The sequence below is a fragment of the Microcebus murinus genome, chromosome 21 (genome assembly GCF_040939455.1).
Source record: "Microcebus murinus isolate Inina chromosome 21, M.murinus_Inina_mat1.0, whole genome shotgun sequence".
NCBI lineage: Eukaryota > Metazoa > Chordata > Mammalia > Primates > Cheirogaleidae > Microcebus > Microcebus murinus.
In genome coordinates, this window is record NC_134124.1 from 12,117,023 (window position 1) to 12,405,380 (window position 288,358).

Sequence of the window (288,358 nt, forward strand, 5' to 3'; positions counted from 1 at the left end):
GCACAGTCACACGGGCCTGCTGTGTTCAGAAGGCAGGGCCTGAGAACTGTGAGAAACCCTACAGATCATCTGAAACCTGCACTGAGTTTGAGGCAGTGGCATTGAGCGAAGAGAGCTAAACAAAACCACATTGTGGTACAGATTTGTGCAGCCTGCCAAAAAATAAGCAAAGAGAAGGAGAGCTGAGAAAAAAAGCCACAAGCACTATGAACCTTACATTGAACGTCAATATGAACTATCTACCATTAGAAGGGCAGGAGCAATGAGAAAGATTTACACTGAATTTCAAGTTCACATATCTCGTTAAAGTATGATGCCCAGGTATGAAAAATAAGATATAATTCCTAGGTACTCAGAACCCAAACCCTAAATTTAAAAAATAGATTCCACCCTCAAATAATTTGATGGCTTTAATGAGCTGAATCTAACTAAAGCAGTAGAAAATCTCAGAGCCAGCTCAACTATAGACTACACTACTTTGCTTCAATCCTCCCTGCCATACCTCACACACTAAGAGTTTGATAAAAGAAGAAAAACATCATTCTCTAGAGATAAATATTATTTACTTTTATCTCTGCTGTTCTATTATACACAGTATTTGGCATTCAATAAAAAAATTATGAAACATTCAAAGATGCAGCAAATGTAGCCCATCATTGAGAGGAGATAGTCAGTGAAAACAGACAAGGGAAGAAAGGAATCCTACCTAACTCATTCTATAAAGCCAGTATCACCCTGATATCAAAGCCAGGGAAGGATACAACAACGGCAACAAAAAAGGAAACTACAGACCAACATCCCTTACGAGCATAGATGCAAAAATCCTCAATGAAATACTAGCAAACTGAATTCAACAGCATTTCAAAAATGTAGTTCACCATGATCAAATAGGTTTCATCCCAGAGACTCAAGGGTGATTTAACACATGCAAATCAATAAAAGTGATCCACCACATAAACAGAAACAAAAACAAAGACTACACAATCATCTTAAACAGTCACAGAAAAAGTATTTGATAAAATCCAGCCCCCTTTTATGATAAAAACCCTCAACAAACTAAGCATAGAAGGAACATACATCAAAATTATAAAAGCTATATATGATGAACCCATAGCCAGCATCACACTGAATGGTGAAAAGTTGAAAGCATTTCCCCTAAGAACTGGAACAAGACAAAGCTGCACGCTGTCACTATTTCTATTCAACATATTACTGAAAGTCCTAGCCAGAGCAATCAGGCAAGAGAAAGAAATAAAGGGTATTTAAATTGGTAAAGAGGAGGTCAAAGTATCCCTGCTTGCTGACGATATGATCTTACATCTAGAAAACCCTGAAGACTCCACCAAAAGACTCCCAGATTTGATAAATAAATTGAGCAAGGTCTCAGGTTATAAAACCAATGTACATAAATTAATAGCCTTTCTATATACTAATAACAGTCAAGCTTAGAGTCAACTCAAAGACTTAATACCATTCACAATAGCTATAAAGAAAAATACTTAGGAATATACTTAACAAAAGAGGTAAAAGATCTCTACAAGGAGAACTACAAAACACTGATGAAAGAAATTGCAGGTGCCACAAATAAATGGAAAAACATGTCCTACTCATGGATTGGTAGACTCACCATTGTTAAAATGTCTATATTGTCCAAAGTGATTTACAGATTCACGGCAATTCCCATCAACATACCACCATCATATTTCACAGACCTAGAAAAAAATATATCCTAAACTTCATTTGGAACCAAAAAAAGGGCCCAAATAGCCAAAGTAATATTTAGTAAAAAGAACAAATCTGGAGGCATCACATTACTTGACTTCAAAATTATACTACAAGGATGTAGTAGAAAAAACAGCATTGTACTAGTATAAAAGTCAAGATATAGACCAATGAAATGAAATTTTCCATCACATTGGCCATTAAATTTCTTTATATATATATATATATATATATATATATATATATATATATATATATATATGTAATTGGAAAGTCTTTTATTTTACATAAAAATAAGAATTCAGCATTATTTTTGTATACCCAGAGAGAGAACAATGATAAATAGATTCCTCTCATATGGTTCAGGTATTTTATTAGCTGCTAAGTTTAATAAAATCTCAACCCTGAAGAAAGTTTCAATCACATTTTTTGATGAAATATGGATCTCTGCACAGGTAGTAACAACAAAGCTATCATTAACAATGATGGACTGCACAAAAAGAAAGCGATAGCAGACCTTCATTTTGTTTCTCTAATGCTGCCTTGTCTACATGTGACTACATATTTAAATAAATTGAAATTAAATAAAATTTAAAATTCAATTCCTCATGCACACTGGCCGCATTTCAAGTGCTCAAAATTCACAGATGGCCAGTGACTACCATAATGAACACCACAAATATAGAACATTCCACCATCTAAGAAAGGACTGTTGGACAGCAGTGTCCTAAAATATTCTTGTTTCGTCAGTGGAATCCTGAGCATAGTTACAGGATGATGATGTCTCCAACTTCTAGTGTCTAACCCTATGTTTTCTTCTAGTAGATTTATAGTTTTGGGTCTTACATTTAGGTCTTTAATTCATTGTGAGTTGATTTTTGTACAGGGTTTGAGATGGATGTATAATTTAATTCTTCTGTGTATGGATATTTAGTTTCTTAGACTCACCTATTGAAAACACTGTCCTTTCCCCCAATTAATGTTCTTGGTGCATTTGTCAAAAATCACTTGGCTGTAGATATATGTATTAATTTTGGGGCTAATTTCCAAATTCTCTATTCTGTTCCCTTGGTCTGTATGTCTGTTTTTATGCCAGTACTGTGCCATTTTGGTTACTATAGCTTCTTTGTGGTGTATTTTGAAGTCAGATAGTGTGATAACTCCAACTTTGCTCTTTTTGGTCAAAATTGCCGCAGCTATTCAGGGTCTTTGTGCTTCTATACAAATTTTAAGATTTTTTTCTATTTCTGTGAAGAATATAATTTTAATTTTGATGGGGATCGCATTGAATCTGTAGTTCACTTTGAGTATTATGGTCATTTTAACAATATTAATTCTTCTAGTCCGTGAACATGGAATATCTTTCCATTTTTGTGTGTGTTCTTAAATTTCTTTCCTCGGTGTTTTATAATTTATTTGTAGAAATCTTTCACCTCCTTGTTTACATTTATTCCTAGGTATTTTTCTTTTAGCTATTGTAAATGAGGTTGCTTTCTTGATTTGTTTCCAGCTACTTCATCATTCATGTAAAAAGTGCTAACTTTTTATGCTGATTTTGTGTCCTACAACTTTAATGAATTTGTTTATTAGTTCTAAGAGTTTTGTGGTAGAATATTTAGGCTTTTAAAAATATATAATAATGTTACCTGCAAAGAAGGACAATTTGACTTCCTTTTTTCCAATTTGTATGCCCTTTCTTTCTTTCTCTTTCTTAATTTCTCTAAGGCTTCCAGTACCAGGTTGAGTATGAACAGTGACAGTGGGCATTCTTTGTATTCTTCCAGTTCCTAGTTCAGCACTATGTTAGCTGTCAATTTTTCATACATAGCCTTTATTGTATTAAGGTAATTTCCTTTTATCCCTAAATTATTGAGAGTCTTTATCATAAAGAAATATTGAACTTTTATCAAATGTTTTTCTGCATCCATTGAGATGAACATATGGGTTTTGCCCATTCTATTTATATGATGTATTATGTTTATGGATTCACATAAGTTGAACTATTCTGGCCTCCCTTGGAAAAATCCCACTTGATTGTGGTGTTTGATCTTATTAATGTGCTGTTGGATTTGTTTTGCTAGTATTTCTTTGAAGACATTTTCATCTATGTTCATCAGGGATACTGGCCAGCAGTTTTCTATTTATACAGTGCTCTTATCTGGTTTTGTTATCAGGGTTATGCTGGCCTTATATTTGAAATAATTCTCTTCTTCAAGTTTTCTGAATAGTTTAAGAAAAATTGATATTAGTTCTCCTTTAAAAGTTTGTTGAAATTCATGAGTGAAATCATCCAGTCCTGGATTTTTCTTCTTTGTTGGAGGACTTTTTATTATACATTCAACCATGTTACTCATTACTGATATGTTCAGGTGTTGTATTTCTACTTGGTTCACTCTTGGTAGGTTGTATGTGTCCAAAAGTTTACCCACTTCCTCTCAGTTTTCAAATTTTTTGACATATGTGATGATCCTTTGAATTTCTGTGGTATAAGTTGTTAAGTCTCCTTTTTTGTTGCTGACTTATTTGGGTTTTAACTCTTTTCTTAGTCTAGATAATGATTTGTTGACTGTGCTTTTCTTTTGAAGAAACCAACTTTTTACTTTATTGACCGTTTTTGTGTTTCAATTTTATTTATTTCTATTCTCATTTTTATTATGTCTTTCCTTCTACTAATTTGGAGGTTGTTTTTTTCTTATTTTTCTATTTCTTAAGGTGCATTGTTAGGTTGCTTATTTGAAATCTTTTAATGTTTTTTGACATAGGCATTTATTGCTATAAACTTCCTTCTTAGCACTGTTTTTGCTATATCCCATAGAGTTTGGTATATTGTCTTTCTATTTTTATTTCAAAGCATTTTAAAATTTTCTTCTTAGTTTCTTTCTCAACCCCTTGGTTTTTTAGAAACATGTTTAATTTCCATGTACTTGCATCATTATGAATATTCCTCTTGTTATTGATTTCTAGTTTTATTCCAGTTTGGTTAAAAAGGATACTTGATATAATTTTGATTTTTTAAGTTTCTTGATACTTGCTTTGTGTCTTAACATATGATCAATCCTGGAGAATTTTCCATGTGCTGGGTAAAAGATGTATATTCTATAGTTGTCGGGTAAAATGTTCTGTAAATTTCTGTTAAGTCCATTTGTTCTACTATGTAGTTATATTCAATGTTTCTTTGTTGATTTTCAATCCTGACAGTGGGATGTTGAAGTCCACAACTAATATTGTATTGGTGTCTATCTCTCCTTCTTGATCTAATAATATTTGTTTTATATATATGGGTAATCCAGTGTTGGGTGCATAGATAATTGTTATATCCTCTTATTAATTGATCCCCTTATTATTAATATATAATGCCCTTTTTGTCTCTTATAACAGTTTTTACTTAAAAATCCATTTTATCTAAGGTAAGTATAGCCTGCCTACTTCCAGTTTTTATTTGCATAAATTATCTTTTTCCAACCCTTTACTTTTAGTCTATGTGTGTCTTCACAAGTTAGATGAGTTCCTTATATGAAGTATATTGTCAGGTCTTGGGGTTTTGTGTGTTGCTTTGCTTTGTTTTATTTATTTATTTATTTATATTTTTTCAGCATATTATAGGGATAACAAATGTTTAGGTTATATATATATTGCCTTTGCCCCACCTGAGTCAGAGCTTCAAGCATATCCATCCCCCAGACAGTGTGCACGGCACACATTAGGTGTGAATATACCTATCCTCTCTTCCCCCCTTCTACCTGCCTAACACCCAAGGAATGTTACTACTGTATGTTCACATAAGTGTTGATCACTTAACATCAATTTGATGGTGAGTAATGTGGTGCTTGTTTTTCCATTCTTGGCATACTTCACTTAGTAGAATGGGCTCCAGCTCTATCCAGGATAATACAAGAGGTGCTAGATCATCATTGTTTTTTGTAGCTGAGTAGAACTCCATGACATACATTTTATTAATACACTCATGTATTGATGGGCACTTGAGTTGTTTCTACATCTTTGCAATTGTGAAGTGTACTACTATAAGTACATATGTCTTTTTTATAGAATGTCTTTTGTTTTGGGTAGATGCCCAATAATGGGACTGCTGGATCAAATGGTAGTTCTAATTGTAGCCCTTTGAGGTTATCTCCATATTACTTTCCACAGAGGCTGTACTAGTTTGCAGTCCCACCAGCAGTGTATGAGTATTCCTATCTCTCTGCATCCACACCAACATTTCTTGTTTTGGGACTTTTTGATAAAGGCCATTCTCACTGGAGATAAGTGATATCTCATTGTAGTTTTGATTTGCATTGCCCTGATGATTAGAGATGTTGAGCATTTTTTCATGTTTGTTGGCCATTAGTATATCTTCTTTTGAAAAGTTTCTGTTCACATCCTTTGCCCACTCTTTGATAGGGTTGTTTATTTTTTGCTGATTTTTCTGAGTTCTACATAGTTTCTTGATAACAACCCTTTATCAGATGTGTAGCATGCAAATATTCTCTCTCATTCTGTAGGTTGTCTGTTTGCTCTCATGATAGTTTCCTTGGCTGTGCAGAAGCTTTTTAATTTGATAAGGTCTCATTTATTTTTGTTGTTGCTGTGATTGCCTTTGGGATCTTCTTCATAAATTCTTTGCCTAGGCCTATATCTGTAAGATTTTTTCCAACATTTTCTTCTAGAATTCTTACAGTTTCAGGCCTCAGGTTTAAGTCTGTTATCCACCGTGAGTTGATTTTTGTAAGAGGTAAAAGGTGCAGATCCTGTTTGTTTTATTTTTGGTTTTATCAATCCAGCCAGTCTATATCTTCTAACTGGAAAGTTCAATCTGTTTACATTCAAGGTCATTATTGATAGGTAAGGACTTAATGATTGTTTTCTGGCTGTTTTGTATATCCTTTGTTTCTTTCCTCCTCTCTTGCTGTTTATTTTTGTGGTTTGGTGGTTTTCAGCAGTTTCTTTAAAAGGTAAACATGCAACTACATTTTGAATAGCGATTGCACTCCTAAGTATTTATCCAAGAGAATTGACAACATGTGACTTTTAAAAATATTTTACAAGAATATTCATGGCAATTTTAATCATAATAGCGAAAACCTGGAAACACTCAGATGTACATCAGTAAGAGAATGAATAAGTAACTTTTGTTACTTTATATTACTCAAGAATAAAAAAGAACATTTTTTATAAGCATAACAATATGGATGAATCTCACAAACAGACACAGTCAAAGAAGCCACACATAAAAGAGCGCATACTGTGTGATCTCATTTATAAAAGTTCTAGAATAAGCAAAAGAAACACATGGTTCTAGAAATCAGAATAGCAGTGTTTAGCTATTATGATTAAAGCTGTGTGAATATTTTCTCTATAAAATGCTTTCCAGGTCCACATACTGTTAAAAAGAAGGATACTAAAGGACTTTCTCGAATGATGGCAATGTCTCCTCGCTTGATATGAATGTTATATAGAACAGTAAAGTTAGTATCTTTGTATGTCACTACATGTAGATTATATGTGGCATCATGACTGTAAGTTCCCTCTTTCAACTGTGCTTAAATCCAATTCTTCACCTACCTTTATGAATATTTGGTAACTGAAGCCAACATAGTTTTCTTTTTCTGTAAATTAGTTCCAGTTGGATTTCTGTCACTCCCAAATGAAAAGATGTGTATTAAAAGCAGGAGAATCATTAGGTTTTTTTCTTCTATTATTTTGCCCTCCCTCTTAGTTTGGGGGAGTGGATATGATTCGTTCTTTCTCCTGTGTTTCTCTTCTTGATTATTGGCACCTTCATCCAAACAGTCAAGGCCAGAATTCCGTCTATCTCTCTTACCCACCCAACATTCAATTCATCCCCAAGGCTTACCCCTAAAACTTACTCAACCCCCTAAATCTCTCTCTACAGTGTCAAATTTCACCAATTCTCTGAGTTCCTGAAGTACCTTATCAATTTGTTTGAGAGACTCTACTATGTGAGAAGAGTTTATTCCACACCCAATAAACTCCTTGTGGTTTACCTCCCTGATCATGTTAAGCTTCTCTGCAGGCTTTTTTTCTCAGCAGATTCCCCACCCATTTGGTGTTAAAGTCTTGGAATCTGGTAGAATAGGATCTGGGCATTTCTGAAATTTCTGGAGCATGAAACAATCTACCTTATAACTGTATTATGTTCATTTAATAGTTTGACTTATTGAGAACACACACTCTTCACCTCTGGGCACAGAAACATAACTGCAATAATTAAACTTTATTACACTGAGAAGATTCACATTTCAATCCTTAGTTGAAAGATAAGATGGAAGTCATGGGACTTGGTCAGGCAATGAAGCCATCCTCCAAGATTTGTGTGAACTGCACTCAACATAAATTCAGCAAATATAACTATATGGTAAAGACTGTGCTACTACACACAGTTAAGATTGTACAATATTAAAGCAGATTCGTTTTGGTCTTGGAGCACCCAGTCTTGTAAGGAGCACAAAAGTGAATTATTATAATGTGCTGTGACACATGCACAAATGGTTAATTGGTGTTTGTACAATGTATACAGCACTGAGAGGTAAATTGGGTCATGGTAAATACCATGAGATCTGGAACCATACTGCTCAGATTCATGTCTCCTCCATTCTACTCTTATGAAACAGTAAGACCTTGGACTGAAGAAACATTAGCAAAAACACATCTGAATTATTTTTTCTGGCTTTATGCTGTAAGAAGTGGCAAACATTATCAAAAGACAGATTTCTTTGTCTTTCAAATATTCCTCCCTGGCTGGACTGGAAGCAAACAATTTTCTGCATTCCACTCTTCTGGTCTAAAGCCCTCCCACCCCCAACCACTGAAGGAAGGTCTGATGCAACCAAGTGATGGACTGTGTGAGCCAGAGATTGAGTAGAAGAAAGGGAGTCCTGTGGCTGGTGGTGACGAGGCTGTGGGGTCCAGGAACGTCATGGAGGAAAGGAAGAACAAAAGGCCCAGGGAGGAGGTCTGGGTGTGACTCATCAATCATGCAAAGGTGGAAAATAAGACAGAAATGCTTTGTGGCAACCTCTGGATCTAAGTGTGTGACTGAGAGTCTGAAAAAATGGCCTGTGTATTTACCCTTCTAAATAGTAGGGACAAAGCTAACAAGTTATAGATTATAGATATAAATATTTACTGTAATTGTGACTAGTGCTCTGAAGAAAACTGCCTCCTCACACTTTGGGAACTAATATGGAACCCATCATGGGAGCTGCGGTGTCCTGGGAAATTGAGGGACATCTTCCTCCAGAAAACACCAGTGAAAGGAGCCCTAAAATCTGAAGTTATCAGCCAGGCGTGGTGGCTCACGCCTGTAATCCTAGCACTCTGGGAGGCTGAGGCGGGCGGATTGCTCAAGGTCAGGAGTTCGAAACCAGCCTGAGCAAGAGCAAGACCTTGTCTCTACTATAAATAAAAAGAAATTAATTGGCCAACTAATATACATAGAAAAAAATTAGCCGGGCATGGTGGTGCATGCCTGTAGTCCCAGCTACTCGGGAGGCTGAGGCAGGAGGATCACTTGAGCCCAGGAGTTTGAGGTTGCTGTGAGCTAGGCTGATGCCACGGCACTCACTCTAGCCTGGCAACAAAGTGAGACTCTGTCTCAAAAAAAAAAAAAAAAATCTGAAGTTATCGGGCAAAGAACATGGGGAAAGTGGTCATAGGCAGAGGCAACAGCATGTACAAAGGCACTAAGGTGGGAAGGAGCTTAATCTTTTCAAGGAGATAGGAAAAGACTAGAGTGACCAGAGCATAGTGAGAAAGAGGAGCAGAGGTGCATGACGAGGACAGAGAGATAGGGCCTCGCACAAGGTAGAACCCCCAGCTTCTGATAAATGTGCAACATTCAAAATGGACCAAGAGATGTGAGTGTTTGGGTGTTTTATAAATTTACCAAATTCAAATGAAGCATTTCCTATATTTGACTACCTTCCAAGGAAAATCATACTTGGTACATCAGACGGAGTACAATTATCGTTTTGTTTCTGTGACTATTAAAGGCTATGGTTATGACAGTAAAAGAATAGGGCAAGATCCCTTATTTTTGCATAGCTCTGTTTCTAAGCTGAGATTGTATTTGCATTGCTAAAGCCTTTCTCTTTATATTAGGTAGGGAGATTAACAAGCAGTGCAGCAGAAATATGAGAGTCATTACTGCTGATTAAATGATAATTTTCTAGTGCGACATTACACATCAGAAAAGAAAATAATGAACTCACTTGAATTTATGGACCCCGCAGCAGCTGGGAGAAGTTCTCTCATTTGCTTATCAACAGTTTCCACACCAAATATCCAAAATGATTATATGCATGTTTGGGATAGGCACAGACTTAGAGGTTAAAAAGTGAGCAACCTTGGGAAGAAAGCTTGCATCATTGTAATCAGCCTGCTGGAAGTAATAAACAATACTAGTAAATACAATGAAAAGTATTTGCATATATATTCTAGTATATTAGTTACTTTAAATCAAGAGGAGACCAAAAAAAAAAAAAAAAAAGAGTGTGGTGGATAAAAACACAGTAAAGAGGAAGTTACAGTTTGACATGGAAAGAAATGGAAATCAAAGTTGAAAGGCCAGTTTGACATAGAAAATGTCAGGCTGTTATCCAATGCATTAGTTTGCTAGGGCTGACATAGTAAACTACTACAGACTTGGTGGCATAAACAAAAGAAATTTTCTTTCTCACAGTTCTGCACCGTAGAAGTATGAGATCAAGTTGTCAGCAGGTGTCACTGCTTCTGAGGTTTCCCTCCTTGGCCAACTTCTCTCCTTGTCCTCACATGGTTGTCTCTCTGCCTATATGTTTTATGTGCGTCTTAATCTTCTCTTCTTATAAGGACACCAATCATACTGGGATAGGGCCCACCCAGTATTTTCTCATTTTACCTAAATTACCTCTTTAAATGTCCTATCTCCAAATATAGTCATCTCCTGAAGTATTGGAACTGAGGACTTGAGTGAACTTTTAGGAGGGACACAATTCAGCCTGGAACGCCCAACAGATGTTAACCAAGTACTTCCTCTGTGCAGGGCACTGGGGTGACAGGAAGACATGTCCCCATCCTCATGAATTATGGGGGTCGCCAGGGGCAGTCAGGCACCCAATATGGGATCACACACAAATACATTATTGAGCCATGAATCACACTTGTGCACTACACTGCAAAGAAGAGTGTGACACAGGGGAGAGTCGGAGAAGCGTATCTGGAAAAGAGGACCTTGAACCACACCTGGAAGAGGATGTAGGCATGAGCCAGAGGAAGAAAAGGCTACAGGTGACCTAAGAATGAGGAAATAGCATGTTTCCTGGGACCACGCAGAAGATATTGCTGTAAGCCGGAGGAGCTGAGTGAAGTCAGCAGGACTAAGAGAAGGAAATTGGAGAGGTGACTGCTATGAGTCTGGAGCTGTAAATGGACATAAGGCCATTTGGGAAAAACAAAAATGGGACCGCTGTGGTGAAATGAAGAGTGTGCAGTGGCTTGCACTAGTCTGGGCACTCTTCATGGGTTTGTTGAAAGGTACGTGAGAAGATAGTTGTCTAATAATTTTGAGAGGCTATTTTGTGTAATAGTTAAGAACTAGAGCTCTGGGTCAGACTAGAGGGGTTAACCCTGCCTCTACTACTTACCACTATTGAGACTCCGGGTGAGTAATTCAACCTCTCTCTGCATCACTGTTGGCCCAACTATGCATTTAGATTAATCATAGCATGTACCTTGTAAGCAGAGTTAAATGACTGGATTCTCATAAAATGCATATGTCAATGTACACAAACTAGCAGTTTCTGGCACATAGTAGCATTTAGTAAGTGTCAGCTTTTATCATTATTAGGAATACCAGGAGATAAAATCTACATAGCACATGAAGACATCACTTGAAGGTAAGATAAACGTAAAAAGCAGAACTCTTCCTTAATGACCAACTCAGCAAGCATTTATTGATTACTTCCTCTTTCACTCTCAAATAACCTTTTGGGTTATGATACAATTTTCCCTTAAAAGAACTTTTAAGAAATTGCTAGAAGCACATTAAAGACAAATGTGCATTGGTTGTAAGTGCTGCTGTGGTCTTGTAAATTAAATGTCTTTCACCTATACTGTTCCACTGAATATTTCATCTAAGTTCTCTCTCTCTCTTTCTCTCTCTTTCTTTCTAATAGTTAAAAATTTCTCTTTTCAGCCTAGTCTACTGCTCCACATGGCGACAGTGCACATATTTGACATGGGAAATACTGTGATGGAAAGTCATTGTGTCTCAATGAAAGAATAGATCCAAAGGAAAATAACTGAAATATTGTCACCCTCTAAAATCACCAGAGCCAACAAGATTCACTATGTAAAACACTATCCCTAAAGTTAATAGTGTAATTTTCTTTCCCCTCTGCCAAAAAGTAAGTTATCCAAATTTCAACTCCTAAAAAAGATGTCAACTCAGTTTCTTATTCTTGCTTATAATAAAGGATTACTTGACCCATCTAGGTGATTCATTGAGGGTTGTGATGCTGTCATGAAATGCTTTCTGTTATAGTGAAAGTTCATACCTGGCAGTAAGGTAGATTTCATGTTTAGAAAGTGCAATGATAGAACTTCCAGGAAAAGTCCATATAGGGTTGACATGTTGTGGACATCAATAATTATTTGTTCAATTAATGAATCAGAAATAGTTTTTGGAGCAATTCTGTAGGATAATGGTTATTTCCTCAATTTTACAAATGCAGGAGCTGAGGTTTATGGAAGCTAACCCGTTACAGGCAGCACAGTGGCGAATGACAGGGACACCATGCTTGGTCTGATCTGCATGAACAATGCAGCAGAGTGGAAAGAGCCCCGCTGACTCCAGGTTGAGGGTACCTTCTGTGTGTCACCCCAAACCTGGTACTTGACACAGGGCACACATAGGTATCTTTCTTCCCTGTATCCCTCACCAGACTACATGGGTCACTTTTGCATCCCAGAACTTTAACACAGTGCCTGCCACTTACTGAGTGTTCAGTAAACATTTTTATTTTAAAATAAGAAGATGGCCTACATATGTAGAACCAAAAAAGAAAGAAAAAAATCTTGACCTCATCAATCTTTTAACATCTGAATATCTGTCTTATTAGACCTAATACAAACCTGTTTTGTGCCATAGATTGCACACCTCATATCTGATGGCTTATTGTTCCACCTCCACAACTTACAGTGCTGTTCGCTTTACACAAAACTTAAGGCTCCCAGTCATTCAACTCTTCAACAGTATCTTCCCAATTTTCACTTGAGGGTGACCCTGGTGATCCCCAGTGTTCCATCCTTGTCCATGTCCCTCTTTACCTGTCAGTCTTCCAACTCCCTGAGGGGACTCACGGCCAGACCCATAGCTGCAGCTGCCAATGTAGTGGCCCTGTCACAGATGCTCATATTCCCTTTACTACTGAAGGATTTCTTTCTTTCTTCAGCTCTTGCAAACACTGCCAGCTAATAAACTCAGTTCTCAGCCCTCTCCAGGAATTGCCCTCAAGTGAAGAGAGCTGCGTTACCCAAGGACACACCTTCCCGGGGGCAGTCTCTATCCAGTAATTGGCAATGGAGGGTATAGAGCAGGGGTCCTCAAACTATGGCCAGTGGGCCACATGCGGCCCACCAAGGACATTTATCCAGCCCACCGGGTGTTTTTGCTGTTGCTGCCTGTCCTGCTCAGCAGCCAACTCATCCCAGGCCCACAGTGCACATGTGTGGAATGTGCACCTCACTCTCCAATGGCCCTCCAGTGGTCTGAGGGACAGTGAACCTGCCCCCTTTTTAAAAAGTTTGAGGACCTCTGGTGTAGAGACTACTCCTCTTGCTGGGCCATCCCAGCATCAGAGCTCCCCCTGAAGTCAGCAGGTGTCTACGTTGAGTATGCTTTGCACACATGCTCCCCCCAACCCTGGGCCCATCCTATGGCCTTCTCTTCTCACACTGGTGTTGGCCTCAAAATACTCATAATAAACTTCCTGCATATGAATTTCCATCTGAGTGTCTGCTTCCAGAAAACCTAACCTTCAATAACTCTAAGGTCTCTATTTCCAGCTGAGTCTTCTTTGAGAAGCACCAATCTATATATTCCTCTGCCTATTGGACATCTTCGATTTATACATCCTTTGACACTGCAAACTCAACATGCCCAAACTGAACTCATCTTGTTTTCTGCATCCTCACACCCTGGGCCTCCCTTGAGTCTTCCATGTCAGGGAATGTCACCATCATCATCATCTTAACCTCCCAAGCCACAAACCTGGTGTATTAGGTATCTATTGCTGTGTAACAATATTACCACCAACTTAGCAGCCTAAAACAACATGCACTTATTATCTGACACTTTGTGTGGTTCAATAGTCCAAGCATAGCTGAATCTTCTGCAAAGCTACAATCAAGGTGTTAGCCAGGACTAGGAAGCAAGAGCAAAAATCAACAATCTAATGAATCCTCTCAAGGAACAGGGAAAGGAAGAGCGAAGCAATTCTAAGCCCAGCAGAAGAAAAGAAATAACCAAGATCAGAGCAGAACTAAATGAAATCAAGAACAAAAGAACTATACAAAAGATTAATAAAACAAAAAGTTGGTTCTTTGAAAAGATAAACGAAATTGATAGGCCTCTTGCTAGATTGACCATAAAAAGAAAGGAAAGGACTTTAATGAACTCAATCAGGAATGAAAAAGAAGACGCCACAACTGATATCACAGAAATACAAAACATCATCTTTGAATATTAAAAAAATTTGTATGCCCAAAGACTTGAAAATGTGGAGGAAATGAACAAATTCTTAAAAACACACAATCTCCCTACGGTCAATCAGCAAGAAATAGAATTCCTGAACAGACCAATATCAAGCACAGAAATTGAAGCAGCAATAAGACATTTTCCAATTAAAAAAAGCCCTGGACCAGATGGGTTCACACCTGAATTTTACCAAACCTACAAAGAAGAGCTGGTACCTATACTGCAGAAATTATTATGCAGCATTGAGAAGGATGGAATCCTCCCCAACTCATTCTATGAAACAAATATAACCTTGATACCAAAACCGGGAAAGGACACAACAAAAAAAGAAAACTACAGACCAATATCCCTTATAAATATAGATGCAAAAATTCTCAATAAAGTCTTAGCAAATGGAATTTAACTGCACATCAAAAAATTATTCATCATGACCAGATGAGCTTCATCCCAGAGATGCATGGATGGTTCAACACATGCAATTCTATGAATGTAATTCACCATATAAATAAAAACAAAGACCATATGATCTTCTCAATAGATGCAGAACAGATATTTGACAAAATTCATCCTTTTATGATAAGAACTCTTAATAAAATAGGCATAGATGGGACATACTTCAAAATTATTAAAGCCATATATGACAAACCCACAGCCAACATCATACTGATTGGGTCAAAATTGAAAGCATTCCTGTTTAGAACTGAAACCAGACAGGGTTGCCCACTATCTCCAACTTCTATTCCATGTAATGTTGGAAGAGCTTGCCGGTATAATCAGAATAAGAGAAGGAAATCAAGAGTATCCAAATAGGGGCAGAAGAGGTGAAATTATCACTCGTTGCTGATGATATAATATTATATCTAGAAAACACCAAAGATTCAACCAAGAGATTCCTGGAATTGATAAATGAATTCAGCAAAGTTTCAGGATACAAAATCAGTGCGCACAAATCAGTAGATTCCAGTAACAGTCAAGCCAAGAATCAAATCAAAGATGCAGTACCTTTCACAAGAGCATCAAAGAAAATAAAATATTTAGAAATATATTAAACTGAGGAGGTGAGAGACCTACATACAGAGAACCATGAAACACTGAGAAAAGAAATTGCAGAGGATGTTAACAGATGGAAAACGATACCATGCTCATGAACTGGCAGAATCAATATTGTTAATATATCTATACTACCCAAAGTGGTCTACAGATTCAATGCAATCCATATTAAAATGCCAACATCATTTTTCTCAGATCTAGGAAAAATAATTCTACACTTTGTACAGAAAAGATCCTGTATAGCCAAAGCAACCTTAAGCAAAAAGAACAAATTAGGAGGCATCAATCTACCAGATTTCAAACTATACTACAGGGCTATAGTAACCAAAACAGCATGTCATTGACACAAGAACACAGACAATGAACTGACCAATGAACAAGTCTAATCCAAATATAAAACCATCTTCACATTGTCATCTGATCGTTGCTAAAGCAGACAAAAACATACACTGGGGTAAAGAACCCCTACTCAATAAATGGTGCTGGGAAAATTGCATAACAACATGTAGAAGACTGAAACAGGATCTGCACCTCTCACCTCTCACAAAAATCAACTCATAATGGATAACACACTTAAACCTAAGGCACGAAACCATAAGAATCTTAGAAGAAAATGCTGGAAAAACACTTAAAGACATTGGCTGAGACGAAGAATTTATGAAGAAGACCCCATAAACAATCACAGCAACAACAAAAATAAATGGGACCTGATCTGATTAAAAAGGACAATCATTTTAAATGGAAAAAATTTGGCTTTGGAGGAAAAAAATCCCACCTCACTATGCAATATTGATTTTTCTTATTTTGCCACAACATGATGAAAACTCCTTCATGAATTTCCACTGATCCATAGCCCAAGATTTGACCATTGTTGGATTAGAGGCCCCAGGTCCCATCAGACCAGAGTAATAGCGTTCACATTACTGCCTTTTTGTACCTCAATCACTAAATGAATGATTGGCTCATCTTACATGAACACACGTTTTTCATTAAGATACCTAAAATCAAATAGGGCCTCAAACTTTCAAGCCATTTTGATTGATTCACTGTGAACCAAACCAGTGAAACTTCTTTGCAACTGGCCATGTTATTTTGGTGGTAGAGGTAGTTCAGAGGATCCATTATATCTTGATGGGTTTGTTTTAACCACACTGGCGCCATCGCTATGTAGTAGGGAAATTTGAGGGGGTTGGAATTGTTACAAAAACCTCACACATTTTGAACACAGACACATTCTGCAATTTTTCTGGTAAATTACACTTGATTGGAATGGAAGATAAATGTCACAATTGAGAGCAATTTGTAAAAATGTAACTGGAAATAATTTCTTTGCTCATGTTGTTAAAAAGAAATACTCTCTCCTCAATCGTAGATTTAAACAGAGTGGTGATGTATGGCATGCATTAACTGAAAGATTGTGCAGCTCTCTATGACAGTTTATTTACATATATATGCGTGTGTGTATGGGGATTTGTAGTTAGGAAATGTTTGTATTTTAATCTACTATTTCCATCTGGATGAGAAAAGAAAGAACAGAGATGTGTTTGCTAGACCTTGGCTTACTTGTAGAATCTCTTAATAATGAGGTACAGCTTGATTCATGAAAAAAATATAGATTAATTCATTTTTCCTATATATTTTTACTGATTTGCTAGATTACTCAGGATAATTTTAGCTGCAAATGACAGTAACTCAACTAAAATTGGCTTTGAAGTGGGGGCAAGAGGAAATGTACTTTTTCGCATAATGGAAAAATCCTTTAGGAACAGCAGTAGCTAGGTGCTCAAATGATGAAATCAGAATTCTCACTCCATCTTTCCATTCTGCATTCTTCTCTGTGAACTCCATTCTTTGACTCTCTCCAAAATGTGGCAAAATCAACAACCAGAAAATTAGGATTATAATATATCGGCCTTTGCAACTTCAGCTAGAAAATCATACTTTTTTCTCAGTAATTGAATGATAAGAGGCTTCCAGGTAGGTCTAAGTGTCCAACTCAGAACAAATCACCAAAGCATGGAAATATGGTAGTCTTATTCATTAGAACTGGTTCAACTATTTAACTCCTGGACTGGATAGGGAAGTCAGCCTCCCCTACAAAAACCCATGTGGTCTATAAATGGGGAAGAACATCTCTTAAAGAGAGAGGTTCTGCAGAGGTATAGTGGTTGCTCAGAAATAGATGTCTCCTACCTTTCAGCTATTAGTTATGTTTGTTTCTGTCAACAGCCAATTGAAACAGCACATGCTAGAACTTCAACCCTTTCGATAATTGACTTCTGCACTAAGATAAGACACGTTTTCTGCCTGGCTCAATATTGACAGGTTACCTCGCTGTATCTACCATAAAGAAAGATAATAATGGCAACACCTTCAAAGGAGATCAATTGTGGGGGCCAGTGAATGTTTCAGAGTGCTCTCACATAGAATGAGCAGAGATTACGTCTGCCCTCATGAATGGGGAGTCTTGTTTATTAACAAGACTTCCTTCCTTAAAAATCCGGTGAGTTAATAGTTACAGCTTCTTAATTCCAAGGGATAAACAGTAGGATCAATATAGTAGAATGAGCATCCAAATTAGAATTATGCAGACTTCGGTTAAAATACTATCCCAGGTCCTCAATAAATAGCAGCTGTTAATTTTTTCAAATCAGTTGATCTTAGCCAAAAGGCCAAGAAGTGATCATTTTTTTCAGATCAATCAGCTGTGTCATGTTAGACAAGTTGTTTAACCTCTCTAAACCTAAATTATCTCATCTCTGAAACAGTGACAGTGACATTTACCTTGCAGATTTGTAATGAGGATTAGATGTCACAGAAATTAAGAGTAAGAGTCATATAGGCATGAAATAAATAATAGCTATTATCCTCAATAATAAGAAGAGTCTTTTAATATTGATATAAAAAGCTACTTGTGATGATCAAGGGACATAAACGTGCAATGTGTTTAGTATATTGCCTGCTTTAAGGTAAAGCAGTCCACAAATGCTAGATATTGCTGTTATTAATAATAATACTCATTTTTATGGCTACCTTGAAGTTAAAATGATTGAATTTACTTTTATTATCTTAGCACCCAACCAGGCATATAGCAAATGTTCAAAATGACTCAAGATTTTGCTTACTGTAATTATCATTATTGTATCTGATCTTTTGAATGGCAGAATGAATATGTAGTACTACACTTAGAATTTCTTGATAAGATAATCTCCCGTGCTTATTTTCAGGTATGAAATATAACTACCTTTTAGTAAACTGAATAGGATCTTTTCTCTAAGTTTGAATATTTAACCAAAGATACAAAAGCCAGACTGCACTGGTATGCACTGACTTTTGAGATAGTTATTCTTAAGTGTTGAATTGCCTGTATGGGTCTGTATATTTAAAATATTTCTTCCACTACCTGCCTTCAATTTTTTTCACTTTCCCTTAGTTCTCTATTAGGTAAGACTTTATCTTTACATTGAAGGGTGGGATGGTTAAGAATGGGTTTAGAAAATATCTAGATTATTTACCAAACCACAGATAGAAGCAAGCTTCAAAAAGCCCTGGCTTTCATTTCTCTTGCCACCTCTTAAGGCCACAACTATCCATCTTTTTCATTACAAGTTCATTTCAGCCACTCGCAGAATCAGCCTTAAGGGGATGCTAAACTTTAATTGGAATGAGGAAGTCAAGACCCTCTCCAGTTTTTTAAAAGACAAAGCAATGCACCTTAGTGGTTTGAGAGCTTCTCCAAACTCATGCCACCATATTAACAGTCTCGTTCCAAAGCATAAATGTCTGGGAACAATTCTCCGGAAATGCAAGCAATTTGAGTGACAAATGCAAAATTACACAATTGGGGGGAAAAGATTGTCAAGCCAAAACATAGAAAGTAATGATTCATTTTAGAAAATAAAATGCTCAAAGAAACATCAGGGAACTTGTTTTCGGCTTCAGTTAGCTTAATGAAATGGTTCTCTAAGTGGATGTTTATTGGAAATCTGTGTTTAGAAGACTGGAAATAAATTCCATTTTTAAGTTATGCTTTTTTTCCCCCCTCCCTTCTCCCTCTGCATTTGCTGGCCCATTTTATTCAAAGCTGAACACCAGATATAAATAAGGATTCTTGAACTGCTTTTAAACTGCTGGCATCTGTTAGATTAGAAGGAAGTCTGATTTAGCAAAACTTAGAACAGTACAGAACAATTGCCAAAATGCGAGAAATCTTTTATTTATGTTGTACAACCATGTTATGTAACCAGGCAAGTTGTTCATCTTCATTCTTTATGATGAGTATATGGGACAATATATCTCTTAATGTTTGGCCAGCCGAGAGCCCATTAGCTGGTGCTGCATTATTTAGATGTTAAATTGATTTGAGAGGAAATTAATTATGTATGTTTAGCTAAAAACCATCACTGCATTCAGTAAGCTCTTATGTAAAGACCTCTTTTTGTTTTTTAAATTTTTATTTTTTAGGGGGAAGTGATGGTTATTTCACTGTCTTTCCTAATTTCTAGAGTCTCTAGAAATCCAGTCATTAAAAGTAAAAGTGCCATAGTCAAAGAGACCTTGATTTAAAGCCCAGCTTACCATTTCCTAGGTGTTTGAATTTGGCATGTTATTACCCTAAGTCTATTTGCTCATCTATAAAATGGGGATGATAATAGTCTCTTCTTTGCATATTCATTCTTAAGATTGATACATATAAAATGCTTAGCATGTTGTCTGTTACACGATATGTATTTAATAATGCTAATGCTATAAAAATGAACACTACATCCTCAAGAATAAAGTTAAGTTCTGCAACAAGAATGGAAAGTCATTATGCTTTGTTTGTCTTCAACAATCTATCTAGGTTAAGTAGGGAAAATGTTGGCTAAATCATTTTAGGTATTTAGGGATGTGCTCTGTACACAAAGAAATAATGAGCAAACCTAACAATAGAAGACTGGGAAAAAATTGTTGCCGTAATTGTGTTCTGTACATTAAAATCCATCAATCACAGCTGGACAACAAACACTAAATAATGTATATAAGTAGTCAAAAGATAATGGTAAATTCAACAATTTTTTTGTTTTGTTTTGTTTTCTTTTATTTCATTTAAAGGAAGAGCGTCTGGGGAAGTCTAATGAAATTATACCCTAGAGGTAGGAAAAGGAACCCCATTTTACAAGTTTAGGAAAAAAATCCAAGAGGGGAAATGACTTGGCCAAACTGACATAAAGAATCAAAGGTAGAGCTTGTCCTAAAACTTGGCTATTCCAATCTCAGCTTCCTGCTCCTTCTTCTACCCTCAACCCTAACCTGGCTCCCATCAAGCAAATATGAAAGTGATTGGTCTGGCTTCTGCTTATATTACCTTCTATATCAGAGAGTTTTCTGAACTAAGAATAGAGATTTTTATCTAAACTCTTGAAAATTCCAAAAGAGATTTGTGAATAAGTCCTTAGAAGAATTTATTTCAGGATGTAAAGAATGCATACAATACATTTATTTTTTAAATTTAAATATTCAAAACTAATTTTAATCAAAACCTACTATATGCCAGCTGCTGTGCAAAGCACTGCACTTGTACTAGTCCCATCTTATTCTCCGTGAAGTAGTTATTAAGAAAACTGGAGTTTGGAATGCTTTCCAAGGGTCATGCAGTTGGTAAGGGACAGAAACAGACTCACACCTGAGCCTGTACAATGAAACTCTGTGGCCTTTATGAGTGTGGTGATCTATAGCAACTTCTTGTCTTCATCCCTATCTCAAGGAACCAGAGGACAGAACATGAATAGTATCTCCCATCATTCATACTATCAGTCCAAGGCAGAAGTAGAAGAGGGTATAGCCATGGAAACTGACTGCAAAGGCGAGCTACATTGGGACGATCATGTTGGGAGTTTAGGGACAGGGCTGGAGCAGATGCTCATTCATGAGGCATCAGAAAGATAACATCGAAAACGGAAGGACCCCTCCAGAGTTCTCCATCCTTGAAGCTCTCCCAGTTGCTCTCGAATCTCTCCAAACAGTGGAATTAACCTTGGCTTTTGCATTGTCTGGTTCAAAACTGGGCAATCAATGGATTCTAGAATAGCTTATTTGAAATGAATGAGTCTGACTCATTGAACATTTTAAAGGATCACCTTTTGTAAGTGGAATGTACTCAGACATGATGTAATTATTTAGTAAAACCAAAATTATTTTAAGGGAAGACAGTATTGCCTTAAATCTCACCGTAAAAAACAAAGAAGCAAACAATCAAACAAACAAAACCCAAAACCTCCTGAATTCCTCCCTGCACAATTGAACCTCTAGCACTCAGGTTTCCCCTTCTGCCCTCTGAAGGCCTTGTCAGGTTCCAAGCTTCCAGCCAACAAGGAGGTAGGCGCCCCCCCCCCCTTCAAATGGCAGAAATCTTAAACTCCAGTAAAGGAATAAAAATAGTCTCAGACAATGTCAAGTATATGCCGGGAAACCACCTGAAAATGGATCCACTCCACAGATGACTGCCAAGGTCCGAGAGGATAAAGAATTCAGGTTTCTTATTGATTGCTGCATTTCTAGCTCTGAGCACACCGATTTCAAAATGGATTTTATGTGACTTCTCAGTCCTAACAAAGGCAGCTAGCCATTTAACTTGAGGTCTTTTGATACAAGTTACCTTGTATCAATTACCTCTTTCATAATCATAACTAGTACAAATGTACCTGCTACCATGTTGACAGTCACTTTTCTAAGTGATTTATGTCTGCTAACCCACCCACACCACAGCCCAGTGGGGAAGGTTCTGTTGTTAGCATTATCTTAAGGTAGGAAACTGAAGCACAGGAAGATGAGAAACAAGCCCAGTGTGGTACTACCAGGAAAGGGCAGAAGTGGGGTTCCAAGCCAGGATGCCTGCAGAGCCCACACTCTCTAGCACTGTGCTCGTTACACTGCCCTTTGCCACATTTATAGCAGCCACCATTTCTTCAGGGTTCCCTGTGCGCCAATGTGAGTTATTTTGAATGTTTTACATACGTTACTGCATTAGATCAACGTGACGATTCCATGAGGTAGGGGCTCTTCTTGGCCCCAGTTTAAGGAGAGTGAAGCTAAGAGATGTTGTGTAATTTTCCCAGCCAATATTGAGTTAGGATAAAACTCAGACTCAAATCATCTTACTCAGCCCACATGCCTGACCCTCTTTTGCCATCTATCTCAGGAATCACTTCGTTTAAATCTGCAAATCTTTAAGTGCTCTAGGCACTGATTTTTTACCTGAAAATAAACAAGCAAAGTGAGATCAGGTTGCCTACATAGAGCTTCCCATTCTTACACTTAAACTATATTTTCCTGTTAGTATGTTTAGACCACATTGTAAAAAAATGTCTGCAGTATATTTTAGAAAAGTATCCAAGGGGAATACTTTTCAAGACCTCCACTGGATGCCTGAAACTGCAGGTAGTACTGAACCGTATATATATTATAGTTTTGTTTTTTTTTCCTATACATACATACCTATGCTGAAGTTTAATATATAAGTTAGGTACAATAAGAGATTAACAACAATAACCAATATAAAATAGAACAATTATAACAATATGCTCTAATAAAAGTTGTGTAAATGTGGTCTCTCTCTCTCTCTCAAAATATCTTATACTATTCTCACCCTTCTTCTTGCAATCTGTTGATTTGGTAAGCGAGATGGCTACTAAATGACTAATGAGAAGGTAGTATATACAGCATGCACATGGAGAACAAAAGGATGATTCACACCCTGGGCAGGATGGAGTGAGAGATTTCATCACACCACTCAGAATGGTGTGCAATTTCAAACTTATCAATTGTTTATTTCTGGAAGTTTCCATTGTATTTTTGGACCTGGCTTGACCCTGGGTAACTGAAACCATGGAAAGTAAAACTGTAGATAAGGGGGAACCAGTGTAGATTTAGATTTATATAAAAGTTGCAAAGAATCTTTGCACATATCCTATACCAGATTTCCCTTATTACTAACATCCTGCATTACTTTTGATATACTATAATTTAATGAACCGATACTAATATATGACGATTAACTGAAGTTAATACTTTATCCAGATTTCCTCAGTTGTACCTAATGTCCCTTTTCTTTTCCAAGATCTCATGCAGTGTATCACATTCCATTTAGTCATCATTCTCAGACGTGCATTGTTTTTGATGACCTTGACTATTTTGAGGAGCAGTTCAGTATTTTTTGTAGAATGTTCCTCAGTTGGGATTTCTCTGCATTTATGTCATGATTAGACTGGGGTTGTAGGTTTGGAGAGGAAGATCATAAAGGCAAAATGTCGTTCTCATCACATAATATCAAAGATATATACTATTAACATGATGTATCACTATTGATGCTAATCTTATCACCTGGCCAAGGTAGTATTAGCTTCCTCCACTGTAAATTCACTCTTCCCCCTCCCTACCCCCACACTGTACTCTTAGGCAGGAAGTTAGTCTTGGAAACATACACTTTAAGGGGGAAGGAAGTTATGTATGGGGGATTTGTCTATTTATCTTAAATTATTTAATCAATAATTTGGCCGGGCACAGCAGCTCATGCCTGTAATCCTAGCACTCTGGGAGGCTGAAGTGGGCAGATTGCTCAAGGTCAGGAGTTCAAAACCAGCGTGAGCAAGAGCGAGACCCCGTCTCTACCATAAATAGAAATAAATTAATTGGCCAACTAAAATATATAGAAAAAATTAGCCGGGCATGGTGGTGCATGCCTGTAGTCCCAGCTACTCGGGAGGCTGAAGCAGCAGGATTGCTTGAGACCAGGAGTTTGAGGTTGCTGTGAGTTAGGCTGATGCCACAGAACTCACTCTAGCCTGGGCAACAAAGCGAGACTCTGTCTCAAATAATAATAATAATAATAATTTGCACACATCAAGATGCACTCTTTTGCTTGCTGTAAAGTTCTGTGGGTTTTGACAATGCTATAGCATCATGTATCCACTACTACAGGATCATATGGAATAGTTTCTCTGTCTTAAAAAAATCCCCTACCCTCCACCAACTCAATCTCCTCCCCTAAGTGCCCAACAATCACTGATCTTTCTACTGCCCCTATAGGTTTGCTTTATCCAGAATATCATATGAATAAAATCATACGGTAACCTTCCAGACTGGCTTCTGGCTCTTAGAAATATGCATTTAAGATTCACTCACATCTTTGCATAACTATGTTTTTTGTTTCATTCAAGGATTACGTTTTTGGTGATATATGTAAAAACTCATCACCAAATGCAAAGTCACTTAGATTTTCTCCTATTTTTTACCCAGAAATATTATAGATTTTCATTTTACATTTAGGCCTATAATTCATTTTGAGTTAATTTTCATGTAAGATGTAAAGTAAGTGTCTCAGTATAGTGTTTTGCATGTGGACATCCTACTGTTCAACAACATTTGTTGAAATTATATCCTTTCTTGGTTGGATTGGCTTTGTGCATTTGTCAAAAATCAACCGAATATATTTGTATAGATCAGAAATACGCTTGTTAATGCTTGGTTATTTTCCATAAATTGACTATATTTGAATGGATCTGAAATATACTTTTTAATACTTGGTTATTTTCCATATGTTATATAATCTATTAAATTCTTTCTCTTTTTTATGCTTGCAACACCAGATTTTATTGCTCTTCCTTTCTTCTAAATCATTCATCAAACAGGAAAAAAAACACTTCAATTTCTGTAGGCTCTACACAAAAATGGTGATATAAAATCCTTACATCAACTAAAAATGATTTATAATCATTTTCTTGTTTGTACCTCTAGGCATTGAAGAAAATAAACTCTTCTTTGGAGTCCCAGATTTAGAAAAGTATATATTATGAAATTTTAAATATTGGGAGTTATGCTTTCTGTATCAGCTGTGGAAGAATTTTGCATTAGGGCTAACCAAGACAAGAGAGGGATTTATCAAAAAATACGAGTTCCTAGCCCTACAGACTCATTTTATGACCTTATGAAAATGTGATGGTAACAGGACATTCCTCTTATCCCTCAATGCCCCCTACACACACACACAAACTACTATGAGACCCACACAAGCTATACAGCAAAGTCCAAGAGTATAAAGACTTCATCTTTCTTGGTGACTACTGTAGTCCCTATTCCAAGCATAGGGTCTCTCACGTGCAGTTATGACTCAGAAAATATTTGGTGAATGAAAGATGATGGTATAAGTTTAAACAATCTAAATCACATGTATAACATTCTAGAAGATCAGAGGCTGAATCTGGTTCACAGATGCATTTTACGTGCCTCACACTTAAGAATAGAAAAAATAGCATTTATTAAAAACCTGCATTAGTTTCCAACACTTTTAAGTGGAAAGAATTCTTATAAAAATCCAGATTTGAGTCTTAGCCTGACAAAATTCAGAGGATCCAGCAACACAGAGCTGGAGGCACTTGTAGTTACCCGTGTTGACTCAAACTACTCAGCCCCTATTAGGGTTTTTGTAGTAGACACTGTAATATGCTGCCCATAAATTCCCACTGACTATAATTGACTGTTGTGTCCCAGGTAGAGAAGAAAAGGAAGGGGAGGGAAGGGGAGGGGAGAAAAGGTGCTCTCTTCCTACCCAATTATACATTCTTCTCTTTAAAAGGTTTCTATACAAAAGAACATCTTTAAAAAAAATTTGCACATGAAACTTCATATTTGAATTTTTTTTCTGGGGAACTCCACTTATGGCAATTGCCTCCCATGAAAGAATGCCATCATGGAGGCCAGGTAAAGCAATGTGCCTCCTTAACAACCTTTATTGTTATTATTGTCATCATCATCAATAATGACTAATATCAACAGAAGCAGCAGAAGTTCTAGGATACTACTGAATTAGATTTATGAAAGTTTCTAAATCTGCTTATTTAAATAATCTTAGCCATTGAATCAGAACCCATCCAGCCAGAATGGATTGCCTCACTGACCGACTACAGGGAGTAAGACCAAATGGCTCACAGTTTGTAAAGTTTTCAAAACTAGCAGCTCCATATCCACACTGTACACAATTGAATAAACAATTCTACATTTCCATTGATAACCTGCATGAGCAATAGTTTATCACTTTGATAATTTCACAACATTAAGGGCCTTGTTTTCCATATTAAGATTATAAACTTAGTTTTTACTAGGTAGCTGTCAGAGCTTGTCATTGTGTATAAATACTATACAGTATATTAAAATCATTTTGAGATTAGCTATCCATTGTAACGTGCAGTAATAACTTGTTTGCTTGGAATAAACTTATCCTGATTCATGTGGTTTAGGTGACAGGAGTCTGAATCTCTACAGCAATGTTCTACTTCTGCACTTAATGCCATATGTCCCTGAAGCTCTCATAACTTGCGAGTGAATCTCTGCTTGGGGATACCACTAAACTGTACTGGCCTCACAATGAGAGTTCCTGGACGAATGAATTTCTTTCTGAAAGATTTGTCGAGAAGTCTGCTGTCCAAACAACAAACATGTTTTTTATTCTATGAGAGGAGAAAATACATCAGAGCTCACCAGTCATTTTGCTACGAATGAGTTCCTGGGGAACCTAGATATTGATTCTCTCAAGCCCAGGGCTGCTTACCAGCTCTGAGCCAGTTTCCTATCTGGGGCTGGTTGCTTTTGACTATGAGCAGCCTCGTCCATTTTTTCCAGTGTGCTATGCTAAACTGGAAACATTTACGATGCACTGGGGAGACAAGGCAGCAAACACAAACCACACAAACAAAATAATTAATATTTAGTTAAAATTTCTACATGTATAGCCCTCCAAAAAATTTAATTTCTAAATTGTCTGTGATGCAAAAATTTATTTTAGAAGTATTTTTGGGTAAAGACTCAATTCTAAAACTTAGTAATTAGGCAAAGAGAAAGAGAGAGGGAGAGAGAGAAAAGAAGCATGGTGATTTAATTTACTCTAACTAGGAGAGCAGTTTAAGTCAATGTTGCCCATTTCCTCTTGTTTCCAAAATACCACTGATTGTACAACTCTTTTCGCTGACTCGTTGGGAAATGGCAGTTGAAGTGAAGTCTTTTTTGCTGCAATAACAATTTTTTAAAAAAATCTAGAAGAAATTGATTGTTGATTTTATTATGGTCCAAGCATTGGTATATTATAGAACACAAAGTATCCTCAAGATGTAGAAATAAATGATTGAATTTTTGGTTCATAGAATTTTTAAGCTGGTAGAGTTCTTTCAAGGTCTTAAGACCTAACACATCATTTTTCAGATGTGAAAACTGAGGTTCAAAATGAAAACAAAGATTTGCCTGTGTTCACATAGCAAGCTGATAGACAAGCCAACCATGAGGGCAAAGATCTTGTTTATGTCATTCATATTCATTTGGTAAATAAATAAACTAATAAACATCCCTAGCACATGGTAAATAGTAGGATATGATGGAAATGGCATAGTGCCAACTCTAAAGTTTGTGCTACTTGCTAGCTGTATGACAATGAACAAAGTAACTCAGCTCCATAAGCCTTAGTTTCCTCCTTCAAAATGGAGATTAGTGATCTCTATCTTACAGAATATTATCAATCATGCGCATTAACTATAAGACATACACAAATCAGGTAGCCAGTATTATTTTGAATGAGTGAATAAAAAATGTTGCATGAGGATTAAGTATAATACAATCACAAACTGGATTTGAGTTTTAATGACTTAGCGCCTATACAGTACAAAGTATTTTTCCTGACTATATTCAAGAATTTTACAGATATATGAATAACTGTGTATCCCCAAATTCTTCCTATCAGAGTGGTTGCCCAAGAAGTCACAAATGTTGCTGAGGTCAGTTAATCAGCTAGTTATTTTTTCCACAGTGATCATTAGTTGGTTGCTGTTTGTCTGCATACTTGAGCCTAGTGTAAAACTACTGATGAAAACAGGTTTCAACGCTATTAGGACTATGGGGTTTTGTAAGCACAATCCCTATCTCCCCCCTATCTGTTTTTTTAAGCTTTATAATCACAAGTCAGTCTTGAGGTCAATCAGTTATAGGTTCAAATCTCAATTCTACTACTAACTAGATGTGTGAACTAGTAGAGTTACTTTACCTCTCTCAGCTTCAGAACCTGACAACAATAATATAAATGCCTATAATGTTGCAAGAATTAAATAAATCTTGTAAAGCATCCCAAAGAGTAGAAATGCAATAAAATATTTGCTATATTTTGGTTAAGAGGTAGTGCTGAAAGATTGTTTCTGCTGCTTACCTTCTTCCCACTGACAGGAATAGAAATGGAGAAGTCAATACTACTACCTTAAGTTAATCACATAACCCGGATATATTTTAAGTACAAAGAGAAATGTGGACAGTTACAGTGTGTGACAATGCTCTATTGTAGGCTGTCATCCAGAATATTCTGAAGCTTATATTACTTTTATATTATCATTTAAGTAAAAATTAAGCATTTTAAAACTCTTTTAAGAAATTCATTGTCCTCCGAAATCACATCTGTAAGCACAGGGCTGGGAATCATAGGTACTCTGTGTCTTTCTCTCTGTCTCTCTCCCACAACAGCTACATGGAAATATGATAGCTATGACTGGTAGCCATCTGCAAGCTTTGATGGAAAGCACTACATAATCTGGTATGTCTTTATGCAGAAACAGTAATTAATAGAATTCACTCTGGGTTCACCAATGTTTAATTAACTGGACTAATTGAATTTCCACTGATTACAAAAAGTATGACAGCACCAAGTTGAAGAGACTACTTTATTGTTACAATCATGAATGTTCCATTTCAGGATGGTACTTGTCCTTGAGCACCCCAAGGATGTATTCAGGGACAAAGCCTATGTTGAAAATGACCATGATTGTTGCATATCTTTTTATTCATTCTCTAACATTCATGGTGCCTCTGTTGGAGCTATATAATTATGCTCAGTGACTATCATCAGGGTGTAATGGAATTGGGGCAACTGATATGCTACTTCATTTTCACTTTCCTAATTTGGCTTCCCTTTGGAAATATGCAGGTGGAACACTTTCTTCTGAAAACAATGTCTTAGTCCATTTAGTGTTGCTATGAAGGAATGCCTGAGGCTAGGGGATTTATAAATAAAATAGGTTTATTTAGCTCACCATTCTGCTGGTTGGAAGGTTCAAGAATGAGCTTCTGATGAGGGTCTCAGGCTGCTTTCACTAATGGCAAAAGGTAAAGGGGTGCTGATGTGTGCAGAGATCACATGGCAAGAGAGGAAGTAAGAGACAAGGGTACTAGGTTCTTTTTAACAACCAGCTTGCCTGAAAACAAACAGAGCAAGAATTTATTCATTACCCCAAAGAAGGCACCAAGCCATTTGGGAAGGCTCTAGCCCCATGACCCAAACCATCTCTCACTAGGCCCCACCTCCAACTTTGGGGATCAAATTTCAACATGTGGTTTGGGAGGACAAACATCCAAACTATAGCAAATGATACAATTGATTGTTTATTGTTTTTCTGATTAAGAAAAAAAATAGGCTACTTATAAAAAATTGTCAAATTAGAGGAAAATAAATAAAAATAAAATATAATGACTAGCATATATTGAGCACTTAATACATAACTAGTGGTGTCCTAATGACTTATTTTCAAAGTCTTATGAATCAAATTCTCACATCAATCCTATGAAAGCATTATTATTATTACCATTAGTTGTCATTCATTTTGTATAGTAAAGGAATTTGGGTTGTGAGACGCAAAAATAACATGTTCAAAGTCACATAGCTAAAAATGGAATTTATCCATAACCTCACCTTCCAAAGACAAGAACTTTTAATATTTTAATAGTTTTCCCCCAGGCACATATATTATTTGTATCATGACTGTGCTAGGCAAGTTAAACACTTAATTTCTGTCTATCTTTATGGCAAAATTCTGAAATGAGTTTAATCATTCCTATTATAGAGATAACAAAACTGAAACTCAGGGTAGTTAATTTGCTCAAGCTCATAAACCAGTAAGTCTAAGAGCATAGATTTCAACCCACATGCTTCTGACCCCAAGCCTATAGCCTTTCCAATGTAGATCACTGCCCTATTTTTTCCAATATTAAAATTATACTAGTGCAGAGATTTAAGCCTTAGACTTCCTGACACCAATATTATGCTCTATTCATTAGGTCATTCTTCCACTTAACAATTCACATTCTGTGGGGACACATTCTCCCTACATAGTACAGAAAAGACACACAAGTTTTCAGTGCATTTGTAGTATAACACCTGACATAGTACAGATGTAGCAGAGACTCAGGAAATATTTGTTGACTGAATAGTGAGTATGGAAGCACCAGTAATTAATCCATCTCCTATTGCAGACATGTAAGATTTTCCTAATTTATAGCTTGATAAACTGTACTGTCATGAATGATGACAGAGTGAATATATACAACAATTTCTGCTATCTCTTCAAACTACAATGAAATGACAATCAAGAGATTTTATATTTCAAAATATTAGGGAGTACAGATGTTTTTGTTATACGGATAGCTTTTATAATACTTAAGTTAGGGCTATTAGTGTGCCCATCACCTAAATAGTGTTCATTGTACCTAATAGGTACGTTTTTACCCCTTCCCTCCTTTTGATTTTCAATGACCTTTAAATCTCTCTGTGCCCATGCCCATGTGTGTGACATTGGCCTAGGCAAAAAAAAAAAAAAAAAAAATTATGACTAAGACCCCAAAATCAATTAAAGCAACAAAAATAAATTAATGGAGCTTGATTAAATTAAAAAGCTTCTTCAAGATACAGAATGGGAGAAAATATTCACAAACTATACATCTGATAAAGAGCTAATATTCATAATCTACAAAGAACTCAAACCAAGTAGCAAAAAAAAAAAAATTAGAAAGTGGGCAAAAAACATGAACACAAGGTTTTCAAAAGAAGATAGATAAATGGACAAAAAACATATAAAAACAAACACTCAACATCACTAATCATTAGGGAAATATAAATTAAAAACAATGAAATATCACCTTACTCCTATCAGAATAGACATTTTTTAAAAGCCAAAAAACAATAGTTGTTGGAGTGGATTCAGAGAGAAAGGAATGCTTATACACTGTTGGTAGGAATGCAAATTAATACAACCTCTATGGAAAACAATATGGAGATTTCTCAAACAAATAAATACAGACTTACCATTCTACCCAGCAATCCCACTACAGGTTATTTACCCAAAGGAAAATAAGTCATCATATCAAAAAGACACCTGCACCCAAAGGTTTATTGCAGTAAAATTCATCATTGCAAAGATGTGGAATCAACCTGAGTGTCCATTAATTCATGAGTGGATACAGAAAATGTGGTATATATTAATAAATACCATGGAATACTACTCAGTCATAAAAAGGAATGAAATAATATCTTTTGTAGCAACTTGGATAAAATTGGAGACCATTATCCTAAGTGAAGTATCTCATCAATGGAAAAATAAACACCACACGTACTCTCTAATAATTGGGAACTAATAAAGAGATTTTAAAATCATAAATATAAACACAAAGGACAAAGAGAACAGGACAGGAGACAATAGGAACAAGCTGTTGTAAGTTAGAAAGCAAAAGGATGAGTCACAATTCAGTTAGTAGATAAGAAAATGTAAAATTGTAAGCTGGCAGTGGGAGAAATGGAAAAAGAAACCAATTTGCACTATAAAACCCACCAGGGAGTCAGAAATTGGTGCTACTGGGTACCTTGGCAGGTAGAAGTGAAGATACTGCTACACAGAAAATGATTGCTTGAAAGATTCAACTCTTTATTTCCCCATGACTGCCCTTCCCACCCTAAGGAGAAGATTGTCAGTGAACTCTCTGCAGAAGGAATAGCAGAGGGTCTTGAGATTGGGGGATGCCGGGCACATTACGATGTGACAGAAGAAACACACAACGGGTCACTTCCTAGCAGACCACGTGTAACTATTACTCATGGGTGTAATGCCTCAGTGGGAAGGAGGAAAGGAATTTTTCCGTGGCCTCATTCCCATCCCCAGCCTTTCACCTGTCAAGGCAAGAGAGACCCTGACCTGGGTTCTGCTTCATTAAAGAGCCTGCAAGGCCTAAACACTCACACAGAAAAAAAAAAAATTATTGTAAAGCCAGATGGAGTGGTGAGTGCCTATATTCCCAGCTCCTCCAGAGGCTGAGGCAGAAAAGTTGCTCGAGCCCAAGAGTTTTAGGCCAGCCTGGGCAACGCGGAGAGAACCCATCTCTTTAAAAAAAAATTGTCATAAAACACAGGACCATTGTGCTGGATTATGTCACTCAAGATCCAGCACTGAGCCCTGGCACAAAGCAACCCTTAAACCCAGTTACTCTCAGGACTAACACTCTGCAGGACTCAGGCAAGTGCTTCTCCCCATCTCTTATCCTGGGTACCAATTTAAGGCAAAAGCCCATGGCAGGCCACTGCTGATGCAAAGTTGGGTGTGCTGCAGGGTGTGACGTGATTCCACCAAGCACTTCGGTCAGAGAAAGGACAAATAGCAAACCTGTTAAAACTTGGAAAGCAGGATGTGACAGTCTTGCATGATCAAATATTCCTTCCTGAAGTGTTGGGCATTCATTTGCTTTGGGTACCTTATTCTATGTTCTGGAATTACACAAAAATGAATGCAGTATTGACAATGCTGACTTATGGTGGTTGAAGGGCATTTTACAATATTAAACAATGAATAATATTACTCTTAGATTTGTACAAATGTTAAGTGGGTCTAAATATAACCTATCTCAAGGTTGTTGGCAACTACATGAAGTTTAAATGCTTGCCTTAAGAATAGTTTTATTGATAAAAATGTTTAATGAAATAATATATTTTTTAAAATGAAATATTTTAAGATTTACTTAAGTCAGTTTGACTTAAAACTTGATGCTAATTCATGTTTGCCTTTCTATTTTAATATAAAAATATGAAATTTATTAGTTATTTCAAAGAAAAATGACTTTTTTGAAAATTTCACTGAAAAATTATTTTACATTTTTTTACATTTATTGTAAATTACTTCTTTGATGAAAATACACTTGAGTCTGGCACATTTGAGTAAATCGTATTTTATATTTCAGTCTTTTAGAGCACTATTACCAAGTCAACCTAAATTATATGAAAGTATTGATAGTAATATAGTGATTTTGCTGAAATAAGGCAAAATATGTGTTCTACTAGTTTAAGAATTACATATATATCTTTATCTTCAATACTTATCAAAACATCACCAATCCATCAACAGAAAATCTAGATATGCATCACGGTTAATTAAATCAGTTATCTTTGATATCTTATCAATGCTCACTTATATAAATAATATAGCTTGACTCATATTTTTCAATCTTGTCATTGTGAAGGTATGCTTGTCAAAATAGGAGATGCAACTTACTTTTAATGTAATAGTTGGTTAATTTGGCATATAACTTTTACATATTTAGACATGTCATCTTTGTAGTCTTGACAGGCTCTGCAATTTTTAACAGTGGACCTGTTAAAATATTTATTTTAGTTCTACCAATGAAAGTGGACCTAGTCAAAAATTGCCACACAGGCCATTAATCTTCCTCTACTTTTGGGTTCAGTTACTTAGTCCTTCCAAGCAGCTGCTGGGTAAGACAAGCCCCATAGCCTAAGGCAGGATGCTTCTTCTGAGGCAGAAAGAGCATGAGGACCAGTAGCCTCGTGGATGTGGTTGGGTCAGTCCTGGATGTTGGAGCCCCCAGGGTTCCCTCTGCAGCAGGCCCAGTGGAGGCTAGGCCAAAGGCCAGTCCTTATCCTGACAGATGATCACACAGCAGGTAGTCAGAGTTTTGCCATGGCATGAGCAGTTAAGGTCTGTGAGCAAACGGGGCCAAGTAAATCTAGAAGGACCCATGAACTAGGTGTGATATACTTGCTAAGGCCCTTCTGATACTCAGTACAAAACTGAGAACACCATCTCACCCCCAACATGTCCAACCTGACCCACCTCTGGCCCACCAGAAGCCCTGTGAAATATAATACATCCGTCTCCCAATCCTGAGTGAGACATGCCTGTTCAAATGAGTCCCACTCACGACTAACAGAAATGTGCATCAGCTCCTTCGGGCAATGGTCATTTGAAGTTCAGTGCCCAGATCCTTTCGTTTCAGCGTGGAGCCCTCTGGTTTGGCTGTGGGGAGAAGACAGATGACCTGAGCTCCGTACCCAACAGTAGCCCGTGTGTCCTCAGCAAGGAACCTGCGCCGTAGGACCAAGAGCACCGGAGCAGGAAAAAAGGGAAGACTTGCTCAGAGCTTATTCCCTCTTGGCATTTTTCCAAAACTGCAAGGAAGAACCTTGTCCTGGACCTCTAGGCATGGTCATTTATTAGGTCTGAGCCTCACATTCTTGAGCCTGTTTCACTACAATTTCCTGTAACCGTTCATGGCTCTAGCACTCTGTGTGTGTGGTCAGTCCTATTGAAGTGAGAGGGCAGCACAGTGAAAGAAGGGGTCTTTTAAAGGGAAGAGGCAGTAATAAACTTTCCTCAAAGCCACCACTAACTACTCTACCGGGAAGGCATGAGCCATTATCGGACTGAAAGAGGGCACAGGGAGCCTGAAGGTGACTGATGGCCCCCTACCCATCTCAGCCATTATTCTTCGAGACAAGCGTAGACACCGAATGCCCGGCAGTTCCAAGATATGTACATATATATATCCTGTCTGTATGGATGGGCCCGTGATTTAGTGCTAACAAACATATCTCTAGGAGAAAAATAGATGTGCTAATCGACAAAGATTTAAGCTAAAGAAAGAATCATCAATCTCCTCTGTTGTAATGATCACTTTGCCTTCCTTTCTTGTAATGTGACATTTTTAAAAACATTTTTTATTGCCTATGCTTACTTTTCAGTTTTTGCACATTAAAATTCCTAGCTGAATTTCTTCCGTCTATATTGCAGGGTGGTGTAGGTGCATCGATTCAAGAGTCCATTCTCAGAAATTAATGTTAATTTAATTACCCTGTCATCATATAGATTATCAATCTACCTATCTGTCTATGGATATGTAGGTACAGATATTTTAATTAAGGGTTTGGGAGGTATTCTTCTAAGACAGTGTGTTCTTCTTTCAGCAAACATTTATTATTTTATAGTTTGAATACCTGTAGCTGAGACTTAACACATAGTAGGTACTGAAATGTAGCTTCTAGAAAGAACAAAATAATGGGTGGCAACTAAGAATTCAAAAAGGATGTGGATGCTTTCTGAAAGGCACTTGTCATTTTGATAAAGCGCTTTCAAAAAGCCCATGTTGACTGCAGGAGCATTTTGATGTCATAGACATTTCTTTTTTTCTTTATTGTAAATTCAGGGGCAGAAGAGACTTTGACTATATCCCTGTGCCAGGCTCCATTGCTGACTCCACTCAAGATGGAGTAGGGCTCAGGAATGTATTCGACAGCGGGGATTAAGTAAGGGTCTGAGCTCTCTTTTGCATATAAAACTCGATTATTAAAAATTGTTCTTACATTTTGACACATTAAGGTGTATCCACCTCAAAGTAGTCATGTGAAATAATAGATCTTAATCAGCCGCATTAAGACATGGTGTTTGACAGCAAGGGGCTTTCTCTCTCCTATGCATTTGTAAACAGACATTGAGAAAATACTACAAGAAGGAACCAATACAGAGAATATTAGCAGAGATCAGTGTTCTTGAAGCTCAGAAGCGAAGTGCATTACTATAGAACAGGGTATTCCAAGCAGAGTTCATGAAAAAGTGAGTTCCAGGCTGGGTCTGAAAGATGGAAAAGGAAAATGACATGAGCAAAGACAATGGGGCTTGTTTGAGGGACTGCACTGAAGGGTTTGTGTTGAATAATATTAAAAGATATGGAGAGAGGAGATTGAGCAAGATGGCGGACGAATAACACCGCCAGACAGAGGGTCTCTGCAGAAAAGACAGATTCTAGCAGAAACTAGAGGAAAGAAGCAAGAAGACGAGCATACAGCGGACAAGGGCCGGAAGGAGGGGTACCTGAGACCCCGGGAGACTCCACGGGAGGAGGCTGAGGAGGAGAACTGGAGGCTGAGACCACCGGAGCAGCCCGGAGACCAGCGGCAAGGGTAGGTGGATTCGCTGTTTCCCCTCCCCTGCATTCGGGACTGCTGGTGGGCTCCCCAGCGGGTGGAGAGACCTGCGGACACCAGCCCAGAGACTGCCGCCGCCTGCCAACGGTGAGCCTGTAGCAGACGTGGCACCAGGTTCCCAACTTCCTCCGGGCACCTCCGTGTGCACGGAGAGCCGCGCGGCAGGCACCATATTGCCTCCTCCCCCCCTCCGCCGACCCTACCCGCGGCTGCCCAGAGAGACAATACAGCCACCAGCCGGAGGCACCTCCAGGGAACGGGACCTTCCCGTTTGGGACCCCGCCCGCCCTCGCAGGTGCTGCTGGCACCGTGTTCCCAGGAAAACGGTGCCGACTCAGAGGCTGAGAGACATAGACCCAGCTTGGGCTCCCTGTGGGTGAATTAGGACCGGAAATCCTCTCCCTGGTGGGAATACAGTTTGAACTCTGGGACCCAGAGGTCGGACCTGGAGACCAGATCCCCTGCACCGAGGGCTAGCATTGCCCCGGGCACAGAAGGATTATACGTGAACAGCCTACTGAGGTCTGTGTGCCTCCAGGGGCGGATTGGGCGGAACGGCGTCCCAGGAGGAGGCCGTGCGCCCAACCCAGGTGGCATTCCTGTGCAGGGAACCTCCCCGCCGGCATCACAGTCCGGGGAGGCCTGGTGGCTTGTGGTCTGGCCTGCTGGCAGAGGCTCAGGAGCAGCTGCGGAGTTGGGGAGGGTGGAAAGAAGCGAGGCCTGCTGCAGACTGTGGGTCTCAGACAGCCCCACCCCCACACCCAGACTTTCTGGCTGAGCAGGACCATTCCAGCCCCGCCCTGACAGCAGAGAACAGAACTTTGACCCCTGATAACGGCCTGAGGGAAGGCTTACCCAACCCAGCTCCACCCAGAACGAGAGCTGATAACAGGACTCAAAATCAACACCATAGCCTGTTCCTCCAAGCAAACGCCACCTACTGACAGGGACGGCATCTTGCACAGCCTTTCCACGGCACCCACTGACTCAATATACAGGGAGTGGTCCAATTTCACCCACAGGCACCACCTAACGCCTCAGAAACTAAACAATGTGTGTGAATACCCAAACAATAACCTAAGGAAAGAAACAACAACCGATCGACATGGGAAGAAATCAGCGAAAGAACTCAGGAAATATGAAGAACCAAACGGAAAACACACCCCCAAGGAGGAGCACCAGCCCCCTAGAAACGGACACCGACCAAAATCAGGCAACCAATATGACAGAAAAGGAATTTCGTATGTGGATCATAAGAACACTCACCCAGCTGCAACAACAACTCAATAACCAACACCAAGAAAACACAAAAAACCTCCAAGAAATGGAACAAAGGTTCAACAAAGAGATTGACACAGTGAAGAAAACTTTAACCGAAGTCCTGGAGATGAAGAATCAACTCAGAGAACTACAAAATACTGTGGAAAGTCTCAAGAACAGGGTAGATCAAGCAGAAGAAAGAATCTCAGAGCTTGAAGATAACACCTTCCAATTAAATAAATCAGTCACAGAAATACAGCAGAGAAACAAGAGAAAAGACCAAAGTCTACAAGAGCTGTGGGATTATGTGAAAAAACCTAACGTGAGGGTCATAGGTTTAGCCGAAGGGGAGGAAGACAACACTCAAGGGCTGGACAAGCTTTTTGAAGATATAATAGAGGAAAATTTCCCAGGCCTTGCTCAAAATCTCGATATACAAGTTCAAGAAGCCCAGAGGACCCCTGGGAGATTCAATGCAAACAGGAAGACGTCACGTCATGCAGTCATCAGACTGACCAAAGTATCAACTAAAGAGGCCCTTCTAAGAGCTGTAAGACAAAAGAAGCAAGTGACATACAAGGGAAAGCCAATTCGAATAACATCAGACTTCTCTAATGAGACTTTACAAGCAAGGAGAGACTGGGGCCCCATTCTCACTCTTTTGAAACAAAACAATGCCCAGCCTAGAATATTATTCCCTGCAAAACTAAGCTTCATATATGAAGGAGAAATAAAAACATTCGCAGACAAGCAAAGGCTCAGAGAATTCACCAAGACAAGACCAGCCCTACAAGAAGTACTTAAAACAGCGTTATGCACGGAACATCATAATAATAATCCACGGATATAAAAACAACCAAAACCCAAAGATATTAAAGGCCAGATATTACAATGGCTCAAGACAGAAATCATAGCAACAACATCCAACCCAACAGAATGATCAGTAATCTACCTTACCTATCAGTTCTCTCAATAAATGTGAATGGCTTAAACTCTCCACTCAAGAGACATAGGCTGGCTGAATGGATAAGAAAATACAGGCCAAGTATATGCTGTCTTCAGGAAACACATTTAACCTGCAAGGATGCACATAGACTAAAAATAAAAGGGTGGAGATCAATATTCCAAGCAAATAGAAGCCAAAAGAAGGCTGGTGTGGCAGTTCTAATTTCAGACGATTTAGTTTTTAAACCAACAAAAGTAGTAAAAGACAAAGAGGGTCATTATATAATGGTGAAGGGCACAGTCCAACAAGAAGAGATAACAATTTTAAATATATATGCACCCAACTTAGGTGCACCCAGATTCATAAAGCAAACCTTACTGGAGCTAAGCAAATGGATTAATAGCAACTCCATAATCGCCGGGGATTTCAACTCCCCACTGACGGCACGAGACAGATCCTCCAAACAGAAAATTAATAAAGAAATAATGGACTTAAACAAAACTCTAGAACAATTGGGTCTGACAGACATCTACAGAACATTCTACCCAAAATCCACTGAATATACGTTCTTCTCATCAGCTCACGGGACATTCTCTAAGATTGACCATATCCTAGGACACAAAGAAAATCTCAAGAAATTTAAAAAAATAGAAATCATACCATGTACCTTCTCAGATCACAGTGGAATAAAACTAGAAATCAACCCTAACAGAAACTCACATTTCTACACAAAAACGTGGAAATTAAACAACCTCCTACTAAATGATTACTTCGTAAATGAAGAAATCAAGACGGAAATAAAAAACTTCTATGAAGAAAATGACAATGGAGAGACAAGTTATCAACTCCTCTGGGACACAGCTAAAGCAGTTCTGAGAGGAAAGTTTATCTCCCTAAAAGCCTATAACCAAAAGGCAAGAAGATCACAAATAGACAATCTAATGAAACGACTCAAAGAGCTGGAAAAAGAAGAACAGACCAACCCCAAACCCAGCAGAAGAAGTGAAATCAACAAGATCAAATCAGAACTAAACGAAATTGAAAACAGGAAAGCTATTCAGGAGATTAATAAAACAAAAAGTTGGTTCTTTGAAAAAATAAACAAAATTGACACACCATTGGCTAAGCTAACGAAAAGCAGAAAAGAGAAATCTCTAATAAGCTCCATCAGGAATAAAAAAGGAGATATCACAACTGATCCCAAAGAGATACAAGATACAATTTATGAATACTACAAAAATCTTTATGCACACAAACTGGAAAATGTGGAGGAAATGGACAAATTTCTAGAAACACACAGCCTCCCTAGGCTCAACCAGGAAGAAATAGATTCCCTGAACAGACCAATCTCAACAGCTGAAATAGAAACAGCAATTAAAAATCTCCCTAAAAAGAAAAGTCCCGGTCCAGATGGCTTCACACCTGAATTTTACCATACTTACAAAGAAGAACTAGTACCTATCTTGCAGAAACTATTCCACAACATCGAGAAGAACGGAAACCTCCCCGACACCTTTTATGAAGCGAATATTACTCTGATACCAAAACCAGGAAAGGATGCAACAAAAAAAGAAAACTACAGACCAATATCCCTAATGAATATAGATGCAAAAATTTTCAACAAAATCTTAGCTAACCGAATCCAGACACTTATCAAAAAAATAATCCACCACGACCAAGTGGGCTTCATCCCAGGGATGCAGGGATGGTTCAACATACGTAAATCTATAAATGCAATTCACCACATAAACAGAAGCAAAAACAAAGACCACATGATCCTTTCAATAGATGCAGAAAAAGCTTTTGACAAAATTCAACACCCTTTCATGATACGAACACTTAAGAAAATAGGCATAGAAGGGACATACCTAAAAATGATACAAGCCATATATGACAGACCCATAGCCAACATCATACTGAATGGGGAAAGATTGAAATCATTCCCACTTAGAACTGGAACCAGAAAAGGCTGCCCACTATCTCCACTTCTGTTCAACATAGTGCTGGAAGTCTTGGCTACAGCAATCAGACAAGAAAATGGAATCAAAGGTATCCAAATAGGGGCAGAAGAGATCAAACTTTCACTGTTTGCTGATGATATGATATTGTATCTAGAAAACCCCAAGGATTCAACCAAGAAACTCCTGGAACTGATCAATGAATTTAGTAAAGTCTCAGGATACAAAATTAATACACAGAAATCAGAGGCATTCATATACGCCAACAACAATCTAATTGAGAACCAAATCAAAGACTCAATTCCCTTCACAATAGCAACAAAGAAATTAAAGTACCTAGGAATATATTTAACCAAAGAGGTAAAAGACCTCTACAGGGAGAACTATGAAACACTGAGGAAGGAAATAGCAGAGGATGTAAACAGATGGAAATCCATACCATGCTCGTGGATCGGCAGACTCAACATCATCAAAATGTCTATACTACCCAAACTGATCTACAGATTCAATGCAATACCTATTAAAATCCCATCAGCATTCTTCACAGATATAGAAAAAATAATTTTACGCTTCGTATGGAACCAAAGAAGACCCCGAATATCAAGAGCAATTCTAGGCAACAAAAACAAAATGGGAGGCATTAATATGCCAGATATCAAACTATACTACAAAGCTGTAGTAATTAAAACAATATGGTATTGGCACAAAAACAGGAATATTGACCAGTGGAACAGATGTGAGAATCCTGATATAAAACCATCCTCATATAGCCATCTCATCTTTGACAAAGCAGACAAAAACATACGCTGGGGAAAAGAATCCCTCTTCAATAAATGGTGCTGGGAAAACTGGATAGCCACCTGTAGAAGGCTAAAACAGGACCCACACCTTTCACCTCTCACAAAAACCAACTCACGCTGGATAACAGACTTAAACCTAAGATATGAAACTATTAGAACTCTAGAGGAAAAAGTTGGAAACACTCTCCTAGACATCGGCCTGGGCAAAGAGTTTATGAAGAAGTCCCCAAAGGCAATCACAGCAGCAACAAAAATAAATAAATGGGACATGATCAAACTACAAAGCTTCTGCACAGCCAAAGAAATAGTCATGAAAGTAAACAGACAGCCTACAGAATGGGAGAAAATTTTTGCATCCTATGCATCCGATAAGGGACTGATAACTAGAATATACTTAGAACTCACGAAAATTAGGAAGAAAAAATCAAATAACCCCATTAAAAAGTGGGCAAAGGACTTGAACAGAAATTTTTCTAAAGAAGACAGAAGAATGGCCAACAAACATATGAAGAAATGCTCAACATCTCTAATCATCAGGGAAATGCAAATCAAAACCACAATGAGATATCACTTAACCCCAGTGAGAATGGCCTTTATCAAAAAATCTCCAAACAATAAATGCTGGCGTGGTTGCGGAGAGAGAGGAACACTCCTACACTGCTGGTGGGACTGCAAACTAGTTCAACCTCTGTGGAAAGCAATATGGAGATACCTTAAAGCGATACAAGTGAATCTACCATTTGATCCAGCAATCCCATTGCTGGGCATATACCCAAATGATCCAGTGACACTCTACAAAAAAGACACCTGCACTCGAATGTTTATAGCAGCACAATTCATAATTGCAAGGCTGTAGAAACAGCCCAAGTGCCCATCAATCAAAGAATGGATTAATAAAATGTGGTATATGTACACCATGGAGTACTATTCAGCTCTAAGAAACAATGGTGATATAGCACACCTTATATTTTCCTGGTTAGAGCTGGAACCCATACTACTAAGTGAATTATCCCAAGAATGGAAAAACAAGCACCAGATATATTCTCCAGCAAACTGGTATTAACTGAGTAGCACCTAAGTAGACACATAGGTGCTACAGTAATAGGGTATTGGGCAGGGGGGAGGGGGGAGGGGGGCGGGTATATACATACATAGTGAGTGAGATGTGCACCATCTGGGGGATGGTCATGATGGAGACTCAGACTTTTGGGGGGAGGGGGGGAATGGGCATTTATTGAAACCTTAAAGTCTGTACCCCCATAATATGCCAAAATAAAAAAAAAAAAAAAGATATGGAGAGAAAGTAAATTGATACAGGATTGCAGAAGGATTTAACAGCTGAGCTTTTAGCTGTTAGAATTTTGCCCTGCTGACAGAAACGAGCCCTTACAACTCTGGGAGCCAGTTGCGCTGAATATTTAAAGAAGATTTGCTGGAAATAGTACAACATGGGTCTAATAAAATAATCAATAATTACCTTTGATCTGGTTCTATTTTCACTAATTAAAACAGCTAACATTGATTGACTTCTCAACTCAATCTATCTCATTTAATCTTTACAACTATTCTCTACTATGGTGTCCACATTTTAGAGTTTAGAGACAAAAGATTCAGTAATTTGTCCAAATTATACAAAATCAAGATAATGAAGGAAAGATGTGACCCCAAGAAGTGATGACTCGAACACCCACACTCCTAACCATGAAGCAAGCTATCCTGCCTCCCCTGGCATCCTTTTAAAAAAATGGTTTCCCTGGTAACTTACCCAAAAGGAAAGGCTAAGCTGCCTGGACCAGCTGGAGTAGTCTCTTTTTGCCAATGGTGTGATGTCAGACTACCTCATTTAACTCCAACACCACAGCATGAGCAAACAGTTCAAATCACAACTAGACCGTTTATTACTTATGTGAACTTGGACAAGTTAGTCTGTCTCTGACTCACTGTACTCATCTAGAAAAATAGAGATAACAAGAACCATGCTGTCATGATTATTACAGGTTTAAAGAAATAAACATGAAGCATTTAGAGGAGTATCTGGCACGTAGTGAGCATTTAATGTGTTTGTGGTTATCTTTACTTCTTTGGAGAAAACTTATTCAATTAGCAATGCAGTTTTAAATTAGCTTCCTGTGTAGTTTGGGTACAGGGAGAGAATGTGATCATCTATCTTTGTCTGCCTGACATTTCTATTTTTTCTTATAATATCAGACTTCCGAATTTTCAGGTATAATAATCATTATCTGCCCTGTGGTAATTTTACCAAAGGAAATGCCGCCCTTGGAGGCCTTTCTAAGTGACCGGGTACCCTTTCCCAAGTGACAATCACCATGTGTGATTCTTTGGACCTATTTGAAATTGTCAAAATGGTCATGATTTACATTGATAGAACAATGAATCCTTAATTATGAAGATAATAGATATTCTATAAAATCTAACTCAAACTGCCTGTTTTGTTCATGATATTGGATCATCTTTTCCTTCCATCCCCTCTGGCTTCTTCAGTTATATTATTTGACACCAGCAGCCCCCAAACAGGCTGCAATCATCTTGGTCTTATCTGCACGCATCCTATTATCCATCTCCTGTTGGTCTCTTAGGTTTCCACGGTAGTTGTTTCAATGTGCATTTTCATAAACCCTGACTCGCCTTTTCATTATCAGATGCTTTTTCTTTCATATTAACTCAGAAAAGAGGAGGACGTCTGGTGAACGTTCCCTTCATCTCCTTTTTGCTTTTCCTCAAACTCTCTCTAAATAAATGCTCTACTTCTCTCTTAAATATTTCTCTGGTATAAACCTGCATACTCCAGTTCTGCTCTCTGTGCCAATTCTTCACGCCCATTGCTTCCTCAGTCTCTCAATTTAGTTTTAATCTCTTCCTCCCAATTTCACTCATGTGTGACTGGCAGCAACTCAGATGTTTAAGCCACAATGGGCTAGATGATGAGGCAGTCATGAATGAACCGTGGCATCTCAGTGGTTCACAGAGACAAACATTTATTTCACTACATGTCCAAAGAGTGTTGACAGGGACTCTGCTCCCCATGGTCACTCAGGCACATAGGCTGACGAAGACTCTAGCATGTTATAATGCCCCCAATCTCATCGATGGTACCAGGAGCTGCCAAGGCCAGAGAAGAGAGGAGTTACAGTGTGGCCAGGGCCGGCTCAAGGGCATGCAATCTGCATAGTCACATAGCTCCCACTCACCCATTCCTTGCCCAAAAGATCCTTTTTTGGTTTACTGATATGCTGCCACCAACTTGAAGTTGTTGATTTTTGCAAAGGGGCCCTCACATTTCCATTTTGCACTAGATCTCACAATCATGGGGATGCAATCAGCCCTAAGGATTGGATAGCAACTCCTGTGACCATGCATCCTATCCATACCCTGTTGGCTGGTACTCGGGCCACAGGCTTGATTTTTGCAAGGGTAGCTGAGAAATTTAGGGTTTTTTTAATGCACTATGTGCTGGTGAACACATGGAGTGTTTTCTTCCATATGAACTTCCCTAAGCAATAACATAAATCCCATAGAAAGGTACTATATTTAAATAGTATGATAAGTGAACACTCTGTTCATATTTTATGTAGTCCAGCATATTGACTCATTCCTCATGGTTCAGCAGGTGCCAGACAATATGGAAGAACACAGGAAGATGTCACATGCCTGCCCTCTACAAGCTTATATTCTAGAGTAGCACTTCTCATACATTACTGTGCACACAAATCTTCTTAATAAGATGCAGATTCTGACAACAGATTTGAGAAGGGGCCTGCAATTATTATGTTTTAACTGACAACTTAAAAACTGTACATTTATGGCGTGCAACATATTGTGATGTATGTATACATTGTGAAAGTTAATAAACTCGTCTATCACCTCACAGTTATTTTGTGATGAGAACATTTAAAATCTATTCTTAGCAATTTTCAAGTACACAGCATATTATCAACTATAATCACCATGCCATATAATAGGTCTCCAGAATTTCTCTTTTTGAACTGAAACTTTGTACTCTTTAGCCAATATCTCCTCATTCCCTATCTCTTCCTGCCCCCAACCCTCTGTAACCACTATTCTACTGTCTACTTATATGAGACCAACTTTTTAAAATTCCACATATAAATGTCTTTCTGTGCCTGGCTTATTTCATGTCCCTAGTATCATGTCCCGTTGCATCCACACTGTCACAAATAACATGACTTCTTTCCTTTTTAAGACTGAATGTATTTCATTGTGTATATATAGCATGTTTTTAATCCATTTATCCATTGATGGACACATGTACACTTAATTTGATTCTGTATCTTTGCCATTGTTAATAATGCTGCAATGAACATGGAAATGCAGATATTTCCTGGACTTACTTATTTCATTTCCTTTGGATATATACGCAGAAGTACAAGTGCTGAATTGTATGGTAGTTCCATTTTAATTTTTAAGAATTAATATTGTTAAAACATCCACAGTAGCCAAAGCAATCTATAAATTCAATGCAATCCCTATCAAAATTTGAATGACATTTTTAATAGAAATAAAGTAATCCTAAAATGTGTAGGGAACCCCCAAGAAACCCCAAATAATCAAATGAATCTTGACCAATTCCACATTTTTTTTTAACAAGCTCTCAAGTAATTCTGATGTTACCTGTTCCATAGAACCAGATTTTAGGCAGCAAGGGTCTAGATAATGCCATGAAACAAGTATATATAAAGTGATAAAATAATGCAATGTATCTTTACAGGCATTTCTGCTGACTCCTTAACCAGTAAGAAAGAGTACAAAGTTTTCTATGATTATAAAAAAAATATATTATATGAAGATGTCTATCTTTCAGCAAATCTGTTTTCCTTTGCATTTCCAATGTGATTACATTCTTAATTTGAGAAAGGAGGGAAGGGCTCTTCTCATTTGCAGATTTATTCTTGGTCTGCTTCCATAATTGGTAGAGGATTGTGATTAGTACTCCATTTGTATAAAACCACTCACCTTAGAATGAGCAATTTGGCCAAATCATCTCCTGCATCTGTTCTCAGACAATAACCTGTTTGTTCTGTTCAGCCAAACTACAATGGCTATTGTGGGATCCTAGCAGGCAGGCTGCCTTGGCAGCAGGGGGGCAGGAAGGTGGGGTAATTTGGAACCACAGCAGAAAAGATGCATTTTCACATCCACAGACCATGGTGTGATTCTGGGGCTGGGCCACAGCCTGGCTATTCAGAGAATGTTGATCTTGTTTCTCTCCCATCTCTCACTCCCCCAAAAGTTGCAGCATTACATGACTTGGCTAGTTTCATCATTTAAAAATAGAGAAAGGTCAAATACTTTGTCTAAGTAGCAGTGTGCAGTATAACATCATAAGGAAATAAAATTGAAAGAACCCTGGAGAAATTCTCTGGGGCAGCCCCCATGTTTAAGCAGGTAGGGGAATGGGTGAACATCCAAAGCTAATAGTGCCCTCAACATTATGAAAAATGTTTCATTTTATAATGAGGGAAATATTTGAAAGAGGCAGGAAACGTGAGACCTATGTCATGGAAGAGGAAAGGAAGATGCCAACATAACAAGTGGCCCAGCCATGGACTCAGCTCCACTAAGCTATAGGGCTGGGACTGAAGCCCAGGTGTGATCTCTAATTCCAGTATTTTTCATAGAATAGAAGCACATGTTGCTTATCTTTGTCTTGCCTTTCCTTTTTAGCCTCATTCTGTTCATTTTATGTGTGTTTCATGTAAGATGCACTGTTAAATATGTTTTGTTTAGCTAGTTAATGAGCCAATGGATTTATTTTTCTATTTTGCATGAGGAGAAAAAGGGAAGAGCAAAATCTGCTTTACATGTGCTATAAACATTTTACAGTTATTTATTCATATTAGGAAGACAGTGCTATAAATTACAAAATTAATAATAGTGTGGAAAATTGTCAGTAAAGTAACTGATTTAAATGTGGTTTTGAGGGGACATTTCTTTTACTGTTTTTCTTTATTTTTCCAAACATTTTATTATTAAAATTTTCAAAAATACAGAAGAGTATAAATAATAATTTAACAAATATCCTTACATGTACCATGTAGACTCACAAATTACTAAGATTTTGTCATAGTAATTTTAATTTTTTTTTTCTGGATGATTTCAAAGTAAGTTGTCATACTATCAATCAACATTGATTTTGTAACTACACTTGGGGATTGGATTGTTAAACATATACCAAGGCACCACTATCAGTCCTCCAGTCATAAGCCACATAGCTAAAAATTCTACCTCTTTTCTCTACACCCAATGTGCAAAGGAATGCAAACCTGATTTAGAACTAATTACAGAAATTTATTAAACAGGGCTAGAAAAAAGAGTGAAAACAGAAGGACTAGAACAATTTCTACTATATCATTGCCTATAGTTTTTGCAATGGTAATTTCCATATTCATTGGAACTTGGATCTAGATCTGAGAGTTAAGGCTACTCCTTGGAACAGAGTACATATCTACTAGAAAAGTACAGCTAAAAAACATCATGTCGCCCAATTTGTTTGAATGGACCCTATTTATGTCAGTTGCTAAAACCATTTCCTATAAATGGAGAGCTAATGTAAAAGTCGCCTAAAATTTTGCTCCCTCATTGAAAATGTTTGTGCGTGCAAATTAGATCTCCTTTAGCCTTTTCCCCCTCATTTCCCAAACTTCCATTTAACTTTGAAGAATTTAGTCTTACTCTCGTGAATCACCACCATTCTAAAAGATCATTTCAGCCAAGAAGAAATCAGCTTCCACCAGTACATTTCCTGCCTTATTAGAATCCACTCAGACTGGAAGTAATAGAAGACAGTGTTTTCTAGTAGGGAGACAGGTTAGGCCTTTAATTGTCAGGCCTCGGGAGGGACACGATATCAGAGTTCTTGATTAGGTAAATGAGGGCCTGGTGTGGACTCACAGCCATTCCTTGAATTTGCTCAGTTTAAAATGTGCTTTCACGTACATCAACCCATGGCACCCTAAAATGGTCCTTCGAGGGTGTCAGTTCAGCAGCATTTATCTAGAACCCACTGAACCAAGGGTTACTCTAGGAGTTGAACACACAAAATTGGATGATACATTGCCAAGACATAGAAAAGTGTGCTCCTGCATAGTGGGTTTTAAAACAGCTCCTGAAAAGGAGACGGTATGGAAGCCGGAGATTAAGAGCAGACTGTGGCCACAGCGAGCAGGCCCTATCTATGCAGGTCCTCAGAGCCTTTTGTTACTTATTCCGACCTGGTCTATAGGGGAGCGTGGGGGAGGGCTGAGCCTTGAAGGTTTACTAGGCTGTGATGTGATTCGGATTCTTACTGGATTTGAACAATAGAAGAACTGGTGAGAGATTGGAGGGTGGAGGAAATGAGAATCCAGGGCATTTCTCTCCTCTCTGTTCCCTGAATATCTCCCCTTGCATGCCTCAATTTCTTCTGGGACTCCAGCCCACTCCAGAAAGCTCTTCCAAAGATCACACTTCCATCAGGTAAGCTTGTCCCTGGGCTCCTGTAACACCTACTCCCTGTGCCTCCCCAGCCTAGGAATGGTGTTGGATTCCTGCCAGTGTGCCTCTCTGGGTTACCTCACCGTGAGTCATTTGATCCTCAGCAAATCCCTCACCTGTGTGCCCTGTGCCTGCTTGAGACTTTATCTCTGGTAAACCCTTGAAGTGATTTCTCTGTTCTTATCTCCTAACACACCGATCATCAAAATTCTAGATTCATGGATCTCACTGTGATGATACTACTGATTAATAATAGTAGCAGCTAACATTTACTGAAACTGTATTAGGTGCCAGGCACTATTTTCCAAAGCCTGGAGACCCTCAGGGTCAGTATTTTTGTTATTCCACCTTACAGATGAAGAAAGTGAGGCAGTGAAGTTTCATCTTATGTCATCATCTTATTCATGTTATATCATCTCTGATTTTTTACTGAATCTCATTTAGTAGAATAAGTGAAGTCTCAACCAACCTACTGGAAGGCAAAGGAAGGATTATTTTTTAGTGTTTAGACAATGTATTAGAAGAGTATTCATGGTCCCAAAAGGCCAACATGGTGGCATGGCAGTGCCATCCATACTAAAGAAGATAAACCAAAGAAGTGCACATCTCAGGAATGGAGCCATAGTTGTCCATTTTCACTACCTTTTTCCACATACAGAATTGCCTTCCTTTACTAATACTCTCAGGACCCGGGTTTTATTTTGCTAACGAAGCCAGCAATATCATGCAATTTGTCATGCAATGTGTCTAAGCCAAATGGGATACATAAAGAATGATGAGAAAACTCACATTCCATCCTAGAAAGGGAGGGTTCCTCAGAACAAGGTTAATGACACATCTTCACACGCAGTCACAGTGCTCTTGGATTTCTTGGTATTGTACTAAAAGGACTGGAGTTTCCTTAATAGCATTAACTGAAGCAAGTGGTATCCACTACTCCTATATCTGACATTGTCTCAAATAATGCATAGTTGTGTCAAGCTGGAAGCCAATCCCACCAATGATGAAGGCTGTTTATTTGTGAAATGACTTTAGTTTCTCGAAGCTGAACACAACTCTGGCTGATAAGCATGCCACAGGAGTCCAGATGCCAGATTATAAAGCATCTCAACTTTTTGCCAGAGCAGTCCTTTATGTTTATTACTCCTGCAAATGTGTGTGAAATATACACCTCTGCCTTTTGTCAATACCATTTTCATCACCGCCAAAAGCCAATTTAATAAGCTCAGTTCATCAGACCTATCCCTTTGACTGCTTCCTTTCCCAAAGGGAAATATAATCCATTTTTAACCATTCAGATATTTAAAAGATTCTTTTATGTGCAGTCTTGGTTCATTATGAATAGAATACATTTCATTCTTCTGTTCCATTTACCCTGGCTACATGCTGGATTGGATTTAAGAGGCAATGTCTCATCGTATTTTTAGCCAGGAAATAGTTTTCCTGAGTGCTCCTTAAGCTACCTGCACTTGGCATTTCCTGCCTGCAGTTGCCACAAATCAAAACCTATCAGCATTCAACTGCTTTAGTACAAGGGAAGCTAACTGCTGAACAATGACCTAGGAGTTAGGTTAGCACAAAGTGGCCCTCTGGATAATTAACACCCAAGGATACACATTTCCCAACACTCACCACAATGACATTCTGTACTTGATTTTGCCCATATTGCTTTGAGTAATACCAAAAGAGGAATGTTGGGGAAAAACGCTTTGCCTTTTTTGTCATTATAAACAGAAAGCAAGGAGATATTACAATTTACTGTAATTATACCATAAGCAGGAAAGACTGACAAATGAGCAAGAAATGTGGTGACTTTTTTGTTTATTGTTTTCTTCTCTAGTTTTAAGAGTACACTGATGAGCATAATCCAATTAGCCACTTTGACTTGACTCAAAAGGTTAATTCGGTGAAGGCAACCAGTGTTATTGTTACTGAAATTATTAACTACTGTCTACCCAGTGCTTTCGACATGTCCAACACAGTGCTAAACACTTTTATGAATTATTTCAGTTAATTCTCACTCCACCTCCAAAAGTAGGTGTCATTAGTTCCATATTACATGTGTAAAAATTGAGTCTCAGGAAGGTTAAAAAAATTGGTCAAAGTTCCACTACTATTTAGTCTAAGAATTGGAACTAAAAGCAGATACCCCTGCTTCCAAGCCTGAGGTTCCACACCATTATCACCTTCTTTTATTGAGTCAATATTGCAGAGTGGTGGTGTTAGGAATTGACATTGACAAGGAAAAGACCTGTTAATCATCGCAAAATTTAAGAAAACCATCCACACTCACTTGCAAACATAGACTTTTCCCCTCAACATTACTAAGGGGGAAGTTACATATTAATGAGAGTACAGAGTTTTCTAGGCAACATGAATTCCATTTATAGAGAAGCTAATTTAGACAGCACTCTTTCTTGAAATTTCTTCCGGGATAGCTGATTCTGCTAGAGAAGGCAATTGAAACTGCCTGTTCCACCTTCTGAAAGACTTTGGACATATGTCCCAATAAATTTTAGTACACGGCTCATGCTATGTAAATACTGGGCCCAGATAATTTTTATTGCCCACTGACAATAGTAGTTAAGAGGAGAAAGACATTTTGCTACTCCACTGACAAATGCCCATTAAAAATACTTTGGTTTCTTCTTGACTTACCTCCAAGGCCTTTATTTTGTTATATTGGACGTAAGAGAGAAGGGAAAGCACTGAGGTTTGGATATTGATTTAAACTCATCAAGCCATAACAACAGTCCCCTCGGTAAAACTAAGCTTTTCTAAGCTATAATTTGCCAAGTTTTTGTCTGAAGGGAGAAATACAAAACTATCTTTGTGCTGGGAAGTGCTCTCCATGGTAGGAGATGATTTGTGCTACTCTCCTTTTCTCAAACACATAAATTAACACACTGAAATATAATCAAAAAGGCATTGCCATGTGTAATAAAGATGTAACATGCAAGTAGGCCAATTTGGTCTGGAGAGACCACCAAGATGTGGCTTTCAATCTCACCATCTTCAACAAGAAATGTGTATACACTGAGTTTGAGATTTATTTTGATTGATTTTTCTGTTTGTGTACAGATCATTTTATAGTCTGGAGTGAGAAAGAGAAACTTACTCTAATTTGAGAAGAGAAACTTACTCTAATTTCTTTGCATGTGATTTCTCACTCTGAATAAATATTAATAGCCCTTGAATCTTCTTTGTGAGTTACTGAAATGACCTGAAAGTGGCCAAAAAATGGCCATAGGATCAAAAAACTTATCTGAGAATATTGCTAACCATATTAAATGTCTTCACCCTTCTGTAATCCATTTGAAAGCACATGGCACAGGGTTACATTTTGCTATCTCAAATATCCCTCTTATAGCTAGCTGCTAGGCTATTTATTTCTATGTATCTGAGGGCCTCTTAGGACCAGAATTTCAGCTCTCCACACTGAAAACGTGGTTTACCTGTCACTTCATAACTTCTTTCTGATCTGATGCCTTTCTTCTTGTCACCTATAACACCCTCACGCCTAGCCCAAAATAAGACATCAACTCAACACAGTGAGTCTCCATACTCACTCACACCCATGAACACACTTTTATGTTAGTGTGTGTCAACTCTAAATGCTCGTATCCCTGCGTGGTGAGACAGAAAAACAAAGTTGCACACTAAATTTGAAAACTTCGACTGATATGTAATTATTTCAATACATATTTACTAGGAACCAGCACTGTGCTTGGGACTGGGACTGTATTAGAGAGATGAACATTGTCTTTCCTTCATAAAACTTATAAGCTACTAGGAAGAAAACAAACCAAAAAGAGATCGTTAATAAGTACACAATTAACAAATAGTGGTGTGCGCTAAGAAGCACACAGATGAGTCCTGAGATATCATTTAAAGGAGGGCTGCTCTGTTAGAGCGGTTCTCAAGTAAGACCTGAAAAGAAGAAAGAGCCAGCAGGGGAAAACTAGAGGGGAAGGAATACCAGCAGAGGGGAAAACGTCTGCAAAGACTTTAAAGCTGGAAAGGGCATGACGGAGGACCCGAAAGAAAGCTCAGAGTGACAGGAGTGCAGAGAATGACTAGGGAAGTGGCTTCAAATACAACAGGAAGGTCAGCAAAGGCTGAAGCAGGAGGGTAGGCTGTGGGGATGTGGCTTTGACTTCAAGTCCAACGGGAAGGCATTGCGGACTTTGAAGGGATGATATGCAACCAGACTTGGCATTTTTCAAAGATTGCTCCGGCTGCTATGTAGAGAATATATTTAGAAAGGGGCAAGAGTAGAAATTTTCGTAAGAGTCACTGTCACAGGTAAATATGCATTGCCCAGATAATGACATTGAGTTTCTTCTCCTTAAGTCTGCATGGATTATGACTCTCCTTGGAGCAGACACTGCAGAGCACATGCAATGTGCTGCTATGGACCAGACCCTTTCCTTGGTGCTAAGGGCTCAAAATGACTCTTTCCACAAAGAATTTAGACTAACAGAGAAGTCAGACCTAGTAAAACAAACAGTTGCAACCAAGAGAGTTACACTCATTGAAGGTCTCTGTAAGGTGACGGGAACTTGCTGTATACATTGGAGATTGCATTGTTGGAAGGAAAGGACCACATCCCTCTCCTTTTTCAACTCCCAGCCAAGGCCATGATACAAAAGACATGACCAAAAGTACATAGGCATTCCTATTTTCCCACCTATGAAGCAGCTGGGATATCTAAAACTAAAGGGAGGACTATCAACTCTTAAGATCCAGACTCCAAGTTGTAAATCACTTTTACTTAGCTATTCTCCTAAACAGCTATGGTCAAGTTTGTGGATGGTGAGTTCCAGGAGTTCCTTGGTTCTGGAACAAAACTGACTTGTGAGTATCAGGACTCCTGTCCACCCAATTCAGCTCCTCAAAACTGGAATAACTCTTGTCAAATAATAAATCTTATACCACACATATACTAAAAGAATAGCACCCGACAGACAAACTGAGTGTTTTGATTGTAGTGCTTATTGAATGCCTACTCTAAACCCGTTATTTATGGAGAACTTACCACATTCAAAGTATTCTAAATACTTTATATTATTAATTTATTGAATCCTAAATCAATCCTGTGTGTTGGTATTCATATAAATCCTTTTCAATAGATGGGGAAATTGATATCTAGAGAGGTTGAATAATTGAGGCCACATAACTTGTATTAATAAAAGGCAGAGCTAGGATTAGGAAAAAGGCTGGCTTCCAAGTATTAGAATATGTAGTAATAATCACAGAAAGCAGAATATTTGCAGGTTCTATTTTCTTTTGATACAATGAGGCAAGGTTAGCCCTTTATTTCCTGAGTTGAGTAAGCATTTCTGAAAAGTCATGGGGTTCAAATCTCCTGGAGACAATAGTTCCAAAGCCAGAATAATTCCTGTCACTGACAGATATAGTCATGACACTTTCCTATAAGCAATAATATTTTAAAATTTTAATCCTCTGTAAGACATGTAAAAATAGTTTTAAATAAGGAAAACATGCAAAAATAGTTTCAAATGAGAAAAGCTTACAAAACATGCAAACGTGGTTTTAAATGAGGAAATCTTATTTTTAAGATTTCAAGATCCAAGACATCCTTTTCCCCTGTAAGTGAAAGTAAACATGTTTTCTTGCTGTTGCTGCCTTGATTGGCTGAAAGCCCGAAGTATATTATTTTTCAGGCATAGAAAAATAGAGAGGAGAAAATTCTCTCCATAGAGAGGAGAATATTTTTCCCTACAGGATAAGTGCTTTGTAGCGTGTTTCTTTCTAACTGGGTACTAAAAAGTCCTCCCTCTCTTGCTGCAAACTACAAACTAAGAGAAAAAAAGAGGCATAAAAGAATCCCAAGACAAGTATTTACAAAATTTGGGAGGTAGAAAGAAAATGAGAGTCTTTTGAGATGACAGGATTTTATTTTACTAAATAATAATAATTTTTAGTTGTGTTCAGTGCCTCAGAGATTATAGAGTATTTTCACATTCATGCATTATTTTACAAAGGACTTTTAAAATAGGCCTGTGGAAAAGTCAGGGTAGGACCACCCCCATTTTTTAAAATAGGAAATGTAAAGCTAGAAGATATTAAATAGTTTGCCCAAGACCATTCCAATTTGAAATGGAGCCAGGACTCAAAGTTTGGTTTTCTGATCTTATTCTCTCTCATTTCCCTTGCCTGCCTCTATAGTGATGAACTTTCGAAGTCTACCTTACGTAGATTGAGCTGGCAGTTTTTTCTACTTCCCTATGCCAAAGGGAGGGGGGAAATATAAAAACTAAAACTAGGCAAACTTTATTTGAAATAAGAGAACAAATGACAGGTAATGGGTTGTTTACAATTAGAATTATCAGCCTTTTCCTCCTGTCAGTATATAGAGAAACTGGCACCACCACTAACCCTTCCAAAATATATCAACGTATATTTACAGAGACTGGACAACAATCAGCACATAATCGGAAGACTCAGTATCATTAAGATGTCAATCTCCCCCAAATTGATCAACCAAATCCCAATCAAAATCCCAGCAGGTTTCTTTGTACAGAAAAACAAGCTGATTCTAGAATTAATGTGAAAATGCAAAAGACCTACAATATCTAAGATAATTTTGAAAAAAAGGAGAATGAAGTTAGATAATCATACTACCTTACTTCAAGAATTACTATAAAGATCTAGTTTTTATATGCTTGTAGCTTATATGCATAGAAACAAAACAGCATTGTATTAAAGTAGGGAGACACAGATGAATGGAATAGAATAGGGAGTTCAGAAGTAGACTCACACATGCAGAGTCAATTTATTCTTGACAATGATATCAAAATCAATCAGCAGGGAAAGGAGGAAACAATGGTATAACCATATGAAAAATATTAACCTCAATCTCCTACAGCACACTATGTAAGAAAAGTAACTCCATATGGGTAACAGACCTAAACATAAAATGTTTAATGTATCATTTCTAACAGAAAAGAGAGGAGAAAGTCTTCACAACCTTGAATAGGTAATGATTTCTTATCTCCTCCCCCCCCCCAGGAAAAAGCACTAACTATAAAAAAAAAAAATAGATGCATTGAAGTTAAACAAAATTAAAGCAGCTCTTTTCCAAAAGATATAAAGTAATAAACTAAAAAATTAAGCCCAAGACTGGGGGAAAACATTTGCAATATGGTTTAAGCCATAATCCCAAACATCATAATCTCAAATATTGAAATCCTTCAAAGTCAAAAATCTCTGAAGACTAAAATCCTAAAAATCACAATCCCAAAGGCCAAAATTCCAAAACATAATAATGGAAAAAATAATTTTAAAAATTGTTTTGTTTTATACTGTATTTTTTTTAATTTCAACATATTACAGGGGTACATATGTTTAGGTTATGTATATTACCCTTGACCCACCCGAGGGTTTCAAGCATGTCCATCCCCCAGATGGTGTGCACTGCACCTATTACATGTGTATATACCCACTCACTCCTCCCCCCTCCCATCTGCCCAACACCAGATCAATGTTATTACTATATGTGCACTTAAGTGTTGATCAGTTAATACCAATTTGATGGTGAGTACATGTGGTGCTTGTTTTTCCATTCTTGGGATACTTCACTTAGTACAATGGCTTCCAGCTCTACCCAGGATAATACAAGAGGTGCTAGATCACCATTGTTTTTTGTGGCTGAGTAGAACTCCATAGTATACATATACCACAATTGCATAAGCAACTTATATATTTTATAATTAAAAACCACTAGTAACTCCACCTCCAGAGAAAGCTACCCTCCAAATATTGATGTTTTGGGTGTAGTACTTTTGAGACATTTCTGTTGACATTTAATTATGTAAATATAAATACATGAAAGTTTCTTTAATGCAGAAATAGATCATAAATATTTTCATATCAATAATTTTACTTCGATATCATCATTCTTAATAGTGTCAAAAGATTCCATTATATCATTCAGATATCATTTTGAAATTCCCATATATTCTAATATATCAGCAGTTATTGAACAAATCCCTGCTTTTGAACATTTAGGTTGCTTTTAATTTTTCTTGTAATATAAACTATGCTTTACTAAATATCCTTGCACAATCACACACACATACACATGTAAAATCTTTGTATACTCTTCCAAATACTTCTTAAAAGTGTAATTTCTGGATCAAAAAGCAAACATGATTTTAAGGTACTGTGTATATAATGCAAAATAGTTTCATCCATACATACTCCTACCTGCAGTACATGAGAGTGACAACCCTAACAAGCTGGGCATTATTATAGTCTCAAAATCTGTGCCGACTTAATAGCTTCAAATAGTACTTCATTGTTATTCTCTAATATACAATTCTGTTTACTAATAAGATTTAATATGCTTTTATGTTTGTTAAGTACTTAAAACTCTTTTTTAATAAATTGCTTGTTTGTCCTTATCTCATTTTTTTCATATTGGAATGGATATTCATCATTTCTTATTAATTTTTAGGAATTCTTTGTGTATAACTGGTATTAACTTGGTCTGTACAATTCCAAATCTGACTCTCAATTTAGAATTTCCTTTTAAACTTTACATTGGGTTTTCCCATGGAAGAATTATTTATTTTATCTGATCGAAACTATCAAAGCTCTACATGTACATTCTGCCTATGATGTGACTTTGAATTTAAATAAAATAAATACTTACCAATATTTTATTCTAGCACTTTTCTGTTTTGTTTTGTTTTGTTTTGACATTTACATTTTTAATTATCCATCTGAAATTAATTTCATTTTTAGTTATGAGTAAAGATATAAGTCTTTTTATTTCAATAACTACTTATTGCATTCTCACAGGAGATACAAAGAGTAATGAGATAGCCCTTCTCCCCAAGCTCAGGGCAGTAGATAAAGGCACGCTCTTGTCTGTCTGTTTTCTCATCTAATGACTCATGACCATGAACTCATTTTTTTGAGGCATCTGAAGCATTGGTACAAGAGAGCCCAGACTGACTCATAAATGGCATTAAACCATTGAAGTCCACAAACTCTTAACACTCCTCTCTCTCCAGAAATACTGAAAGAAGAGTGCAGGGGCTGAGAAAAAAGTCGGAATGGCAGAGAGATGAGAAAGTCTAAGCTCCCACACCAAGCCTTTCTTAGCATCTTGGCTTATAATACTCTCGTTAGCTGGCATTGCCTACTTCCAAGCTAATAATAACCTTCTCCTTTCAGCATCACATGTAAACAGATTGCAATATCTACAAGTGAAGTGCTTTGGGGGGAAAAAAAACCCACATTAACGTAATCGGAAAATAATTGCTGAATGTTGAGCTATTAGAATATTTGACTTGTGAAATATGAATGCTTCAAGATTAATGAAGCTGCAAAACTACTGCAACCAGTTTCCCACCAACATGCAACATGCATTACACGCACAGGCATTTCACATACTTCTCACGTGCATCACACACACACTGTGAGGGCAGGTATTTTTATCCCAACTTGCAGATATATAAATGGAGGCTCAGCCACAAACGAGCATATGGCAAATAGCAGAATAGCTGGGTGTCTGCTGGTCCTAGACTTGTGCAAACAGAGAAATAACAGAGACAGTTAAAGAACATTTTTCTAAGAGCCTGCAAACTTACTTTCTAGTTTCCTTTCTGCCTCTAACCAGCCCTGTGTCCTAGAAAAAATGACTTAACCTGTCTGAACTTCTGTTTATTCATCTGTGAAGTAAAGGGATTGAATTATATATTCTTAAAAGCACCCCTCTAAGTACTCACTCTATGAGTTAATTTTATATGGTTAGCATTCATAATTCTTCTAGAGCTAAAGGTAAAAACTCAGGACTCTGAGAAAGACTCAGAGAAAGCCAAGCTCACGTGTGAATTGCAAACAGAGAGAGCTTAGTGATCTTAATCTTCTATCTTTTTGGTTGCTTAGATGTGTGAGACTGACAGCACTAATCGCTTCTTCCTAAAACGAGTTTGAGGAGCCAGTTCTCTAACATTGCCTATTGCATTAGCAACATCATTTAAGGAAAATGCTACCCCTCCTCTTCTCCTATTCTTGGCCTGAGATAATGCACTAAATTGTTTTAGAATGGGAAGGGAATTATTGACTAAAGACAGTCTAACAGGCCTGTTCCATTTTAAGGGCTTTAAAACTAATAGCAGCTAAGAATAAGATTTAGAGGGGCTATAATTACAAAATGAGCGTCAGAAACCTGGATCTCTTTTCCTAGAGCCTGGCTATTTCTACACTGTCAGAGTAAATTATTGACAAAACCATCTGGTCCTTTCCCAGAGAACACTCTACTTCTGGTTCTGGGCAGGTGATATGTTTTAGTCCGTCAGTGGAGAAAGAAGTCTCAAAGCATTGATAATTTCTCCAGACCTGCATTTCCTACGTGTGAACTCTGCTTATCTGTACATGCCATATCGGGAGAACATCAGTTTAGAGATGAGACAGATGAGATTAAAAGCAAATCAATTGATTATAAGTGTACCTAGACCAGGCATCCTCAAACTACGGCCCGCGGGCCACATGTGGGTGTTTTTGCCCGTTTGTTTTTTTTCTTCAAAATAAGATCTGTGCAGTGTGCATAGGAATTTGTTCATAGTTTCTTTAAAACTATAGTCCGGCCCTCCAACGGTCTGAGGGACAGTGAACTGACCCCCTGTTTAAAAGGTGTGAAGACCCTTGACTAGACTATGGTCATAAATGCTGCTTGATCTGAGTAAAGAAATGTATCCACATTCTCCAAAGCAGATGTGATCACAGTGTTGCACCTTCCACCTGATTTTATGCTGTTAAAACTTCTATGTGTTTAGGCAGAGGAAATACCTGGTCCTGTGGGCGCAAGAGAAGCTTTTCCCTCTTCTCCTTCCAGAGCGGCAGATCTCCCTGGTTAGACATGGGGTCAGAGAAGAAAATTCTACATCTGAAGAAACATCTGCTCAGTAGGTCAGGGCTTGTTTACTTCTGCTGAGCTAATGCTGCCCGGTTGTAACAAAGTTAGACCTGTGTCCCTGGCCAGCCCTGGCCTCCAGGCCCACCACTCCGATTTACAAAGCTGAGTGGAAGAGAATTAAAATGGCATGGCCGTGTGTCGTCTTTTCATTCCCACCTCTTTGAAAGTTTTGTGGTGAAGAAATGAGCCCCCAGGGGAGTCTGGCTCTCCAGTCCCCGACATCAGTAGCCCTCCTGAGTGCAGCATTTATATGGCTTTTCAGAGCCCTTCCCTGAAAATTGCTGTATCCTCAGAAATAAAGCAGGTACTATCAATCTTTGAATTTGAACCAAATCCCACTGTAGTTCACAAATATTCTGGGGTTGTGATAAAAGTTTATAGTGGCTATTTTCCAATTCATGGAGTTTTCTTTTTCTATTGTTAGTTATTTGTGCTCACTTTTGGAGTATCAGAGTAGTGGCTTAGGTGGGGGTTCATTTTCTCCTGTCTCTTACTAGAAGCTTTCACCCTCTTTTGGATATATGATAATACCCCTGTTTGGGAAGATTTCTAAAGCTGTGAAAATATCCTGTATGATATTATAGTGGTAGATGATGCAATATGTTAATAACAGGGGAAACTGTGGGAAAATTCAGCAACTCTCTGTACTATCTCTTCAACATTTCTGAAAATCTAAAACTAAAAATAAAGTCCATACAAGAGTCAAGGTTTTCCTCTAGCAGAACTATTGGGGAAAAGGGATTTTACTACTTTGATCCAAATGGTTCCCATGTTTTGGGTCAGAGTCACTGTGTGTTTTTAGCAAAAAAAATTTTCCTAAGTAACCTCCAGAAAAGATACACCACAAAGAAGAATGGATAAGTGGATCTATATAATTTTTAATAAAATCAAGAATCTTTCTTGAACTTTTTCATTATATCACTTTAGGAAGAGAGAGTGACAGAGATTACTGAGACCTAATCAACTAGGCAAATTAAACTACCACACAAGGTCTACATTGTTCATTTGAGCTCCTTAAGTGATTGAATAAGCTTTCTTCTATTTAGTCCTAATAATGAAGCATACCTCAACTGATGCTATTAAAGACCAAACAAAACTGATGATGGAATGAAAATTGGCTCAGTGGCTAGAACCACTAACTAGTATGTAATGAGCCTTTTTATTAAAGATAGTGTTTAATATTCACAATTTATAATAATTGGTAATATTTTAAGATGGTCTATTTAGTTGTAGCTTTGTATTATATATTATGGCAATAAAATTTAATGATACTTTTCTTTAAAAAGAAAATATCATTAATAAATTGACTAAAAAAAAAAAAAGAAACCACTTTCTTACATAAGCAAGGAAAAATTTAAAAACTATGGGTAAAAAATGCTATAGAATTAACCACAACACAGATAGTGTGAATTTAGACCCATCCTTCTAACATATTGCAGTATTGTCATATGTAATGAAGTTAATGTAAATATTAAAGGTTAAATAATATATTCACAAGTATTTTTAAGAATTTTCTCTCTCCATATGTTTTTGTGTGTAATGAAGTATATCTAATGAAGCATTTCCAATAATGAAGTATATCTCAACTGATGTTATTAAAGACCAAACGAAACTGATGATAGAATGAAAATTGGCTCAGTGGCTATAAACACTAACTAGTAGGTAAGGTATAGAGACTGACAAAAAGAGCTGTATTTTGTTTTCTTTCATAACAAGGTGATACTGCCAATGACACTGTCTCTTACTAAGGTTTTTTTTTTTCAACATGTCATTCTTTAACATGAGTTTGGGACACAGAAGGATGTCAGAAATGTACAATTAACTGTGCAAAGGCAAAGGCAGCAGACCATCTATATGCATATACCCATGTGCAAGGGGCCTGCCAAGATGTCTCATCAAGAAGACAGTTGTTAAGACACTGAGAAAAAAAGAGTCTCATACAAAGAGAGAACAGAAAGAGCCTGGGCTTTGGAGTCCGGCAGCCATTGATTCAAATCTAAGTTCTGCCCTTTACTAATGGTGTTACTGAAAATAAGTATCTAACCTCGTAGAACCTCATCTGTGAAATCTGGATAGTGACATCTGTCTTACAAAATTGTTTTAAAAGCTACTGGAGGTGGTATGTACTTAATGTAGCACAACGATACATAGTAGGCATACAAATGTAGCAGTTATCAGCACTGTAAATATTACTAGTAACACTAAAAATGTATCATGTACATACTTTCTCCCTGATACTGTAATGAAACATTTAAACACAGCAACAAATTTTGTGTGCAGAAATAACTCGTGGCTCTTCACATACTGGCTTGACTGTGAGGAGATGATTTTCTTAACTAACTTGGCTGTGCATCAAAAGAGCGGTTATAATTTCAATGTTTAGATGCCCTCATGTATACACCTATTTATAAATTTCATATGCAACAGCTTATAACTTCTCTGAAGTTATAAACTTGAAGACATCAGGTACTGTGCCTATCTTACTATGTTTTTAAAATACGTAGTAATAAGTAACATTAATTCAGAATGTTAGTTTTATGATGTCAGGGATTTTGTCTCACTTCGTCACCATCGTATCACCTGCCCTTTTCACAGTGCTTAGCACATATGTGAAATATTTAACAATTATTGGTTGAAAGAATGGCCTTCTCCAATAGCACCTAATGAAGACACGGATTTCTGATGTTCCATGCATCTTTACAATGACACAATGAAAACCATAAATGTCTGCTCAAAAATGGGGAAGAAAAGGTTTGGGAATTTGAGAACGGGCCAATCTCCATTGGCCTTAAAATTGATATTGTTTTCAGAGACTTTATTTCAAGGAGAAGTAAATTATATTAAGTGTGATATGCAAAGCCAAGGAAACATAATGAAGTGGGGATTAACAAATCAGAGAACATTTGGCAGGTTCTTAAAATGTAGCCATATTCATAATGAAACCTTCCATATTTTCAAAAATCCTAGAATGTTAAGAATAAATAGATTGAAACATAAATAAGGCACAAAAGAGGGGAGATTCGCTAAGAAAATTGTGCATAGAAACGAGGCCAGACAAAGTATATGCTTGAGGTGTGTAGGCTATACTAGATCATGTGAAGCTGGGAGGATTCCTTTTGTGACACTTTGAGAGGTCTAAGGTTTCCTCTCCCTTAGGATTCCGTCTGGCTCACACTGGCCTTTCTAAGAAGGTGGGACAAGCCATGGGATAGATACTTCTTGGAGATATGGAGAAGGCTTAACTGTGTTGTCTAGCACTAATGTTGTGGGAGAAAAAAACCAAAAGAGAGCCCCCAAATAGAACTCAGTCTTCTCCCAGATGAAAACAGTTACTATCCCATTTTAACTGCAGCTTCATGAATGAGAGTTTGACCAATGGGAGAAAAGATGAAAGCCAAAGAAGAAGAAAGAAGTCACCTCTTTAATATTATGAAATCAAGACATATATGATACTCAAAATATGGAATCTTATGAGAGGGAAAATGGTCCCTTCAATGTTTTTGGTACTGATCCTTGGATGGAAAAGTACAGAGAGATCTTGATTTTGCTTCCCAAATATGCATGCAAAATATCTGTAAGATCATGATTGACAAATTCAAGGTACTGGAATTAAGTTTGAAATGAGCCTCTGCTTCCTCTTTGTAAGCTTTTAAAATTATATTTTGAATAAATTTCCCACAGGAGAAGATTAAGGGATGATAGCCCAGAACCTTGCCAAAAAGGTCATGCACTCTGTCCAAATATTATTCATAATGAGGGCTGTGGGCACCTGCCCATCTAAAAGGGAAGTATCCCAGCAGCACCCCTAATTCCCTGCACAGCTGTCAGTTTCCATTCCAGATGGTGATGACTGGATGGAAGCACTGACATGGACCAGTCTTTAACTGGTGCTCCAATCCTGTTCTTTTACTGAGGACTCATTAATGCCAATTATAATCTTTGATTAAGCCTGCACTTGACAAATGGGCCTTATTATAAGGATTCGCTCCAGACATGAATTTACAACTAGAGGTTAGTATAATCAATACTCCAGACAGTGTATTGTCAGAAACAGGATTTGCCGGAATACCTAGTGTAGTGCAGCTGGTAGCATTCCATCCATCACAGCTGCCCACTAAGACTGAACCATGGCTATCCTCCATTAATCTCTCCCTGTTCTCAATCAGGAACAGGGCTGCAGGAAATGAGATTGACTATTAAGAAAGACACTGTTTAGAATTTCTCAAGAAAATGACCATTAGGAATTTCAACTAGAAAACAAAAGCTTTCCTTTGCTCTTCCGCAACATTGTCAGAACATCAATTGTGAACACACGGTAGAAAGAAGATGCAGAAATAATTTTTCCAACGTTACAAAAGTGAGCATGATTTTACAACTATCCATTCACTCCCCTCCAACTATTAAAAAGACATTCCTTGGACCAAGTTAAAAAGCTGGAAAAGGCTATGAACTCGTACCCCATTTACCTCATAGAACACTTTTCATTAAATAGCTCTTTCAAGACTATTACCAGAGGTTGCTACACAAAATAGAATTTTGAAATCTACTTCAGCTTCCTTTTGTGATGGTATGCCAGCTGAGTCAGAGCTAAGGCTCTGGTAAGCTGGTATGTTGAGTTATAAAACACTCTGCTATCAAAATAGATCCCCTCCTTTCTTTAGTCCAAAGGAACTTTATGGGAATAAACCTTGAGCATGTTCTCAGTGAGGTTCAATTTTGTAAAGACATATTGGGTTGACCATGAGGCAGGGGCTAGACAAATAGAACTCCTAAGAGAATGGCTATATGTGAGCAAGAAGTCAGATGTGACAAGGTACATGAAGCCCGAGGTTTGGGCAGGTGCTGGAAGCACCAGTAAAGCTGAAGAGACTGTAGCACTAGGGGCCCAGCCACATTCCTGTGAGATCCTCCTCCTAAGCCAGGAGAACAGGAAAGAGTTGACCATGATGGAAAGAAAGAAGATAATGGGACTCTAATAGAGAGAGTCACTCCTGGAGAGTACTGTAGATTTAAAGGTAGGTCAGCACCACCACGTGGACAGCTCACAGAAAGTGGCAGGAGGAGGGGAGTCCTGGCATTTGTGAGGCACTGAGCAGAGTGAAACAGGCAACAGAGAAAAGAGAAAGGATAACAATTAACATGAACAGTGGGGAGGCAGGAATGTAGCCAGTGGAGAATTACAGGTGAGATCTCCCACAGACGTGCAAGAAAGAGGAAAGACTGAGAGACATAGGAACAAATCCTCAAAGCGTTCTGAGCTGAAATCCAAAACAGAGAGGCCTACAATCCATGTAGGTTTTATTTGAAAAATGACAGCTACTGAGGCTATTGTCCATTTCATCATTCAGTATCCATTCTATAAAATGTTGTGTGAGAAAGACATTTTGAAATTTAGTGCCAAGAATAGAAAAAACGTTAATGCCCCTTACCAACACCTATTCTTCCTGGCTACAAAACTAAGTGATCCATCACATTTCCCTCTTTGATTTGGCTTCCAGGAAGTCAATAACTCAATTTCATACTGAATTATATAACATTCCTAATTCTTTGAATTAGCATATCCCTACTTCTCTTTCTAGCTCAAGATTTCTCTTTATAATGCTATTATACTAATTTTCTTCCACTTTTTTGTCTTAAAAGCTGGCATATAAGTAAATAAATATGATATCCTTTCTGCATGATACTTATGTCATCTAAATTCTATCAAGATACAGGAATATCAGTATCCTACTGCTGTATCCTACAGATGGAATCAAGCAGGAGATCTTACCTCAGTCCTCCCATCTACCCAAATACAAGGCCATTAAAAGGATTAAAGACTGATGTAAAAATCCTTTGTAAACTTTAAAATACTACTCAAATGTCCAACGGTGCTCTTATATGAAAACTTTCGGAAAAGTTCTTCTATTCTGAGTTATCTCCCTTATAAGCCTGCAGAAGTGTTTGATATGGCCACAGGACTCAAGGCTGTGTTAAAACTCAAAGTTGGTGTTGAAAATGCAAATGTTTGCTGAGTGTGGCACTATAAATTACAATCAGCCCTTAACACCTTAGTTCAAAATCACATATTGTTTAACCTTGCTGAGATGTGGAGCCTGAGAGAATGAAACACAAGACAAGTTTGGAGGGAAGCGGGAAGGAAAGTAACAGGCTCCACTGCCTGGTACTGAAGATTCTTTGGAGAACCTTAGCACGCAGCTTATAGGGAGTTAGCGCCCGGTAAAAAGAGAGAAACAGAAGGAAGGGAAAGGGTGTAGAAAGGGCAAATTAATGCATTGTTCTGTCCTTTGCTAGTCCAGTCTATTTTGTAGGATGCATCAGAGGAGGTGGAAGCTAAATATCTTGGGAATACCAATTAGCCTGTTCTAGTAATCACATTGAGACTAATTGTTTAAGTAAGGTCTTCTCCCATCATTAGAGACTGTGTGACAAATGTGCATCATCAAACATACCTCAGCTAAAGTTGAGAATTGTGTTTGGCAATAAAAACAGCTGGAGTGAAAGCAACACCAGCCAGTACAGAGAAACCACCCTGTTCAGTTACACAGTGCTCAATTATGCATCCATTGCGCAGAGAATGTCTTTAGGGTTGAGGCTGGATGTACAGTGGAGATAATACATTTGCAATTGCTTAAAAGGGGAAAGCAGGAACATGGAGGTACTTGGGATTCTTGGGGTACCAAAGCAGTTCCAAGTGCTTTCTAAATTGAAAGCAAACAACAGCAAGGCTGGAGAATGCGAGGCAGAGTAAAACCAACGAGCACATAACACAATTTCCATGGTGTTCTCCAAAGATGCCTGGCTCAGTGGGTGTTTTCTGCTGACTGTTGAGTCTCTTAAAACAGCCTTTAAGAGCTAGATGTCAGCAACACAGGTCTGGTTCCTGTTGAGAACTTACCCATTTAATCTTATATTCACTGTTCCTTAAGAGACATAAACTAAGGAGTAAAGGTCCCCCAAAGAGTTTTTCTTTGATGAAACCTGCACACCACAGCCCTAGGGCTATTTTAAAAATGCAGATTGGACTTTCCTAACCCCTACCCCACCCTTAAAAACCTTTGGTTTCTTCCCGTTGTGCAACATCCAAAGTGGTCCATAAGGCTCCCCCTAACCTGGCCCTGAACCACGCCTCACCTTTTCTGAGTTCTGGTTTGCACTGGCTGGCCTTATTTCATTTCTGGAGGCTTCACTCAAGCTGTCCCCCTGCCTAGAATGCAACCTCCCCAACTTATCTACCTCCCTGCTTTTTGTCTAGAAACTTCCAAATGATGCCTCACATTTCATTTGAAAATTTAACTTCTCACAGAACTACTTTGATCCTAGATTACACTAGATTCCCTGTTACACAATCTCAGAGCACCATCTTGTAACTTGCATGCATAGCACTCAACACGATCTTGATTGAACAAGTACTTGGGTTGTGGCTTCATAGCTAGCATGTATATTCCCAAAGAGCTGGGTTCAAGTCTGTCTCATTTATTACCATTCTCAGTGCCTCATTGAGTGCTCTGTGCCCCTTTGGGACCGAATGAATATATTTGTATGTTAAATGAAGAAAGGAAAAAGAAAAAAGCCAAGCTGGGAATTACTGGCTAGTCAAGATAATGCATTTAGCTCTTTCCCATCTTGCAAGATGGCGGGGGGGAAAGTTGAGAAGAAGCTGGATACTAAAGAGAAGAAACGGGAAGCCAAGAAGGCTGATGCCGGTGGCAAAGTGAAAAAGGCTAACCTCAAGGCTAAAAAGGTTAAGAAGGGGAAGCCACACTGCAGCTGAAATCCTGTTCTTGTCAGAGAAATCGGCAGATATTCCCGATCTGCCATGTCCTCTGGGAAGGCCATGTACAAGAGGAAATACTCAATGGCTAAACCAAGGTTGAAAAGAAAAAGAAGGAGAAGGTCCTCACCACTGTTACAAAACCAGTTGGTGGTGACAAGAATGGTGGCACTTGTGTGGTTAAACCTCGAAGAATGCCTAGGTACTATCCAACCAAAGATGTGCCTCAAAAGCTGTTGAGCCACGGCAAAAAACCATTTAGCCAACACGTGAGAAGACTGCGAGTGAGCATCACTCCCGGGACCATCCTCATCATCCTCACTGGAAGCCACATAGGCAAGAGGGTGGTTTCCCTGAAGCAACTGGGCAGTGGCTTGTTACTTGTGACTGGACCTCTGTCTCTCAATCGAGTTCCTCTGCGAAGGACACACCAGAAATGTGCCATCGCCACCACCACAAAAATTGACAACAGCAATGTGAAAATCCCTAAGCAGCTCACTGATGCTTGCTTCAGGAAGCAGCAGCTACAGAAGCCCAGACAGCAGGAGGGTGACATCTTCGACACAGAAAAGGAAAAATATGAGATTACAGAACAACGCCAAGTGGATCAGAGAAAGCTGTGGCCTCACAAATTTTACCAAAAATCAAGGCAATTCCTCAGCTCCAGGGCTATCTGCGATCTCTGTTTGCCCTGACAAATGGAATTTATCCTCACAGATTGGTGCTCTAAATTTTTACAAAGAACTGAATTAAGTAACTGAAAGATTAAAAAAAAAAACATAATGCATTTAAATGTTGGTGTCCTTGAAGATTTTCATAACAAAAATGAAGGGTGGAGAAGGGAGGGTCTTGGGGGGTGTCTGGTCACCTTCAGGGTCCTCATATCTAGCTTCCAGGTTGAGAAAGGCCCCACCAACATCTTCAAACAAAGTTAAGCACTTTCTTCCATGTATTTCCACAGAGCCATGTTCATACTACTATCAATCACATCCTTATCACAGTGCTGTCATGATTCACTCTGTTATCTGTTTCTCCTGAATTCCTGAAAGCACGCTTCTGATTTTACTCATTTCTGTGTTGTTAAAGCATGGCACAGAGCCTAGTAGATACCATGCACTGAATAGATATTTTCTAAATAGTTGGATGAATGAAAAATAGAACACATTTCACTGACCTGATGGAAATAAAAAAAAACATATTACAGCTATAGGTCAGGGACCTTGGAGGAAGGGAGAAAAATTATAGTAATGTGATGAATTTTAGGCTTACAGATACTTGTGCTAAACCAAGAAAACCACAGGAATAGACAATGATGCATCAGTAATGAATCCTGGGCAAAAAAAACTTCGAGAGGCGGCCTCATTCATGTGCTGTTTTGGCTGCCATGAAAGGAAGACGTCTTTCTAAGACACGTAGACAACGCTTGCTGGCCAGAAATCAACATCAGTATGATGTGGATAAATAAGATAAATTTACTCATATCCGTTTTGAACCACAGCATGGTCACCCTACGCCAATCTCTTCCTCTCCTAGTTTAGATCTTTAGACCTTACACTTATAACATCCAAACACAGAGGTCTTTTTTTTTTTCTCCTTCACAATAGAGATCAACTTATTTTGCAAATAAACAAGTCCTGCATTCTTGATTGTAACCACACATGACAGCCATAAGAAAAACAAGTGAAAAAAATGTGGTTAGTTCAGCACAAATACATCATCACCATAAGAAAGAGTAGTGGATACATTATCTGGCCAACGTCTATAGCTGGTTATCATTGTCAATGCCCAAAGATGTATACTTATCAAAATTCTGGAGACTAAATAATTCAAGACCCCCAAATAAATGTATTAGCATCCAAATTAGGAACACTGTTGCTTACAGTTTTTGGCTTGCTATGGGATTATTGTGACAGTCTCTTTATATTCTATAGTAAATAAAATCAAAGACAACCCTATAATACTTACTGTGGGAGCAGCCATAACAGATAGGCAAACTCTTAAGTCTTATGATTCATTAATAGGAAAACCCCTAAGTCTCATTTAGGCTAATTGTGCAAGCGTTGTGACAGAGAATATGCCCTCACAGATCATTTTTAAATATCCCCTAAACTTTTAAATGTTTATTACAACTTATTTTGAATTAAACCATTAAAGCAGAGAAAGGAGAAAATTCTTAGTAACTATTGTACATTTATCTTTATACCTACAGTATGTTTGCCAAATTAATTACTTCTTTAGAACACAGTATTATAATAATAATCTGAATTGTATTCTTTCATTCAAACAATGTTGCCTTCCAAATAATATTTGCTCTGAGTTGTCATTTAAATGTGTTAGTATTCTGAAAAGAACTATGTTTACAGGGTTTTGTTTCCCAAATAATATTTCACTATCAGAGAACATTTTGAGTAGCTGCATATACCTATTCAAATTCTAATGAAACATAGACTAGAAACATTTAAACTTTCAGTAGAATATTATTTGGAGGAAAAAAAAAACCTCAATCTTGTTTGGCTGATTGTATACTCTTGCTACATTTGCAAATAAATTATTCTTGGCTGCATGAAACTTCACACAACAAATTCTGCTTGGAAGATTAAATGACTTTGAAATAGATAATAATGGAAAAGTCACTATTGCTTCATAAGAGCTACTTTTAAGTTAATGGGTTATCAGGAGAAACTAAGAGCTTGATAGAAATACCAAAGGTAAACAAAACTGGAAGCAAAACTATTTGGCTTGAAATAAATGCAACAAGCAGCATTCTGTAAATATCCAAACTGAAATGCTTTCCCTGTCCACAGTTCCTTTAAGTTTCTGGATTCTGGTGACAATTTGATTAGATGTTTGGCATCTGGGAGATTCATTCAGCTACTGGATTCTAATGTCTAGCAAATGGGAAAGTTGCCACACTCAACAACTCCTCCATGCCAGGATACATACTGAAATAAGTTATATATTTATCCAATTAACTCGCCTTTGTCTCATTTCTCATATTTTCCCACAGTTCTCTCCTGTCCCCCCATTAGCATGTAAGCTCCTTGAGGAAAGGGAATTTGTTTTATCTATTGCTGGGTTCTCAGCTTCTCAAACAGTGTCAATTACACAGCAGTGCTCAGTAAACGTTTGTTGAATGAAGAATGATTGAAATGAATGTCGGGAGCAGTGGATTAAATAACCAGACTACTACAAAAGAAAGACAGCAGATAAGGAGGAAGGAGCAATTCCTGGAAAGCAAATTTATAATAAGCGTTTCAGCTATTTGCCCAAAATTGAAATTATATGGGATATGCAGACAACACTTAGATTTCACCAAATTATATAGTATGCTACCTCTATCGATTGCTACGTGGTAAAAGCTCTACCTGTTCTCTGATTCTCTGCATATCCTGACTACCCCACGGCAGCCCACTAAAACTCAAAGGCCTATTAAAAAGCATTTCTGAAAATTCCCGAAAGGAAATATTCATCCAGGATCTGCCACTTGTAAATAAATATAGATAATTAAATATAAAACTGTTGGACTAGACAAAGTAGTCTGAAAAAATTTTCATTGACTGACTCTCTCTTTCTAGAGAAAACTGAACTGGGTCTTTTACACACAATGGTGACTTACAAAAACTCACAGAAGGAGAGAGGATGATAGTGGTTACCAGAGGCTATGGGTAGGAGGGGATGACTGGAAAAAGGGGGAGACGTTGATCAAAGAGTACAAAATTTCAGTTAGACAGGAGCAAAGAGCTTTAGCGATCTATTGCAATGAATGTTGACTATAATAATAATGTATTATATATTTCAAAATTACTAAAAGATTATATTTTAAATATTTTCACTGTAAAAAATGTATGTGGGTAATGGATGTGTTAATTAGCTTGATTTAATCATCCTGCAATGTAAATATATATCAAAACATTGCATTGTACCTCACAAATATGTAATACATGGTTATTATTATTTGTCAAATAAAATTTTAAAAATTTAATTTTTTAAACGGCAACTTACATATGGATTCAACTGTCCATTCATTCATGTGTGGGTATTTAAAGAGTAATCCCTGGAAAAGAAGTTTAACCTAATTTTGGCCTAAGTACCTACCACAACAAGTACCCATCGTACTTGGGCTCAGTGGGCAACAGCAAGAATGTATCTGAATAACCAAAGCCAAAGTGAACTGGATAAAAACATTCCATGGAGCTACTCTGATCTGACAGGGAGACAGATCATGGGTTATAAATAATAAACCTCCCTCAACCACTAATTGGTAGATTGGACTTGTTTCAATGTTTGGGCCTTAATAAGATGGTAAGACAAGATGGTTTTTCAAAATCTTTCTAATGTTCTGGAATCTGTGGAAATCCACTGGGCACAATGGTTTAATTAGGCATCTCAAGTCTCCAAAATAAATAAGACATAAAATATAAGACTGACAATGTGGACAGTGAGTTAAGTGCTGTCTGATAAATATTAGTGGTATAGGAAAGGCTCCCTAGACATCCTGGGAAAAAGAGGTCTCCTGTTCTCCTAAATAGCAATTTTATATGTCTAAAATAGATACCTGTATGATTTAGTTTGCCTCTCTACCTCAATCTACCTGTGCAGACTTCACCTAAATTAATTTAAGTGGATATGTCGAGGGAAGGAGGGTGGGCAAAGGATTTTTATGAACACTGTGGCAGACATATGTTTCACAAGTATTAGACTAGGTTTTTGTGACATGCTCCATCCAAAAATTCCCTCAGAGCTTTTGTTTCCAACCAGTAACCTGAGCATAAATAACCTGAACAGCCCCAATATGACACTAATAACTCTATATTCGTGTCTGCAACTCTGATTTGCATGCACATTTATGCCTTCCAAATAGGGCTGATTATTTTCCACAGAAGATTCTGACACTTGGAAAAATGTGAATGGAGGGAGAAAATAACAGAAATTTGGAGTATTGCTTAGTTGGCAAGCATGCAATTTGTCAAATCCCCTCCCCCAAATAAGCTAAATGACAATGTGGAAGGATACTGGGCACTTCAATTATCACCAAGCATTGTTGAGAGGACGAAACAGCTCCTGGTAGTAGAATACCCCCTTGAAATCACGTCAAGTAATGTAACAGGATGTATAATATGTCATTATAATTTATTTTCTCAACTTCATTTCCATATAGCCCTTAGACTGTCAACATACTTTGACCACACTTGTTGAAATTGTCTACATTCTCACAAACCAAAGCATATTTCTGTGCTCCATATAGCAGCACACCATGCTTTATGCCACCAATCTTGTCTCCTATTTTTGCAAACATGTTAATGACACAGGATGAGCTATACCCATACATGCTCCCTGTTTATGAAATTCACTACAATCTCAAGGAAATGCTCAGAAAAGTGGCACTCATGCCATTCTTTACTCTCTTGAAATATTTTTCTGATTTATCAGGTTGGAGTAGACAGAAGGCATAAAATGGTAAGCAGGTCTAATTAGGATATTTTGTCCAGAAGCCCTATAGGATCAGGATCCTAGCATTCTTCCCCTCACCTCGTAAACTCAAGCCACACAGGACAATATTAGTTCCTTCCTACCTCAAGGCCTTTTCCTAGATGTTTCTTCTGCCTGGACTTTTCTTCCCTTGAAAGTTGTCAGATGACTCTTTTTGCTCATTGTTTAGATCTCTGATGAAATGTCATCTCCTCAGAAAAGCCTTCCTTGGCCATTCTATATAAAGTTGCACATCCTTTCAACCACAAATATTACTGCTCTAGTTTAATTTTCCTCAAAGCACTAATTGTCTGAATTTTTTCATAAACATCATTTTTTAGAGCAGTTTTAGGTTCACAGCAAAATTGAGCAGAAAGTACACAGATTTCCCATACACTCTCTTTCCCAACACTTACACAGTAATCTCTGGATCTATTTCTATGGATTTTTCTCTTGACTATGCATCATAGTTTTCTGAGTTTTTTTTATGTGTCTAGTAATTCTAATAAATAGAGTGGATGATATCCTATAGAGATAATATATTCTGTTATGTTCTTTTGCAGAATGTTGATTTTTATCATAGTAGGCTGATCATCTTGAACTTGTGGTGTGTGGAATTTATTCTTTTATGAAGGTGTCTATTTTGTTATGTTCTTAGGAAAATCTCTTAGTTCTGGATCATAGTATTTATTTTGGAGTTTCAAAGGCAAGCTCTGGAATTTCAAATATAAAGGATTTCTAACTTGTTGGGACCCAGTTCTCTGTCCCCTGTGGTGAGGTAGAAGCTAAAACATCTCCTAACATTTTTAAGCTTGTACCTGTTGACTTCCACTCAGCTTCTTATAGTGTCTTCCACACATGTACAGTACAGATATTAGTTAAGGATTAGAGAAAGGTTCATATGCAGATTTTGGGGGCTCTATGGGGGCCCCACTCTATGATATTCTCTTTTCCAGAATTTTCCTCATCATTTTCAAGCTTTTCTGACAGTTCTAAACCTTGTTCAAAAACAATGGAGGCCAGAAGGTAATAAAATGATCTTTAAAAAGTGAAAGTGTGAATATTTAATAAATATACACCTAGAATTCTGTTTCTAGCAAAAAAATCAAAGATAAGACAAACACGTTTTCTGATACACAAAAACTGACAGAATAAATTTCCAGCAGGCCTGCATTATGAAAAATAGTACCTGAAGTTCTTCCAGGTTAGGCAAAATAAAATTAGATAGAAACTCAGATCTATACAAAGGAAAGAAGAGTACTAGAAATATTAATAATACATATATATATATACACAATACTATAGTTTATTCTTTCAATTTCTTTAAACAATTGATTGTTTAAAGTACAAATGTAACATTATATAGTAGTATTTGTAACATTCCTAGTTGTAAAATATATAATAGCAATTACACAAAGGAGTGGGGTAAAAGGAATTATATTGTTTCAAGGTTCTTACATTTATATGAAGTATTATAATGTATTTCTTAGTAAACTGTGATAGGTTAAGGATGCAACCACTTTAGAAAAACAATAAATTAAGGTTAGAGCTAAAAAACTAAAAGACAAATAAAAATTAAATAATTTAAAAGTATTCCACTATTGAATAAACAAATTTAAATAAAATATTAGGGCTAATTAAAAAATTATGTGCTAAAATTATTTTTTAATTCCATTAGTCCAAAAGAAGATAACAGAGGAATAATTACAACAGAAAATAAACAACACATAGCAAAATGGTAGGCATAACACAGCAATATCAATAATTTCTTTAAATGTAAATGGACTAAACACTAATTATAAAGCATAAATTCAGACTGTATAAAAAGCAAGACATAACTTTACACAGTATACACAAGCCATACTTTCAATATCAATACACACACAGGTTAAAAGCAAAAACGATAAAAAAAAAAAAATAGGCACATGAAATCTGAAATAGAGCTACTAAAGTAATATGAAAGTCAAGAAAAAGGGATATTTTTCAGAAATAAAGAGTGGAAATTTTATACATTTTTTGAGGCCAGCATAACCCTGATACCAAATGAAAACACAAACATAAGAATATAATGTTACACACAAAAACTATCATGAACATATATGCAAAACTTCTTTAAAAATATTATCAAATCATATCTAGCAATAGTAAAAGAATAATATATTTTTATCTACTTGGTTTAATTAGTTTAATATTTAAAAAAATCAATGTAAATTATCATATAAACAGCATCAAGTAGAGAAATTATATAATCATAAGAAATAGCTGAAATACAATACCTTATCCAAGATCTATCAAGATCTAATATAAAACTGTAATTATCAAAATAGTGGTATTGGAAAAATTATAATCAAATAAATAAATGGAATAAAATAGAGAATCCAGAAATAGGCCTATATATAAACTACAAATGATTTTTATCAAAGGAGTCAATATACTTTAATAGGGAAAGAAAAAATTTTTCAACAAATGATGTGAAATAACTAAATTTAAGCATAGGAAAAAGAAAAGCCCAATCTCTAACTCACACCAGACACAAAAATTAATTTGAGATGGATTATAGACCTACATATAAAAGCTAAATATAAAAAACTTCTAGAAAAAAAATTTAAGAAAAATATCAGGAGAAAAGATCATAAAATACCATTTTGATCTTCGGGTAGGAAAAGCTTTCTAAGAAAGATTTCTCAGAGAGAAGACCCAAAGATTTCTTAGAAGGACCACAGACTGGCAGAATATATGTATTTGGATCCAGAATGTATAATAAACTGCTATAAATCATTAATAAAAAGGCAAACAGTCCAATTCAAAACTTAGAAAACACTTCATGAAAGAAGATATACAAGTGGCCAGTATACACATGAGAAGACACTCAAGATCATTACCTTTAAGTAAGTGGAAATGAAAATCACAATGATGTACCATTTTACACTCAAAAATGACTTGAAGAGACTAACAGCACCAGATGCGGATAAAAGTATAGAAGAACTGGAACTTTCATAGTTTGCAAGAGAGAATGTAAAATTGCACATCCACTTACCAACTTCTCCCACATGGGCACTGATTCAATATAAACAAAAGCCTAAGACCACAAATATAGTTCCCTGATAGTATTCAAAACTACTTAATTCATAATATCCAAAACTGAAGACAACACAAATGTTTACCAACAGGAGACTGGATCCCATAGTGTGGTGTATTCATACAATGGAACACTTTTCTAGCAATAAAAAGGAATGCTATATAAGTACACACAACAATTTAAATGAATCTTCAAAACGTATATTGAACAAAAGAAAGCAAAACCAAAAGGTTTCATAGTGTATGATTACATTTATATAAAATGTAAGAACAGGCAAATTAATCTTTGGTAATAGAAATCAGAACAGTAGTTTCTGATGGCCAGGAGGTACCATTTAAGAGGGAATTTGGGGGGAGTAATAGGAATGCTTTACATCTAGATTTTGGTAGTTATTACACAAGTATATGTATTTATCAAAACTTGATAAATTATACACTCAAAGTATGTACATTATACTACACATAAATTTCATTTCAATGACAATATTTAAAAATTTATCTTTTGAAAACACTGCAATTGAAAATACCATATCTACCAAAGTTAAACAGGCTCCTTTCATAAAGGACTTCTCAGAACCTTTAAGCAGACAAATAAGCATTGTTAAGTGTGTGTGAAAGAATCCAGTCTTTATTATTGCACCAAATTATTTGTCAGTGGAATTTTTTTTTTCTTACAGAGCATCTTAAAACACTAATGTTGTGCAGAAAATGCTTTTGGAAGTGCTGCTGAAATGGCATCTTCCATCAGAGGAGATAGTTGCCTGGGCAACACTGTGGGGAAGAAAAATGCAAAGTGACCACCCTGTCTGATAGGATCTAGTTTGGAAACCAATTCAACTTCGGTGGTGAGAAATCCTGGCCATCAAATTTTTGCAACTCATATATTTTTCATTCCTGAAACACATGGTAGTAAATAATGTAGAACTGTTTCCTCTTTTACCAAGAACTCTTGTCCTATATGTTCAGATAGCAACAGAGAACTATTGCATTTTATGTTTCCATTCATGGAAATTCATCCAATTGAGCTGTTCTCTAGAAGTAGAATTATTTATATTTAGATCGTAAGTGACTTTGCATCCTTCAAGCCCCAACTCAAATGCCACCTTCATGAATCCTTCATAAAGCCTTTCCAGATCTTCAACAAGCTGAAGCTATCTTTTTTCCTCCTGAATCTCTCTCTTTCCTGGCCCTTATTATTTTCTTTTATTGGCATTATTTGTATCATTTACATATCCTACTAGAGGACAGAAACTGTATTTTAGTAATCTTTCTATTACATAAATATCTCATAGAATAAATTCTTAATACTTGTCGAAATAATGAATGAACACTTAGTGTGATCATTTTAACAGAGCATCTTAAATCTCTGGAATCAAAACGTTGCATTTTAGGAAATTACTTGCTCTACATCATTTTATAATACCGGTTCTCCTGGGAGTAGCTCAAATAAAACTGAATGCCTGCTTTGCTTTTCTCACTGAACTCAGATCAGCAATCCACTTTATTTGGAGTAATAAGCTCTCTACTATTTCTAAAGATCAGTAACATAGCTTGATAATTTATGATCCTCCAAAAAAGCTTGTTTTACATAAATTAGCAATAATAGTCAATATATTAATAGGTATTTACATAGTATTCACTTTGTAAATGACACTCAATTAGGTAACGTGAATGACCAAATACACTTACTAAATGGTTCAATTTGTCATATCATCAATCCTAAACAAAGATAACCTAAATGTTGCGCATATATATATATATATATCCCAAATATAAACTCTTATTTTTTATTTTTCCAGTGGTAACATAGCCACATGGTTATATTGGGCTAGTGAAATTACACATATAGTAAAAAGAGTACCAAAGGGACAAAAATTTGGTTTTCAGTTAAAGTCATGATATTAAAGATATAAGGGACTACCTTGTCCATTTAATAGATGTGGAAAGTAAGGCAATAAGAAGTGAGGTGATGTGAGCAATGTCATGAGTTAAAGAGAGAGGCACCTGTTCCAGGGATGTTTGAACTAGTTTACATTTGATTTCTTTACAAAGGATTTAAACTCATCACTAATTAACCACTTAAATGTCTATGCACTTAAAAACTAAAATTGTTTTAGTTATGATTGCACCATTTTGCCCATATGCGGCTTCAAATAATCTGGATGCTGGTTTAGAGATAATCTAAAATTACAAATTTAAAAGTGGCCAAAAAAAAAAAAACCTATTAAAGAAAAAAGACATTTAAAGAGGCTTACCATTAACATATAGGTAAAATAAAATAATAGAAAAAGTTAATAAAAACCAGAAGAGAACGATCAAGAAATAAAGGATGAGGATGGGAGAAACATTACAAGAACCCATCACTTGGCAGTAATTACTCCTAAGATCGGTATTTGGGTGCCTGAAGAATGGGATGAAAATAAGACTTTTCACTTTGTTCTTTTTCTACTTTGAACCCTACGCCCTAGTATTATCTAATAATAATCAATTGGCATTATGAATATTTTAAAAATGAATGAATATATAAACTGTCCCTGAAAAGCTACGATAATTAACTGCTCCTTAGTCTAGAAAGTAGCAAGAAAAAACATGGAAACACTACAGATAACACAACTAACAGGTATGTAGGTATTTGAAAATGATATTCCTTTGCATATTAATGCTTCTTTTTCCCTGTCCTGTTAATTGGAGCCACTTTACAAAGTGTGGTTTCAACTCCATTGGTTTCATAATGTTTTTGAAGACTTTTCTCCCTAAATTCTGACAGACCTTGCAGTCTGTGCCATACACAACCAGCTCTTACCTACACCCAAACACTGTATCGTATCATTCCTCTTCTTTCCTCTGCTCTAACCATATTTGGCCTTTTTTCTGCTTGTCAAAAAAGTTAGGCTCATTTCCATCTCAAGAATAGGTCCTTACTTCTCCCTCTATCTGAAATGTGTTCTTCCAAATCTTCACATGGCCAACTGCTTGTGACTCAGGGCATACCATCTCTTTGGCATGGCTATCTGGACCATGCACTCTAAAAGTGACACTTCCCTATTCTCCATCACCCAATTTCCATCAGTATCAATTATCTTGTTTTATTTTCATCTTAGCACTTACTATCTGAAATTATCTAACTTTTGTGAGTACTTATATATTTCATAGTTTTTTGTTCTATTTTAAGCACGAATAGGCAATACATTATCTTATTCACCACCGTAGCACTAGCTCCTAAAACTTTGCCTAGTACATGATAGACACTTGATACTTACCAAATGAATATCCTCTGCCCTTTCCTACCATGTTTCCCCAAAAATAAGACCTACCCATAAAATAAGCCCTAGCAGGATTTGTAAACATTTGAGCAATATAAGCCCTATCCCGAAAATAAGACCTAGTGATGGGCGTGGCTATGCAGCGTATCTGCACAACCCATGCATTTTGTCATAAAGTGGTAAAGAGCATCCCTTCTCATCTGCCCCATGAGAGCTCTATTGCTCCACACGAGAGATTGGGGCCAATGGGTCTAAAGGAAATAGAGTTGCAAGAAATTCAGGATGGAATTTGGAGTTTGGAGAGTTATGATGTTCCAGAAGGAGACAACTTAACTATATTTGAATAAATGTAGATTGTTGTGCCATACTTAAAAAAAAAATAACATCTCCTGAAAATAAGCCCTAGGGTGTCTTCTTGAGGAAAAATAAATATAAGACCCTATCTTATTTTCGGGGAAACACGGTACTTACTGATTATTTCATTCTTTACATCCCCAACTGAATTATAACTTCCCTATGGCTGAGAACCATGCTTCATATTCCATCTGCTTCCCCTATGTCTCAAAGCAAAGACCCAAGCAGATCTGCCCTCAATAACTACTTATTGATTGATTGATCACAGACTGTGGCTGTTATACAAGATGGTAGCTAGCAGAGAAATGCAAACAGGCGATTTTAGAGGGGCTTGTGAGTGATGTCATTTAACTGCTCCCACATGTTTAGAATGCATGATGAGATAACTCCTCACCCCACACAGAGGCAATAAACGCCTTTGCTCTGCAGTATCCATGAAAGCCCAAATGTCAATACCAGTTAATGCCTGAGGTTGCACTGTTTCCCAGAGAGTTTTTACTAAAGGGATAAAGTAATGCATTAAAATGTAAATGTTGCTATTCTTGCTGTTTTGCATTTAGGGAACATCTTCCTTCCAAAGAGCTCAAATACGTGGTAACAACTCTATTTAACATAAAATACAGTATACATCTCACACAGTCCAAATGAATTGAAATTAAAACTCGTGGGAGTTGTTCTAAAAATCTCTCTTGGCAACACAGCATACAACACTTTTTTAAAAAAAATGAGAATACAGTTATTTGGAATGAAAAGTTAGGTTGCTCACTTTGTCTCTTAAATTTAAGTTCTTAGTAGTTCCAGGGAGAGAGGCTGAAGTGGTATAGGAACAATGCTGTCATTTCCACTTCAGGGGGGTCACACTTACTCTACAGAGAATGGCAGAAATTTATGTCACACCAAAGTAGAAGACAGTTCCTTAACATTTCTCTAGTAAATAACACTAGTAATTATGTACGAAGAAGTTATCTAGTTTATTCGGATATGCAACAAACATTTATTGAGCGCCTACTAGGTAAATGCATGGCTTTAACCATGAAATCTCAAAGCAGATGTCTGCCTCTACAGTTTGGTTAGGGAAATAGATGAGTAAAGAAGTACCTGCAATATAGTTCACAGAGTTCTGATGGGAGTACGGATGGTGGTAGTACTTAGGAAGGACACCTAATCCTATGCCCGAAGATCAGAGAAGGTTATTCAAGGAAGTTATATCTCAGCTCAGGCATAAAGGATTAGAAGGACTTTGCCAGATTAATAGCAGGGAGAAGTGTTCCAGACTCAAAGAACATAACTTACATAGGCATAGATACAGAGGGAATGTAAGTACAAAGGACATTTAAATAAATAATACACTGAATTGCAGAGGACACGAGGCACTCTGAAAACAGAGTCATGATTTGTTCTGTAACTGCAATCAGTTTTAATAGGACATACCAAAAACAGACATTCTAGCATTTAAAAAAAAAAAAAAAGAAAGAAAGAAAGGGAAGATCTTCATGCTGTATAACCAATGAAACAGCACAGTCTCTGGAAGAAATGTTCACATCTCCCAAGTAAACGATTTAAATAGCACCCTTTCTATCTTTCCATCATGCCCCTGTTCCAGTACAGCCAATGGCAGGGATTCACATTGTCTTGTGACATAGTATGACTATATTTTGTCCTCACTTTGCTTCTGTGTCAAAGTTCATTTGCCTAGCTGAAAGCTTTAGTCTCCTGCCCCATCCTTTTCTCCCCATTGCACATTGCTACTTTATTTGGAGAAGCACCAAACTGCTTACCAAGAGCAGCTTCAGTCATGTGATTTCTGCTGATATGTCAGATTAACGTGCAGAGCTATGTGAGTCTGGCGTAATCAATCACACAATCAGATGCTGGCCTTCCGTTAATGAGCACATGACAGAGAGCACCATTACCCATTAGGCCACAGTGTGATAGAGCAAGTGTATAGCAGAGTAAAGGCCACTGCCATGAATGGCCATCTGTAGGTCCTTTGATTTCAGAACGATAGCCCAGTTGTCACACTGCTCAGAGCAAATACAACTTGGTAGGGTCTACTCTGTCAGGACAAGTGTCAGCGGGGCACCTCTGTCTAAGAAGACACTAGCCCAGCTTTGGGTTGTTAGATGAAAAAACTTCAGGCACATTAAATTTAACAGAGTTTAATTGAGCAAACAATGATTCAAGAATTAGGCAGTCCCCCAAACCGGAATAGGTTCAGAGCAACACAAGAGCTGCCGCATGGTCGGATAACACTTACAGAAAAGGGAAGGTAAAGTACAGAAACAGAAAGGAAGTACAGAAACAACTGGATTGGTCTTATTTGAAACTGGTTTGAACAGTTGGCTGCCTGTGATTGGCTGAAACTTGGCTGCTCTCATTGGCTGAGACTCAACCCCTTGTTGCATGAGTAGGTTACAGTCTGTTTACAGGTCAAGTTAGATTATAGTTCACTGTGTTCAGAAAAAACCTTTTGGCCAACTTAAAATATGTAAAGAAGCAGCTTTAAGGCAAATTCAATTCAATTTAACAAGGTTAAGCTTGCCTTGGGGAGACTGCATTAGGATGAGTAAAATCCTACGTATTGTGTTTGTTGGTGAACCAGGTAAGACATTTGCAGACATGCAGTAAACTCCAAAGTGAACAGTAGTGTCTAAACTACTTCAGACAGCCAGGGAGGCAACACAGTGAGGTATAAAAAACAGCCAAGGCTGGGAGTCACGGAGCCTGGACTCCAGTTCCAGCTCAGCAGTTACTCGTTTCAAATTTTGGGCTTCATTCTCTCCACCCAAATGGGCACAAGTTACCTTCTCATGCTGACAGTCATCATCTTTGCCACCGTCCTACAATAAGAACGGCCTCCCTTACAACCTGCTGGTCTGCAAATTACTCCCCTTCCCCACTTGCTTTAATAGTTGTGGCTTCTTGAGAGCCAGAATAAGAAAGCAAAAACAGAAATCATTCTGGAAAACAGAAACCTGATTAGGAACACTGACTTGGCAATGCCCACCAACGTTATAGATAGATGTGAATGACCTCTTCGAAAGAGCACTCTTTTACAAAGATTTATATGCAATTAAGCACACTCCTTTCTAATTTCCCCCACCGTCACGACAGCCACCAACATCCTCCAACAAGTTACCGGGGCATTATCAGATGAGAAGGATGATTGAGCCTCAAAATGCAGATTTATTGTTCAGCAGAGCTGTTTGTTCTTCACAGTCTTGTGGGAGCCTTGGCACAGTTCCAACATTTTATGACCTACAATACCAGCAACTACAGCCCCAGGGATGTGTGGACCAAATGTATCCCCAGCCTAAAAGCTAGGAATGGTATCTACATTTTTTAAAGGTTGTACAAATAAAACATGACAGAGACAGTATTGGACTTATAAAGCCTAACATGTTTACTCTCTGGCCTTCACAATAAAAGTTCACCAACCCTTGAACTAGACTAAATGTGAGACTTCCGTTACTTAAATCTCATATTACAAATGAATAAATGAACAGATAAAAAAGCTAGGGACTTCTTTTATACTCCATCCTAATTCCAAGCAGATGGTTAAAATATCCCCCCCTTAAGGGAAAGCTCCCTGAGACTACATCTCGAAAGGAAGAAAGAATAAAAGCTATACAAGCAAAGCACAATAGAAGAAATGAGATCAGAGATTCAGTAACATGGGTGGGGGATCATGATTAATTACACAGGCCAAGAGGAGCAGAAGAAAAGGTTCAGGACAGAGAATATGGGGAGTTTGAGAAAATCCAAGTGGCCCAGCATGTAAAGTGAATAATACTGAGATTTAAGGTTACATAAGCAAATAAAAATTAGAAGTGAAAGGATTTATAAACAGAAAAATATCTGGATGTTATCCTGAGAGCAACTGGGACTCTAGCCCACTGCTATCCTTAATACTTATCACTAAGCCCAGAGTATCCCTAGACAAATGAGTCAGACCCTACCCTGAGTGAGGGACTATAACGATATAATGGTAGTTGCTCAGTGGAGAACTGGGTATGTTATTGGATCTTAGGTCCACAAGTCTTCTAAGATCTATAAAGCATCCATTTCCCTCTCACAGGTTCCTAGGGCCCCCAGATGACTTCAGACATTTCAGATAGAATTAGGGGTATCGGCAAAAATACTCTGAAAATAAAAATCTGAGACTCAGGAGAATCTCCCAGGGAAACATATTTTGACAAAACACGAGCCAAAAGAAATAGCATGTTTCTTGCTGTCAAGGAATGGTTATCGTATTGTCCACCAAGGGACCAAAAGGAAAAAGTTATCCCATTTATCATGTATCTCGATAGGGGAAAATAGAAGAAAGAAAAAAAAAAAAAAAACAACTTCACTCGACAATCTGCAGTGTCAAAATATATTGCAAATGCATCCTTGCAGTTTTCTTCCAGACTGTAGAATCAACACCTGTTCTGATAATGCTTCTGCAAACTCCTCTGCAAAATGCATCATTCTGCTCTGACAGCTAAGTAGTCTTCTGCAAAGCTCTTCAGGGACCCCAGATGGGAAGAAGAGAAAGAGACAACAAGACACCCACATGCACTTTCATGAAAGCCTTTAGGAAACCATGAGCCTGGATTCTGCTGTCTATCACAGTTGCCAAGAAATATTATAGTATGTCCAAAGTCATGAATTATGCCTGCCATTGGTCAATATGGTCAGAGAAGAGGAAACTGAGTCTCCATGCTCTGTGGGAGCCAAAGCAGCAAGACTGGCTCAGAATCACCCAGTGGAGGTGTAGTGGGGAACGCATTAGGAAATGAACCTGATGGATACATTGTGCCTAATCCCATCAGGTTAGATAAGAGTGCAACAGTGTGGGGTGATAACTGGCAACAACAAAGAATTTAATGAGGCAAATACTTCTCCAAGTTGCTAGAGTTTGAAATGACCCTTCAATACCTCCTGGGCATTACTTAAATCCTCTTGGCCTCATCTTTTCCCCAGCCATCGCATGGACCAGCCCCATCCATGCAGGCTTCAGCCAGCTTCATATAATGTCATCTGACAGTGCTGTGCTGGGATCCCTCAGGGAGCCACTGGGTACTCACGCATGTGCCGTCCAGAGTACAGAAGAGTTAATGCCCCATGGGGCAACTGTTGGCCAAAGAATGGGTCATGCTTGCTGATGTATCATGATTTCCCCTTTTTTCTTTTAGGTAAACAGTTCGAGGGTGCATTTTATCCAGCTCCTCAGCATCTCCTTCATAATCAATTACCAGTGGATTTTAGCAGTGGCCAAGTCAGTAGCATATCTTTTCAAGGGCCCTCCCTACCTCACTGTTTTCGTTCCCCCTCTCTGACACCTGCTGTCTAGGTAAACTGTCTGCATACCAGTTTTCTCCCAGTCTCTGTTTTCAGGGGATGCCTGAAAGGTTAAGACAGGGGCCATTTACTCTCTTCTAAAGCAGTGGTTTTGAAGTTGCGCTCCACAGGACTCTGAGTTTCTTCATTAATTCAACATGGACTTACTGTTTCTATTATGTGCTTGCCGCCATACTGGGCATTGGGAAGATAGCAATCAACGATGTCCCTGTTCACACGGACCTTACATCCAGGTGTGCAGAGACAAGTAACAACCAAGTAAAAAAAAAAATAAAACAAGGTCATTTCAGAGAATGATGAAAACTAAGAAGAAAACAAAACAAATGGTTGTGCTAGTGAGAAGCACGAGTGAGAGTGGCTTTTTAGACAGTCTAAATAAGGAAGTCCTTCCTCAGGGGCTGGCATTGAGGTCAGTCCCGAATCTCAAGAGGAAACCAGTTGTGAGAGAATTTTATCGAAAGAAGTTTCAGGGAAAAGGAGCAGTGAGTGTAAAAGCCTTGAGTGAAGAAAACACTTGATACGTTCTAGAGACAGTCTCTGCCTGGGGTCCACTGAGCAAGTAGATTAGCAGTCCTGAAGCTGGGAGGTGGAGGCTAATCCAAGCAGCCGACACCACACTATGCCCAAATTCGTCCGTCCTCTTAAAGCTCCCAAATATTCTTACTGGGTCAAGTTTCCTATTTCTGTACTCTTCCTCTGAGGAGGAGTTTTCTGCTCACTCGTTATATACAGGGGAGGGTGTGGAACCTACCCTATGCATTTCTGTGCTGTGAATGGCTTGGCTACAATCTCGTGCTCTGTGCTGTTGGAAAATGAGATGGGATTGGTTACACAGGGGTTGGAAAAACCAATGTCAAAGGCATTCCTAGTTAAGATGGTGGTAGACAGAAGAGAATCATAGAAAATTGGTTGACTGATGAATACATATAAATCACATACCAGAAAAGGATTCCTAGAAGTCAAAATATTCATCCCTATATCCTGCTAGAATAATATCAACATTCTTGCAAAATCATGTGCTCTTCTTTTTAAGGGCAAGGCAATTCTGTTACTTCATCCAGAATCTTAACTAAATTTCTTCCTCAAAAATTCCAGTTGAATCTAATATGAATACCTCCTTTTATCATCCAAGTGGTGCAGGGGACCATTTTCCATCTATGTGTATATAGAATCCTGTTTTTTATGTGTCATAACTAACCCTTTCCCCTACCATCCCCTCATCTCCTGGGCTTCATACTCCCACACTCTCCTCTCTTTCCCTGATTCTTCTTAACGCTGGGTTTCCAGTCCTTTATTGGATTAAGGTGCCATGGTCTGGCCATAGCTAGAAATGTTAGCTCTGACCAATTTCAGGCATTAGGCAAATGACGATTATTTTTTTGAGATATCTGTATAAAGTTGTACACTCTACACATGAGTACAACTAGCCCTGACCTGAGACAGACACAACAAAATAATATAAAATGAAACTTTTTCCCCTTAAAAATAAAATTCTCTCTCTCATTGGGACCTCGGGGACTCCAAATGTGTAATAATGTGCCCCAGGCTGACAAAAGTGCAGGATGATCCCAAACTTTCTCCTTCCCATCTTCTGAAAGAAACTTTTTGCCATTCCCATTTGAATTGTTAATCCTCTCCTGTTGCTGTTGGCAGAAACATATATCTTGTGTCATTTTGATAAAGTTGTGCATTTAATGTTCCTACAGTTAAGTGAGAGGGAAAAAAAAATTCTAACATTTTTAAAATGAGGCACTTCAAGCAGCCGAAAGAACACGATGTCGAATGACTAATTCCGAGGTAGTAGGTTACCCCCAGGAGCATACATCATTCTGCAGCCTGCAGAAAATCACAGGCATTTTTCATTTTTCTCCTTGGCATGACACACTCCGTTTCATCCCCCACTCTGTGGGAAGGAGGGTGGTGTCTGGCTTGGTTTCTTTGGACCATCTGATACTTAAAAACGAGACATGCTTTCCGAAGCCTTCCTCTCTCAAAGGAAGGAAAGGCTTTGACAGGATTCAAACTCACGACTCCACCGTCAACAATGACCTGGGACAGGGTTTTCAAGTGTCCCTTCCTGGGATAATCAGAGACACCATCAGGGCCAAGAAGAACCTAAGGAGTCCATGTCTTAAAGCCAATGCCACTTTCCCAGTAAGAGGCAAGGTGACAGCAAAAGGTGCCTGCCACCGCCTCACCACTGTCTGGTGGGTGTCTGGCCACCTCTCTTTCATGACTCGGACTCCCGTAAGAGATGGAAAACGGAGATATCCTGAGCCATCTATGCCCAAACACAGGCCCTGCTGCACCTGCCTCTTGCCTGCAGGGAACCAGAAACTGCAAATGTAAATCACACAGTCGGAATCTCAAGGATGTAAATAACGTAGATTTCTGTGTTCAGATTTGGAAAGTTCCAGAACCTACTTTTTTTTTTTTCTTTTAGACTTCTAGCCCATTAGCCTTGACAATAAAGAGGGTAGATCTCATGTTACATGATCTTAACCCATCAAAATAAAATTAATAAAGTTTAAAAAAGACAGAGTACGGAATTTTCCCTGAGGTGAATCAGGAAGTGCCTCTGCAGTATTCTCATAGAATCCACTGTGAGTCGGGTTTTTAAATAATCATTTCGACTGATGAACTCTTACCAAGGGCCAACACTGTGCTAGGGACTTTGAAATGGACTCAATCCTCTCAACAGCCCAGTGAGGCAGACTTTCTCTTTAGTATTACGTACCAGCCCGCCTGCGTCCCCAGCAGCCCCCACCCCAGGGACACGCTGGCTTCTGAGAGGACCCACTCTGTGCCTTCCCTACTCCCGCGTCTCCTCCACGCTCTCGCTCAGCCCACCCAGCAGTGCGGGGGAGACACTTGGGTCATATGAATGACCAGACTATGGACCTGATATGCACATTTACCTAAAGCAGCAGACTCCGGTTTTTGTCACGTATGTGTTTGACTTGTGCCACTCTCTCTCTCGAACACCTAACATATCCAAGGCACTCTGCTAAGTTACATAATAGAAGACTGTGTGCAATTATTTTCATAGACAGATGTGGAAACTGAAGCTCTTTCTTCTCTCTACCTTGAATGCTATTTGCCTGGGGAACGCCTACCTACAGCCGTGTGTGACCTCATTAGGGAAAGCCCTTCCGAACACGCCCCCTCCACCCTCGCGTATTGCTTCCAAGTAACTGTCACAACCGTAATTGATGATTTATAAGATGATGTGTTCAGTCATCTGCTTCTTCCTCATAAGGACAGAGACCATTGCCCATCTTATTCATCACCTTATATCCATAAACTCTGTGAAGGACAGAGTAGCTTGCAAATCATTTTCACATGCTTTATCACGTGCTCAGAAGTCCTGTGCGGTGGATGGGACAGGTATGATTATCCAGGTTATAATGAGAAGTAGACAGAGTCTCAGAGAGGGAATGTAGCTTTTCCAGGGTGCACAGGCTTTCTCTCAAATGCCCCCAGCAAAGCGGGCTCTCCTGAGAGAGGGACAAAGATAAGGAAGGCTGCGTGCTGCGTGCTCCCGGGGCTCCTGAGTAGATTCGTCAAGACTCAGCACATTTTGCCCTGAGCAGAGATACTTAAGCACTCATACTACGAACGCAACCAGGTACCCCTGAAACTATTTAGAATTGGTTATCTGTGAAATACGTACCTGTGGACTTAGGGCAAAAACTGAATTTATGCCAGGAGTCATTTTAGACTTGGTTTGAATCAGATGTAGAAAAATCATAAAGGAAAACTAAAATGCTCAGTATGCTCAACATGTGTGCTGTAGCACAGCTCTCCTTGTTTTGAATCCCTAATTTAATTCTCACTGGCTGTGTGACCTTGGGAGAATTGCTTAATATCTCTGGGCCTCAGATTTGTCACCTGCACAATGGACATAATAGTGTCTGCCTGACACGTCTGTTGATAGCTGGGATTACATGCAATAATGCATTAGAAGGGTTTAGCATGCTGTCTGCCATGTGTGAGTAGACAGTGAACATTAGAGGCCCAGTGATGATGACCAAGATGTGACGAGAAGTAGGTACAATTGCCTGGGTAGATACCAGATGTTCAATTCAGGTGTCTTATAGATAAGACTTGTCTAGAACATATAAATGAACAGCAAAGGATCCCAAAAGATCATGCTAAGCCATCCAGATACTCTCAACTGTGAAGCTGGAGTTTTGCAGAAGGGGAAATTGGAGTCCAGAGCCCACACTCCTCAGCGCTCACCTCGGCTGCAGTGGCAGGGCTGGGATATGGACCCACTTCTGTGTGCACCCAGACCCACATGTGCTCTTCCTACTATAAATCTCTTCTCTTGGAAGGCCAAGCTTTCCCAGGGGGGCTGCAAATGAGGAGAAACCCCGAAAAGTCCAAACACTGGAAAATCAAACTCATCTAAGGTGGATCCGGAGTGTTCTTTCCCCACTTTCTGATTATATATATATATATATATATATATATATATATATATAAAAGCCCACAGCTTTGAAAATAGTTTTACAAGAAGCAAACACTCGAGTGCCTGCGTGCCCCGTGAACAGCAGCCAGGCCGAAGAAGAGGGTCTCGTTTGGGGCTCTCCTCATGGTGGCTTCACCCCTCCTGCGCCTAGTCCCCCTCCCATGAAGGACAGACTGGAGTGGGAACGTCCTTGCTCAGGGCAAGGAGACCCACCCAATTCCCCCGCTCAGCCACAAAACACCTACACTCGGACCTAATGAGTAACAGCACAAAGCTTTCTACCGGGTTTGCTATGCACCAGGAGCTGTGCTAACCTTTAACGTGCCCCATCTAATTTAATCCTCTCAAAAACCCTATGGCAGGGGTGTCATTATCCCTGATTTACAGATGGGGGAACTGAAGGCCAGCAAGACTGGGTGCATTCCCATTGTCACGCGAATGATGAGTAGGGGACCCAGGATCCAAACCCAGGCGTGTCAGACGCAAAATCTATATGCGATAGAATAGGGTCTCACTCGGAAGAGAAACTTCTCCAGAGACGGCATCTTCATAACAGCCAACGTTAGCTCCCAGGAAAGCCAAATCGATCTATATCCCTTTTATTAGGACAGTGCATCTTTTTCCGGGAACAAGGTTGGTCTTTTAAACTGCCACGGCAGTAACGACAAGAGAAATGTATGTACCAAACTGTCTCATTTGTAGATGGCAGCCACCCTGATTTGAAGGGGATTAAATATCGACAACGGCACCTGTGACTTCTGTGAGCTCCGAAGGCTGGCAGGATAAATTAAGTATAACATCCTCTGCACCATCCTTCACCACCTCCAAGCAGTGGATTCGTTCGCTCTGAGTAATAGAGCAAACACAGAACAGCAAAGATGTATGGTACATTGGAAGCTTTAGCTTATGCAAGAAAGATGGCTTATTTGCTCCCCTCCACCTTACTCTGGGCACCTCCATTAGCTCATGCACCTGCTGCAGAGCTGGCCTTCAGAAGGACAACGCAAGACAGGGAGATGCTGGGATCACACAGACAGGGACTCCCATCTGAGCTTTGCTTTCTCCCCTGCTGTGTGGCACTGGCTACGTTCATTGATTCATCCTATGAATAGGTGGTGTGTGTGCAGCACTGTGCCACAAAGTCAACACCAAGGTGCCAAAACTATGCCCCTGCCCTCAAGGATCACGTGGAATAGCAGGAGAGACTGACAATGGTAATACTGTCAGTGGTGGGGACTGCAGGAAGAAAGATACCTGCAAGACCATTTGCATATCATTCTGCCACTCTGAACCTCAGTTTCCTCATCTGTGAAACAGGAGGGATAATGAACGCCTGTTTCACAAGGCTGGGGAGGGGCTTATCGGTGACATCGGATGGAAGACATCTATAATCTGGCAAGTTGTACCAATGGTGGTTTTGACTGTCTGTGTTCCAGTTTAAGCGAGAAACCTAAAGAAAGTGAAGCAGTATGGAGATGCAGAGGGGGCCAAAGGCAGGAGGGGCGGAGAGATGAGCTGCACAGTGGGATCAGACTGTGTGATCGCTGAGCCTCCCGGCTGTCCCCTAATCAGCTCCAGGGGATGCAGAGTGCAGCTGGGTCGAGCAGGACTCTGGGCTGGAGCCCCCGCTGCGCCCATTCAAGGAGGAGGGCTCCTCTTATCGTGGTTTCCACGGGGGTCCCCATCAGATTTCATTGGAAGAACGAGTTCCACTGCTTTTAAAAAAAGAAAAACCCTCAAGAGCCCACTTTATGTCAAACTTTCAGGAATTCAAGAAAGCGCTATGGTAAAAAGATATAATTATTATCTGATTGGGGAAACTCCAGGTAATGGGGTATCTTTGCTATTGTTGGGAAAGACAATTAAAAATAAATTTCAAATTCTTCTCCCAACAAGAAAATCTCTCCACAATGGCAAAAGAAAAAGAAAAGAAGTTTGTTGTTGAGTAGGCATTAAAGCAGAAGGCTCTGCGTATCACAGGCAACCCACCAAGAGGTCATGAACACAAAGAAACCTCACTCTTTTATGTAGCCAAGGAGATCTGGCCCATTATATAGAAGTAAGGGGACTTGACAGCAACATTTGTCACACAGAGTTCACCTGGTAATTTCACCTGGTAATCGGGGTGCCCACCTATGTTAGTTAATTGGCTTTATACAAAGGAAAGATAACTTTTTCCTATCTGTGTGTCAAGTGGTAGTTTTGCAATATAGCACAAGGTGTTCACACGACTCATGAAATCAGGTTGCTACTTGTCCATAGAAACTGAGAAATAGGAGTCTTATCTCCCTAATATTTATATAATGTTTCCATTTCAAAGGATGGTTCCCAGGTCCCTGAAAAAGACATTACTGGGTTGTAAAACTAGCAAAAGGCTTTTAAAAAGATTTATATCTCAATGGACAGAGAAAGAATTCATAATTCCAAGTTTTTGCTTTGTTTTGTGAATTGGCAAATAAAAATTGTATTCTTTGGGTACAACATGTTTTGAAACATGTACATTATGGATTGACTATTATATCCATTATACATTATGGATTGACTAAATTGAGCTAATTAACATATGCATTACCTCACACATCATTTTTTGTCCTGAGATTACTTAACATCTACTCTCTTAGTGATTTTCAAGAATATAATACATTTTTATTAACTATAGTCACCATCTTGTAGAGCAGATCCCTTGAACTTATTCCTCCTAACTGAAATTTTGTATCCTATGACAAACATCACCCCAAGGACAGACACTTCCCACCCCCACCCCAACCTCTGAGTAACCACCATTCTACTCTCTGCTTCTGTGAGTTCCAATTGTTTAGATCCCACATGTGAGATCATGCAGTGTTTGTCTTTCTATGCCTGGTTTATTTCACTCAACATAATGTCTTCCAGGTTCATTCATGTTGTTGCCAATGACAAGATCTCCATCTTTTTAAAGGCTGAATAGTATTCCATTGTGTGTTTATGCCACATGTTCTTTATCTATTTATCTATTGATGGACACTTGAGCTGGTTCCACAGCTTGGCTACTGTGAATAAAATTATAAATTTTTTTAAAGTCAGTGCTGTAAGAAAAGGGAGAAGAAAATTTATTTTTTGACAGCAAGAATTAAGCCTCTTACCTTTAATTTTTAGTCACCCTTACAGTATGTGGCCCTTTTTAGAATACAGGAACCCTCTTAGGGCATGTTACATTTTGTATCACATCCCTTCCTCTCCGGCTGGATGAGAAAGCAGCAGAGAACAGGGCCAGAGAAAGAGGTTTCCACAGTTCAAAATTTCTGACTACTTGACATAGAATTACTTCTGAGAACATGTTTTCTGATATGTGTTTTTCTCTATAGAATGTTTATTTACATTTGATTGGCTGTTCTGGATGTGGGCAAAGGTGATGCCCTTTCATGACCACCACATGGAAAGTGCCCTCTGGGCTACTGAAAATCTGTCCCATCATCCAGCGTATCTCTGTACTAGAACCCCTCTGAATCCGCACTTACCCTCTTTATTTATTCGTTATTATTATTTCCCACAATTATTATTTCCTACTCTGTGAAGGCAGAAAACTTGTCTGTCTTCTTTTCTTCCTTTTAATGGACAGATAAAACTGTCTTCTTATTTGTGATATTTCCAAGTGACTATAGGAGTGGGTGACATGTAGCCTTCAATAAATATTTGTTGAATTAGTGAATGAAAGAATAAATACAGGATGCACCCAAATCTCTACTACATCAGGATTGTGAGTCAGGATAGAACTCTCCCATTTGGCCTCACAAGTTTGCAGAATTCATTCGGCAAGAGCTTAAAAACCCAACTCTGCCTTCCGGCTCCTGCATCGCCTCCTCTTAATGCTCAGAGGTAGAAATACAAGGCTGCTACTGGGAGCCCCTTCGCATTATTATTATTTCACCTGGAGCTCAGCTCAAGTCTCACCCACCCCTCCCTCCCTCCCTCCCTGAATTAAATGTGGTGATTGTTTTCCCCAAAGATCCCACTGGGAAAAGAAGGGGCCTCAGTCAGCACCATGAGAGCTGGCAGATGAGAGGAGAGAAATAAAATCCATCTTTAAAGCCTTCCTGTGGTTTGCCTGCAGGGCTGGTGCTGCCTTCCTCCTGTTTCTCAGTGTTGTCCAGACCAAACATCTATGCTCTCTAAAACAGAAATAAGTTGTCCCTCAAGATCAATACAGAAATAACTGACATTTCCTTCCGACGTTAAATTTTCATCTTGCTGAGGAAAAGACAAGGATCAGAGAGGGGTGGAGAAGAATTCTTGCAGTAAAACTGACTTTCAGCCACAACCTAAATGGCAAACACTCCAACATGCAATGAATGTCTGAAGAACTGCTGAATCGAAATCTGACTCCTTGGGGAAATCCCCCAGGCAGGCCTAGCTATGAGGAAGAACTCAAGTTATCCATTTCTTTCTCAAGTAGAATATAAAGGGGACATTCCACATAATGACAATAATCAACACTTATGCTGCATTTTCTATATATGAGGCACACTACACTAAGCCATTTGCATCTCTTACTTATTTAATTCTACGTAACCTTATGTGGCCTTTTGTATTATTGTGATTGCTGTTTTACAGGTAAGAAAACACAGGCTCAGAGAGGTAGAGTCACATACTCAAGATCCCACAGCTAGGAGGTAACAAAATTGCGGATGTGAACTCAGATCTGTTGACTCTAGAAATCCGCATCCACTTTATTGCCTTAAATAGAAAGAATATGTGGAAAGAGAAGATTGATAGGGAAGAAGATAAATTTGGCACTCCTTTCCTGCTCAGAGCTCTAGGACTCTGGCTGAGATGATCTTATAGGATCCCAAATCTAGACGTTTCCAAAGAAAAGCAATTTACTCACTGCTGTGCTTTTTTTTTTGCCCCCATTAGCCAAATCATGGAGTAACTGAATTCACTTGCCTGTACATCATAATTGGAATAGGTGCAGCACAGACCTGACCTACTTTAAAATCAATTTTGATGTACCCCGTGGACTCTTTCAAGCCACTTTACAAACACCATTTTGTTTTCGTTAAATAACTCTAATTGCTCCTGGGTGTTGACAGATGACACTGCCTCCCAGGAAGAGTTTGCCAAGATCGGAACGGCTGCGCAAGATTGTTTTGCAAGAAAAATCCCTCAGTCCTGGTTTTAGATAACCTCAAAAACAGTCCCCAGGGATGGACACCAAGAGCACCCCCAAAGGCCTGGTTGTGAATTTTAACCCTCTAATGTAATGAGTCATCAAAAGGCCCCTACCACATGGTCCTTTTATTAATCAGATTTGAGATTTTCCTCTTCGTCCAACCTCTATTTTTCCAGCCTTTATTTTTGTGTGTGTGTGTGTGTGAGCAGGATCTGAAAAGGGATTTCAAAGATGGTCTCCATTTTTCAATATATTCTTTTGAATTAACTACTGGGGTGTGGAATAAATGATCAGAACACAACACCATGTGGGTAAGATTTACTCATTCAATCTTGGGTTCAGCCCCCAGGAGGTACTTAGTGCTTGCTGCAAACCAGGCCCTGTGCAGGGCACTGTGGATGTGCTGAAGGACACACCCACCCAGGATTCCTGCCGTTAAGGGGGCTGGCAGCCAGGGAGGGTGAGAAATCTGCGAAAACAATCACAGCAATAAATGCACAACTTTTGCTGTGATAAATGCCATAGGGAAATAATGAATGGTCCCATGAGATAGAGCAAAGAGCATTTGGACAGAAAGTTCAGGGATGTAACCATTAACTTTAGACCTAAGGGAGGAGAAAATATCAATTAGGAGAAGAGAGGAGATAGAAAATCATGAGCTTTGGGCACTAGTGGAGACAACAGAAGGGAGGGGACAATAGTGACACTAGATGCAAGTGGAACTCAAGTAGTACTTGCTCTAGAACAGGTCATTTCTACTCCCATTGGTATCACAGACTATTTGGGTTGTGATGACCTTTGAGATGACCTTTCCCCCATTGTAAGAATCTCAAGCTCTATTTATTGATCGATTTAGAAAGCATTTTAAAGCTTTTCTAGGCTCCGGAGAGATAGAAACAAAACAACAAAAGTTCCTGCTTACCTAGAATTTGTGTTCTAGTACAAAGAATCAAACAACAAACAAACAGGTAAATATAGGCTCTGTCAAAGGATGGAAGGGATATGGAGGGAAAAAGAACAGGGTGAAGAGGAGAGAAAGTTATTGGGATTTCTATTTAAATACAGAGGGCGAGAAAGACCTTGTTGACGTGAAGGTGACATCGGGGTAGAGACTTGCAGGAAATAATGGAGGGAGGCACGCAGCTATCAGGAGGAAGAGCAGTCCAGGCAGAAGGAAGAACAAAAGTAAAGGGCCCCGGGCAGGTGCATGTTGGTATGTTCTAGAAGCAGGAAGCAGATCAGTGTCATTGGGGCTGGATGAACAAGGGCGGGAGAGGGGTAGGAAAGGAGCACAGAGTGGGAACAGGGCAACAGTTCGTGTGGGGCCTTGTAAGCCCCTGTAAAGACTTGGACTTCTTCTACTTTAGTGAGATGGGAAACTCCTGGGAGGCCCAGAGCAGGGGAATGACGTCAATGATTCCCATATTTAAAAGAGTGCTCTGGGGACCGTGTGAACACACGGAGTGTAGAGGTCAGAGCAGAAAGAGGCAGACAGGAGGGATGGCTACTGCAACGATCCAGGCAAACAAATTGAGATGGCTCGAACCTGGAGAGGGAGTGGTAGAGAAGGTGAGAAATAACTGTATCCTACATGTGTACGGAAGGTAGGACTGACAACATGATGGAGTGGACATGAAGTGGGACAGAAAGAAAGGAGGCCAAGGCGACTCCAAGGTTTATGCCCTGAGCCACTGGAACAAAAGAGCTACCACTGACTAAAATTGAAACTGCGGGAAGAAAACCTCTGGGAGAGGAATATAAGGAGTCCAGACTTGCACAGAGAGAGAGTTAGTGAGATACAGAGCATGTGGTTGGTTTTATGGGAGAAATTTCAGGGAAGAGACCTGGGCAGGATATATACAATTGGAAGTACGGGGTGAAATTATGCAGGGAGAGCACGTAGACAAGGAACCAGGCAATCTAGTCCGTTATTCTTGCATTTATTCCACAACTGTTAAACAGCTTCCAATGCCAAAAATGTAAGATCAAGAGGGTGGGAGACCGTTTCTCCACTCTATGAATTTAGACTGGTGTTATGATTTGCTTTGACCAATAGAGTGCAGCGCAAGTGACAATGTGCTATTCTTGAGCCTGAGCCTAAAGAGGCCCTTGCATGTTTCCACTCTGTCTCTTAGGATCCTGCCACCATCATACATGCTAGCCACTGGAGGGTAAACGACCACAGGAAGGAGTGCCAAGGCACAACAGCTAGACATGTGAGTGACGCCAACCCAAACCAGCCAGCCCCCATCTGTCCCAGCAGTCAACCATACATGCACGAGAAAGCCCAGTCTGCATTCCCTGAATCCAGCTCACAACAGCAGAATCTCCTAGAGTGCCCATGGTCTCATGAGAAACAGTAGATGGCAGTTGTTTTCAGCCAGTATGATTGCGGGGTGGTTTTTCTATGTAGTAATAGTTAACTACTGTGACCTTTGTCTTCCCAACTGTACATTTGCAAATTCTACCCATTCCATTTCAATTGTACCATCTCCATGAAGCTTTGCCTGATGCCTACCTACAGCAAGAAGTCAGCCCTTACTCCTCTACCGCACTATGGCATTTAATTTGTATTTGTATCTGTCAGAATAGGTTAGAGATGCTGCCGTAACAAATTAGTATAACAAAGAAATAAGTATTTCTTGCTCCCAGTCCATGGCGTATGGGAACTGCGAGGGAGTTCCGCTTCACACATGCACTCAAGCTCCCACATGGATGCCAGCAGCACCATCTTGTGACACTGTCTCAGACCTAGGCTTCAAACAGTGCACAGAGAACTCAACCTGCCCTTCACCACTTCCACTCACTGCTCTAGTCCTGGCTATGTGGCCTCATCTAACTGCAAGAGAGCTAGGAAATTGTACTTGTCCTTGTCTATGCCAGCCTTTCTCAGGGTACTATTTCTTTGCACCTTTGGTTTGCATGGTTTTCCTTCTTACACCCAATGTGGCATATCCACGCCTATAACTGACTTCAAGCACATGTATCCTACGCAGTCCCAGAGAGCCACCATGCTTCAAACTGCACACTTGGTTTAATGATCTGCTATTGCCATTTTGAAATTCTTAATAATTTTTCAACAAGAGGCCTCTCATTCTTGTTTTGGACCCTGCAAAGTATGTTGCAAAGCTTATTAATACCTAACCTAATAATTCTCAAACCAGAGTCTCACTGGAGGAACTTTAAAAAATATACACACCCAAGTCCCACCTGAGAACAAATTAAATCAGACTCCAGGAATGAGCCCCTGGCAGTGGTATTTTTTTAAAGTTCTAACATGTTGTCAGCATTGAGTATCAATGCCCTCATGTCACGGCCCAGATAACTTCTTCTGCCATTTTCTTAAAACAAAATATGGTAAGAAATAGAAACATGGTAAAAAAAATATTCAAAGATAATAGAAAGGTATTTTAAAAAGAAAAATGTATATTTTACCCACTTCCAATCACTAGTCACATTCCAATCACAGTGACATAATTGTGAACAAGATGTAAGCAGTAATAGTCTAGAAAAATTGTTTCTGCATAAACAATTTGAATATCAAAATAAAAATATGTAGTAATGAATTATAACACACTGAATAAAATAGGAAACTGTGGGTTCATATTGATGCAAATAAATAAATGGGTAAAGTTTGATGATGAACTGGATGTTTAAGTAGTTTTAAAGTTCCTCTCCAACCAATACTTACTAATTTCAAAGGGAAAGAGAGTAACTGCACAGAGAAGAAGTCTGTCTGACACCACCTCCGTCATCATGTGATCTCACTGAGCATCATCATCAGAAAAGGGACAAATTGACAAATTGAAATCATGCACCATGCGAGAACATGCAGAGAGAAAGGCACATCCCCTCTCCAATATTTCTGCTAAAAATTCATAACCTAAATCTAATCAAGAAGAAAATTCAGGCAAACACAAATTAAGAAACGTTCCACAAATTTCAAATGCATCTAGGTCATAGAAATATGGGAAAGTCTGAAGAACTGTTTCAGATTGAAAGAGGCTAAAGACACAAGACAACCAAATGCAACACATTTCTGAACTGGATCCTTTTTCAAAAGGCCAGAAATTCCCTATCTATCTTAAGAAATAGAAGCACAAATATATGAAGATAGATATACAAGGATGTTCACTACAGCATTGCTTCTGGTAGCAAGAAAAATAAGAATACAATCTAAATATCCATCATTAGGGCAGAGTTAAATAAATTATGAGAAATTGTGCTGGGTAAAATAGAGGGCAATCCACATGTAATGACCTGGAAAATATCTCTGACATATTTTTATCTGAAAATATATTTCATATTAACAGGTACATCATGATTCTATTTTAAATGAATGTGTATATGTACAAGGCTGTCCAGAAAATATCCAGCCAGGAAACTGTTCTCACTATATTAACAATGGCTAGATACTTTCCAGAAAGCCTCATATATAAAAATCTTGTAGTGGTAACGAGTTTGCTTCTTAGGATAAAAGGAATTTCACTTCTTAGTTGATATATATATATGTGTGTGTGTGTGTGTGTGTGTGTGTGTGTGTGTGTGTGTGTATTTTAAAGGTAGACTATCACCTATTTTAACTTATTTTTATTTTTCAATATTTTTCAAGGAATACGCTTTTATGCAAGATTGACAATTGATCTTTTTTTTGGCCGTTACAGCTTAGCAAGTCAATAATTTTTTGTAACCACCCTTGAAGAAATCTATGAGAGCTTTTAATTTTAAGGAACTTTCTATCTCAGCCTTGTAAGTCAAGCAGCATAAAACGCAAATGAAAAAACCTTACTTAGAAAATAAGCTCAAGTTGTTTTTTTTAAAAAAATCTAAAATAAAAGGAATAAAGTATCTGCAAGTAACTTACATTTCAGTAAAGAATCAATGTTTCTAATTTTAAGAAATGCAAAGCTGCCGTGGACTAATTACCATGCATTGAATTCCTGCAAATGGGGATCTATTACATGTTTGCATGTATCACTTTAGGCATAAAATAGAGAAATTGGGGGAGATGGGGGACATTGCTATAAGCTGTTTTCCTCCCTCCTTCCACAAACAATAATTTGGGTGTGAAAAGGATTTGTAAAACAAACACCAAGCTGCATAGGGCTTTGTGTTTTGAAGCTGTAAGCATGAAAATCCATTTAAGAAACTATCTTCCTGCCTGCTGAGATAAACAGGTTCTAAGTATCCTTATAAGTCTCCCAACCATGGAAGAAAATAGCCCCTAACTTTTTTTTTCTTTATTTGGCCCCAATTAAAGTTCAAAATGGGGGATTTATAATCTCCATCTAAACAGGGCATCTGCAATTTGTAGCCTGGCATAAATAACCAGCTTTAGTGCTGGAAAAGGACAAGAAGGGTCAATTCCATATATTTATATAGAAGGGAAAGTGATGCCAACATTCAGCACTCCACCAAGACATCCCCTACTAACAGGCCACAGCAGAGAGTTGGCATTTTTGCCTCCCTGGCATCCATTCCTTCTGCCTAACGTCACCTGTATTTTCTCAATAAGAGTGACTTATCCCCATGGTTTTCAGTATTGGGGAAACAATTCCAGTTGGCCATGTTCAATGACAGAAGAAAAAGGTCAGGTCCTCCCTATCCCTGCCCTACGATAGCCAGGGACAAGCATGTGACCTAAGCTCTGCTACGGGAGCTTATCAGGTGTTCTGCAGGTTATTAAGCTACTGCCTCTCACCTCCAATTCACCTTCTCCACCCAGCTTTGCAATGTTGGACCCAGGGCCCTGTAGACCGTATTTCTCAATGGCCAAGTGGCTTTTGGATTCGTTGTGTCAATAGGAAAACTGGAAGGGAGGCAGGAAGAGGTCAGCATAAGCCAACCTGTTGCTCTTCACCTTGGCAGCTGCATTTCCTTCCAATGACGACTCGTTCTTTCCCAACTTTGTCCTAGAACCATTCTCATCCACTCCCTGGAGGTACCCACCAGGCAGTACCTCTCCTCAGAGCTCTGAGCCCAGCCTTGAGGGGGCTCATCTTTCAACTCCTGAGATACCAGGAGACGCTGGCCAGCATCCTCCCATTAAATTGCTGGGACTCTGCTCTGTGCCTCTTCTCCAAGCTTCTAGATTCTCATAACACCACCTTCTCTTTGCTTCCCAGCCCCAGGCATGGCAGCTTCTTCCTGCAGGTACTATATATATCTGTGTTGCCTTGATGTTCATTTTTACAATCACAATCTGCCAGCTACTGTTTAACCAATTCCCCACGTTGAAGTCTCTGTTAAAATAACTGGCATGGTTCTGTTTTCCTCACTAGCCCCTGACTGCTGCAGGAGCTCTCAGCCAGGAAGCTGATCCCTGGGTAAGTTAGTAAGGAGGGAGTGCAGGTGGCGGGTTTCCATTCCAGAATGGGCTTGGCCGTAGAGACGGTCCTAACTAGGTTTTTCTTGAGACAGAACCATCGCCATGCTTCTCTTCCTCTTTCTAAGTCCCCCTCTTCTCTCAGTTCCCCCCATCCTCATGCCTGGTCCCCCAGCCTCCTTTGGATTCTCTAGGCTGCCTGAAAACCATCCAAAAATTCCTTTTACTTAGCTTAGGTAAAATCAATTATTAATATATATATATATATATATATATATATATATGCAGAAAAACTTGAGCCAATATCTACATTGAGCCCATCTTTCAATCTGTAAGGATTCATTGAGCAGCACACTTGGGATGAATAAATTCAACTCTAGGTACCCTGAGTACTTTATGTTCAAGCTTTAAAGAGCTGGAAAACTGTATCATCAGGTTCTGATATCCTCCTAACACTACCCCACACAACATACACACACACACACACACACATATATGTCACACTCAGTCCCGGCATCACCAACCTCAAATGGAAATGACTACCTAGGAATCATCTGTGCACAGATGATTCAGTTCATTCCCCTCGTGCATCAGGTCCAGAGATGCAATGACAGGGGCCCAAAGTCATGCGGCAAACAGTGAGAGTCGGGGCCATGATGCAGGCTCCTAGGGTACAGTCCACCCTCCGTCCTCTGCCAACCTGGTCATCCCTGTCTCAGGCAGGGAAGTCCCCCTGAGAGACAAAGGAAGATGGCTAAGTGAGTGCACTGGGTAGGGAATGGAGGAATGTACAACCCTAGTCATCAGAGGAAGCTTTTAACCTCACAGAAATCCATCTCCTTATGTGAGAGTCACAGGAAAAGGAAAGTGGGGGACTAGCAGATAATTTTCTGAGATGCCGGGAGGGGTATGCAGTGGAGAAAGGAGCCTGGAGTTCAATTCCTGGTTCTTCCACCTATTCATTATTTACCTTTGAACGTACAATGTTACCACAAAGTGTTCCATTTCATTTTCTATAAATTAAGATAAAAGCAAATGTCCATTCTACTTTACAAAGTTATTTTAACCATGAGACACACTCATTCCGCAAATATGTGGGCTAAGCATTACTTTAGCAGCTGGGAACACAGCAGTGAGCGAGACAAAATCTCTACCATCTTAGGTAAAGATCTTCACGTCTTAGAAGGAGGCAGACAGAACACAAATAAATTTAGAAATAAATGTGACACTTCACAGAGCAATCAATGCGATGGGAAAATAGAGTGATTTGACATAGAGGCATTGGGCTCATTCTGTTGGGAGGTCAGGGAAGGCTGCTTTGAGGAGGTGACGCTTGAGATGTTTCATGAGGGGATTAAAAAGAGACGATGTAGAGAGAGAACATTTCCGACAGAGGGAATCGGGAGACCCAAGGCCTGCAAGTGGGAGCAAGGCTGAGGGTTGGAGGGGCAGAAAGGTGGGTGAGCACAGCTGGACCAGAGGGAGGGCTGAGAGAGTGGGGTCAGGTTGACCCTATGGAAACAAAACCTTCCACAGCTGGTCACGTATTTGCACATGCTTTCAGCACTGTGTAAATACTAGGCCAACTGTTCTATTCCCATTAGCTTACTTTATCATTTCGGCTTTTTGTTGCATAATTTCTTGTTCATTTTCAACAGCCAATGACTTTCTGATACTTCTACTTTAAATTTTCTGTGCTCTTCCTCACCTTTTCCCGAATAGATGCATACAAATTTCATATAAAGAGACTCTGTGAGATTTTTCTGTTTGGCAGAAATAAGTCCACTAATTAATATCTTGTGGGCTAGAGAGGTAGTATACTACAATGGGTACGCAGTTGCACTTTGGAATCAGGTCTTGGTTTAAATCTTGTATCTCCTACACAGTAGCAATATTAATCTGAACAAGTTAATGAACTTCTGTAAGGCTTCATTTTTTTTCATCTATAAAACAGACTTAAGGATACCTAACTTAGAGAACTTTGTGAGACTTCTATAACTGCACGTGTCTAAGGCACAGAAGTGGGCACAGGAAAAGCACTCAGTGAATGCTAACTATAGGTGGCCCTTTGTTCATTGATGTTTCCTCTTTCTTCCTCATTTTTCTCTACTAATTTCCTCTGGCTCTGTCAATGCTCAGCTCAGAAGTCATCTTCTGCAGCATACCTTGCCTAGAGTTCCAGGGCTGAGTTAAGGTCCTCCATTATTATTATTATTATTATTATTTTAGACAGAGTCTCACTCTGTTGCCCTAGCTATACTGCCATGGCATCAGCCTAGCTCACAGCAACCTCCAACTCCTGGGCTCAAGCAATCCTTCTACCTCACCCTCCGAGTAGCTGGGACTACAGGTATGTGCCACCATGCCCGGCTAATGTTTTCTGTATATTTTTAGTTGGCCAATTAATTTCTTTCTATTTTTAGTAGAGACGAGGTCATGGTCTTGCTCAGGCTGGTTTTGAACTCCTGACCTTGAGTGATCCTCCCACCTTGGCCTCCCAGAGTGCTAGGATTACAGGCGTGAGCCCCCTGCGCCCCGGCCTATTTTAAGCCTTACCACTTAGCACATCGTGTTGAAATTCCCTGTTTCCATGCCTATCCTTCTCTTCTACTGTTAGATTCTTGACAGCAAATAATGTGCTTCACTCATCTTTGCATCCCAAACACAGAGCCCAATATCTTACACATAATAAATTCCCAGTGTGCTTGATAAATTCTAGTGTGAATTATTTTTGACCAGACACCAGCCACTGATAAATGCTCTCTGACTTGGACATCTCAGTCGCTGTGTAGAGAGAACAGCCCTCGCTGAGACTTAGAGAAAAGAAAAAAGAAAGGAAACGTTACCATCCATGGCATGGGATGGTTTGAATCTGTTGTTTGTAACTCAAAACATATATGTAATTGCAGTTTTTAACTTGTATGATGTTAGCTGTTTGTGTTAAGCCAAAGGAATAAACCTGTGATTGCTCCAATGCTTGGATACTTTATCATTGAAGGAGGAAACAGAGCCCTTTAAAGGGGGATATTGAAAAGAAAGAATTCGCCTAATCTCCAAAGAATGTTGGAAATCTGAGTTTTCAAAGGCAGCCAGAAAGCAGTTAAATGATATTGGTATTTTATAGCCTTCTTAAGAATGAGACTTCTAACTACTCTCAAATATCCAATGGCTGTGCACAATAAAATAGTCCCCACTATCATGGAGAAGACAGCATCCCTTGGGAGGGGTCTTATTTTAGCTCTCAGGACTAGTATGAGCACCCTGGGTTCAATCTACCACATGACTCTACATGTAGCTGCCAGTCCCAGGGAAATCTGGGATGCCCTCTAGAGTTTTGCACTGTGGCCCTCCTCCCCTTGGTTCATTCCCTCCTTCTGTTGTCAGAGATAAGAGGCCAGTAATCTCCAAACTGCATCAGGTGTGAGAACTCATGCTGCTGTTAGAGAAATGTGGTCTGATATTTTCAACTGAACATAATGGAAATTGGTTTAAAAGGCAGCAGATGCAGATCTCTACCTGTTTGTGGAAGAGCGTGCATCTTACCTCTGAAAATGCTTCCTCCCCCAAGAGCCATCCATCCCCAAAACGGGACAGGCAGACAAATGTCATACTGTTTTCCACGAGGCTGTTATACTCTCTTGCAGAAGGGGAAAGGGAAAAACATATTCTTATTTTTCCTCACCTGAGCCAGGAAGCAGCCTCTGCAGTAATTGAACTGAGGTAATCAAATGTGGTTCACAAATTGATTCTGCCTATCAGTAAAAAGCTCATTTAAATAAACTGATTGATACCAACTCAGGACAGAAGCACAATTTTCTTTATCCCCCAACAAATAAATCTGTCCTCATTGTCAATGTTAGAAATTTTGAAAAGAAAAATAGCACAGAAAAGAGGAAGAAAGACAAGAAATCAAGAAGCAAATACAGAGTGTGCTATCAAGGAAAACTCTGTTTGACATTCTGCCTGTGTCCCCAAAGCCCAGTTATAAAGAACATGACAAATCCTCCCTTTCATACCACCCTCCCCTCCTCTCCCCTGAGAATTTCACTGTCTGGTAACCTCTTTTCACACTCCATGGGTGATCCTAAATAAACCAATCTTGGGTAGGATGTTCCAGCTTCGGGGATTATCTCAGTATTTTAGAGAGGAGATGATGGGTCATCTTCTAATGCAAAGCATCAGGATCTGATTTAGTTAGTTATTCGTTCATTTATTTATTTCTTTTTCCTTTTTAAGTTAGATGCCAACAGCCTAGCAATCGGGACAGGGAAAGCCTTTAAAACCTAAAGTAAAATAAATAGCCCACACTGGCCTGTTAGTGGTCGTTAGTGTGGAACCAGGTTCCACTTGTCGTTTACTCATTTCCACCTGCTCTGAGAAACCCCATGCCTGACTTCCTAGAGAAATCACAAAACCTGCTGAATTGCAGCTACTGACTTGGAAATGGCCTTTGGAGAAAATCCTCTAGTTCTTTGTGCACCTTCTGCCTCCTGTTTAAAGCTATTTGAGACCCAGAGCTTTTACATTTTCTCCTTTCACTTGTCCATTCCGTGCTTATCTTTCCCTTGCTTGAATCTTATTATCCATAGCCCTTCATCCCATAGCGTGCTACAGTTTTCTCTGCCCCAGCTACACTGTCAGCTACTTGCAGGTAGTAGCCTTGGCTTTTGTATCTCCCGCAGCATCTAGCACTGTGCTAGCAAAATTAAGGCTGTTCAAAAACATCATCCCAGCGATCCCTCTTTCGCTGCATCCCCACTCTGCATGACTGCTCCGTGATGCCTCAGGTTCATTCATTCTGTCTCCAACATGTGGCTTCTCTGCAAAAGTGCCTGGGACTGGCTCGCTCAGAGTTTCAAGAAAGTAAGACTTAGTTACCAACATTCAAGTGTCAGGAGGCTTTAGCTAGTATTTCTGATGCCTGGCTGCTCTTTAGGGAATTGGGTGATTTGGCAACCTTGGCTCTGTTCTCAGACGGCAGCAATGCACTGGAGCTGGGCAGCCTTTACATGTGGCATGTGTTCGAAACCCAATGATGCTCGATTCCAGGAACCATCACTCACTTATTTCCTGCTTGGTTCAAAAGTATATGGGTTTGACCCATGTCTGCTTTATAGGAAATTCATATCATTCTCCCATAAGTCTATGGCCTTTAAAATCAGCTTTTTTTGGTCTCCAACCAAATCTGTTGTCTCAGACTATGGAAATGAGCTGAGTTTCTGCTTCCTCCTTATCTCAGTTGCTGGCCTCACTGTCCTAGTTACTGAAGACCAAAGCCTTTGGGTCTCTCTAGCTCCATCCCATCCTGCACTAAATCCTATCCATTCCACTGCAAAAACATTTTCAAAATCTATCCCCTTCTTGCCATTTCCTCTGCCCTGCTTTCTGGTTTTCTGTATTTCCTGGCTAGATCTCCCAACTTGCCTTCCATATTTCAGTCTTTCCTCTTCAAGTTCATTCTTCATGCTCCATCAAGGGGACACAGATCTGATTCTGTCATGTCTCTGGTCATCAAAATCTCAAAAACATCAAAATCTCCCTGTTGCGTACAAACCTAAGTCTGAACTCCATGGCCTCCACCATCTGCCCCAGTCTACCTTGATGGCCATGCCAGCATCCCAGCACTCTGACTTCCAGAGACACCTCTGCCCCAGCAGGAGATGCTCCAGCCTTCAAAGTCGCCCTGTACTAGCCCACCCCAAGGCTGAGCACTAAGAGGTACACACTGGTTCATGAGAATTAGCTAAACACCCGGCCCCTCCTGCATGAATGGACCATTTAAAGGAGACCTGCGGAAAGGGACTCAAACACGGGACTTACTTTCTGTCATGACCAGATTCCAGCCACGGTCATGGTCTTTAGGATAAGGACGCTACTTCCTGAAGGAATAGAGACTTCCTGAATCCTCTTAAAGCATCCCACACTGGTACCAATTTGGCCTGAGTAAAACCAGCTTCTTAGGGTCCTTAATAGCCATCATTTCTCTGACTTTGGGCTTCCCTTTGGGTTTGATTTAAAGATTTCCAATGGAGGGAAAATTATAGTTTATTTCTTACTTTCGGAAACCAGAATAAGAGCTAACGTGCCTTTCAGGAATCCTACTAGTTATATCCTGATTTATGGGTGTAGTGTTTGGTTTCCGACAAGGTTTGATTTCCAGCGGCCAAATTGTTAAGCACATAGAAAGTTCTGACAACTATCTGAAGAAAATGTTGTTTTCAGATCTCCCTCCCTTGCCCAGCTTTCTATTTCTGTTAATGGGCTTAAAACTAATTAGAGTAAATTAATTCCTCAGAATAATAACAATTGCCAGGGAGTCACACACTAACACTTTATTCTTAGAAACAAGAGCTTCCTGGGAGTTGGAAAGCAATTTCGACTTCTTAATGATCTACAGAAGGAAAGGGGAGAGGCTGTGTATCAATTATGTTTTATTTATTTCTTTCAGAAACTTTTAATGAATTTAAGGGGAAAATTATACATCTCAATAAAAAGCGATTACCCTCTCTGAACTGTGCTCCTCCGGTGGCCACAAGTGGCTCATCAGGCTGGCCTGGTCTCATTGGGGACAGTGAGAAAGTACCACAGAAAACTGATGAGCAGCGTTAATTATTTATTCACGAGCACTTTCCCTTCATATTTTTTCAATTTGTGAAATACTTGGATATCGTGAGCATATGGGATCCCTGGAGAAAGGTCTGACTCACAGCCTTGAAAAGACAAAAGTGGAGAAAGCTGAGCCACCCCACCCAGATGAGGGAACCCCCAATCTGAACTTTACTCTCAGTTGTTCTTTGATCCAATTTAAATGATGTGCAACTGAGCTATACTTCCTGCAGCCCACATATCTCTGGCTGGACAAAGAACATTAGCATCCAAAGCCAAAAGTTCTCAGTGTTTGTGTACTGAGTGGTCCAAGGGGTCTAAGGGACTCTCATGTCCCCTCTCACCTCCAATATCTCTCTTGAATCTATTCCTTTCTGTCCATCCACACAGTGAGGACCTTACTACGAGCCATGACATCCCCTCTCATGCCTAGTGTGATTGGCCCACCCTAATCTCAGCTTCCCATCTCACTCCTCTCTTACCCATTCTCCACATTACAAACTGAAGGACTGTGTCTCTTCCTACAACACAGTTCTTATCATTGCCATTGTCGTCACTGAAATTATATTATCACAGCTATCATATCGTGTAGGTCTTAATTGTAAGCAAGACAAATAAGCTCTGGCTAATTTAAGCAGAAAATAATGAACTTAATGGATATTGGCTGCTTTCCATAATCCTTAGGAAGTCCAGAGAACCACTTCTGAAGCTGTACAATTAGAAATTTGTTTTTGTCCAGGAATGTCTGATGAAGGCACTCAGCCTCCACTTCCAAACATAGGTTGTGCAGTTTGTACCATTAGCACAGGTAATGCACATGAGGCAGATCTTTGAATGTCACTGCTAGAACCACCGCCTCTGTTGACTTGAAGAATCACATGCAGCTGCTACCACTAGTATGGCCCTCTCCAAAAAAGAGGTTTGCGTGGTTGGTATTTCATTGTACAATAGGTTTCAGACTCAAAGTCTGTGTCAGGTGTATCCAGTTGGTGAAGTGTCAGCAAGTGCCCTTGTTTCATGGGTACTGGCATTGCCAGCCTCTACAATGAGCTCTGACTCATAAAGTAGAAGGTTCTCCGACAAAGAAAATGGTAGCCAAAAATAATGACTAATGACCACTTTAATACCATTTATTTAGCACCTGCTATATGCCAAAGACTTTATACATATTATCGTTACAGTATCTCAGCAAAATAGGTATTTTGACCATTTTATAAAATCCTGAACTTTCAGGATCAAGAGAGAGCAAAAATGATTAAAATTTTACTCAAACTAGAAATTTTTTGGCTCTAATGGAAAAGTGAGTTCCGTGAAAACAAGACATTCTCTCCTACAAAGATGAATCCCTAATAGCTTTAGTTGTTCTTGGTACAGAGCAAGCATTCAGTGAAGCACCCAGGGTAGCAAAAGATGTCATTGCAACTCAGTATCACCCAATCTCTCTGCCCTGCACCATGTTTTATATCCTGATATATTACATTCTTAAAGACAAAAATCTCTTTTTCATCATCTCCCTCCATATATACCAGAATTAAGTCTCATTGTCCTAACCAAGATTACACACCTATCCCTGAAGCAGTCACTGAGGACAAGGTGACAGAAGGCTCAATTGGCTGATCCTGGGCCAAATGACCACTTCTGGACTCTTAGAAGAAGCAAACTGAGCTATGTGGACTTAAATAAAGGAGTGAAAATTCCAAAACTAAAGTATAGGGTCCTTCACCATGGATAAAAGCAGAAAAAATGACACTGGGCATACAAAATCAACAAATGCCTACTGTGCAGAGCACATTTCCACACTAATATAGCATTTTTAGCTTTTCAAAGTGCTTGAATACCAATTCCCTCCTCTGCGCTCTAAAGACCATCATCAGTACACAATAGCCTTATATTTACAGATAGGGAAACAGAAGATTAGCGGGAGGAAGTGACTTTCCCAGGCTCACATCGTAGGGCAACAGTCGAGCCAGAACTGAAAGCTGGGGCTCCTGTGTTTGCCCTGTGCCTTTTTGCTCAGGCCCTGGAATTCTGTGAAAATCTGAGAGGGTAGGAAATAATGAGCCATCTCAGGAGCAGGCTTTGAACAGAGGAACCTGCATGCAGGTAGCTCTTCTATCACGAAATGTTTTATTTTCCTTAAAATAATCCATGTAATTAATTTAGAGCACCTTAATAACTAAAGCAACATCTTACTGCCTGCACCATTCTTAGCTGCAGTGCTGGTTAGTGCCTTTCATGTCCTATTTAGGAGAGGATGTTGTATGTTTTGCCATGCCCTCTGTGTAAGAAATTTGACATTTCAGATGGCAACAAATGGCTAGAAAATTGGCCCCTTGAGACTAATAGCCCAGCAGCATTTACATGTAATTATTTTGCCCAAGAATTTAATTTCATTGAGCATAAAAGTTATGCTGAATGAAAAGCCCCCGAACAGTGAACCCTGGACTCCAAAGGACATTAGCGTAAGCCCTGGATTCTAGAACATTCATTCCAATGCTTGAAGAGAATTACCCATGCCTGAGTGTATTTCTGCAACAAATGTAGATGTTTTGCTCTGTGTGGCACTAATTACTCAGCCAATGTTATAAGTGGGCTGTTTGTTGGTCCCCACACTGTCATTTTTGCCTCTGTTCTATAGCTCTGACTGCCTGCCTCCTGAGTCAGAGGTCATGAATTAATGATTTTGCCTGGGTATCTGCACTGCCACTGCTCTTCCCAGTTAAAGGCCTTGTGCTCATGCTGGTTTAGGAGGGCAAAGTGATTACCATTAGCCCTCTCCCCTTTTTTAGACACACTTAGAGAATAAAACCCAAAGATACTGTACTTAGCTAATGAAGTATAGCTCGACAACGACAGAGGAAGATATCTGATTCTCTAACTATACCATTCCTGTTACTGAGTGTTCATGTGTCCATTCATTTTTTATTATTATTGAGTATCTACATTATGCCAAGCATTTCCATTATATATGGAAATATAAAGTTCGACTAAAGACATAAAGAATCTGCTTTTAAGAAGCTTATATTCTGGTAAGAGACATGGAAAATAAGTATACAAATAAATAATATAAAACAATTAATATGATTAGAATTGCCATACTACCAAAGGCAATCTACAGATTCAATGCAATGCCTATCAAAATGTCAATGACTACCTTCACTGAAATAGGGAAAAAAAATCTCAAAATCTGCATGGAACCACAATAGACAGAAGAAGAACTGAAGCAATCCTAAGCAAAGAAAAACAAAGCTAGAAGCATCATACTACTTGATCTCAAAATATGTTATAAAGCTATGGTAACCCAAGAAGCATGATATAGGTATAAATCCACATATTTATAGCCAACTGATTTTTGGTAGAGGCACCAAGAACATACAGTGGCGAAATGACATCCTCTTCATAAATAGTGCTGAGAAAATTGGATATCCACATACAGAAGAATGAAGTTAGATCTCCACCTCTGACTCTATACAAAAAACAACTCAAAACGGATCAAAGACCTAAACATAAGACCAGAAACTACAAAACTACTAGATGAAAACGCATAGGGGAAATGCTTCAGGACACTGGTCTGGGAAAAAGATTTTATGAACAGGACCTCAAAAGCACAGGCAACAAAAGCAAACAAATGGGATTATATCAAACTGAAAACTTCTGTACAGCAAAGGAACCAATCAACAGAGTGGAAAGGCAATCTACATAATGGGAGAAAATATATGCAAACTATTCATCTGACAGGAGATTAATATCAAGAATATACAAGGAACTTGAACATCTCAACAGCAAAAAGCAATTTGATTTAAAAATGGGCAAGTGATCTGAACAGACATTTCTCAAAAGAAGACATACAAATGGCCAATGGGTGTATGAAAAAAATGCTCAACATCACTAACCATCAGGGAAATGCAATTCAAAACCACAATGAGGTATCTCACCCTAGTTAGTATGACTGCTACCAAAATGACAAAAAGTAACAAATGCTGGCAAGTATACGGAGAAAAGGGAACTCTTATATACTGTTGGTGGGAATGCAAACTATTAATAGTACAGCCGCTATAAAGAACAGTATGGAGGCTTCTCAAGAACTAAAAATAGAATTACCATATGATCCAGCAATCCCACTACTGGAAATTTATCCAAGGAAAGAAATCAGTATATCAAAGAGATATCTATACCCCCATGTGTTTTACAGTACTATTCACATAGCCAAGATTTGGAATCAATCCAGGTGTCCAACAACAGATGAATGAATAAACAAAATGTGCTATATATACACAATGCTATTCAGGCATTAAAAAGTATGCAGTCACATGGGTGGAACTGGAGGACATTATGTTAAGTGAAAATAAGCCAGGAATAGAAATTTAAACACTGCATGTTCTCATGCATATGTGTAAACTAAGAAAAGTTGTGTGATAGAAGCAAAAAGGGGAACAGAGGATATCACAGGTTAGGAAGTATAGGGAAAAGGGAGCAGAGTGATTTGTTAAAGGATGCAAAATCAGAACTACATAGGAGGAATAAGTTCTAGTGATCTATAGACACCACTGTAGAATGACTATAGTTGACAATAATATATACTTTTAAATAGCTAGAAGGAGGCCCCAAAACAGAGAAATGATAAATGTTTGAGATGATGGATATGCTTATCACCCTGATCTGATCACTATACATTTTATGTATTAAAACATCACTTTGCACCCCATGAATATGTACATTATTATATGTCACTTAAAAAATAAGAAGTTCCAGTTTGAAATAAAAGCTATAAAGAAGATAATATGAAAGAAAGTGACTGGGGATGGGAAAAAGTGATGATTCAAAGTAGTCCATAAGGAGGTCAGGGAAGACTGATGTTTAAGCTGAGAAGTGAAATATTTAATATGAGAAGGAGCTAGACATAGCGCCAGAGACATAGCATTTGGGGTGGTAAAAACCTCAAGAACAAACATCCTAGTATACAGAAGAGCTTCGGATGTTCTAAGAACCTATGGAAGTCCAGTGTGGCTGGTGGCTGTTTTCAGATATAGTTTTGAGTGGTGAGATGTGCAAATCGTGTTTCAGTCTTCTATCTACATGTGTCTATCCAATTTTCCCAGCACTATTGATAGAATAGGTATTCTTTTTCCCTAGTGTTTTTGTCTATATTGTCAAAGGTTAGATGACAATATGAGGATGGTTTTATATCTGTATTCTCTCTTCTGATCCATTAGTCTATGTCTCTGTTCTTGCACCAGTACAATGATGTTTTGGTTACTATAGACTTGTAGTGTAGCTTGAAGCCTGGTCAAGTGATTCCTCCAGAATTGTTCCTTTTGCTCAAGGTTGCTTTGGCTATTCAGGCTCTTTTCTGGTTTCATACAAAGTATAGAATTATTGTTTCTAGATCTACAAAAAATAATATTGGTATTCTATTGGGAATTGCATTGAATCTGTAAATCACTTTGGGTAGTACAGACATTTTAACCAGTTGATTCTGCCAATCCATGAGCATGATATATATTTTAATTTGTTTACCTCCTCTGGGACTTCCTTCCTCAGTGTTCCATAGTTCTGCCTGTAGAGGTCTTTCACCTCCTTGGTTAAATATATTCCTAGGTATTTTATTTTCATTATTGCTACTGTGAAAAATACTGAGACTTTGATTTGATTCTCAGCTTGACCGTTGTTGGTGTATAGGAATGCTACTGATTTGTGTACACTGATTTTGTAGCCTGACACTCTTCTGAATTTATTTATCAATTCCAGGAGTCTCTTGGCAGAATCTTTGGGGTTTTCTAGATATAATATCGTATCATTAGCAAAGAATAATAGTTTGACCTTTCCTTTCCTCATTTGGATACCCTTGATTTCCTTCTCTTGTCTGATTGCTCTGGCTAGGACTTCTAGCACTATGTTGAATAGAAATGGTGATAGAGAGCAACCTTGTCTGGTTCCAGTTCGAAGCAGGAGTGCTTTCAATTTTTCCCCATTCAGTATGATGCTGGCTGTGAGTTTGTTGCATATGGCTTTTATAATTATCAGGCATATGCCTTCTATGCCTATTTTGTTAGAAGTTCTTACCATAAAATGGTGCTGAACTTTGTCAAATGTTTTTTCTATATGTGTTAAGATAATCATATGTTCTTTGTTTTTGCTTGTATTTATGGTGAATCACGTTTACATATTTACATATGTCGAACCATCCCTGCATCTCTGGGATGAAGCCCAGTTGGTCATGGTGGATTAGTTATTTGATGTGCAGCTGTATTTGGTTTACTAGGATTTTATTGATAATTTTTGTATTTATATTCATAAGGGATATTGGTCTCTTTTTTTTTTTTTTTTTTTTTTTGGTTTGTCCTTTCCTGGCTTTGGTGTCAAGATGATGTTGGCTTTGCAGAATCAGTTAGGTAGGATTCCTTCCTTCTATATGTTATGAAATAACTTCGGCAGTATAGGGACCAGCTCTCCTTTTTACAGCTGATAATATTCAGCTGTGAGACTACCTGGTCTGGGACTTTCTTGGGAGGGCTGGGGGCAAGTGTGAGATTTTTATTGCTGCTTCAATTTCATCACTTGATATTGGTCTATTCAGGACTTCTATTTCTTCCTGATTGAGCCTAGTGAGGTTGTATGTTTCCAAGAATTTGTCCATTTCTTCAACATTTTCAAATTTATGTGCATAGAAATTTTTATAGTATTCAGAGATGATATTTTATATTTCCATGGTATTAGTTGTAATATTTCCTTTTTCATTTCTGACTGAGCTTATTAGGGTCCTTTCTTTTCTGTTTCTGGTTAATTTAGCAATAGGCCTATCAATCTTGTTAATCTTTTCACAGAACCAACTTTTTGTTTCATTGATCTTCTGTATAATTCTTTTATTGACTTCATTTAGTTCTGCTCTGACCTTAGTTATTTCTTTTCTGGTGCTAGATTTGTGATTGGTTTGCTCTTCATTTTCCAGTTACTTGAGACAATTCATTAGATTGTTGTGATCTTTCTGTCTTTTGAATGTAGGCATTTAAGGCTATGAATTTTCCTCTTAGTACTGCTTTTGCTGCCTCCTACAGATTTTGATAAATTTTGTGCCCCTTGCCATTTAGTTTGAAGAATCATTTGATTTTTATCTTAATTTCCTCTTTGATCCAATAAGCATTCAGCAGTAGGTTGTTCAATTTCCGTGACTTTGTGTAGAGTTGAGTGGTTCTGTTGGAATTGATTTCTAATTTTATTCCACTGTGGTCTCAGGAGATACCTGGTATAATTTCTATATATTTAAACTTGTTGAGACATGTTTTATGGCCTAGAGTGTGATCAGTCTTAGAGGATGTTCCATGAGCTATTGAGAAGAACATATATTCAATTGTTTGGGGGCAGAATGTTCTGTAAATGTCTGGTCCATTTGTTCTAGAGTTCTGTTTAAGTCCATTGTTTCTTTGTTTATTTTCTGCTTGGAGGATTTTTCCCATTCTGTCAGTGCAGTGTTTAAGTCCCCAGCTATTACAGTATGTCATTTATCATTTTGTTTAGAACAGGTAGGATTTGCTTTATGAATCTGGGTAAACCTATGTTAGGTGCATAAATATTTAGAATTATTATGTCTTCTTATTGAATTGTTCCCTTCACCATTATGTAATGACCATCTTTGTTTTTCTTTACTTTTGTTGATTTGAAGCCAATGTTATCTGATATAAGGATGGCTACACCAGCTTTCTTTTGGTTTCCATTTGCATAGAATGCTGTTTTCCTTCCCTTCGTCCTGACTCTGCATAAGACTCTGTGGCTCAGATATATTTCCTGGGGACAGCAGATACTTGGCTTAGATTTTTTTTTTTATCTATTTAGCCAAAACCAACATATGTCTCTTCAGTGAGGCATTTGAGCTATTCACATTTACTGAAAGAATCGATAAGTAGAGTCAATTTCTGTTCATCCTGTTGAGTAGAACTTTATTGCTTTGTTTTACCTCTTGAGCCATTGTGATGGCTGGGCTCTGACCTTTAGCTTTTGGGTGAATTTGCACTGGTGGGTGATCTATTGTGCTGATCCATGTATAATGCATTTCTGAGAATTTCCTGCAGGGCAGGTCTGCTCTTGACGAATTCCCTCAGTGTTTGCTTGTCTCAGAAAGACTTTATTTCTCCCTCACGTAAGAAATTTAGTTTTTCAGGATACAAAATTCTAGGCTGGCCATTATTCTGTTTGAGAAGACTGATAATCCCCCTCTCCCCCAATCCCTTCTGGTTTATAAGTGCTCGGTTGATAAGTCTGCAGTTAGCCTGATGGATTTTCCTTTGTAAGTTGCCTGATCTCCCTGCACTGCTCTTGTTTCCAGGGAACACCGGGTCTGGCCTGCCTAAGTCACCAGCATGCGATCCCATGAAACGCCAATAAGCAGGAAGCATGCAAATTGTGGCAACCCCACTTTCAGTGGCAGGCTTGGCTGGGAACGCACACCTGCCATAGAGAAGCAGCCGTTCATGTGCTTCTTGGCTCAGAGTATTCTTGTAGTTGCAACAGGAGAGGAGGGGCTGCAGCTACCAGCCAGCCCGAACTAAAATTATTTCTCTTATGCTGTGATTGGAGCAAGTGCAGAGGAGGGAGTGTCTAGGTGTAAGAAAGCTAGCACTCCAGTCTCTCATGGCACTGTCCCGTGCAGTGTCCCTTTGAACATCTGACCCCCTGGGCTTCACTGGTTCACTCCACTATTCCTATTTAGCCACCATGCTTGGGCTCGTGGAGGGTGAAAACACCTCCAACATGTTTTGTGTCTTGCTATTCACCAGAGATACCTAGATGGGGAAGGGAAGCTCCCCGCTTACCCTTTCACTGGGTTTGAAACCTCTCTGGGTTTGGTCCACAACACTGTCTTCTCTTCTCTATGTTCTTTCTCAGCTTCACAGTTTTTCTCGGTTGGGTCTCCAGATGACTCTGTTGTCTCTCCCTGTGATCCTCACCTGAGCTCCAAATGCTCTCTGCTCTCCTCAGTCCCATATCTTACCTTCCAGCTGGGACCATCTGACAAGCGATGCTTCTAGTCAGCCATCTTGGCTGATCTCTTGAAGTCAGTTTTGGTACTTCCCTTTCTCTCACCTTCTACATCCATTCGATTGCCAAGTCCTGCCAACAATACTTCCTAATTATCTGTCATGCACAGACACTTCCTTCCATCTCCACAGCCTACTTCAGGCCAAACCAACACCATCTCTCTCACACACTACTCTAATAGAAGTCTAGAGCCACAGGTGTCTTCTAGAAATACAAATCAGTTATGTTAATCCACTGCTGGAGTCTGTTCAGTGGCTTGCTCCACATTCTGAAGGCTCTGATAGCTCCCAGTATTTCCCCTTCATGGTGATTATCCTAATTATAACTAAATAATTACACACTCACACAAGTCTGTAAAGTCTCTGAGGGTAAGGACCGGGTTTGTCTTAATACATCCTGCATCTTCAGTACCTAGAAAAGGGCCTTCCATGATTCACTTCTTGGATAAATATTTGTGGAATGAATACATGAATTTCTGACACTGTTCTGCCCCCCTCTGGATAGAGCAGATTGCTGTTTCAGAGTAGGCTCATTTGCAAATGCCTAAAAATAAAAATGAAATGCAAACAGAATGTTCCTTGTCAGAATGAAGCTGCTGAGAAAGAGCAGTTTTAAAAGCTGATCCTGAGCAAAAGAACACGGAAACCTAATACTCCTTAAATAGCTTCTTAAATACAGTCATCAATCAAAAGTCATATCTTCGTGAATCTTCATTACATGGGAACATACCAAAAAATGCACAGCCCCTTATGGTAAAACACACAGAGCAGTTTCTTGCAAAGAATTTTCAAAAATTGAGGATTTAAACAGACACAGCTGAGCTCATCAAGTTATAGTCCTCTTGTCAATGGGAGGCAATCATTGAAGCCACTCAACTAAATACCATTTCTGATAACATCTTGGCCGTCACAATATATTAGCTGAAGTCCCTGATGGTAAATCTGCTATGCCAGCACTTTTCAACACAAGGAGAAGCAGCAATCTACCTCTTGAATAGTCAGCCAGGGACTGGTACAGAAAAGCCACTAGTTACCGAGCCTATGTAATATCCCATGGGGAACCCTAAAAGAAACAGAAGTCTCACGCCATGGCCACAAAAATCCCCACACTCAGGTCAAAAATTAAGTGTTTAAAATGTTGGATTCCGTTTATTGTGTTGTTGTGTTGTATTTAATCAAACTGGACTCTGTCAATCCAGATGCATGTAAGATGCTAGAAATGAAAATGGACCAAAGGACACACTCTACTAATGCTGAACGGAGTTCTACAAGGCGGTGTGGTGACAGGGAGGATGGCTGGCCGGAGCAGCAAGGGAGGCACTGAGACAGCTGCTTGGACCGAATTTTAGATAAAAGATTTGGTCAAAGACATGGAAAATGTGAAGATGACAGTAACAGCAGCAACAGTACGTAACAGTGATCACTCAGCACCCACAGAGCACTTTCACATCTGTGATCTCATTCAACACTCAGGATGCCTCAGGGACAGAAGGAAGCACAGGCATGCATGGAGTCACTTGGCCAAGATGCCTTGGTGAGTTGAATTACGGTGGGAGCTGGGGACAGCCATTCTCCCCCACTCGTAGGGCACCTTATAATCCTTCTCATAATACCTTTTTGAGCCTTCGCTGCATCCCCACTTCTCAAAATTGCTGTGTCTTGGCTTCAAAGTCATCCGTTCTGGCCACACACCACCTGGCTGAGCTTCCTTCTGACTGCTCCCTTCCCCACTGCTTCTCCAGGCCCTGGACCAAACTGCTACGGACATGATGCAGCCATCCACACAGGTACGTCCTCACCGCTCCAGCCCCCCAGCCTGCCAACCCTCTCTCCTCTGCTCAAATACCACTTCTTCAGAAAGGTTGTCCTGATGACTGGGTCTTCAATGACCTCCTTGTTTTCTGAACTAGAGCACTACACATCTAAGTGTATAGCCACAACACGTTTTTATAGAAAGTGTATAAAGTGGCATGATGTTTTTGTATATGTTTGCTTTTGCTTTTTAAACTAGACAACTTCAGGGCAGAGACAGTGTGGCGTACCTCTCCTCATTATCCCCCGGGGTGCTTGATTCTGTACCGAGATGACGACAGTGCTGAATTCACTTGTTCTTTGATTAATCCCCCTTCTCGCTATCATGGGTGTGTGGTGAAGAAAGCCTTAGGGGGACAGATTAAAACCTGCAGCGTTTGATGCAACAGAATTTCAGGACTAAGTTCCAATCATTCCCTTGACAGCTGCCTGCATAATATCCCCTTCATTATTTTTTAAAAGTCAGTTCATATTTTAATGCAGCCATAGAATTTTGGACAGCTCCCAAAAGTAAAATTATCCTCAAAGAGAAACTCCCTACTTTAAGGCTAAGAAAAACCCAAGTTATTTGGGGTAGATGAGGGGACAGGGAGAAGAATGAATGATGATTGGTCTCTAACTGGCAAAGCAACCCACAGACTGGAAGACTTGGCCTCTGTTCTTGCTTTTCCAAATTGCCCTATGACCCTAATAAATCAGTCAGCAGATTTCTAAGTGTCTAACGAAATATAATACCTTGCTATCTGCATGCACAGTGTTCTGATTTGTTCATTCCACATTGTAATACCCAGATACATCCTTCTAGGTGGTATCCTGACTCCAACCTTTCCCCTTGAATCCATTCTCCTTTCCAGATGCAGCATAATTTCTCTAAAAGGCACACGTGATCGCATCCACAGCCTGCAGAAATCCCTCGATGATGCTCCATGAATTTAAAGATAAACTATACACTCATTAGCATGGTTTATAAAGCCCTCTGTGATCTATTTTCTACCTACCTCTCCTACCTCTTCCCTCTCCAATCCCTCCTTTGACATCAAATCCCCAGTCAGAATCAACTTCTTTTATTTATTGCAACTTATACTTGCACCATCTCACTGTCTGGTCCCCAAGCTTTCAAACATGAAGTCTCTACCTGGAACACTCTCCCCATCTCTAGATCTTCAACAGCGTAACTTTTCATTTCTTGAACCTCAACTTAGATATCCTTTTCTCCCTTCTGAAGCTGCCCTGACCCCAGTTCCAAGTTAGGCACCCAGTTTCTGGACTCTAATACACACTCTATATTTCCCTCAGTATGTCATAGATCACAGTGGATTACAATTTTCTAGTGACTTGTCTGTGTCCCCTCAAGACTGCAATCTCCTTTTGGTCGGAGACTATGTGTAACTTTTTGATTATGTTATGCCCAGCGCCTAGCATAGGTCTTAGGCCATAGCATAAATGCTCAGTAAGTAGTTGTGGGCAGAAGCAAGGAAGGAAAGAAAGGAAGAAATAGGGAAAGAGGAATTAGCAAAACAGCCAAAAAAAAGAAAGAAAAAAGAAAAGGAGGGAGAGGAGACAGAAAGGGAAATTGTCATTTTTGGGGAAAACAAATCAATGCTGTAGCTTTTGCAAAAGATGAATCATTTCCTAGGTAATAAGAGAATGAACTCACCAGTTTCTGTTGCTGAAAACACTAAAACTCCCTCCATGAATGAAGTACAGATATGAAGTTCCTAGATTTTAAGCAGTTGTTATTTTTAGCAAATATATACAGATGGATAACATGTTAGCAATAAGCTCTGTAGGTGTGAACATGGAATAGTAATGCTGCCAAAACAAGATTTATTTTGATATCAGAGACCCCTGAGCTAGAGGAATATAATTTATTTACTTCCCAAGCATAGAGTTTTATTTGTATTGGAAAGAGAGAACCTCAAAATCATGTTGCATATATTTTGCCACAATAAAAAAAAAATAGTGTTGCAATATGGTCTCAAGAGACTCATGACATATGTTAATTAGACCAGTTCAGGAGGAGGCTGTTGGCAGAATGGCTCTACAAGCCCTGATTAAACAAGACTATTGAGTCAAAACTTGCATTCTTCAGACTTTATAGTTTATAAAATGTTTTCAAGGACATTAGAGCATCTGTTTCTCTCAACAGAAGATCATTCTACTCTCCTGCTTAGACCCACCAATGGTTTCCCATTACTCTGAAGATAAAACTCAGATACCTTACCTTGTCCTCAAGGCCCTGTAGGATCTGGACCCTGTCTTACCAAAGCTACTAAAGTAGCCGGTCTATGAATTGTTACTGGGATGTGATGAGTTACGGGCACCAGAATATACACCAACTATGTAACTAGGCATACTGCTGCAACTAGCTGACATTTTTTTTGTTTAGCAAGACTTTCTCAATGAAATAAGCACTGCATGATTTACATTGCTCTGCAAGATCCTAATCTTGTTGCAAACAATAACAATTTGGGTAGCAATGGTTATAGTCCTCTATCTCCATGCCATCATTTTTTAGTAACACTGGTCGTCACACTTCAGAGCCTTGGATAGCACTTTCCCCATCATTTTTGGTGCCTTCTCATCCTTCAGCTCTCAAATCTCCATCACCTCCTTAGAGAGGCTTTCCCGGACTGCCCTGGCACACTCAGCGCCCACCCTTCAATTCAAAATGCTTGTTTATTTATTTCACAGTACTTATCACAATGGGAAGCCACCATTTGTGCTTTGTCTACTTTTTATCATATGCCTACTACCACCACCTCTCCCCAACCCCTCCAAAAAAGGTGCCTAGTACATAACAGATGTGCAATAAGTATTTGTTGACTGAACAAATTAACAACTGTGTGGCACAGGAGCTGTAATAGCAATTTTATAGAGAAAGAAAAGGAAGCTCGGGGGGGTTAAATGTCTCTGAGAGTAACAAGCAGTCACAGATTGGTTTTACTTTAGAGTTAAGAAAGCACCATCCCAGATATGAGCCCTTCACAATGAGCATGAGGCAGTGCAGCGGCTGTGGCGAGGTGAGGAGGAAGCTGACTTTCAGAGAGAATTAGTGACTTGCCCGGCTTCATGTAAAAGTCATTGATAAGAGGCAAGCAACCAAAGCCGGGTCTTCTGAACCCAAGGTCAGTGCCAATTAAAGTAGATGACATAGTCATCTAAGAGGGCTTTGGAAAGCCCTCCAAAGAGCAATATATACCCTATCTGTTCTTAAGAGGATAGAAGATTCTATCCAATAAGGCAAAGCTTTATTGGAAGCAGAGAGAGCAGAGCACTGCTGGAGGTGTGGAGCTTCTCAATGATGCTCTTGTTGCACAGGACAATGCACTAAAACAAGCGTGAGCTTATTCCAGGTTTATAGGCCACTTACCATGTGACACTGTGCCAATGGCTTAACCCATCTCAATTACTAGTAGTAAAATGATTATGCTAATCATCTCACAGAGTTATTACGGCAACACTCCTTAAGATCTACCACTATTCTTCACTGATTCAGAGACCTCCCCTACCAAAAAAAAATTGTCTACAAAATTATGTATGTATGCAACAGTGAGTATTTTTATTCAAACACTAAATGTCCTCAGTCCTTTGTTTTCACTGGATTTTCAACCTTCTGAAACTTTACTCAAAAGCAGGTAAGAGCATATTTAGAGATTTTTAGCCACCAACTGGTTTTGGGCAAAAGACATCTACCACTCCACTAACACCCCCAAAAGTTCTGAACAATTATTTATTAGATTCAAAGGTATTTTATTACTTTGAAAATAATTTTATGGCTTTTGAAAGACAGAAGAAATTTTCTAATCAGGATTGGGGTCAAATATCTATGTATAAGGATATTCATTAAATTTTTATTTATTCAATAGGAAAGTAGGAAACAACCTACTGGTCAAGAATAAGAAAATAGTTGAGTTAATTATATTCTACCTATACAGTGGAATACAGTCAGTAAAAATCATCATTTCAAGGATTTTGAAGACATAGAAAAATTTCCACTATCTAATGTATGCTTAAAAAACAGTATATAAAATTGTACAGACGGTAAAACTCCAAGTCTATTATAATATTTAGCAATGGTTCTCAAGTGTGGATAACTTTGGCCACCCCCAAGGGATACATAGCAATGTTTAGAGACATTTTCTTGTTCTGATTGGGTGCTGAGACAGGGAGATTCTGCTGGCATCTAGTGAGAACAGACCAGAGATGCTATGAACATTCTAGAATTCACAGGACATCTTCCAACAATAAAGAATTACTCTGTCCAAAATGTCAATGGTGCTGAAGTTGTGTAAGAAACCCTAACGTGTAGAGAAAATATACTGCAATTATAACAGGATTATAACATGTTATAACTCCAATTATAACATGATTTTACTTATTGATTCTATACATTTTGCGACATATTTTACAAATGTTCTACAATGAGCATTTGTTTCCTTTATAAGCAGATAAAACTAATAATCTTTAAAAATCCAAAGTTGCCCTTCCTTTCCTTTTTGAAATAAGTCAATAAGCAATGAGGTCAGCTTAGAAACAGGTTGAGAAATTGGTCAGAGCATCAAAAGAGAAAGGAGGATCAACAGAGCATGAATATGAATTATCATGGGGTTTTATTTCTGCTCTGAAACTCCTTGGGGAATGAAAAGGGGAAATGCCATCAGCCACCTAGGGTGCTAGGAATAAAAAGCAGCATGCTATTATGTGATTCAGGCTGATCTTCATCTTGAGTCAAGCAGAGGCAATCACAAGAGGAATAGGAACAGGACTACAGGGCTGCTTTGAATGAATACCTAAAATATCCCCAGAAAATGCTGATGTCCCCTGGGAGCTGTGTCCTGGAATCTTGTGTCCCAGAGTCCCTAAGGACTCAAGAATTTGAAGTACATGTAATTTTCAAATTATACATTCTCCATCTATTTTTCTCTAGATGCTACACCACAGCTGTTATTAGAATTGCCTCTTTGACCTGAGCAATTGTCTTTTTTATTTCTGGTTGATAAGACTGCATAAGCTGACCCAGAAAAAAAAACTTGCATACAATACTCCAGGAAAAGTAAAAAAAAAAAAAAAGAAAGAAAAGAAAGAAATATATATTTTCTTTCCTAATAAACTATTCTTCCATATAAATTTACCATTTATAGGTACATGAATTATGGAACCCAATAAACAATTTAAGACTACTTAACCATTTAGGTCTGAGACACATATTATTTTAATTTATTTACCTTCTTTATTTATATTACAAAACTTCCCCTGCTATATGTTAATATATGTCTAGATTTTAAATATCTGGAATGCACAATGATTGGGAAAAAATGCACAAACATGTCCCCAAAAATCTCCTGAATACGTCATCTTGCTGCTCCTTTATTATCTATAACTTCCTAAATGGAATTCATACAAAAGAGTTGGATAATTACAATTTAACATTTTAAAGCAGTTGTTAGTGTGGCAACATAAAAATGATCAAGAGTCATCAGAATTCATGTTGCTAACTAATACGACTCCTACAATCCAACCACAATTTCCTATTATTTTTCATTCCATCTGGCCATCTCTCTCAGATTGGGCCAGTGATTTCAATGAAAAGTCCTTCATACCCTAGTAGTTACACTGCCACCAGGCACACCATCTTATTACAGCAAATTGGCATCAGTTATTATAATGGTAAGACATAGAACAAGTATTTTTAGGGAATAGATTCCGAAATAAATTCTCTTCTACCCTATTAACATATAAACCTATAATATAAAAAAAAAAAATTCATTTGGATTGAAACACAAGCCTATTGAAATCCACACTTGGCTTCACTTGCTGACTTTCTTTTCTTAACACACCCTCCCCCAGCCCTAGATCTAGCTTTAAATAATTATTTACTAACTTCTCTATACCAAGGTCCTGCTAAGCACATTCTGGACATCATTTATTCATTCATTCAATAAACACATGTGTCTACCTCCTTTGTGCCATCCCTCTTTAATCTTCACGAAAAAAAATATATGTTAGGCATTTATTCATTTTACAGATGAGAAAATTAAGGTTACAGAAATTTAAAGAAATTTTACAAGGTCACATAGATACTAGATATATACCAAGGAATTAATTCATACGATGAGTCCAAGGTCTATGCTTTCTATGACACTATACTTCCTTTGAAGACCACACTGTTAGCAGCTCCAGGATATAATTTTAGAGATAACAATAAAAAGGCTTCATTTAAATAACCTCCTTTAAAAATGCTTCGTATTCCACAACTGGAAATTTATTCTTCTTGGTTACAGGAAAAATCTAGCTTTAACAAACAAATGACTCTTAAAAACAGAAAACAGAAGCTATCCAGTCATTTTTACTTTAATGTGAGTGACTTCCCAGATCTCTTTTGTAAGAATGACTGATATGAGAGAGAAAAAATTACAGCTTTGTATACATAAGTGAGAGAAAGTGGTACAAGTCAGAGCACAAGAAATAAATTGCTGGGCAGGATGAAAATCAATTTGTCCTATTTTTCAACCTTACCTCAGGTTTACCCTTTCTTTTATTCCATTATTGGCCCAGAGATTAGATACATAGGTAATAAGAAGTAGTATGTGTGTTTGAAATTGATTGGTTCAAATTTTTTCTCCATCGCTGGTTGACTGCATGTTCTTGGACAAGATATGTCATTTCTAAGGCTTAGTTTTCTCATTTATGAAAGGAAGATGATAATACCTATCCCATTGGATAGTCATGAAGATTGAATTAGAAAGTGTATGTTTAATGATTTTTATTCTATAAAAGTCATTCAATAAATGATGGAGAAATACATACTCATTAAAACATGGAGAAATAGATAACGCCAGTGTTGGGTAAATTCAAAATTGGTTAAAGTACTGCATGTAAATGATACTAAAATTTAATGTTCATCAAAGATCCATATATTTCCCCATATTTTTAACTCCTTTATGGTTAGATTGGGGACATATGACTAACTTCAGCTAGAGAACCATGAACAGAAGTACATGGACCAAGTATGCAACATGAGTGAAAAATAAAGTTTGGTGTGGAAAGTCACTGAGATTTGGGGGGTTAAATTGTTACTGCAGCACAACCTAGTCTAACCTGACTAATTCGCCATAAATTTTTGGCATCCTGGAGTGTACTCTGTAGTAGTATGCTTCACAGATCCATCCACAGGCAAGACCAATGTAGCATTCTTGTTAATATTTGAATGATCATTGACAGCTGATAATATTTAAGCATAACAAAAAGCTAGGAGAAGCAGTTGATACATAGGTGATAAAATATCAGGCTCCAGAAAGATTCCAGGAGACCAAAACAATACTCCAAACTGAGTATCACAAACCTTAATTCGTGTAAGTGTCAAGTGTTAAACACAGCTCCAAAAAGTCAACCTCCCAAATACAAAATTGCAGGACATGATGCAGCAGTAGTGTATATGGGGAATTCTGAAGGATGATGTCATGTCGATAACTGTTCAGTAAGGGTACCTAGTGCAACTAGAAAAGTTTTTTTTAACCTTACATTAAAACGTGGCCTACATCAGGCACTGCAAGTCTCATTTTGTTAAACTGGCCAAAACACTCCTTGAGTTCACAAAGACGCCTTTTTGTGAGGATAATTGATCTCAGGGGAAGAAAAGACATTTAAACTGGATCCATTTCAAATGGCATGCTGGAAGTCACCACTTGCCCTTGCATTCTACTCCCTGTCTTCCCCTACCCTGCTCTGTTCTGTGCCCAAGGAAACTACCTCTTTGCACTCTGGCTTCCAATGGGGTTTGGCCATTTGGAGGCCGTGCCAGGACATTAGAGGGCTGAAAGAGCAAAGGTATAAACTTCCTGGCTCCCTCTCTGTGTGATCACTGTGAGCTATCTGTATCCTTCTCTCCCCAACAGTGGACACACACAGTTACTCTCTTTCAGTTCAAATAACTGTTCTCTCCAGTTGCCTCCTTAATCCCAGGGGAAGTTATGGCTCCCCCCTGTTGCTAGCCCCACAGTATGATATAATCCCTTCTCAATTCCCTAAAACTTGTCCAGACCTTTGTAAATAGTAAACACTCCTCAATTCCCAGTTTGTACCTTTTGCTTCTTGCCAAGAATCTGACTATTACAAATTGGCAACATTTCATAGTAAACAATTTTTTAAATATAGCTGGATTTAAGTTTTATATGTTAAAAAATGAAGCTGAGAATAAGGAAAATAAGGGTTTTTTTAATGTGCAACTAAATTTATGTTGTCATTTCAACTTTGTGCCTTTATTAGAATAAACAAAGAAAAGAATTAAGGTGTTTCTTTTTGGTGTAATTTTACCAACAAAATTTTATGGCATTGCTATAAGAACACCCTTCATTTCTGTATAACCTTTCTTCACAATTACAAATCTATGCAAAAAAATTTTTTTAATATCTTTTCAACTTTCAAAAGGATGTCTCCTAATCACTTTTATGCAAATCTTCCTATTTGAAGTATATATTATACTTCAATTTTAATTGATATGATCCTGTCAAATCCTCCTCTTCCAATAGTTTCTCATGTGATAGGAGTAGTTCTCCATTTTCATTTAATTAATTTCATAGAAGTCTGTATCTTTCACATAAGTTTTCAGTTTAATTTTGCAATTAATTCACATTGGATAAATGGTCGCATTAACTTTAGTCAGTGAATTTTATCATGTGATGACCATTGTGCTCCTCTGTGCAAGTTCTTGAGAGCAAAGACTCTGAGATAAATCCTGGACAAATGAGAATCAACATCTACTGCGACCCATTCTGGGCTTGAAACTATGATAGAGACAATAACAAACAGAATGCAGCCAGAAGCCTACGGAGGGCTCGAGGTATTGCCAGCAGTAAAGCTTAACATCTTATCAGTTAAGACCCCACAAAGACCCAAATATAACCAAAAGGAAACAGCGAGTCTGGCTAAGAGAACCCTAGGGAGTGTTCAAGCAACTGTTTCTGAGTGTTCTGTTCCTCACGGCAGCCACTGTGTATGGGGGTCCAATGACAATTTAATCCTCTAAGTGTGATTCAGAAAAGTTACCAAAGATTTTGATGCACACTAACATTGCCACAGCTTCTCCAATTCCAACCTACTCTGATTAGTAGCACAACATACATTACAAAAAGATTATGGACAGAGTTTTATATCTTCTAGGGGACCTTACACCATGGGCTCTGTAGTCCAAAGAGTGCAAGACGGGCACCCTAGTACCCCCAATGTTCTATGTCAAATATTAAATCCATAGATTTTATATGCCAGATATGTAGCTTTACATTCTGTACCTATTCTGATGCACATGCTGATTCATAAAGGGGCTTTAATCATTCCAAGCAAAGATGCTTCCAAATAGAGTTGAGAAAAGACAAAGAAGCAGAGCAACAATAGAGAAGTCATTATGCAAATAAATGTACAGCCATGTAAGGCTCCTATACATTGAGGAGATAATGTCAGAATAAGGGACAGGGAGAACAACTACTTACCTTCCTTAGTGCCAAATTCAGGTATAACATTAGAAAGTTAATGATTTATATTAGGCCTTGGCAAGCTTAATGTGTAAATATTCCTCAACACCAGGAAACAGAAATATGTGCCTTATAAAAGGCAAGAAGTCTGCAGGCTTCAAATGTCTGCAGGCTTATCCTATAGGAGGGAATTCAAGTGAAACTGATTTCCTTCTCATAGAGGAGGTATTCAATAAGTGGTCCTTAATACTTTGTATTCATCTTCTACAGACCTGTTAATATACCATCTCTTTAGAAGTCTTCTCAGTCAGAATTAATGCTCCTCAGCTGCATCCCCATAATACTTTTCATAGCTTTCTGGAGTTTGGGACTCAGCCTACCTTATATTGAAATTAACAGTGTAGTTTCCTATCTTCTGATATATTAGGTGACACGTCACACGCACATCAGAACGGCCAGAGAAGCTGTTTAAGCCACAGGTACGTAGGTGCCACCTATCAGAAATTCTGATCCAGTAAGTCCAGACTGGAGAAATATTTTAAAATTCTTTGCTCATTAGAAAGTGTATCTGAAAGCCAATACTGATTAAAACAAAGTATTCAAATCAAATCAGTAAGAATTTTGAGAACCAGGCAACTTATTCCATTTTGTGATTTACACTCACAGACCCAGATCTTTACCTGGTCATGAGGCACGCTGAAGATGAGTAGCAGTCAAAGGTATGAACTCAGCTACTCAGGAGGATCACTTGAGCCCAGGAGTTCGAGTACAGCCTGGGCAACACAGCAAGACCCCTATATATATATATAAAAGCATGAACTCAGGAGTTGAGCAGCCTGGGTTCAAACTCTGACTCTATAATTTAATGCTTAAGGGACCTCAGGCAAGCTACTTAACCTCTCCATGGTTCTGTTTCTTCACTGGTAAAATAATCATCATAACAGCGACTAACTTACAAGCTTGATGGAATAAGTATATGGGTTAGTGACATATCTACAGTGCATAGAACAGTGCCAAATAGTGAGTGAGAGCAGTGCTAGTTAATAAGAAAGACTAGCTGAGAAAAGTTTTGTTAGTGGCTGAATTTACTTTTATTTATAGCCTTCAAAAGCTCTACAGGTGATTCAAATGCAAAAACTAGCATGGAGAGCCAGAGATACAGGCAAACTTAGGGAGTTTTGCAGGTTTCAAACTTTTCCTGTTCCAAAGTGGAATAGATTCCCCTGCAGCATTATGATAGCATTTATAAATAAGATTTCTGACAATCTGACCATCATGAATTCAGCTTTAGCGACATCTATAATTATCCTTTGGAAATTTGCCCTGAGCTGAGACTTGTCAGAATGTGTATGAGCAGATTCTGCCTCAGAGATTTTTCTTTCTGCGGCTGTTCCAAATAAGTTAGTCATTAAGGGCACTGGAGGAAAAAAAAAAAAAAAGTCCTTGGAAGCTGAACAGTTTAACAGTTGGCAATAATTAATAAAATGGATGAAAAAAGCAGATAAGTAACATCTAAAAAGATACTCTCCATGGGAAATTCATCTTACTATAGAAACAAAGTATGAATATAAATATAAGTGTGCCAATTTCACAAGATTAATATCTTGAGAGAAATGATAGTAATTAATACCATTTTTCATTATGATTAATACAAGAACTTGAAAACTAAGTGGCTTGGTGACACCATTCAAATGAGCGATTATGCATACAGTTTACTATGTGAAAATAGTGATCGGACTAACATGATTTAAATCATATGCTAGTAATTAAAGTCAAATTAGAATATGTATTGCATTACCCATAATATATGTTTATGTGTGTGTATCTGTATCTGTCTGTGTACCTATTTATTATATATCTCTCTGTATTTATGCAAAATGCATGGGTAAGGCAATGGAAAGATAGTTTCTCTGCTAAGGAAGAATGTAAAACTTTCATTTTATTTTAATATTGGCTGGTGGTTAAACCACTGAGTAGAAAATCTTAATACGACATTGTTCCCTGACAACCTGGGACAAACATTTTGGTAACAAACAGATAATAGGGCTTTTCCCAGGAAATAGTAATTTTCTGGCTAAGCAGGCCCTTAAAATAGTGAAGTCTAAGCCTGAAGAGTACTTCGGGATAGATATCTAAAATGCACCCAACACAGGCCTTCCTAACCCCAACTTCTTCCCATTTAGCAAGCCACACTCAACTTACAGTGAGCATTTACACCTCTGCCATTATAACTTCTCTCCTGGCACCCATCCGAATTCACTAGTCCATAAAAACTAGAAATAAAATAAAGAAATATGATACTGTGTTTCCCTGAAAATAAGACCTACCCATAAAATAAGCCCTAGCAGGATTTCTAAGCATTTGTGCAATATAAGCCCTACCCCGAAAATAAGACCTAGTGATGGGCGTGGCTACGCAGCGCATCTGCACAACCCATGCATTTCATGGTAGACCGGTAAGGAAGATGAGCAGCCCTTCTCATCTGCCCCATCATGACAGCTACTATTCCATAGGTGACCAGAAATGTGCAGGCAGCCCCACCAACAAGGTCGGCTCCCCCTGTCAGGTCCCAGCCATCCTGTGCATGCTGCAAGTTAAGGCTCTGAGGGGAAAATAACACATCCCTGAAAATAAGCCCTAGAGTGTCTTCTCGAGGAAAAATAAATATAAGACCCTGTCTTATTTTCGGGGAAATACGGTATGTTACTAGCACCATATCATCATTCTCATTAGTCTCAACCCCACCCCACCCCCACACCCCCACCACCACCCCCCACCCCCCGCAGTCACTAGTAAGTTTAAAGGGTCTTTGAGGACTCTGATGACCTTGTAATGCCCAAATGCATCTCCTACAAGTACCTTCCCAGAAGTTTGCAAAGCCCAGGATACTTTTCACATTAAAACATACTTCGCAGTCCTTTTCCAGTTCAGTCTACTACCCCAGTGGTTATCATGACAATCCTGAATCCACAACAGTCAGTGAGAACCATTGTTAGGACAGGAGGTATTTGTCCTTAGGGACAGTGTATAGCACTAGCCCACCCGGGGGGCTTTTGATATGGATGGAAGCTTTCATTTGCATCATGGAATTCCCAGGGCTCTGGCTCCTGATCTAGCACACAGAGTTTTCTGTGTCCTTCACAAGTCCAGTCCTAAAATGACAATCCCACAGATTTCATAGTATTTACCCAGGTAATAGGGGTACAGCAAACAATGTCAAGTCCAAATATATGCTAATTCTGAAAAGAGAGTGAAAGCATTTTAGATCAAAGATGTATTTCATAATTTTTTTATGGAAGACAGTATCATTTTACATTAGATAATATATATTTATTAGCTCCTACTTTGTATCAGAGACAATGCAAAGTGCTTTACATACATTTTCTCATTTTGTCCTCAAAGAAGGAAACAAAGACTTAGAGAAGTTACCCTGCTGATAGGTCCACTGGAGAACAAAAATCCTCTTTTCTTAAGAGGAATTCCTAGTTATTCATGGCAGAAGTTGTGAACATCTCATCCTGAGTCATTTCTATTTATAATCATTCTACCTTCTGACTTTATGCATTTTTTTTTTATGGTTTATAGGTGGTGTCAAGCCAGCAGATGTATTTCAACTGGCATTCCTTATGTGCTTTTGTTTTTATTCCGAAGTAGTTGCAGACTTCTAAATCTTGGGACAGATTCACATACAGATGTGTATTTCTAGCTTCTTTTGGAAAAGTAAGAAGATGAGTCAGCAATTGGATAGGACTAAGTAGCAGCCAGCCCTTCTCTTCAGATGGAAAATGAGCTCTCCAGTTTACCATTAATATTATGTTGGTCCCTTAGGCTTTTGAGTTTTAGGTGCCATTTTAGTTTGTTCTCTGGTTTTAAAACATTATCTGAGCATAGTTGGCGAATCTCCGCAATCTACCAACCAGTACAGCATAATCTTCTATAGCAGTAGCGAATCCTCAGCCGAATCTTTGCAAGTGCCATAATTTGAAGTATGTCAAAAGAACAAACAGAAGAGCCCTTTACCTAAGAATAAAATGTGCTTTTCCACCATCAGATCTTATTGAAGCACATTTCACCAAGAGATGGTCTTAGGAATAATAACACCTTGCGTAAAAGAATAATGTTACTGCTCCCTTGTCCAGAGTGCAGAAGCCTTTTTAAGGTTAACAGATGCGATGATCCAGATGGAGAATTACATTAAGCCTGATGACTCTTTCAACGCAACCTACTCCAAAGCCCGAAGGCAGTGACAGACACGGAACTGAAAGATGGAAGCAATGACCAGCCACAAGATTACTTGTGATGGGTAGGAATCTTGATAGTTAACTTCATCTGACAAGTAGTCAATTCCTTGAGCTTCAGTGTTGTGTTTTTTTCTTTGGGGACTGCAAACTCTGGCTCGATCAAAGAAGCTAATTAATGAAAAACTCTGTTATAGGGAATTAGAACTGACAGCTTAATTCTGTGCTCAGTTCTGACAACTTCAGTGTTGAGAAATTTTGCAAATGTCCCATCAGTAAATCTGCAAGCGCATCAACTGAGGTGTCCCAAATAATTACCCCTAAGTATTTCACACGTAGGAACCTATCCTACACATATATTCACATATGTGCTATATCATTTATTACAGAATTATTTAGAAATGAAAAAAATGGAAACTTTCTAAATAGTGTGTATTAATTACCAATAGGGGAAAGGTTAAGTGAATTCCAATGCATCTTAAGCTGTTACTAAATGTAAAGTACATGAGAAGTGGGACTTTTGTCTGTTTTCTCGATGAACAGAGATTGGCAGATGTTTTCTGTAAAGGGCTAAATAGTAAATATTTTAGGATCTTTATTTTAACTACTCAACTCTGATTTTGTAGCCAGAAAGAAGCCATAGACAATACAGACACAAGCAAGCGTGGCTGCAGTTCAATAAGACTTTATTTACAAAAACATGTGGCAGGCTAGTTTTGACTCAGGGCCATAGTTTGTCAAACCCCTGCTAACAGGAGTCATAAAACATCTACATTGCATCCTCCACAAATATCTTCATGCCTGTCTATGAAGTAATAGTAGCTAACATTTACTGAATACTCACTGTACCCTGCTAAGCCTGTCACAGCCATTAGTTAGAGTAATTTTTATAACAAAATGATGATGAGGTGGGTGTTATTATTATTCCCATTTTCCAAATGCAGAACTGAGACAAAGGGTTATATAACTGCCCTTGCTTGAGGAGCTGAGAAGTGACAGAGCAGGGACACATCACCTCATTAAATCTATAGCCCATCTGTGATAAACTGGGCCATGTGAAGGTGCAGCTCTAAATCATTAAGCATGATACAAATGGCAGCCAAATTATGAGTCATTGCTCTTGCTTTGCAGAAACACAAATGGAACTGCAAGGTCTGCATGGCACGTAGGTTCAGAGTGACCATCAGATCCCTCCTCTTGGTCCCCTGCAGTTCATTACCACAGCTGTCCTCTAATTAAGTCACTGCCACCATCAAGTGAAAATAGCAGTTTGGAAAACTGTTTCTGTAGGGCATTTCTTTGTCTTCCATGAAACAGTCTCAAATCTCTCACACCACCTATAGCAGTTTGAGTGTCACCCTCATCTATTCCTAACCCTGGAGGCAAATTGATAGATCTTCTAGGGCTACAATGACAATTACACCATGAGGAACAGTGATCATTTATCTGTTAATCCAGCCTGCCAGCTCAGACTTCCATGCCTTCATGATAAATGGTGAAAACACCTAAGAATTAACTGCTTAACAAAGATGAGTTTGATAAGAAGCCAAATTGACAGGATCCTCCCCCAACATCCAAGCTAAATTTTTTTCCCAGCTATATGTAGGAAGCTATAAAAACCTCTCTCAAGGATAACTGCCCATTAGCCGTACATTCGGAACAACTTCAGAGAGCTTCTCCCAACCGCTGCACTGCTATTTTCCTGCAAACCTCCCACTCACAGTAAACCAGGACTGCCTTCAACTTCTGGAAATTAGCTGGCAGCCCAAACCAGAGATTTCTCACACCAAAAGGCAAATAAATTCAGAAGTTCTCAGAGAAGCAATCAAGAGCATTTCAGAATCAACTCCTCTGGCATACTTCCCTGACTCTTTCTGAGCACATAAAACGCTCAGTTGTCATAATTATTATCCCACTCTAATTTATTAATAACAATAACACGAGTGCCATATTTCTTCAGTTCTAAAACACACCCTTTTTTTTTACATTCCACTTTTCATGTTTCACATTTCTCAAATCAGGATGCGTCTCACCTGTTGGAAAGGCTATTGAATATAGTACTACCTCTGTTTCCCCGAAAAACTTAACCACACGTATTAAATTTTGGCATCTTGAAATCAAGGAAATGCGGTAAAAACTTGTATATGCAGTAGTTAGGATGCCTTGATTGCAATCAACAGAATCCGACTCCGCCTAACGTAAGAAAGAAATCACTGGGAGAATGAATGAATTCCCACAGAACTGCAGGCAAGGCTGGGGGCCCTGCTCCAGAGCAATTTCCCTGTCCCGTGAGCTGCTGCCGGTGGAGTGGAATGATCAACACGTACGTCTCCTTTGTTGCTTCTCTGTCATTCTTCTGAGGATTCAGTTCCAGAAGAAACGGCCACCTGCCCGGGTTAGGTCCTGTGCTTGCCCTGGGGCTGTGCGGGAGGGGTGAGGAGGAGGCTGGTGGAAGAAGCCTGCGGTGACCACCCAGGGTACCTTTGACTGCCCTGGTGGGAAGGCAGAGAGACCCAGATTCACAGCCCCTCCAGGACCACACGTAACAGGAAAGAGGTGATTCCCCAAAAGAAAATCATGATGTGATTAGGAAAGGCCCAGTGTGGTGACTCATGCTCCCCAAAATAAAAATTAAAAAATTTCTGGGCATGGTGGCACGTGCCTGCAGTCCTTAGCTACTCAGGAGGCTGAGACAGGAAGATCTCTTGAGCCCAGGAGTTCGCAGGGAACTGTGTTTGCACCACTGCACCCAACTTGGGCAAAAGAGTGAGGACCCTGACAGGAACAGGGACATGGGGACGGGCACAGGACAGGGACTGGGAGGGGGCAGGGGAGAGAGGTATGCTAGGTGACCAGAGCTTGCTCACAACTCAGTAAGACCACTTTCACATAACCTACAGCCTCCCGTTAGATGCTCTCAATAGCCCTGTGAGATAACAATGCTAAGCATTATTGTCTTCATTTTTCACAAGAGGAAACACAGGCCAAGTGACCTAGATTATCAGCTGGTATATGACACAGCAGGACTGAAACAGCATTTGGACTCACAGTTTATGCTAATTAAATTGAAGACCAATACAAGCGGAGAAAACTTTCCCAAGTCATCCTTTTCTGATGCTTTGGGGACAGGGGGTCATCTTTATATCCACAAATTCATTGGGCCTGAGAAATAGCCCCCAGGCCTCTGTGCCTGTCTTAGGGTCACAACTGAAAATTGTCTGGGAGGGAGAACCAGGTTCCACTTGCTGTGTGATCTTTGACAGAGAATTTAACCTCTCTGGGCCTCAGTCCCCTCTGCTGTGATATGCAGGGAATTCTTGTCTACCTGCCAGATTTGCAGAGCAGACAAGCTATGAGAATCCAGGTGTAAGTCCTTCAAAAAGCACTCAAGCCTCTTTAGCTGCAAGCCTGAATGATCATTCGCTGTTCTGCTAAGTACAGAGTCACGATTCTGTGGGTCACGATTTAGGTTTTCATTAAACTATTATTTTCTAGACCACAGTTTCTTTGGAATCTGACCTACTTTTTTGAAGAACCTAAGATAACACATAAGAGCTCATTAGGACAAAAAGAAACATTTTCATTCATGGCAACCAACTGCCTGTGCTAAATTGTGAAATTAAAATCTCTTTCACTGTGCATACCTCATGTACACTAAATTATACCACGAGTATAACAAGGACTCGGTACTCATGAGAGGTCAAGGATTTAAGGGAATCATCTGATAGTTGATTTCAGGGGAAGGCATCATGAAGTCTTCCGTCTTTTTCAAAGAATGTTTTGACAAAACTTAGCACAGCCAAGAACGTGGGCTTTGGATCCTGGCCAGATGCTAACACAGGTTCTTCATGGCCATATGATCTTAAGCAAGTCACAAAAATTCCCCAGTCTCCATTTCCCTACTCATAAATTGAGAACTAAAAGACATATTTCATGCTGGGCATGGTGACTCATACCCATAATCCCAGAAAACTGGGAGGCCAAGGCAGGGAGGGTCACTTGAGGCTAGGAGCTCGAGACCAGCCAGGACAATATAGCAAGACCCCATCCCTAAAAAAAAAATTTTCTTTTAAATTAGCTGGGCATAGTGGCACACACCTATAGTCATAGCTACCTGGAAGGCTGAGGCAAGAGGATCTCTTGAGCCCAGGAGGCTGAGGCTACTGTAAGCTACCATTGCACCCCTGCACTGCAGCCTAGGCAGTGCAAGAATAAGATCCCATTTCTTAAAAAAAAATAAAATAAAATACATATTTCACAGCATTATTGCAAGGCTCAAAACTGATATATTTAAAATATCTGGCACTTAGTAAATAAACACCTAGGATCCTAAGACAGTAGTTATCATCATTGTCATATTATTATTACAATAATTATGTGAATGATACCATTAATCCTCACAAAATTAAGAGATATTTACTGTTTTCAACAGATGTGGAAACTGAATCTTAGAAAATTTAAATCACATGCTTAAGGTCAGGGCACACACTATTAACACTAAAGTATGCTACTATTACTTCTAATATTATTGTATTCTGTTATTTATTATTGGATATCTCCAAAAACAGTTTAGAGTAAAATCTGGAGAGCATCTGATGCAACAGCCATCTCTCTGAGTGGCATTCGTTGCAAAAGGAAAGGAAGAGGATATTCAATTATGAGGAACTAGTTTTGAATTTAAGTCTCCCTCTTCTAATTCTTGTGACCTTGAATCTTCAGCTAAGCATTAATGTTTTCATCTATAAAATGAATTTAATAATCATCATCCATGGGATGGCTTCAAAGATCAAATATAAAAATGTATATTACAATACCTTGTATAGTGTAAAATACTCTATGAGGATATTCATGTTAATTTTGTTGATTTTATTGCAACTACCAGCAGCTAAGTCATAGCTAGGTAAGATGTCTTAGTTTGTAATGGATGTGAGAAGAGTGAAAAAATGTTTCTGGCTCCACTAAAGGAAAAACCTACATCAACCTCATCCCAATGTTAATGCAAAAAAAAAAAAAGAAGCAAGCATTTGATCCAAAGTGTTGCATCTACTTTGGCAGGTGAGTAATAACAAATGACAATAATATACTACTTAACAAATCTGTTGCCCCAAGATCAGAGAATCCAAAAGTAACAATATAGAATGTAGATGTGATTAGTCCTGTGTCATTTTGTTATGAAAACACTACCTTAAATTCAACTTCCTGTAGTATTCTCAGGGCCTCAACATTGCCACCGATTCTCACTTGCCTTAATTATTCTATAAAACTAGAAAAAGTGAAGATAACTTTCCTAGGCACTAATCCCTGGAACTGTATCTTGCTGTCAACAGAAATCTTACCCCATAGAAATCTGGATCGTTACAGGGACATTTATCAGACCTTCATTAGCCACGATGACAGTCATTTGGCAGGCCCTGCAATGCATTTAACAGTGCTGTGTTAGTACTTATACCTTCAGAACCCACTCTCTGGGGTGGCAGGCAATTACTCACACCTGGTTGGCCTGGTCCAATTATCTTCTTAAGCAGTACTGATCATAATTGCTACATTGGCTGATGGAACCCTACAAGTGGTTCAGGGCACAGCTGGCCCCTCAAGACAGACTTCCTGGTCCTAAAGTTATTCTGGGGATCAGTGTGAATATTTATACATCTTTCTAATGAAGTAAATTGGGATGTGCATGCTACAGATTGGAGTAACTTAGTAAAAAGCACAAGCATCTTGTGCTACCTGTGACAGGATTCTTGGCAAGGAAATAGTCTAGTGATGATAATTAATAGAATCAATAGCTCATATATTCCCCATAGAGGAAAGTGGATTGACATGCACAGGACTATAGTGTACAAAATAAGGTGTCACCATGCATATTAGATGAACTACCTACTAAGCTAATACCTCTGTAATTTATGGGAACTAAAAGTTCTTCTAAAAATTAAGAAAGACTATGTTCTAGGTCCCTCCACATAGGAACAGGTAGACAAATTAGTAGAGTCACCAAATGATAAACTACATGACAGCAGGACTATGTCCATGTTATTCTATCCCAAGTGCTGAGTACTGTGTCGGGCATATTGCAGGCACTTTATAAACATTGGTTGAAAGAATGAACAAAGTCAAAAAAAGTAAGCCAGCTAGCCAGAATCAGAGGTCAACATTCAAGTGGTCTTTTAACAGTTCTTGGGAAAGAAACTCTTCCCCAGTTGCTTTATTGAGCTTAAGTGTTTTATCCAAGTACAAAATACGCAGAAACATTATCAGAGCCCCAGAAAGTATTGTGAGCACAACAAGACTTCCATTAAGCTTATGAAAGGTGGAAAAGAAGTATCCTAAGTATCCACTGTGATCTGGGCTTCTCTTTCAGTTTCTCTTTCCAAATCCCAACTTCAGGTGGCTATTCCTACTTTGCAAGATCTCATTCTCATATCCAGTTCTTACTACATGGATGCATTGTACCAACTATTTTTGCAAAGCAATACAAGTTATAAAATAAATGTCAAAACTTCAAACTCAGGCTAATGTAAAAAAGAGTTTTGACCAAGATGTTTTAAGAGTTTGAATAAAATATATAAGAACTGAGTTTAGGAGCAAGACATTTTTTTGTTTGAAAAAAATATTAGTACAACTTTAGCTTAATATTGGCCAGCTAATTCCTCACTAGACAGAGTTCACAATCTGTAATTAAATTTAATAAATAGTCACTAGAAACTATAGTGTTTGCTCATGATTAATAAAATTCTGTTCAGATATATTTAGAAAATATCTTTCTGTGTGAAATGTTTATGATCATTAAAAATAATTTTTTGCTATCAGGTAGACAAGAGCAGATAAATAATATTTAAGTGCTAATGACCTAAGTCTCAAAGCCTTCCTTATATACTGTAATGCTTTTGGATTTTTTTTCCCAAGCAACCAATTATTCTAAAACTTTAATATGCATGTGATTCTCTAAAGGATCTGGTTAAAGTAAAAATTCTAAGACTCTATCAAAAAGACTCCAATTTAGTATCTCTGAAACAAAAGAAGCCCAAGAATTTTCATTTTAAAAATTCATTCCAACTGATTCTAATAACGTACTAGGAGTAAGGTCTAGATGTGGATTTATTCTTGAACTGTCCATTTATTCTAGTCACAATTCTGGGAGACAATCAATTCTAAAGTGCTCTAAAATTATAGTCAGAAAATTATGCAGAAAATTAATATGGGACATATATAAAGGAGATAGAAGAAGAGAAATTTGGGAGAATTAATTGTTCCTTCTCAAAAAGCATGAGATTTTCACAATTTAAAAAAGAATGAAACACATTCAAACACAAAAATCTTGCTTCTATTTTTATTTCCAAAATCTTCATTTTCTTTGGGGTTGGGCAGGAATATTTTGCCCTTTGAAAGATCACAGAGGAATGAGAAAAACACTCAGGTAAATAATTGGCACAATAATATATAAAGCTGAACATAGTGCCTGATAAATAGTATATTTGCAATAAATATTTCTTGAATAAAAGATAAAATGTCTTAATTAATAATTAATAGTATAGCTAATAGAGAGAAATATATTTTACAGACACTAGGGTTTTCTATTTAACAAAGTTTTCCTGTAATATAATCTGAGGTCATTCTGTAAAACTATGTTTCAGTTGACATAGTGCTATTTTGAAGATCGTAGCCAGTAATCTTTTCACTGCAAGTGGTAGAAACTCCAGCTCAAAGAAGCTTTAGCAAAAAAGAGAGAGAGAGAGAGAGAGAGAGAGAGAGAGAGAGAGAGAGAGAGAGAGAGAGAGAGAGAGAGAGAGAGAGAGAATAGAGCAATTTACAGAAGTGGAAAGACCAAAAGTAGATCTTTTGACTCCAGGTATGGCTGGATCCAGGGTCACAGAACACTGCTTTCAAAGCTCTAGTTCTTCCTTCTCTCTGGTTGCATTTTCTGTGTTTGCTCATTCTCAAGCAAGCTCTCCCCTCATGGTGACAAGATAGCTGCCATCAATTCCAATCCATACCCCATCCTACCAGTAATTTTATCAATATAAAGAAAATGCAGTATTTCTGTCCCAATAGCTCAAGCAAAATTTCCCAAATTGTCTCTGATTGGACCTGACTGACATGACTTACGCCACATGCCCATTATTGAACCAGTTACTGTGGGCAGAGATACTGGAACACACTGTTCCCTGGACTTGGAGCATGGCTAGCCACAGCTGAACAACATGGACTAAAAATGGAGAAACGAATTATAATTCCAAAAGAAAAATGAAGGTGCTGCTACAAGAAGGAAGAATCTGCTGTACAAAAGTTTCCTATAAATACTGTCAAACAGAAATCCTACCAAATTAACTGAGGGAAACAAACCTGAGATAAAAATTCATGTGAGAGCAAGTATAGGCATTGCGGCATTCCTAGGTCAGAGGCATGTGTAAATACCCTTGTAGTAGGAAGAAAAAAAGAAGGAGAAATAGGAGGAGGAGAAGAGCAGGAGGAAAGACGAGGATGGAAAAGGGGAGAGGAGAGGAAAAGACATTTGAGATGTTATGGTGAGAACAATCCATTTGGGACACTTCTTCACACAATTACATTGAGACAAGCTAGAGGTTAATAGACTTTTAGGGCTCAAAGGACCTTAAAGACCACCTAGTCCAATTAATGCGGTTGCAAATGAAGAAATCAATGCCAGAATTTGGCCCCCTTCTACTTGTCCAGCCCCATCTCTTAGCACTTAATCCCTTAGTCTACTCTCTAGCCTCCTATTTTCCAGGCCAGTAGCCCTGCGGCTTTGGGCACCAGAAACGTGGCTCAAAGTTCAAAGTGAGATGTGCTAGAGTGTAAATTATACAGAGAATTTCAGAGAGTTAGTATGAAAAAAATAACATAAAATTTCTCATTCACATTTTTACATTGATTACATGCTGAAATGATAATCTCTAGGATACTCAGGGCTAAAATATATTATTAAAATTAATTTTATCTATCTCTTCCTTTTTTGATGTGACTATTAGAAAACTTAAAATTTCATATGTCATATTTACCTATGGCTCCCAATTGTAGCTTGTATTAGGTTTTATTGGGCAGTTTTATTGAACTATTCTATCCACACTGTCTTGTAGTGGCTGGAACATGTCCTACTCTTTCCAGCTTCCTGGCCACTGCACACATTGTCACCACTGCCTGGAACACTTCTTACTTCCTAGTCATCCTGTGGAGCCCAGCAAAAACCACCCTATCGGGAAGACAGTACCTGACCCTATGTTCCCTGTGTATGGGTTCTCAGGGTCCCTGTCATCCCATTCCTCATGTTGTGTTGTTATTAAAACCATCCTCGTAATTGTGCGCCTTACGTTCCTGAATGGGGATACCATGTTTCTCATTCACCACTGTATCCAGAGCACCATGCCTGGCACATGGTCAGTGCCTAGTAAGTATTTATTGGCCTAACATTGAATAATTAATGATAACTTACTCTCTTATCGTTCCCCCCAGAAACTGAGGTCTCCTCTTGCCTTGCAGGAACAGGAATTGTATCCTGTATTCAAATTTCTGGTCTTCCACTTTTCTAGAACTTATTATGATCCTTTTCTTGGCTCCTAAGTGGCAAGAGTGGTTCAGTGGCATTTCCTCCCTTAGAAGTGACACCATGGAAGAGTGTTATCCCCGGAGAACTGAAAATCCTTTGAAAAAAACCACAGGAACATGTTTTTATAGATAATGGATATCTACAATCAAAAAGCTTGTGATCTAAGCATGGAGATAAACAGCCATGACAACATTTAAAACACACACTAATTTTACTTTCCAGCTTTTTAATTATAAAATCAATAGACTGTTAATGACTTAAGCATTAGCTTGCTCACTGGGAATTCCGGAACTTCTCTTTTTGAGGCATAAATTCATAAGTTGCTCAATTTACCCAATTTGTCAGAACAATTTCCATTAGTAAATATGAATATTTAATGAAAAGGAAAACTGGAATAAGCCACTTCTCTTAAGCGTCTAATGACTTACTGGAAGAAATGAAATATTAGTGAATTATCTCATTTACTCTTTTCTATCATATAGCAATCATCTGCAAATGTCCTTGAATGTCGTCCCTTATTCTGTTTTGGAGTGGGATTCTGTTGCGATGTATTTATTTGATTGTGGATTTTGCTTGTTTAATGGCTTTTATTAGCCATTAGTATTCTTTATCGAATGCTAGTGATATACAGGGTTTGTCCCTAGATATGAGCCACTTATCAATGTATTTTATGGTTCTCTCAAAACCTTCATTATGCTGTTTGTTCCTACCAGACTTCACTGTCAATGAGATAATTAGATCTGTGTAAGAGTAACAGCATTGCTTATATTTAAATTAATCTGACCTTCATTGTGTGGCTGGAAAAATGCCTTCACGTATTTTATTTCATTGACCCTTAATGGATGATACCATTATCCCCACTTTCCAGGTAAGTAAACTGAGGGTTGAAGAGGTTAATATACTTGCCCAAGTACCAGAGCCAAGACTCAACCCAAGACTTTGTTTAGTGATTTTTTTTTCCTACCTATAGCCTCCCTGAGATCTAGTATACCTTAAGAAAAAACAAAAAAAGATTTGCATTCACAAAATTCCTGATTTCAACTTGGTTTTATTATTTGCCTCTTTCTAGTTGAACTCAGAGTGTTTGGCATACACTAAGTACTCATTAAATGTTAGCTATATTACTCTTTCTTTTAAAGTGAGGTTACTGAATAGAAATGGAAATTTTTTAAAAGTTAAGTTCTATTTCACTGAGATTTTATTGTATGCTAATTATTCTCCTTTTAAGGGATGTAACTAGACCTCTTATCCTATGGCTCCAAATTTATATATTCAGCGTCTCTATAATTGTATGGTCATCTAAAGTAGAGGGCAAATTCTTTGAGTGATGTCCATAGCAGAGGTTTCATATAATTGCCATAAAATAATTGTCTCATTAGAGCTTCTACAATGGTGCCAATTAGTAAGGACTCCTCTTTCAGGGCCAATAGAATGGTAATGTAAATTTCACACCTTTTGCTTTCAAGTAAGGTTGGATCACCTTTAGTTTATTTGGTCTGTTTTCACTAGCATTTTTTCCATCTTTCTAATCTTTTCCACTTTTAACTCCTATCTTTCTATAAAAGATGGCTTAAAACCTACTTTCGCTATCCTCTAAGAATCTCCCTGACCCTAATCTGTGATAATATCCTCAGAATTGAACACAAAGAGATATCCTGAAACAAACATTTTCAACCCATAGAGAAGGTCATCCAAGTACTTTCTCATTTTGCCTGAAATTATTATTTGATTTTGTTCATGTAGACAAAGTACATCCTTATAATGGTGCTCTAGAGAATTTGATCTTCTGGCCCAGGCTAGATGCACATCCACCCCCCCACTCCCCAGTCTATCTGGTTTGATTACAAAGGAACAAGTTTCTCTCAGTGATAGGAAAGCAAAGACATCACAGGCAGAGAGGAAATATAAAGTACAAGTTAAGCATGGAATTAAGTGACTAGAAAACTTATGTTTGGTTTTGCAATCCTCTCATTTCTTAAACAAATGTTAGGGTACTTAATATGTACAAAATACTGTCTAGGAAAGGCTTCACTATTCTCAGTTGTATAGTATCATGTTTGAGAAATTAAACTCTGTATTACTTAGTTTGTAATAGGTAGTAAAAACTAGCTATAATTAACTAGTCTATTATAGCTAGAATTAATGTGTTACAACTAAACCGTAGTTATTTCGTTATTGCTGTAACAAACGCCAACATTTAATTGGCTATTCACAGTAAAAGTTTATCTCTGATTCACTAAAATCTAAAATCAGAGTTCCTATTCTGCAGTGATTTCTCTTTCACATGGAGATTCCGGGCCCTGGACTGCTCCCCTCCTGTGGATCTCTCATCTTTATCACGTAACTTCTAAGGTCGATATGCTGTGCACTTCAAACTATGGAAGGGCAAAGAAATATGGAAGATCTCACAGGGAAAGATTTTATGGGCCAGTATGGAAATACCTCACAGTAATACCGCTCACCATTTAGAATCTAATCACATGGTCCCACCTAATAACACGAGAGGCTGGAAAATGTAGTTTACTTGGGTGCCCAGAAAAAAAACAAGAAAAAAGAAAAGTCTCTGCTATAAGCTTTAAAGTCAAACAAACGATGGCTTGAATCCTGGCCCCACAGTTGACTACATGATCAGGGATGAGTAACTTAAGCTCTGAGTTTCTTCATTCGTAAGATGAGAATTATAATAATATCTTTATATGGTTTCTATGGTTAGTTGTGAGGGTAAGTGATATAATATTAACAATAAACTTCCAACATTTATAAGTTTTGCTTAAGTGCCAGGTAACACCCCTAGCTCTTTCCATGTTATTTCATACAATTTCCACAATCCACCTATAAAATAGGGATTATTATTACCATCTCTGTAGACTGAAGTTGTAGACATAGTCCAAAAAAAAAAAAAAAGCCAACAATTGTTCATGCCTCCCCCCATTTTCACAACCTGTACAATGTGATTTTGCAGCAATTTCCATCAAAATATGGGGTCTATTTCCCCACTCTGTGAATGTGTGCTGGCCTTGAGACTTGCTCAAGCAATAGAATTCAACAAAAGTGACACTGGGTCAATTCAGAGCCTAGACTACAAAGGGCCCTGCATGTTTACACTAGTTGTTTTGAACCCCTTGGCCAAGGATGAGAGACCATTTATAGGACAGCTATCCCAGGTGAGGCTATTCTAGAATGCTCCATGGCCCCAGCTCATCATAGGTATGTGAGCTAGCCAAAATGAGACCAGCCTAGCCTGCCCATCTGGGGAACAGGCAGAGGAATCATCCAGTCAACCTACAGACTCATGAGATTAATAAATTCTATTTTAATCTGCTTTAATTTGCCTTCTTACACAACATTATTTGTGGTAATAACTGAGACAGAAGCTCCAAGAGGTTGCATGACAAGCTTAAAGTCACACATTTAATAAGCAATAGAACCAGGAATGGAATCATAAACTATGGAGTAGAAAACCTAGGTCCGAACAAAATACCACATGCTAAGATAATTGTGTTGTCAAATTGGCTGAGGTACTTAAGATATAAATGCCATTAATACTATTCTCCATTATTAAACTCTACAAGGCAAACTAGTGTTTGCCTTGTCTGTGTCAGTTGCTCACAATTGTTTCTCCAAAACTAGCACTGTATCTGGCATGTAATAAGTCTTCAGCAAAGAGTTACTGAATAAATTACTGAAGGTTGGCTACCCAGATAAATCAGCAATGAAGCCTGCCCTTGAAGAGTTGAGAATCTACAAGAGGAGATCAAATGCAGACATAAATAATGGTAATTTAAAATGAGAAGGTTAAATGCCACAGGCAAGGAATCAGTAGAGCATTCTAGGAATTCAGAGGCAGGAGAAATTACTTACTACATGGGAGGCAATAAAATATTTCACTGAGCTGATGCTGTTTAATTTTATACTCAGTGCCTTGACTTAGGACATATGGAGACTATGAGCTTGTGGCACTCCAGGCATGTGAACACCATGAACTACCCATGGAAGTAAGAAACAACGCTGTGAGCACAAGGAAATAGTGGTTTTCATTGGGTGAAATATAAATGCAGCCTATTTCACGAGTCAAAGACTTCATGTAATCAAATCCTCCCATTCTGAATCGTAGACTCCAATAATTGATTGTGTCTTGTTCCTTTGGCTCTTTTACTCCTTGTTCATTCTTTGATTCTTACATTTATTCATTTATTCTTTCGACAAGTATCTAAGAACACAGGCAGGCACCATTTCCGAAAATTAGGAGAGAGAAAGCATTCCATTCACTTATTTTAAAAACAGAGTATAAGATCTTAAAAGGCAAGAATTGCTTTTATGCTTCCCCAAAAGCTCCTATCAGAGAATGGTGCTCCAATTGCACACTGAACACACAAATGCATAAAAGTATCAGCTGTTTTTAAATTAATTTAAAAGTTAAGCAAAAACTGACCCATTTATCTAACACAGAGTTCAGTTGATGTTGATTATCTGTTACTTCTTTAAAGCTTAATTGTATTTCTCATTAAAGAAACCTAAAGATTAAAGGGCATCTTTATGTTCACTTGCTGTGTGGGTATCAGGCTCAGCAAGTTGTCTACGATATGATACTTGCCCTCAAGGAACAAAGAGAGGTAAATGCCAGGGACTCTTCTCTGTGCCAAATGTCCCACAGTGAATGAGACAGAGAAAGTCCTTGTTCCTGTAGAGTTTCCAGACCAGAAGAGTGATACCCACAAAAAAAAAAAAAAAATCTAATTGTTAATATGAAAACTTTAAGATAATTTCAAAAAGCCACATGTGCTACAAGATAATAAAAACTATATAATGTAACAGGAGGCTATTGTCTAACTTCTTTAAATGGGGACTCAAGGAAGACCTCCTGAAGGACTGACATTTAAGCTGAGGATAGATAGACAAAGAGGGACCAGACAGGGGACAATCTAAGGATAGAGTGTTCCAGGCAGTGGGAATGGCAATTGTAATAGCCTTATGTCTGGAATAAACATGGTTATCACATATACAGCTCACTAGTTCAAGTGAGGTAAGCACTTTAAAAGAATTTAAAAAGAGATACTGGCGTGCTAACAAGACCGTGATTAAAGTTCAAAGCCAGCCACAGAACCCCATCGAGATAAGCTCACTCAGAGCACTTTCAGAGGGAGCGTGTGTTTGCGGGGTGTGAGTTTCGCCTGCTCTGTTAACCACAAGTTATCCTTGGCTGTCAACCCTGAATTGGAGGCCGCCCCTAACTGGCTTGACTTTCTCTCTCACTATCTGTCATGTGGTCAAGTTCTTGCCTGTGCTACGACGACAGTCTTAACCACCGCAAGCCACCCTCCATTTCACCCCCACCGATGTCTGTCCCCAAACAGAGACTCTACTCCTTAAATCCTAAATCATCAGCTGGCACCCTTTTGTTCATGAATGTAAGGTGTGTGCTCATCTTCCTGCCAAACTGAGCTGTTTGTGGTTATCACTCATGGAAGCAATGAGTCAATCAAGAACAAAGAACTTCATTTAGGAGTTCTATATTAAATGCCTACTGAGGTCTTCATTGAAACTTTTATGTTATCCACGAAAAATGATCTATATAGATCTATCAGTCCATCTCTGCCTATAAACGGGACACAGGGATGCATGCTTTCCTTTTTAGGTACATTTCTAACTCCCATACACGTCCTCTAACACTGATAAAAAAGTTTAAAAATGGAACTATGGGAAGCTATATTTTTGTGTGAATTTAGTTGTTTTCACCTATAAATTGGTCTAGGTGCCTATTTAAAACAAGGGCCAAAAAGCCAAAGACTTCACTACAAAGGGATGGAGACATATCAAAATCCAGATGATAATGTCTTCCCAGAACTCTTGGATTTGGTGTTCTGTCTGCTCATTTCTGTAAATGCCTATCACGGCATTTATTCCACTTAATCACTATAGTTTGCTGGGGTTGACTGTATTTTCCATTAGAGCATAAAGTCAGTAAGCATAAAAATTTTACCTATCTGCTCATCACATTATCTTCAGCGTCTAGCCTGTGTCTGGCATATTTATATTCTTAATTTGTTGAGTTAATGAATAAATGAAGCAATTCCTCAGAAACACTTTTTCATTCTAAAACAAATTCATGCAGTGAGTCCAGTGCTCTTACAGACTTCCTGCCCCTCACAACTCTAACCACCACACCACGCCTGCCATGCAAGACCACCACCGGGCATCCTGGTGCATTTTTCTGTAAGACAGCTCTTAAGGAAAATCCAGTCCAAGTACAGGTACGATGTAGGATGGCATGTGCTGTCAGCGCATAGTCCATAAAATTAAGGAAATGGCAAAGCAAAAAAAAAATAGAAAAAAGCAGGGTAAAAACTATATGCATCAGTAGAAATGCATCCTTCATTGTCTCATTCATGGTGGTACAATAGTTTCCACCAATTGTATTGAGGACTAGCTTTTCAGGGGGCCACAATCTTTCTGGGCGCCACGGTCCCCACACAGAGCATATAAGTCTCCCATTGTATTCAGGGCACTTATGAAGTATCTAGGACTCTATTCAGTTCTGCAGGTTGGAAACTACCTAAACCTAGGGACACTACTCACTGTGTAGATGCCATAGATTTCTGTGACCATCAGGAAACAGATTTCAAGACAGATGTGAACAGTGTCTTTTTCTAACAAAATCAGCGTATAATGTCAAGTTTCCAATGGATGGAAGCACAGCCCTTGAGGAAGGGGTGGCAGAAGAACACTCTACTAGGACAGTGGTCCTCACATGAATTGGAGAGGGACATCTCCACTCTTCAGGACAGTGTGTCTTTGGCCTTCCTTTCACATCACTTCCTGATCCTCAGACAAGGAAGCTCCCTTTCTCCTTCCAACTTTGAGGATTTTTTTTATTCCATATTGCTGCCATCTCTATCCTTTTGAAGATGGAGAGAGGAATGGCATAAGGTTTAAGATGTTAATAAAAATATATATTTTTAAATTCTGCCTATGTATCCTTTCTGTCCTGATTTGTAGATGGAGTACTGGAAGGATGGATGGCGGAAGATGCAGCTGGTTATCTTGCTACCACATGGAGAAGGTCTGTCTGCAGTAGGAAAGAATTGAGATTATCAGACACAAGCAGGAGAGTCTCATGAGAGAGAGATTGACCCGGAAGTGTTGAATCCAGGCCCAGGTTTCCCAGCCCCTAGGTTCCTGCAGCAACTCCACAGAGTCTTAGGGCTACTCTAGTTTTTTCCCCACTGGTATAAACTGACCAATTCACCTTTTTTGTTCAGTTCAGTTAGAGTTGGGTTTCTGTCTCTTACAACCCAAGCGCTCTTAATACAGTAATAGTAATAACTTTCTATTGGCAAGATTGAGACAAAAATAAAATGAAAGCTACAATTACACATAAAAGTAAAATGAAAAGCAAGACCCTAATTCAAGAAATTCGTAATTTTCCCATTAGCTGGCGTTCGGTATTACTTATGTCATCTGTTTATGCATGTTGTATAATCTGCTCGGTGGGTTTAGCACAAGTCCTGGCACATAGTAAGCACTGAATAAATATTAGGTAGTGATAATTTTTAAGCCTCTACATAATTAAGTCCCTGGCCTCATAATACTTAGTACAGTGTTTTATTCACACATCTGTAACAGCTGATAAAAAGGACATTTTCTGTTGTGTTTATTTTGGGGGGTCGGGGAAGTCATTTGTTTTTATAACTTTTGAGGCTATAGAGTACCCATTTACTGTTTCCAATAAAGTTCCAATTTCCTTTTCGCAAACTACGTTGCCAAAAGGGAGAGCATATGACCCAAGGGAAAGCCCATTAGATGTGCTTTCATGCCTGGAATTTAAATCTCAAAAATAGTGAGACCAAAGAGAGTTCAGAAACGATGGAGCTCAGACATTCCTCTGTGGTCCTCTGACAGGCGCATCCGAGCAGTGACATCACCCCTTTAGGCTGCCCTGGTTCCAGCCCCTTCCCAAGCCTGGTTCACCAGGCACCCATTGAATAGGCACACCATGCATATCCTCCCAGTACAGTCCTGTTGGCTTTAACTGGCCACAGTTTGTCTTAATTTCAGCTAAAGAATTCCACTTGATTCACAAAGCATCACCAGTAGCTATTTGATTCAGCTTATAGTATAACTTCAGTGTTTCCAGTCAGCCTCCAACAATAGCAAACCCAGCCCATGTTAGTGACAGTAATAGAAGTGGTGTTAATATTAAAAATAATCATCTTGTATTTGTGTATTTTGTATACATGACCTCATGTAAGATTCTGACAACTTACAGAGTTGGGTACTAAGTTTATCTGCATTATACAGCTTATCTCCATTATACAGATAAGGGAACTGAGGCAGTCTGAGGTCAAATGACTTTCCCAAGAGCCACAGCCAGCATGTGATAGGGGTGGAATTGTCATCTGATAATCAACACTGTTTCCCTGTCACAACAAAGCCCTTTCCCTTGGAGCTCAGAGCCACCATTATCGCCTACTCAGCCTAAAAGAGAGTAGGCATCTCATGCAAAATCACCTGGACGCTCAGTGTTGATATGCTATGATTATTCCTAATAATCACCAGGTTACCAGGCAACTAGCTGTAAGATGAATAGCCCACCGGGAAGATAAAGTAAATGAAAGGGAAATTAATTGATCCATTTTATCTTTAGAATTGTGCCTCAGACCCTGCTCTCTGCCATTAGCTTTCTCTCAGTAATGAAACAAATACATTTATTTCTCCAACATCTTAATAGATGATATCTCCACCAAAAAAAATGGTCCATTATTTCAATAGCATCAAAGCTTGCTATATAAAGACCAATTTTGCATAAATTTGATGTGGATTCTTATGGTGAAGGATCAGTTTGAATTTTTGCAAATCTTACCTCCATGCTATCTTACACCAATTTCTTTCTCAATACTTCTTAAAGGATATTGGTTAAAATAAAGTCAACTGAGTTATACTCACACCTACATACAGAAGATAAGGAATTTTTAATGATTGGGTTGATAAATCAGCTTATTAATAACCACTTAAAAGCTCTTTTACCAGTCTTATTTCTTTCTTTGTGCTCTTATCTAGACTTTTCAAAAAATGTCCTTACTATTACTCTTATGTTTCACTCCCAGAAGCTCTGTCTTTTTAAAAAATACACTGTCCACACTTTTCCTTGTACCTGAAACTACATAAACAACATAAAAACACACATGCACACACACATATCCCCCAGTCTGAAAATCCATATTCTAGATGTTTTGATTACTTCTTGCAAAGATCTCTTGAAATTAATAAGTTGCAAAAGAAACTACTGGGGAAAACAGCACAAATGAACCACTTACTTGGGATACAGTAATATCAGATTGGTGCAAAAGTAATTAGTTTTAGCATTGTTGAAATTTGCCCTTTGATATTGAAATACATTCTTAAATAAATGTGGTTATGTTATATATCATTTTTACACATATTTCTCGCTTTGTTTTTTTTTTTTTTGCTAATGATTACTTGCTGTTTATTTTATATTCATTTTAGATGATGGAAATGATGTTAGACAAAAAGCAGATTCGAGTGATTTTCTTATTTGAGTTCAAAATGGGTCGTAAAGCAGCGAAGACAAGTCACATTAGCAATGCAGGTGCCCAGGAACTGCTAACAAATGTACAGTGCAGTGGTGGTTCAAGAAGTTCTGCAAAGGAGACAAGAGCCTTGAAGAAGAAGAGTGCAGTGACCAGCCATCGGAGGTTGACAATGCCCAATTGAGAGCAATCACTGAAGCTGATCCTCTTATAACTACACAAGAAGTTGCTGAAGAACTCAGGGTCAACCATTCTACAGTCATTCAGCATGTGAAGCAAGTTGGAAAGATGAAAAAGCTCAATAAGTGGGTGCCTCACAAGCTGACCGAAAATCAAAAAATCATCATTTTGAAGTGTCATCTTCTCTTCTGGTACACAAGAAAAACAAACCATTTCTCAATCAGATTGTGACCTGTGACAAAAAGTGGATTTTCTCTAACAACCAGTGATGACCAGCTCAGTGGTTGGACTGAGAAGCTCCAAAGCACTTCCCAAAGCCAAACTTGCACCAAAAAAAGGTCATGGTCACCATTTGGTGGTCTGCTGCCAGTCTGATCCTCTTACAAGCTTTCTGAATTCTGGAGAAACCATTACATCTGAGAAGTATGCTTAGTAATTTGATGAGATACACTGAAAATAGCAACTCCTGCAGCCAGCATTGGTCAACAGAAAGGGCCCAATTCTTCTCCACGTCCGACCAAGGGTTTCACAACTAATGCTTCAAAAGTTGAACGAATTGGGCTGTGAAGTTTTGCCTCACCTGCCATATTCACTTGACTTCTCACCAACCAACTACTACTTCTTCAAACATCTCAACAACTTTTTGCAGGGAAAACGCTTTGACATGCAGCAAGATACAGAAAATGCTTTCCAAGAGTTCATCAAATCCTGAAGCACAAATTCTCACGCTACAGGAATAAACAAACTTACTTCTCATTGGCAAAACTGTGTTGCTTGTAATGGTTCCTATTTTGATTAATAAATATGTGTTTGAGCCTAGTTATAATGATTTAAAATTCACATTCCGAAACCACAATTACTTTTGAACCAACCTATAAGTATGCATCATATTCATCCTAAAACAAGTAACAAAATGCACGTAAATGCTAAATGGAAGCATAAACAGTAATTTATGCAAATGTATAGTTAAGAATATCAGGCAAATAGGAAAAATTACAAATGCATTATAAATTTTTAACTCTCACCTCTTGGTTTGGTATGTACAATGTTTAAAAATAATTAAACCTAAATGAAGTAAAATAGGAGAAATTACTTTAAAATTTGAAGTTTTAGTTTCCCTTGACATGGAAAAATCAGGTACTAATTGACATAAATTCATCATGATAATGACTGACTGAAGCTAAGTAGATTCTGCTTCCTTTAAAACACAGGAAAACTGTGTTTTAAAGGAAGCAGAATCTACCTTAATTTAGTCTACTTCATCCATTCTCCCATCTTTTTTATAGAATGTCTTTTCTTCCTTTGGGTAGATGGTAACTCCAGTAATTGGAGTGTTGGATTATATGGCAGTTCTACTTCTAGATCTTTGAGATATATCCATATAACTTTCCACAGAGTTTACAGTCCCACCAGCAGTGTGTGAGTGTCCCTCTCTCTCCACATCTATGCCAACATTTAATGTTTTAGGACTTTTGCAAAAAGCCATTCTCACTGGAGTTAAGTGATATCTCATTGTGATTTTGATTTGCATTTCCCTGATGATTAGAGATGTCAAGCCCTTTTTCATATGTTTTTTGGCCATTCGTCTTCTTTTGAAAAATTTCTGTTCATGTCCTTTGCCCACTTTTTAATGGGGTCATTTAATTTTTTTTTCTTGCTGATTTTCCTGAGTTCTATATAGATTCTAGCTATCAGCCCTTTATCAAAATGTGTAACATGCGAATATTTTCTCCCATTCTGTGGGTTGTCTTTTTGCTCTTGGGATAGTTTCCTTGGCTGTGCAGAAGCTTTTTAATTTGATCAGGTCCCATTTATTTATTTTTGTTGTTGCTGTGATTGCCTTTGGGGTCTTCTTCATAAATTCTTTTCTCCAGTGTATTTTTTGTCTGCATTGTCAAAGATTAAATGGCTGTATGAGGATGGTTTTATGTCTGCATTCTCAGTTCTAGCCAGTAGACAAGTAAATGGAAATTGCTAATGGCCACTGACCCATGTGGCTATAAAGCTACCTGTGCTCACTCAAGCAGTGTCTGGGATTTTCTATGTTCCCAATCCCAGGAGCTGTCAGCACAACAGATGGCTGAAATATTCTGGGTTTATTTACATGCAAAGACTGTGCAGTTAATGGGCAGAAGCTTAGCAAGTGCACCAAATGCTGCAGTACACATCTGGATGTATGCTTTGGACAGCTGGGCATAGATCAAGAGGATTATTACTGTTGTCAAAGAATTGGGGACTGTTAAAAGTTTCTCACAAAGCATCTATGAAAGGCCCCTACTTCCAAAAGTTTTGGCCTTGGCCCGGATCCTGTGTTCCTATTTTTCTACACTTGCCTTTCACTGGTATTCCCAATCCACTGGTAGGTTAAATTAGGGCCTATAAGCCTCCCCCCTCCGGAGCCCCGATGACTCTCTAAGGTCCTGAGTTTTAGTCAACTCCTTATAATCCAAGTGTGCATTCTCTATAGAGAACGTTCTCATGCCACCCAGTTCCACCTTGGGTTTCTTGTTAAACTATAAAATAATTTAAGGCAGGCATGGTGACTCAGGTAATCCCAGCAATTTGGGAGGCTGAGGCAGAAGGATCATTTTAGACCAAGAGTTCAAGACTAGCCTGTGAAACATAGTAAGATCCCATCTCCACAAAAAAGTAAAAAATTATTTGAGTGTGGTGGTGCATGCCTATAGTTTCAGCTACTCAGGAGGCTGGGGCAGGAAGATCACTTGAGCCCAGAATTCAAGGTTACAGTGAATTATGATCATGTCACTACACTTCAGCCTGGGCAACATAGCAAAATCCTATCTCTTAAAAAAAAAATTGAAAGAAGATTAAAAACCTACTTAGGAAGCTAAGTCTTCTCAAGGACCCAGCAATTCCACTTTTAAGAATTTACCTAAGGGAAATGTAATAAAAAAAAAGCATTATTTACACAGCAAGAAAGAGCACCTAAATACTTAATAATATGGTATAATGTTAACTGCGATATGATCTAGCCACATGATAAAAATACTATGACCATTGAAAATCAAGAAGGAATGTACATGATATATTTTTGAGTAGAAGAAAATGAAAAAATATAAATAGGATTCTAAGGAAATGATTTCTAAAAGTCCACTATATGGAGATATATGCATATGTATCTGCATTTGTACATCAATATGTGTAAAAAGAAAAAGACTAAAAAGGTATCACAAATGGTTATTTGTAAGTTATAGAATTATGTAGAATTTCCTTCTGCACTTTTTTCTGAAGTTCACAATTTTTTGGTGACACATATTGTTTCTTTCAACATGAGAAAGTAAAACTAGATAAATATTGGTTTATGCAGTAAGACAAAGAGATTCTCAGTGTATTCCAAAGACAGCTGACATCACGGGATCGGGATGAGGGGAGGGGCCTGGAGCTGGCAGCCAGGTGCCTATGCTGGAGTTGCCCAGAGAAAGAGTTTTCATCTGCTTTTTCCTTCTGTGTCCTGAGGTCTGCAGGGCCTGAGGGGAGCTATGAAGACTCCGCCCAGCGACAGAAGAATGAATAGTGACAGATGCAGGGGATCATCATGTACCTTCTGGTTTACACAAAACACAAAGCTGCTAAAGAGAAATTTTGAAAACTCCTTAACCAGCAGCTAAAGCTGGACCTCTGAGAAGGAGTCCAGTCAGCTCCCCTGCCTCCAAGAATGAAGATTAATGCCTTTAAAGACATATAATAACCAAGGGCTTCACGCTTTTACTCCTCAAACAAATATGAAATTCCAGAGGCAGAACTCTTGCACTCCGGTGAACCACACACTTGGTTTTAACCCTGGATTAAGAATTTACAGTCTCTGGTGTCCTGGGCTAGTCATTTAACCTCCCAGTGCTTCCGACTATGCTCTTCGGAAAGGTACGCTAAGTATCCCGCCCTTGCTCTCAGAGAGGTTATGCAGCAAGGTGGAAAAACAGCTGCAAAAAATAGAACTCTCTCAGGCCTAATCAACATTCTCAGTGCTGTAAGGAAGGGCTTTCTCTGCAACTCTGTCTTTGAGCCCATGCTCCCCTGTATACAGAATAATAAAGGAACACTTTTGGTCCAGAGGTCAGTTAAGGTTCTTGGTGGCATGTAACAGAAATTGATTTTGGTTAATTTTTAAGAAAACATGATTTGTTGGAAAGTTATCAGAGTAAGAGAGAGAGGGAAGAGTGGCTGCTGAGGCAACAGGCAACAAAAGGAGCAGGGACCGTGTCAAGATTGGATATCCAAGAAGGATGACAACTACCTTGTAGACAGAGCCACCAAAGGTGAGACTAAGTCTGCTACTGCTGCTAATGCCACCACCATTGCTGCTGCAATAAATCACCTCCAACACTCCCTCTTGTCCTTGGGCCATTCACTCAAGTTACAGCACTCCGGGTGGCAGAGTGTGGATCACGACACCTGTCCGATGATTTTACACAGGCAAGTGGAGCAGGGACCTGGCCTGGAATCTGCAGTGCAGAGTGTTTCCTGGAATTGCCAGTCCAACGGGCTCCTATACAACGGGGGATGCCTCATTTTCCTTAATCTGGGTGTGTCTCTTTCCCACAACATTAAGGAGACAAACTAATAGCCCAGGCCACTCCACCAGCGATTAAACTGAAGAAGGAAACATCGTGACAAAAATCGTGTTGTATTAAGGGCTGGTTCACTGAACTCTGAACTCAATCAGCATTTTTGATACTATTTTGTTACTGCTCTATAAAACCCAGACTACTTGCAAGAGTATGTCCTGAAGACATTGTTTCACTCTGCTACTTTATTTAAACAGTGCTCCCAGCCTAGAACACAGTCTCCCTACTAACCCTTTCTTTTACAATGTATCAAAATCTATCCATGCATTAGGGCCCAATTCAAAAGTGTCACCTCCATGACATTTTCCCTGGCCATCCCTCTGGAAGTAGCTCTTTGCCTTCTCCTCTGAGCTCCAATGAGACTCCATATCCATTGCTCTCTGAAGCCCGTGACCCATGGGGTTCAGTCCCAGAGTGACGCTATATTTGAAAAAGTACTGCCCCAACAGGTGACACATTCCCTCATACCCCACGTTCAAATGTAGCCCTCAGCCACCAAACACTCCTCCTTAGCATCTCCTACTTCACCCCAGCTCTTCATTACCCTCTTCCTTCTCTCCTGTCTTTATTATGTAAATGACTTAAACTTTTCCAGCAAGTCATTCTTTTGTCCTTCTTCTCTGTCCATTTCTAATTGTGTATCTCCATTAACATCTCTCCCCCTCCCTCTCTTTCTCTCTGCCCCCCATACACACCCCCCCTAAAAATTGTCTGGCAGATGCAGACTCTCCAGGAAATGAAAGGACAGAAATTAGGCTAGGGATAACATAAATGAAGCTATATGAAAGGGGAGGAGGTGTTAGAACCACTGCTAGGTTAATATATTTTGTCCTGGCACACATGCATTACTTGGCTGGAAAATTATCTTGAATTGAAATTATGTGTGCACATGCATTTTCTTCGTAGCTGAATGCTGAGATTCTCAAAGGCAGAAGCCAAGTCTCATTCATGTCTTTTGCCCTCACCAAGCTCAGCCTGGTACCTGATACGTAGCAAACACTCGATATACACATAATGAATTAATGAGCACATTAATGAATTAACAATAATCAGCAGGCCTGCAGTCGCCGTGGCTGTGCTCCCCACTAGTAAAGCAAGGAAGTAAATTAACGATTTCCTACCTCCTGATCCGCAGAAGTTTTTTCTTTTTCTGGCATGTCTATATAGACATCGTTAATAAGGACTTCAAATAAATGAGAGCTGTCTGAGAGATAGGCTGACTACTAGGATCCCAAAACCCATTTTGATCTGTCACTAAAAGAAGAGCAGATCTGACTCACTGAGTATACACACTTTTGAAATGAGCTTTAATTTCTTTGCCTCCGGCAGTGGCTTTCTGAAGCAGCATAATGGATGGCTGGGAGAGGATTCGCAAGGGTTAGAGGCCAAAGGGTCATCAAAGTTGGGGTGTTAGTGAAAGAAGACCCCTCGACAGAAGGCATGCCACTGAACCCACTCTCCCATCACCTACTGTCTGAATGCTCCAATAAGAGTGATAATAACAGGCTGGGCATGATGGCTCATGCCTATAATCCCAGCAGTTTATCAGGCTGAGACAGGAGGATTGCTTAAGGCCAGGAGTTTGACACCAGCCTGGGCAACATAGCAAGACCCCATTTCTACAACAAGTAAAAAAAAGTTAGCCAGGCCTGGTGGTGCATGCCTTTAGTCCTAGCTACTCAGGAGGTTGAGGCAGGAGGATTACTTGAGCACAGGGATTTGAGGCTGCAGAAAGCTATATGCTACTGCACTCAAACCTGAATGACAGAGCAAGACCCTGTCTTAAAAAAAAAAAAACGAAAAAGAGTGATAACAATTTTATTGGTGTGGTACTTTCTACTCCAAAGTCCATAACCTTATTCAATCCTCTGAGCAACTGTGAGACTCTCTCTTCTATTTCTATGTATCTCTGCTTTGTCCACTTAATTCTTCAATTTCAATCAACTTATAGTAGAAGGATACACACCATAACAACAATGATATAGAGAAAAACAAATATTCGGACCACAAAAATATACTCAAGGTGGTATCAGTGTTCAGACTTTTTAAAGAAAAATTGTGATAACAATGAGTTCACATTTATTAAGGTTCTTCTAGAAACCTGTCATTTTCTATGCATCTCATTCTCCAAACTACCCAGTGAACAAAGCACTCTTATTAATCTCATTTTACAGATGAGAAAACTAAGGTAGAGGTAAAAGCATAATGGGTCAAGATTTGAACCCAGGAGTTTTCTCATCCTATGCACTGAGTCACTATATTAACTGTTTCCATGAATAAACCCATTTGTAAAACAATGAACCAAACAAAACTTCTTTATTCCAGGCCTTAGTTTTTAACATGCTGGTTTGCATTGCAATTCTGTAAGAGGCATTTTCTAAAGTCATTTCATCATGAAGCATTTGTGCTACTATGGGAAACATGCCACAGGCTTTAGCCTTTACCTTGAATTCAAAGTCTCTGGAAAACCATTTGATGTCTCTAGAGAAGGAGCTGAGAGCCTCACAGCACATCATGAAAAATAAGAAGAAAAGTCACCTGCCATTGACTTCAGACCCGGCTCTATAGTAAGTTGTTATTCCTATTTTTGAAATGAAAAAAACTGAGAAGTAGAGAGGCTTGCCCAAGTTGTGGAGCCAGAATTGACATCTAGCCAGGCTGACCTCAAAAGCGATGCTTTGAACAGGTGGACTACCACACCACTCACAACAGTGAGCAACCAAGAATCTCTGAGCAGCACCCATTACCATGGCAACAGCATAGGGCTAGCAGGATAGAGCCTGGCTGTGACCTTGAGCTCGATCAACTTAACCTCATCAAACCTCAGTGTTTCCATCTATAAAATAGAAGGAATAGAATGTACATTCCAGAGGTTGTTAGGAATATTAAGCAGATATGGTGTATAAAGGACTTAGCACAGTAACCGACCCATAGTAAATGCTTAAAAAACAAGCCAATAATTTCCTTAATTCCAAACAGAGCACATAACATTTCTGACAAGAGTTAATTTTGCATGTTTAAGATTATGCTGTCTCCCCCGAAATTCCTTTCAACACACCAATGACAACAGGCCAAACAGGTAATGTACAAAATTCCATTTAGATTCACCCTCAATGGGGTGGTGGCTTTCTTCATACATTCAGTCTACTTCATGTGTCATGCCCCTCTTGATTACTGTTTATTTCACTTGCATATGGCTTATCTACTACCGTGTTTCCCTGAAAATAAGACAGAGTCTTATATTTATTTTTCCTCAAGAAGACATGCTAGGGCTTATTTTCAGGGGATGTGTTATTTTCCCTTCAAAGCCTCAGCTTGCAGCATGCACAGGATGGCCGGGACCTGACAGGGGGAGGTGATCTTTTTCATGGGGCTGCTCGTGCCTTTCAGATCACCTCTGGGATAGTAGCTGTCACGATGGGGCAGATGAGAAGGGCTGCTTGTCTTCTTTACTGCTCTGCCATGAAATGCATGATGTGCTGCGTAGCCACACCCAACACTAGGTCTTATTTTCGGGGTAGGGCTTATACTGCATAAATGCTTAGAAATCCTGGTAGGGCTTATTTTATGGGTAGGTCTTATTTTGGGGGAAACAGGATACATCATTACCTAGTAAGGTCCCTGTAACCTAGGCTCCTGGGAGTGCTACCACCCAGACTTTCTCCAAATGTTTGAACCCCAGTAAGTTCTCATTCACTTCACATTTTGGACAGAAAAATATAAACACTTTGCAGCCTCTTTGGCCCTACCTGGCTTATGTCTTTATGTACTTACCGGAGCACACTCTATTCTCCCAAATCCACTAATATGATGTAATAACAGAGTACAGAATGTTTCTAAGAATATATTTTAATACAACTGCAAAACTATACCTTTGCAAACACACATCATATGCTTAATCTTGTACATTTTCTCCTCTGCTGCAGATTTCCCTTCCGGTCAATAGTATTCATCAAATAACCAGGAAAAAAATAAAGAAATGAACCAAATTTACTATTACTCCAGTGTAAGCCACCATCAATACCAAGGCCACCACTAAATAGTCCCCATGATGCCTTGTACGAATTAGGAAAGGTACTCTCTCTGGGCAGCTCCGGCCTTATGACAAAATGCACACTAGGGAAAGTCTAGGTTGGACTGCAGCTGTCACTCTCCCTCTTTTCTGGACACTCTCAGCTGTACAAATCCCAAACAACTGTACACAGTGGCCCCGAACATCTTTTTCTAGATTATTGTAATAACTTTCCCTTCATTTTTTTCTTGACAACCTATATTTTATTCTCAACATCATGTTTGAACTGATCTTTCTAAAATGTAAATCAGATCCTATGACTCTCCTGTTTGAAATTCCCATACTTGGAATAACATGAAAGAGCTACCATAAGATCCAGCAATCCCACTTCTGGGTATTTATCCAAAAGGATCGAAATCACAATCTTGAAGAGATATTTGCACTCCCACGTTCATTGCAGCATTATTCACAATAGCCAAGATGTGGAAACAGCATAAATTTCCACCAGTGGAAGAATGGATAAAGAAAATGTGGTATATACATGCAATGGAATAATATTCAGCCTTAGAAAAAAGGAAATCCTGCAATTGTAACAATATAGATGAACCTTGAAGACATTATGCTACATGAAAGAAGCCAGTCACAGAAAGACAAATACTGTATGCTTATAGAAAGTAGAATGGTGGTTTCTAGAAGCTGGGAAGAGTGGGAAATGGGAAGTTACCAATGGGGCTGTAGAGATCTGCTTCACGGCATTGGACCTGCAGTTAACAATTCTGTATTGGACACTTAAACTTTTGTTAAAAGAGTAGATAGATTTCTTGTTAAATGTTCTTACTACAAAAAAATTTTTTTTAATTATTGACATAACCTCCAAGACCCTATCTGCTTTGGGGCTTTCCTTCGTCACCTTGAGTCCTGCCCCTTGCTTACTCTGTTCCTATCACAGTGGCCTTTTTTCTGTTTCCAGAACCTTCCAAGTTATTCCCACTTCAGGGTTTTTGTTTCTTCTGTTAGTTAACTAAGTTGCATAACAAACCACTCCCAAAATCGACAGCTTATCACAATAACCAATGGTGCATATCTGGGCTCGGGTCTGCAGGTAAGGTAAGCTCTGGCTTTGCAGGGACAAGCTCCGATTCAGGCTGCAGATTGGCTGGGCTTGGCCTCTAGCTATGAGTTCAGTTCAGAACTGCCTTGTGTGCGCCTCTTTCTTCCTGAATTGGTGCTACCCATGGCATGTTCTTTTCTTTTAGAATACTAATATAAGAGACCAAGCTGAACCATGCAAACACATTTAAAGCCTAGGAGAATATTCCGTTGGCTAAAACAAGTCCTTTGACCAAGTCCAACATGAGGAGGGCAGAAAACTATACTCTGCCCACAATGGGAGGACATTGCAAAGTTCCCTGGCAAATGAGCTGGATATATAATCCTATTATAGAGTAGTGAGGCATTAAGATCAATACTCCCATCTATCAGCCCCTGCTGCCCTCAGCATCTAGAATTCTCTGTTCCACACCTCCTCATGCTGGCTTCTATCTTCAGCTTCCATGCCACCTCCTCGTTGAGACCCTGTGTGACAACTTGTGCTTATATAACCCCCAATGACTCCTGATCTATATCCATTTTTGTTTTGTTTGTTGTAGGGATAAATTTCAATTAACTCATTTGTTTATGTATTGCTTATTTATTATGACTCCCCACACTAGGAACATGAGCAAGGATTTTGTCTTTCCTGTTCACTGCTTTAACCACAGCTAGAGCACTACCTGGCGTGGAGTAAGGGCTCAACAAATCCTTGCTGAATAAATACATCCTAGAAACCTCTATTCTTATGAGCACTTACATCTTTGTTTCTCATTTTGATGTTAGTCTCTTAGCATGTTTTCAATTATCCTTTGTCAAAATGAGTAAATGTCTGAATGTGGGGGTGGGAGATTCAGGGAGGAAGATTTTATGTACAATGTACTATAGTTAAGAACAAAGGACTTGGGATCAAGCTCCACCGGTGTATGACCTAAGTCTCAGTGTTATTACCTATGGAACAAGAATAAAAATTACAGATTTTGCTGCAAGGACTAAATGAGATGACACCTGTATAACACTTACCTAAAGATGAGGAGAGTGTCACATGGTGAGAGGGGGAGGGTAGACACCATCCAGGTCATGGTGACACTTGTTGGCCAATGCAAAGGGTCTTCTAGGGATGGTTCTGATGGGACAAGTGTTTTTGAGCTTTACAGGACAGTAGCTTTACAGGACAGATTTCCCTGTATTTTCCCTAGAAACAATTGGATCAGATGACCCCTGGTCCCTGTGGTCACACAGGTTTTAAAGCAGGGCCAGCCAGTGGCTGCAATCCCCAGTGGCTTATTCATGCTTCTCAGCACTGAGGAACTCTTGATGGCTGTTGGTACTGGCTTCTGCTTCCCCAAGAATTGCTCCAGGCCCATGAGACTGTCTCCAAATTAATCCTAAATGATATGGCCACACTTTTCCATGAGACCCTGACAAAATTCCATTTTGGAGGGACAGAGCCAGAGTGAGTCCTTGTTTTCTTTCTAGGGGACTCTATGTCATCACTTCGGAGCAGTCTGCTTCCTTGAAGAACCGTGTTGATGAATTACTTCTCCCATGAGGCAGGTAAGAAATGAACTTAGCCCCATTTTTGTAGAAGGGTAAATTAAGGCAAAGAACAGGAACTCACCCCAAAGTCAGTTCTTCTGGTTGAGTCAACATGTAGTTAATTCTCTTATTTAGAATTCACCTTCCATTAGTATTGGCCTCCTGCACACTCAGTCCTCCCATTTTTATAAAGATTACCAAAATTTAGTAGTTTAATAATGCTTTTGTGTATAAAGAAGTAGAAAGAAGAAACTTCTACTTTCCCATTTAATGGGGTGATGATTAACTATATTAAACATGAGTAGGTGTTACTTTTATCTTTAAATATCTAATAAAATAAAAAAGAAAGAAAATGTATCTGTTCCTGCAGGATGGTGTGAAATAGATATTTTAGGGCACCCAACTTCCTTTCTTGTTCATGTGCCTGGCTAATTTGTTCCCACATCAGAGATAGAATCCACACTCTTACTGAAATGACAGAATTGACGTTAGCATCTCAAGAGTTCACCTTCAAATGCTGCGAGCCAAAAACAAAAACAAACAAGTGGCGAGTCCCTGGCTTGAGGAGTAGGAAGAGAAGGGTGGACAGAAAATGACCAGCCCGGCAGATTCTGGTGAGCAAGATTTTAGGGCAACATCATCTTGCATCAAACTGTGGGATGAAATCAGGGCTGTTCTTTGGGTCCTTTCTGGACTGAGTTTTGTCTCTCCACATTAGAAGCCTCAAAGCAGAATTGTAAGGCTGACCTAATGAATTCAAACTCATAATTGCAGTCTATGGAGAAGCCAAGATGAGAGTCTCTCTGTCAAAGTCAAATACTAGAATTCGGTTGTTTTAACTAAAAGGGCCCATGCAGGAGGTAAGAGATGGAGTAGGCACTTGCAGTCTGCACTGGAAAAGTTAAGTGCATATCCTAGGGAAATTGGCTCTGAGTACCTGTGATATGGGTTAACAACACCAAGAGCTATGCATTAAGTATGTACTCTGAGCCAGTCATTATGCTACACACGCTTTTTCATCAAAACCCACAACAGATTCATCATGTTTATGTTACAGATTAAATACTTATGCTACAGTTTATAAGCAGTACAGCCAGGAATAAAACTACATTGGCCTGATTTTTCAAGGCCATGCTCTCAACTACTCTATGACAAAATACTCTTATTTGGAATTGGTTTGGCACTCTAAGTGGCTTTTTGAGAGGCAGGGTCACCCAGGCTGCCCTGCCCAACAGCAAAAAAGTTCACATGTCTGAACACCCATCATCCAGGCTGCCCGGGCCAAGTTTCAGGGCAGGGGCCACTCTGCCTTTCCCTTTTGCCATCTCTAAAAAAAGGAGTCCTGCCAGAACTGTGAGTAATAACAACTTGCAAAGTGCACACTCATCCTTGTGCTGGTCACTTCCCGAACTCACAGGAGACAAACCCAATTTTTACTTTTCTTCATCCTCCTTCATTTTATCCTTCAAGACAATATAATACGTAAAGGAGATGTTGTTTTCTTCTTATTATTGGTAAGGAAATGGAGGCTAGGACATGCCCAGAGTCACTTAACTAAGTACTTACCCTCTCAGACTTTTAGTTTCCTTACTGATAAGTCACAGATAATAATATCTAACCCTCAGAGTGGTTGAGATCCTATCTACAAAGCTCAGAGCACCAAGTAGGCATTTGATAAGCTGCACCTGCTCTGTTATTATATCATATTGCATGAAGCTATACACAGCAAACATGACCCTGCACAAGTTATATAACTTCTCTGAACCTCATCTGTCCAATGGGAATATTATCACTCAACTCAGAGGACCGAGTGGAATAAATGCTCTACACAAAACAGCTACACCAGTGACTGGCTCCCGCTCAACACCCAATAAATAATAATCTCCTTCAAAAAGAATATGGTTGACATACCCATCTATACAACTCCATGAACCTGATCTGTCATGTATGAAAGCAGCATCTTTCCTTTCCTTGCCCTTCCTTCTCCCCAAGTTTTCCCAAACTCCTTAGGAGAATATAGAGTATTAAGTGGGATTTTTTTCCCTTCCCCTTGACATTGCTTTTTAATAGGACTAGACAGTTCTATAACAGGCTGCAGTTTTTCTCACTCTCTAAGTCACAGAGGGCTCTTCCCAGAGGCCTGGAGCAAGCTGCCTGAGACGGGGCTACATTTTGGCCAGGGTCTTATTCAGAAACACTGATGATGCAATCCTTGGCTCCGGCCACATGCTTGATTACTTTCTAGCACGGCATTTGATGTGAAAGGGCAGAAAAAAAGAATCCCTCTCACCCATGGCTAAAAATAATTTCAGGAGGCTGGAGGCAAGGCAGAGGTGATGCCAGCTATCTCCTGGAACAGGTGATAAACCGCCAGTCTCCCGCAAGCCAATTTCATGCATTTTCTTTTCTATCATTTTGCTCCCCTTACCTACATGCTCTTTTACTGGGCATGCTGAGGAAAGCCTCACAAATTAAACTAGGAAAACTTTGGGTGTCCTGTTGTCTCATCTTCAGCTGGAGGTTGTAGCTGCCCTTTGCAAAGTCTTCTCTCTGAATTGGCACAGCTGATTAGAAGGCCTATTCCCTAATGCTCAGCTGTCAGATGCCCAGTTTTAGAAGTCAGCAGCTCCACGTGAAATGTTCCATATCTCTAAAGAGGCGAGATGGTTCGCAGATGCCTGGAAGCAGGGCAAAGTGGGCTGGCTGGGGTGTGTGGTGCAGGATGTAGGCAAACAATACCAGCAGGAGGCTGTAAACTCAAAGGTAATAAACACACATGGTTGATAAACCATGTGGCCCCTTGATTCAGAAGGGCAATGGCTTCAGCTTCTCACTGTTCTCCCAAAATCCAGTTCAGTGGAAGTTATCACTGAGAGCCAGCATGCACGCCTAACTTCATGAGAACATGGGAGCTATTTCTCATTTGCTATTTGTGATGTCACTATCTTCGTGAAATGTGCAAGCACAGGTCCAGCTGGGACCTAAAAAGGCCAAAGGCTTCAAATGTCCTAATAAAAAAATTGCTACCATTGTCTGTTCGTTAAGTGTCAGGCATTGTCTCCTGCAAACCTCACACTGTCATAGCAGTCCAGTCTTTAGGGAGTTATCCTTATTTTACAGATGAGAAAATCAAGGAATGGAGAGTCCTCTTAAGTGCTTTGTTCAAGATTACAAAACTGGAGGATCAATTAGAAAAGTGTACGTAAAGAATAGAAAACCCAACATACAGTAGCTTACACAAGTGGAGATTATGCTCTTCTTACACAACAGTATGATGGGAGATAAGCAGTTATGGCCACTGATTCAGTGGTGCAAAAATGTCAGGCCAGCATCTCTGTGGATTCCAGTGGCCTTTCCCTCTTGGTTGCAGAATTACTGCTTCAGCTCTGGGCATGCAGTCTGTGTTCAAGGTGGCTAAAACATATCAAGGGACAATGCAACAATGCCAGCATATCTGAGCCAATGTATTCCAAGAACTCTCTGCAGACACCCCAGAGAAGAGGACTCATTGGTCAAGAATAAGTCACATGGCCACCCCTGAGCTGCAAGGGAAGCTGGAAAGTAAGTATTTAGCCTTTTCAGCCTTTATAGTAGAGACAGACAAGAGAGAGATTATGCTAATTTGGACTAGGGTGGCAGTGGTGGTGACACTGGTGACAGGTAGATGGCCTCAAGAGACATTTGGTGGTAAGAATTGGCAGGCAGAGCTTGCTGACTGAATGCACGTGGGAGATGAGGGAGAAGGGGGCGTCAATAATGAATCCTAGGTTTCTAACTTGGCACATTCACTGAGACTGGGAGTCATGAAGGAGGATAAATTTTGGAGATGGGAGGTCATGAGTGCACTTTTGTACATATTAAGAATAAAGTATCTTTGAGACATCTAAATACGGATGTTAGCAGTTAAATACCAAGGTTGGAAGTAAGAGAATATATCTAGGCTAAATACATAGAGGATGTAAATTTGTGGTTATCAATCATTTAAGATCAGACCTTTCACCTTCCTTTACTGATATCTCTGCTGTCTTGATTTCCCTACTGCAGTGGTTCTCAAGCAGGTCTGAGTTTGCCCTCCAGGAGATAGCTAGCAAGGTCTGGAGACATTTTTGGTGTCACAACTCAAGAAAGGGGTACTGGCATCCAGTGGGTAGAAGCCAGGCTGCTAAACATTCTAACGAGCACAGGACAATTCCCTACAACAAAGATTTATCCAGTCCAAATTGTCAATAGTTCTGAGGTTCAAAGACCCTGCTCTGTGGTAAACTCATTTTTGACTTTAGCATCCCTGTGGCCCACAGGGTTCATAAGTGTTCCATTGTTGTGGATCCCGTAACTTCCCCACACCTCTGACACTGCCTCCATCCTTACTTGCCATGATGACATTCTGCAATGGCTTTCCAGAACCAGCTCTTAGCATCAAGATTCCCCTGGTGATGCTACATGGAGATGGGTACTACTGTTGACTTGACTAAAGCCATATTTAAAGTCATCCCTTGAACCAGGAGCCTGACTATGTTTATAATTTACAAATTTAAGGATCTCTCTGAACACTGGGATCATGGAAAAAGTTGTTCTTATACATGAATTCAATCACTACTCATGAGACACCAAAGTCAAGAGGCATCCTCAATGTGTTGAAGGTAACCTTTAGGACACATAAAAAGAATGGTTATTTTTAGACACAATGTTTTATCCCAAGAAGTAATGTAGGTGAATAGTATAGATAAATTACTAAGGATGGATTTATAGCAGGATATCTGAAGACATTTGAGACACATCATTAAGTTTTTGAGGTTGATCTCAAGAACAGCCCCACATATCTCATAAACCACTACTTGGTTTTCCTCTGTTGGTCATTTTCTTAAATTTTCTGATCGTCCACCTAAAAAACACTAACTTGGTCACTTTCTTAAATTTTTTTGATCATCCACTTGAAAAACACCAACGTGCTTTTCCTATAAAAGCCTCACAGTCGCTTTCAATGAGACTTTGTTAACCACATTAATTTTAGAGACACACTGTAAAGATAAACCAGTTGAGTAGGAGCTCTTTTACAGCAAGACTCTAATGTAGCCACTGTATGATCCTTAAAGACTTATTTAAAAGCTCAACACGATGTCTGATTCCATAGGATGTGATCCAATGACGTGGAGACCAGCAGACCATTACAATTAATTGAAAGTGTTGAACCATTTCAAGATTGATTTATTCTGTATTACAAAAAGTTAAATAAAACAAGAGGCACTGCACTAGCCTCTGCTCTGAAGAATTAGTCTAAAATTACAATTGAAATGTCTCAAATGAAATTATTATAAAACTCATTAAGATATATAATAGGTCTCCAAATCACACTTATGCTTCTTCTAATTTAAATACTGGGCTACTCTCATTTAAAGTTAACTTGGACCCCAACAGTGAATGAGTAGCAAGGATTCCGATCAATCTGAGCACCTAGTGAGAACCTGGAATATCTCCCTTGGGCAAAGCCATCTATTTAGGTGAGCTTTCTATTTTTCTTTTAGGGGCAGAAAATATCTGAAAAGGAAAAATGTTTTCCCGAAACCAAGACCGTATTACTTTGTCAAATTTCATATTCTTCTTTATTGTTCCTGGCATGGAGGAGGGGAGCCTCAAGAGGGCATTTGCAGCCTGGCCTCAGTCAGCACAAAGACAGAACATTTAGAGGCGTTTTCTCTACTGTCCAAAGTGATTTTGAAAGCAGCCCTTCCCGGGTCTTCTGAACTGGTGGTAAAAGTAAGGGAAAGCAGGAAATTGCTCTCTAAATAAAAACATCTGCAACAAAGAGGTAAAACGTCAAGCTCGAAACCTTGCACGTGACAAGTCTATCTCAGAGTCCCCATCAGGCCGCATCTTGTACCTCTCTGTCCCTTTCCTACATGGTACCACAGACACACCAGCCTTCTCCAGTTACGCCAGCAACGTGCTCCACCGCACCTGTTCACCTGCAGTTCTCATCACCTGGATGCCCCTCCCCTTCTCCCCCACTTTAGGCACCCAGCTTGCACTCACCTGTCACATTCCTTTCTTGGACACCTGGACACCTCTCACTAAACTATTCTCACAGTTACAACCACCCTGGGCATTCTGGGCTTCCCATACTACAAAGTCTTGTAATTCATTCATTCACTGGCTACATAAATATGTTTTAATGCCTTTCTCCTCCTAGAATTTAAACTTCAAGCAGAAAAGGATCGTCTCTTATATATTCTCATTTTATTCCCAGAAACTAGCACAGTGCCTGGAACACAGTACTCAATATATGTTGAATGAATAAATAAAAAAAATTTTCTAGTAATCTTGACCATGTTCCTATTTTATCTATTTTTTTTCTTTTCTGAGTATATATAATTGAACACTGTTTGCATTAAAAGTGTTCCCATTTGACAGTCAGGCAAAAGAGTCCCCCCTAGATAGTCCTCATGGGACATAATTAGCTAATGTGTGTATAGATTCTAAGTTGTCAGCGAGTTAACAAATCTGAGGACTTCATGGGTAAGGACAGTGTTTAATTCACAGAAATTAAAGATGAGGAATGTCAGTGAGTTAATCCCAGGCTGGAGAGAAAGAAAAATTGCCAGCTGCTGAGATTCCAGTCATTCTTTTGTGGCATATTTAAATGTTCCAACCATTTATTTATAATTAGGCACAGCGGGGAGCTCAAATGAACTTTCCTGTATAATGCTTTGTTAGCATTTCTGTAAAAGCTTGGCACAGTCTACTGCGAAGCCTTCGCTATTGCCTGTCCCATGGTTACTCTACATGGGGGCAGCATGCTCACAATCCCTGCAGGGCCCAGTTATTGCTTGAATGAAACTTGTTGAAGAGGGGGCTCCGCAGCAAACTGGAGCGCCCACACCCCCGCGGGAAGAGCAGACTTGGGTTAGCTGTGCTTGATGGCCTCCATGTGGTTGTAAAATATACCCACTTTTAAATGAGTCATTTTTTAAATCACTGTATAGGCTGTGTGTGTGTGTGTGGTGTGTACACATGTGTATGTATATGTGTATATATGTACCTATATGTAATCTATATGTATTCATATATCTGGAATAGACACACCCAAGGGCTACCAGCTTGCCAATTCTCTTCCACAATCCCTATCTTTGTTCATCAGGGAACAGGGAGCTGGTCTTGGTGAGAAATGAAGCCTCGGGCAGACCCAGGTTCTGTGCAGGGCAGAGAAACTAGTCACGGCCAGGTACCTTCTTGGCTCAGAGTTCCAAGGAAACTGCTTTCCTTCCCCATTGCCAACACCTTATTAATCTTGCATGCCACCCCCCCCTCTCTCTCTGAAACTTGGCTGGTGACAGACACAGTCTTAATTTACCATATGGATGTAAAGCACCAGTTCCAACTTGTATCTGACCATACAAAGGTGCCCTGCTGGAGAAAATTTCAACTTTATTCAATTTATTTCCCTTCCTATACAACCTGTCTTTCTACCAGTGAAAGAAAATTGCCATGCTGCTTTTCTTTTTCTTTTATTCATTCATGTGTTGAGACATTTAAAAAGTGTAACAAAAAAAAAGAGAGAGAGAGAATAATGTACCCACCTCCAAGAAGTAAAAACTGTGAAAATGTTCCTATTTTGCTGCATATCTTTTCTTTAAATAAGTAAAATATTACAAGTTGAGATCAAATTTCTTTGTTCCCATTCTAAGGCTGTTCACCTTCTCCTTTCCTCAAGACCATGTCTTTAAACTGTATCTATCTAGTCCCTTTTACATTTTTACGTGCCTATGGGTGCATCAAACTAGTGTATGGATTTTTATTTGCATAAATGTCATCATAGTGCATGTGTCATTCTGCAATGTGTCTTCCTGCCATCACTGTGTGTTTGAAATCTACCCATAAAGGGATACACATACATACACAAACACCCAAAAAAGAGAGAAAGAGAATGAGAGAGACACAGAAAGTCATAGAGAAGTTCATTTTTTAAAATTCTATATAGTATTCTATCATATGAGCACACTTTTTTTTTTTTTTTTTTTTTTTTTTTTTTGAGACAGAGTCTCGCTTTGTTGCCCAGGCCAGAGTGAGTGCCATGGCGTCAGCCTCGCTCACAGCAACCTTCATCTCCTGGGCTCAAGCGATCCTGCTGCCTCAGCCTCCCGAGTAGCTGGGACTACAGGCATGCGCCACCATGCCCGGCTAATTTTTTCTATATATATTAGTTGGCCAATTAATTTCTTTCTATTTATAGTAGAGACAGGGTCTCGCTCTTGCTCAGGCTGGTTTCGAAATCCTGACCTTGAGCAATCCGCCTGCCTCAGCCTCCCAGAGTGCTAGAATTAGAGGCGTGAGCCACCCACTGCGCCCGGCCAAGCACACTTTTTTTCCTCTTCCCAAATGACAACATGTATGCCAAAACATGACGCAACATTTTCCCCCAAAACCAGCACTCAGAGAAAGAAGTACTCATACATGAGACTTCACCAAAGTCTTTCATACTATGGTGCAATCTTTTACTTACTTTATTTTGAACAGCACAGCATTGTTGGGGAAGACACACTATCCAGAAATAACTTTAAGCAATGTTATCTTTGGGAGAATAAGGAGAAAGAGAAAAAAGATAAAGTGAGAAAGAAAAGAAAGAAAAAATAAATATAACAAAGACTAAGTAGTTACAAGTGTAATACCTCATAATTACAAGTATGGCATGCTATTATCTACAAGCCCTTTAAAGATCACTTTAAAACAATTTAACAATTACTTAAGCTGCGGAGAGCAAACTTATAACTACTGCAGAGAGCAAACTTACAACTACAGGACAGATGAACAAGCCAAGTGTCTTAATGTTAAGACATAGGAACCCTATAGTTGAGATAAAATTTCCAGAAAAGGCATTATATACTGATTCAGAAACTACTGAGTTGACATGCCTGAAGATACTATTTATATGACTGAGAAAGTGGTTCTTTTTAGATGAGAAACCTGATTTCAAGGACATACAGGAGAAATTTAAGTCCAATCATTTTCTGAAATATGCAACTAGAGAAAAAGGACAACACTTCTAAGTTATTATGTTATGTAATATGTGATTTCAAATAGGTACCTTTAACATATTAAGTAAATAAAATGATCTTACATTCCTCTAAAAGTTTGTATTCTCAATTTGGTCCCCCACCTCTTTTTTAATCTCCCCACTTTAAAAAGGAAGGGAGGTGTATTAGTTAGCCCAGGCCACCATAAAAAATACAATAGCCGGGCACGGTGGCTCACGCCTGTAATCCTAGCTCTTGGGAGGCCGAGGCAGGCGGATTGCTCAAGGTCAGGAGTTCAAAACCAGCCTGAGCAAGAGTGAGACCCCGTCTCTACTATAAATAGAAAGAAATTAATTGGCCAACTGATATATATATAAAAAAAAATTGGCCGGGCATGGTGGCTCATGCCTGTAGTCCCAGCTACTTGGGAGGCTGAGGCAGAAGGATCGCTCGAGCCCAGGAGTTTGAGGTTGCTGTGAGCTAGCCTGAAGCCACGGCACTCACTCTAGCCTGGGCAACAAAGTGAGACTCTGTCTCAAAAAAAAAAAAAAAAAATACAATAAACTGGTTGACTTGAACACCAGAAATGTATTTCTCACAGGCCTAAAGGCTGGGAAGTCCAAGATTGAGGTGTTGGCCACCCTCCCACTGTGCAGTGACACAGTGGCCTCTCTGTGTGGGAGGGGTGGGGGGCTGGGGCGGTGATGCAGGGGAGAGGAGTAAGCTCTACCGAGGTCCCACCCTATGACCTCATTTAAACCTAAGTACTTCCACAAAGGCTGCATCTCCAAATACAGCCCCAGCAAGTCAGGGCTTCAGCATGCGGATTTTGGGCAGTCAAATTATTCAGTCCATAGAGGGTGTCACCGTATATTTTGAGTTGTCTGATATTTAGGTATATGATCAATTGTCTTTAATTTTTCTTTATTGCAAATAATGTAGCCATAAAGATCTTTGTACTACTTCTTTCCTCCCTCCCACTAACAAGAATTTCTCTGGTGTAGGTAGATGCCTAGGAGAATTTCCCATTACTTTCTTACTCTGTAATGTCTTTAGAATTCCGTGCTGCATCTCAAAGGAGTTTTTGTTTCTCAAAGGTCAAAGAGCCAGCCAGAAGCAGGCTGAAAGCCCAGGTCAGCGCCCCTCCGAAGTCTCTCTAATGACCAAGCCCTTTGAAACACGCCGCTCGGGGCTGGCTGAGATTGTCCTCCGTGGCTGACTCCCTCACCCACCATTTGTGAACTGGGGACTGGGCAGACTCTCAGCCTCAAAAGGGCATTCACAGGAGTAGGTCACAGGTCAGCCACAAGAGATGCTGCCCCTTGCTTTGAGCTCATCTCTGTGCAGCAGGCGTCTGTCCTCATTAGCACGGAGCAGAGATCCCAGAGTAAGAATCCGTGAGTGGCTTCCGGGCACTCCCGCCACAGCCCTGGGACTTGGCCATTTCCAGAGCACAGAGAATCTTCGGGAGGAAAAGAGGCCCTAGACTAGGGGAAGGCAAACCCCTCCCCTAATTAAGTTAAAGAGTGGAGCTAGCTGGAGATTTGAGAAAGAATAGAAGCCGGTAGTAACTTGGAGAAGGAGCAGATCCAGAAGAAAAGCAAAGAACAAAAACATGGCTCCAATTTCTACGTGGTCAGTCTTTCCTTAAGTTTGTCCCTTGCTAAAGCGCAAGCTCAAAAGCTGACTGAGTTTGAAGTTCCAGTGACTTCATTCGATGCAGTGGGGAATGCATACGCCCACAAAATTATGTCCCCCCAGAAAATGATCAAAAAAGGTCCCTGGAATAAATCAGGACCAACCAACCATTCAGGGTTATGGTCATAGGATGTGAATAGCAACTCCACTTCTGGATTGCTGTGGGACTAGATAGCTGAGCCTCAGTTTCCTCCTCTACAAGATGGGAATGATACCAATCTCGTGGGTTTGCTGTGAGGACTAAACGTCTTATGCATGTGGAGTTCCTAGTACAGCCTCTGTTCCATAGCAAGTGTTGGATACAAGTCAGCTCATTACATTTTCCCCTCTTCATTTAACAACTAACCAAAACCAACACTAATATTAATACTAATATTAATATAAATACCAATGATATCAGCCATTGAACATTTATTCTATGCCATTGGGCTAACTCATCTCATTTAACCTTCAACAAGCAGGTTGTAAGTATTATTTCATGTTCATTTTACAAAAAAGGAAACCGAGACTCAGAAGGGCAAGCAGAGTTTTTCCAAGATCAGACAGTGAGTGAGTGGCAGAACTGGGACCCAAACTAAATTAGGCCAGTTCCACAGCTTCTTTATTCACCATGATGGAATCTTGCAAAGCTTCTCTTCACAATTTTCAGGTAAACTGGCGCAGGAGAAATCTCTGGGAGAATCTGATAAATACAGACGCCTCTGCTTCCCAAAAGTGGTGCAAAATATAAAGTCCCTAATATCGCCTTTTTAATTTCTAAATAAGTTGGAGTTGAGGATTTTTCTGAAGTCTGGGAGCAGGTGATTCACTCATGTCTTTATTTCACCTCTGCTACATACAACAGCAAAAACCCACTCTGAACTCTTGTTCTCATATACGATTGTACAGTCTCTAGATCAGACCAGCAGTTGCCACACGACAGTTCTCTCTCAATCTCCCTCCCTGTCTCTCCCACTCCCCGTCTGTCTGTCTCCTTCTCCCCTTCTCTCTTTTAAACCCAGTGTTTCTTCCTCGGGCAAAAATCAAGCTTTTATTCAAAGACTCAAAGGTTTCAGTTTACTCTCAATGATTGAAGGACAAACATGTGAATATTAAAACACAAACACACACACAATAACAACTGTAAGAAACCTATGATCATTTCTACTTGAGTTTGGAAGAAATCTGGGGCTTGCATTTAAAGGTAGATACATCTGATATTCTAAAATCTGACTTGAGGCCAAACTCTGAAAAGAACAGACACTGAAGCAACTGGAAACTTGATTCATTTTCTTTCCTCTCTCGGTCTACGTCTTTCGCTCGTCTACTTCTAGGCACCCACACTCTGGGAGGTGCTGGTAATCAAGGGCACTGAGGCACAGTTGTCAGGAGCAAGTTAGCATTTACAGGACAGTGCAGCCAGTGCTGTGTCAGAGGGAAACACAAAGTGCCATCCCAGTTATAGAAGCCTCTAGAGTTCCTGAGCCCTGCCCCATACCAGCCACAGCCCTTTTTGCATGTGTTATTTTCCTCAATCTTTCCAACACGATGAGGTCCTTACTATCACAAATACAGAAATGGAAACTCAGGTGGCATGACTCATGCAAGTCATACACTTACTAAGTGGCAGAGGTGGGAGGCAAGTCTGGATCAACCTGATTTCAGAACTCAACTTCGTATTTAGTCTGTAATGCTGTCAAGAGAGTACAATGAAAAGACACAAAACCTGCTGTGAAGGGCAATCAGGAGGTCTTCCCAGAGGAGGCAGCACCCTGGGTCTGAAAGGTACACACGATGGCCCTAGGGAAAGAGAGGGCAAGTTGCTTCCCATCCTTGTACCTGGAGGGTCTGAAGAGCCCAATGTGGCAGGCTAAGGAGATGGGGATTGGTCTGGAAAAACGGGGAAAGCCCTTGAGGGATGTCAAGCAGGAAAATTATTAATATATCACTCAGGATGCTCTGTGGAAAATGTATCAGAGGGTGGCAAAACTGGGAGACATGTCAAGCTAATAACAATACCAATGACAATAATAGTAGCTAGTGTTCAATGTTGCAATGATTCCAGAAGAAACGATCAGAGGCTGAGAGGCTATGTAGAATGCTATGATCATATGGAAGTAGAAGATGCAGTCAGGAAACATGACTTCTCTTATTTGAAAAATAAGATTTTTCTCATTTGGAGACATCTTTACTCATTTTTGCAGTACAATTTCTATACAGAGATAGCTAATCAAAAGCCAACTGAGATATCTTATTCATTAATTACTTTTTATATATGATGTTAACTACTTAATGCTTAACAATGTCAAGGATTGAAAAAGAGCTCTTAGATTCACATGACAAATAATGATAGAATAATATATAAGTTCTTTTCCTTAAGATAATCTAGATAGGTATTGGTAGAGGAGAGAAATGGTTATGTCTATAACACGGTATTGCAAGCAATCCTTGTGATGGAACTGCTCCATACATCTTAACTGTGATGGTAGTTATACAACCCCAAACATGATAAAATCATCCAGACCTAAATTCATACACACACACACATGCACACACAATACATATATATATGTATATATACATATAATTTTATTAAATCTGAATACGACTGGTGGATTATATCAATGCCAATTTCCTGGTTTTGATATTGTAATAATTTCTTCACCTTGAAGAAGTTAACTTCTTTGACCCTCTGTTTCCTAGTGAGTAAAATTAAATTTATAATTTTACTCACCTCATGGTGTTTCATAAGAATTAAATGAGTTAATATGGTAAAATTCTTAGAAGAGTGCCTGGCACATAATAAGCACCCCAAAAGTGCTGTTATTATCTATAAGCCTACCATGTATCAGATTCTTCCAATATCTCCAGCTTCATCTTGTCCTGTGTTTGCATCCCCATGATCTACTTTAACCATAATTCCTCCCACTTCAAAACCTCTGTATATCCTGCCCCCTTTTCCTAGCCACCCCCTACTCACCCCTACTCAACATAATCCTTCAGTTCATCTATCCTAATCTCTATGCAAGTATCACTTCCTCAGGGAAAAGTTATCTGACCTTATTGACAAGAGCAAATGTTCCTCTTGTAAGCTTTTACGAAGCTCAACACTTCTAGTATTTATCTTAGATGTAGTTTCATTCTATACCTTGAGAGCTATGTGATTGACATATGCCTCTCTACTAGCTTTTAATCTCTATTTAATCTCTATCAAATCCTTTTAAAAACAGGATTTGATTTTGCTCTCCATAGTGTCCTCAGCACTTTTCACAGTCCTGGGCTCATTACAAATACTCAGTAACTATTTGTTGAATGCCTGAATACATAAACGAATGAATAACCCCGCAATGATAGAAGCTAACAGACTTGCACTACTTTATAAAGAGGCTGCTCACCCAACAGAGGGCAGGTTTCTTTATATATATATATATATATATATATATATATATCACTTCACAAGAGAGAGAGCACTTATATGCAAAGGGATTTGCTATTCCATTGAGTATTTCCATAACTCTCAAGTTTTTATCACAGTGAAAGGGATTCTAATTCACTTATTCTTCGTAAGGCACAGTGGAATACATGAAAAATAAGAGAGCTATAGATGGTGAAAATGCCATTTTGCTCTGGGCCATAACACTTCATTCTAACACACACACACACACACACACACACACGCACACACGCACGCACACGCACTCTCACTTACACACAAGAGGGACCCAAAGAGAAAATTAAATTTCCCTGGGTCTTTTCAAGATTCAGATGCATATCTCATCAATGTTTATTCATCTTCCCACCGTGCTGACTCTTAAGGAAGTAAATGGTATTTAATGAGAAAAAAAGAGTAACTTAGAAGGAGGAAAAATAAAGCTTATCATAAGGCCCTCCTCCATCCCCCCACCATACTCCTAATCTTTCTAGACACTTTATCCCATGTCTCCTTCAGTTTCCTCTACTAAGGCACATTAGCAGAAAGGTCCCACAGTTGCATTAATTGAATCAATGTTGAAGTTTTCATTTGCTACGTGAGTTTAACAAATTAATCTGGCATATAATGAAATATTGTAAAACAGTTTCAGAATGGATATTGCAAATACTGCCTTGTTCAATTACTGTCAAAATGCACATACAGGAAAAATATGAAAATCAGAACATATAATTGCAGACTTAATTACCACTCTGTGCTAACCAGAGGCAATCATACTGAATTTGTCAAAGCATTTAAACTAGTTCTAAAGTCTCTCTCTCTCCATTTCCAAAGAAATGGGGACACATGACAAAATACAAAGTAGACAACTAACTCAGTCTTTCTTATTTTCCCTAAGTTAAGATGGTATAAGAATAGTCAGACCAGGAGTTTTTCAATGAATCACAATTATGAATCAGCTCTGCCAATTTATGATTTACAAAGTACTTTAATGTACATTATCTCATTTGAATTATCCCAAGACGTGATTATGTATGAAATTTAACAATCCTGTCACTTGTTATCAAAGATAGACAGTTCATTTATGAATCAATGTTGACCATGGACCTACGATGTCTCATACTATTCTAAGCACTGGGAAATAACTGTGAACAAAACAGTGTTTCTGTTCCAACGAGGCTGACATTGCAGTGACAAATGCACATTAACTACAAAGAAAATGAAATAATGTTCAGATGCAGAATAACTGTGTGTCTACTTTAGGTTGGGTGTTCAACCAAGGACTCTCTGATTAGACATTTGAGCACAAGCCCTGAAGTCCATGTTTGCATGTCTGAGAAATGTCTGATTCCCATACACTTGGTACTTTCTTGAATAAACTATCAGTATATGTTTTATGTCACAGATAATAATCAAAATGCCTGAGATGACCATTTATTTCAACCTTCTTCCCTCTCATAACTTGACCAGAGCAAGTGCTTTATGCTACAATGATCTGCTTTACTGAAATGATCATTTGCACTAGAATATTACTTTACATCTCAGATATCTTTTCATCTATTTTTATGTTGATTCTGAGAGGAGGATATTATTATCCCTGTTTGGTAGGTGAGGAAACTGTGGATTACCTCAGGTCATACAGCAAGGAGTGACTCCAACTCAAGACTAGTGGCTTCTAATCCAGTGTCCTTTCTGGAATATACTCAGAGAGAGAACTCCATTTCATTTACTCAACATTTGTGAAGCCATTTTGTTCACTGCTAGTTCACAGGGATTCCTCAAGGTAAGAAAGACACAACCCTTAATCTTATGAAGCTCCCAGTGAAGTTGGGATGATATTTACATAATTCATTGCAAACTCATGAGAAAAGTATTCTCCCCTGGAGAATCCGGGGAGAAGTTTCACGTGGGTTAACCTGGGCCTTGGGAAACGAGTATGGGGTTTTTTACCAATGAGAGAAGGCGGCAAGAGAGCTTGGTCCAGAAGAAACTGGCCAGACAGAGAGACAGGAAGGACAATGAGGAGTTAGGAGAGAAGCAACCAGACTCTCATGACCGAGGTGGGAAGTCACGAATAAGGAGGGGAAGGCGGGCAAGTGAATCTGGTAAAGTAAGCAAGAACCAGATTGTCGATGGGACTGAACAGCAGGCTAAGAAATGGGGACTTTTTCCTGTCTGCAGCAGAGTTTGCTGAAGCGCTCAGAGCTGGTGAGCAGTAACACAATCAATAACTTAGAGAAAGAATTCTGGAGGTGGAGTAGAGAATGAGTTGCAGCCAGTCGTGGCTGGTAGCAAGAGAGCAATTGTTACAGTTATCATTGTCCAAGGAGAAATGTCCTAGTCCCGAGCTAGGATAGTGCAAAACAAAGAGGGAAGCTACTACTCTGTCTTGGATGGAGAAGTAATGGGGAGAGGAGAAAGCAAATATGGAGAATGTCTTATCTTTATCAAAGTCCTCTCTCTAGGCCCTGGCATAAAAGTTCAAGAAGCTTCTTAAGTTCAAAAGTTTCGTATTTTTTAATTGGAAATAAACTGGAAGAACATTGAAGCCTTGAGTTTTAATTCTGCTGTTGTTTGAGAGTCTATACACTGACTATATGTTTATATATTCAAGCCCTTTATATGTTTATATATTCAATCCCTGAAAGGGCTCTATAGGGCTGAGGATCGTTCGTTGCATGCCTCCATGGTATTAATACATGCAGCCCAAGCCAGGATTCATCCTGCACTGCACACACGTGCATTGTCTAGTTTTGTGTATACTGAGGAGGTCTGGGTAGGACACCTCCTGATTCCTGCCTTGAGTTGTTATGCTGTGCCTCTGGCCTTTGACTGTTCTGACACAGAATGACAAGCACTGTCCCTTTCATGTACTTTCCTCTCCCTTAAAAGAGACTGTTTTGACAAGCGGAGGGTGTAATTGTTGTTTACTTCTGGCTGGTGTCAAAAGCTGTGTTTTGCTGGGCACATGTGACTGCAGCACTTCCCCCGAAGGGTGAAAGTTAAGAACTCTAACCTTGATAATTGAAGAAAGGGCCAGAAAACTGCCTGGCAAGCCTCATCCTCCCCTGAGAGCGTGATTAACCTCGAAGCACTTCTCGCTCAGCTTGGGCCAGGAGAAAAGGAGAGACTGAGGAATCTGAAAGGCCCGCTGCTATGAAGATTTGCGTCTCTCTGCAGACTGTGCAGCAGCAAAGCGATTTTCCCGGGATCAGCAAAGCCTCTGTGCTGGGTCTGGAAATGCAAACTCCTTGCTCTGATACACAGAATGGATCCATGGGGCCTCGATCAACAAAAATTTTATCTAGACATCGAATAAAGGTAAATACTCACCCCAACTTGCTAACCAACATCTACTGTCCCAGTTATGCTATCCAGTCTGCTATATCATTAAAAATGTGTCTTAATCCATAAAGGACCTGGATTCAAATCCTAGCTCTGCCACTTGCTAGCCATGTGGACTTGAGAAAGTTATTTAGTGTCTTCAAGTTTGTTTGTTCTTAAGTAAAATTGTAATACTGGTGGAAACTATCACACAGGACTGTTGTAGAAATTAGATGACAAAATGTATGCAAACCACTCAGTGTAGCGTCTGGCACATAGTAAGTGCTCAAAAAATTGCTGGCAGCATAATTATCATCATCATAATCATAATCATTACCCTTCCCTGTCTTGCCTTATGTTTCTAGTATGGTGGTTAAAAGCAACAATTTTAAAGTGAGAAGAGTGACTATTTTAATCCCACCTAAACAATTCATTAAATATATGATTATCTTCTTCATCAGCAAAATAGAGATGTTAATAACAATACTTATTCATAAGACTTAAGAAAAGTTTGAATAATATAGATGTAAGGCTCTTTTTTCTTTTTCCTTAGTTTTATGGCCATATAAACAATAAATAAAAATCATACATATTTACAGTGTACAATGTGTTTTAATAAACATGTAGTGGAATGATTTAATCAAGCTGATTAACAAATCCATCACTTCATTTCCTTATCCTTTTTATCATTTTCTGTGATGAGAACACTAAAATCTACTCTTTTAGCAATTTTGAGCATATAATACCGAATTAACAATGGTCACCCTGCTGTACAACAGATCTCCAGAACTTATTCTTCCTGTCCAATTGAAACTTTGTACCCTTTAACCAACATCTCCCCATTTCCCACCCTGCCTCCAGCCTCTGTATCCACCATTCTCCTCTCTGCTTCTGCAAGTTTAATTTTTCTAGATTTCACATTTAAGTAAGATCACTCATTATTAGTCTTTCTGTGCCTGGCTTATTTCACTAAGTATAATATCCTCTAGGTTCACCCATATTGTTGGAAATAATAGGATTTCCTTCTTTTTTAAAAGGTGAGTAGTAGTCCATTGTACATTTGTGTTTGTGTGTATGTGTATGTGTGTGTGTACGTATCACATTTTCTTTATCCATTCATCTGTTGAATGTACATTTAGGTTGATTCCCTATCATGGCTATTGTGAATAATGCTGCAGTGAACATAGGGGTGCAGGTTTCTCTTGAACATACTAATTTCATTTCCTCTGGATGAACACCCAGAAGTGAAATTGTTGGATCATAGGGTAGTCCTATATTTAACTGTTTGAGGAATCCCCATACTGCTTTCCTTAATGCTGTAACGTTCTTAGAATGGGTCTTGACACATGGTACACACTCAATATATGTTGTTATTATTATCTGTTATCACTATTACCATTATTTTTAACAACATCCAGCTTAAGTGCCAAGACACCAGTACATACATGGTAAAGTTTGAAAGCAGAACTATGCATAAGACAACATTCTTATTTTCCTACAAATGACTCTTTGGGACCTCTCTTCCCAATGATTTTGTTTGGATCTGAGGCTAAGGAGGAGTTCTATTTCTTGGTTCTGATGCCATCACAGAAAAGAAGTAAAGACAAAAGGAGCCTTTATACATTTGAGTCCAGTATCTTGAGCTCAGATGGAAAACTCTGCATAATAATTGAGAAGGCGTGATGGAAAATACCAAAGTTATTGTTGATGTTTTCCCCAGCATTATTAATAATGAAAATCAAGGAAGGAATGTGAAGTAGAATAATCCTCTTTGAGCAGACTAGAAATAGAGTCTTTGCTGGGCATTAGATACTCTACTCAATGTTTTATATGTGTTCGTTCATTTATTCTTCCCCACAGCCCCAAGAGGAACACACAATTGTTAGTCCCACATGTGAGTGAGGCTTGTAGGAACTAAGTGGCTTCTTCAAGGCCTCCTAGATCTAAGAGGAAGAACTAGCAGATGTATTTCCCTCTTTAAAAATATACTCTCCCTTTTTGATATAAATTTGCTCAAGCTACATATTATCAATAGCACAGTGGCAGATTCAGTCAATCACGCCTTCTGGAATTTTGTATTTAGGATTCAAAATACGTGTATATCAGAAAATACCTGAGCTGTCTATTGCTATGCAAAGAAAGCATCCAGGTGATCAACTGAGTGATGTTTCTACTTCCGTTTTCATGTCTTAGATGCATAAGACTCCACTCGGATAGCCTTGAGGAGGCTGTCAACTAATGAGCTTACCAGCCACAGAAGCATCCAAGCAGAAATGGATGGATTCTGTGACTCAGGAGACTCCACATTAGGTAGGTATTTGCACTCGTATTTTTTTTATTTCCCTTCTAATAGTTAAGAGTCTTTACAACAGTAAAAGGGAATGGCAAATTTAATTGTCATGAACAAAGCTATATACTTATAAAAGAAGACAAATTGTCCCTATTTAGGTCCTTTGATTCATCCACTATTATTCTGCAATGATGAGATATTACACTAAGTAAGTTTATACCCAAGAAAAGGAGAGGCAAGCATTTCTCAAATTGTGTTCTATGGTGCACAAGTATCTATTCTTCTGAAATGTTTCCTAAGTGTTAATGTATTTCTTGAGAAACACAAGAAATGTTTATTTCTTAATTTTAAAAAGTAAAAGAGAAAAAGAAATCCTAAGTAAAAAATATTTTTAAGAGTATTAACTATATGACTTTTCTGTGCCTTTTACCTTTCAATAGGTATTACCAATCTCTAAGAAGGGGCTAGAGCATGCACCACTTACCCAAGTTATTTGGTCCCAAAGCCATTTGGCAGAATGTACTCTGGGAAACTACTCATGATCCAAAACATTCAGGACCATTGAGTAAGACAGACTGAACCCAGTTCCCTCCTCACCAGTAAACTACTGAGCCTGAGTCCCCATTTCCTCATTTACCAAATGACAGGTAATGAACCCAATCAACCTGTCTGAATTAATAAAAAGATAATAAATGCAATAAAGCTGGCTCATCATGGTAATTTCACAATAAAAGTTAGTGTCTTCTTTTGTGCTTATACAATTGGGAAGACCAAGCTGATATATACTACAGAAGTGGTTGAGCATCCCAAACTACAATTTTACCTGTAGAAAAGGTCTCTGCTGGGTGGCAAAATATCTCCAGACTAGAGCCAGCTCATTATGTGAACTGACTTTAAAAGACTTTCTCCCTATAGCAAATGTCATTCCATCAGCATTTTGCTATAGCCCTGATCTAAGGCTAATATTTGATATTCTTCTAAACTTTTATTTGTCTGTCAGAGTACTTTGATGTTAAATTTCTTCTTCAGGAAGAATTTTCTAAGTCCGTCTCTGCCAATCCTCAGAATTATCAACTCTGCGTAGAACTCTCACAGAACTCCCAGGGGCTTTTTTTTTTTTTTGAGACAGAGTCTTGCTCTGTTGTCCCAGGTAGAGTACAGTGGCATCATCATAGATCACAGCAACTTCAAACTCCTGGGCTCAAGCGATTCTTCTGCCTCAGCCTCCCCAATAGCTTAAGCGATCTTCCTGCCTTAACCTCCTGAGTAGCTGGGACTACAGGCATGTGCCCCACACCTGGCTAATTTTTTCTATTTTTGGTAGAGATGGGGGTCTTGCTCAGGCTGGTCTTGAACTTCTGACCTCAATATCCTTCTGCCTTTGCCTCCCAGAGTGCTGGGATTACAGGCATGAGCCACGGCATTTGCAGAGCCCAGCCAGAGTGGGCATATTTATAATGTAAACATATGTGCCTTTCTCCCATGCATCTCCTTTAGACACAGCTCATTCTATCATACTTAAACTTGTTAAAATTACACTTGGCTATTCACTTACATGGCTCTCGATGACCATCAGTTTCATCTTTTTAATTTGCACCTCATTATTTCAAAGAATGTTCTTCGACTACCATGTAGTAGATATCACTACTATTATCATTATTACACTACAGTGAGAGAGTTTAAGTGATTTTCCCAGTCACACAGCCAGTTAAGAACATGTGAGACTTGAGCCCGTATTTTCCCAGCCTAGTCCAGTACCTAGTAGTCAGAAGAATTCAATTTGATTAAATAAATATTTATTCAGTATGTAATATATTTGGCATATAACAACAGTAGGATTTATTGCTCTCTCCAACATAGAGAGTTTTATAATTCTTTTCGAAGGGCAAACTTCTTGAACTCATTTGCAAAACACTATGCTCACAATTGCTTAATTTCAAGGAAAAGAAGTCCTCCAGGGCATGAGAAGAAGTGAGATGGATGGAACAATCAGGCACGTGCATCATTTCATAGCTGCCAATGTCCTGCAGATCCCATTTCGGCTCTGACTTTTGGAGAAAAGATGACCTTACTCTAAAGGTGAACCAGTCTGGCCTCATCCATTCATCATATCCAATTGTTTTGGTCACTGATTCCAGAACAATAGTTTATTTCCCTTTCTTACTTCTTCCTTTAATTCTGACATGTGATATGCTAGAATCTAAGAATGGGCAAAGTTATGTTCACATCCATATGCCTTTATGGTATTTAAAGGTTGATATCTAAAGGATTTGACATTTCCATTACAACCAATTCCTCTGAAACCAATTTTAGGGGATAAAATGGCAGAGCAGCCCCTCGTGCTACATCTAATCAAGGTTAGTTAGATGTGCAGTGAAAAAATACTGCAAAGTTTGTGTTGGCCTTGTTTCCATAAAGGTATGTCTCATTGACCAAAACAAAGCTCTTTAAAAATGAAGACTGTAAAAAAGACCTGTGGTTCTCTCCATTGGTCTGTTAAGGGAGGCTGAGGGATGGCTCTACAAAAAGAAATGGGTTTGAAAATTGCTGATGCATCCTTTATCACTGCAATTTCCACAAGGTTATAAAAGTCATGCTTGGATAAAATCTTGAAAGTGCCAAAGCAATGATCTAAGAAATGAATGCAGATAAGCCTTCTCTATTTTAAATTATGAGCAGAAGAACTAGAATAGAAATGATATCACTGCTGAAGAACCTAAAATTAAGTATGTGATTTTGTTCATTTGTATACAATGGGAAGTAAATCATCTCGTGGACTTTGTGCCATGAGTTCAAAATGCAGATGCCAAAAACTCTCAACCTCTTACTACTGCGTAAAGGTCCCTATTTCTCTATGATTTTGTGAAATGTTCTAAGGCACTCCGTTTCTTATTTCATATGTGGGGGGAAGCTGGTGTGTGTGTTCTGCATCTTTAAAAGATCAGAGAAGAGAGGAAAAGATACTGTGCCCCTCTCTCTGAGAGTCCACAGGGACCAGGATACTTCTGTGCAGTTCAAGGCAATTAACTCAGTCCTGGCCTCTTGTAAAAAAACCATTTTCTATGCATAGTTTTTACTTACCAAAAGACCATACATATGGTTTTGTAAACGCCATGTTTCACTCAATATTATATGTTGGCCCTAGGGAAATAGAGAGGCATAAAAGTTCCAAAGGAATCTTGAGGAAGAAAGAAAGGGACCAAAAAGTAGGGGCTCTTATAGACTAGTATGTGATTAAATGGAAAAATAAAGAACAATTTAGAACCATCTTTTGGGTTCAGGGTACAAATAACTACCTAATTGCAATTGTAATGGTTTAAGTTTGGGAGGCATTATTAGAGGAGAGGGGAGCTATCTATACAATAAATAAGACAACATTTATCTTAAAAACTCATTGAGGCTGACCTTTCCTCTAGTTAACTCAAACTTCTGAGGAATATCCGCTGAATAGTTTAAAATGTATACTGCCCAATATGGCAACTTACTAACCACATGTAGCTATTTAAATTTAAATTTTTTAACTAATACATTGTTATTGTACATATTTATGGGGTACAATTTGATAGTTTGATACACATGTGTGCTATATAATGATCCGATCAAGATAGTTAGTGTATCCATCACTCCTCATGCAAGCATTTATTATTTCTTTATGGCAAGAATATTCAAAAGCCTCTCTTCTCAGTACTTTGTAATATTCAATACTTTACTGTTAAACTAGAGTCAGGCTACCATGCAATAGAACACCAGAAGTTATTCTTCCTATCTAATTGTAACTTTGTACCCCTTGACCAACATCTTCCTATCCTTCCCCATGCCAGGCTCTGGTAATCACTGTTCTACTGTCTAAGACATCAACTTTCTTTTTTTTTTAGATTCCATGTATTAGTGAGATTATTCAGTGTCTGTGTTTCTGTCATTTCACTTAACATGGCTCATTTCACTTAACATGATGTTCTCCAGGTACATCCATATCACAAATGACAGGATTTAATCCTTTTTTATGGCTGAATAGCATTCTATGATATATATATAATGTGTATATATATATATACACATTATAATGTGTATATATACATTATAATGTGTATATATACATTATGTGTATATATATATACATTTTCTGTATCCATTGATCCATTGTTAGACACTTAGGTTGATTTCACATCTTGACTATTATAAATAATGCTGCAATAAACATAGGAGTACAGATATCTTTTTGACATGATTTTCTTTCTTTTGGATATATACCTAGGAGTGAAATTGCTGGATCATATGGTAGTTCTATTTTTAATATTTTGAGGAATCACCATAATGTTTTATATAAATGGCTGTACTAGTTTACAATTCCATCAATGGTGTGTAAATTTTCCCTCTTCTCCACATCTTTTCCAACACTTGTTTTCTTTTGTCTTTTTGATAATAGCCATTCTAACAGGAGTGAGGTGGTGTCTTGTTTTGATTTACATTTCCCTGGCAATTAGTAATATTGAGCATTTTTTCATATACTTGTTGGCCATTTGTGTGTCTTGTTTTAGAAATGTCTATTAGGATCTTTTGTCTATTTTTTAATTAAGTTATTTGGTCTTTTGCTGTTAAGTTCCTTATATATTTATTCTAGATATTTACCCTCAGAAGTACAGTTTGCAAATATTTTCTTCCATTCTTTAGGTTACCTCTTCATTCTATTGATTATTTCTTTTGTTGTGCAGAAGCTTTTAAATTTGATGTAATCACATTTGTCTATTTTGCATTTGTTGCCTGTGCCTTTGAGGTCTTATTTTGAAAATCCTTGCCCAGCCAGTGTTGTGAAGTGTTTCCCCTATGTTTTCATCTAGTGGTTTTATAGTTTCAGGTTTCACATTTAAATCTTTAATCCATTTTGGTTTTATTTTTATATATGATGAGATGTAGGGGGTCTAGTTCATTTTTCTGCATTAGGATACATAATTTTGCCAGCAACATTCATTGAAAACATTGTTTATCCCCCTGTGTGTATTCTTGGCACCTTTGTCAAAAATTGGTTGGCTATAGGTGAATGGATTTATTTCTGGGCTTTCCATTCGTTTATGTGTTCCATTAGTCTATGTGTCTGTTTTTAATGCCAATACTATGCCGTTTTGGTAACTGTAGCTTTGTAGTAAATTTTGAAGTCAGATGATGTGACCGCATCCAGCCTTGTTCTCCAGGTCAGGATTGCTTTGGCTATTTGGGGTCTTTTGTGGTTCTACATGGGTTTTAGGATTGTTTTTTCTATTTGTGTGAAGAATGTCATTGGTATTTTGATAGGGGTTACATTAAATCTATAGATTTCTTTGAGTAATATAAATTAAAATTTTAATTCCTATGTCACAGCAGCCACATTTCAAGCACTCAATAGCCACATGTGGCAAGTGGCTATGGTATTGGGCATGCAGATTATAGAATATGCCCATCAACACAGAAGGTTCTATTGAAAAGCAATGGCTTTAAGCATTCAGCTACTAAAATATCCACAGTATCAGAAGAAGGTATCTAGCTGTGTATTACCACCTACCATCACTCATGAGACTTTTTAATTCTGGAAGTAGTTGGTGTTGGATGATTCCTGCTTTCACTTATCCTTGCTTATAATTCATAGAGTTACCTGGAGAAATGTGAAGGCCCTCTTGCTTAGATGAATAGATTTTTCTATCCTTAGCCATATCCAAAGACAGAGGAGCGCTCCAAGCAACCAATCTTTCATGCACAAAGTTTATTGGTATGAGGACACAGTTATGAGCTTCAATGAATGAAGCAAATTTTTGAAGCCCTTGTTTAAAGAAAAGATTTATAAAGGCCGTTTCCTTCCCAAAAGCACATACTCCATCATCAGAAAGCCTCACTGCATAATTCAGTATACCTGACAGCATTGCCACAAATCATTTTGACCAATCACGTAGGAGCCCTTCGGAGAGCCAGATAGCAACCTTACTTGTAGGAGTACGAACTGCTGAATGCTGGTCTTCCGGTGAGTATGGCAGTAAAGAGAGAAGAAAACCTGAGACAGCAGAGTGAGGAGTCCCCCTCAGAGATGGAAGGACAACCATACCACCTGTCACTGTGGAAAGCCAGCAGTATTTTCATAACATGTGAGGTGTGAGTCAGTCATGAAGCATTATTCCTCTCCAGGCCATAACTGGTTTCCATGTCGAGCATGCACACCCCACCAACGATCACCAGCTCATCAGTACCTACAGAACTGACTTTGGCGACTTTGGCCAAAACATGTGCCACAAACCATTGATGTCATAAACATTAAGGAATGCGTTTAAACACAAAATCGGGCATTTGACCCCATCCAGACTGTTACGTCGGAATCTGGGAGTGAAGCCCAAGAATCCGTATTTTATAAGCACCCAGGTGGTTCTTATGCACACTGCAATTTAAGGGCCACTGGACCAGGAGAAGAATTTGCCTCCATCTAGACCACCTCACCCTGCCTTTCTTCCTCCTCTATTTCTTTCTCCAACTCCCCTTCCTTGGATCATGAAGAATGTACTCAAAAACAGAGGAAAAGTTTTGCGTTTGGCATAAGTACTTTGTAACAATTAGAGCGCTATTAAATATTTGTCAAATCATAATTATATTTGCAAAAGTGTTTACGACACTGAATATCAAGTAAATAATAAATACCTCATAGCACTAATATATTTACCTATGATAAACCCATTCTATGATATTTTATGTATTTATTAAATATCATGTTTGTAGAAAGTTCTTAATAACTTGGGAGAAAGTATTCTGTTAAAGTAAAAAGGACGTTTTACAATATTATTAATAATGTACAATCAAAACTATGAAAAATGTTAATATGACATAAGAAAAACTACAAATCAATAAATGAAAATGTTAGTAAAGGAACTGCCTCTAAGTAATATAATTATGGTTGGGTTTTTCTTCTTCTTTCAACTTTTTTCTATTTCCAATTATTCAAGTAGCATGTAAAATATTATAATTAGAAAAAATTAAATTAATGCTACTTGATGAATCTACAATGCCTTTTCTTTGATTGCATGGTGCATTTGGACCACACTGACTTGCATCTCAGCCCTAACTCTTCTATCTACTTGTATGAACTCTATTACAATTGTTGGAATGAGATTTTTAACTTTAATATTCTGCAATTTAGTTTCTACCCAGAGTCTTTTTAGCTGAATTTACCTATATTTTCCTTCATCTATTCATAAATAAAAAAAAGAATTGGCAACCTAATAAGGGGAAGATTTGTGGCCTCAGATCTTATACACATTATCTAGTGCCTATCATTTGACACAGAATTTTCACTCCCAGTAATACTCATATAAGTGTGCACACAGAAATTCCTTGTAGTACTGGCCACGAAGCAACAACTAAATAAAATTATGCACAACCACCCAAAGGAACAATGTGTAGTGATTAGAAAGGTGAGTTTTACCATGGAACAACAGACTATGGTACCTAGAAAGTATGAATAACCAAAACTCTAGCTGTAACCACTAAGTTACAGGAAATACGGGAATAAGGTAACAAGTTAAATGTCCCACAAAGAAGCAATCAGCCAAGTCCAAAATATGAGACATTATTTACAACCCTGTTTCTTGAAGAAACAAAATAAAATAGGGCAGGAGAGGGAAGACAGGAGACTGTTGTGGGGGTGGGGGGTGGGGAAGAGGCATAACAACCAAATGCAATATATGGATTATGCTTAAAACCTGATTTGAAAAGTCAACTGTGGAGAGACATTTTTGAGGCAAGTAGAGAAATTTGAATATGGATTAGACTTTAGAAAATATTAAGGAATCAGATGTGATGATGGCATAGAGGTTATGTTTTCAGTTTTTAAACTGAAAAGTATTTACAAGTAAAATGAAGTGCCACTTGGGATATGATTTAAAATATTCCAATAAAAAAATGGAGGAGATAAACAAAACAAATTGCTTAAAATGTTGAAATTTCTGAAGCTGGGTGATAGGTCTACGAGTATTCTTCATACTATTCTCTCCATTCCTGATTTTTTAAAATTTTTCCACAATAAAAAGTTTTATAAGCAAATTTAAAAAGAATGATGTAGATCTCTACCTGTTGACAAAATGGTAAAAGTATTAATAGCTGAGATAATAATATAATAGATGTTGATATAATGTTAGCAGCTAGTATACATAGTTTAGTATGGGCAAAGAACAGTTGCAAATATATTTTGTGAACTAGCTCATTTAATTCTCATAGCAACACTATAAAGTAGGCACTTTTACATCTTCCATTTTAGAGACAGGGTCATTGAGATGCTCATTAGTTAAATAAACCACCTAAGGTCATAAAACTAGTAAGTAGCAGAGCTGGGATTAAACCCAGACTACATAGAAACAGAGTTTATGCACTGAAGCACTGTACTACTCTTGCTCCTCACAGGCTACAGAATGACTCTGAGACATTATGGGAAATACACAATGTGCAGACTATTGTGTATAGTATGCTCCACTTTTTGCTGTGTATAGACCACACATGCACTGTGCCGTTTTATTTCTGTAAATATGCACCAGAAACTATAAAGGAGGTTTAATTTGGGAAACCTGGGGATGGCAGATTTTTCATTTTTATGAATCCCTGTCTTTATTGCTTTGATTTTTTTTTTTCATCACGTGCATGAATGGCTTTTTTTTTATGTCAAAGGGATAATTTGGGTTTTGAGATAATGGCTCATTTTTGTTTTCCTACTTACAATTTTCTAACTAAAGAAGAAAAAAACCTAAAAATGTTTTTGTCATACTTATAAGAAAACAAAATTTTAAAATTACATGTAAGTGGAACAGAAGAATGTTGATCTTTATATTCTGCATAAGAAGAAATTTATGATAAGTAAAAAAATAATACATGTTTATTGTTTTTTTTTTAGAAATCAACATACAAATATCAAATGTATATGTACCTTTTTTTTTTAATGGTCTGGAAGGAAACACACCAACCAACTAGGTGACAGTGGTTGCCCCTGCTCTGATTCCTCTAATCTGTCACCTCCAGTCCTGTCATAAAAGGCGTAGCCCACTTTTGGTCTCCTCTGCTCTCCCAAGTCCTTCCCCAAAGGAGCGCCCCCACCATGCCACCCAACTGCAGTATGCTCACACCAACAGATGTCACTTTCCATTGGGAGGAATTACATCCTCCCAAGTGGCAGGTAGGAAGGAAAGGGATTCTGCTCATCACAAGTCTATTTCCAGTTTAAGAGTAAAAAAGAGGTGGTGATTGAAAGGGGGAAATGGAGTGTATGTTAGATCTCCTATTCAGCAAATATGATTGATCACCTAATGTGTGCCAGGCATCCGCAGACGTGGGGATTTCAACATTGAATGCAGCTGACCCCATCATTGCCCTCATGGTACTCCACTGATTGGGACAAAACGATTCCCCAATCCCCAGGTTTTTAGAAACTGAAGAGTGAGTAAAGATTTGTTAGCTTTGCCTGAGGATCATATGAAGCATGAAAGCAAGTCTCTTACTGGAAAGCAGTATGCTGGGCAGTTTTTCTCCATTGAAATTGGCCTCTTGCTATAGTTTAGAAATCATTTTTCTGTCTCCTCCAGTAAAACCAGACATCATATACAAGGTAAATTCACATTGCCACTTCTTTCTTTTTTCCATCTTTTTCTTGCTTTCCTTCTCTTCTACACATGGTCTATTTTTGTTAATGCACCTTTTGGTTATCCCTGGATCGGTGATACAAATCCTACCAGATTAAGCACTAAGGACTCTGGCCTGCAGCCCCACTCCCCTGCTTTGAGTCCCTTGGCCTCACTTCATCCTCCTGCCAAGTGAGCTTTGTACGAGCTGTTAGCTTTTTCTTCCTTCCCTTCTCTTAGTTCACTCCCATTCATGTTTCACATCTCAGCTCATTTCCCACTTCCTCAGGAAGAGCTTTCCTTGACCTTCCTCTCTGGGTCAAAAATCCCCACTAGATGCCTCCCTAATAACACAAACTCCACCTGAAATTTCACATTTGCATGTCTGATTGTTTGAACAGTATAGTTCCTGACGCTCGCACTAGGTTGTATTCTCCGTGAGGACAGGTCAATTTTGCTCATCATTGTGTCTCCAGTGCCTGCCATAGTGCCAGCACTTTATTTTATACCTATTTGTTGAATGTATTAAGCACTAGGTGTTTTTTCCTAAATTTTATTGTGTTCTGTCCAAGAGAACTTAGTCAATTAACACACTGTACTTGGGCTTTAAATTATGGCTCTTTGCCCTGGTAGTGTAAATTCCTGGCCAGCAAGCCCATCTTTGATTCCTGAATGTTTTGCAAGATTCGTTTGTTTCTTATAAATGACTTTCACTGCCTTATTCAAATTTAAGTGATCCACTAAGACAACTTGAGAGAACTGAATTTTTTCCTTCTCAAACTTTCTTCTTCCCTGAAAAAACAATAGCCAGTAAAATTCTAATTTTGAGTGCCAGTGTCTTCATGTGGCATTTGTGGGAAACAGAGAGAGATTAATGAGGTGTTGAGAATAGTCACTGAGTTGAAATCAGATTTTTTTTCCCCCTCCAACCACCTTTCTCTAGGAAACCTTGACTATCAGTAATTGTCACATTTGGAGGCCACCTAGAAAGAAATGGGACAGTCAGGCTACACTTTTCTCCCAGAAGTCAAACAGTTTATAAAGTTGGTCATTGGGTTCTCTCAGGAGATAAGAATTTTCTTTCCATCAACTTTTCTTTCTGAGAATAGGTAGGGCAGTGAAATTTCAATTTGAATTTTGAGTGGCTACAGGAGGGTGACACTGAGATGCACTCCAAAAATCAGGAAATAAGAAAAATTAGATTTTTCTACCACAAGTTAAAAATCTACAAAAAGACTAGAAATGGAGTAACACAGAATTTTACAGAAGATGATGATGAGGGTCAGTGAGTAAGAAAGGTATGAAAAGTCACACAGCTGTAAGTTGTAGAGTGAGACTTTGATCCCAGGAAGTCTTGTGTGCTGAGTTCACACCCACCACCACTGTGATAAGGACTCATCTAAGGACTTGGATCTAGCTCATTTTCTGCCTATGGCAGAGATGGATGCACCATACTGCCATAATTGAATGCCCCCCAAACCACCAAGGTCATCCAATTAAACATATGTTCTAATCTCATTCTCACCATGCAAACTGCTGATGATAATTTGGTTTCCGTGTACACTTGTATGCTTGGATACAAGTGTCCTGATCTGAAGACATACATACTTTGCCACCTTATCAATCCTATTTCTTAATGTGAATACACTGACATTCTGTTATACATCAGTTGCTTGTGAATTTAGTTCAACGGACTCCATTGTAGAGATGTGGAGTCTCACCAGATTCTAACTTAGGATCATAGCTGGTTACTGCCACCCTTCAGAGAAGTATCTAAGGGGTCAGCTGGCTTCTTAAAGATAGTACATGTCCCTCTGTGGTACTTTGTGTCTCTTGGCTCTCTGAAAAATTTAGTATTTTTATTTAAAATTTTAAGTTCAGTGGTTCATGCTAGAACCATAATGAGGTCTTATTATGGAAGATAACAGAATGCAAATTGTTTAGAATTTTTACCTAATCATCTTTCTCTCTAAGAGCAAAGAGGTCAAGATATGTCCACTTTGGAGAGATAATTAGTGGCCAAGAAGTTCACACAGAGAGGTGATTTGACACACTGAAAGACCAATAAATTTAATGAGGATGACAAAGTGCCCTCAACAAACTTTAGTTGCATTCAATTCTAGCATGGGTGTTCATGTCAAGTTGGATTCTTTTCTTCAAACCCACACTCTGATAACTATTTGCAAGTACAAGTTCAAGTGGAGGCCAATGAATTCATACAGAGCTCAAAGAGCATTTAGAGACTCACAGAACCCTTTGTGAATCAGGTCAATAAATTTAGCACTGGATCCTTTACCTCAAAATGACAGTTACTTTAGAGGTGAGTATCGGGTCCCCAGACATCAGAGAACATCTGAGTTGGAGGTACAGGTCAGTGCCTCAAGTGACAAATTTACTTAAAGAGTTTCCTTAAATCATAAAATCAGAGAACTGGAAGAAATCTTTCCGATCATCTAGTCTATTTTCAAACTCAAGTATAGAGACTCCCAGGATATGAGGCAGCGGGAAGTGAAGTCATGGGAGTTTCAGTTTTACTCAATAGTATTTAATTTTAAACATTACTTTTACACTAAAGTAAGCATGCACATATGATGGAGGAGAAGGCAAAAAAAAAAAAAAAAAACTTAAAGTAATACATGAGACTTCAAAGATATTTTATCCAGTAGCAGGCTAATTCCAGCTGTGGTCACAGTTCTTTGAGGATTCGAACATATTCCTCCATGCTATTTTGGTGGGAGAGTTTAACAAACACAGATTTTAAACAGATTTTATAATTTTAAATGAGCCCAGAGAAGGAAAGGGACTTGGCCAAGGTCACACAGCCAACATGAGTAACTGATTCACAGTAAATGAATCAAGCTTGAGGCCCGCCTGTCCAATGTGCTACTTTGTAATCCAGCAGGCTGCTACTAATGGCTGCAGCTACTCCATGCTTGCTCAGTTCTCACACACAAAAAAGAACCTCTCTCTACATGATAAGTTATTTACATAGGAAATCAAGTTTCAATGTCATGATAAATAACTTTTATTATATACACTGAGTGGTTCCCTTGTTCCTTAAAGTTGTGTAAGGTTATTGACACACAGGGAAGTGAAAAGTAACATAACAGATTTATCCAGACATAAGGATCTCTGAGTTCTGAATGGTAGGGTAATTGTTCAACTGTGAAATGGAAATAAGGCCCATTAGAGCAGTGTTTCCCCAAATAGGGCATACAGATATCCTGGGTCATAATTATGTGTTATTCTTCTTAAATATTCAGATCTAAGGGCCTCATCCTGCTTACCATTCAGAGCCTCTTGGGAACTGTATGTTTAACCAGTTCCCTCAGGTGATTGTCACATGCTCACAAGTTTCACCACTACCTGATATATGCAAGAGAAGAGCGGGCAGGGGAGGATAAAGTGATATACAATATCCTACGTCCATAATGCTCACATGGCAAGCACCTGCATATGCAAGCTCTCGTTTGATTCAAAAACTCTACATGATAGTTAGAGCCAGGCGTCTTCATTTACAGATGGAAAAAATTAAAGACAGCTGATCAGGTGAGTTTTAAACTAAATGTGAAAGGAGGGGAAGAAAAAGTATCCAGCTAAATACCCATAAAACAACCACAGCAGTACAACAAGAAGGGCAATGGAAGAGACAGACAGGGAACTGGAGATGAAACATCATGCGTCTGCCAATGCTGACCAGCCTCCTTTTCCCTACATACAAATTGGGAATAACATTGCACGATATTTAAAAAAGTGTTTCACAAATGTAAATGTAAAATATGAAAACATGTAAAGTGCATGACATTATTGTTATCATTGTATTTCCAATTTCTGAAGGCATTCTTCAATTATGTTAGTATGATATCAAGGAAATAATATAGGAGTACGAAAAAAAAAATACTTCTATAGGAAACTAACTGGGAAACAAAATATAAGCTGAAAACTATTATTTTTATGCTCAATGTCTTTTAAAATGTAAAAAAAAAGTCAATCATTAGAGAAAACTCAAAATTAAAATATAGGTAAGTAAATATGATCTCCAAGATTTAAACAAGATTTGGAGGAAGGTCACTGCATATAATGACGTGGCAATGAAAGGGTGTATGTGCCCCCTTGTAAGATGCAGACTTGTGAAGAGGGAGACAAAGAACAACTGCGTGGAAATCATGAACTTGAAGCAGAATCACACTGGGAAGTGGAAAGGCAGACAAGTAGAGAAGATTTATCGCACAAGTGTCCCACAGACTGTCTTGCTAGAGAGACAAAATAATTGCTATCCTCCAGATACGATCCCCAAATTGGCTCCACCTCAGGTAGAGCAGAGATGGAATGTGCCATCCCCTTCCTCACCACCATGATTCCCTCACCTCTCTGAGAGGTGAGGTTCTGGTGTTCAAGAAATAGATGTCTTTCATCTCAGCTCTTTTTCACTGAAATGTGAAGAAATGCCTCTTCTGAGATGAGATGGACATTCTCATGCCGGAGAGGAGGGTCACACAAAAGAAAGGGAAGAGGGGAAACAATGTAATCTCACGGTTAAGAGGACAAGCCTTGTGACCTACAACAAGTTTATTTCTCTGTACTTGTATTTCCTCTCTGTTAAAGATGGAGTAATACCTGCCTCGTGGGCTTTCCATGAGGATTAAATAAAAAACACGTGAGATACTTAGCGTAATGTCTGACACATAGTAAGTGCTCAATAACTGGTAAGTATCATTTGTAGACCTCAGGAAGGAGGCTTCTTCAAACAGGAATATATTTTGCTTTGCTCTGGGTTCTTGCAACTTGGCAATAAAGTCTACTTTTGGCTGGTAAGAAAAATTTGTGTGATTAGAGTTCATTAAACTGGAGGAACTACCCATCATGACTTAATTTTTTTTCTTAATCCTCATGAAAAAGCCACTCCAGGATAGTGGCACGATTTTTCTGTTATAGATCACAAAAACATCTAAGTGTAAAATAACCACACTGGTCAATGATGTCCACTTTATTTTCTGTAGCTCTGTAGTGAAAGATCATCCAGATGGATCCAGTCTTTCCTCAGACTATGACAAATTTAGGTAGAAAATACTGGCTTCTCTTGTCTGTTACTTCCACAATAAACTTGCATCAATTGTGCAAAAAAAACAGTTGACTTAAAAGTTAATCTAAGAAAAGAAATAAAATTGACTTCAAATTTAAGAAGTATTTCTTTCTTTTTGTGGCCTGTGTTCTTCTAGAAGCATAGTTGAATGAACTGGGGAAAAAAAGTGGGCACAAGGTATGTCTGATAAGATTTTTGTACTTATTTGCAAGGTTGCAAGAGATAAAAATGAAACCATATAACAAGGTGGATATAATTATATGCTCAAGTCAATATCTCCTCACTGTTGCAAATTCTGCTTAGTCTTTTTCCCTTTGGTGCCTCATGTTGGCTTGGTTTTATTACTGCTTATAAAAATTTATCTGAATAAATTAAAGGAACCAGGCAGCTTTTTCATCTGAGTATAGTCATATGGTGATCAGCTGCCAAATGCAACGTTCCTTCCTTTATTGAGACCCTGGAAACATTTTCACCATTTGACATGCAAGAATCTTCACTCATAACAATCAGTGCAGAGAGGAGGCATTGTAATCAAGGAAAATGCCTACCAAATTGACTCCCCTCCTGAAAACCATCTGTGTATAACGACTCCCCTGCAGCAACTGTAAAGTCATAAGCAATTGGGAAAGTTGCTCAAGCTAAGTCAAAGCGCAGATCACAGAATTGAGAATTATAGGACAATAAAGCCAGCCTGGCCTCGGAATATCAAAAATCACCCAAGTTATAAAACGTGGAATGATAAATCTTGTGTTATTTCATGCTTATGAAAGCTAACATATTTACCAGCTTATGCCAGCACCCCTCCCTTTCTTTTGTTTCAATTTAAATACTAAGGAATACAAACATTTCCTGTTCCCTGAGCTTAATTAGTAACTAAAGTCTAGATTGGTTAAATGCCTGAATAGCAAGAGGAAAAGGGAAATATTTAGAGAATTCTCCAACAGCTCTAAATTGCTCTGTCTTTGGCCACATGAAGACAAAACAAGAAAATCATAGAATTTTATTGCTGTGAGTCTAACCCTCTCATTTTACATACAGGGGAGTGATTTCCTTATCTCCCCTTCCTCATCCCCCCAACACCAACCTACCCCAGCCTGCTCACGTCCCCCATTTCAGTGAAGAGCATCTGCCAGCACCAGAGAGCTGGGCATCATTTCCATTGAGTCCGCCTCTCTTTCATTGATATCCATGGACTTCCATCCACCCTCATGCTCTCTGCCCAGGCCACGTCTTCATCATCTCCCTCTTGGATGGGTATGATAGCATCTGAACTCTTGCTCCATCTCTGGTCTTTCTCTCCTGCCCCAACCTGCACCCCCCTTCAGTCGGGAAGCCAGAGCCATGCTTCTGAAGAGCTAATCGCACCACTCCCACGTTAGTGATTTTTTTCATCACACTCTGAATAATGCCCAAGGCTCCTAATAAGACCCTGATAACCTCTCCAGCCACATCTCCCCATATCTCCCATTCTTTTTGCACCCACCACCTCAAATTGCATTTAATTCCTCCAACACAATATGCTCTCTCTCACCTTCCCACATTCTGCCCCTCTTGCTCTAACTATGCTTCTCCCTCCTCTTCACTTTGCCTACTGCTATGCGTCACGCAGGAGGTTGCAGCTTCTCTGTCATCGTCTCCAGAAAACCTCCCTCACTGCTCCTTCAGATGTAGTTCGGCATCCTCTAGCGTGCTCTCAGCACTCTCTCTACGGCTGTAGCAAAGCACTTGCCCTACTTTATCACTAGAGCTCATTAGGTACTTGCTACTCAGCTAGACTGCAAGCATTAGGACAATGGGGACCAAGTCCATTTTGCTAATTTTTATATACCTACCTGCTAAGATAGTTTCTGGAACACAGAAGGTGCTTAAATTATATTTCTTGAATGAATCAATGAACTTATCTAATTGCTCACATTTTTTGTGATGTAGATAGTACATTTAGAACTAGATACCAGACTAGTAGTATTTCTGCTGTACTAAATTTTGGGGGTATTTTATTATTATTTCAGGCCATGAATTCACTCAGTGAATGCTATATTAACTGTAAGAATACAAATAGTCATTGAATAGAATTTTAGAGCTTATAACACAATTCATTCCTTAATCCTAAAACCTGTCCTGAACATAAGTAATTTTTATAAGCTCATGTTAAAAGATAGCATTGTGGCTGGGCGTGGTGGCTCACACCTGTAATCCTAGCACTCTGGGAGGCCCAGGTGGGCAGATTGCTCAAGGTCAGGAGTTCAAGACCAGCCTGAGCAAGACACACACCACCCCCCACCCCCCACCCCCCCCACCCCTCACCCCCGGTCTCTACTAAAAATAGAAAGAAATTAATTGACCAACTAAAATATATATATACAAAAAAAAAAAATTAGCCGGGCATGGTGGCGCATACCTGTAGTCCCAGCTACTTGGGAGGTTGAGGCAGGAGGATTGCTTGAGCCTAGGAGATTGAGGTTACTATGAGCGAGGCTGATGCCACGGCACTCACTCTTGCCTGGGCAACAAAGTGAGACTCTGTCTCAAAAAAAAAAAAAAAAAAAAAAGATAGCGTTGTTTCCCAGTGAAAAAGCCCAGCGACAAAGAGAGCATTGAAGAGGGCTGGGAAAGCAGAGATTGGGACTCACACAAGGAAGAATTTCAAATGAGACAGCAGACCAATGGGAGTTAAGAGTTTGCCTATGGCTGGGGGCAGTGGCTCACGCCTGTAATCCTAGCACTCTGGGAGGCTGAGGCAGGAGGATTGCTCAAGGTCAGGAGTTCAAAACTAGCCTGAGCAAGAGCGAGACCCTGTCCCTACTAAAAAAATAGAAAGAAATTAATTGGCCAACTAAAAATATATATAGAGAGAAAAAATTATCCAGGCATGGTGGTGCATGCCTGTAGTCCCAGCTACTTGGCAGGCTGAGGCAGGAGGATCACTTGAGCCCAGGAATGTGAGGTTACTGTGAGCTAGACTGATGCCACGGAACTCTAGCCCAGGCAACAAAGTGAGACTCTGTCTCCAAAAAAAAAAGGAGTTTGCCTATGAACTGAGGATTAAGCAAATAAGTAAATAAGTAAAATAGATTAAGGATAATGAGAACCAAACTTCTCACTGTTGCAGAGGAGGAGTACAGATGTGGAGAGCAGGAGCAAATCAGAATGAAAGCTACTGTGTGCTATGAAACAGGAGGTATCAGTGGAAACACCTGGTTTCTAGTGTAAAACCCTGGGTCAGGATCAACTTCACATGTTTAAGGAACAGCAGAAGAGCCTTTGTGGTGGTAACATAATGAGCAAAGTGCAGAGTGGGGGGAAAAAATGAAATCTGGCGCTTACCAGGATCTATTAATCCAGAATCTCAGAAAATGAGACCCAAGAATCTATTTCACAAGTTATTTTTCAGCACTGAAAAATATAATCTTCCCCACACTAAATAAAGGGCCTTCATATAGAAACACGATCATTATACCTTACTTTAATAGCATCAGAAATATACCTAAATAAGAAATTAGCCGACCATGGGGACAATATTGAATCCAGTCAACACTGAATGGAATGGCCCAAGCTAACAATTCTTAACCACTGGTGTCTTGTGTTCTAGAGCCATTTCAAAGACTTGAATCCCAGCATAGAAGAAATAAAATGTTTACTATCTTTTCTTAAAAGAATATTAAAATAATCTTAGAAAATCTGCTCTTGGGGTGCCATTTCTACTAAGTTGTATAGACAGAAAAGTTTGTATTGGTAATTTGAATAGTAAATACTATTATCATGACAATATAACTCTACATTCTTCCTTTAGTAGTTAAAAACTGTACTAAAACCAGTGAGAATAAATGTTCCTGCTAAAATATTATAAGAACTGAAGGTTCCTAAACTAACATTAACATTTATTTGTTATTTGTAGTTAGAGCAGTCAAGAGAAATCCTAATCAATTTGCATATGAACATGAAAACTAAAGGAAGTACCTGCTTTACAAATTGTTGTGAAAACTCTGGCCAACGTTTTTGTCCTCTGGTGAGAATCCCTTGACTTGGTGACTGAATCACAAATGATCCAAGTTGACCTGGGAAGCTTTGTTTTTCTTCCAATTAAAAGAAAATTTACCTTTGGCTGATATCATGATCATTCTATTTTGGAAAAGTGTGGCTGCAGTGATTGAAAATATGTTAGGAGAGAAATGATTACCCACTGTATCAGTACGGGTCTTGGCAGAAAACAGATGGCATGCTCCAACTGGGTAATCTGAGATGAGTTTAACAAAAAGACTCTTTGCTAACGTGTGGGCAGAGTTTAAAGAAGTTGGCAATGCAGAACTCCAGGAACAGCAACATCTCCTAGACCTGAGGAGGCAACGAAAGGGAGTGGTTTCGAATCCAGAAAGAGTAGGTGTGTAGAGAGGGCTGCCGGGCAGGATCAGGGACACCGCCAACCCATGGCACAGCAGGGAGGGAGCCAGAGGAATAAATACCCTGACCTCAGGCTCCTCCTGCCTTCCTGGTCTCCCCACTGGCTGAACCCATCCTGAATCTTAAGAGCTCACTGATGCAGACCAAACAGGTTAGCCTTCCATAGCAGAGAGCAGGCAACAACCAACATTCTCTCTTTTCAGTTATCACAGCGACAAGTGATACCTTTATGGTGTATGCTCTCTCCTCCACAGAAACAGAACACAGTTGTGAGTCTTTTCTCAAAGGCATGGCAACTGCTTCCAGAGAACACATTTTCCCTATCCTCTCGACTCATTATTACAAAGTCTGTTCATGGGCCACTTACTGGTTTTCATTGGCCATCATGCATTTGCCCTTAGTTTGGTGTCAGCAACCAGGCTTTTGTTAAAGTGTCCACCCTTTTCCCTGAAGCCTACTTGTTTGGGAAAAGTTGGTGCCACATCAGATTCAAAGGTAGGGTGTGGCACAAGACTCCCTGATCGGGTTTTCTCGTATCTTCCAACTGCACTTGACTTTTAGGGATAGGTATGACCTGCATGGATCCTAACAGACTGAATCCTGTTGACTGTAGGAGAAAGAAACACACTCTCCCCTACCCCAACGTCCCCTCCCCTCCCCTTGCCCTGGGTATTAACGAGCAAACGATGTAGCCTTAGAGCCACAGGAGCAGATGTATGCTGAAAATAGCAGTAACACCAAGGAATTGGAGCCAAAAAAAGAAAATGATCAAATTTTGCCCTGCCACTGTTCTTTTTATAACACGAAGCAATAAATGCCCTTTATTGTTTGAGTCAGGTTTTCTGTTGTTTACCACTGAGAAGTGTCTCATCAGTGCAACTGACTGTCAAAGCTTCTAGCAGAAATACTTTCTAGGTAGTCTCAATTAACATTCTTGAAAACACCTACTCATGACATATCATTACTAAACTTTGAGCAGCCTGCTGAGAAGCCTTAATGTTTATGTATTAATACCTAAAATAATTTTAATTAGAAGAAACGTTTAGATTAGCCAACAATAGCCTAACGAGATTACAAAGATATACCTCCTCCTACATTTTGTAGATATTTCCCAAGTACTTACTATGTTCTAGACATTGGGGACCTAAAAATGATTAACACATAAAGTCATCAAAGAGTTCACCTGAATTTAGCAGAGACACATCAAGAAGCTCATTTTACACAGAGCAATGTAATATTATAATTGACACATTACACATGATGTTGGAGGAACTAAAATGAAGGAGCTTTCAATTCTACTATGATGCAAGAAGTCTGGTAAAGCTTCATAGACAAGGTGCCTTTTAAGCAGGGCCTCAAAGTGCACACAGGATTTTCAACAGGGAAGTGGGACAATGTATGCTAAGGAGGTAGCATGAACAAAGGCACATCCACAGGTAGAGGTTCAGTGTGGCTCCTGTCAAGACAGAATAACAGGGTGACTAAGGAGAGTTTGGTCCCACCCTGCTACTCCATCCTTTGCTAGCTATGTGATCTTGGGCAAGTTATATAACTCTTCTTAGTATCCCTTCCCTCATGTGTTAAACAAGACTGATAATATTAATAGCACCTTGTTCATATGTGTCCTACTTTTCATGAAAGTCCCATTACATTTAAAGTACCCATCACTCCAAAGAAAATGTTATTAGCAGAGAGATCATACTGATCCCAGACTCTGAAAATTCTTGAGCTCTGCTAAATAATGAGTTTCATATAATGTAGGTAATACACTTCCAATGTCAAAGGTGTTAAGTAGACATGAACAGGTTTGTATTTCAGAAGAATAATTGTGACAATGTCAGAAGAATAATTGTGACAATGAGACTCTTGAATTGCAGTGAGGAGAAATTGAAGGCAGAAAAACTAGGATACTGCAATAGCCCTTATACCAGATGATAAATACATGAGGACCTGAATCAGGACAGCCGTAGGAGGGGTGGAGAAGAGTTGACAGAAATGCAAAAGTGAGGGATCAAGGATCATTGCAAAGTCTCTGGTAGAGGCTGGCACCTTTAATAAATAAAGAGCAGAGACAAAGGAATAAGGTTGAAGGAGAAAACAGTAAGCCCAAGCTTTGGACCTGCTCAATGTGAGCTGTCTATATGCCAAACAAATAAAAAATTTGAGAAGCTATTAGAAATATGAGTTCAAAAGACACTTCCATGTTGGAGGTAGATATGTGAGAATCAACTACGAATTTATTATAGCTAAAGCAGGGAAGATGATGACTCAGACCAACAATGAGGCTAGAAATCCTCAAAAACACTAAAGCAAAAAGGAGAAAGAGCCAGCAAAAAATTAGAAGTAACTATCAGGGTAGAATGTGAAATACAGAAGAGCAGAGCTCTCCAAAATGAGGGAGGAGGATCCAACGGCAGTGGCTACGGGATAAAAGAAAAGCAAGGACCTAGAACCAAGGAGAAAGACCCACTCTTTCCAGGAGCTGGTTGGCAACTCTCCCAGGCTTCCCTTGCTTTGAGATTCTACTGACCTTAGAGTCATACTCTGTTCTAACTAAACACAATTCATATAATGGGGCTGTCTTGTCAGCTGGCACTCCTCAAAATGGATCTTTTGTAATCAGAAATGCTTGCTTTTGAAAAGCTAGGCAGTTACAGACAGCATTTTGTTTGACTTTCCAAGAACTTTCCTCCGTTCCCTTGTAAGAACTTTACTCAGGACAAGTAGCTGTGATTTAAGAGTTACATTTCCAGTTCCTGAAAGCAGACAATAAAACACTGATGAGGTCTTATTCATTCACGGGTCATTATCGGGAAATAGTGAATGCTAATAATTTGATATGATTCGAGCAATACAGAAGCTGTCCAGAGATATATTAACACTGTCTTTCCTATTTATTATGGCTCTGGAAAAGAGAGGTCAAAGCTTATTTCCAAAGTTAGCTTTTTAACCTTCAATTTCACCTCTGAATATAAGCAAGAGATAAATATTTGGCCCATTATATAAATGGGTAAATAAAGTTCCAAGAACCAAAAAGAGCTCAGTGTCCAGAGATCACCATAGAGATTTCTGAGCATGATTTGGTGACACATTAGAACAGTATCCATCAAAGTGTGGTGCAGAGACCACTTGCATCAAATTTATGTTGGGTTCCTTTTTCAGAAACGCATATTCCTGGGACCCCTTTCATATCTACTGATCTGTTTCTCTAAAGGTGGACCTTGCACTCTGAATTTAAGAAATTGTCACAGGAGATTCTGATGTATCTCAGCCTTTCAAAAATATGAAAAAATCTCCAATGACTCAATAAGGACACTATTTATTGAGCATCTAACTAGATGCTAGTTATGTGATAGTCACTACAAACAATACCAAAAGGTACTGTGGAACTTTTCTGGTTCTAAAGTAGTTTTGCTAGATTATGTATTTATTGTCTTCCCTGTTCATAACCCCTAGGTTCTAAACAGCACTAACTATCACATAACCCAGCTGTTGGATCAGGGATGCAACTGGACAGCTAACAATTCTGTATATCAACACTTTGAAACAGGATACAGAAATTGTAGACAGTTAGTGATAAATGCTGAAGCCTATCAATTAGGATTAGATTTTTGGGTGGAGATCATGGCAAGCCATATGCAAAAAGAAAGGATCAGAGAAGCAACCAAACAAAAGAGAGAGAAGAGTGACGGAAACTCACAGAGAGAAGCAGAGACTGATGGGCCCTGAAGCCAGAGAAAGAGATCTTAGTCCCTGATAACTTTCTAGTTTCTCCAATGCCCTCCTGCCACAACTTCCATGAGATTCCCTATATGCTTCGATAAAAAATTTTACTCAAGCTAGTTTGAGTGAATTTCTACACCCAGAGATTTACAAGAGCCTAATCTGGAGCATATAAATTTGTAATTGAATTAAATCCAGTGCATACAGTTCCATTCTCCCCCCAACCCAGTAAAGGGAATCACGTTCTGGCCAGCCGTGTGAACCAGGAACTTTAAAGTCATCTCACTCCCTCATCGATCACATCCAATATCACCAAAAATCGTTAATTTCATCACCAGTATTTCTTAAGACCATTCATTTCCTTCTGTAACTGCTCGCCTAGATAAAGTTACTGAATCACCTGCCTCAGGTACATTCTAACTGGCTCTCTGTAACCTACTGTTGGCCCACGTAGAACCATACAAAATGAATCTGAAAATCTGGTCAGAGCCACACTGCCCTACAGCCACACTCACCACCACCCAGTGGTTTTCCACTGTGCTTGGTACAAAGATCAGAATCCTTCACCACACAGCCTAAAAGGCCCAGCAAGAGGTCACCTGACCTCACCCACATCTTGCACCTTATACTCTACTGGTTTCTCTGTTCAGCCTTTACTGCTGTTCTTTCAGGAAATAACACTTCCCATGGCATCTTTTCACTACGGAACCTCTGTAAACGCTTTCCCTCGATCTATAACACTCTTCTCTCCCCACTTATCTACGTCTTTCCTGCTCATTCCCTGGACCTCATCTCCAGCACTATTCCCTCAGGGAAGCCTTTTCTGATCTCCCTGACAAGCCCCAATGCCTCTAGTGTGGACTCTCCCAACACTATGTGACTCGCCTTTCTAATATTTATCATAATCGCAACTTTAAATGTGTGTCATTATCTAATAATCTGATCATTATCTAGCAGGCTCTAAACTCTGTGTCTGTTTTGCTCACCACTCTATCCCCAGCACCTAGCACTGTACCTGATAACATAGTAAGTTCTCTGAAGTGTTTGTTAAATAAATGCTGAATAAGTAGAATTGGTAAGAAAAAAAAAATCAGAAATGGTGCATGAGCGCCAAATTTTTTATCGACCAAAGCATAGGTTTGCCCACGCTGGGGACCAGAGAGGGAAAGTGGAAGATGGAAAAAATCAGGCTTGTTTTCATAAAGGCACCAACACTACTCAGGGGGAGACTACAGAGAGCTTGAGATAGTTGGGACTCATTTAGACAGTAGAGCAAAATCATTCATAAGCATGAGATGAAACGACAATCTAATGACAAACAGATGACAATCCACATGACAAGCACTCTGAGCCAGGAGCCAAAGCAGGAATGGAACAAGACTTCCATCTGAGAGAACATTCTGGATGAGGATACAAATAATCGAGTGAGCATGAAACGGATGAACTAGGTTGTCAAGGAGCCAGACGCCACTGAGAACAGATGCTGCTGGGCACCAAGATGAACAACAGTAGAAAGTAGCAGCCATGGGGAAGTCGGCTCTTAATTTATACTTAGTATGTGCTGGGTAAACTTCTAAATGCTTTAACGCACTATTTCATTTTAATTCTCAAAATAATCCAGTGAGGTGAGCAAACTTACTGTAACAATTTTACAAATGAGAAAACTGCAACTTGACCAAGGTCAACAATTGCTAAGTGGTAGCACCAGGGTTTGGACCTGAGGAGACAGACTCTATACTTGTAACTACTATATCATAGGTACACTATTTCTTCATGAGATTAGGGGCCAAAATGGCTTATTAGCGAGGTTGGTTTTGTCTTAGCTACAAAATGAGATCAGGAAAGAAATAAATCAGGGAGAATAAAAGTCAGATGGGGGACACTTCTTACAAAATGGAATTAGATGTCCCTAAACAGACCAGAAAAAGACATTATTTAGTGCCACGTCATTTAACAAGCACTAAGTCATGGTTGTTAACAGTATGGAATCAGATGGGTATGTTTTCTAATTCTGGCTCTGCCACAGACTAGCTGTGGGGCTATGATTTAAAGTCTCTGACATTTGGTTTCTGTCCCTCATGGGAATATTAATTCCTAGCTCTTATAGTTGTTTAAATGTTAAATCAGATAATATATTTTAAAGTCATTGATACAAAACTAAAGTGTGCACTCAATAATTAATCAGAAAAGGTATTCTACAGAGTTACTATAGTTGAAGAAGAGGGAATATGGAACCTCGTTGCTATTGACGTGATACTCATGGACCAAATGGCTCATTACCCCTGACCTGATAGATACACATTATGTACATGGATAACCTTCCTATTAGCTAAATACCTCCTGTGGGAAGACTAAAATTCCAACGATGAAGGCTGTTGAATGAAGTTGGTAACTCTGTAGACACACTTTGCCCTAAGAAATGCTGACAGCTAAAGTGAACTCAACTTGCATGCCACTCAGAATTCTCCAAGCAGCTTTAGAGTTGGCTGTAGAAGTATTTCTGAGAGTCAAAAGCTTTAATGCTTCCATTTCCAAGTCATGCCTTGGAGCATACCCATGCGAGTTGCTCTTCCATAAAGCAGTGAATCTGGCTTTGCAAGACTATCATGCCTATCTTTTAAAAATCTGAAGAATTTGAGGATTTTGTAGGCAGATTCACCAGTGACATTGCAGTTCTTGATTTTAAAGGCAGAACTAATGAAAATGTGACAAAATATTCATTCTCAAACCCTTTGACAGAGTAACTTGACACATTTTTGGAGGGCAATTTGGCAAAGTCTATGAAAAAAAATGTGATCCGCATTCTCTATGATCCAGCAAACCAACTTCTAAGAATCTTTTCTAGAAAAATCTTTGCACAACCATGAAAAGACATATGTAAAAAGATGTTGCTGAAAATATTTCAATAAGGGTCCATCAGGAGAGAAATAATTTATAAATTAGAGTATCTACATTAAATAAAGTGCTATAGAGCTAACAAAAAAATGAAAAAGATGTAGGTCTACTGACCTGAAGATACACTGTTAAGTTTCAAAGGCTGTGAACCATCAATAATAGATAATACAGTCTCTTTTGTTTAAAATATGTGTCATATATGTGTGCATATACATACATTCATGTTTATATGTACATGATCTACAAGTATAGTAGCATTAATAGTGGTTATTACTAAAACAATAGGACTGTCATATGGCTTGAGGGAACAGGACAGGGTCAGGCAGCTTTTAATTTTCATTTTATCATCTTTAGTAGTGTTTGAATTTTTAACAATAAACAGTTATAACTTCGGTCATTAAAATTGATCTTTTTCCTGAAAATCATAAATGACAAAATCCATAGCAGTGCATCTTAAAATCTTTCCACTTGCATCCACTTCATTCCTAACCCATGACTCTTCCATTGCTCCCCTCCCTCCACATTTCTAGAAAAACTCCTGCTCCACGATCAGTGTCCAGCACGAGAGCCTCTTGTCTTTCCCAACCTATCTTCTGGCTTCTCCTGTTTTGTCTTCCTCTTATACCTTTTTCCCAATTCTGCATCACTGACCCCAAAGAACCAAACTGTCAATACAGAACACTTCTCCAATGGAATGGAAAGAGAAGATATTGAGTGTCTTTCCCTTGGTAGAACCAAGTGAAAAAATAAAAATAAAAACCTCTTTGTTGAACAGGAGAAAAAGAAAGTCACTAAAGTAAAGGTGCTCCTCAACTTAAGAGGATTACGTTCCAATAAATCCACTGCAAGTTGAAAACATTGTAAGTCGAAAATGTATCTAACACACCTAAACTACCAAACATCATAGCTCAGCCTAGCCCACCTTAAATATGCTCAGAGCACTTACATTAGCCTGCAGTTGGGAAAAATCATCTAACACAATGTCTATTTTATAATAAAGTGTTGAGTGTCTTATGTCATTTATTGAATACTGTCCTGAAAGTGAAAAACAGAATAGTTGTATGAGTTCTCAAAGTATGGTTTCTACTGAATGCATCACTTTTGCATCATCCTAAAGTCAAAAATTGTAAGTCCAGCCATTGTGAGCCATGGACTCTCTGTGCTATTAAGTTGTTCCATCATACTTCTCTCTCTCTCTCTCTCAACCACTAAGTTTGAATTCTGTGAAAACAGGAACTGTGGCTTCTTTATTACATCCCCCAAACCTATCACATACCTGATACATAGTAGATGCTCCATAATGTTTGCTGAATATACAAGTGAACGAGCCATGCCCTCAAGCAGCTTATACCCTGTTAGGGAAGCTTACAGTTGGTGATATTAAGTAATTCCTCCTTAAAATGTGCTGCGGACACACTCCTACCTGAGAGGCAATAGCAGCTTTAAACACCCAACTGCCAATAACTAAGGACTTGCTTCTGCAGACCCTGCATGCTGATTCAGGCTGCCAGCCAGGGAACCCAGCAGAGCTGTGCTTAGCAACCAGTCCCTGTGCTATCTATTTTGGTTAGCTATGTCAAAAGTTATTCTAACTTCATTCAATCAATGGCTTCATGTCATGAAAGAAAGACACTGCAAAGAGATGAGAAAACAGAATCAAAGATACGTATGCTCCAACACCTCTAAGGGCTGTTCCAAAAATGCCTCTCTTCTTTCCTAGTGCAGCCAGGACGACACTGCACATGTGTTTACAACCCATTTGGGAGGGACCTGTGAAGCAGAAAGGTGGTATCTTTGACCTTCATCTTCCCTGGAAGGAAAAATACAGAACAGCTGACTGTTTACCATTCCAACCTCATTTCTGTGACATTGAACCACTCATTTGGGAAACGTGAAAAATAGGATTGATTTGCTTTTCTTCTCTAAGACGTTCTTGAAGACACTGGACGCTGGGTAAGCTAAAAGATGATTGAAATTTTATGCCACAAATGTTTGTTAGGTGGAAAAGGAAAGATGTTTTCAACCTCAAAGTTATAAAGTACATACAGTACACAATCTGTATATTTTTATCTTTCTGTGCCATTGCTTCGGCATGATATTTTGGCTCATGATTTCCAGAGAGAAGCCTCTAAATGCAAATTCATAATATCCTCCAAACAGATAAGAAAGGCTAATATTGATACCTTGACCAAGAATACCAGCATGTTTGTTTTGCCTGAGTTGGTGCATGCCACCTTGGTTCAGTTCAGTTCAGGCATGACTGAGCCTGACCACATTATATCCCCAAGCACAGCCCCAAGAAAGGTTTATCATTTCACATACTCTATAAACCCCAACGAATATGGAAAGAAATCCTGCTGTTTTCATTCAATAAATGATCTTATGCCTTAAATCAAAATTAACGGTACCTGATGCCAGTTTGAACTGGAAGGCACTGCGGAAATCACTGAGTCCATGTCTCTTGTTTGTAGAGGGCCTGAAGAGAGGGAGAGAGGTACCTAAGTGCACAGCTAGTGGCAAGCAGAAAGAAAAACCCAAACCAACTCCCTGCTCAGTTTTTTTCCACGATGGCACATGACCTCTTAGTCTTGCCTTGAATTGCAACAGCGATCGACATAGTAAGATCTCAATGCAATACATTTCTATTAATGCCTTCTGTGTCCCCAGAATTGGGACAGCCTTCTGTGAGAGACACAAAAAAAAGTACAGGTCTCAGCCACTGCCCTCAAGGAGCTAACTTCAGAGACAAAAGCCATGCATTTCTGAGGGGCACTTATGGGGTGACTGCTAATGGGTACAGATTTTCTTTTCAGGGTGATGAAAATACTGTGGAATTAGTGGTGATGGTTGCATAATCTTGCGAATATACTAAACACCAACAAATTGTATGCTTTAAAGAAGGAATTTTATGGTAAATTAATTATATATCATACCTCATTTATTTAAAAGTCATGCATTTCAAGAAATTAATAATGAGCCACAATCTAGTGGCAAAAGATGGCTTATGGTGCTAAGTGGAGATCAGAAAGACTAACTAGCAGGTGCCAAGTACATCATGGAAAAGCAAGAACTTAAGGAAACGTGGCATGTTGGTTTGTAGGAATAACAGGAACACAGGCAGGAATGTAGGCAAGTGTAGAAGAGGAACCGAGGAGACAGATAGGTTATGTTAAAGGGTTGTCTTCACATTCTTTGTGGGAAAAGGTACCACAGCAGGGACTACAAGGCCAGTTGCGCTTTTTTTTTTAAAGTATTTTTCAAGTTTCGCTAAAACTCACTCCAGAACAGCGCTGAGCAACGAGCCAGTTTTAGCTTTTCCTAGTAATTCAACAAATAAGCCTACCTGAAAAATAAAAATGAGGAAACAAATTCTGGCTCTGGATACTTGCACAGCCCAGAGGCTGATGGACATACCAAGGCAAAACTCTTCAAATGCACACTCAGGTTTTACGCATCGTGAAAAGGAGCTGTAGGAGACAGTCTAGGTGTGCACTAACTGAGCACAGAGCAAAAATTAAAGAAGAGAAAAATAAATGAAGGAGAGGATTGGTGATGTCATAAATTTGCACAGTGTAAATATACAATCCTAATATTTTTTAGGACAAAGAGGATTTTTCTTCCGAAGTCAGTGGCTAATAGCAACAAGCAAGAGGTTGCCAAGGACTGACTCTTAATTAAAGAATTGATGAGATGGTTAAAGCTGAAGAGAGCATCATGGACATGTCCCGTTTGCCCATTCACAATCTGTCCCCTGTTCCTATTCGTGGTTAGTGTGGCTTGGACTGGCTCCAGGGGTGGGCACACAATCTAGGCTTGGCCAGTGAGCTTATCCCCCTCCATTCCCTGGCCACAGTCCAGCCGTGGGCACATGTCCCAAGTCAGCATGCAATTCTGGAAGTTGTGATATCACAGTTTAGGAGAGAAATGTTCCTTTGCATGAAGATTCCTAATTCTACAAATAATGATAGTCAAGACTTCCGGGAAAGTAAAGTCAATCAAGAGCCATGAGATGGAGAATCATATCCCCCATGACCTAACGTGACCTCCTGAACCCATGCGTATCAGAGCCTGTGCCCTTGAATTGTTCAGATAGACGGACAAATACATTTTTTTCCGTTTAAGCCATTTTGAAACAAGTTTCTGTCGATTGCAATAAACAGTCATGATAAACGCAACATCCAACCCAAGCTTAAAGTTTCCTGATGAGGAACTGAGGTCCAGAGAAGGGTAAAAACTTGATTAAGGTTGTTGCTGTAGTCAGTGGCAGAATCTAGGCAACATCGCAGATACCTTGGGTCTTAGTCTACTGCCTTTTTCTACACTGTCACTGAAGACTCATTTTGGTAGGTGAAATAAGCCAGACACAAAAAGAAAAATACTCCATGATCTCACTTATATGTGAAATCTAAAAAAGTTAAATACACTGAAGCTGAGAGTAGACCGGTGTTTACCAAGGGCGGGGAGGTGGAAGAAATGGGGAGATGACATTGGTCAAAGTGTACAAAGTTATAATTAGGTAGAATGAATCAGTCTAGACATGTAATGTACATCATGAGGAATATCATTAATAATACTGTCAGGTATCTTGGAAGTTTTCTAAAGGAGTAGATTTCAAGGAGCCTCACCAGAAAAAGAAAGAAAAGAAACTTTTCTGAGGAGATGAATATATTAATTTGCTTCACTGTAGTAATCATTTCACTGTGGATATCAAACATCATGTTGTACACTTTAAATATATACAATTTTTATTTTAAAAGAAAAATGAAAAAATAAATAAATAAAAGCATTGGTTTAGGCTTTTTAAAAAAAATACTCATTTTGGAAACAATTAGACATCCAAAGTGGAGGTGTCACCTATAAGCAAATCCTTCAAACAGAACCATTGGTTTCCCTGCCCCTGAATATTTTTTTTTTTTTTTTTTTTTTTTTTTTTGAGACAGAGTCTCGCTTTGTTGCCCAGGCTAGAGTGAGTGCCGTGGCGTCAGCCTAGCTCACAGCAACCTCAAACTCCTGGGCTCGAGTGATCCTTCTGCCTCAGCCTCCCAAGTAGCTGGGACTACAGGCATGCGCCACCATGCCCGGCTGATTTTTTTTTTTTATATATATATCAATTGGCCAATTAATTTCTTTCTATTTATAGTAGAGACGGGGTCTCGCTCTTGCTCAGGCTGGTTTTGAACTCCTGACCTTGAGCAATCCACCCGCCTCGGCCTCCCAAGAGCTAGGATTACAGGCGTGAGCCACAGCGCCCGGCCTCCTGCCCCTGAATATTAACACATTTTCTCTCCGAGCACCAAAAAGGATCAAGGATCAGCGAACATTCAAGGGCTTCGCATTGTTTTTAGAATGAAATTCAAACTGCTTTCTACAGTCGTCACACACCTGGATGATCGGGCCCTTGACTCTCTTGCAAACTCAGCTCACACAGTGCTCTCCCTCTGTCACTGGGCCCCAGCACCTTGGTTGTCATTCAGGCCTTGCATGTCCCACCCATCTTTGCATGTGCTCTTCCCTCTGGCTAGGATGCTTGTCCCGAACTCTTGGCACAGCTGGTTCCTCATTTCCAGGTCTCAGCTTCAGTGTCACCCCCATCAGGGAGGCCTTGGAGCAAAGCAGATCCCCTTCCATAGAACTCTATAACTCAGATCCCAGTTTTAAATATCATCCATATTATATATATCTATATCATATATCATTATATCTATATTATCTATATCTATATATCATTATATCTATATTATATTATCTATATCTATCATTATATCTATATTATATATCATCTATATTATATATCATTATCATTATATTATTTATATATTTGTTGTCTGACTCCCTCCTGGACATAGACCTCTCTCTACAGACCACTATTAAATCCCGGTGCCCAGCACTTGGAATTCAAAGAATAAATATTCAAATTGATGGAAGAAATAAATTTTAAAAAGGTCACCCTTTTCTAGAGTGACCTCACAGCTTTTTCCCCAAACAGGCCTTCATCTTCTATATCCCAATATCCAAAACCTTCAATATGCTTTCATTACCTCTTAGGAACCCATATTAAGTTATTTTTGCCATTTAGACAGCAGTGATTTCCCAAAGCCATTTTCTAAACCTAAATTGCTTGGCAGCTCCGCTTCGCCCAAACTTGTGCCTAGCAAAGGCAGGCAGGTGGCTCATTGCTCCCTTTTGTCACTGACGATCAGGCCTAAGTGATTGAGTTGCCCTTCCAGGTGATTTGCCCCATTACTGTTTTGACATGGAACCATTATATTAATTCAGACATTGGCACCGCTTGCTGCATCATACCAAGTGTCTTTGCTGCCAGGTTGAATAGCTAAATATTATATTTTCATCCAATTCAGTTGTAAATCTCATAAGCCAAGCCTTGAGAAAAGGTGTCTTTAACCTCACATGGATTGCAGACAATTGCTAAATCAGTAATGCAGGCAACTGTAAGCCAAGAAGCTTGGTCACTTCTAGTCACTTGGCAGATACAACAACTCCTCAGCTCGTGCAGACCTTCTTGGGATCTTTTCGGTTTTAAGAGACAAAAATAAATGTTTCAGGCAAAAATAGCAATTTACTGGGTCACTTTGCTGAAAACTCCAGGAGTAAATCTGTGCCTGGATTCAGGATTTCAAATGATGTCATCCTCAACTCTGCTGGTTCACGTGCTTCATTCTCACGCTCCTCGTGGCAGCAAAATGGCTGACAGCAGTCCTCCAGGCCAGCATGCTGAGAGTGTAAGTCTAGGCAGGTATTTCTGTAAGTCTCATTGGTTCTTGCCGGAACACTCCTGAAACCATCACTGTGTCTAGGGGAATAAAATGCTCTGAATGCACATGGAATGATCACATGGCTGCCTCTAGAGTCAACTCCACTTGAAGCTCATGGTTAAAGAATAGGAGCAGATTATTTCTCTGGGAGAAATCAGGGTGTTGTTATGAGAAGAAACATGAGTGAAAACTTGGCAATTAAATAGACTTCTGCTATACAACTCGTGTCACTAAGGCTCAGGACTATTCTGGCAATGGTGACAGCGACTGCCAATTAGCCCCTGTATCCCTACTGAGCCTAGGTCAGCCAGAGAGAAATAAGGGCCCAGAGACAATGGGATACAAAAGACTGTACAACTGACATATTCTTAGTGCTTTGCCAACCAGAACGTGTCTACCTCTCTTGCTTATTTTTAGCCTGGTAAGCTACCCGTCCACTCTTCTGACTCCATCAGAAATAACAATTAACCCAGGGCTTGGACTGAAAGACAATGAGAAGGCCCCCAACACCAGAACTTTGCTATTCCATGCATGTACTTTTCTGGGAAGCAATAATAAAGACAGCACAAAAACAAGAAGAGAAGACAGAGGAAGAGAAAGGAAATAGTATAAAAAGGACAGAGAGGAAAAAAAGACATTCTATAAAAAAGACATCTGCATTAGAATGTTTATAGCAGCACAATCTACAACTGCAAATATGTGAAAACAACCCAAGTGCCCATCAATACATGAGTGGATTAATTAAATGTAGTATATGTATATTATGGAGTACTACTCAGCCATAAAAAATAATGAACTAATACCTCTTCTATTAACCTGGATGAAACTAGAGACCATTCTTCTAAGTGAAGTATCTCAAAAATGGAAAACCAAGCACCACATGTACTCACTATTAAACTGGAACTAATTGATCAACACTTAAGTGCACATATGCAAATAACATTCATCAGAAATCAAGCAGGAGAGAGTGAGAAGGAGAAGATGAGTAAATTCACACCTAACAGGTACAGTCCACACTATCTGGGCGATGGGCACACTTACAACGTTGACTCAAACAGTAGAAAAGCAATTTATGTAACCAAAACATTTGTACCACTGTAATATTCTGAAATTTAAAAAGACAGAAAGAGAGGGAGGAAAAAATATGAAAAGGAGAGTAATCTATAAAGGTAAAGAAAAATGTAAAAAATATATCTGAGTGGTAGAATTATGAATGGGTTTCTTTGTCTATTTATTTTGCTGATCCATGTTTTTTAATTTTTCTACCATAAACATATATTCTTACAGCAAATGTATTTTTAATAAATAAAAGAATTTCTTCCAAGCTATAGCCTTCTATGACCAAGGGATATATACCATTTTCATATATGATGTCGGACTTTAAACAATAATGACAACAAATGACAGCTCTTTATTTCCTCCACCATAGTCCAGAGCCATCTGAGAGACAAAGATTGTCGAGCCAAGAAAGATTAAAATATCAGCTTTATGACCCATAAACCTGATAGAGTAGAAACTGCTAAGTTTTCAAGACAATTGGGCATGCTGATAATTCAGCCCCTCATTTAGACAGACTTACTTAGTCATAGCTACTGATAATTCTGGACAAAACTGGACCTTCCCCTTGGAGACCTGCTCCTACAATATTTATGGTGGAAAGGAGAAGCCCAGAAGGAATGCTTCCTGCTGGCAGAGAGTCTCCAAAGACAAAAAGAAAGGAAAGGGTTGGGCCCTGCATGCTTCAATCCCCTGGGACAGAGTGAGGGGATGGAGAGAGGAAAAGGTCCCCTATACCCTATCGAGATCCCTCCACATGGAATCCTCTGCCAGGGACAGAATGCTCCCCCTGTCCCTCTAAATATGTAGGGTCTATTGCAAGCCAGCCCTCATATATTAATTATTATCCCTATCAGTGGAATTAAGGTAAGTTAAAAAAATGTTATTCAATATTTGGTTATCCATGCCTCTTCTCATTGACTATAAGTCAATAAGCAGCCTTTTTCTAAACCAACCAACCACTTAGACCAGCATCATAATGGACAAGCTCGCTTCATGCGCAACTTGCAAGATCTGCATTATGGTAATGATTCATTTACCACCTACAAGATTAAAAAGATGATGACATGAAAATAAAGGTGACACTGGCTTCTTTTCTCTTTTAGGATCCCCTCCTCCCACCCCAGTCAGCCACTTTCTCGGGGGAAAGATGGTGTTTGCTATTGCACCTTTAAAGCTGCCACCTTCTCCCTGGCCTGCCTCATAAATAATGATGAAACCTCAGCTACTTAGACTTCTGTTGCAGCCAGCTGCTTTTATTTATGAACAACTTGGGCAGCCAATCATTGTCTGCATGCCAGCATGGTATTACTCCCAAATAAGAGGCATCAGGTCACTGGGAAAACCTGGGACAGGTTGTTACACACCGTGCCTGCCACCCCACTACTATCTCAGAGCGAAGATTTATCCAGCCTACCGGAATTGGCATATATTTTATTGCAGCTATCATAAAGAAACATGGCAGTCTGCTCCTTCTTGTCTATTGCTATTTAGAACTTTTCCCATTTGCATGCTTCCTTCATGCTGTTTCAGAGAAACACTGTAAAGATTTTACAAAGGTTATCAATTACATCATCACCTCGAACATCAAATAGCATCCTCACCAGTTATGACCCATTGAGTGATGAAAAGCACAGACTGAAAAACTGTCAAGAATGGTTTGTGTCTCAGCGACGAAACTTGGCAAAATGGAGTTTAAAATAACTTCGAGACGGGGCGAACAAAATGGTTAAAATATTCACCTCACTTTTACAGATGTGTTAATAAAGAAGGACTTAAGATTGGAGGCCTTAAGAAAACCTGGTTTAACTAGAGCAGAAATTCTAAACTTCAAAGACATCCAGGTAGATGCAGCCCTTAATTATAATTTTTAAAGTACTATAATTATGTTGCTAGGATTTTTACTTTGCAATTCTGCATTCTCTATTTTTCTCATTATCATGGTCCGTGAAGATAGAGGCTTGACTTTTGACTTGCTAAAAGCTGCTAATATTATACCGGGTCTTGATACTGTGACATGGTGTGAGAGAAGACCAGAGGCCCTCTTGGCAACAAGATCTGACTGTGTTGACACTGGCATATCTGGTTTTCTTTGGAAGATATATAAAACCTGTTAAGTTTGCAATGGTTTTCAGTGCCCATGTCAAGGGAAAAAGAAAGTAGTATCTGTTGAGCACCTATGACGTGTTAGGTGTTACATACATTAGACATTCTGTCGGGCAACAAATGCCTATTGAGGATTTACTGTGTGCCTGACACTGTGCTCGGTGCTGGAGTGCTGGTACCTACTTGGCCATCAGTAGACAGACAGCTCAGCATTAGTCTCAGTGTCTCAGTGATGGGTGGTTCAGTGATTCTGCCAGTTCTTCAACCCAGTCCATTGCGACTTTTGAAAGTCTTTGCTCAGAGACCTTGCATTAGTTTTCCAAGGCTTCCATAATAAAACATAACACCTGGTGGCTTTAAAAACAGAAATTTATTGGCCGGGCGCGGTGGCTCACGCCTGTAATCCTAGCTCTCTGGGAGGCCGAGGCGGGCGGATTGCTCGAGGTCAGGAGTTCGAAACCAGCCTGAGCAAGAGCGAGACCCCATCTCTACTATAAAATAGAAAGAAATTAATTGGCCAACTAATATATATACAAAAAATTAGCCGGGCATGGTGGCGAATGCCTGTAGTCCCAGCTACTCGGGAGGCTGAGGCAGGAGGATTGCTTGAGCCAGGAGTTTGAGGTTGCTGTGAGCTAGGCTGACGCCATGGCACTCACTCTAGCCTGGGCAACAAAGCGAGACTCTGTCTCAAAAAAAAAAAAAACAAAAAAAAAAACAGAAATTTATTGTCTCAAAGTTCTGGAGGCTAGGAGTTAGTGAAACTCAGCACCAAGCAGACCCCTACAACCCCTCACTCCAGGACTGTACCCGCAGAATGAGCCTCAAGACCTGCCCTGGCACCAAGTAGGAACCTGTAGCCCTTGTGAGGCAGACCTAATCACCAGTCTGCATCGCTGCCAGCTGCAGCCATGAGTTTCAAACACCCTTCAGCAGCAGGAAGACCTCAGCAACTGTGGGCTTCAGGCATACCCCAACACTGCACCAACCTCAGTGGCAATGGGCTTCAGACATGCTCCAGCTCTACACTGGCCTCAGTGACAGTGAGATTCCAGCCCAGCACTATGCCAGCCACAGTGGTCCATCCCAAACTTAGGGCATTTCCTAGCACCACAACAGTCACAGTGCTCCTGGCATTAGGGACAATGCCAGCTGGCCCACTTAGACTTTCTGGACAGGCTTACTGTTAAAGGGCATTCCCAGACAAATCCTGTTTGCAAGGATTAAAATAAGTACTTACTTCTGCGAATGCACAGACATCAACACACAGCCACAGGATCAAGAATAATCAGGGAAGCATGGCATGCCCAAACACACAAAATAAAGTGTCACTGACTGACCTTAATGAAGTGGAGATGTATGAATTGCCTGAAAAAGAATTTAAAATAACTTCTCAGGAAATTCAGCAAGCCTCAAGATAATACAGAGAAATAATTCAATGAAATGAGGAAAACAGTAAGTGGTCAGAACAAGAAATTTAATGGAGAAATTGGAATAATTTTTAAAACAATCAAACAGAAATCTCAGAGCTGAAAAATGCAATTAACAAAATAAAAAATGCTACAGACTTTAGAATTTAACACCTGGTAATAATATATTCATGTGATTATTTCTTTAATATCTATCTCTTGCACAAGGTAATAAACCTCTTAGAGTCAAGTACTGTATCTGTGTTTTGCTCATCATTATGTTCCCATCATCAACAAATATTAGTTAAATGAAAGGCTAAATGAATGCATACATGAATAAATCAACTATAGAAGATAGAACAATAAATGGCAGCCAAAGAGGGATGAATTTTCTTCTGAATGTAAGGCTTCTCTTCTTAATTCAACCAAGAAATCTTTCTAACTATTAATAATTTCTCCAACATTCTGCCATTTCAACTTTGCATGTAATACACAGCAAGCACTACAAAAGCTTAGCTGGTATCTGGATAAGTTGACTTTGTTATCATTAGAAACAAGGAGAACAGAACCCTGAGGGGGATATCTCCTACCTTGTCACATGCCAAAAATCAAGCATTTCCAGTCCTTCTCTACTGACCACAAGCACTTACAAGGAAACAGGCATACACAACCGCCCGTTGTACCTCCTACACAACACATGTGCTCCTCAACATCCCAACTTTTCTCAAAAAATGTGCGAAGCCTTTTAAGTAACAGTTTGGTGGAGCTGCGAGTTGTGGGAGTGCAAAGAAAGTGGAACTCACGTCTGGAGCTGCCAGCATTTTAGGCATGCTCAGATATGTGTAGCTCTCTTTTGTCCCTGGGGTCAAAGGTAAATGTGGCCACCTTTGGAGAGCCACCACAGCCTGTTGTGCTTGAAAGAGGTGTGAAAAGCAAAACCTTTGCAAACAGAAATGAGGAAACATACCTTCCTGAAGAGTCTCTGGTGGGGAAAGCACTTTGGGTGAATGAGAATGGCATGCTGTTAAATGCAGTTCTACAGTTCTCAGATGGTGACGTTTCACTGTTCTTTGTATTTGCCAAAGTGCCAATACTTCATAGTTATAATACAAATCACAGTACAACACGGTATGGAATGTACATTGGAAATTAATTAATATTAGTGATACCTAATTGTTTTTGAGTGTTTACTATGTGACAGTCGCAGTATTAAGCACTATACACATATCAACTTGGTTCATCCTCACAATGGTGCTATGAAGTTGATTTTATAATTAACCCCATTTTATAAATGGTGAAACAGAGTTAGAAAGGTTATGTACTTTGAACACATTTGCAGCTGGTAAAGGCAGAGCTGGGACTTCCTCCATGGATAAGTTCCATGATCTTAGTGACCACCCTAAAAATGCATTAGTGAGAGACCGGGTCCTAACTCTAGTATGATATTCACCAATTGTACGGACCATGAACAACTCATTTAATTACTCTGCGCACCCATTTTTTTCCATTTGTAAAATAGGACAATTAGTGCTTGTCCAGTCTTAGAAGGTTCTGAAGATCCAGCTGTTAGAAAATGCATTTGAGAGCACTACAAAAAGTGTGAAAACATAGAGAAATCAAGGAAATACATATATATCACAATTATTATCATGAATATAGTATTCACTAATTGATAATTTGGAAAATCCCTAGAGGAAAAAAAAAATCAACATCCACGTATATGATTTCTATAAAGTATTAGTTTGGATGGGGAGGGTTTGCAGTTAATTTTGGTAAGAGTTAGTACTCACAGATGCTATATGGCTCTGGTTATGTCATCTTAGCTAACGCTTATCATTTCATCCATCAATTTTATTGCTCTTGGGCAGAGAGAGCAATAATGGTGTAATTGTATTTTCTGGCCCATTGAAGTTTAAGGATACTGTCAAGCCATGACAAGAGGAGTCAAGTATCGGGTTTATTGAATATATAATTTAACTAGGTGGCCTGCATCCCTTTAAAATTAGAAAGAGCAAATAGAGTTATCTGTGGATGCCAGTTGGAGTGAATCTCTGGCTCACCTGCATATTATCTTTTTATGCTAAATAAATAAAAAAGGACTTCTCAAAATCTCATATAACGTATAAGGGACAGAAGCTGAGCCAAATTTCCTTTTGTCTGAGGAGGAAGGCTGAGCAAGCTTTGTGATACCTGCCACTTCTAAGTTATTAGGTGTTATCTGTTATCTGAGGCATGGGAAAGGAAAACACATCATATTTTAGCAACATGATATCTCTCTTACATTATTGCCTCCGGACTCCCCCAGTGTGTATGGGTGCAGGCTGGCCTGGTTCATCTCTAATCCTACATCATACATAGAAGACAGCTCTGGATAGAATAGGTATTTTATCAATCTATTAATAATGAATCAAATTGAGTGAATAACTTTCCAAATAAGACCAATTGTCCTTATTCCTCTATAGAATTGAATCTATTGACCATTCCAAAAATATTTATGATAGGCCAAGAGTCAATTTGAAATTCTGGCAAATCTTCAACCAAGACTGTAGCACTCCAAGAATCTGTTACAATAGCTTGTGGCTGCCCAAACTAATATAGGTGGCAAGGCCGTACATTCATTCTTGGGCAATGTCACAATGGACTGCTGATGACCAAAAGCAATCAGGGAAGAAGAAGGCCAAGTTGTAAAATACTGTCAGGAGAGGAGTTATATGGTAAGCAAAAGCCACCCTCTGATCTTGAGGTCAGCGTTAAACTGTTTTATTTAATAGCAGGAGTGAAGCCCACTTCACTGTCCATGAGTGTGTATAAATTAATCTGAGACATTCAGACAAGAGATCAGCCTGGCTTGACTAATGTCCCCAATTCTAGATCACTGTTACCTGCACAGAATTCTTTAATGCATGGCTCAGAGGCCTAAGCTGAACTTCTTCGGCCACACAATGTCCTCTGCTTTTGTCTTGTACAGAGAGGAGTGAAACCATTTCACCCTCTGCTCTCTCCTCGAGAGATTACATTTGTAAGACTGCCAACTCAGTGATTAAAGGACGAGGTTGAACCCCCAGACTTTATGTGAACCAAGCCCTCAATCTTACTTTTGTTGAGCTCTTATCATTTGAACTAGCCAGGTCCCTGTGTTCAGGAATGTCCCCTGAACCCAGGAGCCATCCTAAACATGGGTTGTTCTGCAATTGTAAAGGGAAGATAATGCAGGCAAAAAATCCAGTAAATCCACCCAAAGATAATTAATATTGGACTTAAATTACTGGCATTACCATGTTCCCCTACCACCACTGAAATCTGCTTTGCAAGATGCCTTTTTGAAACCTTTTAATGACTTTCCATTGCCCTTAGAATAAAATCTCAATATTCTGAGCACAAATGACAAAGCCCTCTCTAATCAGCACCCTTCCTATCTCACACTACTTTATCTCTTGTCTCTCCTCCTCTCCTTTTTTTCCCTTTGCTATCACCCATCTCCACCACCAAGACACCACCAGACTTTTGTCTCTACTGGCCTTCAAATGGCTCTTTCCTCTGCCTGGTATACAACCTCGACTCTCTCTTGCTTGGCCAACTCCCATTCATGTTTCTGTCTCAATTTGGATATTGCTCCCTAAGACTGTTCTTCCCCAACCCCCTATCCATGCCCCACTAAGTGCTTTCATAACAGCCTGTCTTCTTCCTTTCATAGTGGCCAGCACACATTGCCAATGTCATCACACACTTGTTCAGACCACATCATGAGTCTGAAGGGGCCAGCAAGCCCTTTAAGTCTTTTTCCCTTCTGTTTCCCTAGTGTCTAGCACAATGGTTGGCACCGTGCAGACCCTCAGAAATATTTTATTTATTTAATGTTTAACTTATATATGCAGATCAGTTCTAAGTTGGCATCACTTTCAGGCAGGGAGGTGGGTAGAAGGCATGCATCTCCATTCACAGGTACAGTAGAGATTTGCATTAATGCAGTAAGACAAGTCTTTTGCAGTTTTTGTTTTTTTTATCTCCCCAGATCTATTCTGTGACTTCTTTATTGCACAAATGGATACTTGCTATCTGCCAGATCACATCCTTTTTCATCCCTGAGTTCATGCATTGGTGGGTGTTGACATCCTTAATTCCATCCATGTGAACATTTAGGATGAAAGTGTTTAATCAAAAGGTATATTAATTATTCAGCATGCATGGTACTGGGCACCTAACCGGATGTTGGAGCCTGAGGGTCACTTGAGAATAATCTTCCTGTGATTTCACCTTAGCCTAAGAGCTCCCAGAAAACCTGAGTGCATCACCTGTGTTCTGCACAGGATAAATTAAGGACCAGTCACGCACCACATCGTCGGGGAAAACATCATCATTCTAGTCATTATCCCAAACAGTAAATGCTGTTGCTCAGCAAGGCATGAGTGTCCTAGTGTTACCAGTTATCTTTTTGCTTTTCAAATTGCCTGATTCAAATTAGCCGTATTCAGTGCAACTTGAAAGAAAGTACAAAAAATAATCCTGCACATCGGTATTTCTCAACCACAGGGACAGTCCTACTTTTGGGTTAAGATCGGTTGTGGAAGGTGCTACAGGTCATTTTTATTTATAGTATTGTGGTTAAGAACACAGTCTCTGGGGGCACAAAAACATGGTTCAGAGCCCGACTCTTCCACTTACTATCAGGGAAACACTTATACCAGTCTGTTCCTGTCTCAGAGTCTGTTTCCTCATCTATAAAATGGTGATAACAACAGCAAACATCTTACAGTGCCCAAGTTAGAATCAAATAGGTAATCCACGTAAACACTTGACACAGAGCCAGATACACAAAAAGGTGAGTATAATAATTGCCTTTACTCCACAGGGTTATTGTGATGTCCAAATCATAAGCTTCCTAAAGTGCTTGGCATAATGCCTAGCACATACTAAACATTCAACAAGTGAAATCTCTCATTATTATTGACTAAAAATGGTTAGATTACCCAAGTTTGCAAGGGAACCCCTTTTTCAATGGAGTGAACTAAAGTAATGCCTGTAACAATGTCTCCCCTGCTAACTTACATTCTAATACACATTCTTCAGTGGGACAGAATGGGATGAGATATTAGCGTGGGAGCCGGGGTTACTGCCAAGCCTTGGCACACCCATGGGAAGAGCACACCACTGGTGTGGACTTCTCCTCTAGGATATCATCACAGGTGAAAGGTGGTGAGTTCATGAACCTCTGCGGTGAATCATGTCATTAACCTGCGCTCTTGAAACCTAAAGACATTCCAGGCTCATCCAGAGATTTTTGAGTCCATCATTCCAGACTCTTCATCACCCTTTTCTTAGAACTCAGAAGGAAGAGAAAGAAAAGTGATATTTAATTCACAAAAGCAGATTTCTTATAAGCAAAATTAAATTGAAAATAAAATAAAGGGGACAGAAGGGCAGGGAGAAACCAGACCCACAGTGGTCAGCATGTGTCCTCCTCTTTGCTCCTGCCAATTCTCCTGCCAGGAACGCTGTCCCCTGTACGCCCACCAATGTACCTATTCTTACATGCATCCTACTTTCTGCGTGAAACTTCCCCCATCAGTGCACTCCGCAATAGCCTGCCTTTCCCTGACAACTAAATATTCACCAGCAGCGTTCCTTGAAGAGCCCTTAATTCCAATGCCTAACATGTAGTTTCCTATCTGCTGCTTACTCATCAGCTGGTCACTCATTTTAATCACATGCCAGTTCCTTTTGTTATTTATTCCCCTCTTCCTTCAAGAAGAATATAAACTCTCCATGGGCATGGACTGTCTCTTAGGCTTCTCTTCCATCCTTCAAAAGTCCCCAAATCCCTGAGCATGTGGTGGGTCATACTCACTGGATTTTTAGAAAAGGGAAGAAAGTTAGAGATCATTAAATTCAACTCCCTAATAGTACTGGTGGGAACTCTCAGGCCCAGAGAACTTAAATAACTTATTCACGTTCAAATATATAGATGGTTATAAAGCCAGGACTGTAACCATAATCTTCTTACTATCCAGTGTTTCTCAACAATCCTTGTTATCTCTAATTCCAGGAGAAGAAACTACGGTAAAGAGAGAGAGAGAGGGGATGAACTAAATGTAAAATACACAGGCACACGCACAGTCTATTTAGTGAAAGTCATTGGTTATTGTAAAGGACAAATAATCCCAGGGTCTGAGCGGACTTGGCATCAGGTTAACCCTGGCCATGACTACTGAAGTCATTACCTACAATTTGGAAATGGTGCCAGTAAAATGTAGATACAGCACTGAGCCCAGGAACAGTTGGGAAACTTCTAGATTGAGCCACATAGTCATTATTGCCAACCCTTGGCTGGTTAAACTTGGCCACTGCTGGATATCAGAGAGTTGGGAAAAGAGTGTGAAACGGTTTACTATTTGTGTGTGATGTTTTTGTAAAAACAGTTCTTTCTCCAGCTTGGAGAGCACAGAGACTTATGTTGTTCTTTGTGGCAAAGCAGTTTACTCTAGCCTTTGGGCCGTGGTGGCTGGGATGTTTCATACATCAGCAAACATTAGAAAGAGGCCGATGTCAAATTGACTCTCTCTTCATGCATCTTCGGTTAACATCTGCTGACAGAGCATATACCCATGAAAAGAGAGTCATAAAATTCAGCTCTAATTTTGCAGGAGATGCTCAAATATATCTTTTGGGGCAACAGAGAACCTAGCTTTAATGATGTTTACATAGGAGCATAAATAGTAAAATTTGCCTTTTCTATAGTACTTTAAGAAAGCATAATACTTTATACTCAATTTTATTAGCTATTCCTTATGGGTTTCCATTACATTATAATAAGGTACACCAGGCAAACTTTACAAACAGCCCAATCAAGTCCTCCTTATTCAGTTGCAGCCTAACTGTAAAATGTCATTTCCATTTCCTTGATTCACTAGTAATTGGCTCAGATTTTCCCTGGATGACTCAACTACTCCCTGGATGAAAACAAGCTTTGAAGATAAATTAATTTTATTTTTCAGGCTACTGGGTTACCGGTGAGTAATTTACTTTGAAGTATGATAACGAATAAGTAGCAACAAGAAAGATTTTGTGTCTACCACAGTGGAAGCCACCAATTTAGAAAGAGAGAGTAGAAATTTCTTAATGGATTATTTTTGCCTGATTATTAAGGTTAGGTACAAAAAGGTTCAAGCTGCCAGACAATGAAAGAGAAAAATCTCATTGCCCTTCCAGCTGCCCCACTGATGTTTAGGATCTTCCCACTCATTTGGAACTACTCTCCTACTCACCATTAATGTCGTCATTGTCATCATTACCATCACTACCATTTATTGCACACCCCAATATTCTAGGTATTACCTTATTTATTCTATGGGTATCTTCATCCGATAGGTAGATATTTTCCCCATGATATAAGTAAGGCAATTGAAGCTTAGACATGCTCAGAAACCATCCATTGCAGTCATGTTGCCCTGAGCCCTTAGGGGCATTTACACGGTAGCCAGCACACCGTATGACAAAGCCCTTCCTTTCCTTTCCATGAAGAAAACTCCTATCCCTTCAAATGGATTCCATATGACTGCTTGCTTTTGTCCCCAATCCCACTTAAGCAAGAATAAATTAATAGACCCATAATCCACCCAGAGATTAATTATTCTTATATTTATATTCATATTTCTATATAGGAGATTATTATCTGAAATTAATCTTTAACTAGTAGGATGTTAAGTAGTAGAATAAGGTGTCATTGAAATAATTCAAAGAGTGAAGGTGTGTGTGTGTTATAAATGGACTGACTTGGCAGCTCAGTAATGCCTCATTCTCCCCTGAAGCACTTCCTCTTACTCACAGTTCCACTCATTTCTGTGCCCAACTGGCAGCACTCTCTCAAAAATATTAACGGTGATCCTTCCCATCCTCCCTTGCAAGGCAGCGCCAGCAGGAGCCACGTGTGGAAGGGAAGCGGCGTCCTGCAATGACTATCACTCAAGGACTACTTAAAACCTACATGCTTGTGATTCAGGGGATGCCTTTTATTTTTAAGATAATAGTCATTTTCTCTTGATCATAAAAATAGTATATACTGATGTAAAGCACTTAGAAAATATAGAAAATAAATAAGAAAATAAAAATCATCTATAATTTGATCTCCAGTTTATTACCACACTAAGCAAGGTTTGTATTTTCTTCCAGAGAAAAAGAACTAGAATGAATAAGCTGTAGCTGGCTATATAAACACAAAATTAGTATTTTTATATGAAATACCTACTGCACGAACAGTTTAAACTTCTCTTTTTATGCTTAGTCTTAATTTTCAATAGTTACATAATTGTATTTTTGCACCCTTGCCCTATAATTGAGCACTGGGTTGTTACTCGTATTTTATTAATACTCTTACAAGCCATGTTCTAGTAAATGTCTTTGCATTTAAATCTTTAACCACAACTCTGATTTCTCCCTTTGGAAAGACTCTTGGATGTTCAATTAGTCTATCCGAGGTAAATTTTAATACTTTTGATACATATTACCAACAAACAAAGATTAAAGGTTGAAAGAGTATAATTCACATGACAAATACCTAAACATATCCAGACCACTACACATACCATCAGTAGCATTAAATATTTTTTTCTTTGCCACCCTAACAGATAAAAATCACATCACTTCCTTTGTTCCCCATAAATTTTATTTTATTCCAAGTAAGGTTGAATATTTTCTCAGAAGTTCACAGGATGTTTGCATTTATTCTTATGTGAATTACCTGTCCACGTCTTTTCTCATCATCTTAATTGAGGTGTAAGTGCTTTTCTGGCTTATTTTATGAGCTTTATATGCTTTGCCACATTTATTGCAGACATTTTTCTAACAGTGTTTTCCTTTGTGATTTCTCACACTGATTTTATATTTAGAAAGCTCCTTCTCCTCCAAAATCATATACATATTTATCCATGCTTCCTTCTAGTATTTCATGGTTTCATTTTTATGTTAAATTTTTAAATCCACTTGTAATTTATTTTGTTGTATGGTTTGATGCAAGGATAGGATTCTTTTGCACAAACAACACATTTATCTATCACCACTTTTTGAATGGCTCATCAGCTCCTCATTGGTCTTAGATGCATTATTTAGCTTGCATGATATTCTAATATGTACCACATATAAATTATGTACTAGGATTATGGGAGGAGTTTTGAATTGCACATAACAGACCTCCAAAACCATACTTCTTTCCTGCCTATTGTTCCAACTTTACCTCCTATCTCCCCACATTTAGGGCTCACTGGCTTTTTCTCATTCTTAAAAACTAAGTTGTTCCCTCTTCCCCAGTCTGGTCCTTCCCCAGATTATCAGATAGTTTCTTCCTGTCATTCTGGGTCTGTTCTAAAAGTCACATCCATGAGAGCTCTTTTCTGATCACCCAATGAGAAACATCCCTTAAGTACTCAGGTATTCTCTATTCTTTTATACTATTTGATTAATATTTTCTTCATAGCATTATTGCAGTCTAGTATTTTCTTATTTTTATGTATATGTTTGGTTATTTATTTACTGTTTAACTGCCCCATTAATATGTAAGCTCAAGGAGAGCTGGAACGTTGGCTAGCTTGTTCAGTATTATATTCTCTGAACCTAGAACACGCCTGAAACATGTCAGATAACCAATGAATGCCTACTAGAAGAATAAATAAATAAATTCAGGAACTTCATCAATGTCAATCTATACTTGTATTATACCAGCCCTCCTAAATGACTGAAAGTCTAACATGCATCTTAGCATTTTGGGGCAAATTCTTCTCATCTTATTTTTTTTTTTAATTACCTTTGTCTATTATTCCAGAAAATCTTTAGAATCAGTTTGTCAGAGTCTGTGCCCCACAGATACCCCGTTTCATGCCTACACCCTCAGGAAAACACTGATATTAATTAAAACCAGTGGATACATGAGGGAAAAACTGACACTGTGCAGAATAATGGGAATATTGAATTGTTCAGCGTTCCCATAACACTATAGAAAAACACCTGATGCCCGAGCTCACAGAAACATGGGTTCTTAACTCTGAAGAGATTAACTTGCTCCTTTTCCAAATAAGAAGTTAAGACCCACATAGATTTGGCCATACTGTCACAGCTAGCACTGGCTTAAAAAAAAAAAAAAAAAAAAACAGTATCTATTTTAAAATATAGGGATGAAAGTAATAAAGCAAAATTTCAAATATTTTTTCCACTTTGGAGAAGAGGTACATAGTACAAAGGAAGGGAAAATTCAGCAATTTCTGGGTGAAGTGGACCATGGAGAGTAATAATCTATGTAATTTGAATGTTGGAATGAAAATAGTATGTTCATGGCAGCACCGTGGCATTGATTTCAGGGCACTTTAGCTGACAAAGTGCTCAGGCCTCACTGATTACTCGAAAGCTCTCGAGAATTTTTTTTCATAGAAAAATCGCAGATATCCCACACTAAATCAAAGCCTCCATAGTAAAAAGCTAAACATCCTTGCTCTGTGAGAAATGCTGCAGGGAATCCTGTTCCTTAGCAGAGAGTCACTGACTAGCTTCATTAATGCTCACGTGTGCACTTGACTCTCACTCTGCACATCTTTCCCCGAGTCTCCTCTGCCTCTGAAGTAAAGACCAAACTTCCTCAGCTGGACGCTAAAGACCACTTGGTATTGAGTGCTGTTGTGTTTTAGTCCCAGGGGTCCTCAAACTTTTTAAACAGAGGGCCAGTTCACTGTCCCTCAGACCGTTGGAGAGTGTGCACTGTGGGCCCAGGACGAGTCGGCTGCTAAGCAGGACAGGCAGTGGCGGCAAAAACACCCAGTGGGCCAGATAAATGTCCTAGGCGGGTGGCATGTGGCCCGCAGGCCATAGTTTGCGGATGCCTGGCAGACACACTATAGCAATGTCACTGTTTGATGCATGTTCTTCACCTCTATAGACCTCGTCCTACATTCTGTACGCTACCCCTAAGTGTACTCAGAGAGAGGGAGATTTCTCCAGAGGCAACAATCCTATCTACAGAAATACACATTTAAGTTGGCTCAAGAGTGGCTCATAAATTAAATGCAGCATACTGCAATGGCAAAAGACATGAAACAACCACATTGCCCAACCTTAGAGGCAAATATGGAATACTGTAAAAAAAAAAAAAAATAGGGACTGATTATATCTATTACCATGGAGTGAGGACCACAATAAAGTACAAAATGAAAAAAATCAAGTTGGAAACAAGTGTGTAAAATCTAAGAAAGAGAAAACATACATATATTTACATTACTGATTATATTTTTGAAAAATTAAAACTCAAACTATACCATTTTTAAAACTGGTTCTTGGAAGAAGAGAAAGTAAATAGGGTTGAGAGTTAAGAATGGAAGCTGGATTTGTCTTAATTACCTTGTTTTATAGCTTGACATCAAAAACATGGTATTTGAAAATTATAAAACTTAATATAAAAATGCAACCTGCAAACATTGACAGTAAAATGAAAGATATAATGACAGAGAGAGCAACTATTGCAAATGGCCTATAAAAACCAGTAATCTGACTATATCTTCTTAGTACAATATACATTAAGCAAAGAAAGAATTGAAAATAAAAACGATTTTTAGTAATCATGTTGCTGGCAATAGTGTTGGTATTCTTATTCTAAGACTACTATGAATGTATTGCATGATTAAGCAAAAAAGTAATTTTGCTAATGTTCTTGAAAGCTGAGGTGTTCAAGATGGGAGAAGGAAAATGGATATAAGACTGATAGGATAAAGAAAAAAGCCTGTAGTCTTGAATATGGATTTAAAGTATCAGTAAAACTCATGCTCTAGTTTATCTTCAAAAAATCATATTTCCTAGCTTTGCCTATTGAAAAAGTATAGAAAAAAGGATAAACCCAGTAGCAAGGAGCATTTATATTACCAAAATTGAGTCCTCTAAATACCATTTCCCTTTTAAAGGGATCAGGGCTCCTTAGAGAAATGGCTAAGTACAAGTCTGTGGTAGGAAATCTAGAAAATGAGCCTGGAACATTTTGTGACCAAAGAATTCATGAAAGACTTCTAGAGTCACTTCAGAAAGACCCAAGAGCCAATTGGAACAGATAACCATTGGCCAAAATTAAATTGGGGCAATCTGAATCATAACTACAATACATTAAAACACCCACTAGATTTAATCCATGAATTCATAATGAGACTGAAATAGAAAATCACAGGACTTTTGAATGCTATGAAACCATCTCATTAGACGGAAAACTAATTAAAAAGAAAAAGAAGAAAAGGCAGAAGAGGAGGACAAAAGGCAGGGAGAAAGTATATAACCTGCCTTTACCATATGAACTATGCCTCAGAATAGTTAAATAACAATTTGGGTTGGAATCAGCAAAATTCAAAATATGGAAACCTTATAGAAAAAAACATCTGATTTCTTCAACCACAAAAATTACAAGGAAAAAAAGATGTGCAAATGAACTCATTGATTAAAAGAGACTTTCTAGAAAAATCGTCTGACTACAACATATGACCTTATTTAGATCCTAACTCAAACAAACCATAGAAAACAAATGAGACAATCTGGGAACTTGAACACTAATAATATTAAGGAATTACTGTGAAAATATTTAGATTTGATTATGATATGATAATATTTTTAAGGAATCTCTGTCTTTGGGATGTAATATTAAATATTTGTGAATGAAATTATACATGGGATTTGTTTCAAAGTAATTGTGGGTATTTGTTAGGAAATGAGCTGTACATGAAACTAAATTGTCTGTGAGTTTCTAATTTTTGAACTGCGCAATGCATACACAGAGGTTTCCTATGATATTCTCTCTACTTTTGTGTTTAAAATTTTCCATAATAAAAGTTCAATATGTAAATTAAAAATAATTTCCAGAAAAATTGCACCAGGTTTACTCTCACAAATAGAGCATGTGTTTCCCCACATCCATACTGACAATGAGTTTATCTTTTTTCATCTGTGCCCAACTGATAAATATTATGTGGGTTTTTTCTTTGATTCAGTGTATATCTAGTTCATGATGCATTAATAATAAATAACAGACATTTTCCTTACTAATTATAGAAATGGGGCTTACATTTTATTGTTTTTCTGATTCTGCCTTTCATCCTAGTTTGCTTTGAAGAATTCTGCTTACTTTAATGTATTAAAATGAAATATTCTATAACATGTTCATTGACGTATGTATGTAAATATTCATCAGTATGTTATGCATGAAAGTAAAAATTGAAAATGACCTAAATGTCCAACTTAGCCACAAAAATGATATAGAGGTATGTTTATTAATAAGAATATTTATAACTCACTGAAGTTATGAAAATTTTATGTCTACTTTAATTTTTTTAATTATAAAATGTTAACTAATTATTTCTAGATGATAAACAAAACCTCAAGTTACTCACAATCTTATTGTATTAATTTAACAAGTTGTGAAGTTTAAGCAGAGTTGTAATGGACACATGCACTTGTGTGCACATGCACGCATGCTCACACACACACACACACGCAACACTTCAAAACTAGGGTCAGTAAATGGCACATCAAATATCAGCCATGTCACTTACTATCAATTACCCTGCACCATATATTCCTCAAGCACTGCCTTTCTATGACAGGTTAACCAACAGGGACACCAAGAGAGAAAGCAAAGTCTTTATGTACAAAAGGAAGAGGCAAAGGCGGGTTGTAGATTGGAGGCAGGAAATCAAAGAGCTGGAAGTCATCACAGGCAATGGAAATGAAATGTCAGAAACTGGCAAAGCTCCATCTTGGCCAGTTCCCTACATTCATGCATCCACTCAACAAATTCAACAAATACTCATTTAATACCTCAATGTGCCAGGCCCTAGACTAGATTCCAGTATTATTGAGTATGCCATTCCCTGGTCCTTAATGAGCTCAGAGTCTAGCAGAAAAGTAAGACTTCAGATTATTAAATCCTGCTTAGACTCTCAGGTTTTACAACTTATTTTTCCAGCCCTTGCAGTTAGACTCTTTGTGAATCAGACTCACCTAATGTCTGTGTCCTCCCTACAAATGTGACATCACCAAAAGTGGTGTTCCTCTTTCAAGATAAAGAAATCATCATTTATATTTGAATAAGGTATGTGAGTTTCTCCCCTCCATTTCTAAATGTTTACATGTCTACTTTTTAAGTTTATTTCCATCATACCACCCTGAGTTATTCAGTATATCTAAAAAAATTAATTCAGATAAATGAAGGCAACAGGTGTCCTTTCCTAATACTCCTTCTCTCATATCTATTCAACAGTCTATTTGGGCTCTGAGAAAAACAAAACAAAAGAAATAAGAAAAGAAGGAAAAAAGAAATGAAAGGTAGAGATAACTCACACATTAAAATATAAAGAAGATGACAAATATAATTCTCCCATCTAAATTACTTAATTGATTTAAGTGTTCCTTCTCTGGTGAGGTTTATCTGAAAGGAGGTTATTAATGTACAAAGAAAAGGGTAACACAGTTTTACCTCTGTTTTACAGACAGAAAACATAAGGACATACTACTTGAACTTGGCGTTTATCCTGGAAGCGAAGCCTCAGAACCACAGTTTAGGGGTCTGGTTCCACTAGTACCAAAAATCAGCCAAAATTCTGGGAGACTCTTACTTTTCTGACTCTGAAATCAAATTTTTCTCATTTGCAAGCCAAGTTCTTGTTCACGTTCCTATTCTTCAAACTCTAAAACCAAGCCTTCTTGCCTACTATAAGTCACTGACTATTCAGAAGGACCAACATATGAAGAGTATTTCCCCCAGACAAACCCTGTTATTCTTCTCAGTATGGGCCTCTAGACAACCAGGACCTAAACATCAGAGTTAGTCCATGAGATCAATTATTTTCTGTCTTGACTTTAAGAGAAGTTTTCAAAATAAAAATTTAAAAAATATAGTATAATGCACTGAGGAATGTATGACTTTGTTTGCACATCTTAAATATAGCTTGAAAAGCAGAATTAAAATATTTCATGCTAAAGAAGTTGTTCATTAATGGTTTGTCCTGTTTTGAGCCCCAACGTTTCTTCCCTCAATGATTAATCATTTGACATTGTTCTATAGTCCATTGAGTAGATGGATGGCAAACACTAAATGCAAATTAGGGGCTCCATATGGTCAAAATATACTACATAGCAGAAAACATAAGCGCATTAGTAGAGTTAAACTTGCTGAACATAATTAGAAACTGTTATAAGGATAATCTCAAATATTGATATGAAAATTAAATAGCTAAATTTTTATCAAATATTTCTAGATCTGAGAAAAGTCATGACAATATTTCATTAATTATAAAACTCCTAAAAATAACATGGAAATAAATTATCCTATGTATTACCAAGTGAAATTTAATAACTCCGCCATTTAATACCAGAATATCTTATTTTCATTTGTTCTCCTTAAAAAAGGTAGTACTCAGTCTTACCCATCTGTAAACTTCAAGCCATGTTTAGTCATAGCTACACCATCTAACTGATCTGGAAATTTTGGCAACTATTTGATAATAGATGTACACCAAACTCATTTATTGATATGAATTCTGACAAAAAGAGTATCAAGGCATTTTATATGGTAGAAAATAATCTAAAATTCAGGATAACTATTAGTTTGAACAATATAAAACTGCCAATATCTGGCCATTTTTTAAACTACAAAGGCAATTTCACATACTTCAAATGAACTTAAGTCATGTAACCTGCCACTTCCTTTGCCTCACCCAGGCAGACACACTGATACAGCATTCTTCTTACTGATAGAGCTGAGCCAAGAATTCTTAACTCTATGCTCAAGGTACCCAATATAAATCAAGTATCAATCATCATTGGAAGAGAATTCGGATCTTATCCAACATCCTGATTGAGATCCCTCTGCTAACATACTGTACCTGCAAGATATATTTATTAATTTATTCACTTATTCATCAATCAATTACTTTTCGAGTATCTACCCTATGAATTTCACTGAGTAAGGAGTTGGAGGAATACAGAAGAGTCTATATGTGACATTTATAAGCTATTTTTATGTACAGAATATACATATAAAAATTTATGTATCAAAATCAGATAATTAGTTTATGATTTTGTTGGGAAAAATAAAGGAATATCTGGGCTTTGGGACAACAAAAATGAAGGAACAACCCATGGGCTATATTGATTTGCAAGACTTCATTAAAAGTTGAAGCTTTAGATTGGTAGGATTTTAATAGAGTAAAAACAGGATGGCATACCAAATGGAAGGAACCCTATGATCTGGGAGGAAAGTGCATGATATATTTGAATGGTTTGGGGTGGTGGAAAAAGAGAAGTCTATAAATAGATCAGCATCAGTGAAGTAGAAATTTCACCAAGGGAGAATGAGGGATAAAGTTATAGAAGAAAGCTGAAACGAGAATGGAAGAAGCAGTCGAACGAATAAAATTGTTTTCTCTACATAATATTGAATGCTTTGAGCAGAAGCAGAGCAGAATGGAATGTTCTAGAAATACAGCCTAGTATCCATGTTTAGGATGGATTGCACGCAGAGACAATCAGAAGATTGTCTGCAAAGAGATGATTTTGTTGCCACAACAAAGAATGACTATAACTAAAATATTTTTCACTGAACTGTACCCTGTAAGTATAAAAGATTATTATAAAGTGAAATGGAAGAATGAGTAATTTTAGAATGAGTTTGGATCCAATTCACCAAACAGTGATTCAGCATTCCTCACTATTGTGGCCCAGTAGCACTTCATTCATTCAACAAATATTTAATGAGCTCCCTGTGTTCCAGTCATTTCCAGGCTCTGGAGATACAAAGATGAACTAAGCGGATACAATCTGTGGTCTCAAAGAGCTACATTCCAGTGAGAGAGAGAAAGAGTAAACAATAAAAAAGAACAGTATATAATTGCAACTTTGTAATAGGTGTCATAAAGGAAACAAAATGGGTGCAATAGTAGAAAAATAACAAAGAGATCATCTTCATGAGAGTGGTAAAAAAGGGTTTACTAAAGAGGTGACCATTAAGCTAAAACCTCAAAGAATTGTCAGACTTGGTTCCACAATTGCAAATCTACCACAACCATATATTTCAAAGACAACATAATTTCCCTTCCTTTACCTTTTCCAGGTATATATATATGTCAAAGCTTGATTCAGCCTATATATAGATTGCTACCCTTTTCAACTATTGATAAGCCTGACTAGTTGTGGGACACAAAGTGCTGCTGAGGTGGTCATTAACTTACCAGGAGACAATCAACATGGAGATAGTAATTGCCGCCATAAATTCAGACCTTGGTAGTAAATATTTATTGACAGGAAGTCTTATTTCTGCCGGTGACACTTCTATTACCACACAGCCATTCAAGGCTCATGGACTATTTTTAACAGCTATTTACTAAAGTCTCGAAAGACAGAGTAGATTGTTATACTCTTACAATTCCAGAGAATTCAAACATTTGGTTAAATCAGCAGAAAGAAAACTCTTCTGTTGTGTTCACTGAATTTTTGCTCAACTGACCACAAGACCTTTAGAAGATTCTGTTTTTCTATGGTTTTTCTGATTCGTCTTTCTTAAGGTTTTTGGTATCCATAAAGATCTCAACTTCCCATCTTGGCCAATAGCCTTGATATTTGAGTGCATGCCCATTCCTACTGTATAGACTATAAACCCCTTACAGATGTGTTCCATTAACCCTTATGGCTTCCACAGTATTTAACAGGTCCTCAGGAAATATTTCGGGCGGAGGGGAAGAATGAGCAAATTAATAGATTAGTAAAATGAACTTCAAAGAATGTCTTTCATAGGCAAGACAGACATTTTCTAGATTGGTGATATTCAAACCTAGTTTTACACCAGTATGTACACAGAGCTGATTCAAAATGCCAGTCCCTGGGCTCCACTTCCCCAGTGTATCCATACCTAAGAATCTGAGAAGATCTGGGTTACACTCAAGGACTTTTTTTCTTTAAAAAGTCTTTCCAGGTATTTCTAATGTGTAGTAGGTTTAAAATTCACTTATCTAACCATCTGGTCAGTAACAAAAAACTAAATAGAGCACCAATAGAATGTGGACCTAATTATGAACAAGGTTAAGGGCTTGCAAACAAATATATTCTACATAATGTGTGAGATTTTTAAAGTTCTGACAAAGACCAGATTTAAATAGAAGACAAAGGATCTGAATTGAAGTTTAGCTTCTAACAAGTTAGCAAGGTTAACACATTCATCCAATAAGCCTTATTTTTAATGTGGACCATCAATGAGATAGAATTAAAATTTCAAAATGGGGTTTCTGCTTCTTTCATTATGGCATAGTAGACACTCCAAAGGCCTTTTACATGAGAAAATAATTAGATCCTGGCTAAAATCTGTCTTTCTGTCTCTCTCTCTCTCTCTTTTTCCATTTTTGCTTTGCTGGGATTTTTTTAAAATAAGAGAAATCCCAAATAAAAAGGAAAATGATTGCCGAATTGTGAATAGAAAGTACACCCAAAAGTCATAGATTGTTCTAAGGAAAAGAATTTGTATCACAGCTGTGATGGGGAAACCAAGCCTTGACCCAATAGCAAGGTGGAATAATTGAATCCGAGACTCACAAATTAAGGTAAGGACCTAAGATTAAGAATAGAGTGACCACTGTTCAATAGCACTCTCTGGCTTTTAGCAAAATCAAAAATAATTTCTCCTTGGAGGAAGAAACTCAACTTAGATTTCCAAGTTTACTACAGATTAATGATAACCAAATTTGAGTTCACACTCAAGGATCAAGAAACACAAGGAAATAAACTACCATCAGTAAAAATCATCAGAAACAATAAAACATAGATCACTAAGGACTACAGATACTAGAATCATAATAAATTATAAAAATATACAAATGAAATGTTTAAAGAAACAAAAATGGAATATCAAAAAATAAGCACCAGAAATAATTTTCAAAAAAAGAATAAAAATATAATTGTGAAATAAAAAATTAAAAGGTTTTTATAGCAGATTAGAAATAGTTGATAGAAGATTTGAAATAGATAAATAAATGTATCAGGCTACAACACAGAGAGAAAAAAAAATGGAAACTACAGAGGAGAAGTTCAAGGAAGAATGAGAAAGCCTAGTAGTCTCTAATATGCCTATTTAGAATCTCAAAGAAAAGAATGAAGGAATAAACAGGAAAAATATGTAAAGAGATAACAGTTCTAGTTTCCACATCTGTTAATAGTGGGCTAGATTATTTGGACTAAGTTTTTCAGTGAAAACAACTTTAAAAAGCAGTAAAATATTTTTAAGAAGAACTTCTATATCATATTGAGAAGTTAACAAGAGGATGGGAAAATACTAAGCTGAAACCCATAGGAAGGCAGGAATCCAAACAAGTGCATCTATAATCAGGTCCACTTTTGCACTGAGAGAGTTCACCGATCCAGACAAGGTATGTGAAAGACTGAAGTGTACCTTGGCATAGTAACTTTGGGTTTCTTAAGGCAATGATTGCAATGCAAATAACTTATTGAAAGGTAACACTAGAAAACACAGGTAGGGGAGTAGTTCGGGAAAGAATATCAAAAAATAATGGTATTATTAAGCAAGTTTTCATCCTAGGGGCTTAATCCTACTGTGAAACTCTGAGAAGTAGTATAGAGCATGTGAATAAAAATGAGTTCACCCTAGGGGAAAGGGAGATGAAACATTCATACACCAACTCTTATCAGTCACTGATTGAGTATGACTCCAAAGGAAGCATCTGTTCTCTGGCACTGCTGATCCGTCATGCATATGACAAGACAGAGTCCTGGCTACTAAAGAAAGTCTTTAGACAAAGATTAGATTCTGGCAGTCCCAAGTCAGTGGTGGATAAAATATAATAATAAGGCCCAAGGAGATATGGATAAGATACCATAAGCATCTGCTCTAAGTGAACTCACAGAATTAGAGGGAAAAAAAAATCAAAGCCCAAGACACACCAGAAATAGAAATTTTAGTAAACATCCTTTACTTTGTGCTGGGAACTAGAAGGAATGAATCCTAAAAGTATCAGTGAGAAAAATGAAAATGAAAATCTGCATTGGACAGAAGTAATAGCATTTTAGAACTCTAGTTATTTCTACACAAATATTTTAAAATATTATTTCCAGAAAACAGTACAAGAAAAGAAGACATAAATATGAGACAGACATCATGAAAAAGAACTGGCAAAACAACAGAAACAGACTCACAGGACTTTAGGTAGTAGAATCAGCAGACACAGACCAACTAATGTTTATTATGGTCAAGGAAACAAAAGCCAAGCATTACTATTTTGACAGGAAATTGCAAACTATAAAAACTGCTATAATAGAAACCTGAAAAAGAAATAAATGGAAGTAAAATCTTATAAATTTATATGTCTAAAAATATAAATCTGAAAGTAAGAATTCAGTGCACAGATTTAAGAGCAGATTAGACAGAGGTAAAAACAGAATCAATGGACTGAAAGATAAATAGAAGAAAAAAAATCAGAATCAAGCACCAAAAATGTGGAAAATAGAAAAAGAGTAAGAGACATAGTGAATATAAGGAGACCTCATATATGTGTAACTAGAGTCCCAAAAGGAAAGGAGAAACAGACAAAAACCCTATTAAAAGAAATAATGCCTGTGAATTTTTCAGAACTGATGAAATACATCAAGCCTCATATTCAAGAAGACCAACAAAAGCTACATAGAATAAATAAAAAGGATACTTGATTAAATCAGTGACTGAAAAAAACAGATAGAAAAATTTTTAAATGAGACCCCCAAAATGATGATTATCTTCAAAGAAGTAAAAGATAATCTGAGAGCTAACTTTTCAATAGCAACATTGTTTGAATGTTTTATTCCATGTGGTGAAGTAAAGTGATGGACAACTTAAATGTTCTCCAAAGTAAATATATACATTAGACATGGAAGCAAAACAAAGCCATTTCTCAAGCAAATTGGACAGGGGAGGAATCACTTCTATGACTAGACATAAGACCTCGTTTATACTAAAGCCATAGTAATTAAAACAATGTGGTAACATTGACACAGATTTAGACAAATTGACAAATGAAATAGTAGAGAGAGAGGCAATAGAGATAGAGGGATAGATACCAATATATATCCATACATTGTGGATCATTGTGTAAAGAAAGGGCTAGTCAATAAATAGTGCTTGGATAAATTGTTCTCCACATGGGTATCTGAACTGTTTTTACTCACAATGATTTTCACACCAAATGCATGCTGTGTTTTCCAACACCGCCTCTCCAACTCCCGCTGGGTGTCCTACAATTCAATTCTGACACTATGTACCTGGACTCAGCATCAGATTCCAGAAGTTAATGCCTCAATCCCACAAGACTGCCCCCATTGCAGATGCCTGTCATAAGCCCCAAGTTGTCACCAGTACTTCTGACAACTGGCTACAAATTCAGGGGTTCCCATGACCTCCTCCCCCCACTATTTGATAATTCATTAGAATAGCTCATAGAATTCAGGAGAGTGCGTTATTTACTATTTTCAGTTTATTATAAAGGATACAACTCAGAAACAGCCAAATGGAAGAGGTGCACCAGGAAGAGGGAGGGTGCTGATCTCTCCTGCCTTCTGCTAGCATGCCACCCTCCCAGCACCTTGACATGTTCACCAACTCAGCAGCTCTCTAAACCCCATAGTTAGGAGTTTTTATGGAGGTTTCATTACATGATTAAGTCATCAGCCATGGGTGACTTGTATAGTCTCCAATCACTCCCACCTTCCTGGAGGTTGGGGGAAGAGGATTAAATTGCAAGATCCAACATGCTAATTCTGTCTTAGTCTTTCTGATAATCAGCCCCTATCTTGAAACTATTTAGGGGCTGCCATCCACCAGTCATCTCATTAGCATAGAAAAGACACTCATCACCCTGCAGAAGCCAAGAGTTTTAAGAGCTATATGATAAGAACCAAGGACGAAGACTAAATATATATTTCTTATTATGCCACAGAGGAAAAAATGAAATTACATTTTTTCTCATTTCAAAAATAAAAGTAAATTCCAAATAGATAAAAGCTTGATGTAAACGGCAACATTTTAAAGCTTCTGGAAGAAAATACAGCATATGTGTACAAACGCAAAGTGATTTTTTAAAAAACGACACACTAAAAACACTAATTCTAAAAGAGGTTCATAATTTGGTTACATTAAAATGAAAAGCTTCTGTTCATTAAAAGATACCAGAAAGAATGTGAAACTTTAAGTCACATGCTGAGAAAAGATATTTGCAACATGTAACCAATAAAAAAAAATTAGTAGCAATTGTATCTAAAGAACTCCTTCAAAACAATGATAAACAAACAATACAACGTATTAATAGGAATTTCATAGAGGAAAAAAGCAAATGTACCATAAGCATAAAACAACAATAAACTTCAATGCTAATTAGGAAATGCATAAAAAGATATCATTTTATACTGGCCAGATGAGCATAGCTTGATAATACAACATTGAAAATACCAAATGTTGGCAAGTGCTTAAAAATCTCTTCAACACAGCTGGCAGGACTATAAATTAATACAACTGATTCAAAAAATAATTTGGCACTACATTTTAAAGATTTTTTTCAGATTTCCATAGCCTATGATCCAGCAATTATATCACAAATGGTAAATACAGAATCTCTTACCCCATGCATCACCACCAGGCATTTATAAAGATATTCACAACAGTATTAATTCTAACAGCAAAAATCTATGAACTACTCAAATAACCATTACCAGAAAATGGATAAATTATTTACTATATATTTATACAATTTATTATATAGCAATAAAAATGAATAAACTGTAACTGTACACATCATTAAGAATGGACATTAGAAACAAAATAATGAATTAAAAAATAAGTTGCAGTAGACCACATACAGTATATTCTACCATTTTAATAAAACTTTTAGTTCAAGGTCAGAGAAGAACTAAATGAAATTGAAAACAAGAAAATAATATAGAAGATCTTGTATTTCCACGGGATCAGTTGTAATTTCTCCTTTTTCATTCCTGATTGAGCTTATTAGAGTCTTTGCTTTTCTACTTCTGGTTAATCTAGCAAGAGACCTGTCAATTTTGTTTATCTTTTCAAAGCACCAACTTTTTGTTTTATTAATCTTCTGTATAGTTCTTTTGTTATTGATTTCATTTAGTTCTGCTCTGATCTTGGTTATTTCTTTTCTTCTTCTGGGTTTCAGATTGATTTGCTCTTCCTTTTCCAGTTCCTTGAGATGGTTTATTAGTGTGTTGATTTGTGAACTTTCTGTCTTTTGGATGTGGGCATTAATGCTATTAGTTTCTCTCTCAGGACTGCTTTAGCTGTGTCCCACAGATTTTAATAACTTGTTTTCCCTTCTTCATTTAGTTCAAAGGATCTTTTTATTTCCATCTTAATTTCCTCCTTAACCTGAATATCATTCAGCAGTCAGTTCTTTAGATTTCATAACTTTGTGTAGAGACAAGGGTTTATGTTGTTGATTTCTAATTTTATTCTACTGTGATCTGAGAAGATGCATGGTATACTTTCTATTCTTTTTAATTTGTTGAGGCATGTTTTGTGGCATAGGATATGGTCAATCGTAGAGAATGTCTCATGAGCTTATGAGAAGAACATATATTCAGTGGGTAGTCTTTGGGTAGAATGTTCAATAAATGTCTGTTAGGCCCATTAGTCCTAGAGTTCTAATTAAGTCCAGTGTTTCCTTGTTTATTTTCTGTTCGAAGGATCTGTCCTGTTCTGGCAAAAGTGTGGCGAAGTCACCAGCTATTATGGTGCTGCTGTTTATCATTTTGTTTAGATCAAGTATAATTCATCAAGACCAAGTGGGCTTCGTCCCATAGATGCAGAGATGGTTCAACATACACAAATCTGTAAATCTAATTCATCACATAAATCGAAGTAAAAGCAAAGAACATATGATACCCTCACATACTACTCCTGTAGTACTTTGGAATTTAAAAAAATAAAAATAAATTCATCTCACTGTAATTCTCAAGACAGTGTTTTATAAATGTTATTTAATCACATGAGACCTTTTATATTTCATTATCTATAAAATTTTGTTACAATTTTAATATATATTCTGTTTAGCAATAAAGGATTTTGTCAACAAAAAATTTTAAAAAGACTTTTAGTTCTCTTCAAATGTGGAAGAAACCAAATAGTCATTTAAAAAAAAAAAATGCAACATCTTTTGTTTCTCTAATCAGAATTATTAGAATTGACTGTGTGCAGAAAACCTAATGTACATAACTGTAATTCTCTTGCTTGGTTAAGCAAATCTTTAGAGTGAGCCAATTAGTGCACTGAAGGAAGAACTTCTGAACAACACTGTTAAGTCTCTGGCACTGTCAAAAACTGGAAAACACTGGTTATATAAAATGTATACTTTAAGTAGGGTTTCCATTAAAACCACATACGGATTATGAGATTAAAAAGGACCACAAATTTATCACAAATCTTGACTTCCCTCCATCTTCCCAACAATTTTATTGTTGGCCCTACCTTCAAAATATACCCAGAATCAACCATGTCTCAAGACTGCCAATATTACCTCCCTAGTCCACACCACCACCATCTCTCAGCCAAAGTTTAGGAAAAGCCTATTACCTGATCTCCCTACACCAACACTTGATCACCTCTCCCTCATGCCAAGATTATTCTCAAAGTAGTGATTACAGCGGTTGTTCGAGAACTTAATTTCTGCTACATCACTATTCTAATCAACCTAATCGCACCAGCAACTGCAGTGGCTTCTCACCTTCAATAGAATAAAATCCAAGTCCTGCATGATTGTGGCCCCAGATTATTTCTCTAACTTCGTCTTCTAGTACTCACTCTAGGCACACTGTCCTCTTTGCATCTCCTTACATATGGCAAGCAAGGCCTTGGCACCCACTGTTAAACAGCTAACTAAACATAACAGGTCCCCAGAACAACAAGTAATAAAAGTGTGCCATGACAACCATGTTTATGATTTACCCAATTCTGTGTACCTGTGATCCAATAAAAAACATCCTGTCAGGGCCTGATGTGGAAGAGGTAGTGTCTTCCTTTTGAAAAATTTTTGGGAACATGTTACACAAATGACTTGGGAACTATTTACACATTATGTTTCACACAGAATTGTCTAACGGCCCAAGATATACTATCTCTATAAGGCAATTAGGCAATCTATTGAAACCCTATTAAGCATACCATATATATCACCCCCTCATACCCCCTAAATCCCAACCCACTGCCCACCTCCCACCAGGAAGCAATGTATTTTTTTATTAAATGCTCTTTCTCAGGAAATCTGAAGGATTCTCAAGAAATACATTCTTTTTTTTTTAATTAGGTAATTGCAATTCTTTATTGAATCTCACATTATTATTACTTAGTTTACCTGAGATTATGAATGATCGTCTGAACTGGAAGAAATAACCCCTTTATCACAGCCAGCTCCTGCTTTTGTTTAGGGAAAAACTGTGGTCTCTGGCTATTAACTGAGTATTTTATGGGAAGAAAATGGAAATCGAAGATGGGAGTACCATGATTTAAGTCATGATCTGGCCTCTCAATTAAAATGGTATTAAAAAGCAGTATAATTTTCCACCTCAGCCCATGTGTAAAATGGTTGCAGGGTGAGTGAACTTCCCGCCCAGAAAGCAAAAGAAAAGGCACTTTTAGCCCAGCACAGATTGTTGCATATACAGAAAGTCAAAAGAAACTGAGAAAAGGGGCAGAGGTAGGAGTAGAGAACAAGGCAGGTGGTTTGAAAATGTGCTTCCCCTGGGCTGGCTGGACTTTATTCCTGGTCCCGGAAGAGTACAAATCAGTGCCCTCAAGTCTAATCTACCAGAACTGCTAATGCAAAGTCAGCCAGGCCATGATAGCCTTCGCTCCACATGGGAATGGCTCTGAACACCTGCCCCTTAGGCCCAGGAGCTCTGGGACAACAGAGCCACGATGGGAGCCCAGGAGTCCTCAAAAGAAGTGTCAAGAAGAGATTCTAGAGCAGAAAGGTCACACTTTATGAGCAGCAGGGTGTGAGTAGTCTGGTGTGCACCTCTACATCTGTCCTCCAACCCAAATTTGGGCAAGTTTGTTCAAGCCCTTTTTCTTTCCAAGGGGCATCTTGACATTCTGTCAGTCCCTGGGGTTTTTACTCAATGACAGGGAAGGAGTGCTGGGTCCCGACCTCCCTCTGTGTCCTAACGACTGATGAGAGGAGTGTGCCTGCCCCTAGAGACCTGGAGGTCAAGTGGGCCACTTACCAGGCAGGGCTGTGAGGCGTAGATCTGGAAACCAGCTTGTGCTAACCACTAATGATGACGGTAACAGTTGTAACAATGATGGGGGCTAACTATGTGCCAGGCACTTGGCTAAATTCTTTACAGGAATCATTTAAATGTGATTCTCATAAAACCTCTATGGGGTAAATATTGCCATATTATTATCCACCCCAGCGATTTCCCCAGGCAGCTTCTAGATGTGGACATGGTTGACTCAGTCCTTGATCTCAGCTTTGTGAGGCTCTGAGCAAAGGACCAGGGTAACCCACGCCTGGACTCCTGAGACACAGACACTTTCAAGATATATTCGTGCTGTTTTAAGCCATTAAGTACTGGTAATTTGTTATGCAGCAATAAAAAAAGAAAACCAATACAGCTGTGAAACATGTTCCAGAATCAAGTTATTTACCAGGTAGTGACTGATTTTCAAGTTCAATGTGCTTCATTTACCTCCAGTTCCCCAAATCTAAGGTCTTGGCTCAGTTTTAGCATGAATAGCAAACACTAGTTTACATTTTCCCCTCTCTCTTTCTCTTCAACCACAGCAGAAGCAAATAGCCAGCAACAGAGAATAAGTTACACTTGTACTGTAGGACTAAGAAAAGCAGCCCCAATCATCTCCTAGGAATCTACGGGACTGCTCCATTTGACAAGTGAATCAGACAAGTTCCGAGTCGGGAGGAAGCTTTGCATCAGCACACTCCAGTACCATGCTGTTTGCTATTTTGATTTCCTAGGGGAAAAAGAAAAAGCTCACAAGTGCACTCAATCGCTGTCAAATCAGCTGCCCTACTTGTGTCTCTCTGGAGCTGCTGCTGTTGGCTGTAGGGCTCGTTAGAGTAAATGGGCACTGTTTTCCCTGCTTGTCACCTCTATAGGCAAATGGGGGTCTCTTAGAAAGCAGTGCAACCACCTCTAGAGTAATTTTGCAAGACACAAACACTGCCATAAGGAGGCAAAGGCCATGTTCCCAGCAACCCTATGGCAAGAGACAGGATCCTTTTCTTCCCCCACTGGGACAGCACTGATGCCTCAATTCCTCTCCCAGCAACTTCTAGAAACATTGCCTAACATGGTATCAACCCAGTGACCCCTCTCCCTCCACCAGGTAACCAAGTACATTCTGTACATCAGCAGGATGAGGGGATGGTTCCGGAAAATAGGTTGGCCTTTTTTCTCCCACAGTCTGGTACATATGGGGGCGCATAAACACAGAAACATTTGCTAGAAGACAACAATACCCCCAACGTTGGTCTTCTTGCTCCCAGTCCAAGTTCCTGCAGTCCCCACACTGAAATCAATCTGCTGAATGTTATCTTTCTAAATGCAAATGTAATTGGGTCATGCAAACACTCTGCCTCTTTGCACCCAAAGCAAACACTGCTTAAAATTCTTCTAAGCCTTCTAGGTAAAATCCAGACTCTGTAGGATGATTTACAAGGTGCTCTATAATCCCCGCATCCCTGCAAACACTTTGCACTTAATGCTCAACCAATATTGAACTAACTTGTAATCCTGGAGACCCACCACGATCAGCCTTACCTGCAAGCTATAAGGCATGCTGTTTCTTCCATTCAGAATATTCTCCCTCTACCCCTCTCACCTGATTAACTCTGAGCCATTTCCTCAAATAATCTCAGCCTAGAGTCATTTTCCCTAAAAGCCCCCTCTATGACCCAGCCCACCCCAGTGGTGGGCTAGGGACACGCAGTCAGATGCCTCCCTGCCTCCCTGGCTATTGAAGCACTCAGCACACTCTGATGGAATCACCTACATATATGGGTCTCTCTCTCACTGGGCTGGAAACTTACTGGCTTTACCCAGTTCACTGCTACACTTCCATGGTAGTAGAATATCCAGCAGAAAGCAGGCACTCAATAAATGTTGTTAAATAAAGGAAGAAAGGAGTAAGTGAATGAAATCATTCTTTCAAAAGATGTTTTTGCAAAAACTGTATTTGCATAGTCAGGGCCATCTAGGATCAAACATTAATGCAGAGTTCCAACCTCTTGTACAACATCCATCAACACTTTGCAGCACCCAGTCAAACTGAACCATCTATTTTTTCCTACCCCTGCTCCATTCAGATCTACCTTTGAGCCTTTGTTCACACTGCTCCCTCGCCAAGAATGCCCACACCCCAGAATCCTATGTCAAGACACTTCCCCTGTAAAGACTTACTTGGTTCCCCTGTTGAAGAATTAATTTCTGTTTTCCCCTTGTCCTTACAGCAAAATGCTTATGCCTTCTGCTTAGCACTTTGGAGTTTTTGCCTTGGATTGTCTGTGTCTTTCTCTTCAACTGAAATATAAATTCCTTAAGGACAACAACAGTCCTTGTGTGCCTTCATCACAGACTCTAAAATGGGTTTAGTCATCGCAGAATCTAAAATGGTTCTCAATAAATATTTATAGTATTATATAATGTAGAGTTCACCGTATGCAAGATAATTGTGTGCTTTAATGTGGTTTTAGAATGAAGAGATACAATAGAAATTATAATTTTAACATAATAATCTTAATTCTAGATATTAACTGCATATGATGTACCACGCTCTGGTTAAATATTTTATATTCATCACTTGCAAGCTATTCAAAATTACATGTCAGATATTAGTATCTCCACCTTATAGATGCAGAAACTGAAAATTGATTTATGTAAGCTGAAGAAATCACATAGTGATTAAACAGCAGATCCAAGATTTGAACTCAGGCCTGACTGGCCCCATTGCCTGAGCCCCTGCCACCAACATTCTGTCTTTGGTCGTGCTGAGTGTGCAACATCACTCCAAATGTTTGCATCATTCCAACAGGGTAAGCCTGTCTTGACCCTTTCCCCAGGGTCCTTTTGTGATTGAAATGAACCAGTCCTACAAAGTCTCACAAAACTTTTTCTGGGGTCAGGGTCATGCCTACGCTGGTTTGCAGGCTACAAGCTATTGTTGGTCCTTTAGGGAAACCTTCACTCCCCAGTGCAAGCACCCATGGGGTGACATCTATCAACTGGACAATACTAGTCTCTACCTGCCCTTCAACCCTCTATCTGGCTTATACACTTCCAAATCCACATACCTGTGATAAACAAATGCCTCTGCACTTGTGGCAGCTGAACCATGAGTATGTTTCTCTATAAGGGAAAGTCGAAGAATGGCAGGGAAGGCTGTAGACGGTCACATGGCAGCAGCCAAGGGGTGACGCACAGCATTGTATCCCATCCTGCTGAGTTATTTTCCAATTGCTTGGCACTATTCTAAACACTTTACATGCATTACTGTATGAATATTTAATCCATACAACTCCCTATGAATAGTGCCACTGTCATACCCAATGTAGAGATGGCAACACTGACACTTAAAGTAGTTCGATAATATTGCTTAGATCACTCAGCTAAGAAACAGAGGAGCAAAAGTCAAACACAGACCTGTCTAACTCCTTAGCACACGCTCCCCGCCATTCTGATACGCTGCTTCCGACATCTACCTATCTCGGTCTCTGTTTTATACTGACTAACATCACCCAAGCTTATGACTAAAGAGTTTGCTCAGAATTGTTCTTTTGGTGTGTAAGAGCTTAGAACAAAACAAAGACAGCTCCCAGGCACACCAACCCAAATAACCTCCCACTCCATGGGCCCTCAAATGCCAAAGTTACTTTCGCAAGCATATGGGTGTTTGTCCCACTGCCTGGCCTATCTCTAACTGTGTAATTACACTGTCTTCCTGATTGCCCCTGAGTGTTCTGCTGGGTGCAACCATCACACAGCCTGTCCTCAGCCACTGAGCAATGTTGCTAGGCAGCCATTAAATAGCTGTTTCTATCCACCAGAGGTGGTAGACTCACATCTAAAGGGAATGGAAATATTCTTTCAGAGTTTCACAACTTAAACAACAGAAAATGGCCTGGGAGTTCTTTTGGGGGCAAAGGTTCCAAACTTTGAAGATGTGCACTGCTAAAGGATTAACCTAGTGATCAAACTGTAGCCTTGGAGAAGCATGACTGAATTATTGCATTTTTTAAAAGGCAAATAATCCCTTTGGAGGTGAGATAATCATCCTTTCTCCCTTTCGAGGCTATTTCCTCTATTTTCAAATTCTATCTTTTCATCAAAGCTGTTCTAACAATGGAAGGAGAAAGTGAACCACTCAAGGCAAAAAATAACCAAACAGAGAATGGGCCTTCATCATTTATGGGGTCTAAATAAAGGCCATGAGCCTCTGACAGGAGTTTAGACCCAAAGACTCTTCCAACTAGAATTATTTGACATTCAATTCAGATCAGAAACTGACTATGAAAAAATAATCAGTTCTAAAGTTCTTCAGATGTACTGAAACAGTGATAACATTAGCAACTAACATTTATTGGGCACTACATAACAGACTTTTTGCATGCATTATTTCATTAAAGCCTCATAAAAATCCAATGAGGTATATACTACCATTGCCTCTGTTTTATAGGTGAACAAACAGAACTCAGAAAGGTCAAGCTATTTGTCCAGTGCTCCATGCCTGACAAATGGTAGAACTAGGACTCAAACCCCAGTATCCCCAACTCTAGAACTCCAACTCTAGAGCTTCACCCCTTCATTTCTACACTATACAATGTCCATGCATTGTCAATACTGTATTTTCTCCTTGGAAAAGTCCCAAGGTCTTACCCACAATTGGGGTATCTCTTTGCCTAAAAGAAGCGGTTCTCAGAACTGCATCACACACGGGCAGGAAATAGTAAATGGTTCAGTTTGGATGCTACAGAGTGTTGATGTATGTTGTACAGGAGATTCGAATGCTGAGTTAATGTTTGATCCTGGATGGCCTTAAATATGCAAACATAATTTTTGCAAAACTATCTTTTTAAAGAATGACTTCAGTTATCCCTTTCTTCCTTTATTCAACATTTATTTAGTGCCTACTTGCTGCTAGATATTATGGAAGTGAAGAAAACTTTATAAACATGAAATGAATAATGAATAACCAATTGGAAGAGAAACCCAGTGTAAGAAAGAGGAGGCACATAAGGACCTAGAGGATTTAACACTCTTGTTTTGGTAAGAGAGTGGAGGGAACCACGGAGGTTATCACAGCTCCAACTCCCTCGTTAAACAGATGGGAAGGGGAGAAGTGACTTTTTCAAAGTCTCAGTGTTAGTGATTCAAATAGGAAAGCATTCTTAAGATGCTTCACAATTGCTAGTAGTATTAATATTATTGTAAGTACTACCACTACTGTGATTTTATTAGAAACTCTGTAAGATACTTGACTTAAGCTGTTGCACACTGAGTTCCCCACTAAAAGGGTATTAGGATATACTCTGGCACTTGTGATGATGTTATATACTATTACTATGGCATAGTCAAAGCAGCTTATATCCTGAAACAACGTAGTGCTCCTCACCCCATTCTCCCATATAAGCAGTCACCCTCTACTCCATTCCTTTGTTAAAGTCTGCCTTCCATATCCCTGGGTTCCACATCCATGGATTCAACCAACTGCAAATCAAAAATATTTGAAGAAATAATAATACAACAATAAAAATAACACAAATAAGAAAATAGTATATAACAACATTTGTATTGCATTTATATTGTATTAGATATTTTAAGTAATCTTGAGATGATTTAAAGCATACAGGAGGAGGATATGCATCGGTTATATGCAAATATCACGCCATTTTATACAAGGGACATGAGCATCCACAAATTTTGGTATATGTGGGAGGTCCTGGAGCCAATACCCCACGGATGCTGAGGGATGTCTGTATTCACTAAATTATATGAGATATTCAATACTGTATTATAAAATAGGCTTTGTGTTAAATGATTTTGCTCAACTGTAGGCTAATATAAGTGTCCTGAGCGCATTTAAGGTAAGCTAAGCTAAGCTAAGCTATGTTTGATAGGTTAAATGTATTAACCGCATTTTTAACTTACAGTGTTTTCAATTTACAATGAGTTTATCAAGATGTAACCTCATCGTACGTTAAGGCGAGTTAGTACTCTCTTTTGTGTTTTCCCTACTTTTCCTTCTCCATACTTGAGTCTGGATATTTCTTCTACCCTTCAGTTCACTAATTCTCTGATCAGCTGTATCTAAGCTGCTGTTTAACCTGTCCACTTCATTCTTCATTTCAGCTGTTACATTTTTGGGGCTCCAAATTTCTATTAGTTTTTTTTATATAGTTTCCAGTTTCCTGTCAAAATTATCCATCTCATCTTTTAATTCCTTGAACGTATTAACTGCAATTGTTTTAACTATAATGACTGGATCTGCTATGGATTAGTTTTCGTTATCTGTTTTTATCTCTTGCTTATTTGTTTATTGTTGTTTGGTCAAATCTTTTCTTCTATGCCCAAAACATTTTTATTGAGTATTATATATTACCTATGAAAACTATAGAAAATATCTGAGACTCTGAATGATGTTATCTTCCTACATTACCCCAAACTGTACTGAATGAGATAATTCAAAGCTAAACTTCAATTCTCATCCAAGCTAATCTGTTCCTAACTCACTCTTACAACTACAATTTGAACTGAAACTTTGGGATTTTATAAGATTCTTCTTCCTTGGCAAGCCCTAAAATTGAATTTTCATCCCTCAGCCTAATGAGCATCCTAAATGCTGAATTCAGCTTCTCACACTCTTAGCCACTGCTTTTCAAATCAACAATCACCTCAAGATGAGAGGCAGCACTGAATGTCAGGATCACCTCTATGGAATTTTCTCCTCTCTTAGAACTTTGGCCTGATCCTCACTTTCTTAGTGGTTCTCTATTTTATTCAACCATATATTAAAATGTATTATCCAGGCTTTTTTAGTTGTCCTCATCCAGATTTTTGGTCAGAAATAACTTGGTTTGGCATTACCAGAAGCAGAATTCCTCTAAGATGAATTTTGAGCATATCAAACTTGTATTTATGTCTTGATTAACACCAACATATTCTTTGAATTTGGTTAAAATCCATTCAGCTATTTTCACACGATATGACAACAAACAGAAAGAAATTTAATTTTATTTATATTGACATACAAGCTCTTCACAGGAAACAGTATAGAACTTAAAATTTATCATGCCTTACTTTTAAACTTAATTTTGTATGCTACCCCAGGGAAATGACACTATCTGTTCTCAGTCTCCTTATATAATAGCTCTAAGAGGATAATAGCTCTTATCTACCTATCTCACAAGTTTATTTGGAAGATTAATTACAACACATAGACAAGGGTATCTAGTATGGTGCCTGACCCATGATTGGTACTCAGTAAATACTAGTTTAATTATAATTATTAGAAATAAGAGAGTATTTACCATTCAAAAGCTTATTGCTGGACCTGCCAAAGGGAAAGGGTCTAACAGACAATAATAATAGCTGATTCAATAGAATTCTCTAGCATGCATATGCAAGGGTTCAGTGTTAGTTTAGGAATTCTGGTGCATAACTATGCTATCTATTCTTTCCCTTAAAATGGGTCCAATTGTGAATTTTGTTAAAATAGGGAATCAGTGTGAAAAGTTTCCAAATTAAAAAAAAAAAGAGCAAGCTCAGACCTAGAAATTACTGGATGACTCCACCTTTTGACCTCATCAAGGATACATTAGCTGAAAACGAAATGAGCTCTTAAGTGCTGATGGATTCCTCAGGACAAACTCTCCCAAATGTTGACACTGCCTCAGGGGCAGAAAATCCAAGGTTACCTCTCCAGAAGGGAGACAGAGATTCAGAAGTTCTCCTTTTTGCTCTTGAATTTTCTATGCTACCATCTATGATGTGTGAAGTACTCTACATTCAGTATCTTTCTGTAAAATCTCAGTAATAGAGGCACCATTACTCCCCCCACCATTACTCTCCTCCTATGTTCTACAAGTCATGTAACAGGCTTGAAGATGTCACACAACATGCCAAAGGCACGCAGCCAGCACGTGGAAGACAATTCAGTTAACACTATTGAGCATTTTCTGTGTGCCCAGCAATGTGTTAGGCACTAAGGCTACAATAGTGAAGGAGGCACGGCCCTGCAAAGATGGTAAGATAAGGAAGGGAAGTAGAGAGAAGGCATTCCTGAGACCTAGTTGTGTAAACAGTCTCCTTTTGTTGTAAGATGTTGATGTGACAATTGTTAGGACTATGAAGAAAAAACTGTTAAAGGAAGAAGAGTGAAGGCAAAGGCCTAAGACAGAGAAAATGTGGTCAAAGGGTGACCTCACACTCCTATGTGAGCCCCTCCTGAAATACACACTCAGCCCCACACTTCATGGAGCATGCATTTTCATGAGGGTGGGAAAGAACATGCAAATCAATAAATAAGCCAGACAGACACAGATTAAGTGCTAAGAAGGAAATGAAACAGAGTAGTGGGTTGAAGGGTAACTGGGAGGAACTACTGTAGATCTATGTGTTGCAGAAAAACCTCCATGAAGATATGGCATTGATGCCGGTTTGGAAAGATGAGCTGTTTGAGGCAGAAGCATCAGTACTTGAGGCAGGAAGGGCTCAAGTGAGGAGAGGAAACGAAGGGGCGTCCAACCTGAGATAAGGCTACAGCGTGGGAAGGAATGGATCACATGGCAAGGGTAAGCACTGCGGCACAGACTTCAAAGTCAGCAAGCTGGTACCCATATTTCACCTTCCAACTGGCAATAACATATGGTTATTCCCTAGATCCCAGGTACTGGGGCAGAATGAAGCCAGCACCATCATCATCTCATTGATTCCATCTGGAGCTTTGCAGCTGGTTCCTTCGCGCCTCACGTCACAATTAGAAACCTCCTCATTCCCAGCTCACCCCTTCATACCTTAGGTGCAGGCTTTTCTCGCCACATCGGACTGCAATGCTGTTTTAAGGCACAACCCACAAAAACCATCATGGTGCCTTACACATAGTAACTGCTCAACAAATGTCATTAATAATTAAATGGAGTATCAAAAGCAGACATGGACCTAGCAGCTGGGAAGTTTGAATATTCACAACTGTAGGCTGTAGCAGTCCAGAGGAAAATGACTCTTCTAACTTAAAACTGGGGAGCAGGCATGGTGGGAGCCACCAGTGGGCCTGTCCTGCTGCTGTCTTTAAATTGCTTCTGCAGCCACTTCGCTTACCCTTAACCTTTGGGTGGAGAGATACAGACGTCAGGACGTGGCCTCTGGTTGCCCAGCCTCATGGAAATGCACTATTGATTTTTCTAGATAGAGCAATTCAAATAAAAAGAAAAGGATGTTTTTAAATTATGCGTCTCCACGATGCAGAGAAGGGAAAGTGATAGTTGCTGTATTTTAGAGAATGCCAGGCTGGTGGACCTGGGACTCCGAGAGCACCTCTAGCAATGACCTGTACTGAGAGAGCAGGGAAAAGCTATCTGGTGGTTGGCACTTTAATGACCAGCTTTTACCAATATCTAATTTAGTGTTTCTCTCAGGAGCTGGGCTCATTTTCTCAAATGAGGAGGAAAATAGAAGACTTTTGGCTTTGGAATCTCCTGCTGCTGCACGGCAGGAAAGAAAATACCCTGTTTTGTGTGAGGTCAAACTGTCAAGCATGACTCGAAACACAATGTTTGGAAAACACTTTGTGCTATTCTCTACGTTTGAATTAAAATACACACACACACACACACACACACACACACACACACACACACCATCTCACCTTTACCCCATGTTTCTAGCATTCAGAACATCATTATCTCAAGTTGATGTTTGACCCGACTTCCAAAAGGATGAATAAGAGTTCTGAAGATAAAAGAAAAGGGAGTTGTTCTGAATAACTTAATAAAACTTTCTTTAATGCTGTAACTGAATTCTTAGTAGTTTTTAAGTTTTGTTGTATATTTAGTATCAAAGTACAGCAGGTCTAGGTGGAAAGTGACAGGGAAGGGTGGCAGAAAGGCACTTAATGCCTAGAAAAAGACCTATAAAATGCAAAATGATGATGACGACGACGACTCTGGCCGCTGTGTATTGAGCTACTGTGTCAGACACAGCGATGAGCACTTTACATGTATCACTTTCATCTTTTCTTACAAAATCACCATGGGGGTTGTTACTCCATTTTGGAGATAATGAAACTCAGGTTCCTGGAAGCTAAGTCTCTCGTCTATGGATTCATAGTTAATAACCAGCAAGACCAGGAATCACATAGATTTATCTGGAAGACAGTGTAGTAGGTAAGTATATGGACTTTGGAGTCAATGGAAGAGACATCTAGGGAAACACGCCTCCCCCTAAACTTTGTGTGTGTTTCTTCTAATTTACGAAGGTATTGATTTCCATCATCTCTACAGCCCCTTCTAGCTCCGTGGTTCAAAGTCTCCACAATCCAGCCTCCAGCAGGACCACAGTACTGTCTGTGTTGTTCTCCCCATTCTGATCCTCCTACGTCTGCTCCCAGCCCCTTGTCCTAATTCTTTAGACACAATAAAGCCCCACAGTGAATCCAGGAGTGCTGCAATTTGGATGTTTGTCCTCCCCAAGCATCATGTGGAAATTTGATCCCAATGTCAGAGGTGGGGCCTAGTGAGAAGTGTTTGGTTCATGGCGGCAGATCCCTCATGAAGAGATTAATGTCCTCTGGGTGGGAGTGAGCGTGTTCTCATGCTCACTTGAGAGCTGGTTGTTAAAATTGGCCTGGCACCCTCCTCTGGCTCTCCTGCTTCTTTTCTCACCATGTGATCTCTGACACACCTGCTCCCCTTCACATTTTGCCATGAGCAGAAGCAGCCTGAGGCCTCACCACAAGCAGATGCCCAATCACGAACTTTTCCAGACATCAGAATCATGCGCCAAATGAAATTTTTTTTCTGCATAAAATACCCAGCCTCAGGTATTCCTTTATTGCAACACTAAGTGGACTAAGACAGAGAGGAAAGCTTATTGTTATATTTCCGACAGGGAAGTCTTAGAAAAAAAATGTACTCACTGGGTTAATCCAGCATTAACAGCTGTGTTTCCTAAATCACCAAAAGGACCCTTAAAATAAAGAATTAATGGATGCCAAAACTGGCACCAGGCCAATTGGTGCCAATGGGGTTCTGGGTAACTTAGTTTTATACTGTCAACTATAAAATATCTATGGGCAACAGCCTCAGTTTCCTTTGAATGACATGAATCTTCAGAAGGGTAAGGAAAAGTCGAAGGGGGAACAATGTCAAAAGCACTATGAAGGCAGTATAAAAATAGGCTGTGAAGAGTTTGAATAAAATTGTCTCAAAAAATAGAAAAGTGGGAAAAACTAATATTTCTAAATTAAAATATTGCCTCCTGATGTGTGTGTGTATATATATACATATATATAAAATAAATATTTATAGATTGGTAACTATAATATTTCATCTACAGACTTAGAAGTGTGTATGTTCAATTGAACCAAATAATTTTTTCAAATCTTATTTTTGGAGAAAAGGCGAGATCATCTAATTCAAGATTGCCTGATTTGGGGACAAATGAGGGTAAATAGCAGAAGCTAACCTTGATCTTAATCTTAAGTAATGAAATGTTTCTGAGTGCCTTCCTTATGCCAGGGATCAAGCTAGTCTCTTGGAAAAAAAAAAAAAAGTACAAAATACCCTAGTACAGATTTTCAACAGATGTTTTAGCAAAAACATTACTGTCTTAACTTTGCCTTCCTTATACGTATACAAGACCTGGATTTGTTCATGTTTCAGTAGACACCACACAGTCTTTTTTTGCAGCAGTTTAATGGCATGCTGTGTGTCTTTTATTTGTACCAAGTCTCAGCCAACTCTACGCAGCATTGCATGACCCACTTAACTCTCAATCTGAACAGACATGACTTTACCCACATGAAGCCTCAGTTACGGCAAAAATCAGTTCACACATTATTGCTGATCATCCTTTGACAGCCGGCTCACTGCTGCTAGGGATGCTGCTTGAGCTCCCCTGCCTCTATCCAGTATTCAGATAAAAGAATGGACCCCCATCACCGTATGATTCAATGGAAGCCCCTATAACCAAAAGTACTCCCTCCACTGGCCTGTCATGCTGCCTGAGATTCACACCATGGACAGGATTCCAAGACATTAAAAATACATAGGCCATCAAAAACAAAGCTTTATTCTTGCAAGTGCCATTTAGAAGGGAAAATACATTAGCTGCCTGAGAATAACTTGCTCTAAATGGTATACAGTCAACAAACTAAGAGCAAAGCTCTAAAGGAATGTGATTCAGGATGCTGGGTGGGTTAGAGAGTAGGGAAATAATATAAGGAACAGATTACATTTTCTCAAGAAAAGGGGCTCCTTCTCAGAAGGTAATCAACATCTCGAACAAGGTAGAGAATGGACAAGGCACAGCCAAAGGAGAGATGAGAGGAGCCTGAACTGGTCCTCTGCTTACTTCATCGTTTTGCAAAGAGTGCCTAAGCTATACACATACATGGGATTCTGTTTGCAGACCCTTTTTTTTTTCCCAGCCATAATTTTATACCTCTGGGTCCAATGCAAGCACTTTTCTGGAACAATATCCCACTGTGAATAAATCCTGACAGCTGCTGCTCTTTACTCTGCTGTGATGCTGCTAAAATCTCAAAAAATGTAGACCAGTGAACCAACCATTCCTATCTACTGGCCATTCTCTCTTTAGGAATATATAATGGAATTATAGAGAAAACCAGGGAGGAGATATGAGAGATCAAAGAAAAAATGATTAAATAAGACTGGATTAGCATATGGGAAAAATTATTCTCCCAAATGTTATCTTGGAAGCTCATTTTGGCCTAAAGGCATTGCTTTTCTGATCCATTCTGCTTTCTGGCTCCTCTCCCACATCCTTAAAATCCCCTGCTCAGTACTTGCTGGATTACACCGTGGGGAGAAAGAAAAAGGCAATTGGTCTTTGGTAAGCAGCTATTTCATCTTTGATATGGTTTAAGTGTCTCCTCCAAAACTCATGCTGAAACTTAAACCCTCGTTGAAAGGTGGGGTCTTTAAGATGGTGATTGGATCATGAGAACTTTGTCCTCATTAATAGATTAATCTATTTATGGATTACTGAATTAGTGGGTTAGCAGGGGAAGGGAATTGGTGGTTTTATAAGAAAAGAAAGAGAAACCTGAGCTAGCATGTGAACAGGCTCAGCCCTGTCACATTGTGACTCCCTGAGCTACCTCGGGACTCTCAGAGTCTCCACCAGCACAAAGGCTCTTACCAGATGCAGCCACTTGACCTTGGACTTCTCAGCCTCCAAAACCGTGAGGAATAAATTCCTTTTCTTTACATTGCCCAGTTTCAGGTATTCTGTTCTAAGCAACAGAAAACAGACTAAGACAGTCTTCAAACCAGACATGCAGATTCTACACCTGTAATCTACAGTGAAATCTAATATAATGGCTCTGATTCTCCTGGAATTCTAGATTTAGTCTTTAGGAAGAATGAGAGACAGAATCAGTGCATCTATAAATATGTGACATGCTGAGGCAGGTGCAGTATATGAAGAAGCCATGGATCATTTTCTTAAAGAGCTACCATCTAGCTGGGGAATCAAGAATCAGGGATGACAAATGTGTGGCACACAGACCTTTCCTCAACTAACCTGCCCCATGACAGACGTTACTATCGATCATGGTGCTTTTTTTTCCTGCTGAGCTCATGTGCAACCTCAAAATCCTTTCCAATACAGCACTTCAACAGCTGTTATCAATCTTTGAGAGTTAGTACATGATTTGAAATATATATGCCATCTCTGGTCAGTCACAATCGAAGAGAAACAGCAGCAGCACATTACCAAATGTTATTGTGAAAAGTCCAGTTTTGTGGTACAGCCAGTAGGGGACTTGGGATTCGGAATGCAGCTTTATGGAGGAGAAAGGACTTACACTGGCTGTGGACATTCATGGAGAATTTAAAAAGTGAAACAGAGTAAACATGTTCACCTGCCCACAGGATGTAGTAATATTTGGGAGACTAAGGCAAGGAGCTAACAGGAAGATCCATGTTTTCTTTCAAGGCCTCCCAGGCAGCGGGCTTTTCCCCTCTCTGGGCAGGCTGTCCCCAGGCTGGGACAGCACCTGCAGCCCATGCCGGGGCTCGGCTGTGTCTCCTCACTCCCCAGCTTAGAGCAGGCTCAGTCCCCACTAAAAAGCAGCATAGTACATCACAGTGACCCCCAAATCTCAGTCTTTCATGAACCACCTTGGCTACTTTTGCCATATCCATGTGCCACATTATTATTATATACTTTGAAGTAGGAATACTAAATCACCATCAGTAGAAAAAGCAGTCTCACTTGCCCACATAAAGAAATAATTACTTTTAGCAAGTATTTATTTATGCACTCCCTAAAATAATCTCATGTGCCTCTATTAATAGGTCTCTAATAACACATATTGTATCGGCTTTAGACGTTTAAAGTATGTGCTTTGAAGCAAGGTAGACCTAAATCCTAACCCCAAGCTGTATTGTTTAGTGTCTGAGATGCCTTGGGCAAGTTAACTGGAATCTCTAAATTTCGTCATCTGTAAATGGATAAGTAATAGAATCCAATGCATGGCATTATTTTGAGAATTGAGGGAATTCCTGTAAGGTGCTCAGCAATCTGCCCAGGATCATTATTTTTTACAGACTTATGGGTCATCCCACTTTATCCTTAGGGACATCTGTTCCATCTCAAGCCATTATCTATACCATAAGCTCCCACAGTAGAAGGAAACAGCATTGACTTAGAAATCAGACAGATGTGTGATTAAATCAAGGCTTTATCACTTGCTATATGTGAACCTGGGCAAGTTCTTCCCTAAACTCTGTTACCTCATTTGTAAAATGAAGGAAATACTGTTAAGAACCTCTCATGATTGAAGAATGCAAATGAGACCATACAGATGAAATGCCAGCAAATTGTCATTGCTCGATAGATGGTAATTCTTTTTATACATAGTACTGTGTCCAGGTTTTCTCCTCTAAATTTCTGAAAACACAGACGCCAGGCTTTTGAAGTTTGAAACTTCCAATCATTTCCCTGCTTTAGACTTACTTTTCTTTATTGTAAAATAATGGATTCCTCAAAATCATCATGCACTCCCCTTTCTTTTGGAGCAAGAACAAGACGGTACTAAGAAGTGGAATGAAGGAAGCCTTCAGAAAATTCCAAAACTTAGCACCCAAGAACCAGGTTCCTTCCTATGTGATCTCTGGTGTCCTCCAAATGAGGACTATCTCCTCTTTTTTTTTTTTTTTTTTTTGAGACAGAGTCTCACTTGTTGCCCAGGCTGGAGTGAGTGCCGTGGCGTCAGCCTAGCTCACAGAGACCTCAAACTCCTGGGCTCAAGCGATCTTCCTGCCTCAGCCTCCCGAGTAGCTGGGACTACAGGCATGCGCCACCATGCCGGGCTAATTTTTTCTATATATATTAGTTGGCCAATTAATTTCTTTCTATTTATAGTACAGATGAGGTCTCGCTCCTGCTCAGGCTGGTTTCGAACTCCTGACCTTGAGCAATCCGCCCGTCTCAGCCTCCCAGAGAGCTAGGATTACAGGCGTGAGCCACCGCGCCCGGCTTATCTCCTCTTTAATTAAAGGACCAGTTTGATGTGATTCTAAAGATCCTTTACCTGGTGGATGCGGGGAATGTAGCTCCTTCTCCACTATCTTGGGGTTGGGCCACTTCTCTCTTAACTTCAAAGCTATTCAAATTCCTGCTTTTCAAATCTCTTTGAGCCAGCAAAAGAATGCACACCCGTCTGCCCAAGTGCCCTTTCTCCAGTGAAAGCTCTCGCTGCGGCCTTTAATCCAATATCCTCGAGGTGGCTCTGGGAAAACATCTTTGATGGGTGGAAGCAGCAGCTCTGCCTCCATGGATTCCTTTGTCTTTCGGCTTAGCACTGCCTCCTCAGCAGTAACTCCAGAGCAGCTTTGCTGAAGTGGACTCATGCCACGAGGAATGGTCCTGAGACCCACATCTCATCTCGTAGCAGCTGCCAAGGAGCTGTCAGAGGATGGTTCTTATGGCTACAGGTCAGATTTAAAGCTGTGACCTCAAGGAAACATGCATGCTTCTTACCTCCCATTAAAAGTAGCTTGGAGCTAGACAGTGCCCCCTCCCCCGCCTCGGGAGCCCATCAACTTTGTTTTGGTTGCTGAGCCAGGACGGTTGCTTGCACTGAGAAAAGAAGAAAAGTTTCAGTGTCTCTTAGAGTCTGAGATTTCACTCAAGTATTTTTCCTGCTCAGCAAACAATTATCCATTTACTTCCACAAGTTAAAAAAGAGAGAGAGAGAGATTTTTAGCTCTACAATACAACCCAAGGCTCTAAAGCAAGAGTCAAGCCAAGAGAATGTCATTCCCACTATGGCATCCATACTATTATAACTACTTACTGAATGGTCTGGAGGAGCGGAGAGATTTCAACGCAAGAGGCAGCATCAACAAATAATCAACAATAACTGCCTGGAACATTGTTTTGAGAATGTTAAATTGGGCAGAGGGGTGGTCAATTATCAGTTCCCACAAACAGAAGTGGGAAAAGACAGCAGTTATGCCATATATTTACTGCCTTAGTCAGTGAATACTGTATTGCTTTCCTGAACTGTTGCCATGGCCTCCAACTCAACTTTCCTGCCTTACAGGTCTTCATACTTCAATGCCTTCGCCATTCTGCCACCATCATCAGTCAGCTAACATGCATGTCTAATCACATCATTTCGCCTGTGGTTCCTATTGCCCAAGGTTCCAGACATGGTGCACAGTGCCCTACACAAGACTGGGCTCTAGCTCATCTCCCCAACCACTTCTCTTATCTCTCCCCACCACAACACTATGCCCTGGTCAAATTTCTCATATTCCCTGCAATGCCCCTTGCTTTTGCACATGCGGTTCTTCCTCTCTGAAATGGCTTCCCTGCCGTACTCCACTTGTGCAATTCTATATATCCTTCAAAGCTCAGTTCAAATGGCACGCTTTAGTCTCTCCATTCTGGATGCCAAGAACTTTTGTTCACACGACTATTATGGTACTTTTCTATCAGAGTCTTATAAAGGAGGATCATTTCATCGCAGGTGATAAAAATCAATTCGAACTGGCTAAAGAAAAATAGCAAACTAATTTTTTTTAAAAAAAGAATGCACTATTTATTTACTCCCCCATGTGAACAAAAGGTTTGGAGATAGAGTCTTCTGGCCTAACTGAATTAAGGAGCTCAATCATTGTGGCCAAGAGGGTGGAATTTTGTGATTGTTCACATGTGGGTTAGAATCTAGCCCTGAAGCAGGAGAGGTAAATCATCTTTGACCAAACGATGTGGACAGACATTGGGAAAGACTGGGTTCAGCAAAGGAAGATCCAGGGTGTTTTTTCTAGGAAAAATGAGGAGTCTATTCCAGGCAAGAAAAATATAACTACTGTACATCCGCACAACATGATGAATTCTGAGCTTTTATGTCTCTTTTCCCCACCAAACTGAGCCCACCTCACTCATTCGTGGTACCTAGTGGCAGAACCCACAAGGACAATACAAGGACAAGCACTTTTCCTTAGCTCTTTGGGGAGCGTATGGGAGTTCCATGCAGTTTCTTGAGAACATGGTTATTAATTGTCTGTGTTTACTGAATATTTCCTCATTCTGTGAAGCAATTTATGAGTCTTGGTACAGTTTGCAGAGACAAGCATTTCTGGAGTCCTTGCTTGACAAGCACAGAAGGAAATTTATGTGGTGTTCTGTGGTATGTATTATGCTTACTTGCTAATGAAATTTATTCCAGTTTTCCTGTTTATTGATAGCACACTGATTCAGAACTGACGCAGTCATTAGAGAATGGCTTATATGTGACCAATTTAAAATATTTAAAACCTCTTATTGTAGTGACGAAAGATAAGGGAGTTGAAATGAATTAGTAAAGAGCTGTTTTTGTTACTGGCAAAAGAAAAAAAAAGAATATTGAATCTCTAGTGAATATAGATATATATGCATTGTACCTGGACTTTTATTTGAAATCATATTTGATTTTTAAGTCTCAATATGCAAAGAAAATCCCTAGTCACTCATGGCTAATCCTTGAAAAGCCTAAGAAGATTGTGTGAATGTTAGCCTTTGAATTAATACCTTCAGTGGGCTTTTTTTCCCCTCTGTAACTCCCTAAAGTCTCTCATTCTGTGCCTGATATAGTAGGAAACACACTGGCTTTATAGATTTAAAGACCTGTATTCAAATGTAAGCCTGTAATATTCTGGTTCTACTGTCAAGAATAAGCAACTTTCTCAAGAGTATTTGTCTTTCATGAAAAAATACACAATGACATTGATTCCAAAGTGGAAATATGGCAATATATAAGCGGTATGTTTATTTAACAAACTTATAATGCTTGCATTGTGCCAGGCATTGTTCTTGATATGCATTTAGTGTTTTAATCCTCACCACAACCCTTTGATGTAGGTACTAATATTATTGTTGGTATACAGGTGAGGACGCTGAGGCACAAGGCAGTAAGTGACTTGCCTAGGATTGCACCACCTGTGAGAGGCAGAGTCACCAATTGGATGCAGGCATCTGACACCGAGTCCCTGCTTTTGACTGTGCAGGGCACTGCTTCTTGCTCTGTTGAACTGCTTGTCCAGTAAAGTCGTTTGGAGTAAGGCAGGTCTAGGTTCCACTCTATCCTTACCACCTACTAACTACTGACCTAGGCAAGTTATTTCATCTCTCTGATCCTAGGTAGGCACCTGTTACATGAAGGCAATAATATCATATAAATCCCCCAGCACCATGCCTTGTACTCCAATGTTAGCTTCCTTCCTGCAGATGCAATATGCTAATTGCAGACAGGCTTAGTGTCGAACCCCAGCCACGGAGTGTATGTGGCTTTAGGAAAATATTCAAAAGAAAGAGCAATTCCAGAAACCAGTCAGTGAGTGCAGGTAGAGACAGGAAAAAAAAAAAAAGCTATTTCAGACTTGATGCTGAAAGGCAAGTTTTGGCTTTGAATCATGTAATTCATTTTAAGAGTGTCAACCTAACTTGTGAAGCATTGACAGAGGTCCAAAGTCATATTAGAATTTCAGGAAAGACGAAGTAGGTTATTGATCTGCACATTCAAGTAATATCAAAGATTCAGTGTTCCCTTGTGACAGAGTGAGTGAATAAGTACTGCCAAAACAATCTCTACATAGTGGCTATCATACGTGTGAAATCTTTCAACAAAAGATAGGGAGTCCACAGCCAAAGGAGAGATTCTGGCTGCAGTACTCACCCACCTGGTGTTTTCTGACAACTCAATAACCAAATCAATTCATCTGCATAACCAACCTAATCGATTGTATTGAAATGGAAATATGAAGGTCGTTAAAAAAAAATAACAATATCCAGGCAGTCTAGGGTACATTTACTTGTCCCTATAAGCCCTCAATATAAATCTAGGTAAGAAAAGAAAGTATAGCTATGTATTTGTTTCCAGACAGTTGACTGGTATACAACCTGTAGACGCAGAACCATATGTAATCAGCGTCCTTCCTCAGTGATGTAAAATTTGAGAAAGGATTATTATTCATCTCCATAGCAACAATTTATTGAGCAACTCTTTGTTAGGTCCTGGACTAAGCACATAAGGTACATTATATAACAGAATCCTCACAACTGTATTTCAATGCAGCAAGTACAACAATTACCCATATTATACATAAGGAAAGTGGCTCAAAGCCAGTCATCAGCTCTCCTAAGGCCATACAACTGGTTTACTGGTTTCAATACTTTCATCTTCAAATAGGAAAAACCAAAGTGCAAATTAAAGACTTCATTATCCCATGTAACAGGAAGCTTAGAGGCAGAGTGAGCCCTGAAGGTGATTGATTTGGTTGATCAATAGCTTAATGGTGTTGTTAAGGCAAGGTCCCAAGTTCCTTCCTGTCTCTCAGCACTCCCATGTACAGGATGTGGCAGTTCTAAGTATCATAACTGGAGTCACTTTCTGTGAATGTCTTTTATGAGACAGAAACTTTCCTTCAATTCACACCCCCACGCTCCTCAGCTCCCCCTTCATGCTTCATTGGCTGGAGATATGTCATATGGCCGTTCCTAAGACAATTACTTAGGAAAAGGTATGAGATTATCTTTAAACTAATATGGCCACATGAAAACAGGATGGCACTGAAAAATATTGGATTCAGACTACTGGATATCTATACCCCATATTCACAGCAGCATTATTCACAATAGCTAATGCAACATGGAAGAAACAAGTGTCCATTGAAAGATCAACGATAAACAAAATGCAGTACGTACGTACAATGAAATATTATTTAACCTTAGAAAAGAAGGAAATTATGATACATGCTGCAACATGGATAATCCTTGAGATTATGCTAGGTGAAATAAACCAGTCATATGAAGGCACACACTGTGTGATTCACTTATATTCACTTATACTACCTAAAGTCGTCAAAATCATAGAGGCAGAAAGTAGAGTGGTTGTTGTCAGGGGCCAGGGAGAGGGGAAATGGGGAGTGTTTCGTGGGTACAGAGTTTCAGTTTTGCAACATGAAAGGAGTTATGTTATAGATGGTGGTGAAGGTTGCACAACAAGATGAATGTACTTAATTCTAATAAACTGTACACATTAAAATGGGTAAAATAGTTATGTGTAGTTTATCACAATAAAAAAAAATGGAGCAAAAAAAGACTACTGGATAGGAAATCATATTAAATGGGAAAACAAAGGGCAGATTTGATGTTGGCTATAAATGAACAATGATTATTGCAACCAATATGTCAATGAAAGGCAACCACAGGTGTGCTGAAAGCGCTCTTAACCAGTCAGTGCACTCTGCTGTGTTGATAGGTTTATACCCTTCTGTTCAAGATCAGCCAGGTGCCTTTATCCCAGGGATACCAGCAGAGAGACTGCAAAACTCCTGTGAATTGGTCAGCTTAGGAGACGATCAGTGTTTCTGGACACAGACCCTACCGCGATAGCTTCCAGACTGAGCTACTTGCTTCTGTTCTTGCTACCTTCAGTCTGTTTCTCATCACAGCTTGGGTGATCTCAGTGAAATTTAAGCCTGGCCAGCCATTCTCCTGCTTAAAATCCTTCAGTGTCCGCCCATAGTTATGAGCATAAAGACCAAAACCTTGAACGTGGCCCAAGACTATGCATGTTTGCCTCTTGCGTATCTGCCCAGCAGGCTCCTTCTCTGCTCCGGCCGCATTGGCTTCTTTTACGCCCCCTCTTCTCATGATTTTCATGTGTTCTCTCTCTTGGGAATTCATTTCCCTCTCTCTTTACCAAATTAATTTAATCTTCTGATCTCAGCTAAACCATCTCTTCCCCAGAGAAGTCTTCCCTGACCTGTAATGGCGGCAAATCCCCCTCTTCCACCCCCTCTTAGCACCGGACACCTCACCTGCAGATCGCTTACCACCATTTTATTTTCCCCCGATTTGAGAGGTTAATTGATTAATTGCATTTTGGTCACTAGCCTGTAAGCCCATGAAGGCAGGGATTGATTCTGTGTTTGCCGGTTATATTCCTGGTTTCTACCACACTGTCCGGCACATGGCATGTGCTCAGGAAATATTGTTTGAACTGAAAAACAAGTTATAGAACCCAACAGACCCAATCTCTCTATTCCCTTAACCTTTTCACAAGTGCTATTCAGCCCCATCTGCTCTCCATATCTACCTTTACCTAAACAGAGTCACAGCTTGACCCCAACCCTCGTGACACTCTCCCCCCTCCCGTTCCCCCCTCCCCTCTCCTGCAAATTCTATGGAGTTGGATTCACCTTCAAGATCTTTAGATCTTTGTAATCTGTGCATGGTGTGGCCTGATCTCAGCAGTTGGATCTAGAAAACAACTAAAATTGTCTCAAGTTCTTAAAATGCTCTGTCAATGATGAATACAGAAACAAGTAAATAAATGAACAGTACAGTGTGTAATTAAGAGCCCAAGCTCTGCAACATACAATAGTAAGATCTTAACACATTAAACATGTACTTGGGTTGGTTACATAACCTCTCTGAGCATCAGTTATTTCAGCATAAAATTCGGATAATGATATAGATCTCACAACATTTTCATAGATACTCATCAAGCTGATGTATGCAAAACATTTAGCCCAGAAGTGAGAGCTATTATTAACAAATCAAATTCTTACAACTACAAAAATTTTCTTTTCAGAAAAATTGTGTCTATAAAGAACCAAACTCTAGTCAAATGTTGGGATGAGACTTAAGATAAAAGGGGTTAAGAACTATTGCTGTACAGATTCCAGGCAGTGGACACAGTTCATGTGAATAATTCACAAGATAAAGTGCTTGACTTTTCAAAGCCAGTTAGTCTGGTGTACTCAGAACTCCCCACAAAACTTTTAGGTCCAACCGAGTGCTGAAATCCAGGCCAATTCTGCTGTTTCCAAGGGCTCACTTTTAGATCAGATTCCTTGCAATAAAATCTTTACTGTGTTAATTAACTCACTCCCTTCTGCTCTAGTAAAGCTTGGTATTATTCTGCCACTTAGTTTTGACAACAAAGAGCAGTTGTCAACAGCAGGATTCTGCCTGTTTGTATATTCCAGTTGTCTTCTCTGTCATATTCACTGTTTATCACGAGACAAGAAAAATGTTTTCCAGCAGCTGTGGCAAAGTCTATGGCACATAAACCATTCCCAGAATTTCCTACTCACAGCAGACATCACTAATCAATCAGGATGTTCTTTCCCACTAAAACCCACATGGGGTTTCTTATTCCTTCTCAACACCAAACTACAGAAAGTGCACCACTCAGTCGGAGTTAATGTGTGAGATGTAACCTACTTTTCATGCTGTACTTAGGGAAATGTTCTACAAAAAACAAGAAATCTAGTTATCATAGCAAAAAAACACAAGTACAAGCCTTTTAAAGGCACCATGAGGACTACTCTTGGAATCTTATTGCAATCAAAGAACTACAATTCAGAAAGAAAAAGTGATAATAATGTTTAAATAACTCCAGTATTTTACTTGCTTTTTTTCAAATACCATGAGTGGAATGGAATATCATTGACCTCAGAATAATTTATTTTAAATTTTCACTTTTCAGCTGGCCTGATGGTGGTGGGTTAACAGAACTTACTAGCATTACTGTCACTAAAGTTGGTATACAACGTCCCACTGCTAAATTTGACTGGCTTTTAAATACATAAACTTTCACTTTTCTTTTCCCTCCACACTTCACCCACATACTTCTTCCAAGGTTCACTTGTCAAAATCCTCCAACACCTTGTCACTGAGCCCTATCACATCCCCTCTTGCCCTTCTTTTGACCCTAGTTTTCTCTCATTTTGTCACCAAAGCACAAAAAGCTAGTCTGTAATGACAAAGAAGGGGCAAATACTGAAAAGGGTAAAATCACCACCACGTTTAACAGCGCCGGGAGAGAAAGGATTGAGAGCTACACTTTAAAAGTGTTCGTATAGAGAGAGGTTGTCATTTTTTTGACCGTTACTTCACCCTTCCTCCATCTGGGAAATCAACATTGCCCATTACCAGTGCTGGCATTCACAGAGAGAATCCCAACAAGCTGCATTTGAGGGTGGCTTTGGCATAACGGGTGGCTTTTTTGAAGCTAATGCTCAGAATTCCCCACAGAGCCTGTAGAGGAAAAAAAAAAAAAAAACCCAGCCACTTCAAATGATGAGAGCTCATTTCCTCCTGTGTAGCCACCTTCTCTCTCCCCTCTCTCTCATTTCTTCTTCATGTAACGGGAAATGAGAAAGGAGAGGAGAGGGACTGCTAAATGAGACAGCTTTGATTTCATTCATTAAAAGAACCACAAATTAGATACAAAAACTCCATTGGCTTCTACCTCCTCTCAAGACATAAAGGCCCTGAGAAATAAAAAGAGTCAACAAAAATAAGAAAAAATATTGATAGAAAAAATGCGACTTATAACCATCATTTCTCTAACTTTAAAGGAATTTTGATCTTTCCACAGATACGCAGAGTTTTTCTTCTAACTTTGAGTCATATAAATTTTCTTTAATGACATTCCATTTTATTTGAATTCTAAAACTCTCACAGAGTATGTGCCTTACGCAGCTTTGAAACCCAGAATGGCACAGCCCTCCCTAACCCTCCTCTCTCTAGTTCAGAGCAGCCAAACACCCATATTTTGCTTCCGTGAGGGTTGAGTAAGACAAACGTCTGGGGTAAATGGAGTCCCAAAAAAGCTCACACAAGGTCAGAAAGCAAGACTTTTGAAGAGAGAGAACCATTTGAGTCAGGGATTCTGAAGGCCACCAGACCTACTTAGAAAAGACATTTATTCAAATCAGCAAAGTGCCCCAAAGACCTCTCTCAACCCAAGGTTGTACGCACCCAACGAAAAGCTCCTATGGCTACACTCCAGCTCCGCAGGGGCTGACTCTTGAAACCCCTATCCTCCTCCAGCTTGCAATTTTGTTATGTTAAGTTCCCATTCCACTATCTTATACATTTATTTTGAGTTTATTCCATGAGAGGAGGTTAAGAATTTTACTCCACAACACTGAATGTAAATTTAAAAAAAAAAAAGTCAATTTTTTCATATCTCTTTATCAGATGACTATATTGGTAATGGGAAATTCAATTTAAGTCAAGCTTAAGGAAGTCCCTCCCCTTCTTTATGACCACATGATAGGCTTGATGACACAGGCAGTTCAGAATATTTGGAGAAGGGCCCATTGGCCTTCTAGTCCACATGGCTTAGCGGCAATGTGCTCATTAGACACACCTGCAGGGGCCCTTGAATACAGAGAGCACTGCCTGCTTCCCTGTGAAACTTGAGCACAAGATATGTGCTGAAAGATGAACCCTAGGCTCCTGGTGTCCAACCTCATAGGTGAAATATATTATACTACCTCCCTTCTCAGTTTTTTTCATCTCTTCCAGGGAACTGAGAGACAGTGCATTACTTCTTCCTCCCATAGTGGTCATTGTCTCTCCATTTCTAAAGCACTCAAAAAAGTGTTTAAAATAGCTTCATAATATCCACCTGTTGTTAAAGGGCTAAAGAAGCTGTTCAAAGCAGTTCACTAAAATGCTTCCCCTTTCACCCATCGAAATTTGGTCTCATTCCCCAACCTATGCATTTCTCTGGGCTCTGAAAGAGGAAGAGGTGGATGAAGTAGGAGGAAAGATGCTCCCATTTGCCTTTTCCTTCTTTTCAAAAGTAGCCAGTTGAAATGGAGGCAGAGAAGAGGAAAGCATATAGAAGGAGATTAAGCACAATGACTGCCTTGTAGGTATTAACTGCTGCAAAATGCTATTATTCCAGCATGAAATTGCATTAGATGCTCTGGGAGAGGGAAGGGAATGGAAAGAAGGGATTGCTAGCCAAGTTCAATAGTGCACACAGGAGGCAGGCATCAGATGCTAGCCACAACAGAAGACATTAAAAGTATTACATATGAGTAGACAGAAGGGTAACCATGAGACAAAACACCCAGACCTTCCTAAATGCTAAAAGATATATCAAAAAGAGAAAGAGGGGGAAAGCAAGCAAATAAAATAAACCCATAGTGAAACATTATATATGTACGCACATACATATATACACATACATCACATAAAATTGAACAATATAGCACAACTGAGGTCCAAGTTCTCAATCATCTCAATAAATATAAATGGGCTTAACAAACCTAGAAATCATTTTCAGCTTAGCTAGCAAAACAAAATTCAACACATCCAAGAGCAACACTCAATACAAAGAAGTTATGAAAGGTTAAAAGAAAAAAGATGGACAGATGAATAAGCAAAATCAATTTCAAAGAAATAATGGAAAGGATAAAGCTTGTTTGTAACAAAAATGATGATGATGATGATGATGATGATACTAATGATAATACTTAAGTAAAATCCACATGAGAAAAATTATAAAATATTCCTGAAAAACACAAAAGTAGACTTAAACAAATGAAAAGACTTTTTCTTACTGGGCACTGATAAAATGTCATCATGCTTTTTTATTTTCCTAAAGATAAAGTTGATTTTACAGTTAATTTGGGAACTGGAAAATATTATAAATAGAAGGAGGGGGCCTAGCCCTATCTGATATTAAAACATTTTTAAACCTATAAAACCTTTTAAAATGTGGTATTGGTATTATACATGAATAGACTGAACAATTGGAATAAATAGAAATTCCAGAGAAATCTAATTACATATGATAATTTAGCATTTAAATAATTGAAATATATATAACTGACATTTTTATTAATTCAAATTCAGCATCTTAAATGAGTTGGGAAAAGATAGACATGTTGGGATACCTGGTGAGTGATATGGAAAAAGATAAAATTAGATCCATCCCTCACTTTAAATACGAGTATAAATTCCAAATAAATCAGATCTAAAATGTAAGAATAAGGATGTCAGTACCAGAAGAAGATGTAGATGAATCCCTATAAACTTGGGAGTAGGAAACACTTTCATATGACTCAAAATCCAGATGCAATAAAAGTTTGATAAATGTGACATAAAAATTAAAGTAATAAACTTCTATATAGCCAAAACTTCACAATTAAAAATAAAAATGATAATCCAGAGAAAAACGTTTGCCACTTTTTGCAGGGATTATGACTTAATATTCTAAAAATACAGAAGAAATAGATCCATAAATTATAGAAAAATGGACAAAAGGTATGAACAGACATTTCACCAAAAAGTCATGTAAATGGCTCTTAACCCATATGAAAAGAATACGAATCTTGCTCATAATAAAAGAAATGCAAATTAAAAGCATACATATTATTCACCCAGAGTAACAAAAATCTAAACATTCAGCAATCTCCTCTTTTGGCACACATGGAGGAAAGGAGCATTCTCATACATTGCAGGTACAAAACAAAACTAACCATTTAAGAAGAAATCAACAATATCCAGCAAAATTAATATATTCATTTACCCTTGAGTAATCCCACTTCTAAGAGTCCATCCCAATGGCAAAAATAGCAAAAGATATATGCAGAAGACTATTTGTGGCAACACAATTTATTACAGCAAAAGTCTGCAAATAAACCCAATAGCTATCAATAGGGAACTGGCTCAGGGGTTAGCAAACTATAGCCCATGGGTCTCTGGGGCTGTTTTTATACAGCCTGCAAGTTAAGGATAGTTTTATATTTTTAAAGGATTGTAAAAAAAGAAAAAAAAAAAAAGAAGGAGGAGGGAGAGGGGAGGAGGAGGAGGAGGGAGGGAGGAAAAGAAGGAAGAGGGGGAGAAGAAGGAAGAGGAGGAAAAGGAGGAATAAGGGACAAATATGTTATTATCTTGTCCTTTACAGAAAATGTTTGCTGAGCTCTTGACTATGAATCAACATGATACAGCCACATAATGAACTATGCAACTACAAAAAACATGAGGACTAAAAATAATAACTGCAATAGATTGAAACACAACGAATATATTTAAATACATGCATTAATAATATTAAAGAAACAAACAACAAAACAACTTGCTGGTCACTTCTGGAGAATGCCAAAAAACAATAAAAGGAAAGAACCAAGCATTTAAGCTGCTTTTCCTGAGTAACCAAACTGTTTATTATAGAAATACTCTACCTTAATAAATGAGGAAGGAATAATAAAATTAGAGTATCATTTCTGCCCTCTTTAATAAAATAATGTTCATAAATAATAATCATAAGTGGCCACTACTATTATAAAAAGAAGGCCAACAAGATAACAAGTGTCTCCTGATATAAACAAACATCACCATCTATGGAATAATGTTTAAAAAAAAAAAAAAATCAAACCTTAATCTGAGTAAGCCTTTAAATCTAGTTAACAATTTATAGAATACACAGGGGACAGAAAAATGCTTTTAATGACACTACAGGAAAAATCAGCAAAATTCAACTATGGGAAACTCTAGCAAAGAAAAGTGACCAGATTTTTCAACAAATAAATTGCAAAGATGACAAGAAAGAGAGAAAACCTATGGCTCAAAGGAGACTTAAGAGACCTATGAATCAGTTAAAATATATGAGTCTTACTTGGATCATAACTCAAACCAACTGTGAAAAATTATTTCTGCAGCAACTAAAAGATTTTAACAGAATGGATATTTGGAAAAATTAAGAAATGATTAATATCATAGCAAATTGTGGTCCTACAAACCACAGCGAGAGATCCTCAAAGCCCAGGGTAAGCTGGAAAGATGCAGAGCCAGCTATTTTCAGGGACCAAGAAGGGCTTGCAAGAGTACATCAGTAGTGAACAGGGTAGACTGAAGCCCAGAGAGCCTTCCCCAAATGCACAGGACTGCACAAGACCCATGGAGACGTTCACAGCCTTGGAAGGTTTAGAGGTCTCTAGAAATCAACTGAAGTTGAATTTCTCTCCTAGGGAAACAAGAGAGGGTAATATAAATCGGAACAATGAAAAAATGTGATTTTTCTTCCACTTGAGAGTTATGCACGAAAATTGGTACCTACCGCAATAAACAATAACTACAATTAAACAAAAAAAGTTACCCTGTACTTGGTTCTTTCTATGCATAATTTCTAACCGTTGTAATCACCCCACAAGGGAAGTGTTATTTCTCCTCTTTGATCTCCCGAAGTAGATGGGGACATTGAGACCCAGGGTAAGGTTTCCCAGGGTTCTTGACCAATAAATTAAAAAACTGCTTACCTAGGAGCACTAAGCACAGTGCTAGGCATAGTAACAGTACTTGCGTATTTATTTTATTAGTCGGCCAGGTGAAGGATTTCTTGCTCAAAGCATTTTAAAATAACAGTTAATTATTCTAACTTACTGCGGGTCACTGAAGTGACTCACATATTTGGAATATATGGTTTAGGAATCTACTGTGTATAATGAAGTCACCATAATCAGTCTTAGGGACAATAAAATAAGACAGATGCTGTCCAGTACAAGCAATAATCTATCAGGATAAAAGCACACAAACAAGTACAAAGAAGTTAAACTAAAAGGGAAGTAAATAGCATTTCTTTGGAAGTTTGGAGTATGGAAAGGCCACTTTTGCCTTGGGATACACCAAAGAGGCATCTCTTTGCAGAAGAGGCATGTGACAGGGAGTCACCACCCAAATCTTACTCATATTCTCATGAAGATGCCTGAGCAATCGTCTTGTGCATTTGAACAACATTAGCTGACCTAATTAGTTCAGAACAACTCAATGCTGCTTTCCCTCAACAGCAAGTTTGTGTCTGCATTATATTAATTTTCATCTTTAAACAGCCCAAGCGATTTCCATTTGTTTGAAGAAGAAAGAAATCATGAACTTCCCCCCTAACTTCCCTGCTAACTTCCCTCCTATCGGTAGTTAGCAGGCCACCCTGACACCCAAGAAAAACTTAAAAACATGTCATAATACTGATTTCCAAATATGTAATTGCCTATGTGGCTATCTGTCCCTCAAGTTCTCCTTTTTCTGTAACATGCACCCCACTCACAGGGGCTGGAGAAAGGATGAGGGTCTGAAGTCGTGTCTATACCGCATGATTCCTGCGACCACCATAGCTGCTTCCATCTAGCCTGGAATAAGTCAGGCTTGTCTCTCCCAGCAGTGGAAACGGGCCCAGTTTGAGTTTCTCTTGGTAGCTCACGCTGAGAAGATGAACATGTGGGAGCTATGGAAAGCCATATTCTGGCGTGAATACATGAGAAGAGACAAATGGTTCATAGAGAGAGAAAAATAAACAGATATACAAAAACAACCAAAAACACAAGTCGATATAACTTAAGAGAGAGGACTGCCAAGAGAGTAACTTAAGTTGGCTACTGATGTTCCTGCTTCCTTGGTGTCAAAATCCCCCTGAGATTTTGATAATAAATGCTCCTTTATTTGCTTAAGCTAGTTGGGGTGCTTCTGCCACCTGCAACCAAAACACCATTGGCATTTGCAGGAGGCCAGAAGCAAAGAAAAATGTATAACAAAAATACAGAAGTAATGGGAAAAATTACTTTGTTCCATTTGCTGGAGCAAAGAAAAACAATCACCGAGGAAGGCAGTGGTTCATGAGATGTCACGTTCTGGCACTCGGCAGCAGCCCTTGTACTGTTTCTATGGCGAGCTACGACAGCTTGTACCCAGCTAGGGCTGGGAAGGCACTGCGACTTTCACACCCTCGTGATCACGGCAATGTGACAGCAGAGGCTAATGAATCCTGCGGTTGGGGTTGGGATGAGTCTGCCTGCTTCAGCCATGGAGAAGGCCCAGCTGGCTTCTGCACCCAGGTACTGGGGAAAGGGGCACAGGAGGAGGCTGGTTCTCCAGGTTAAAAACAATTACTGAAAAATTCTATCCAGGGGCCGCATGATGTGCCCAATAGGCAGGAAATAGAGACATGTGAGTAAAAACCTCTGGAAATCAGTCCTCCTCTGAGGCTACTTTTTATCTCCACTGAGATACAGAATTTCTCTCCCTTTCCTTTGTTTCCACTTCCATGGCATAGCCCTTTACCTCATTTTTTTGTTTTTGTTTGTTTTTTTGGGTTTCTTTCCGGAATTTTCTTGGCTACATGTCATGGTTGTTTGTCTTCTCCCTTCTACCAGAAGATGAGCACTCTGAGAGTACGATTCGGGTCAAGTTCATTTCTGCAGTTGCCAAAGAGCATAGCATAGTGCCCAGCACAGAAAGCATGCTCAGTGACAAATGTTTAAGAACATAGGCTCTGCCACTTACGCCCTCTGCTATCTTGGAGAATTGTCTCAACCTCTTCAAATCTTATTTTCTTTACTTATAAAATAGTGATAATATTCCCTTGCTTTCTGGATTATGCTTATATGAAGATTAAGACATATGTCAAGTGCCTTGCATGAGATAAACACACTAAAAACTGTAGCTATTATTTGTAAGCTCTGGACATGAGCAGTGACAGATCCAAACTGTGCCCTCTTCTCCCCTACTCTGGCTGTCCTAGCCGACTTCTGTTTCAACCCCAGGGTGCCACAGGAACAAGGTAATATCCATTCTCCAGCAGAGGAAGGTAGGCTAGAAAGCAACTACACTAAGCTAACCATGATGAGCACACAGTAAACGACTGCATCATGCCCAGCTTTAAAATGTGCAAAAAATTATACCTGCTCATGCCAAATTAGAAGCAGCTTTCAAGTGCCTGATGCTACATTCATCACCACGTCCCAGAAAGATGCTGACTGAAGGTTTTCAAAAACTTCAAAAGACTCTCGCAATAATTGCATATTCATTAGACAAATTAGTTCCAGATTATTTTTAAAACCATAACTTAAAAAAAAAAAGACCAACAAAGAATTGAATAAAATTATGCAGGAGTGGTGTTTAGAATATTAAAATATAGAATACTATTCATTTTTTTTCTGAAAGCATTAAATGGAAAAAAAGTGGGGGGAGGGAGCAGGAAACCTAAAAATAAAAAGCAACAGAGAGAGAAATAATCTTTCTTTATGAAATCCAGTCCTTGGGAAATAGATAGAATCTTTCTATCAGTTTTGGATGAGGGGAAATTTATACTGTGTTTCAATGTCTGGTGGGAGAATAGCATTGGGAAAATAATAAATACTATCATTGTGATATTACATTGGCTGGTGTAGGTGATTAACACAGTGTGATCCCTACCAGTATCTGCTGGGATCTTGTCCCTTGAGGAGCCACTGTCTAGTATAACATACCTGGCTTCCTCTTTTTTCAAATTCCATTATGCCCAAAATAAGCAGCTGCCACTTTACCCACATGTGTCAACAGAGTAGACAGTCAGGAAAGGAGCAACAGGTGGTTTGCAGCTTTCTGCCTTGAAGTACATTACAAATGGAAAAACAAGTCCTAGAACACAAGGCCAGGCAGGGCTCTTTAAGACAGGAGCTGTCAGGAATGCAAATGTTGGTATTTGCCATGCGGGAAGGTTAAGTGACACCCTCCACTCCTGAGGCCACATGTGTGCAATATTAAGGTATCAATTAAAGAGCCCAGCAGTAGTTCTTGTTATTTGCCAAAGCCCATTGAGGTTGATCATTACACCATATGCAAAGGGCTGGCTGGTTTTCACCTGGCAGAGAAAGCAAGAAGATTTTCAACACTGCTTATTCTAAAACATTCTAAATGCATTCAACAAAATCCAGCACCCTTTTATGACAACAACTCTTAACAAACTAGGCATAAAACGAACAAAACTCAAAATTATAAAAAGTCATATATAACAAATACACAGCCAACATCATGCGGAATGGGGAAAAGTTGAATACATTCCCCTAAGAACTGGAACAAGACAGGAGTGCCCACTGTCACCACTTCCATTCAACATAGTACTAGAAGTCTTAGCCAGAGCAATCAGGCAAGAGATAACGGGTATCCAAATCAGGAAGAAGGGTCAAACTTTCACTTTTCACTGATGATATGATCTTATATCTAGAAAACCCCAAATAGTCCACCAAGAGACTCCCTGGAATTGGTAAATAAATTTAGCAAAGTCTCACATTACAAAATCAATGTACATAAATCAGGAGCATTTCTATATACCAGTAACAGTCAAGCTCAGAGTCAAATCAAAGACTGAATACCATTCACAACACCTACAAAGAAAACAAAATACCTAGAAATATACTTAACCAAAGAGGTGAAAAATCTCTACAATGAGAACTACAAACGCTGAAGAAAGAAATAGCATACAACACAAACAAGTGGAAAAACATATCTTGTTCATGCATCAGTATGATCAACATTGTTAAAATCTCCATACTGCCCAAAGTGATTTACAAATTCAATGTAATCTCCATCAAAATACCAATGTCGTATTTCACAGATCTAGAAAAAATAATTCTATGCTTCATTTGGAACCAGAAAAGAGCCTGAATAGCCAACGTAATCTTAAGCAAAAAGAACAAATCTGAAGGCATCACATTACCAGACTTCAAACTATACTACTAAGCTACAGTAACCAAAACAGCATGGTATCGGTACAAAAATAGAGACATAGGCCAATGGCACAGAATAGAGAACCCAGACATAAAACCATCTACTTACAGCCAACTGATCTTCAACAAAGCAGACAACAATGTACGCTGAGGAAAAGAAGCACTATTCAGCAAATGGCGTTCGAAAAACTGGATAGCCACATGAAGAAGAATGAAATAGGACCCCTATTTCTCACAACTCACAAAAATTAATTCAAGATAGATAAAAGTCTTAAATACAAGGCATGAAACTCAAGAATTCTAGAGGAAAATGCAGGAAAAACTCTTCCAGATATTAGCGTAGGCAAAAAATTTATAACTAAGACCCTAATGGCAATCACAGCAACAAAATAAATAAATAAATAAATAAATAAATAGGATTTGATTAAACTAGAAAGCTTCTACACAGCCAGGGAAATTATCAACAGAGCAAATAGACAACATACAAAATGGGAGAAAATATTCACAAGCTATACATCCAACAAAGGGCTAATATCCAGAAGCTACAAAGAACTCAAGTAAATCAGCAAAAAGAAAACAAACAACCCCATTAAAAAGTGGGCAAAAGATATGAACAGAAGATTTTCAAAAGGAGATAGACAAATCGCCATAAACACATGAAAACATTATCAATGTCACTAATCATCAGGGAAATACAAATTAAAACCACAATGAGACATCACCATACGCCTGTTAGAATGGCTTTTATAAAAACATCCAAAAACAATAGATGTTGATGTGAATTCAGAGAGAGAAGCACACTTACACACTGTTGGTAAGACTGCAAATTAGTACGACCTGTATGGAAAACAGTATGGAGATTTCTCAAAGAACTAAAAGTAGACCTGCCATTTGATCGTGCAATCCCACTACTGGGCATTTACCCAAAGGAAAAGAAGTCATTTAATCAAAAACACAACCGCAATTGAGTGAATGTTTACTGCAGCACAATTCACAATTGCAAAGATGTGTAATAAACCCAAGTGCCCACTAGTTAATGAGTGGATTAACAAAATGTGGTATATGTAAACCTTGGAGTATTCTCAGCCATAAAAAAGGATGAATTAATGCTTTTTGCAACGATTTGGAGACCATTATCCTAAGAGAAGTATCCCAAGAATGGAAAAACACACACCACATGTACTTGCTATTAAATTGGAACTAACTGATGAGCACACGTGTGCACAGAGGAATGTACAACTCAGTGGAAATCAAGGAAAGGCAGGGGGAGGAGGGGAGAAGTACTACCTAACAGGTACAATGAACACTATTTGGGTGATGGGCACACTTACAGCAGTCACTCAAGCATTACAAAAAACAATCCATGTAAGCAAAAGCATTGGTACTCCCTCAATGCTTTAAATAAAAACAAAAACAAAATCAGACACAGAGAGAAGAATTGCCTGTAATAAATATTAAGTGAATGCCTCTGTAAAAGACAGGAGAGACTCAGTGTATGGAGAAGGATGGAAAGCCACTGACCCCAGAAGGAAAAACAGCTCTGCTCTGCAGAAAGTCACCCAGAGGAGGGGATAAATAAAACCTTCAAGCTCCTATCCTATACAGTTTGTATCTCAGAGTGCTGTGAGGAACCTTCTCTGGGCTTTCTTTGTTCACCACGGTCTCTGATTATCACCATTCTTTGAAAAGCCCTTTGCCATTAGTTTTCCATGTTAAATGGAAGTCTACAGTATGGTGATGTGTATCTTCTTCAACAAGCCAAGCTTTTCTCTTCTGCCTTTGTTCTTTACCATGGGGTAAAAGTGTCTACTACAGAGCAAATTACACATAATAAACCCACCTGCTTTACCTCCCAAGTCAGTTACATGCCTTTCTGTAGCATCCCGTGCTTGGCTTATATAATTGCCTCATCCAAACCCCACATACACAAAATTGCAAATGCCCTGAGCGTAGGGACCGTGTCTGAGTTATTCTTCATTAAATCCACCACCCAGCATGGTGTCTGGTCTATAACCAGGGGCGTTCAATAGATAATTTTGAATGAATATTTGTAATATAAATAAGCAATCCACCCATACGTTTCCCTTCTCATCAATAAGATATAGAATATGTGAAAGTTCCCCTTACTGCCTGGCCCCATCATTCATGCCCTGCAGCAACAAGATCTAAATGGGGCAAGGGTCTTCCCCAAACCCACTTGGTGACATCCTCCAAATCTGAATTTTGGAACAGCAAGAGAAGAAACGCTCAGCTAGAACTGAGAAAGCTGTGAAAAGGCAGAGTTCATTTAGGGTTGATTTGAAGACTTTTTGATTTTTTTTTTTAAATAACATCTGGACAAATTTTAAAATGTACTTGTGGTCCAGCTAATGAAATGGGAAGCAGAACACGGGCTCAGAGCACCAATTACTTGCCCCTTTGTCTCCCCCATTTCTTGGAGAAAATTTAGTGAGCTAACTCCTAGCATGTCAATATAATAAAGTACCCAACATTTGGGTAAATTATAGATTAGCTGCAGCAATTGTTCAGCTTTTAAAAAGAGTTTTCCAAATTAAAAAAAAAAAGATTTATTTTTAATTTTAGTGCATTTTGTTCAGTGTCCTAGAGTTTTGAAAAAAAATGCATCATAATAGAACTGAAATGGTCTTATGGCATTTTACCCTCATTTGGTCTAATGTTCTAATGTTTTTTTCGGCTGTTCTATTAAAGCTGGACAAATTATTACCTTGAGAGATGAAGACAAAAAAAGTAATAAAATTCCTACACATTTTTAAAAAATTGTCATTCAGACCAAGAGATGCAAAATGACAACCAAGAAAATTGCGTGGTTAACCAGGAAGGAGGTTTTGTCTCTGATTATTACCAGGTCAGTACTGCTGCTATTTAACAATCTGACTGTGTTAACAGGACTGTTCTGGGTTTAGAGATATGGGGTCTTCTGACCTCTAAGTCTCCTGGCAGCTTTAAAAGGAAAGTGCACAAGATATGAGGTTAGGAAGGTTGAGTCCCAGTCTTAGCTCCGCCAATTGCTGGCTGCATGGCCTTGCAAAGCACATTGTCAAAAAATAACCAAACCCAAATTGAGAGATTTTCTGCAAAACAACTGGTCTGGACTCTTTAAAATAGGCACTTGTCAGGAAAGTCAAGGCAAGGCCAAGGAAATATTCTTGAATAAAGACACCGAAAGAGACATGACAACTAAATGCAACGTGTGCTCCTGAACTGGATCCTGGATCCGCAAAAAAATATGCCATAAAGAATATTAAGTCAACCGACAAAATTGTCATTTTGTTGAAGTGTTATATTTTCATATTGTCTCTTTCCAGTATAAACCCCATGAAGGGATGGACATTTTCTGATTTATTTGCTTACATATCACTAGCTTAGGAGACGCTCAATGATATTTTTTTTGAATGAATAAATGAAAAGTGGGATCACTTCTGCCAATCCATCATTTTCCACAAACTGCCAATATTTCCCAAGTTTGTACTTAGATACTTTACATCAATTACCGTATTTAGAAATAGATAGATGAATAAGGTGAAGTCAATGCTATTAGTTCCATTTTACAGATTAGTAAACTAAGAATCTCATCCAGGTCCATATCTCCCAAAGGACCTAGAGGCAAAGCCAAGATTTGAACCACATTCAGACTCCCAACTCTGTTTTGTCAATGCACAGTGCAGCCTCAGAAAAGCAGGCATATTCAGTCTTCCTCTCTGATCCAATACCTCTCATTAGCATCCTGAAATCATATGTGCATGGGCTTGACAAGGTTTCATTTTCTTCTGCTGCTTGTCTTTGACACGATGCCTTCCAGCTGCTCTGGGTGATGGGAAGGCTTTTAACCCAGTGAATCAATAGCTGATCCCTGTCCACCTTCATCACTGGAATGACACATGGCAGCCTCAGAGACATCCCAGGTCTTTAAGGCATCCTGTTTGTTGCCCTCTAGTCCCACTTTGGCAATTTTCACAACATTAGCTTGTCTTTCGGATGAAGATGAAACCCTCAGTAATCATTTAGGGCATGATTTGCATCAGCAGTAATGGTAGCTAGAGTTTTGTCCTTGATGCATAAAACTAAAAAGGAATCATAGAAATTTCCTAAGGAAGTGCTTGTCAAATATTTACTAAGCTACCTGCTGGGTTCCAGGCACTGCTCTCAAGCAGCTTGCAGTCCACCGACAGAAACAGATAATGGAGCAACGTGTGCCATCAGTACAGGATACTGCAGGAAAGGAGGAGAAGCCAAGAAAGTCTTCCCAGGGGAAATAACATCTCTGATGGTGCCTGAGAGATACATGAGTTGCCCGGGTAAAAGGGTAGAAGATATCAGTGTTTTTAGCAGAAGGAACTGCACATTCATTCAATGGTCTGATGGTGACGGAGCATGCATGGCACATGGAAGAACTTAAGGAAGTCCCATGTGCCCAGAGTGTAAGGTGCAAGCTTGCAACGGCAGGAGATGCAGCTGTAAAATCAGGCAGCACTCAGACGTTTGGACTTTATCCTAAGAGAAACGGGAAGTCACTATTAATTTTCTACCAGAATGATCTTCAGCCTTAGTTTGAACGATGGGAAGACAATGCAGATAGACCAGGACTTAGGATGGCTTCAATTAGAGTCTAGTCAGCAAACAGAAACCACACAAGTCATTTTAACAAAAAATAACATAATGTAAAGAATGGTTAGCTGAGTTGTCAGAAAACTGAAGACCAGAAGGAGACACTGTGGTAACACCAACATGATAACTGCAGGAAGCAGCTACCACTTCAAGAGCTCGGGGGGAAAAAAAGAGAAGAGGTTGGTATTATTAAAATGAACGAGCGTGGGGGTGGGGAGGAGTGATGGCGAGACCAAGCCGAAAGCTCTGAGGAGAGGATGCTGCCGGCTAGTGCAGATTTCTCAGGCGTTTAGAAGACACAGCAGAGCCGGGTGGGCACACCCCAGACTGACAGGTGCTGATGTCTCTGAGGCAGGTTTTGAGAGGGCTAGAAAAACTACAAACTGGAACCAACTGCCGTTACCTGAAGCAAGTGTCACTGCCAAGGAGCCCAGCAGCACCGTGGGGTTGCCGAAACAGGAAGGAGGAAGAGGGGCCTCACCATCTTTGCATCTTCTTCCGGCTTCTTCTCCCTCATTGGCAAAGTCTAACAGGGAGCCGACCAGCAAAGGGGACATTGTTCCCCTTTGCAGAGTTCCAGCCCCAGTACCAAAAAGCTAAATAACAAAGATGAGTTTGAGTGGGGAAACAATAGCAGGGTAACCAGGCCATCAAAGGTCTGCAGGCTTCTGTCTCCATAGATACCTCCTTGACAGCTCTGGGGCTGTGACCACACTGGGAACCAATGGTGTAAGCAAGCTCCAGGGAGAGGGGGCAAAAGGAGACGGAGCACACCCTGCCAGGCTGACATAGGAGCGAGGAATCTGAGCATTTGGAAGATCACGGCAGGCCTGTTCTTACTGCCCACAAGAAGGGCACAGCTCAACCAGGGGCAGCCTGAGGCCAGGCAGAGCAAAAGGCAGATTATCCCGGGGCCCTTGCATCTCCACCTGTAACTCCCAGTGTGGGCACCCTCACCAAACTCCATCGTTTGCAAACAATAACCCTGTGATGACCCTGGAATATTTTAAGTGCTGTTCACTTTACTTCCAGTTCTTTCTGGGAACTCCTCCTCTCTCAGCCTTAGTGTTTAGGGTGAAGTTCCAATTTAGCTTAGCAGTGGAGCATGTGACGCAGGCCTGAGCCAATCAAAATGCCACATTCCCACTGCCACTGTGATTGGTTCATTTGAGGTGTTCAGGTGGCCCAAGCGGACCAATGAGATTAGGAAAGAGACTCTACTCTTCCATCTGAAACTTAAACTGAAATTAAAGAATATAGGAATTGTCCCAGCTAATGTTCTCTCTCTCTCTCTCTCTCTGTCACACACACACACACACACACACACACACACACACACACACACACACACACACCCACACCCTAGCCATCAGGTGTAACTATGCTGTGTTTCTTATTAGTAAAGGAAATACCTGACCAGCCAGAGACCTTCTGCAGAATAGCACCATGCATCAATCAGGAGAGTTTAGGCTGACACTTAAAGAGGTAAAAACGTTCAGTGTTTTCACCCAAAGGGTGGTATTTTGTCTAATGATGTTAATTTTGCACCATAAACACTTTATATTACAAAAAAAATCAAAGTAAATGCTTGTCAGGTTGACCATTACAAATGGCAAAGGAGAGATAGATTAATTCCTGCAACAGTGAACTTGAATTACACCAAAAGACAAGTATTTAAAAAACAATTTGACATAGATTAATTAGCTCTGTGTCTTCATAAAGCAGGATCTTTGTTTGGCTTGAAATACACTCCAATTGCCTGTAGTGTTAAGTATACAAATTGGGCATATTTTACTTGCTCGGTTTTTGCCTGAATTTTTATTCTGAATTTTCCATTATCATTTATAGCTCTTCCCACAGTCATAATGCCTCGGTTTAGGAACACATTTTCATTTGTCCATGGTTACCAAGTGGATTCTTAACAGAAGCAACCATTTGTTAAAGGAAGAAGGAAATATAGGTGGACCTCACTTAAAGAAATTCATAAAGCAACTGCATCAAACTCCAGAAGTAGAAAACTAAGAAATTGTCCATTTTTCAAATTGTTCCTCATAAATGCGTTAAGCTATATACTTTTGTTGAACTTTATATGTGAGTTTGAGAAAGTTATCAGATAGGTATGCAATGATTTATCTTCAAGTTGCTTTGGTATAGAATTACTCATAATAGGACATTTTTTTTTTAAATAGAAGAATGGAAAAGCAAACACCACATGTACTCACTATTAAGTGGGAACTAACTGATTAGAACTCCTGGGCACAGATGAAAGTAAAACTCAATGGAAATAATGGTGTAGGAGGGGAGGGAATGGGTAAAATCACACCTAATGGGTACAATGTACACTATCTGGCTAATGGGCACACTTATAACTTTGGCTCAAGCAGTACAAAGGCAGCCCATGTAACGAAAACATTTGTACCCCCATAATATTCTGAAATAAATTAAAATTAAAAGAATTAGAATATCTATGTATTGGAACACCAGCCTTTACAAAAGATGTTGGAGAAACATATTAGGAAAATGTTCTTGATATAGTGATAAGAGAGAAGAGGAAAGCAAGTCACAAGCAATATTAGGAGTCAGCAAAAATAATGATTATGAACAAAGGAATCTGGAGCAAGACTGCATTGACTCAAATCCTGTGAGTCTATCACTCGCAGGCTATATGACTTCAGGCAAGTTACTTAACCGCCTAGTGCCTGTTTGCTCATCTGTAAAATGGGCATAAATACTAGGATCTAGAGCATAAATTTGTTGTGAGAAGTCAGTATAAATAAATAAATAAAAACAGAGTACTTAGTGCCTGAAACATAGTAAATACAACATAAACTTTGCCTCTCATTAACATTTATGCTATGTTTTTGTTTTTAAACACAGTGTACACTATACAGAAAAAAAAATTGGGAGAAAATGCCTCAAAATATTAACAGTGGTTATTTCAATGGGATTAAGGGTCATTTTTAGGGTTTTTTTCTTTATGTTTATTTTTTACTTTTCTAGGATAAAGATGCAGGATTGTTGAAATGTTTAAATATTGATAATTTTTAATGGAATTTCTTTTTCTTCTATGGTTTTGGTCTTAAAATATTAGCAAAACATTTTTAAAAAGAAGTCTAATATACTACAATATCACATACAGCTGTAGATTTTATTTCAAATTAAGTACAAATTCATTGCATTTGAAGAATTTGAAGCCCATAGTATAAATAAAGTAAGATATGGCTATAGTTTTGTTTTGTTTCTTAATGATTTGTTTCCTGGAATCAACTATTTTTCTACATGGCATTCAGAAATGCCATTCATTTATTCATTTAACAAATATTTTAAGTATCTACTATGCGAATAGGATACACAAAAATCCTTACCCTCATGTAGCTTACATTCTAGTGGGGAGAGACAGACAAAAAACAAAATGTCAGTAAATCATGTAGCACACTAAAAGATGATAATTGGGTCCAACAAGAAAACTGAAGAAGGGTGGCAGGAAGTGGGCAGAGGGGCAAAGGGGAAGGGACAAGTGTCAGCTACAATTTTTAAAAGGATGACCATGCTAAACCTCAGTGAGCCCTCACTAAATGCCAGAACTGGTGAAAATACAAAAGCAAATATTCATTCTGTAACTCCCCAAGTATTAATAGTTATTGAGTACTTCAAATGCATCAGGTACTGGGCTGGGTGCTAAGTCCTGCCTTACTTTGTGAAGTATAAAATCTTGTGGTCAGACAATACTAAAAAATAAAGAAAGAGATATAAATAATTCCAAGTTATTCTAAGTGTGCTGAAGAAACAAGAAAGGTGCAGGCCAGGCACCTGCCCCTTTAGAAAACTCAGAGATGCTCTTGGAGGAAGTGACATATAAGCTGAGACCTGAAGGATGCCAACGAATCAGTCATGTCAAGGGCCAGATGAAAAGCTGCCTAAGTAGAGCAAAGAGCATGTGCAAAGGCCCTGGGGCAGAGAAGAACTTGGTGCATTCAAAGTCCCTAAAGGAGAACTGTGTGACTAGGGACTAGGGGACTGGGAAGCAAGGGGTAGGGGAGGGGGAAAGAGGTTGGTGAGGAAGAGGGCAGCCAGCTCATGCACAAAATCAGTCTACACCTCACTTTTCCATAGAATGGAATATAGTCTTGGTCACTTTGCAAATGCCACCTCCAAACTGCCCTTATTCCTTATGCTATCCCATGACATCACCCTTGCCCGGGGGAATTCAGGTTCTGGCTCAGAATCTCTTATAAGGTTTCAGTCAGGCTTTCAGCTGGGCCACAGTCACCTGAAGGCTTCAGGGGGTCTGCGGGACCCGCTTGCAAAATAGCTCATTAAATGGCTGTTGGCAGGAAGCCTCTGCTCCCGCCCAGGTAGGCCTGTCCACAGGGCCCTCACCACATGGTACCCGGCTTCTCCCTAGCAGGAAATGACACACGGAGAGCAAGGAGGACATGCGATGTGTTCTATAACCTAGCCTCAGAGGTAACACACCACCACTCCTGCCACAGTCAAATGGCCACACAGCCTGACCCTGATATGATGTGGGAGGGGACTGAACAAGAGCATGAATTCCAGAGGCTGGGGGTCGCCAGGACCTGGCTTAGAGACTGCGTAACTGCTGTACTGCGTTAACATAAGTAAATGTTTAATTTTCAAGTTTTACATGACACACACACACATATTTATATGACTTGAAAATAATTATATATATATGGCTTAGTGTAGTTTCTGGAACATAGTGAAGAATAAATAAGTTATTTTTTTTTTTACCAGTTTTGCTCCTAAAATAGCCATTTGCCAGTTTAGCAGCCACTTTCGTACCTCTCCCTCCACAAGGTACTTTACCTTTTGAAAAGGACTTTGAGGCAGGGAGTGCGTCACACAAAAATATCACACATCTAATGGCAGAAGTTCAGGA

At 38.9% G+C, this 288,358-nt stretch overlaps 1 pseudogene; it reads left to right on the forward strand.

Annotated features, from left to right (window-relative positions):
• The first annotated feature begins 67,686 nt into the window (after positions 1–67,686).
• On the forward strand, positions 67,687–68,557 carry LOC105862480 (large ribosomal subunit protein eL6 pseudogene; annotated as a pseudogene).
• The last annotated feature ends 219,801 nt before the right edge of the window (positions 68,558–288,358 follow it).